Source organism: Hemiscyllium ocellatum, chromosome 29 (genome assembly GCF_020745735.1).
Source record: "Hemiscyllium ocellatum isolate sHemOce1 chromosome 29, sHemOce1.pat.X.cur, whole genome shotgun sequence".
Lineage (NCBI taxonomy): Eukaryota > Metazoa > Chordata > Chondrichthyes > Orectolobiformes > Hemiscylliidae > Hemiscyllium > Hemiscyllium ocellatum.
In genome coordinates this window covers 23,683,510-23,962,925 of record NC_083429.1, presented here as the reverse complement: position 1 = coordinate 23,962,925, position 279,416 = coordinate 23,683,510, and the positions used below count along the sequence as shown (strand labels likewise).

Sequence of the window (279,416 nt, the reverse complement as noted above, 5' to 3'; positions counted from 1 at the left end):
GGACTGGATGACTTCCTTAGTTACTTCCATTGAGCTAATAAGTCTTTTATTTCTTAGTCAAAAAATTGCAACTCTCAGATAAACACATGCTCTAGATCAATGCTCCAATGAAAAATGTATGTTCTTGGGGTGTGGGCATCACTGGCTAAGGAAATGTTTGTTGCCCAGCTCTAATTGCTGAGAAGGCAGTCGAGAGTCAGCCACATTGCTGTGGGTTTGAAAGCTCATGTAAGCCAGACCAGGTAAGGATGGTGGATTTCCCTCCCTTGTGGCTATTGACCACAGTTACCTGATCAATATTATGCCAGATTTTTGTTGGTACAGTTTGTTTTTTGTTTCAAATTTCACCGTTTGCCATTATGGGATTACAACCCATGTTCTTGGAACATTTGGCTAGGGCTTTGGATGACCAAGGTAACATTGCCATTGTCCCAGACAACCGTGGGGCTACACTCATTAGAGAGAGATAACCAATGTTGGACACCATGCCTCAGGTGAAGGGCGAGTTGAGAAGGTAACTTCAGCCAGAATTAAATCCATGCTGTAAACGTCACTCTGCATTACAAACTAGCAAGACCAGTCCAATGACATTGCCACCATCTTGATGATATAAGCAGTATTGAAAATGAAATGCTGTCCTTCAACTGAAATATGAAACCATCTTCCTATTTGCTTGGGCATTAAGCACATCAAAATCCTTTTTTTGAAAAGGTGAACAAGTTCTGGTATCCTGACCATAACTTTTCCCCTCAGCCAAACCCCGATTGTCTGTTAAGTGCCATTTGCACAGGTTGACTCACATAACATGCTATTGCAAGGCAAGTCATTCTTCATAGAGGTCTATAAAAACAAGAGGGGCATAGATAAGGTGAATAGCAAAAGTATTTTCCCCGAGGATCGGTCAGTTCAAAACTAGAAGCATAATTTTATGGCGAGAAAACTTTAAAGGGGCGACTGTTTCATACACAGGGTGGTTTGTATATGGAATGAACTGCCAGAAGAAGTGGTAGAGTTACAACATTTAAAATACACATGGACAGGTACATGAATAGGAAGGATTTAGGGGGATATGGGGCAAACGCATGCAAATGGGACTATTTTAGTTTGGGAAACCTGGTTGGCATGGATACGTTGGACTGAAGGGTCTGTGACCTGTTGAAACATTCTGACACCATTCAGCCAACAATCTCTATCATTCTATCGAGCAATTGAAATTGATTTCTACTGCCCTGATGTCTCCCATGGCCCTGTATTTAGCTCTGTTATATATATTTACATACACATCTGTTTATAAGATGCAATAACCTGTTTCAAAGTAATGATATGATTTTCAATGTTCCAATTTACACAGACAGATGTTTCTTTTTTCCTCACTTTTAGTAAATATTAAATTGGTTGTCCTTCATTCTTGATTCTCTAATGAAAATAAATGATTCCGATTCGCACCAACAAACACAATATGTATATAATTTTTACAGTATTTTAAATAACCTCTTGTTTGCTTCACTGTAAATAGATGACATGGTATTATGGATATGGGGATAGGGAATAGGGTGGGAAATTAACATTGAGGTTGAATGTCAGCCATAAACCTACCAGGACTGCACAGGCTTGAGAAACAGCATGACCTACATTTGCTCCTATTTCATAGTTATTAACCTGAAAGATTGCCTGCGCAGAAAGCTTTTGCCACATCGGGTGGTCACCTTACATATTGGATTCTTGGCCCCTTGTGCTAACTTCTAGCCATCCTCTAAGTGAATGCAGTGTTGCTGTAGGTATTTATTCAAACATGCCTCACTTTTACCACCCAAACCTCTGAGTCAGCAAGTTAAGCAGCACTCTAGAGTCCTGGCTAACACTTCATGATAATGATGAAGCTTAATGATATTATTATTTGGGACTTTGAATTCTACAGTTGAGGCCAATGTATTTTTGGTTTCCAGATCTACTAAAACCCTTTCTCCTAAGGGTGAGAAACTCATTCTTTTAAGCAATGAATTAAAACAGCCATATAAAAGAAATCATGTAACTGTATCTACATCTACCACTTCCTCTAGCAGTTCATTCCACATAAGAATCAATCCTCTTCGTAAAACATTTGCCCCTCGTGTCCCTTTTAAGATAAATGCCCAAGCACACCACCTGGTGAGATTATTGCAGAAATGTTTGTTTAGTTTTGACAACCTACAGAGAGGTCAAAAGAAACAAATCTATGCCAGCAAAATGACAACTTTGTTTTGGCAGTATCCAAGCCTTCAGAAGTGGGAAAAGTCTTAAGATGTTTTAACATACTACCCTTTCCCAGTTGGTACCCTACCATCACACATGCCTTACTGGTGTTTTTAATCAATCTAACCAAACAGGTCTGGAATGAGTGGGATTTGAACCTAGGCCTTCTGCTGTAGAGGTAAAGCCACTTGAGTAGAAAGGCCTAGTTTCAAGTTCAACCTGCTCCAGAGATACGTAATAACATCTGAGCAGGTTTATGTGAAAATATCTGCAAAAGTACTTCATTGGCTGTAAGGTAAAAAGAGACATTCTGGAACAATGAGAGGCATGTCTTTCTGGGAACATGTTGGTTCTTTAGAAAGTGGGACAATTGAATTTCTTATGCTGTGCTGAACAATGGCTGTAATTATGTAATTGAAATTTCTGCGTGAATTTTGAATGTGTGTAGATGAGATTACCTGCTCTTTCCAGCTAATTATTAACTTTTGTAAACCATTCACTCATAAAGAAAAACTAATTATCTCAATCAGTCTGTTTCATGACTCATTCTATAGTTTAATTAGTGTCCATTACACTAATTATGTTAAAGTCTTGTACCTTCCAAGTAAATAAACTTTGAAGACTGTTGTGGAAATAAAATGGGAATTTTATGCAAAATCTCAATACATTAATAAGGATTCCTACTTTTTAGTTGCTCTGACAAAACTTAGTAAGACAGATGCTAATTTAAAAATTGTTTAGTGTCCATCTTTTTATCTCAAGTTCTTCACCAGTGAATTTAGGCATTAAGTCATTTCCCAAGACTATTTGAGCACCTCAGCTGAAGCTACCTAAACCCGTCCTGATTGAATCACTCAATTCAGAAATAAGCAACTGTGAGCCAGCATTCTGTACTTCCGCTGTTACAGCTCCCCTCCTGTTTCCCAGCAATGACCTTGTAGGTGGTTTGTATGTGGAATGAACTGCCAGTGAAAATGGTAGATGCAGATACAGTTTAAGAGACATTTGGACAGGCACATGAATAGGAAAGGTTTAGAGGGAAATGGACCAAATGCAGGCAAGTGGTCAGCATGGACGAGTTGGATTGAATGGTCTAGTTCCTTGCTGTATGCCTTGATGACTCTGGTTAAAATCATTATTGATATCTTGTATGAGTGTGAGCATGACGTCTATTTGGCATTTCTTACAGTTCATTGCATGGCCTCTCTTCCATGACCCACCTTTGTAGACCCAGCCTTACATTACTTCATTATAGAATGTACAAGTGAAGCCAGTATTTTACCAAAATAGCTTCTATTTTTGTCTCTGGCTGACCATTTCCACTCTATCGTAAAGGTGCCATCTTTATGCTACTGTGGGGTGGCATGGTGGCTCAGTGGTGAGCACTGCTGCCTCACAGCACCAGCGTCCCAGGGTCGATTCTAGCCTTGGGCGACTGTCTGTGTGGAGTTTGCACATTCTCCCCGTGTCTGTGTGGGTTTCCTCCGGGTGCTCTGGTTTCCTCCCATGATCCAAAGATGGGCAGATTGGGTGAATTGGCCTTGCTAAATTGCCCATAGTGTTAGGTGCATTAGTCAGAGGGAGATGGGTCTGGGTGGGTTACTCTTCAGAGGGTCGGTGTGGACTTGTTGGGCCGAAGGGCCTGTTTCCACCCTGTAGGGAATCTGATCTAATCTTGACCCATTTCTTTTCCACACTCTGTGTTCTGTAATATCATCCAACTACAGACCATGTGGTATTATAACACTGTGCATGCTGGAAATCTGAAATGAAAACTGGAAGTACTAAAACCTCAACAGGTCTAACTGCATCTATCAAGCAATAAACAGAGTGAAGTTTTTGTGTTCAGTATGACTTTGGAATCCACTCATCCACAAACATGACAAGATTTCTTGATGACTGCTTCAAGTCTAAGTCTGTCTTTCCAAGATGATGGCATCACTAAGTAGGCAGTTCCTAGGCCCATCCACTCCAGACTGGCCACTTCCCACTTTCTTTCCTTACCCTTTTTGTCTTTTGTTTTCTTCATCATCTTCCTCCTGTCGGCAGCAGCAGAGAAAAGGGATATCACAGAGGGAACAGCAGGAATGGGATGGCAAGGTGGTGGCATGGCCTGGCAGCAGAGCCAGGGACACTCTGTTATGGTAGGCCCGAAACGGGGAACCCTGGTTATCAGTGTAGGAGTGGTGGCTGCTCCTGGTTGTGGTAGGCCCGAAGCAGGGGACCCTGGTTTTTTTTTCATGATTAGATAGATTAGATTCCCTACAGTGTGGAAACAGGTCCATCGGCCCACCAAGTCCACACTGACCTTCTGAAGAGTAACCCACCCAGATCCACCTTCCAACATTTACCCCTGACTAATGCACCTAACACTATTTAGTATAGCTAATTCCCCTGACCTGCACATCTTTTGGACTGTGGGAGGAAACCGGAGCACCCGGAGGAAACCCATGCAGTCATGGGGAGAATGTGCAAACTCCACACTGACAGTCATCCAAGGCTGGAATCGAACCCAGGTCCCTGGCACTGTGAGGCAGCAGTGCTAACCACTGTGCCACCCCTTGGTTATCAGTGTGGGAGTGGCAGCTGCTCCTGGTTGTGGTAGGCCCAGAGTGGGGAACCCTGGTTATCAGTGTAGAGTGGCAGCTGCTGCTGGTTGTGGTAGGCCCGGATCCGGGTCTCCTGTAAGTGGTGAGATAGGTGGCAGCAAAGCCAGGGGGCTCCTGGTTGTGGAGTGAGTGTGGGTCCAGCATGGGATCTTGCATTGATGGCCCTTTGGCGGGCTGGGCCTTGTGACAAAGATGGCATCTGAAGAGCACAACTCTGATGTTGATGGATCCAGTGCAGGCGGTGACACGCAAGTCAGCCAGCTGAAGGCTTGGGACTCACGGTGCAAGCAGAAGAACAAAGTGGACTTTACTTTAGCTTTTTATTTTCATTCCTAAATACTCAAATGGCATCAGACTGGCAACAGTTGAAACTTTTCGCTGTATTTTTCTGTGTTGTTCCTTGGAGAGTACAAGTGACAATAAATCATCATTCATTCAAGTTGCGCTGTAAAAGAAAGATTATGGGATAGGAGTATATGGACATAGAAATTGGAATAAAAACAAAATGAAGTTTAAAATTAAGCAACACCCCCCACTCCATAAATCCATACAGTTCCGTAAATCCAACCTCCCAACTGTCTGTTGGCTTCTACTGAGTTGCTGCTGGGTACTGTAATGGCGAAGAACAATGTATTTTTCCCTCACAGGTTGGAAGATGAAACCAGCTGCCACCATGGGAAAGGTCAAGGTGGAGCCTGACAAGGCAAAGCGGGAGGAAGCTGATGCCAAGGTCATGGATGAATACAGGATACATCTCAATGGCCTGAGATCTCAAAGTAGGGAGATATCAGTGAAAATCATCTTTACTGCAATGCCCCTGCTTCCACTTCCAATGGTTTCTATTTCTATATGCCTTGCATCTTCATCACTTTCATCAGCATTGGTAAGAGTGGTTCAAATGACCACATTTAATTGAGATTTCTTGCAAATGGTCTCATACGTGTAGCCATCCTGTCGTGTGTGATTCAAACACATGCAATGCACAAGATTATTAAGAGGGATCCTTTATTCCACTTTTAGCAAATTTTTATAACCATTAAGGGAAAGTGTAGCTCAGTGCAATTATCTACTTACAAGGTGTATTTGCTGGATGTTGTAGATCCATCAGGATGGTACAGAGCTTTAACTGTTGATCTCTAATTAGGTATTGAATTCTGTTGGAGGAGCTCCTACTGCTAACTTCCCATGAACATTGAACACCGATTACTTTGCCTCAAGCCACCAAGTGGACACGTCTTGCCACCACCACTAGAACTCTGCTCTCCATCTCTCTCTTTTCGCCTCTTTCCTCTCTCGCTCCATGAGGCTTTTCTAGGTGGCTGCTTGCAACTTTCCTGGTATTCTAACCACCATCCAAGGCTTTATACTCACAGGACCCAACTTTCCATTCCATATTTCTTTGTCCATTGGCCATGGCCCCTATTTCCCAGCTCGCAGCGAGAAGCACCCCAGAGGAACTGATGTTGTCCTCCCCATCGTTGCCACCTGCTGTCAGTGACTTGGATACAATACAAGTTAAGAGCAAAGGTAGGCTACTTAGCCATGTCAGCCTGCTCTGCCAAACAATAAGCTTCTCATTGGATTAAGTAACATCCATGATGACACTACGGAGCTGCTTTTAGTCATTCATGCTGGGTCACGGGGTTGGAGAGGGATTCTGCCGAATGTCAACCAAGAGATTAGGACAATCCCTGCAGAAGTTTCAGGCACATGTTCAAATTGATCACTCTCTCATTGGAGAGTTAGCCTGGTATGATTGTTATACATTCTTTTATTCATTCATGGGATGAGGGTGTCACTGGCCACGCCAGCATTTATTGCCCATCTCTAAAAGCCCAGAGAACAGTTAAGCGTCAACCACATTAATGTAGGTCTGGAGTCACAGGTAAGCCACACTGGATAAAGATGGCAGAGTCCTTCCCTAAAGGATATTAGTACTGGACAAGATGGATCCCAATGTTTTATTCCTTGCCATTTGTTACTGTGGTGGTTTATCACTGAGCATCTTCACAGGAGGCTGCCAAAGTACTTTTAACAAAAGTATATCAAGGACTATTACACCAAAAGGAAAGAAACACCAACTATTTTCCATCCTACAAGAATTATTTGAAACACTCCTTTTACAAACAGGAGAAAGAAAGATTCAACGCTTTGACCTTTACAACGACCTTACACATACTCAGACTCAGTGCCTCCACTTTCAACTCCTTTGTTCAGTTGGCATGGCTGTAATTGTCATCTGGAGCTTTCATTGTACTGGGAATATCCTCCCTCAGCACAGCTATAATGCTATCCCTTATCAAAAATGCCACTCCCCTCCTCCCTTGCCTCCCTTTCTATCCTTCCTGTAGCATTTGTATCCTGTATGTGTTGTGTTGTTATTTCTTCACATGTTTGGTAACTAATGAACATGTAGTTTTGTTAACTCAAGGACCTCCTGCTAACTTTTGAACATAAGGAGAAAGTGAGGCCTGCAGATACTGGGGAGTCAGAGTCAAAAGCGTGGCGCTGGAAAAGCACCACAGGCCATGCCCAAAATGTCGATTCTCCTGCTACTCGGATGTTGCTTGACCTGCTGTGCTTTTCCAGTGCCATACTTTTCGACTTCTATTGAACATAACTTCATTTGGTCTGGGAGAAAGATCTTCTCAAGGGATGGGATTCTTTTTGAGGGCATAGGTTTAGTGTGAGAGGAGAAAGATATAAAAGGGCAACTTTTTCACGCAGATGGTGGTACATATATGGAATGAGCTGCCAGAGGAAGTGGTGGAGGCTGGTACAGTTGCAATATTTAAGAGGCATTTGGATGGGTATATGAACCCCGTGTCTGCATGGGTTTCCTCCGGGTGCTCCGGTTTCCTCCCACAGTCCGAAGATGTGCAGGCCAGGTAAATTGGCCATGCTAAATTGCCCGTAGTGTTAGGTGCAGGGGTACATGTAGTGGAATGGGTCTGGGTGGGTGCACTTCGGCGGGTCGGTGTGGACTTGTTGGGCTGAAGGGCCTGTTTCCACACTGTAAGTAATCTAATCTAATGAATAGGAAGGGTTTGGAGGGATATGGGTCGGGTTGGGATATCTGGTCGGCATGGACGAATTGGACCCAAGGGTCTATTTTTTTTAGATTAGACTAGATTAGACTTACAGTGTGGAAACAGGCCCTTCGGCCCAACAAGTCCACACCGACCCGCCGAAGCGAAACCCACCCATGCCCCTACATTACCCCTTACCTAACACTACGGGCAATTTAGCATGGCCAATTCACCTGACCCGCACATCTTTGGACTGTGGGAGGAAACCGGAGCACCCGGAGGAAACCCACGCAGACACGGGGAGAACGTGCAAACTCCACACAGTCAGTCGCTCCGTGCTGTACACCTCTATGACTCTATATACGAGATTGGAATAAGAAGGAATGCAAACAAATAAAAAACACAGATCAGTCTAAGTTGGTCGTGAAGTGTAGATAGTAGCATGAGATGGCTATTTCATTGGATGGTGCTGGTGGCTGAGCAATTGATTTTGAGATTCTTAGATTTGCAAGTTAGTTCCATCTCATTTGTCCTGGTTCTTTTTGATCGTGGCATATCAACAGCTTTCAGAGTCTTTACCTGTAATGCTAGGGTGTTTAAAGGCTGTCCCCAAGTTGTGATCATCACAGCACACTAGTCTACATGCTAGAAATTCAGCCCACTAACACAAGGTTAGCCAACGTTATTGTATATCTCTGGAAGCAGAAAGTATCTGCATGCTTACAGGAGACAGCTTCCAGCTAAATGGGTTGGGGCGGTGGGGTGGGAGGAGTAGGTTTTTAATGTTTTTAGGAGTAGTCAATGTTTTTAGACTGTTTGAAGTTTCCCTGATTCTGGCCAGGTATGACATTCCGCCAAAACATAATTCTGGCAGGGTTTACATTTGCAGTCATCCTTTTGGCTGTAGCAGTTCTATTCTTAAAACAAAATACAATTAAATGTTTGATATGTCCATAAGTACTTCAAAGTACTGATCCAACATAAGTAGACATACGACATATTGTTGCTAGACGGCAGCAGTATTTTTTTTTCTTTTGCCTTTGATTCTAATGTACCTGAAGGATTTAAAATGTCTCATTTAGATGCATGCAAAACTATCAAACTTACAGGACTCAAAAATGAAATCTGAACTACGTCTCCCCTTGTTAATAATCTCAATACAGAATTGAAGTAAAAAGCTTAAAGCTATACACAGTTCTTTGACTTTAGGACCCAATTGTCCAAGTGGTAATAGTATAATATGAACTTTCATCACAGTTGAAATAAACAAATTAACTGCTTCAGTAGTGCTCCCAAGTGCCAGAACAAAATCTATACCCCGTCTTTCCCTTAAAATGTAAGAGAAGCAACAAATCAAATATAGAAAAATCTGGGTTACTTTGTATGCTACACTACAACTTTCCTACATTTATATATGTGAACTTCCATTTAAAATTTCATCATTAAGACTTGGCAACAGCCCGAAAGGTTATAACAATGCATCAAGAGAACCTTTTGCTTATTCAGGATAGTCACAGTCCTGCTCTTTGGAGGCTGGATGGTGTGGTGGGTGTGTCATAAGCCTCTTTAGTTGGTATTTATGAACATAGGAATTTGAAGCAGAATTAGGCCACACGACAATGCTTTGCCATTCAATAAGTTTTATCTACTTCTCCCTTAAAAATATTGAAAAATCAAACTTGACAATCCATGTACACTCTGCGGCTACAAGAGCAAGTCAGAAGGTAGGGATTCCGTGGCATGTATTCCACCTCCTTTGTCCCTATCCCTATCCACAAGGCACAGTCAGGTATGTGATGAAATATTTTCCAATTGTCTAGATATATGCAGTTCCAACAAGAGATAAAATGCTTGACACCATTGAGGACAAAGGAGTATGTTTGATTGGCACTCTGTTTACCATTTGTAACATTAACTCCCTTCACCACCGATACACAGCGGTAGCAGTTTGTACCATCTACAAAACACACTGCAGTAACTCATCAAAGTGCCTTCAACAGAACTTTTTACAGCCATAACCAGGACAAGAGTTGCAGCTGCACATGGACACCACCACCTCTTTAAGGCATACCCATCCTTCCTTGGAACTATATCACAATTCCTGCTTTTGGGTGAAACTCTTGGAACTTCCTTCCGAACAGCACTGTCGATATTCCTACAATTTAGAAATTGCAACTGTTCAAGGTGGCAGCTCACTACCATTTTCTCCAGAGTAATGAGAGTTATGGACCATAAATGCTGCCCTGTCCAAGGCAACTACATCCCATGAACAAATAAAAATAAAAGGCTCTCTTTTCACTGTCTTTTGAGGAAGAGACTTTCAAAGACCCAGGGCTGTCTGTGTGAGAGAGAAATTCTCTACATCTCTCTCAATGAACAACCGGTTACTTTTAGAAGAGTCTCCTACTTTTAAATTCTCCCAAGTCACCCACTTACCCTTCTGAATTCCAGCAGATTCAAGTCTAGCCTGTCCAAATTTTCCTCATAAAGCAACCCTCTTTTTACAGATTTAATCTCGTGAACATTCTCTGAACTGCTTCCAATGCATTTATATACCTTCTTAAACAAAGGGACCTGTACTCTAGATATGAGCCACATGTAGGCCAGACTAGCTAAAGAAGGTTGATCTCTTTCCCTGACACATACTGGTTAACCAGGTGTCTTTTTAGAACAATTGACAATGGTTACATGGTCACCATTCTGTTAAATTTTTGTTTCCAAATTCTTATTGATTGAATTATTATTAGTCCATTTCATCTTCTGCCATGGTGGGATTTGAACCCATGTTCCCAAAGCATTAGGCTGGACCTTGAGATGACCAGTCCAGTGACACCACCACCATTCACCAAAGAAATTATTTTACTCCTTCTTCTCTATCAGGTTCCCTTATTGTCTTGAAAATGTCAATGAAATCACTACTTAACCTTTTAAATTCTAGGGTATAAGTTGTGTCATAGTGCCCTGTAATTTAGCCCTTGGTGCCCAGGTATCATTCTAGTAAATTTACATTGCCATTTCTTACAAGGTTCAAATAGCTTTCCAACCATGTGGTGCCAGATCTGCTGAAAGTATTATGGTTGCTTTCTAGCCAGAGCTTTGTAGAACTGTAGCATGACTTCTACACCTTTATATTCTAGTCTTCTAAATATAAAGTAGTCATGATTTGGAGATGCTGGTGTTGGACTGGGGTGTACAAAAGTTAAAAATCAAATAACACCAGGTTTTAGTCCAATAGGTTTAATTGGAAGCACTAGTTTTCAGAGCGCCGCTCCTTCATCAGGTGGTTGTGGAGGCCACAATTGTAAGGAACAGAATTTATAGCAAAAATTCTGTGTTGTACAATTGTGTCCTCTACAACTACCTAATGAAGAAGCAGCGCTCTGAAAGCTAGTGCTTCCAATTAAACCTGTTGGACTATAACCTGGTGTTGTGTGATTTTTAACTCTAAATATAAAGGCCAGCATTCCATTATGTAGTTCCCTTTCTTTTTGTTGCAATTCAGCAGGATTATATCGAACTATTCACATGAACCTTTATATCTCTTTGGATCTTTATTTTTTTTCTTCCAAAAATATATATTCTCCATAACATTTGTAAAAGCACATCTAAAAACATCTGGAAATTCAAATTTGCATAAAGTGAGTGAAAACGGAACTCATCTCTAGAGCATTTTCCACTGTTGAATACCTATATTGCATTGTAATGCTGTTCATGTTTTCCATATATGGTCCATGTCAGCTGCAGGGAAAAACATTGAAATGGCTGAAAGTGTAACAGTAACAAACTTCTCACTACATACCACTTTCACCACCGTTTCACAACTGCTAATAATGCCTGAACTGATCTGCTTGACATACACCCACTCTTATCAAACATCCTGAAAGTGCCCATTTTCCACAAACATGTGGTATTGAAATTCTTTTTATATTTGCCTGATTCTCAATTACACTGTATTCATTTCACTCAGAAGCAGCAAGCGCTGTTAGGACCAATCCTTTGTAGAGGAAGAATACACAGGATGTTAAAGGAGGGCCTGCAACAGTGCAAGACCTGTGAACATTCTGGGAGTGATGTAATGGAAGAGACCCTGGAGATAAATGATACCTCCAGCACCACAAGTGAAGTTCCCCCTTTCATCATAAAATCCCTATAGTGTGGAAACAGGACCCAACAAGTCCACACCAACCCTCCAAAGAGTAACCATTCCTTTACTCTATTCCTCGACATTTACCCCTGACTAATGCACCAAACCTACACATCTCTGAATACTATTGGCAATTTAGCATGGCCAATTCACCCAAACTGTGGGAGGAAACCCATACAGACCAGGGAAACCCCTACAGACCCACTCCACAAGACAGTTGCCTGAGGCTGGAATCAAACCCAGGTTGCTGACACTGGGAGGCAGCAGGTCTAACCATCGAGCCACTGTGCCACCTTTATAAGCCTCATTTGCCTTATCTTTTACTACTTGCCTTTCATTTTGACCCTTATAAGTTGGTTTACCAAGCCCGAACAGCACAATTTTAAAATCTTTTATTTTTTTTGTTCAGGATCACTTAACAGCCGACCTCTGTGACTTCCTCTGTAATCCCCTTTGTCCCTCTAATTCTGGCTTCCCAATCATCTCCCATTCCCTCTTTTGATGACAGAGCTTTATGAGCCTAAACTCAACTTCCTCGCTTCTGGTTTTTATTTACTGTCACAGAAACTTCTGCTCAGGTGTGCCTTGAGCAACTTGAGGAAATCTCCACCCATGGTTGTTATTCACTTTCACCTTCTATGAAGTATTTTCAACAATTTTCTGGATTAAAGGCACAAAAGCTAAAGACATAATTTGGCTCAAGTTGAACTAAAGGTCAGGAGTATTAAAGACTATTATTTGAAAGTGCAGATATTTCTTTGGTAAAAGTAGCAAAGTAATTATTACTAAGCTGCCTTACAAGCCATCATTTCTTTCTTTCAAGACAAGTAACTGCGCATATAACATTAACAGGCTGACATACAGAAAAATGTCCTGTTGTGTTCTGGAATCGGCTGGGGAATAGCAAATGCTAATCTTATATCTCTCAGATTTGTTCAAAATCATTTTTGTTCTTTAACATGGAATGTTACATGTTACATAAGGTACATAAAATTCAAGGATAACCACTGAGTTGTGGGGAGGTCAAGTGATTATAATGAAGTCAGCCGAGTTTCCTGATTGGGACTGATAATCTGGTTCAATCAGGGAGCCTGACTTGGTAGATAAGTGCAGGAGTATCCAGAAATCCTCTTCACTCTGAGAGCTAGCCCTGAGGGAGCTGGATCAGTATCAAGTACTCTCAACATGCAAATAAAGGGTGACCTGATGACGTGATACCGACCTCTGTGGAGCTACTACTGGAGGTTTTCAGAGACATTTGTTCTGATATATTATTTCATAATGGGAATCACTTCTCATTAGAAATACCACAGCATTGTTTAGCAGAGCACGTTAGGAAATCTGGTATTGCTGAAAGTGGTTTACCTTTGCATGGATGTGTGTTAAAATAATAAAATTCTACCCACTTGCCAATCCTCCAGCTCTGCCATCAGAAAATGACCTTTCAGTGCTATACCCTTCCACTTTGGAGCTTTTCCCCACCCTCTCCACTCCCCAGGTCAGTTTTCTTTGCTTTTCATTTCCATTCCTCGAAAACACTTAGAAAATAAATGCTTCTATTTAACAGGGTAATCGGTCACTGGGTTTTCTACATCCTCTTGTTTTGTGACATTTCTTTCATTGGCTGCTGGCTTTCTCTACATGACACGAGTTACCAGATTGCAAAAGTACCTCATTGGCTGCAACTGGGACATGCTGAGGTCATGAAAGATGTAATATAAATGTAAATAATTTCTGTTGTTATTGTTTTTGCATAAATATCTTGATTATTGGATCATCCATCATGCAACTATAGAGTTGTAAACGAGAGCAAACTACCAGAGTCAAAAATGTGGTCCCAGCTGTAACTTCAGAGCCACTTTTCGGAAAAGGACAGTACAGCAGTAGACTTTACCAATAAAACCAAATGAATGGTGTATTTGCCGATACAACAATTTGCACTACATTTGAAGCTTATCAATTATATGTTCTGGCTTTGTGACATTTGAGATATGTTATATAATGTGACATTCTATGTAATACTTAGGATAACTTAGATGAATACAAGAGGACTACATAATAATGTGTTAACTTGAAGTTAGATTACAGGACAATGTATGTGCCAAAGAACATATGCAGCAAACGATTGACACATCTAAGCAATTCTCCAAACAATAGGTTAGAATTAAGCTCTGCAGTCTTGTCACATCAGGTGCTGGATGAGGATGCTCCATAAACTTTCCCATCCTCGATGGTGGAGAGCACATTGAGTCATAAAGTCCTATAGCACGGAAACAGTCCAACCAGTCCACGCACACCATGATCCCAAAGTAGGAGAAAATGAGGACTGCAGATGCTGGAGATCAGAGATGAGAATGTGTTGCTGGAAAAGCGCAGCAGGTCAGGCAGCATCCAAGGAGCAGGAGATTTGACATTTCGGGCATAAGCCCTTCTTTAGGAAGGGCTTCCTGAAGAAGGGCTTATGCCCGAAACGTTGAATCTCCTGTTCCTTCGATGCTGCCTGACCTGCTGCGCTTTTCCAGCAACACATTCTCAGCCATAATCCCAAAGTAAACTGATCCCTCCTATCTGCGCTCAGCTCATATCCCTCCAAATTGAGAAAGTTGAGACTGAAGCACTTACAACAATCTTCAACCAGAAGCACCGAGCAGGTGATCCATCTCAGCCTCCTCCAGGGATCCCCACTATCACAGATACCAGTCTTCAGCCACTCCTCATGATATCAAAAAACAGTTGGAGATACTAGAACTGAATAATACTGAAGACTTGTGCTCATGAACTTGCTGCATCCCGAGTTGAGTTCTTCCAATGCAGCTACACTGGCATCTACCCGTCTTAGCAATGCCCTGTATAAATGAAGCATGATGTTCCTACTTATATGTGCAATTCTTCTTATAATAAAGTATAGCATTCAATCACCCTGAGTAATTACTTGACGTACCTAACCCCATAGTAGCTTTTTGTGACTCACATACTAAAATGTCTTAACCTTCTGCACCTTGGAATTCTGCAGTTGTTTTGCATTTAAATAATTGTTTGCTTTTTCAATCTTTACACTAAAGTGAACACAGCCCCCAGGAGTAGACAATTCCAAAGATTCACTGCTTTCCGTGAATAAATTCATCCTCACCCCAGTCCTAAGTGGTTTGCCATTTATTCTGAAACTGTATCCTCAATTCTAGACCCCACTGCCAGGGGAGACATTCCTCTGACATCTATCTCTTTCAAGAAATTTGTAAGTTGCTTTCAGATTGCCTCTCATCTTCTTAATTCCAGGGAATACTGGCTAAAGCTCCTCAATCTCTCCTCATAGGACAATCCCCTCCCGCCCCTCCCCCCGCCCCATCCCGGAATCTGTCTAGTGGACCTTCGCTGCTCTCTTTCTACAGAAAATATATCCTTCCTCAGGCAACAAGACCAGAACTACATACAATACTCCAGCAGTAGTCTCACCAGGGTCTTGTACAATTGAAGCAAGACTTCTTTGATCTTCTACTTAAATTTAGAGTCATAGAATCATAGAGACGTACAGCACGGAAACAGACCCTACGGTCCAACTCATCCATGCTGACCAGATATTCCAACCTAATCTAGTCCCACTTGCCAGCACGCTGCCCATATCTCTCCAAACCCTTCCTATTCATATATCCATCCAACTGCCTTTTAAGTGTAGCAATTGTACTAGCCTCCACCACCTCCTTTGGCAGCTCATTCCATACACATACCACCTTCTGCATGAAAAAGTTGCCCCTTAGGTCTCTTTTATATATTTCTCCTCTCACCTTAAACCTATGCCCTCTAGTTCTGGACTCCTCCACCCCAGGGAAAAGACTTTGTCTATTTACCCTATCCATACCCTTCATGATTTTATAAACCTCTATAAGGTTACCCCTCAGCCTCCGATGCTTCAAGGAAAACAGCCCCAGCCTGTTCAGCCTCTCCCTGTAGCTCAGATCCTCCAACCCTGGCAACATCCTTGTAAATCTTTTCTGAACCCTTTCAAGTTTTGCAACATCTTTCCAATAGGAAGGAGACCAGAATTGTATGCAATATTCCAACAGTGGCCTAACCAATGCCTTGTACAGCTGCAACATGACCTCCCAACTCCTGTACTCAATACTCTGACCAATAAAGGAAAGCATATCAAACGCCATCTTCACTATCCTATCTACCTGCGACTCCACTTCCAAGGAGCTATTAACCTGCACTCTAAGATCTCTTTGTTCAGCAACATTCCCTAGGACCTTACCATTAAGTGTATAAGTCCTGCTAAGATTTGCTTTCCCAAAATGCAACATCTCGCAATTATCTAAATTAAACTCCATCTGCACTCTTCAGCCTCTTGGTCCATCTGATCAAGATCTGAAGGTTTATCTGAGGTAACCTTCTTCACTGTCCACTACACCTCCAATTTTGGAGTCATCTGCAAACTTACTAACTTACCTCTTATGCTCACATCCAAATCATTTATATAAATGATAAAAAGTTGTGAACCAAGCACCGATCCTTATGGCACTCTACTGGTCACAGTCCTCCAGTCTGAAAAGTAACCCTCAACCGCCATCCTCTGTCTTCTACCTTTGAGCCAGTTATGTATCCAAATGGTTAGTTATCCCCGTATTCCATGAGATCTAACCTTGCTAATCAGTCTCCCATGGGGAACCTTGTTGAACACCTTATTGAAGTCCACATAGGTCACGTCTCCTGCTCTGCCCTCAACAATCCTCTCTGCTACTTCTTCAAGAAACTAAATCAAGTTCATGAAACATGATTTCCCACGCACAAAGCCATGTTGACTACCCCTAATCAGTCCTTGCCTTTCCAAATACTTTTACATCCTGTCCCTCAGGATTCCCTCCAACAACTTGCCCACCACTGAGGTCAGGCTCACTGGTCTATAGTTCCCTGGCTTGTCCTGACCACCTCTCTTAAATAGTGGCACCACGTTAGCCAACCTCCAGTCTTCCGGTACCTCATCTGTGACTATCGATGATACAAATATCTCAGCAATCACTTCCCTAGCTTCCCACGGAGCTCTAAGGTACACCTGATCAGGTTCTGGGGATTTATCCACTTTTATGCATTTCAAGATATCCAGTACTTCCTCCTCTGTAATAGGGATATTTTTCAAGATGTCACCATCTATTTCTCTACATTCTATATCTTCCTTGTTCTTTTTCATGGTAAACACTGATGCAAAATTCTCATTTTGTATCTCTCCCATGTCCTGCAGCTCCACACAAAGGTTCTTTTAATGATAAAAGCTAACATTAAGGAGGGAAGGGAGGCAGTGATGTTGTGGTAATGTCACTGCTCTAGAAATTCAAAACAGTGAGTAAAAAGTGAGGTCTGCAGATGCTGGAGATCAGAGCTGAAAATGTGTTGCTGGTTAAAGCACAGCAGGTCAGGCAGCATCCAAGGAACAGGAAATTCGACGTTTCGGGCCCTTCCTGATGAAGGGCTCTGGCCCGAAACGTCGAATTTCCTGTTCCTTGGATGCTGCCTGACCTGCTGTGCTTTAACCAGCACCACATTTTCAGCTAGAAATTCAAAACCCCAAGTTAATGTGCTGATGCTGAGAGTTTGAATCCCATTATGACAGATGGTGAAATTTAAATTCGATAAAACTGTAAAAATGGAATTAAAAGCTAGTTTAATGGTGTGAATAATCATCTGGTTCTCTAATGCCCTTAGGTCTGCTGTCCTTGCTTGGCCTATGGTCTACGCATGACTCGGTATATGCTCTCTGGTTAATTAGAGAGTGTAATAAATGCTGGCCTAGCCAGTGACCCATGTACTAATTAATTTTTTAAAAAGCCACATCATATTCCATTTGCCATGCTCTTGCCCACTCACTCAGCCCATATTAATCCACTTGAAGACTCTTCCCAACCTCTTCACTGCTCACATCCCTACCAAGTTTTGCACCTTTTTTTTGTTCACTCATGGGACTTGGACACTGCTGGCAGGTGGTGGAGAGCTGCCTTCTTGAACTTTTGCAATCCAAGTCATGTACCACAATGAACCGCAATGCCCTTATGGAGGCAATTCCAGGATTTTGACCCAGTGACAGTGAAGGAATGACAATATACTTCCAAGTCAGAATTGTGAATGGGTTGGAGGGAACTTACAGGTGGTGACATTCCCATGTATCTGCTGCCTTTGCCCTTCTAGATGGAAGTGTCATGGATTTGGAAGATGCTATCCAAGGAACTTTGGTGAATTTCTGCAGGGCATCTCGTAGATTGTACACACTGTTGCTACTGAGCATTGGTGGTGTAAAGAGTTGATGTTTATGGATGTGGTTCCAGTTGAGCGGGCTACTCTGTCCTGGATGGTGTCAAGCTTCTTTGAAATTTGTTGGAGCTGCATCCATCCAGGAAATGGGCCATATTCAATCCTGACTTGTGCCTTGTAGATGGTGGACAGGAGTCAGGAGGTGAGTTACTCACTGCAGTATTCCCAGACTCTGACCTGCTCTTGTAGCCACTGTGTTTAGCTGATGAGTCCAGTTGAGTTTCTGGTCAATGGTAACCCCAGGAATGATGAGAATGTGGAGTCAATGATAGTAACACCATTGAATGTCGAGGGGCAGTGATTAGATTATCTTTTATTGTGATGGCCATTGCCTGTCAGCTGTGTGACTTGCCACTTGTCAGCCCAGATATTGTCCAGAACTTTAAACATGGACATGCATTTGAACATGGACTGCTTCAGTGCTTGAGGCATCACAAACAGTGCTGAATATTGTGCAATCATTGGCAAAAATCCCCACTTCTGACTTTATAATGGAGGGAAGGTTGTTGATGAAGTAGCTGAAGATGGTTGGGCCTAGGCCACGACCTTGATGAACTCCTGCACAGATGCCCTGGAGCTGAGATGACTGGCCTCCAACAACCACAACCATCTTCCCACGTGCTAGGTATGACACCAACCAGTGGAGCGTTTGTTCTCCGATACTCATTGATTCCATTTTTGTTAGGGCTCCTTGTTAGCTAGATCAAAGGTGGCTCAGTGGTTAGCACTGCTTCCTCACAATACCAAGGACCTGGATTCGATTCCAACCTTGGGTGACTGTCTGTGTGGAATTTGCACCTTCTCCCCGCGTCTGTGTTGGTTTGCTCCGGTTTCCTACCACAATCCAAAGATGTGCAGGTCAGGTGACTTGGCCATGCTAAATTGCCCATAGTGTTAGGCGCATTAGTTAGGGCTAAATATAGGGTAGGGGAATGGGTCTGGGTGGGTTACTCTTCAGTGGGTTGGTGTGGACTTGTTGGGCCAAAGGGCCTGTTTCCGCACTGTAGGTAATCTAATCTAATCTTTCGAAAGTCTGTTGGGTTTTTTAAAAATTGTGCAGTAAAAGATGATGTCAGATGAAGGGCATAATAAACCCAGCTTATAATAAACTCCAGACAATGGTTAAATGTACTGTAATGGTGAAATATTCTGTCCTAGACACTTAAAAGTCCATCTGTAATTTGTAAGTGCCTGCAGCAAAGGGGCAGATGTTATCAGTCTGGCTGTCCTTGTGTCTGACTAGAGAGAAGATGCTGAGGTATAACACAGATTAACAAAAATTTAATGACGGTAGTTAAGTGGTTAGTATTTTTTGCCTGGTATAAAAGACCCAATATGTAATTTCAAAAATGGGAATATAAAATAAAATCATGAATGTATTGTAAGACCCGGCCTGTGACAAATTTACGCTCCTGTTTTCCCTAAACACCCTGGAGAGATGTGCAGCTCTCAGCCAAAGGGAGATTGCTGTTTCGTCATCAAAGCACACAGCATGGTTTACTTTAATTACCTGATGGCAATTCAAACTATGTAATCAGATTTTCTGACCGGTTAGACAATCAAGTCTCACAAAAACCATAACTTCACCATCCAGAATAGCTCAGCCCACGTTGCGATTGTTAAATGAAAATTCAATGCTATAACCGACTATGAAAGTAAAACACATTTTTTAAAAAACTCACTATGCTGGAGGCCAGTCCGAAAGCTGAAAGGCAGTGTGTAAAATGCATTTACAGAACATTTAAATTAAAGGCAAATTTTGAAACATGAATCTAACAAGTAATGTAAAAGCACATTTCCAAGCAAGAGTTTTCTTTAATATTAGAAAACTTGCTGAATCTGTCAATCAGCTTGGGGCTGATCTTATTCATACAACATGAATGACAAAGCTTAGTATCTAACCCACTCTGATGTCAACATTATCAAAAAACCTCCCACTCCCACCAAATTAAGCTCTGGATAGTGTATAGAGTAACACTGCCATTACTTTATTTCCGATTCCATTATTTTTGCTGGGTTATTAGACCCACAAGGACATTTCACATTATGAATGAAGTACCATGGAAAAAGACCAGTGAAACTACAACCCTGTAATTCACCACAGATGTCCCAGTAATGTTCCGTGCACATCATTAACCGCTTTACTGATATTGCTGCGGAAAATAGGCAAATCGCTCCCGGATGCCAGTAATTTTAAAGCAACATGATTGGGGTCTTAGTCTGCATGTTATTTGGAACCTGAAAGGAAATATTATAACATGAATGGAACAGGGGGAACAATCAGTGCATCATACCTCTCTCAGCATCTCCGAGTTGGAAGAGGTTTCAGTGCCAAATTGGAAATCAGTGGATATCGGTGATGACAGGACTTTGCTCAGTTCCGATTCCTCAATAGTCCAATAACTTGCCAACACTTGCCATCAAGATTTGAATACAAAGCAAGGTCAAGACTGAATGATGCCCAGAATGGAGATGGGTGGTGCCTATGATCTATACTTGAGCAAGCAGTCGGCACTTATAGATTAGATTAGATTCCTTACAGTGTGTAAACAGGCCCTTTGGCCCAACAAGTCCACATCGACCCACCAAAGCGCAACCCACCCAGACCCATTCTCCTACATTTACCCCTGCACCTAACACTATGAGCAATTTAGCATGGCCAATTCACCTGACCTGCACATTTTTGGACTGTGGGAGGAAACCGGAGCGCCCGGAGGAAACCCACACAGACACGGGGAGAATGTGCAAACTCCACACAGTCAGTCACCTGAGGTGGGAATTGAACCCACCTCTGCATTACCTAGGGAATGCCACCAAGTGTTCAGCCACAGGTTTGTTTGGTGCCAGTGTCCTAGAGATATTCTCTGAAATAATCCACAAGTTGGTGTCCTGTCTACTTGATGTAGAGGTGACCACATCAGGTGCAACGGATACAGTAGATGACATTTGTAGAAGTACAGGTAAATAACTTAACACCCCCTTCCACTCCACTAAGGACATGTAGGTCTTGGGCTTCCACCATCACCAAACCATAGCCACCTGATGCCTGGAGGAAGAACACCTCATCTTCCACCTTGGGACCTGCAACCATATGGAATTAATGTGGATTTCACCAGTTTCCTTATTTCTCCTCCCAGTCCCAAGCCTCCAACGGCACCGCCCTCTTGATCTGTTCATCGTCTTTCCCATCTCTCCACTCCACCCTCCTCTCCGACCTATCACCTTTACCCCCACCTTCATTTACCTATTGCACTCTCAGCTCCCTTCCCCTCAGCCCCACCCCCTCTCCCTCTCTCAGACGCCCCCCCCCCCCCCCCCCGGCCCACAAGCCTCATCCCTGATGAAAGGCTTATGCCTAAAATGTCAACTTTCCTGCTCCTCGGATGCTGCCTGACGTGCTGTGCTTTTCCAGCACCACACTCTCGACTCTGAACTCTAACATCTGCAGTCCCTACTTTCTCCTCCCTGACAACATTTTCCCGAAACCAGCACCAGTAAAACCGCCTGTTGGATAGCATTACCATATTTCTGATTGTTGAATCTTGCTATTTGAGAATCCATATTGTTTCTTAAAAATTGTGACAACACTCTCATGGTACATTGGCTGTTAAATAGTTTGGGATGATATAAAAGGTGTTATTTGAGTGCAGATTCTTTATGGGCTGGGTGAGAATTTACTGAGTGAGCATGAGAGTTCTTGGTTGAGTGATTAAGATATTGCATTGTGATTTAGTTATGAGGAGTGATTGCTTTGTTCCCTAAAGTTTTGTGAATTAGAGAATGGACGCTGATAACGGAGAAATGTACCGTTTCACTAAACAGCTGACATAGGTAGTCTGCAAATGCACCATAAGGTTGAATTTCCTGACTTAAGGCTCCAGTGCTACAAATAAGCGAGTCAAGCACATACTATATAGTCAATTCTATACAAACAAAAGTTGGCATAAGATTGAGATTGGTTGACATTCACAATTTCCTGCCTGTTCCCTTTTGCAACTTTAAATGTCCAGCCTCCAGTGTGGGGGTGGGAACTGATCATCCTACAGATGGGTTTTGCTGGAAAAGCCAAGATACAGGTTGCTGCACAGATATTTATTAAATTTGTGCAGTCATAAAGAAACATAACCCCGTTCTGTGGTAATCTGGGAGCAGGGGGATTTGCAAGTGTATATGTTAAAGTAATATCTGTGTTATTAGAGCAATTTCTCGGTTTTTGTGCTAACTATTTCATCAAACAAAATCACAAGCATCACTTTTTTTTAAAGCTACTTATAAAATAGCTTCTGTGATATGTATTTTGTGTGTATCACATCACAGAAAGTATTTATAATTGTATTTTAATTTTATAATATGATGTATTTTCATAATGTATTGGAATTTTATAATGATAATTAAGATTAGGACTATAATTGAAATTTGTTTGAGTAAAATAAGCCCATTAGAATCCCTGTCGTGTGGAAGCAGGTCACTTGGCCCATCCCAATGTTCTGAAGAGCATCTCACTCTATCCCTTTAACCCTGCATTTCCCCATGGCTAACCCACCCATTCTTGGATACTGTGGACAACTTAGCATGCCCAATCCACCTAACCTGCACATTTTTGGACTATGGGAAGAAACCAGAGCAAACCACACAGACCCAGGGAGTACATGCAAATTCCATACAGACAGTTGCCCGAGGCTGGAATCGAACACAGATCCCTGATGCTGTGAGGCAGTAGTTTTAATCATTGTACTACTTTTCCAGCACAATCTTTGTTACTGCCTGTAACTATTGTAAAAAAATTATAGGTCTTTCTACTGTGGCAAAATAAAACCTAAAGCAAAATATTTCTCTTTATTCAGACGGACTGGTATCAATGTGATTGTTTATTATCTATTAAAATAATGGTTGTGTCTGGTTTATTATTACCAATTAGTATTCACCATAAAAGGTTGTCACAGGCATTTGTAATATTGCCTCTTCTGTATTTCTGGAGCCCCTAACAAACTATTTACCTCAAACAGAAAGTGAATAGATCATTGATCTACCTATGAAATGTACTAATAACCTTGAAAGTCTTACGTTATCCCCAACAACCTCCAGGTACAGATGAATCAATTGAGTTTGTTAAAAGGTATCACAGATAAGCACATAGTCCCCTCTCTAAGCAAATACAAATGTTTCTGTGCCTCAACATGTTTCATTGGTTTAGAAGTATTAATACAAGTTGAAACACAAAAGAGGTGACTGGCTTGTTAATGTTGTCAAAAGGGATGACAACGGATTGCAATTGTTTTGTTATCAAAACAAATTGCTAACAAGAAATTTTCTTCCAAACATAACTTTCCAAAAAAATTATCAATTGATTTTTAGCTGCCCCCTTTAAATTAAAAATCACACAACACAGCCAGAAACCCTAACCACCTTACCATACATCAAAGAAGTTTCAGAAACGACAGCCTGACTACTAAGACCCCTCGGAATCCTAACCCACCAACACTCTCAAACAAAAAACTTAACAAACTTAAAAGACCCAGTACAACCCATGGACAAAACCAACGTCATCTACAAAACTCCATGCAAGGACTGCCACAAACACTATGTAAGACAAACAGGAAGAAAGTTAGCCACCAGGATACATGAACACCAGCTAGCCACAAAAAGACACGACCCTCTCTCCCTCGTAGCCCTACACACGGATGATAAAAACCACCAATTCGACTGGGACAACACATCTATCCTGGGACAGGCTAAGCAAAGACATGCCAGAGCACTCCAACCACAACGCCATAAACAAGCACATAGATCTAGATACCATCTATCAACCCCTCAGAAAACAAACAGGAAATGACATCACCACAAACCCCAGGAACCCCATCCAGGACAAACATATAAATAGAAAGCAGGAGACAACAGCTTCGCTTCACGTGGAGGTCACCACTGATGATGTTACCTAGCCAGGTAATGAAACGTCTAGATATCAAACCTACAGCTCAGCGAGCAAACCTACACCCTGAAGAAGGTTATCTAAGATTATAAAGAAATCTTGATCAATTGGGCCAATGGGCTGAGGAGTGGCAGATGGAGTTTAAATCGGATAATTGTGAGGTATTGCATTTTGATATGAACAAACAAGGGCAGGACTTATACAGTTAATAGTAGAGTCCTAGGTAGTATTGTCAAACAGAGAGATCCAGAGGTTCGGGTACAGGGGAACCTCGATTATCCGAATGAGATGGGAGGGCACTATTACTTTTGGATAATCGATTATTTGGTTAATCGATTAAATGCATTTCCTCTGGGGCTTGGAGTTTTTAAAGTCTGCTTCCTATTCAGGAGACTGCAGCAGCACAGTGCATGAGCCCCAGCCCCCGTCCAACATCGCCCCCCCCACAACCCTGTCCAACTCCAGCCCCCGTCTCCCAAACCCTTTCAACTCCGCCTCCGTCCCCCAACCCTGTCCAACTCCAACCCCCTGTCTCCCAAACCCATCCAACTCTGCCCCCCCATCTCCCCACTCTGTTCCCATGTCCCCCAACCCTGTCCAACTCCAACCCCCATCTCCTACACCTGTTCAACTCTGTCCCATCTCCCCACTCCGTTCCCCCATCTCCCAACCCTGTCCAACTCCAACCCCCCGTCTCCCAAACCCGTTCAACTCTCCCACCCCCCAATCTCCCAACTCCGTTCCCCCGTCTCCCAACTCCATCCCCCTGTCCCCGTCCAATACTGCCTCCCTGGCCCTGTCCCCGTCTAACACTGCCTCACTCCCTGTCCCCCAACCCCGTCCAACACCACCCCCCAAACCCCGTCCACCACTGTGCCCCCACCCCCATCCAACACAACTCCCACCCTGTCCAACACTGCTCCCCCTGTCCCCCCATCCCCGTCTAACAGCATCCCCCCAACCCCATCCAACACTGCCCCCAACACCATCCAACTCCGCCCCCCACTTCCCAACCCCATCCATCCCCGTCTCTTCTTTAGAGCAGCCAGACTGTACATCAACAATAAGACTACTGCTGCTGCAGCTGCCTTTGTGGGGTAAGTCTCCGAATAGCGAGCACACACACAACCTTTAACTGCAACTTTTCAAGAGGTTCTACATTTGCCCTGAACAGGACAATGTTAGAGAGATTATTTGGGGAAGCGGGGGGCATTTAGTGTACACCCCTCTGTAGAACTCCAGGGAAAGTGTGGGGAGAGAGAAAGGGCGCGAGGTCAGTCATTTGGAGATGGTGCCTGTTTAATCACTGTAAACAAAAGACTGTATCATTGTTGGAAACACCTTTTTGATGTAATGTTTCTATCCAGACCTCGCGATCTCCTATGGATAATCTGATTTTCGGATAATTGATATTCAGATAGTCGAGGTTCCACTCTACATAGGTCTTTGAAAGTGGAGTCACAAAGAACTCAAAGAACTACCACCCTCATTCCCATTTGCAGGTTCACATGACGTAGTGAGTATGGATGGGTATAAGACAAATGCAGGTTAAATTAATTAACTATAATGGGACATTTTTCAGAAGAAAATGATCTTAGTTAAAAAATAAGAAAGCCAAACAATGTAAGTACATAGTTCCTTGAAAGTGGAGTTTCAGGTAGACAGATTAAGGCGGCATTTGGCATGTTTGCCTTCATTTCTCAGACTGTTGACTTTACCTGATGAAGGAGCTACGCTCCGAAAGCTTGTGATATCAAATAAACCTGTTCCACTATAACCTGATGTCATGTGACTTCTGACTTTGTCCATCCCAGTCCAACACTGGTACCTCCACAGCATTATTAAATTGGAGAGGGTTCAGAAAAGATTTAACAAGATGGTGCTGATTAAAAAAAAAGGTCCATTACTGGGCAAACCTGCCCTGAGCACTTCCCTGAGGTGTATAGCATCCTCCCCCCACTGTCTGAATAAGGCAACACCATTTTAAAGCTACAACATGTTCTTGCACAGTCCTGTGATTTAAAGGTGTTCCTTTTTCCATTTTTAAATGAATAACACAAAAGTTGGCTTTGCAAGTGTGGACTATAAGCACCAATAAATGGACATTTTGGAGGGTGTGCACTATTTTTTATTTTGAGAACATCTAATTCTTCCAGTACTGTGGGGAAGCTGTGAAAGTTTTCTATTCTTTAAATTTAATTTACAACAGGTTACTTGGGCTTTGATACACAGTTCTGATTATGGCTGTACCAGTAATTCCTTGTTTGTTCAGAAATTGATTATGGCAAACCTTTAACAGGGCCTCAACAAAGTGCTGTTTTTTTCTAAATTTATTTGCTAATTTCTGATCAGCATGAATCCACAAGCCTGTAATTTAAAGGGGGAATGAGCCCAGACTGGATGACTACTGAAACACAGCAAAAAGATCTGGAGCTTTTAAAGGCTGCGTCTTCATCCTTGTGGGTAGCTATTCCACAATTTCCCACAGTTTGATTTAAATCTGAAATTCTGGTTTGGCTGTTGCTAGGATACAATGTTTCTGTCTCCTTGGTAACAGGGAACAATCTCAGCATTGTACCTTCTCAGCAGCTACTGTGTATTACAGTGGAAACAAGGGGATTGTGGCCTAGGTCTTTCTGGGTGAAGGAGGATTCCAAAGGTTGTGTTGACAATAAAACATTCTTTAAAAAAAAGATAAAAGATCTTATTTGAAGAAAAGGAAGAACCCCAAGATTATATGATTCTCCTCATGTTACACAGTCTTGTTGGATTAGGGTGCAGTTCAGAATATTAGACATGGGGCCTGATTTTCTGTTCTGTAAAAAAATCACAGATTAGAGATTGTTTTTATCAGGTAAGACTAAATGCCAGGAGCAGACCTGCTCTCTGTCATGGCCAACTCTTCTGCAGATTTTATAACAGGTTTTCCTCTCACGCAGTCTATGATAAATCATGAATTCTTTTCTCCACATCGCCAAAATATTTTCATTTAATTTACCTTCTAATCCTGAAGATGTTGGTGCTTATCAGGGGCTTGTCGCAGAATTGGCAGTGAATAAGAAATTGATCTGCTTCTTCCCCTTCCCCCCACATCCCATTCTTCCCCATCACGCCTTGCCTCTCTCACTAGATCAGTACTGTACCCCACAAATAGCCAGCATAAACTGTCAACCAAGCCTAGGATCTGACTGTTCTTTATGATTCAACCAGTCACATATTTGGTGAGCCTTTTACGCACTATAAAGTCACAATATTTTGAAATATTTTGAGGTTAATAGTTTGAGACTGTAGTTTATATTGTAGTGTAAATGAAGGACGTCATGTGTCATCTTCCTGACAGTGAGACTGGATGGGTTGATTGTTAGAGACTTAAGGAAATTCTAGATTGTTTTACTGAGATTTAGGTACAAAATATTTATACTTGGATATTCTGAGTGTGCAATGGGCTCTTGTGGCATAATGGTAGTGTCCCTACCTTTGAATCAGGACAGCTGGGTTCAAGTCCCAGCTGCTCTAGAGATGGGTAATAATTATATGAACAGGTTGTTTAGAAAATCTTTGAATGTGCATTGGCAGCTTTTGGGGCACAGTGTAGTGTCCCAACCTCTGAGCTGGGAGGCTCAGGTTCATGCTCCAGTGGTGTGCAGTAACATCTCTGAACAGATTAATTGGAAAATATCTGGATGTGCCAGGAGTAGACTCTGAGTTTTCAAAAGACTCAAAGATGTAGTTGATATTAGGCTATGAATTATGGTGGAAGTGGTTCATTTACTCTTAAGATAAAAGAAGTTAGTTAATTATCATTTCCAAATGTATGTAAGAATAATGCATTGCACATTTAGGACAGAGAAAGCCATTTTGAGATCAGGTTACAAGGTTCCCTATAAATCAGTGAATATCACAGATAATTCCATGTAGGCAGCAGAGACAATAGGCTGCTTGGGTTTGTAAGTTACTACATCTGGATATGAAAAGGGAATTCTCTCCAGGCAAACACAGATTCAGGTAGGTATTTTTCTGTCATGGCCAAAGTGGAGAAGAGTCAACAGATGGTGGTTGAATTAGGAAACTCACTATGAACCAAGGAAAGGTTATTAAAATTAACATGCAGTAATGTAGGCATATGAGAATCTATTAGGAAACTGGGGAAACATATGGCATGTTAATTATAAGAAGTGTAATTCTGTGGAAAATATGACGTGATAATTGTGAAATCTCTCCACTCTGCAGCTTAAAGTACATGTTACAAAAAAAAGTGTTTAATCAATAGAGTTTAAATCGTTTGTTTTTTTAAATGTTTTTTTTAAATTCCTAATTGCCATTCTTCCAGCTATTAGCCAGAAGTTCGCATTTCTTTTTAAACATTATCAGTCTTGTTGTGGTTCTGCTCGCCGAGCTGGAAGTTTTTGCTGCAAACGTTTCGTTCCCTGGCTAGGGAACATTATCAGTGCTGTTGGAGCCTCGTGTGAAGTGCTGCTTTGATGTTTCTTCCGGTATTTATATTGGTTTGCCGAACAAACCAATATAAATACCGGAAGAAACATCAAAGCAGCGCTTCACACGAGGCTCCAACAGCACTGATGATGTTCCCTAGCCAGGGAACGAAACGTTTGCAGCAAAAACTTCCAGCTCGGCGAGCAGAACCACAACAACGGATACCCGAGCTACAAATCTTCAATCAGATTATCAGTCTTCACAGATATCGTAACAAAATGTACTTACCTTGTATAGTTAGCATAACAAAGCTTTCAGTTCAAATAAAAAAGCAAACAATTTTCAAACAGATCAGCTGATTATGATTTCTGAAATAACTTCAAATGGTTTGCAGTGTGAGTGAGAATGAGAGCAGTGGTTCAGACACTTCTTTGATTCATAACATCCACAATTTTATTGAATGATTCCTTATTTGATGTAATGCTTATGTGAATACATGACAGCCACATTTAAATTAAAACAAACCCAGTATAGCAAAATTAATTACCTGTACATCTAATCTGGTGTGCCGGTAAATCTTCAAACAGTAAGATATATCAGCAAGAAAACTATTGCTTTAGGTGGTGCATTATTGGTTGGGATTTTCAGTTGTTAAACAGTGATTTTATAGAACATATTTTCAAACATTGCTGGAACAGAAAGTATCTCATTTACTATGTTTGTGGTTAATCTAGTTATTCAGCCAATCTCAGGAACACGAAAGGCAACACTGGGGACACTGTGCAACTTTACCACAATTGGGTGGCACAGTGACTCAGTGGTTAACACTGCTGCCTCACTGCACCAGGGACATGGGTTTGTATTCCACCCTTGGGTGCCTGCCTGTGTGGAGATATGTTTGCCGGTTTCTGTGGGGGTTTCCTCCATAGTCCAAAATCCTGCAGGTTAAATTGATTGACCATGCTAAATTGCCCATAGTTTCCAGGGGTGTGTAGGCTAGGGGGATTAGCCATGATTAATGCAAGGTTACAGGGATTGGGTCGGATGATATTTGGAGGGTTGGTGCAGACGTGATGGGCCAAATGGCCCGTTTCTGAAGGTAGAGATTTTATGTCAATAAACGTCTCTTGGCACAATGCAAGAGAGTTCCGGAGTTTTGGTTATTTGTGCTAGTGTTTACTGGGGTGACGAAATGGTAAGGGAAAAGTGCATTTTCTTTACCTGATAAGGTAATTGTACTTTATTACAGTTCTGAATACCAGTGTTCCTCTGACTTTGGAGATTCCAGTTTAGTGGCAGGTAAACTTATCCAATGACTATTAATTAAAAATGACAAATTCTTTGTTGTCAAATTAGAATTATCTTCCAGAATTCTGAGACTGACTGCTTTTTGTTTTTCCCAATCTTAATGTTTTAAAAAAAAACCTAACCTGATTCCAAAATACAGTGGAAAACCATTGACTTATGTTCCAAGTGTTGGTTGAATTTAATTCTGGTTCTGCGGTTTATCTTTATCTATTTGCAAAAGTTAAAGGATAAATTGACGTGATTTCACTCAACTTGATAGCTGTTCCATCAATATCCAATATTTTCTTCAAGCCAGGTGGAAGAGCCAGAGATATAACTGTAGTTTGAAATCCTGAAATGAAAATATAGTTTTAAATCAAACTATTATCTTTCTTTGGATATAAGTAAGCCCTTTGGTACTTTGACTATTTTGACCCCCTCTTCATCCAGCCATAGGAAGAATCCTGGATTTTTGCTGGGGTATGGTTCCTTGAGCACTGCCTGACCTCTGGAAAATTACCTGATATCCATTTTACATACGGAATTCTGAACTGCAAGTGCAACACACTACACAATTTTGTGGGAATTCTACAAATGGTCCACATCTTTCAGAAATCAATATTTCTAGCAGAACACACTTACGATTAGGATTTATTTTTCTCGCTAGCGCACGGGCATGGAGGAAGCTTGGCTTATGAACACAGCTAAGGTTAAGTAAGTGGACAAAGAGAACACCAGAGAATTTCCTGTTTGCACGTGTCAGACTGACAACAGGAGCACATTTAGTAACTGAGCCTTACTGTTTTGTAATGTATGAGCCTTAGAGATCTGTAGTAAGTTCTAAAGGAGAATTCAATACAGACTTGAAAAGGGACAATGTGTAATGTTATGAGAAAATAGCATGAGAATGAAACTAATTGAATAGCTCTTAATAAGAAATTCGCTGAGGATTATGCTGCATATTGTACAATCACATCCCTGGTACAGATATAATTTGCTGCAGCATTATTTTTAACTCTCTTATCACATAGCTTCAACTTCAACTGATGGTCAACAGAAATTCGAAGTTATTATTCTGTCCCTGTTGTTATTAATTATCCCAATCTGTATTACTGGAGCTATTTCTCCTGGTAAAGGTGATTTTTGTTTCGGCAGTTGTACATAATTTTATTGTCCTTTATCAAGTCTGCTGTTCTCTGGTCAACTTCACAGACCAATGGCTACTAGTCATTCTTAGCTCAATCTCTGACCCATCTTTCTATTGTCCCAATACACCAATGTTGACCATATTCATGCTGGCTGTATAATAATCCCAGTTGAAAAACAATTTTGAATACTTGAAGATAAAAATATTTAAAGTTACAGACCAGTAAGTCTCACGTTTGTCGTCTGCAAGGTGCTAGAAAGGATTCTGAGGGATAGGATTTATGACCACCCGGAAGAGCATGGCTTAATTAAATGCAGTCAACACGGCTTTGTGAGGGGCAGGTCATGCCTCACAAACCTTATCGAGTTCTTTGAGGATGTGACTAGAAAAGTTGATGAGGGTCGAGCTGTGGATGTGGTGTATATGTACTTCAGCAAGGCACTTGATAAGGTTCCCCATGGTAGGCTCATTCAGAAGGTCAGGAGGAATGGGATACAGGGGAACTTAGTTGCTGGATACAGAATTGGCTGGCCAACAGAAGACAGCGAGTGGTAGTAGAAGGAAAATATTCTGCCTGGAAGTCTGTGGTGTGTGGTGTTCCACAGGGCTCTGTCCTTGGGCCTCTACTGTTTGTAATTTTTATTAATAACTTGGATGAGGGGATTGAAGGATGGGTCAGCAAGTTCGCAGACGACACAAAGGTTAGAGGTGTCGTTGACAGTATAGAGGGCTGTTGTAGGCTGCAGCGGGACATTGACAAGATGCAGAGATGGGCTGAAAGGTGGCAGATGGAGTTCAACCAGGATAAATGGGAGGTGATGCATTTTGGAAGATCGAATTTGAAAGCTGAGTACAGGATTAAAGATAGGATTCTTGGCAGTGTGGAGGAACAGAGGGATCTTGGTGTGCAGGTACATAGATCCCTTAAAATGGCCATCCAAGTGGACAGGGTTGTTAAGAAAGCATATGGTGTTTTGGCTTTCATTAACAGGGAGATTGAGTTTAAGAGTCGCGAGATCTTGTTGCAGCTCTTTAAAACTTTGGTTAGACTGCACTTGGAATACTGCGTCCAGTTCTGGTCGTCCTATTATAGGAAAGATGTGGATGCTTTGGAGAGGGTTCAGAGGAGGTTTACCAGGATGTTGCCTGGAATGGAGGGCTTATCTTATGAAGAGAGGTTGACTGAGCTCGGACTTTTTTCATTGGAGAAAAGGAGGAGGAGAGGGGACCTAATTGAGGTATACAAGATAATGAGAGGCATAGATGGAGTCGATAGCCAGAGACTATTTCCCAGGGCAGAAATGACGAACACGAGGGGTCATAGTTTTAAGCTGGTTGGAGGAAAGTATAGAGGAGATGTCAGAGGCGGGTTCTTCACACAGAGAGTTGTGAGAGCATGGAATGCGTTGCCAGTAGCAGTTGTGGAAGCAAGGTCATTGGGGACATTTAAGAGACTGCTGGACATGCATATGGTCACAGAAATTTGAGGGTGCAACATGAGGATCAGTGGTCGGCACAACATCGTGGGCTGAAGGGCCTGTTCTGTGCTGTACTGTTCTATGTTCTATGTTCTAAACTCCTTTAAAGTTTTCTCATCTGAATTTGGATTCTCATTATTTTGTTTCAGAGCTCCAGACTGTTGAAAGAGTGACAATTGCTCCAAACTCTACTTACGAAGAAAATCATTTCTTCTTCCATCCAAGGGGAATATTTTCTGTTTTCTTCCGCAACTTGTAAAGTGAAAAAAAAATTATTGTGGTCAATTTGATGTAGCAATGCTTTTAAACACCATGGACCTTAAAATGAAGATTGTTACAACCTTTATCTTCAACAGTAACTATAGTGGGCTAGAATGCCCTTCATACTACAATGTGCTTGGGACCAAAATTCCTTGACCCCTCCCCCCACTTCTGCCAAATCCTGATTTGCCCACGTCTTTCCTCAATAATGGGTTGAGCCTGAATGGCTCAGTTGGAAGAGCATCAGACTTTTAATCTGAGGGCCCAGGATTCAAGTCCCTGCTTGGTTACTTTTCTGATGGGTGGCATGGTTGTACAATGGTTGGCTCTGCTGTCTCAGTGTTGGTTTTGATTCCAGTCTCGCATGACTGCCTGTGTGGAATTTCTCCCCGCGTCTGTGTGGGTTTCCACCGGGTGCTCCAATTTTCTCCAACTGTCCAAAGATGTGCAAAAGTTAGGTGAATTGGCGATGCTAAACTGCCCACTCAAGTGAGCTTGAATTAACCATGGTAAATGTGGGGTTCGTCTGCGTGGGATTTCAGAATGGTTCCTTTCTGCACTGTAGAAATTTTACGATTCTCATATTACTGGAAGATCTGAATATCAGGTGGAGTCAGCTCATTATAATATTTCTGCCATCATTGGAGGCACATCTGAGGTGCATAGTTAAAGGTGAAGAGGATGTGTAGGATGATGCTTCACACATCCTCAAGTTTGGCAAATTGGTATTACTGATGGAAATTGTTTCTTTTATCGGAAATGGTCCCCCTTGATAAGTGTATGATTTCCATTCCCTAAGGTTTAGTGCTAGGCCTGACTTATTAGACAAGCTTAAAATAATGCCTCATCCCTTCAGAAAGAAAGAACAACATAGAGAGCACATGAGTGAAATCAACAAAAGGAAAATGAGAGTTTGAACAGCCAGTCCTCTGAGTCTTTTTTTATCCTCACTTCATTGTCAAGACAGATAACAGTTGGAGAAAGTCAGCTTCTTAGGAAGAGGAGGAGAAACAAAAATCACTGGGAGTTCCCAATGGTCAGCTCAGTGTATTATTGTAGAAATATGGAAAGAGATTAGTTACAGCCATTCACGGCTTCAGACATAGAGGAGACAGACAAATGAGTGTTGCAAAAAGGAAAAGCCGTAGTTTTAGAGAAATGTTAATGAATGGTTGTCACAAACAAAGCTCCCTCAGGTTGACAGTGTGTGTACTCTGTGTCCATTCAATAATGTAATAACAGCATTATCTGATGGTGTAATGATAAGCGTAATGAGCGTTGGTCAGATTTCCAAAACAAATTTGATAAAGTACCCACATGGGTAGACTGGGAAGCAAACTTACAACACACAAGATTAAAGTGAAAGTGAATGTGTGAATATGAAATTGGCTAAGTGCTAGAAAGTGGTATTGAATGCTTGTTTTCAGACTGGAAGCAGGTCAACCAGTGGTGTGTTACCCAGACGTTGCTGTTGAGACATTCAATATATATTAATGGGTATAGCTTTCAAAGTATGCAGATGACACAAAACACAGCAATGCAGGAAGCAGTGAGGAAAGTATGACAAACTTCAGAATGATGTTGTATAAGTTTGGAAAATAGTTGATGTTGAATTTGCATTAGCTTCACCTAATCTGATGGTGTCTTTGATGGACAATCACACAGTCCTGGACAGGATTACAAATGAGACAGGTACATCATCTCCAGCTTCTGACAGTTCAAATTACTAGCCTAAATAGTTAATGCTTTTTGTACCTGCTATTGTGCAATAAAATACACAGGGTATGAAAGACAAGTTTTTCTTAAGACTTTCCAGTGGTTTAATCCTCTACCACAGTTAATGAAACAGGCTTTTAGTCTCGATGTGCGAAGGAGGATTATTGATAACGAACTAACCCACTACAAGTCAACAATGTTTGTTACCCAGAGCCTAACATGACATGTTAATCTGTTGTGGGTACTGCTGTTGAAATTCCTTAAGGTAATAACAGTGGAGAGAATTCATTTGACCCAGAAGAAATGCTTTTGAAATCCAATGTATTTATTATTTTAAACAAAGTTGGTCAGCAGCACTCGTGAGAACAACAGTATGGCTAAAGTGACAGATCAGAAACAAACCTTCACCTCAAAGCTGGTAAGAGCTGCAGTGAACATGATGTAGACTAGGAAAAGAGTCAAAGGGAGCTACACTGGGATGAGAGAGACCTTAAAAAAGGCAACATTGTGCAGCCATTGGGAGCATAGCGAATAACGTGATGATCCCTCAGGGATTTTTTCCGAAAAAGGTGCAAAAGAACAGGCTGAGAAGGAAAGAAGACATGGAGTACTCACCCATCAAAACAATCATCACTCTAAATCCAACTAGTCTCCATGAAGTATAACTACAGCAGGTGGAACAATGTGTCAAAAATTTAGACTGACACCACAACTTTTGAAAACTTATCGAGATTTTTAAGAGAACAAAACAAAATTAAAGATTTGAATGAAGAGTCTAACCAAAGAAGATAGTTACATGAATTTAGGACTTTTAGATCAATAAAATCAAGATTTTAATCATGATTTGGTTAGATGGATTTGTTAAGACCACAGCCAATAAACTTTAATAATTGTGCAAGACGATGAGTATTGTCCTTTGGTACATGAAGTTGGGGAAAATTAGTTTTATCTTTGAAGTAGCAAGAAATCTCTATTACAACTGCAGAAGGCAAATTTATCATACAGAAAGTGGAAAACCGTCATTTTGAAAGTGGCAAAACCTCAGCAAGCAATATTTAGAATTTGATTTTTGAAAGAATAACTGTACAGTTTTGCTAGTTCACTGAAATAAAAGATTCACTGGAAGAATTTCATGCTGCATTTTCATGCAATAGCATTTATAAATAAGAATACGAAGTTTAAACTTTTGGAGAGACTTTAAAACAATACATTATTGTCACTCGAGTCACTCCAATAGAGCACCAAAACATAAAAGAAAACATAGATATTTTTGACGGATTTTTAATCTGAAAAAGTGTGAATCATCCAAGTTTTGAATTTCTCTGCAGCTGATCAGAGCTTTTGGCAGAAATCTGGAAGTTCTGAAGGGAATCAGCCCCCAGCAAAGGAAAGATCACAATTAGCTCGCAGGTAGTCAGAAAGCCCTTATTAAAGCCAATGTCTCTGAAATTGATGATATTTAACACAGAACGTCAGGCCATTGAAAATCAACTTTAATCAGGGAAACAGTTTCTTAAACAAACGGGGGGCTTAAAGATTGGAGAGGTCTGAGGAAGATTATTAGTAATGACAGCAAACTACTGTTTGCACAGTATTTGCACTGGATTGTTTGAGGTTGTTTGGTTTGGATTGCAAATGTTCCAATTCTAGATGACTTACAGAAGGTAACAAGGAATTGGGTACTTTTCATGACACTGCATCCTACTGAAGCTATAAGGATCAAACAGTTGCAGTTGACAGATTGTATGATGAAGGGCAGATTAATTTTGATTATCAAAATGAGGATATCGATCCCAAGGGGCAACCACCAAATGTAGGTAATAAAGTTAAATATTTACAGAAGGGGGCAAGTTAATTAAGAAATGTAATTATTATAAGTCGAGCTGGGAAGGCCACTGAAAATTGTAATGTACATGATGAGGGGTGGGAGGTTAAGCCCATGGATTGGGAACATAATAAAAATAATAAACCATTATAAGCATCACAAACCATAATTGAAAAAATGAAGCCAAGAGAATGCAGTGTAAGGTTAGGTAGTGGTTCTAGGAGTGGACATGTCCCTAGAAAGAGATCACAAACATGGCTTTTGCTCAAAACATTGATTTTCCTGCTCCTCGGATGCTGCCTGACCTGCTGTACTTTTCCAGCACCACTCTAATCTTGACTCTGATCTCCAGTCCTCAGTTTCACCAAGATCACAAACAGTCAAATAGAATCCAACTAGTTGGAGAGGAGATCAAACAGTGGACAGCCAACAGAAAGATGCTCAGCAAGGTAGTGGTGCAGCTTTACACGGTCAACAAACTTAACACTGATAGGGGATTCCACCAGGAGGAGAGCCCCCTTACAATCAGGAGGTTTTAGTGGCTATAAACATCTTGGATATAGTTTACTGAAAGACAATGAGAATTACGAAGTGGAGAGATTTAGGGGGGTGCTGGATAGGTGACAGTCAGCCCCATCCCATTGGTAGATATGCAAAGTAAAAGTTTCACCAGGTGGGAATTTAAGCAAAAGCAAAACCAGTGGCACAAGGTTTGAAGAAAAAAACAAGGAGGCAAGTTCTAACAGTAGACAGACCAATGTCACGGAAAGCAATTCGGAAGATTTTCTTTACATTGTTAGCAACAAATACGAGGGAATGTAAATCAATTAGCATTACAGTGACAGATCTGTCAGGAGATAAGCTCGAAAAAGGGGTGTCAAATGCAGTAGGGACAATCTGGAAAGGAAACAAATGTGTAAATGACCCAACCGATGCTTCTAGACAACTGTACTTCTCAAAAGGTTCAACTTTTTAAATTGTCTTCAGTTGAATGCACACCCTTCCATGACAGACCCTTCCATCTGGCACCAGGACAGATAGCTTTCAGGCATCTTTATGATGCGCATAGATGAGTTTGTGAAGGCGGTGACCAAAGAGTTTGAAAACATTGTCATAAATAAACTTTAAAAAGGAATTCAAAATTTTAAGTCAAGCTTTAAATCGATAGGAGTAAATGTCAGACAGAGTAAGTCAAGTGTCACTTTGCATAAGCAATTTTATTTAGAAGCTTTAGCCCCATGGCCGTTAGGCAAAGTATGGCTCCTCAAAATGATGTAGCAGCTTCCAAAACTGAATGGAAAGAATTGCAAAGTCTAACTGGATAGTTGTATTGGTTGGGCACCAATTCAGGCTTGGTGCCAGTTTTGAGGTCTTAGAGTTGAGTACAAAAGATCTCAAACTGAAAAACATTATGTGGTGAACAAAATGTTGAAAAAAATAGAAATGGAGCACTGCTTTGGAAATTTCAAACTTTGGGAGATTTCAAGAACATGAAAGTTATGGGTTTTAATGATGCTTCTGATGCAAATTTGTATTTTCAAGTGCATTAAGGTTTATAATTTTTCCTCTCGGGGGAAGAAGCTATTAAAACTACTGAAAAAAAAACATTATTTAATGTACACTTAAGCACAGGAATATCAAATGTTGTCAATCTGCACAATATCTTATCCTTTTGTACTTTCTGTTTAAGTTTGTTTTTCATTTCTATTGGACATATTTCAATATATTTTTATAAAAAGACAAAAAGAGAGACTGTTATCATTAATCAGGGTCTGGCATGGATTTAGAAACCAATTGGAACCAGGGAGTAGGATTTTGATAAGATGATAATTTGGAAATAAATTGACTAGGTCGGTAAACATAGGGAACAAGTAATAATGGCATGAGTCTTTTTTGATGTGTAACTTTAAATAAAACTCTGACTAGAAAAATATAGGCAAACCCTGCCTTCATTCCTGATGAAGGGCTTTTGCCCGAAACATCGATTTTCCTGCTCTTCGGATAATGCCTGATCTGCTGTGTTTTTCCAGCACCACGCTAATCTAGACCCTAGAAAAATATAGGCCTGGACTCTGTCTAAGTGATCTTTTAACCTCTGTATGAAATTAATTAATTTCAAATTCAGGATGAAAGGTGAAACACGGGCTGATCAACTTAGAACAAGGAACATTAATGATTGATTTAACTGTTCAAAATCATGGAGGTCTTTTATAGTGAAAATGCGAAGAAACTGGAAATGTCTGTACACATTTCAGACAATTAGTCAAAAAAAAAGCAAAGGTGACCTGAGGAAATGCAATTTTACTGAGTTAGTTCTCAAAACCAGCAATGTACTGTCTGAAAGAGCAGTTAAAAACAGATTGAATAGTGACAGTCAAAAGTGACTTGGAAAAATGCTGCAAGGGGAGATATCTGCAAGGCGTTGGAGAAAAAGGAGGAAAGTGAAACCAATGGCATAGTTCCTTCAAAGCACCATCACAGGCATGATGGGCTGAATGGAGACCTTTTCTGCTAAATCATTCTGCGTTTGAGAACAGTTATCTGGCTGTAACACTCCTTAGGATGCCCTGAGGTTGTGTATAAATGGTGGCTTTTCTTTTATGAAGGAGGCACTGTAGTTGGTCAGTGTCACGAATGCAATTTACAAAGGCATAATTTTCCAGTTTTAAAGTGGATTATTATTAAATACCATGATTTACATATGACAACTGAGGTAATTTGAGATTTAATCATATTAGATTGACTACAACAACTACAGATTATTTACCTCGTTCATGGCATCATCAATCTGCTTTAGTTCTTCATAGCGATCCCTAGAATCTCGGAGAGGCTGTACCATCGCTTCTTCAATCTGTGGGAATAACTTAACAACAAACATAAATGATTAGAACAAGTCACTTTACAATACAGGAGTGGCATGGTGATCCTGTAATAATTAAACCTAATCAGCCACTAACATTATGTAATGCATGTTAGCATACTACTGCACGCTAAGCAAAAATTTAAAGTAACAGATTTTTGGAGACATCTGAAAGTATCTAGCATTCTCCCTACATTATATATTCAGATATCATAAAATTCAGGACAGGACTTTAAACTACTTCCAAAATATGCCTTCAATATAATATTAAAGGAGCCCTGCTGACTGTGCCATTTTCCCTTCATGAGAAAAACAGTTGCACTTGAACAAGAGTTTTCTTTACTTTGAGATCTTTCAAAGTGCTTGTGTCAATATAAGTGAGCTTATAACACTCATTAAATCCCTACCTTCTTAACCATTGAACATTTTCCTGAATATCACATTATAAAGTCTAAAGTTCAATTTTGCTTTCTAATGCTCCTGGAGGCTTTCTGTGATTTTAAAGATGCTAATACAGATATAAAAGTTGTTGTGGGACAATCAAATTATGCCTCAGCAAGAGCCCGCAAATAGCTAAAATAATTCACCAAGTAATCTGCATTACGTTGGTTATGGAATAAATGCTTGGTAGAACATCAGGAAAGCATTCCTGCTTTTCTTCAAATCATGCTTTTACGCCCAGCCAAAGGAAGATTCACTTAAGATGATCAGAGGATTAGATAGGGTAGACAGTGAAGGTCTTTTTCCTAGGATGATGACGTCAGCTTGTACGAGGGGGCATAACTACAAATTGAGGGGTGATAGATTTAAGACAGATGTCAGAGGCAGGTTTTTGATGCAGAGAGTGGTAAGGGCGTGGACTGCACTACCTGCTAATGTAGTCAACTCAGCCACATTAGGGAGATTTCAACAATCCTTAGATAAGCACATGGATGATTTGGGATAGTGTAGGGGGACGAGCTGAGAACAGTTCACAGGTCGGCGCAACATTAAGTGTCAAAGGGCCTATTCTGTGCTGTATTGTTCTATGTTCTATGATGCACATGTGGCCTTGGTTTAACTGAAGGTATCTCCTCGATGCAGCGGTCCCTCAATCCTACACTGAAACAGTTCAGATTTTGTACTCAGATGTCTGGAATGACACTTGAACTGTTCTGATTGTAAAGCTGAATTCAATCAATGCTGATACCTTTGGGGGTTTAGATTCCCTACAGTGTGGAAACAGGCCCTTCCGCCCAACTAGTCCTCACCAACCCTCCAAAAAGTAACCCACCCAGACACATTTCCCTCTAACTAACACTATGGGCAATTTAAAATGGGCAATTCACCTGACCTGCTCATCTTTGGACTGTGGGAGGAAACCGGAGCACCTGGAGGAAACCCACACACTGGGAGAGTGTGCAAACTCCACAGACAGTCGCCCGAGGCTGGAATCGAACCTGGGACCCTGACGTTGAGGCAGCTGTGCTAACCACTAACTGATACCACCAACCTCATGTCAAAACTAATTTTGCACAATGCATCCTCAATTATTTCAATTTAGATTACAATTCCATAGACTCTTTCAATAAGATGGTTTCACGTCATCACTCAATCCAAGAACATATTGAGATAGTGATCATATCACGAACAGGTCTTTTAAAGTTATACTGACATACTGACCATGAGACACAACATGCCCCTCCTTTCACTGACTAGCAGCCTGCTTGGGAAACATATTGGGCCTGATGAAAAGGATGAGCATAAAATCTTTCAGCATAAAAGCAAAGGAAGGAATTGGAGTTGACCATATCACCTCTTGAGACTACTCTGCCAGTCAGTAAGACCATGACTAATCTTTGATCTTTATTTCAGCTTGCTGCTTGAACACTGCATCATGTCCAAAAACAAACCTCTACAGAGGCTGGAAATCATAAATAAAAAGAGAAAATGCTGCAAATGCTCAGCAAATCTGGCATCATCTGTGGTGTGATAAGCATGGCTAATTTTTCAGGGTCCTGATGAAAAATCACAGACCTGAAATATTAATTTTGTTTCTCTCAGTCCAGATGTTGGCAAACCCATGGATTCCTTTCAGCATTTTCTGTAGTAAGTCCAAACTCTCTGTGTGTCTCTCAGCCTTGAAAATACTCAATAGTTGACTAATCAATCTCAATCTTCAGAAATGAGATAACGAGAATCCAGAGTATAAAGGCAGAAGGTGTATACTTAAGAAGGAAATCAGGAGGGCAAAAAGGGGACATGAGATAGCTTTGGCAAATAGAATTAAGGAGAATCCAAAGGGTTTTTACAAATATATTAAGGACAAAAGGATAACTAGGGAGAGAATAGGGCCCCTCAAAGATCAGCAAGGCGGCCTTTGTGTGAAGCTGCAGAAAATGGGAACTTTGCATCAGTATTTACTGTGGAGAAGGATACGGAAAATATAGAATGTAGGGAAATAGGTGGTGACACCTTGAAAAATGTCCAGATTACAGAGGAGGAAGTGCTGGATGTCTGGAAACATATAAAGGTGGATAAATCCCCAGGACCTGATCAGGTGTACCCGAGAACTCTGTGGGAAGCTAGAGAAGTGATTGCTGGGCCTCTTGCTGAGATATTTGTATCATCAATAGTCACAGGTAAAGTGGCGAAAGACTGGAGGTTGGCAAACGTGGTGCCACAATTTAAGAAGGGCGGTAAAGATAAACTAGGGAACGATAGACTGGTGAGCCTGACCTTGGTGGTGGGCAAGTTGTTGGAGGGAATCCTGAGGGACAGGATGTACATGTATTTGAGAAGGCAAGGACTGATTAGGGATAGTCAACATGGCTTTGTGCATGGGAAATCATGTTTCACAAACTTGATTGAGTTTTTTTGAAGAAGTAGCAAAGAGGATTGATGAGGGCAGAGCCTTAGATATGGTCAACATGGACTTCAGTAAGGCATTCGACAAGGTTCCCCATGGGAGACTGATTATCAAGGTTAGACCTCATGGAATACAGGAAGAACTAGCCATTTGGATACAGAACTGGCTCAATGGTAGAATACAGAGGGTGGTGGTGGAGGGTTGTTTTTCAGACTGGAGGCCTGTGACCAGTGGAGTGCCACAAGGATTGATGCTGGGTCGTCTACTTTTTGTCATTTATATAAATGATTTGGATGCGAGCATAAGAGGTACAGCTAATAAGTTTGCAGATGACACCAAAGTTGGAAGTGTGGTGAACAGCAAAAAAAGTTACCTCAGATTACAACAGGATCTTCATCAGATGGGCCAATGAGCTGAGAAGTGGCAGATGGAGTTTAATTCAGATAAATGCGAGGTGCTGCATTTTGGGAAAGCATCTCTTAGCAGGACTTATATACTTAATGGTAAGGTCCTAGGGAGTGTTGCTGAACAAAGAGATCTTGGAGTGCAGGTTCATAGCCCCTTGAAAGTGGAGTTGCAGGTAGATAGAATAGTGAAGGCAGCGTTTGGTCTGCTTTCCTTTATTGGTCAGAGTATTGAGTACAGGAGTTGGGAGGTCATGTTGCAGCTGTACAGGACATTGGTTAGGCCACTGTTGGAATATTATGTGCAATTCTGGTCTCCTTCCTAACGGAAAGATGTTGTGAAACTTGAAAGGGTTCAGAAAAGATTTACAAGGATGTCATAAGGGTTGGAGGATTTGAGGTAGAGGGAGAGGCTGAACAGACTGGGACTGTTTTCCCTGGAGCGTCGGAGGCTGAGGGATGACCTTATAGAGGTTTGCAAAATTATGAGGGGCATGGATAGGATAAATAGACAACGTCGGGGAGTCCAGAGCAAGAGGGCATAGGTTTAGGGTGAGAGGAGAAAGATATAAAAGAGACCTAAGGGGCAACTTTTTCATACAGAGGGTGGTACGTGTATGGAATGAGCTGTCAGAGGAAGTGGTGGAGGCCGGTACAATTGCAACATTTAAAAGGAATTTGGATGGGTATATGAATAGGAAGGGTTCGGAGGGGTATGGGTGGGTGCTGGCACGTGGGACTAGATTGGGTTCAGATATCTGTTCTGTGTTGGACCGATGAGTCTGTTTCCATGCTGAACATCTCTATGACTCTAAGTGTAAAAAATTGCAAACATTAACAGCTCTGAGTGAAGAAATTCCTGCTTTCCTTACGCTGACGCTGTGTCCCAGTGTAAACACAAAGGGCTAAATAACCTCCTTCTGCACTCAAACAATTCTATGATTAATTCCCAGTGTTCTAAACTCTTCAGTTGGTTTGGGGTGGGGGTGGGGTGTCATCAATACCTCAACATCTAACCTGTCAAAATCCCTCAAAATCTTGTATGTCCCGATGACATCAGTTCTTATGCTTATAAACTCTGACAAGTATACATGCTGTCGACTCAACCTCTTATAGTAGGACAGCCCTTTCATAGAAATGAGGAAAATAGGTGCTGGAATATGCCATTCAGCCCTTCTAGCCTGTACCACCATTCAATATGATCATGGCTCATCATACAATTTCTGTATCCCATTCCCGCTTTCTCTCTATACCCCTTGATCCCTTTAGTCACAAGGGCCATTCCCAACTCCCTCTTGAATACATTGAATGAACGGATTGCCAACAGCTTCTTATGGTCGACAATTCCATATGTTCACAATACTTTGAGGGAAGAAATTCTTCCACATCTCAGTTGTGAATGACTTACTCCTTATTCTTAGACTGAGAGACCTACTTCTGGACTTCACCAACATCGGGAATATTCATCCCGCACCTAGCCTGTCCAGCCCAATCAGGATCTTATATGTCTCTATGACATCCCCGATTTTCATTTCTGGAATAAAATCAGTGAACCTTTACTGCATTCCTTCAAGGCAAGTAAACCCTACCTTGAATAAAGAGATAAAAACTGAGCATTGCATTCCAGGTGTGATTCCAGAAAAGCCCTGTACAATTATAGCAAGACCTCCCTATCATGGTACTACAGCCTCCTTATCATAACGCCCAGCGCATTATTTGTCTTCAGAATAACCTGTTGTATTTGTATTAAATAAAGAACGAGCTGTCTGATTTCTCCAAATTGTATAAATTCCTCACTTACTTTCACACAACACCAGGTTATAGTCCAACAGGTTTAATTGGAAGCACTAGCTTCCAGAGCGCTGCTCCTTCATCAGGTGGTTGTGGAGAACACAATTGTAAGACACAGCATTTATATCAAAAGTTTACAGTGTGATGTAACTGAAATTATACGTTGAAAAATACCTTGATTGCTTGTTAAATCTCTCATCTGTTGGAATGACCACGTTAGTTTCATTTCTTTAATATGTAAATCACACAACATTTTTAAAAGTTACATTCTCAGGTTAACTTTAACAATTGGTGCCAGGTAGATTAAAGTTAACCTGAGAATGTAACGATTAAAAAAAGTTGTGTGATTTACATATTAAAGAAATTAAACTAACGTGGTCATTCTAACAGATGAGAGACTTAACAAGCAATCAAGGTATTTTTCAACAGATAATTTCAGTTACATCACACTGTAAACTTTTGATATAAATGCTGTGTCTTACAATTGTGTCCTCCACAACCACCTGATGAAGGAGCAGCGCTCTGGAAGCTAGTGCTTCCAATTAAACCTGTTGGACTATAACCTGGTGTTGTGTGATTTTTAACTTTGTACACCCCAGTCCAACACCATCATCTCCAAATTATCACTTACTTTCATCAGTGTTTCAAATGTTGGTATGAGGACAAACTTGATGAATCCAATCTGAGCTGTGGGCTTTGTAACCTTATCGCGATCCATGAATGGAGCTACCGGGAGACCTTCAGATTTCTCCCTGTCACTCTGCAATTGAACAACAATAATATATACTGAAGACAGAAAAGCACAGATGTTTGACACACACATTACAAAGTGGGAATGAGCCTGCAGTCTATACCCGAAGCTAACTTAACTCTAACCAGAACTTCAATCCTAAAACTAAATAAATTCTAATCCAATGTGATCTGTCTAATCCAAACGTAATCTGACAAATACTTACATTAAATCCCAGAATTTAATCTAAACTCTAGAGTCTGTTCCAAATTCAGGGAAGCTGGTGTCCTCACATTAATTTCATTTGGGTTTCAGAATCAATTTCAAACTCAAATGGAGATAGGAACATCAACCTGAACTCGCCCTGAAAACCAGACCAATAGGTTTTGGTGGCGGTGGAGGTGACAGCAAAGTTTCTATTGAATGGCAACATGAATATTATCAAACACCAAGCTGGATATTTAATGCACTGAACTCTCGCACTCCTTGTTTAAAAAAGAAGTGCTCTCCGTTGTGGGTACGACAGCCCCCTTAAGGCAAGGTTTCTTACCCCATCTGGAGAGGAGGTCCTTCCTCTGAGCGCTGCAACCAACAAATGGCTGTCAGCTCTCTGCCCTAAGCAATGTCATCGGAGGGGGGGGTGGGGGTGGGGGGGGGGGGGGGGGGGGGTGGGGATACCCAGTCCCAAGAAAGAGGAGCCAGAGCTGGATGGCAGTGTAGGGAATGTAGGCAAAAGTGAGGACTGCTGAATGCTGGAAATCAGTGTCTAGATTAGAGTGGCGCTGGAAAAGCACAGCAGGTCAAGCAGCATCTGAGGAGCAGGAAAATTGACGTTTTGGGCAAACGCCCTTCATCAGGGATGAAGGCAGAGAGTCTCCAGGGTGGAGAGATAAATGGGCCCATTTAAATGGCTGGCAGCTTCCTACCTTCAGTCCTGATGAAGGGCTTTTGCCTGAAATGGTGATTTTCCTGCTCCTCGGATGCTGCCTGACCGGCTATGCTTTTCCAGCACCACTCTGATCTAGAATGTAGAGAATATTCCTGTTGTGGGTACATGGACTGTGCAAAGAGGAACCAGAGGGTTTGGAGAAAACCTTAGTTCTCTGATGAGCTCAGGGGGTAATTAAAGAGACCATTCCACTCCTGCAACCCACTGCAGTAATAGTTGTTAAGCATATGCTCAGTGTGAGCCTTTCCCACAGCTGGTGGAATTCCTTAACATAGGCAGTTCTAAGCAGTAATGGGGCCCATGCCATTTTATAGGTTGCCCACTCCTCCAGCCACCAATTCACCATGAGAGGGGGGAGGTGGCAAAAAATCCAGCCCAAAGGAGTTATAATACATTCAGAATTCATTATACCAAATGATAGAACAGGTTTTGAAATGATATGGATTTAGAGTAAAATGAATTAGAATTGAGTAGCTTCATGTGAGGCATAACCATCAGTAGACTGGTGTGTCTGTTTCTGCACTGTACCTTCAATATAATTCAGCATAAAATGAAGAAAGTGGTCTGTATTCATCCAAAATGAGGAGAATCAGGGGGGCAAATACATCGCAATGGAGCTTGCTGAATGTAACTTACAAAGTAGTCATTTCACACCACTTTATGGAACATTGGCTTGACTGAAGTGTTTGAAATAGGTTTCTGATTTAGCACATTGTAGGGAGACTTGAGCTTGTTGTTAAAGAACAGCTGAAACGATTCAGTAAATATGCTAAGACCAGAGGTCATGGATTTCAAAACAGTTTAGAAACAGAATTTTAGATGAACCATTTCCTTAAAGCACGTAAAGTGTTTGGAGCAAACTGATTAATGAACAAAATGTATTAAAAGCAGAAATATTATGGGAGTTCAAATGAAGTGGGATGCTATAATTGGACAGGAAGGTACAGGAAAGAGAAGATTCAATAGGATAAACTGCCCTTCGATTGTGATAGTGGGGTTTCCTCTTTGAATCAAGGTAGTCTTTGTGGTGATCCCATGATGGTGTAATGGAGGGAATTCCAGGATCTTGACACAATCCGTTGTTAGCGAAACTTTGTTCCATCCTACTGTCAAATCATTGTAGAAAACAACAGATCTCAGTGTCTACAGTTTGCACCCATTACTTTACAATGCACCCTTCACCTGTGTAAAGTATTCTTCAAGTAAACAGTCAACCCAAGGATCTGCCACTTCGGTTGGCCGGACTTCATTGGAAATATCACAGCATTTGATAAGAAGCATTTTCAGCTTGAAAAAAAGAGAAGGAACGATGCTTCAGTAAATTTATATATTGCTGCTTTTTCAACAAGTATTTCCCATCCATCAATAATGAAGATTCTAATCTCTGCTTAGGCCTAGCCAGCACCAGAGGTACAGAATGTTTAAAATTAGTACGCTCAGTTTTTCCTGTCATAAAAATACCCAGATATCACTAACATGTTTACCTGGATCCAATTGTGACTTACGTCTGCTACTTACGCCTGAGTGATGGTAAGGCTGACGGAAATCCTGGATGGAAATTCCTTCCTCCAGCCCCAATCTCAGAAATTCCAACATCAGAACAGGAGGAAGGTCCTCTCCAACAGAAATTTGTCATCAGTATATTTCCAGTCCCAGCAATTTCTTCATCCAATCTACTGCACACCTGGCACACTGACATTTGTGCTATGCAAAGGGATCTGCAGATGTTTGTACCTCTTAGTTTGAACGTTGAAATGGCCATTTGTTAATCTGAAGATTGTGTTTGTTTTACTTACACTTATCTTGTGTTCTTCATTCAAGAAGTCAAAGGTAGCAACCTTTGGTTTGAATGAGTCCAATATCTCTCCATGTCGAGCCATGTCTGTCGCTAAGATAAGTGTAATAATACCCTTTAGGAAAGGTAGGAGAATAAGCAGAGAGCATTAGAAAGCAAGAGATTAGTCTTGTTCGACAGTCACCATGAAATTTTTAGGCTGCAGGAGGTGTGTCATAGTGAAAGAATGAGTATGAACTTCGGAATATAGATCTAGCATTCCACCCTTCAAGCCGCTTGTACCTTGAATTAGATATTTAATCTATGCCTCAACTCAATCTTCACACCTCTCAACTGTATCCCTCAGTACCTTCCTACCAAAATCTATGTGAATCCTGACAACTCCAATTGACACAGCTTTGTAGGAATGAGTTCCATATTTCCACAGTTTCCATGTGTACAGACATACTTTTTGAATTCACTCCAAATGGTCTGACTCTAACAGCAGCTCTAGGAGCCTAGCTCAGGTTGGTTTTCCACAAGTGTGCAAATCAAACTGTACCTTAGATCAAGTTGAGTTTTGCACATCCTACTTGGAACACTGGGCTCAGAGTGAGAGTGTCCTAATTCGAACCGGGTGAAATGCTGAAAGAGTGCTATGCTGATATGCTGCTGTCTTTTGCACAAAATGGTAAATTGAGATGAGATCTCGATGTTTACATTGAAATAAAGTTTGTTTGTTTAGGGAAGAACAGAGAGTTCTTCAGAAACTGGCTGACGTTCATTCATCCCAGAGTAACTTGTGGACAAATTAATTGGCACACCCTGTTTATAAAGCAATAATGATTACACTTTGAAAGTAAATGTTTGTCAATAAGCTGCTTGGAGACATCCTAAACTTATCAAAGTTAATATAAGGCATATCTTTTTTCATTCAAATTGGTCTGAGGCATGGAAGCAAGGTATGTTTCGGTACAGCGATCCAGATCAGGATATCACATTGCACCAAACAATGTTGATTGAACAGGATAGCATTTTGTGTCAGTCAGCATTCCCTAGAGTAGGATAACTCATCATGCCATTCTAGTCTGACCTAGAATTAAACATTACATTGTTTAGCATCACACACTCTGGAACACAAATAGCATCATGTATTAATCAGGTCAATATACTGCATGTGCTGAAAATGTGTTGCTGGAAAAGCGCAGCAGGTCAGGCAGCATCCAAAGAGCAGGAGAATCGACGTTTCGGGCATAAGCCCTTCTTCAGGAAGAAGGGCTTTTGCCCGAAACGTCGATTCTCCTGCTCTTTGGATGCTGCCTGACCTGCTGCACTTTTCCAGCAACACATTTTCAGCTCTGATCTCCAGCATCTGCAGTCCTCACCTTCTCCTCCAATATACTGCATGTCACAGCATTTCAGACAAAACAATATTTAGCCAATATATTATGTATCTGATTTCTTTTTAAAGTTGAATTGCTATTTTAAAAGGCCAAGGCCCAGGGCATAGTAAATTCGCCTGATTGAAAATTGTAACTAAATACAAGCTAAATGAAACCGTACTTGGGTTTGAACAGTGGAATATCCCATTGAACTAGAGTGTGTGGGTTAATTAATACAATATCACAAACAAAACAGGTATCAAGAACGTGGAGTACACTAACTTCACTTAAAAGATAAGAATGAATTAAAGTAACCATCCAGCAATTAAATAACGAAAAGGTCAGAAAGTGAATTCCAGATGTGAGGAAAGATATTGAATGAAATTGGGGAAGATTATGCAAAGAAAACTAATGGAAATGTGCAATTGGTTAGAAGGGCTTACAACAAGTGAACCCATCTCTTGCTTTCAGATGCTGATGGGGCTGTTGTAATTTTTCCAGTATGTCTCTAAACGCAATGATTACTGACCTGCCTGATCTGTTTGAAGACCTCTGGGTCCACATTAGCAAATATGTTGCATTCTGGCTGCGAGAGGATCTGGAAGGCGACAGCACAGTGATGGTTCTCCAGTGGGGAAATGTCATTGTAGCGGACAGCAAGCTCAGTGCGGGCATTGATCTGGTACCTGAACAACATTTGTAAAACAGACTCTTTATTATGGATTCATCATTTGTTTGTAGGAAACATCTTAATATCATCTCAACAAACATTAATTTCTGAGCTACCTTTTAAAATGCATCAGTACTTTTGATTTAAAACACCACATAATATTTGTGATCAGGGAATAATTTCAATCTAGATTCCTGTATATAGCATTATATTCCAATCATATGATGCTTCTGTGTAATATAGAGCACAATTCATGTAGCTCACGTACATCAGAAGCGAAAATTTAAAGCTGCATAGTAACAAGTTGGGCAAAATCAGGCAAATGACAATGGGGACAATGAAATTAACAAGAGCAAGACGACATTAGCAATGAAGATGACAATGGGGGAAATAGCAGTATGTAAAAATTAAAGAAAAATATTGTTAATATATGAATACAAAAACATTTGTAACAGGTGACATTATAGCACAAACAACGAGGTAAATGGGTTTGATTTTATGGCATTGTTAGCTGTGATTGCTGGGTGATCCAAGTTGAGAACTAAGTAAACCAGGATCCAACACAGAATGCTGGGGACACTCAGCAGGTCTGGCAGTATCTGTGGAGAGAGAAATAGACTTAACATTTCAAGTCTGATATGACTCTTCTTCAGAACTGAATTCTGTTACTCAGCAATTTGTCTTGATCTGGTGATGACAGATCCATCTGGAGGTGTTTGCAGTTGCATTTATTGACAGCTCAGTTGTCATGCTGCTAGTTGCTGTCACTCAAAATTACCACACAATTACTGTTGGAGTGTTCCTCCTCTTCCAAATATTTGTAGCTTACACACTCGGCTTTGGTTTGGTAGTAGATACCTACTCACTCATCTGGTATCTCATTCTCCTCTGTCTTTGATGAAGAATGCCCTTGCCTCAGAGTTCAAAATCACACAACATCAGGTTATAGTCCAACAGGTTTAATTGGAAGCACTAGCTTTCAGAGCGCTGCTCCTTCATCAGGTGGTTGTGACACAACCACCTGATAAAAGAGCAGCGCTCTGAAAGCTAGGTGCTTCCAATTAAGCCTGTTGGACTATAACCTGGTGTTGTGTGATTTTAAACTTTGTACATCCCAGTCCAACACCAGCATCTCCAAATTTTGCCTCAGAGAACATCTTCAACTTTGAAATCAAGAGCTACAACATGAAGACCTAGAGGAATAGTTTGGTCTTTGTGTGGGTTGGGTAATCTGTTCAGTGTTTGAGAGCATAATCACCTGGCTTCAATCTTACTTCAAACTCATATCTTTACAGTTTGACATTCAATTCCCCTCACAACAGAACATAACATTCTATTAGCTCAACATGTGTAACATTTTTCAATACCAACAGCAGTTTGCATAACATATTATTCAGATTGTATAGGTTATCAAGTAAAGTCTAGACAATACAATCCCATCCACGTGGCACATAATAGTTAACAATTCTCAATTCACAATCATACTCACGCATTGTTATATCCAGGGTGATCAAGATCATGGCATATCGCTCCAGTCATTAAGATCAGCAAATCTGTCAGACTCAGTCTCTCCTATTCACATGTAATGAAAACAAGGATGATATAATTGACAGCTGGTACAGAACACTTAGAAGATCATGAAATTTGTACATGTCTAACCAGCTCAGCATTTGTTGCCCATCACTTATTGACCTTGAACGAGTGCTTGATTGGCCATTTAAGAAGGCAGTAAAGAGTCTACCACATTGCTTTGAGTGTGGAGTCAAATGCAGGCCAGACCAGGTAAGGATGGTAGAATTCCTTCCCTGAAGGACATGAATGGGCCTTTACTAAATTTGACAGTGGTTATATGGTCACCACAAGGCTAGATTTTTTTTAAAATTTAGACAAATTTCATCGTCTGCTGTGGTGGATTTGAATGCATATCGCCAGCACATTAGGAACACTGGATTATAAGGCAAATGACATTAATGCTATGCTACAACATACCCTGGCACCATAGGAAGCTGTCATCCACTGCTGGTTTGTTCTGACACCAAATAGCTCCGATCCCTGACCGGAAAGACACAGCAACAAGACATGGTGGTTTGAAATAGTCACCAGGTTACACACAGCTATATGCTGATGTTTAGCACCCATGCTACACCTGGAAAACCACCTCATAAGGAATAGCTCTGTGTTCAGCTATGACCTTGCTTACATAGGAAAGGTTTACAGGGATGTGAACCAAGTGCTGGCAAATGGGAGTAGATAACTTTAGGATATCTGGTTGGCATTGACGAGTTGGAGTGAAGAGTCAGTTTCCATGCTGTACAGCTCTATGACTCGGTAAGTATAGGAGTTGGGATGTCATATTGCGGTTGTACAGGACATTGGTGAGGCCACGTTTAGAATATTGTGTTCAATTCTGGTCTCCCTGCTGTAGGAAGGTTGTTGTTAAAATTGAAAGGGTTCAGAAAAGATTTACAAGGATGTTGCCAGGGTTGGAGGGTTTGAGCTGTCAGGAGATGCTGAATAGGCTGGGGCTGGTTTCCCTGGAGCTTCGGAGGCGTGAGGGGTGACCCTATTCAGGTTTATGAAATGAGACCATAAGACTAGAATTAAGGCCATTTGTCCATTTAGTCCGCTCCGCCATTTACTCATGGCTTATGGGCATTTCAATTCCATTTACCTGCACTCTCCCCATCAGACAATGATGAGGGACATGGATGGGATGAATAGCCAGGATAGGGGAGGCCAAAACTCGAGGGCATAGGTTTCAGGTGTGAGGGGAAAGATTTAAAAGAGATCTAAGGGGGATCTTTTTCATGCAGAGGGTAGTGCGTGTATGGAATGAGCTGATGGAAGCAAGTACAATTACAACGTTTAAAATGCATCTGGATGGGTACATGAATAGGAAGGGTTTATGGGGTTAAACCCTCCAGACCCGGCAACACCCTTGTAAATCTTTTCTGCACCCTCTCAACTTTAAATCACATCTTTCCTGTAGAAGGCCAAACAGAATTGTATGCAGTATTCCAAAAGTGGCCTCACTAATATTCTGTACAGCTGCAACTTGACATCCCAACTCCAATAATCAATGTTCTGACCAATAAAGGCAAGCATGCCAAACACTTTGACCCCACTTTCAAGGAACTATGCACCTATATAATTCTGCTTTCTTACCTTTTTTTGAATAAGAAAAGATTTTCTAAAAAAGTTTTCCCATTACAGTTGATCAACTTAGCCTGCATTTGTCTTATACTCAACCATGTCCACCACATCATTTGAACCTGCTATTGGGAATGAAGGTGGCAGTTTACTGAGTTAGGTTTAAAATTCTCCAATACAACAAGTGAAAATATGTACAAAGGGATCTGTGCTCACCAAACATAGATGTCAATCCTGAACTTGTGACTAAGAAAGAGGAAGTGTAGCGATGGGATGTGGTGATGATAATGTTTGACTGAGAATTAGGTAAAAACAATGACTGTGGATGCTGGAAACCAGATTCTGGATTAGTGGTGCTGGAAAAGCACAACAGTTCAGGCAGCATCCCCGGATGCTGCCTGAACGGCTGTGCTTTTCCAGCACCACTAATCCAGAATTTGACTGAGAACTCCAGTCCCCACTCACCTGTAGGTCACACAGATGGATCATGCCATACATCATCTGCGTCACACAGAAACAGTGCCGGAAGTTGTGGAAGGGATTATTCCGGTAGTTCTCCTGAATGCTGAGCTGCAGACAAAATATATAAAAGGTCCAATGATTACAAATGGGAATACCGGGTATTTTGTCATGAGTCCTCCTCTCCTCAATCCCAAAGCCGGAGATTTGGCTCCACAGGCACTTATCGTAGCTCCTTTTCCAAGTTGTCACCCTCTAAGTCTAAATGTGGACTTTAAGAAAGGGGAATATGCGAGAGGCAGGCAAGGTGAAAGATAGGCAAAGAAACTGGGGTGCGCTGGACAGACAGAGGCAGACTATTACCAATAAGCCTCAAAAATAAAGAGAAAGGAACACGCAGCTACATACAGATACTACTAAGGATGTTTTGGAAGAAATGTTACCCAAAAGAAGACACAGACACAAACAGCCAAACACTGGAAAGAAAAGCTCAGTTGGAAATACAAGGACAAGTCACCTGACTGATCTGTCAGGAACATCTGTGTGGAATAGGTTCTCTTGTTTTGTCCATCACACAGGGAAACTTTCTTATAACCGTCATTTACTTCAGTTATGCAAGTATGAATGATTAATATACTCCCAGGCTATTACCAAGCAGTCAATACAAAGTTGATGATCTGCCTCTGTGGTTTGAGCTTTAAGACCGGAAAGGGCAGTTGCTTTGACAGATTGCTCGTAAATGTAAGGCCCAGTGTAATCCTGAGCCAAATTCTTCATCAGGTTTGAAAGGAAGGATATACTGACTGGCTAACAACAGCTGGGATCTCCATGAAAATCAATAGGAAATTCCAGACTGTGCCTTCCACGCAAAAACACAGTTTAACATCTCGAAAGCAAAGGACACCTCTTCTGATAACCCATCAGGAAATACAAACAGTAATACTTGGAAATGAACGTACTTGGCATACTGGAGCTTCACTTTGAAGTACACAAGTTAAATTGGGCCAATTTGTTTTATTCATCAGCTTGACCCAATTTCCCTTCTGGGGTAACTCAGTGTTTATCTAGATGGCAGCTTATAAGTCCTATGTTAGGCCAAGATCCCAAAGTGACTGACTCAGAGGCCTGACCATCCTTGATAAGTCCATCTAATTCCTGAAGGAAAAATGCTGCAGTCAAATCAATCATCTGTTGCAAAATCCCAGAATATAGTCAATGCAGATTCTTTATCTGAAGGGGGCTGTTCTTTAAAAGTGAGACTGTTAAAATACTTGTCAGACTTTTCCACATCTATGTTTATTATAATTGGGAGAGGATGGTGATGGTTGTGGATAAATTCTATGAATTGAATATAACAGAATTTCAGTAAGTTTGCAGATGACTCAAAAATTGTTGGGGTGGTAAATAATGAGGGGATAGCCTAAAACTGTAAGAGCATAAATAAAGGCTGATCAGTGATAAATGGAATTCAAACCAGATAAATATGAGGTGATGCACTTGAGCAGAACAAACAAGGAGGGGGAGTACATGATGAACAGTAGGATCCTGGGAAACACCAGGTTACACATGGTGTGCATGTACACTGGTGCCTTAAAGCAGCCATTCTCAATGTGGTGGGGAAGGTATATGGCCCCCTTAGGGGCCCTGGCACACTTGAAGGGGGCCACAGACTGAAAACTGTGAGAAGGGGAGCCCCAAGGGGAGCCCTGGTAACTGAACAGTTGAAATACTCAAGCAACAACCTTCATTGGGAGTCAATTGTTTCCCTCCTGAGCACCAAGCTCAAGGATTGCACTAGGCCTGCTAGATGTTTAATTTCATACAGTCCTACTTTAAGTTTTGTCCAATATGTTGGAACATTCAAGTTCTCTTGGTGTTCAGTAATAAATGATTTTCTGTCTGTCTGTTTGAGTTGTATCCCTGTTTGAAAGTTGGGCCCTGGAACCTGAGAAGAGCTCCTGGGGTGGGGGGTCATGGTCAAAAAATGGTTGTGAATCACTGCCTTAAAACAACAGAACAGTTGGATAAAGTGGTTAAGGTGGCCTATGTAGACATGCCTTTATTTGTCAATGCATAGAGTTTAAAATAAGATTGATTATGCTGCAAGTGCACAAAAGGTTGGTTAGACCACAGTTAGAATATAATGTGCAGTTCTAGAATCCACACTATAGGAGGGATGTGTTTGCACAGGAGAGAGTGGCAGGAGATTTACCAGGATGGTGCTTGGACTAGAAAGTTCTAGTTATAAATGGAGATTGGACAGACTGAGGTTGTTTCACTTGGATCAGAGGACACTGCTGGGGGTATGACTGAGACGTGCAAAATGATGAAGGGTATATAGGGTAGACAGTGTTTTCCATTTGTGGAGGGATCCATGACTGGGACCATAGATTTAAGGTTAGGGGTAGAAGGATTAGAGGTGATCTGAGAAAAATATTTTTCACCCACAGGATGACGGGAATCTGAAACTCACTGCCTGTAAGGGTGGTAGAGACACACAAACGTTCATAAGATTTAAGAAGTATTAGATGTACATTTGTGATGCCAAAGCATACAAAGCTATGGGCTAGTAAATGTGATTAGAAAGTTAGGTGGCTATTTTTCACTGGTGCAGACATGATGGGCCAAAGGGCCTTTTCTGTGCTGTACAAATCACAGCTCTAAATCCTTCTGTGCAGTGAGTTCAGTAAGGCAGTGATATAGTGTTAATATCACCGTGGAAGCTGGTAGAATTTAAAGTTCGATGATTAAGTGTGGAATTTAAATGACATTAAACTACCATTGACTGTTATGAAGCAATCAAACAATATGGAGGTGATGGCCTAATGGTATATCACTAGACTGTTAGTCCAGCGACCCAGGTAATCTCCGGGGACCCAGGTTCGAATACTGTGGAAGTAGATGGTGGAATTGGAATTCATTCAAAAAACAACTCTGAAATTAAGAGTTAAATAATTACTACTCTTGATTGTTGGGGTAAAACTTATTTAGTCAAGAGTTTCAAGTTCCCCACATATTTTGAAGGGCAGTAAGGAATAGACAATGAGTGCTGCCCGTGTGCCATTAATTCTCTCATCCCCTGAAGGAAAAAGAATGCGATGAACAGATGTTGGAAACTGACTCAACAGAAACTTATGAAAGGAAATTTGCAGGAACCATGGTAAAGAGGGGTGAGACTAATTGGATACTTCTTTCAAAGAAGTTCATAGACTTTTACTGAGTTGTATCATTTTGGATGTAGGTTTGCTTGCTGGACTGGAAGGTTCATTTCCAGACATTTCGTCACCCTACTAGGCAACATCTTCAGTGGGCCTCAGGTGAAGCACTGTACATGATTCCTGCTTTCTATTTATATGTTTGGGTTTCCTTGCGTTGGTATTGTCATTTCCTGTAGTGATATCATTTCCTGTTCTTTTTCTTAGGAGGTGACAGATGGGGTCTAACTCGATGTGTTTGTTGATAGAGTTCCAGTTGGAATGCCATGCTTCTTGGAATTCTCGTGTGTGTCTCTGTTTGGCTTGTCCTAAGATGGATGTGTTGTCCCAGTCGAAGTGGTGTCCTTCCTTATCTGTATGTAAGGATACTAGTGAGAGAGGGTCATGTTGTTTTGTGGCTAGTTGTTGTTCATGTATCCTGGTGGCTAGTTTTCTGCCTGTTTGTCCAATGTAGTGTTTGTTACAGTCCTTGTACCGTATTTTGTAAATGACATTAGTTTTGCTTGGTGTCTGTATAGGGTCTTTCAAGTTCATTAGCTGCTGTTTTAGTTGTTGGAGGGTTTGTGGGCTAGCATGATGCCAAAAGGTCCCAGTAGTCTGGCAGTCATTTCTGAGATGTCTTTGAAATAGTCAGAGGGAAATGGGTCTGGGTGGGTTACTCTTCGGAGGGTCGGTGTGGACTGGTTGGGCCAAAGAGCCTGTTTCTGCATTGTAGGGAATCTGGGCATGCTTTGTCTGCTTGTTTGGACTGGTTGCTGAGAAATTGGCGGATTCTATTTGAATCAACTAGGAGAAAGTGAGGACTGCAGATGCTGGAGATCAGAACTGAAAAATGTGTTGCTGGAAAAGCGCAGCAGGTCAGGCAGCATCCAAGGAGCAGGAGAGTCGATGTTTTGGGCATAATACCCAGTATAGGTAATTTTCCTCTGCTCGGCGTAGTTCCTCTGTGCTGCAGAGTGTGTGGACTCATTGAAATAATTTTCTGATGCAGCTTTGTTTGTGGGTGTTGGGATGATTGCTTCTGTAGTTCAATAATTGGTCAGTATGTGTTGTTTTCCTGTAGATGCTGGTTTGAAGTTCCCCATTGGCTGTTCGCTCTACTGCGACATCTAGGAATGGCAGTTTGTTGCTGTTTTCCTCCTTTTTAGTGAATTTTATGCCAATAAGGATATTATTGATGGTCTTGAAGGTATCCTCTAATTTGTTTCTTTTAGTGATGATAAAGGTGTCATCCACGTAGCGGACCCAAAGCTTGGGTTGAATGGTTGGCAGAGCTGTTTGTTCAAGTCTTTGCATTACTGCCTCTGCTAAGAACCCTGATATCGGAGATCCCATGGGTGTTCTCTTGGTTTGTCTGTAGTTTTTGTTGTTGAAGGTGAAGTGTGTTGTAAGGCATAGGTCCACTAGCTTGATGATACTGTCCTTGCTGATGAAGTTAATGGTGTTTGTGTATGTGTCTTTGGCTCTTCTATTAGTGTAGTTAGTGTTTCCTTGGCCAGGTTAATGTTGATTGAGGTAAATAAAGCTGTTACATCAACGGAGACCATTATTTCATACTTTTCTATCTTAGTATCGTTGATGGACTTCAGGAATTCTTGATGGAGTGGTGTGAGTCTTCTACTAAGTGTTTTAGTCTTTGGTGTAGCTCCTTGGCTAATCTGTAAGTTGGTGTTCCAGGTAGCAAGACTATGGGTCTGAGGGGGGCTCCTGTTTTGTGAATTTTGGATAATCCGTAGAAGAGTGGTAGCTTGGATTCGTCTGGTTTCATTTTTTGGAAGTCGGTTTAATTTATTTCTCCAGATTTCTGAAGTTTTTTTGAGTAAGGCTATGATTTGGTTCTCTAATTGTGGGGTTTGGTCTATTGCCACTTGTTGGTAAGTATTGGTATCTGTAAGTAGTGCATTCACTTTTTCAATGTAGTCTCTTCAATTTAGAGTGACTGTCAAGCGTCCTTTGTCTGCAGGTAGGATAACAATGTTTTTTTAAAAGTCTTTTCAGTGTTTTCCTTTCTTGTGTATTGAGTGTGTTTCCTTCCTTTTTTCTGCTTAATGTTGGTGCGACTACCTGTCTGATTGTTTGCTGGGTTTCTTTTGTGAGTTGGTTGTCTTTTAGTGTTGCTTCTAATGCTGCTAAGAAATCTTTCTTGTCCGTTTCCTGGCAGTTGTAATTTAATCCTCTTACTAGGATGGTTTTTTCAGTGTCTGTTTAGGGTCGGTCAGATAAGTTTTTTTTAATCCGTGCTTCTGTGTTGTCATTGTTGTTACTTTGTGTAAGTTTGTCTAGTTTCTTCATTTTCTGTGTTTGTCACTGTCTAATATCGATGGCTTGTTGTACTGCATCTGTCCATTCAAGGTTTGAGTGAGTAAAGATTTTTGGTGCAAAGTTTCCCGGTTGTATTTATGGAGTCTATTGTGGGCATCATTTCATTTCTCTAAGCATTCTGCGGCCATTTTGCTCTGCTATTATTTTGGCTGGTGGGGTGTTAAGATGTTACCTAGTAGAGTGACGAAACGTCTGGAAAAGAACCTTCCAGCTCAGTGAGCAAACCTACATCCAGAACCTGAACCTGAGCTACAAATCTTCTCAAAAACTCGCAAAGACCTATGGGCACAATACGCTAAAACTGGCCCGAAAACAGGAAATGAATGCCATCCAACAGAGTGCTACCCATGAACAGCTGTACTTCCTGCATGAATGCCTAAGGAAACAGTTACTACCAAAATGTCTTCAATACAAACCTCCCCTTAACACCCCACTAGCCAAAAGAATAGCAGAGCAAAACAGCCGCAGAATGCTTAGAGAAACCATCCAACAGCAAGAGGAACCTAAACAGGTAATTTTATTTGTCTGATTATCGGAAAGAAGGCTACTCACACTGACAGGCAGATTTGGTCCAACATTTCTAAACTACATTAAGCAAACTGTTGCATCCTTTGGCTGTCTTTGTAATACTGCTGGGCTTTCAGTTACATAGTAATCTCCTCAAAGTGTGTTATAAACCTCCTTCTCAGTTGAATTGATACAGATCAATTTGTTCCAGAAACTCAAACTCATCATTGAGATTTCATCTCATTTCATGAAGTTCCCCTTATAACTAACAGAACACCACACATTAGTCATGGGTTAGTTACAGAATTAAAAGGCCAGTGCATTGCCTAGTTTCCTGCTATGCACATTATGGATTTCCACAAACCTCTCAGCAGCTTGTGCCAGGACGGTAGGTAATGGATGGAGTTTGAGCCATACAGATTGGCATGGATCTTTTTTCCAACCCTTTAATCTTGATCACATTACTAATTGCTATTAAGTCTGCTATAACTGTCTGAGAATCTTGTCAGTGCAAGCGGTTACTGTAACTACATTTTCTGTTTATCATCTTTTCATCAAGGCAGGGCAACATCTGCATTTTCTATGCAACTTTTAGCTCCTGGAGATGGAGAGACTTCTGTTCTTTTATAAGTCCATTTTGTGTTGTGATATTTGCCCCAAGAGCAGTGAACTTACCAGCCAGCGTTTCAGTGTGATGGGGTTCATGTTAAACTCCTGCACCAGTCCCAGATCATGGTACATGTACTCCAGACAGCTGAGCATCTGTCAGTGAGGAGACAACAGTTACTCCACATTTGAGTACATTGTGTGCTAAATATTTGTTGCTGAATAAATCTGTTTTAAGTGTCTGATATTTCAGCGGAGACATTCACCAATTGTTTCTTAATTGGGTGATGGGCATTGCGATATAACCATTGGCACACTGGATGGCCAATGATAGAATTGTGGAATTATAGGCAGGAGGTCAAATGATGATACTTGCAGGAAATTGTCCTACCAGAAATGGTGACCTGACCCAACCAGCACTGATCTCTCAGCTCAGGGCTATCCTTTTATCTTAACTGACTCATAGGCAGCATTGCAGTGACTGCTTATGCAAGATTTACATTTGAAGGAGAGATTGGAGAGACTTCAACTTTTCAGCATTAAAGGGATATTTTTGTGAAATGATCATGTGAGAGTCAGTAAGGTGCTAAATACATTCAAAGGGATTACTTTAAAGTACAGTGGGAGAATCAAGTAAAAGTCAAGAGTTTCTTCCCGCAGTGAGCATGCACTGGGAGTGGACTCCAGGCAATGTGGTGGCATTGCAGACTCTGGAATTATTCATAAAACAATGCAATTTGGGAACTATAAGGAGGAATTCAGCTCCTTTATCTTTTGGGCTATATGGGGATGTTAGGATTGTTCTGAATGGATATATTAAGAAGGGCTGAATGATGCTTTCATTATTCAGGAGTATCTCGTGACATGTGACTATGCCACTATTGCTTAGTTGCTCAAGTATAAAAATGACCAGTTTGACACACCAGAAGCCATCACATTTATCATTTCATGACTTAAACACAAATAACAAATGGAAGGTCTCCTGGACGTGGTTGCCTGAAGCTGTTAACCCATTCCATCTCGCCTCTCTTTAGCAATAACAGACTCTCTGCTGCAAGTTGACTGTTACAGTTTTTTTTTCATTTTAACTCATTGATCTGTATCCACTACATTGTTGAGCAGTAGTTCACAGTACCTCATTGTACTCCCAGTGCCAGACATCAAAGGTTGGCTTTTTCAGTGCTTCGATCGTCTCCTGGGATAGTGTGTACTGTCAAAACAGTGAATATATTTCTCATTTGGAAAAGCAATAAGAACAGAATAAAGTCAGTAATCAATTTCTGATATGCAGCAAGTCCTGTAGGTGACATATTGGCTCATCGTGGTGAAGGGAACACCCAGCAGGGAAATAGAATGGCTTCTGCAGTTCATCTGGTCACAGTTGTCAGCTTAAAGGCAATCACTATCTCCATTCTGGAAAGCAAACTGGATTCTAGCCTCGTGCACATTCTCGCACTCTCTCCTCACTATCAGATCTTCAACCATCTTGTGCCTTGGCTCTGGAAATCTTTACCCAAGAAATTGACATGCTTTTATCTCTCTCTCTCTTTCTCCTCCTTTAACATAATCCCTAAAATTCTTCTGTTTAGCCCAATATCTCGGTATCTAGCTCAGTGCCAAATATTAGATTCCCTACAGTGTGAAAACAGGCCCTTTGGCCCAACCAGTCCACACCGACCCTCCAAAGAGTAACCCATCCAGACCCATTTCACTCTGACTAATGCACTTAACACTACGGGCAATTTAGCCTGGCCAATTCACCTGACCTGCATATCTTTGGACTGTGGGAGGAAACCCATGCAGACACAGGGAGAATGTGCAAACTCCACACAGACAGTCACCCGAGGCTGGAATTGAACCTGGGACCCTGGTGCTGTGAGGCAGCAGTGCTACCCTACTGCCCCTAATAGTTTAGATTAGATTCCCCACAGTATGGAAACAAACTCTTCAGCCCAGAGGGACCGACCCAGATGCTATATTTACCCCTGACTAGGGCCCCTGGCACTATGGGCAATTCACCTGGCCTGTATATCTTTGAATTATCAGAGGAAGCCCAGACAGACGCAGGGGGAATATGTAGACTCCACACAGACAGTTGCAAGAGGCAGGGATCGAACCTGGGTCCCCAGTGCTATGAGGTAGCAGTGCTAACCACTGAGCTACCAGGCCGCTTGAACAGTTTATTAGGTTACAGCTACTATGTAAAAGTAAATTGTGTACTCAGGGGATGGGGTCATAGTTCAGGAAGAGGTTACAGAGATAGAGATAGATAGAGTCTTGGAAGGATTTGAAATGGAGGACGAGTGTTTTAAAATTGACACATCAACAGAAGTCAATGTAGTCCAGAAAGCAGAGTTAATGACAAATGTGATTTAATGCAAGTTAATTTGTACAGGCATCTGAGTTTTGGATGAACGTGGAATATGGTGTGTGGGATGGAGTGTTAAATTCGATTAGGTTACAGCTAATTTGTAAAATCTACCACTTCAGGTAAAAGGCTTCTTTTCTGCGTGGCATGCTATGCAGCTAGCTTCCACAAGATGGCGCATCAGCATTGTCTTTCAGCTTCATAGTGGAACTCCCAAAGGAGCATTTTCATCCCAATCTGGGAGCAGGGAGGGAGGTGGCCAGGCATGGAATTTTGCCCGATTGACTGGCATAACATATCTGGAGGCCAGATTCTGCCTGCAGCCAGTGACCAACTATTCAAGACAAAAAAGTAAATTGTCATAATATAAATAAATAAAGAGAAAGGCCGATTATCAGAGACTGACCACACCATCAGTCAGCCTCCTTCGACCTGCCTACAGCCGGCAGCTTTTTGGAGGGGCTTACCCCCTATAATGCTGGCCCATTAGTTGAGGCAATGTTGTACTTTTCATTTTTTTTTTAGCTATTGAGAAGATATCTCCAGCTGGAGGCGCCCTCTCTCTCGATTACCTGCATTAAGCCAGAGGGACAGAAGTAAGGGCCAGGGGAGATTTCAGCCCCACACCTTGACCCCACCCATGACCAAAGATTGGAGCAACAGAGTCCCCTACCCTAAAGCCTACTAGCTGGACACTCTAGATTCCCTGTTGCGAAAGAAGCCACTTTTCTTGCCTTCCAGCAAGGTGAGTGGATAGTAAAGGTTATCTCAGAGTACAACTGGACATTGATCAGATGGGCCAAGGAGTCACAGATAACATTTAATTTAAATAAATGTGAGATGTTAAAGTTTGGTAAGGTAAATCAGGTCAGGACTTATCACTAACTGTATCAGCTCCTAGGGAGTGTTGCCAAACAGAGAGACCTTGGAGTGCAAGTTTATAGTTCCTTGAAAGTGGAGTCCCAGGTAGACAGGATAGCGAAGAAGATATTTAATACACTTATTTTTACTGATCAGAGCATGGAGTATAGGGGTTGGGAGGTCATGTTGCAGCTGTACAGGACATTGGTTAAGCCAGTTTTAGAATATTGCGTGCAATTCTGGTCTTCTTCTTATCAGAAAATGTTGTTAAACTTGAAGGGATTCAGAAAAGATTTATAAGGATGTTGGAGGGTTTGAGTTACAGGGAGAGGCTGAATAGGCTGGAGCCTATTCCCTGGAGTGTCAGAGGCTGAGGGGGTCCTCATAGAGTTTTATAAAATCATGAGGAGCATGGATAGGATAAATAGACAAAGGCCTTTTCCCCAAGATAGGGGTGTTCAAAACTAGAGGGCATAGGTTTAAGGTGAGAGGGGAAAAATTTAAAAGGGGCCCAAGGGCAATGTTTTCACTCAGAGGGTGGTGCATGTATGGAATGAGCTGTCAGAGGAAGTGGTGAATGGCTGGTACAATTACAACATTTAAAAGGCATGTGGATGGGTATATGAATAGGAAGGGTTTAGAGGGATATGGGCCAAGTGCTGGCAAATAGGACTAGATTAATTTAGACTGTGTGGTCGGCATGGATGAGTTGGATCGAAGGATCTGTCTCTGTGCTGTACAGCTGTATGACTTTAAGTTATTGGGTTGAAGTCCTTAAGCCTCATGAAGTGACCACTGAAGGAATTTAACCTATTTTCCTCACCAATCTGTTCCAAGATATTTATATACACTTCTAGAGCAACTGTGACATGAACCCAGGTCTCTTGATCTAGGGCCAGGGAGGTGACAGTTCAGGAATGTAACAAGTGGACCTTCTTACCCAGAACCTAATTGCTGAGGGAGCAGGAAGGAGGCAGATATTTCTCTGGTGCCACCTGCCTCACCATATCTAGTTTTATGAAGATGGGGGTGTACGTTTAAGAGAGTGAAGGACTTGCCAAGTACACTGAATGCTGGAGAGTTTACAAAGAAACATTTGATTAAGAAAAAACAGCACTCGCTAAGTAGCTATGAGACAAAAACACAAATTCAAATTTGGCCAATCAGTTTAAATTATGCCCCCCAAAATACCAAACTCCAATCTTAAAACCAATGATGCAATCCAATGCTTTGGGGCTGTAAGACTGGGGGAAAATTGAACAGTTGGGAGGAGAACTGCCAAGTCCAGCATGTAAACAGACTGCTTGAAAAATAGTTCTCTTAAAAGTGCCTTTTTGATCAATAACCTGTGACACAGAAATTCCTAAGAAACAGAAAAGAAGACGCAGGAAGATCCGAATAGAAGAATGAAAGCTGCCTGGTTTTGAGATTAGAAGTGCGGTTTTGTAAATCTTAATTGAGAGTTTCATGGGATTAGTATTATAGAAGGGAAGGTAAAAGATACGTTAGAGTAAGGACTTGTAAATAGTTGTTAGTTAATTATTCTCTGTGATACTTAAAGAAATTACACAGAGGGTCAAACGTGTATGGAATGAGTTGCCAGAGGAAATGGTGGAGGCTGGTACAATTGCAACATTTAAGAGGCATCTGGATGGGTATATGAATAGGACGGGTTTGGAGGGATATGGGCCAGGTGCTGGCAAGTGGGACTAGATTGGGTTGGGATATCTGGTCGGCACGTGTGGGTTGGACTGCAGGATCTGTTTCCATGCTGTATGACTCTAAATAATGTTGTTTGACATGTCTATGACTCTAAATAATGTTGTTAATTTTTACTTTAAATAGTTCTTGGCCAGTCAAATTTTCACGGGGTAAATCTTTTCTGTGTTGCTGGTTTTAAATTAAGCAGGAGGGTTTACCCATGTTGTAACAGTTCTAAGTCAGCTGCTAGGTGCCAGCCAAGGCCGCCCGCCTGCCATGGAAGGGTGATGGGCACCGCAACTGACACGATGCACAGGAAGGGTCCAGCACGAGTCCAGAGTTGCCACCAGCTCCTTGGGAGGGGGCGGCGCCCTGTCCAGCGGTGGCACATGCCCAGCCCTGCTTTGCACCCCAGCCCTTAGAGCCAATCCTTGGACGTGGTAGCTGTTTTTCAGGCTCCCTCTCTGGAATTGAACCCTGACTCTCCATTATCCATGGTCACCAGGGTAGGCACAGAAAGTGTCATCGAAAGTTGAGGGGGCAGACATTCAAATGAGTCGTCACTATCACGAGGACTTACGATCTGCCCGAGGTTACCTAGAATCACCAAAGCTGCTGGGCGAGCCTGGATTGGTTTTGGTCTGATAAATGCATACATCCCCGCATGGGTCAGAGCTTGTTTGTATGTATTAGCTCTAGAATTACTACAGTTATCCAAGTAATGTTTGGAGCGATCAAATAACTGATTTAATGAGCCATTCGCAGTTTCACTGTACCAGCCGTGAGTACTTAGACACGCATGGCTTAATCTTTGAGACAAGCATATGCAACTGGCAGGATCAACAAGGCAGCTTTCATTTTTCTATTCGGATCTTCCTGTGTCTTGTTTTCTTTTTCTTAGGAATTTCTGTATCACAGATTACTGATAATAATACTTATCCAGGTAACTGTCACAACACAGGGTAAACCCTCCTGCTTAATCTAAACCAGCAAAACAGAAAAGATTTATCCTGTGCTATAATCTGTGAAAATTTGAGTGGTCAAGAAGTATTTTAAATAAAAATTAGCAATTTTATCTCTTAAAGTATAACAGAGAATAATTAACTAACAACTATTTACAACTTCTTACACAAACCTATCTTTTACCTTCCCTTCTATAATACTAGTCCAATAAAATTCCCAATTAAGATTTACAAAACCACACTTCTAATCTCAAAACCAGGCAGCATTCATTCTTCTATTCGGATCTTCCTGCATCTTTTGTTTTTCTTAGGAATTTCTGTGTCACAGGTTACTGATCAAAAAAGTATTTTTAAGAGAGTTGTTTCTCAAGCAGTCTGTTTACATGCAGGTGGCTTAGCAGTTCTCCTCTCAACTGTTCAATTTTCTCTGGTCTTATACCCCTAAAACATCAGATTGTGTCATTAGTTATAAGATTATCAATATACTTAAATCAAATTGGACTGGCATTTGATATTTTCTCGGGGTATAATTTAAACTGATTGGCCAAATTTGAATTTGTGTTTTTGTCTCATAGCAAATCAGCAAGTGCTGTTCGTTCTGAATCAAATGTTACTTTGTAAATTCTCGGTGTACTTGCCAAATCCTTCACTCTCTTAAAGACATGCCCACATCTTCATAACTCTAGGGCAGGGGCAAATCCCATCACAGGAGAGGTGATGTAGGTATGTGGGAAAAAGACAGGGGCAGCTCTCCAAAGCTGACACTGGAGTTACTGATGCCAATACATTGAATATGGACTGTGTGGAATCATGGGAGTAGTAGCTGCTTCGGTGGCGAGTTTGTGACATTTTGACTGCTGTAGAAATTCACATTTATGTGATGGTTTGTCTATTTTAATTCTGTAAGTTTTGAGTAAGTTGAAATCTCATCCCTATACCATCAACAGAAAAACTCCTGTGGTGCAGAAGTAGTATCCCTCCCCCTGTGCCAGGATTTGAGTCCCACCTGCTCCTGAAGTCCCTGAACAGGTTGGTTCGAAAACGTCCATGTCATCAATGGATGATGCCAGTAAATTCTAAGTTGACCCAGGTTTTCTCCAGCCTAATACATCAACACATTTGTAAAGATTTACAAAACTGACAGTGGCCAGATTTGAACTGGCGAGAGGCTCTGAGTCCCAGTGAGAAAGGGACTGACGAATAAAATCCAAGAGATTTACATTAATCTGACTGGAAATCCAGGTTATGTAAGCCCATTCCCCAACATTGACATAAAGGCAGCTTACAAATGATATAACATGATAGCTTTTATTCACACACTCCACAGACTAGAGCCCATAATGTAGGCTGACATTTCAGTGCAATCGTCTTGAGGGCCAACAGTGTTGGACACTCTTTTCCTAATCAGATAAAATAAAGCTCTGTCTGATGGTACACAAGACCCTATGTTTTCTTTTTAAAGATGAACAGTAGGGAAATAATTTTAGTGTTCTGGCCAACATTTGTTCCTCAGCCACTACCGAAAACTAATTGTCTGGTGATTAATTGCATTGCTGTTTGTGCACACACTGTTCCTGCTGAAGGGCTTATGCCCGAAACATCGATTCTCCTGTTCCTCAGGTGCTGCCTGGCCTGCACCACTCTGGCTACACACACTGTTGTTATTACCTAGTAGCAGTGACTACATTTTGAACTTTATTTCCATTAAACTATGCCAAAGCCATAACAACAATGTAAGTACCCGAGAGGTTTGGTAAGGATACAGCAGTTGTTGCTGCACGTATGGACACTGTTATGATGTTTTACAAGATACCACTTGGTATATTTGTAGCAAAATTTAAAGTCCTTGAATCTTTAACAGCAAGGAATGCAGCTCCTCGACCTATCATATCTGCATCCATCATCAAACATCCATCTATTCCAGTCCCATTTTCCAGCACTTGGCTAAGAGACAGAAGGCAAAATTCCTGATGAAAGGCTCTGGCCCGAAACGTCGATTCTCCTGCTCCTCGGATGCTGCCTGACCTGCTGTGCTTTTCCAGCAACACACTCTCGCCTCTGATCTCCAGCATCTACAGTCCTTACTTTCTCCTAGAAGGCAACATGTACTGTGGTGTTTCCCAGGGGTCAAAGTTGAGACCCTGCTCTTTTGGAGTCGGGCAAACAGGTGCCATTTCAAAGCTTACAAATGTGACAAAATTTGGAAATGAGTAAACAATGGAAGGGATTATCAGTGACTTTAGGAAAACACAGAAGAACTGGTAAAATGAGCAGATGCATGGCAGATTAAATCCTGCATTGGACTAATATCTGTATTCCACCAACACTTATTTGTTGTTAACAATATGATAATGGCACAAGGTTTTTTTTTGTAATATTGATTGAGGGATAAACCTTGGTTAGGACACCAGCAATAACTCCTCTGCTGTTCCTTACATCCACCTGAATAGGTGGGGAAGGGGTCCTTCAGTTTTCGATTTTACTGTCACATGTACTAAAGTACAGTGAAAAGTATCTAATGTCACCACACAGGGTGCCATCCTAAGTCAAAAGGTATCCAGGTACTAAAAACTCAGGTACAGAGTATTAAAAGGAACAAAGTTAAAAAGGTAAGCATTACGAACCTTCATAGAATAAGGAGAAAATAAAGAAATAAAGGTAATAATTAAAGTCCTTCTTAATATAAACTAGAAAAAAGATGGGGTAAATTTAAAAATTCAATGGTCTCCATGTGAATGACAGTATCAGCAAAATGGCAGTGGTTCCTCAATATTGCCCTGAAATATCAGCACCGCATTCAGATTCGAGAGTGGGTCTTGAACCCTGCTCCTTGGGTAGTTCAGAGCCAGGGCGTGTCGAACTGAACCACAACTAACACCTGATTTAGTGCAGAGCCAGGAGGAGGTTTTATTGGAAGTCTGACAAAGGGCAATATCGAAAAAGTTGTACATTTTAAGCAGGGGTGGGGTGGGGTGGGGTGGGGTGGGGTGGGGGGTGCGGGGAGTGGAGGTTTCTTGTGATGCACTGGAAATGTCTTGGGTTCAAAGCCCACTTGCTCGAGAGGTATGTCAGACATGTCTTTACAGGTTGATTAAAAATAGCTATAGTTTTAAAAGGCTCAGAGGAACTAAGAAACCAAGGGGATGGGCACACAAATCTTCAAAGGTAGTAGCAGGTCAATCTGAAAAGCTGCTAAAGACACATGTCAGATTCATCATGGCTTCATCAATAAAGGAACGGTGTCTAAAAGCAAGGAGATTACATGAAACCTTTCTAAATTAGATTAGGCCTCAGCTGGAGTAACATGACAAAAAAAAACAAAGAATTGCCTTGCTGGAAAATCAGAAACAAAATCAAAAATGGTGGTTAGCACTGCTGCCTCACAGCTCTGGTTTGAATCCAGCCTCAAGCGATTGTCCGTGTGGAGTTTGCACATTCTCCCCAGGTCGACACAAGTTTCCTCCGGCTGCCCCAGCTTCCTGTCAGAGTCCAAAGGTGGTGGATTGGCCATGGAAAATTCCCCATGATGTCCAGGGATGTGGAAGTGGGTGGGTTAACCATGGGAAATGCAAGGTTATAGGAATTGGGGGTGTGGGTGGGATGCACTTCAGTGGGTCACTGTGAACTTAGTGGACAGATTGGCCTTTTCCCACACAGGAGGGATTCTATGAAGGGGTTCTATCATTCTATGAAATTGCTGGAAAAGCTCAAAAGATCTGGCAGCGATAATGTTTCAGGTCCTGGGACTCCTCTTCAGAGTTCTTCATTAGAATTGAAATGTTAACTCTGCTTTCAGTAATTTCTAATCAACCTTAGGCCTCACTGTAGATTGGATTAGGTTCCCTACAGTGTGGAAACAGGCCCTTCGGCCCAACAAGTCCACACCGACCCTCCGAAGAGTAACCCCCCCGACTCATTTCCCTACACTTACTGCTGACTAATACACCTAACACTATGCCCAATTCACTTAACCTGCACATTTTTTAGACAGAGAAGAAACTGGAGCACCCGGAGGAAACCCACGCAGACAGAGGGAGAAGGTACAAACTCCACACAGACAGTTGCCTGAGGCTGGAATCGAACCCAGGTCCCTGGAACTGTGAGACAGCAGTGCTAACCACTGAGCCACCATGCCACCCATGTATTTGATGTATTAGAAAATACATCAAATCCCTAGACAGAGAGTCTGGACAAATTTTACCAGGAATGAGGAGTTCAGAAAATGTGGCAACTTTAGAAATTCCAAGGCTGTTCTCTGGCAAGTTAAGGGGAGATTTGGCGAAAAAATGTTTAATGGGAGGTTCTGATTGAGCAGATGGAGGGAAACTGCTTCCATTAATAGAATGGCTGGGAACCAGCAGACAGATTTTTAAGGTAATTGGCAAAATTTAAAAAAAAGGTGGCATGATATTCTCTAAATTTGTTTAGAAGCTTGGGGGCTGCTGGCATGGCTGACAATTTTTACCTTTCCCTTTATCCAAGTTATTGTGATCGGGAATGCACAACCTGGAAAAGAAGTGGAAACACACTCGATATTTACTCTCAAAAGGGAATACTGAGGACAAGAAAATATAGGGTCATGGAGAAATACTAGTGAAGTGGGAGTCATTGGATTCTCCTGGAGAGCTAACACAGACACGATGGGCTCAATGACCTTCTCCTGCACTGTATCATTCTACAAAAGTTACTACATAAATGCAGTCCTTTATTTATTTCTTTGAATTAACTTAATGCATTGTATGTTTTGATGATATGGTGCCTATTGAAGGAGTGCACATGAATTCTTGGACGGGTGATGGTGTGACCCACAGATGATTGAGCACTCAAGAAAATTGCTTGACGTGGATCATTGATTTAAGATTTCACTTTGGTTGGAAGATACAAGACTCCTATCATTTGTGGTCCCACTCATTAGAAGTAATACCTGCAGATGTGGATTGGGAACAATTTTGAGATTGCTTTACTGCATCACAGAACTACAATGTCCTTTAATTAGAATGGTTGAAAAGTAGATACTAAGGCTTCCCAATAATTTAGTGGTAGGTCTACTTCCTATTGTGGCTCAGAACCATACAGATCAGGGGAAACTTGTGTTTAATTCCTGACTCGCACTGTCATTACAAATTGTTATTTAAAATCAACGTCTCCTATTACTAAACTTAGTGATCGCAGACTAAGCCCTACTCTCTGCAACTGGATCCTCAGTTTCCTGACGCACAGGCCACAATCAGTGAAGATTGGGGACAATATTTCATCTCATGAACACTCAACACTAGGGACCCCAGGGGTGCATACTTAGCCCCCTACTCTACTCACTGTACACCCATGACTGTGTCACCAAATACCAGACTAATGCCATTTATAAGTTCGCTGATAACACCACCATAGTCGCTCGAATCTCAGATGGCAACAAAACAGAATACAGACGGGAGTGGAAGACCTGGAAAATGGTGCACTGAGAACAACCTAGCTCTCAATGCCGGCAAAACCAAGGAACTCATTATTGACTTTTGGCAGGATGTTACTCATGTCCCCCTACACATTAACAGCATAGAGGTGGAACGAGTGGAGAGTGGTCATCCACAACAAGCTTTCTTGGACTCATGTGGACTCACTGATTACAAAAGCCCAACAACGTCTCTTCTTCCTCGGGCAGCTGAGGAAATTTGGAATGACAATGAGTACCATTGCCAACTTTTATAGGTGCGCCATCGAGAGCATTCTGTCTGGATGCATCACTACCTGGTACGGCAACTGTACCATTCGAGATCAGAGATGGTTACAGAGAGTTGTGAACTCAGCCCAGACAATCACAAAGGCCAACCTCCCATCTGTAGAATTCTTCTACCAGGCCCACTGTCAAGGAAAGGCCGCCAGCATTCTCAAAGATCCATCCCGCCCTGGCAAAGTTTTTTCTACAACCTCTACCATCAGGGAGAAGGTACAGAAGCCTGAACACATGCACCAGTTGGTTTCAAAACAGTTTCTACCCTACTGTTGTTAGAATACTGAATGGACTCTCAAACCCTGAGCATTTGCCTGTACCTGTGTTTTGGTTTTTGCCGCTGTTTACCTATTATTTACTTATCTATGCTATTTAACTCTGTGATCCGCCTTTATTGCTCGCAAGACAAAGCTTTTCACTGTGACTTGGTACACGTGACAATAAATTCAAATCAATTAAGACTGAGATGAGGAGGAGGCTTCTCCTTATATCCTTAAGAAAAGTCCTCACCTCATGGGAAAAAAAATGAAACAAGAAATCTCTGCTGGATGTATGTGGACTGAATTACGATGCTCTCCATAGTCAAATAGCTTGCTGAAAATCAATGTTCAGGCTTATGTAGAAAAGTGGTCATTTCTTTATGATCGTTAGAAATGTGAAATAAAGCAGATTCAAACACAAAGGAGGGAGACACCTTTGTGTAAGAAGTTGTAAAGTTTTATTGTTAAGGGAGGGAAATGCAGGAATTCCTGGTTTAATTCCTCTGAATGTCCCAGTGTTCATCTATTGTGGAGCATTCTACCAGTTGATACTGACTATTCTCCAATAGATCAGCACAAAAGGGTTAATTCAATTGAACTCAAAAGGCAATGCCATTGTGCAAGTCATTGAGTGTTTGCTGTCAAGTTCAGATGTCGAACAGGGATAAGCAGTTATGTACTTTTAAAGAGTTGAGAGACTTGCAAGGTTTAGAAGACAAAGGATCACACTGCTATCGCCAACATTTCACCAAGATCAAACCCTCCCTTGTGCTTATTTCTCACCAATATTTTTGTTGTGTTAGAATAAGCACCATTCTCGCACCATTCAGGGACCAGGAAGAGAAAATTGCTTTCTCATCAACCCCTAATCCAATCCCCAGGACTGGACCCTTAATTCCCCCTCCCCTCCTAATCCAGCATCATCCTCCCCCAGCCAACCCCCACCCACCAACCACACCAATAATCCTCCTCAAGGTGGGAGTTAGATGCCCTGCCTGTCCATGGTCAGGAATCAGAATCTCTCCTGCACTGATCTCCATCCTGGCTAACTCATCATGCATCCAGTAGCAGCTAAAAGATTCACTCCCATGTTAACCCAGGTCACTGACAGTAGGTGGAAGTGTGAATTTGAGCCCAAAACCAGATCAAACATAAACTTATTAAATCCTGGAGCAGCCTGGATGGGCTGAATGGCCTCTGCTCCCATGTTTCTGTTACACCCAAAGTAAAGGTAGGAAAGAAGCTCTAGCCTAGAATTCTCGAGTGTGCAGTTTATTATTAATGCAACTTCATTGAAATTCTTCGTAACCTCAGTCATTAATGTCCAAGTGAGGTGCCTGATGACTGGAGGGTGGTTAATGTGGAACCTTTGCTTAAGAAAGATTGTCAGGAGAAACCAGGGAAATACAGACCTGTGAGTCTGACTTTGTTTGTGGGCAGCTTGTTGGAGGTGATTATTAAAGATAGGAATTATGGACTTTTAGAGAGGCAAAAATTGATTAGAGATAATCAGCATGGTTTTGTGTGAGGAAAATCACGTCTCACAAACTTGATTGGCTTTTTTTTTTGAAGAAGTTACCAAAAAGATTGATGAGGGCTGAGCAATAGATATTTTTTACTTGGATTTGAGCTGAAAATGTGTTGCTGGAAAAGCGCAGCAGGTCAGGCAGCATCCAAGGAACAGGAGATTCGACGTTTCGGGCATAAGCCCTTCTTCAGGAAATAAGGGCTGAAGAAGGGCTTATGCCCGAAACATCGAATCTCCTGTTCCTTGGATGCTGCCTGACCTGCTGCGCTTTTCCAGCAACACATTTTCAGCTCTGATCTCCAGCATCTGCAGACCTCACTTTCTCCTTACTTGGATTTGAGTAAAGCCTTTGACAAGGTTCCACATGGTAGACTAATTAGTAAAGTTAAGTCACACAGGAATCAGGGTAAACCTGTCAATTGGATAATGTTTGGCTTAACAGCAGAAGACAGTGTGGTGGAGGGTTGCTTTTCAGACTGGAGGCCTGTGACCAGCGGTGTTCCACAGGGTTTGGTTCCAGGTCCTCTTTTGTCTATCATTCATATTAATGATTTGGGCGAGAATATAGAAGGCATGGTTAGTAATCTTGCGGATGACACCAAAATTGGTGACATAGTAGACAGTGAAGGAAGGAGATTTTGTAAGATTGCAAAGGGATCTTGAGCAAAGGGTCAATGGGCTGAAAAATGGCAAATGGAGTTCAATTGTGATATATATGAGGTGTTGCAATTTGGTACAACAATCAAGGGTCGGCCTTATACAATTAATGGTAGAGTATTGGACAGTGTCGTAGAGCAGAGTGACCTGGGGATCAGCTACATAATTCTTTGAAGGTAGCGTCACATATGGAAAGGGTGGTTAAAAAGGTATTTGGCACACTTGCCTTCATTACTCGGTCCTTGAGTAAAGGAGTTAGGAAGTCATGCTGAGGTTGTACAGGACATTGGTGAGGCCTGTTCTGGAACATTGTGTCCAGTTCTGGTTGCCCAGTTATAGGAAGGATATAATTAAGCTGGAGAGAATTCGGAAGAGATTTACCAGGATGTTGCCAGGTATGGAAGGTTTGAGGTATAAGGAGAGGCGATAGGTTGGAACCTGTCCTCAGGAAAGGGCTCATGTCCCTCCAACCCCACCTCAATGAATTCCACACCTGCCATGACATGGAGCTCTTCTTCCACTGCCTTCAACTCCATGTCACCTTCTATGACAAAACTCTCAACCGCCCTGAGGACATCTTCTCCCACCTCCAACCTTCCTCCTCCACTTGGTCACACCCCACCGGCGTCGTAACCACCCTAGACCTCTTCATTGCAGACTGCCATTATGACATCGACCATCTCAATTTCTCCACTACCCTCACCCACTCCGAATGTGCAGCACTCCACTCTCTCTGCAGCAACCCTTGGTTCACCATCAAACCCATTGACAAAGGCAGGGCAATGGTCGGCTGGAGAACGGACCTCTATGTCACAGAGGACAAACACCAACTCTCCCACACCATGTCCTACCTCTCCCTTGCCCACCACCTCACTGTGACCCATCAGGCCCAAATCACTCACACTGTTCATGCCCTCATTTCTTTTGGTGATCTCCCCTCCACAGCCTCCAAACTCATAGTCCCCCAGCCCCACACTGCCTGGTTCTATCTGCTCTCCAAGATTCACAAGCCCAACCACCCCAGCTGACCCAACGTCTTGGCATGCTCCTGCCCCACTGAACTCATCTCATCTTACCTCGACTCCATCTTCTCCCCCTTAGTTCAGGCACTTCCTACTTACATCCGAAACACCAACCACGCTCTCTATCTCTTCCATAGCTTCCAATTCCCTAGCCCCCAGCACTTTATACTCACTCTGGATGTGCAGTCCTTATACACGTCCATACCCCACAAGGATGGCCTCCAGGCCCTCTGCTTCTTCTTCTCCAAACAGACCCATCCAGCCCCCGCCACCAATACCTTCCTCCACCTCACCGAACTGGTCCTCACCCTTAATAACTTTTCCTTTAACTCCTCCCATTTCTTCCAAATCCAGGGGGCAGCCATGGGCACCTGCCCCTTTGTCGGCTATGTCGAACAGTCCCTCTTCAGTACTTATACAGGCACTGTGCCCCAATTCTTCTGCCATGACATTGATGACTGCATCAGCGCAACGTCCTGCACCCAGGCTGAACTGGAGCAGTTCATCAACTTCGCTCACAACTTCTATCCTGCCCTCAAATTCACTTGGTCCATCTCAGACACCTCCCTCCCCTTTCTTGACCTTTCCATTTCCATCTCCAGATGGACATTTACTACAAGCCCACAGACTCCCAACAATGACCTAGACTACACCTCCTCCCACCCAGTATCCTGCAATAACCCCATCCCATTCTCCAAATTCCTTCGCCTCTGCCATTTCTGCTTGAATGAGAAGACATTCCACTCCCAAGATGTCCACCTATTTTGACCAACGTGCTTCTCCTCCCTCTGTCATCAGACAGCCCTCCACCACACCACCTCCAGTCCCCGTTCTACTTCTCTAAACCCACTCCCCCAAAAGCAATAAAGACAGACTCCCCCTTTTCCTCACCTACCACCCCACTAGTCTCTGCATTAAACATGTCTGCCAACCACAACTAGACCCCACTACCAAGAACATCATCTCCTCCCCACCCCTCTCTGTCTTTTGCAAGCATCATTCCTTTAACGGTCCTTGATTTGTGCCACTCTCCCCACCAACCTCCCCGGTAACTTCCCCTGCAACCGGAAAAGATGCAAAACCTGCCAGCAGACCACACCCTCAACTCCAACCAGGGCCCCAAACAGTCCTTCCAGGTGAGACAGAGGTTTACCTGCATCTCTTCCAACCTGGTTTACTGCATCAGGTGTTCCCGATGTGGTCTTCTCTACATCGGGGAGACCAAATGTACACTTAGGGAACAGTTCACCGAGTATCTCAGCCGGGTCCGCTGGGGCCGAACAGACCTCCCAGTCGCCGTCCATTTCAATCCCCCCAACCACTCCTTTCCAACATGACCATCCTTGGCCTCCTCCATTGTCATAATGGACCAAACCGCAAATTGGAGGAACATCTCATCTTCCGCCTGGGCAGCCTACAGACCGGAGGACTCAATTTTGAGTTCTCCAATTTCAAATAATCTTCCTCCCCATTCCCTGACTCCCTTCCCAGCCTCTCCCCCTCACTTCCACTCCTCCTTGCCACCAACTAGACTCATTCGTCCCATTGACCACCTAGGTTGTACCCTCTACTTGTCTTCACCAATCACTACCTCACCCACCTGCCGCTCTCCCCACCCAAAATCCTCCACCAACCCCACTCTTTTTGTGCAGCTCCCCCCACACCCATCCCCAGTCCTGAAGAAGGGTCACACATGGAGCGCTGATGCTGCCTGGCTTGCTGTGTTCCTCCAGCCTCCTGCTTGTCCACCTTTTTGACTGAATCATAGGAGGTTGAGAGGTGACCTTACAGAAGTGTATCATCATGAGGAGTATAGACAGAGTTAAGGTAGGAGTCTTTTCTCTAGTAAGAAGGATTTCAAGACAAGGGGGCACATTTTTAAGGTGAGGAGAGAGATTTAAACAGGACACGAGGGCAACCTTTTTAAAGCAGAGGGTGGTTTGAGTGTGGAATAAATTTCCTGAGGAAGTGGTGGACATGGGGCACAATTACAATGTTTGAAAGATATTTGGCAGTGACTTGGCAAGATGGCGGCGATTCAGTAGAACTGCCGTGGACAGGTCTGCCCAATAGCCAAGACACATTGGTATTTTTTTTTACCATACCTGGCCAACTTACATGGAAGAATTGTTAATTTAAAAACTTGAAAAACACATATTCGTTGACAATTTGGAGTGGGAAGGATGCTAAAAGGAAAAGGAGTGAGTAAACAGCAGCAGGGAGGACACTCCCTGCAGCACTGGGCACACCAGACGCTGCAGCAGCAGTCTCTCCCGAACTCCCGGGGAACCTGACAGACTCCCAGGAACTGGCGGCGGCGATGGAGAGACTTACCCTGAAGGTTGAGGCTGCGATGGAGGAGATCTGTGCCCAGGTCCAACCCATTGCATCCAAGCTGCAAACACATGAACGGGGCCCTCAGGGAGCGGAGGGTTGAACCAAGGCCTCGGAAGCGACGGTCAAGTCTTCGTCCGGACGCAGCCAGGTGCTGGAGTGGAAGGTACGGGCCTTGCGAGATCAGATTGATGACCTCGAAAATCAAACTCGGAGAATGAATTTGCAGATTGTTGGGCTCCCGGAGGGTAAAGAAGATGGACAGCCAGTCAGCTTCTTTAAAAACTGCTTACCGCAGTTCCTTGGCCTTCAAATATGGCCAGCTGCAGATTGAAAGGGCCTATCGGATCGCACTGCACAGGTCTGGGCTGGCACAGTGCCCCCGCCCGGTCCTAGTGCACTTCCTCACATACAGGGACAAGTAAAATGCGATAGAAGCCTCCAGATTACCAGGGAAAGTTTCACAGGCACTGCTGCACAAGGGGTCAAAAATCATGTTTTTCTAGGACTTCTTGGCTGCTGTAATTCGAAAGAGGAAGTCCTTCAATGAAGTGAAAAAGAGGCTGAGGAACCTGGGCATCCAGTACTCCATGAGGCAACCCTCGGTGCTCCATTTCAGCCTCGAGGATTCGGTTTATACATTTGACTTGGTGGATAAAGCCAAGAACTTTGTAGACACTTTAAAACAGACTGATTGGTCTGAAGAATACGGTTAATATTTGCCCTCTTCTTTCTTTCCCGGTGTTTTCCCTTCTTCCCTTTTCCTTTCTATTTCCCTAATAATTTAAAAAAAAAACAAAAATCTTGGAATATGTTGTTCATATTATACTTTTATAACTGGATTTTATCACGGGCAATTTTGTGGGTGCCCTTTGTTGCTTTCCTTTTTTTTGTTCTTTTTCTCTTTTAGTCACAAATCGGGGTGACATGGAGCCAGGGATAGGCAATGGGCTTATCCTGACTTTGTCTTCTTTTGTAGCCTTAAATATCATTTCCCTGTTTATTTACATTTTTTTTGCCGAAGGCTAAGGCACAGTCTGGGCCTGAATGAGCTGTGCAGGAGGGGATGGGTAGAGCGAGTGCCCCCTCTGGACAGGAGGGAAGAGTCTTCCATTCAAAGTTTTATTGTTACTTTCTTTGTAGCATTTTGGTAGCAATAGTTGTTTGTAGTTATGATAGAGTAGTTTTTGTATACACAATTCTGTGACCCGAGAGTCTTTATTTACTTATGCTCGGCGCATTGCAAATAGGGTTCTCCCTCCCAAGGGTTCAAGGGTCTCTGAAAGGGAATGTGGCTAAGTGTCTTGTTAAATGGTGCACCTGGAACATCAAGGGAAGTCATTTGCCTGTTAAAAGGAGAAGAGTGCTTTCTAGTTTTGAGAGAGAGAGGGTTGATATCGCTTTGTTGCAGGAAACCCATCTTGACAATGGGGAACATCTGAAGCTACAATAGGGAGGTTAGGACCAGGTATTCTTTTCATCCTTTACTACTAAAGGTAGGGGAATGGCAGTATTTATCCAGAAAAATCTTCCGTTCACATTATTAGAGCAGGTGAAAGATGAGCAAGAGTGGTTTGTGATACTCATGACCCTGATACAGGGGGAGGAATATGGCATTTCAAATGTCTACTGTCCTCTGGCACATCCCATCAAATGTTTGATTAGCACCTTTTCTAGTTGAGTGCCTTTAGAACACGGCACATTATTATGGGGGGTGGGGGTGGGAGAATGTCAATTGTCTTTTGGCTCTGACAGTGGACAGGATGCCTAGTGGGCCCCCAACTATTTCTTCGCAGATCAAGCAGGCGGCTGACTTATGCGAGGAGTTGGGGCTGGTGGGTATTTGGAGATGTTTTCACCCGACTGGCAGGGACTTCACCTTTTTTTTTAAACCCACATAAATGTCACACGAGGATTGATTGTTTACTGGCTGCCTTGACTCTTCTGGATTCGATTATGGGTTGTAAAATTGGGTACATACCTATTTCTGATTACGCAGCAGTATATTTGGAGGTTAAGGCCAAGAGTGAGGGGCTAGGTTTGCGGCACTGGTGTCTGGATCCTTTTCTCCTTAAGGATTCCAAATTTGTGTAATACTTTTTGAGGGAGTTTCAGGTGTTTTTGACTATCAGTTCAGGCACGGCTAGTAGTCAGTCTATGCTATGGGAGACCGCTAAGGCCTTTGCTAGGGATTAGCTATTTCTTATTCGGCTAGCCAGAAACAACAGAAAAGAGAACAGCAGCATCTCCTTGAAACGCAGTTGAAAGCCACTAAGGTGACACATTTTGTGAGGCCTTCGGTGACCAACCTACAGTGAATCGTTGCCCTTCAGGCTGCCCTGACTTCAATATTTACACAAATTGCAAAGAAAGACTTTGTTTTTGCTCGACAAAGGTGTTTCGAGAATGGGTCAGGGAAGTATTTAGCATACCTGACTAGGAAAAAGTGTGCTCCCCAATCCATTATTGCAATCAGTGACAGCACCGGGGTCTTTACATACGATGCCAAAAAGATTAATGAGGCTTTTCAGAGTTTTTACTCTGTATTGTATCGGTCTGAAGGTTGCAAGGATAGGACGGCCAAAATGGAAGCTTTTTTTAAGAGCCTGGACCTTCTGGGGGCAACGCTGGAACAGGCCTCTCTCTTTAATGCCCCCTTGATGGTTCAGGAAATACAGGAGGCTACTAGGCAACTTCAGAGTGGGAAAGCGCCTGGCCTTGATGGTCGCCTGGGTAACTTTAACAAGGAGTTTATAGGGATTCTGTCAGGGCCGATGTTGCAGATGAACAATTACTTATATATGCATGAATACCTACCACCATCTTTGAGAGAAACTAATATTTCCCTAATTCCTGAGGGGAAGGTTCCTGAGGATTGTGCCTCATACAGGCCCATCTTTCTATTAAATTCAGATTTTAAGATTCTGTCTAAAATATTGACGATGAGATTGAAGAAGGTGTTGCCTTATATTGTCAAAGAGGACCAGACCGGTTTTATAAGGGGCCATAGGTCCTCTAATAATATTAGAAGGTTGCTGAATATGGTCCAAGCTTGTCAGCAACAGTTGATCCAGTGTTAGGTAATTTCCTTAGATGCAGAGAAAGCATTTGACTGGGTGGAATGGCCGTATGTCTTTTATGTCTTAGAGCAATTTGGGCTGGGTGGAGTCTTTGTTAAGTGGGTGGAGGTTTTATATCGCCACCCTCTGGCTGCAGTCGTCACCAACGGGGTGAAGTCTGAGAATTTTACGATTGGTCAGGGTAGTCAACAAACTGTCCCCTCTCACCATTGTTGTCTACGTTGGTGATAGAGCCACTGGCGGAGGCCATTCATCATAATGTCCACATAACCGCTCCAGAAGTGGGATCGGGGCTACACAAGATTACACTGAATGTGGATAATTTTTTTAAAGATTAGACTCCCCAGCGTGGAAACAGGCCCTTTGGCCCAACCAGTCCACACTGACCCTCTGAAGAGTAACCTACCCAGACCCATTTCCCTCTGACTAATGCACCTAACACTATGGGCAATTTGTCCTTCTGTTTTTCTCAGACCCGATGACCTCCGTACCCCATCTGATACAAAATATTAATTCATTTGGGGCTTTTTCAGAATATAAGACCAACTTTGCAAAGTCAGAGGCTATGCCTTTGGGGGACCTCAAGGAAGTGCCAGAGTTTGAAGGTGGCCCTTGGTTCCCGATAGCCAAGTATCTTTATTAACCCCATGTCTGAGGAGTTATTTTGGACTCATTTTGCTCACCTGCTTGACAATATTAGGTGGGATCTCCAGTGAGGGGAGGCTCTTCCAATTCTGTGGTTGGGCCAATTAGCCCTTATAAAGATGAAGGCCCTTCCTCGTTTGCTTTATCCCATGCAAATGCACCTGTAGTGTTTCCCAGGTCTTCGTTATGAAAACTTATGGATTGGTTTAATCCCTTCATATGGCATCATGGGCGGCCCCTCATCGAACTTACTAAATTGCAGTTGCCTCAAGGATAGGGAGGAGTTGATTTCCCAGACATTAGGAGGTATCAATAGAGTTCCCTGCTGTCCTGTGTGCACAACTGGGCAGGTAATAACCAGGCTCAATACGGCTGGATATCAAGACCTCCCGGGCAAAGTGCCTTCTTATTAACCTGTTCATGGATGAGATGAGGACAGTTCTGGACCACTGCCGGAACCCCATTGTTATTAGTACAGTCAAGGCATGGAGGGTGATGCGTCAGAGTGAGGGTTGCTTATCAAAGACTTCGCCACTCACTCCCATAGTGTATGCTGGGGTTCTGACCAGGGTTGATGGACTCAGGGTTCAAACTTTGGGCAGCGAGAGGAGTTTCCAGTTTGGGAGACTTGTTTGAGTGGGAGGTTATGATGTTTTTTGAGCAACTGAGCCCTAAATACAGGCTGCCCAGCAGAGACCTTTTCAGTTTTTTTCCGGTTAGGGATTTCATCCAGAAGAAGACTATGTTTCTCACTAAGCCCTATAAGTCTGTTACAGAGAGGTTGTTGCTAAATGCCACAAGCACCCTCTCGGTTAGTGCCCTCTATCGCCTGCTGGGTGGCAAGGCCTGGCAGGATATTAACCGGTTATGAGAGGTCTGGGAGCAAGAGCTAGGACTGGAGATCTCTTCTGATACGTGGGAAGACATTTGGGAGAAATGTGTAAAAGATCTCAATTTGTAATAGGACATGCGCTGTGCAGTCAAAATTTCTGCACAGGGTTCATCTGGCACTGGACCGTCTGGCAAGGTTTAAAAAAGGGGCATCTCCAATGTGACACGAATGCATAATAAGTGTAGGGGCTCTTACCCATTGCTTCTGGAAATACCACAAGCTCAGTGTTTATTGGAGCGCTGTGGCAGGAGAAAGAGAGAAGGTATTGAGAACCAAAGTTAAAGTAGACCTGACATCTCTCCTCCTAGGTGTACCGAATTTATCCTCTTTATATGGGCATAGAAAGAAACTATTTAGTATTCTTACTGTGCATGGAAGAATATTCTGATCAATTGGGTATCTGAGAACGCACCAGCTTACAGGGATGGTAGAAATTAATTATGGAGCACATTCCCTTGTGTTTTCTCACATATATGGTGCACCACACAACTGACCTTTTTTTTAAAAAAAGGCACGGCAGCCTTTTTGAGTTATTTGGACATAGATCTGTCTGCTATCTTAACTAGGGCATTTGTTTAACCAGGATGGTTAGTTTTGCTGAACCCTGGGCAAGGTCTCCTGAGTTAATACGGGTGTATATATACACAATGCTCCCATTTTTTGTTTGGAAACTTTGCATTTTTTTTTGTTGCTTTATTAGTCACGTCTTTATTGGTGCTGTTTTGCACAGTATTTGGTTTTGTTGTGTATGAAAGGGTAGGTTAGTAGTTAGTAGTAGACAGCAGTAGTATTGTAATTTGCATTTTTTATTATACTGGTATGTTATTTTCAATAACTTCATATTTTTGAAAAGCAAAAAAGTATTTTTTGCTAATAAATATATTTATAAAACAAAAGGTCATTTGGCTAGGTACATGAATCAGAAAGGTTTGGAGGGATATGGGCCAGGAGCAGGCAGGTGGGCAGGTTATATTCAGCATGGACTGGTTTGACCCAATGAGTCATACAGTATGAAGATTGACCAGTCAAAAAAGAGTAGCAGATTGGCTCTTCCTCTCTCCAACCCATTCTCAACTCTCGTCAAGGCTTGTGACAAGATTCAAACATCAAACTGGGGTCACACAGTGGGAAAACATTTGGGAACACTGATCTGGGGAGATAGATGAATAATAGATAGCATTTCACACAGACACGTGCAATAGTTTATTAAAGGGGACAAAGATGACGTTAACAAGTTTGAGAGAAAGAAAAGAACTTCTGGAGAAACGTATGAACATTTGGTGGGAAGGTTTGCGGGTGGATCAGAGATCTATCAAAATAGGACTATTTTCAACAGACCTTTCTTGGTTTCAAAACTGAGCTAACACAGGCTAGTAGGTGGGAGGAAGCTTTAACCTCTAATATATATTCCTGGAACTGGCAAACACATCAGTCAGACAGGACAATACAGTGAACACAGATGCACATTTTAATCAAAAACTTGCTTTTTTAATATTCAAAAGGGTGCTATCATCGCGTTTGATGTTCAGCATGGCTCTAACATGAGTATCTCAGTGAGGATTCTTCAGAGAAGTAAACAAACACCCACTCAGCACAAACCACTAAATCAGCACTGCAGCAGTTCTCTCTTTTTAAACTGAGCTCGTTGCACCATGTGTACATCAAACATAATTTATTTTGCTCAGTAGATCATTTTAACAAGTTGTGTTTAAAATTAGACTAATGATGAGGAGCAAGGTAAAATGGTAGAGGAGCAATTGCATTTTAAAAGTAGATAATTCATAAGTTAGAGTCATAGAATTGTACAACATGGAAACAGACCCTTTGGTCCAACTTGTCCACGCTGACCAGAAATTCTAAAGTAACCTAGTCCCATTTGTCAGCATTTTCCCATATCCCTTTAAACTCTCATATTCATGTACCCATCCAGACGCTGTTTAAAATGTACCAGTCTCCACCACTTCCTCTGGCAGCTCATTCCACCCTCTACATGAAAAAGTTGCTCCTTCGGTCCTTTTTAAATCTTTCCCCTCTCACCTTAAACCTATGCTCTCCAGTTCTGGACTACCCCACCCCAGGGAAAAGACCTTTGCTATTTACCCTCTCTATGCCCCTCACAATTTTATAAACCTCTATAAGGGGTCACCCCTCACCCTCAGATACTATTCTGTTAAGGAATAAGGACTATGCCAGAAGAATGCACTGTTTCCAAATAAGCAAGGATTGGATGATACTAAATTGAAAGAAAATGTATACAATACTAAAATTAGTGAAAGGTTAAAAGGTGGAGAAAAGTTTTGGAAATCAGCAAAACACAACAAAAACGACAATAATGAAGGGGGCCAAATGAGTTAAACCTAACAATAAATGAAAACACTATATAGAAAGGAAGAGAGTAGCTAAAGTGAACATTTTTTGTTAAAGTTGAGACTGGGAACTTACTCATGCGAAATGAGGAAATGACAGATTCTTTGAGCAAATATTTTCTGTCTTCACAGCAGTGAACACAAAACCAAAAGGCAAAAGTGAAGTGTTGTAATCTTGTGGATCAGAGGGACTCATCAGCCTCAAGTCCCATTAATTGTCCCATTACTTTTTCTCTTGTGATCATGATGGTTTATGTTCCTCCTTCCATAGTCACAGTCATAATGTCATACAAGCACAGAAAGAGACCCGTCAGACTGTTCAGGTGATGCAAACTTTAAAATTACGTACATGTAGAAAGGGTGGTTCAAAGGCATTTAACATGCTTGCCTTCATTGCGGAGTCGTTTGGATATAGGAATTTGATATCATGTTGAGGTTGTACAGGATGTTGGTGAGGCCTCTTCTGGAGTACTGCATCCAATTCTGGTTGCCAAGTTATAGGAAGGATATTATTAAACTGGAGAGGGTGCAGAAAAGATTTACCAGGATGTTGCTGGGAATGGAGGATTTGAGAAATAAAGAAAGGCTGGACAGGCTGGGACTTTGTCACTAGAGCGTGGGAGGTTGGGAGGTGACCTTAGAGGTTTAAGGTCATGAGGCATGTAGAGAAGGTGAATAGCAGGTGTATTTTCCCCAGGGTGGAAGATTTCAAGACTAGGCGGCATATTTTTAAGTTGAGGAGGAGGAAGTTTTTAAAGGGACATCAGGGACAACTTTTGTTTTACAAGGAGAGTGGTTCATGTGTGGAATGAACATCCAGAGGAAATAGTGGAGGAGGGTACAGGTACAACATTTGAAAGACATTTGGATAAGTACATGAATAAGAAATGTTTGAGGGGATTAGGAGCAAGGAGCAGGCAGTTGGGACTAGTTTAGTTTGGAATTATGGTTGGCATAAGTTGGACCGAAGGGTCTGTTTCTGTGCTGTCTGACTCAATGACCCTATGATTATGAAAGGAGGAACATAAACCATCACTATCACAAGAGAAAAAGTAAATGAAAAAAAAGGGACTTAAGACTGACGAGTCCACTGGAAATGATGGTCTGCACTAGAGTCCAAAATATTTAGATTACGGCAAATTGGAAAAAGTCAAATTTAACACCTCTGTTCAAGAGGGGGACAGAAAGCAGGGAACGATAGACCAGTTAGACTAATGTCTGCCATTGAGAAATGCTAGAACCCAGTATTAAAGTTCTTAACTAGGATATTTGGAGTATCATAGCACAAGCAGGCAGATCCACACGGTTTTGCAAAAGACAAATTAAATTTAACAATTTAATCGACCTTTTTGAAGAAAACAAGCAAGGTAAATAAAGAGATACCAATAGATGCATGTTATTTGCATTTCCAAAAGGCATTCAACAAGATGCCACATTAAAAAGTACTAAGATTAAAAGTCTATGATGACTTTTATTATATATTAGCATGGGCAGAGGTTTGTCTAACATGAAACAGATAAATGGGTCATTTTCTTGATGGCGAAATGTAACTAGCTGAGTATCACAGGAATCAGTGCTGGGGCCTCAACTCTTCATGACCTACATTCATAACTTGGATGAAGGAACAATCCGTATAGCAGCCAAACTTTTCAAATGATGTGAAGATAGTTAGAAAAGGAAATCGTAAGGAGGGTAGACAGTGTCTGCAAAGGAATGTTGATAGGTGGAGTAAAGAGAAAACTGAGATTGTGTATTATGTCAAATAAAATGTTAGACTGTCCACTTTGACAGGAAGAATAGAAAAGCAGAAAATTACTTAAGTGGATAGAAGGTACAGAATGTGGTAGAACAGAAGGGTGTGGTCGTCATTGTACACAAAACTCATTCTGCATACAGACACACCAAGCAATTAGGAAGACCAATAGAATGATTGTTTTTCCTTGTGAGTGAGATCAGATGGTGTGTGGAGAAGTCTTGCTACAACTGTAGAAGGCATTGGCAAGATGACTTCTTCGGTAAAGTTATCATACTTAGGGAGGTGCATACCTGCATTGAAAGCTGTTCAGAGAAGGTTCACTTTCTTAGTCATGGGGTGAGATCTTTGTCCTAGGAGTAAAAAGTAAGCAGTTTGGGCCTATCCTCATTGGAGAAGTGGAATTTAAAGTGATTTTACTGAAAACCAAAACATTCAATGAGGGCTTGCCCGTCATGTATGAGTCTATCACTGGTGACAGTTCCAAAATAGGAGAGCTTCCCATTTTCAATGGAGATGAGGAAAAATGTTTTTTTTTCTCTTGAGGGGGGCACTGGTGTTTGCAATTCTCTTTTCCAGTGAAGAGTGGAGGCTGGGTCATCAAATATAATTTAGATTCAGTTAGTCAGATCTTTAAATTGACAGGAGGATCAAAGGAAATTAGAGTTAAGGTCACAATTAGATCACCTATAATCCTATTAAATAGTAGGGCAGGTTCGAGGGATCCCTACATCTTCTCCCATCTTATGTTTTTATTTAATCTGTATACAGGGATCAGATTAGATTCACATTAGGATTGTCACAGGTTGTAGATGAGTTATTTCAGTTTATGGCTCCTGTCTGGTTGCGACCTGTTAATTGCAATATGTTTTTCTCCGCGGGCTGGGTCTCCTGTATTTAACACTTTTTCTTGTCAGTAGTTGCTCGGCAGATTTTGGATGAGAAGTTAAACCAAGATCCACCCTCAGCTGCCTTCTCAGACAGAGGTAAAAGATCCCATGACATTATTTTGTAAAGGAGCAAAACTGATCTCCCGAGTGACCCAGACAATATTTATCCTTAATCACCATTCCAATAAACAGAATGTGTAGTTCATATTACAAATTGTTTTGTGGGGTATTACTGCGCACAAGTTAATTACCGTGCTTCCTACATTACAGCAATGACTAGCTTGAAAAACTACTTCATTGACAATAAAAGCACTTTGAGATGCTCAAAAGTTGTGAAAAGCATTAAACAAATGCAAGTCTTACTATTAAGTAACCAATATACCCCTGTGTTTTGAATGCACTAGGACCTTTATATGCTAGGTTGTTATAAATGGGTCATCAATATGCTTTCCTTAAATACATAAATGGCAGGAACAGGTTCAAAGTGACTGCATGGTGAGCACAAGTGGTAGAGTGTAAGAAATCACAACCTGGATTGTCCAGGTGTCTATTATTATTGCTGTGCAAAGTACAAAGACAAGTATAGTACACTTACAGGTGTAGCAAACATCTTTTTTCACCTTTCTTATCAAGGACAATGGTAAACACAGACCTGATGCTTTCCCATTGGGAATCAGTGAGTCGTTGTATCTGTTCTTGGAATCCTTATGACTATCTGCCTCAAAGGGCTGTCTGATCCCTTTCCTGATGAAGGCCTTTGGCCGAAACGTTGATTTTCCTGCTCCTCGGATGCTGCTTTTTCAGCACCACTCTAATCTAAACTCTGGTTTCCAGCATCCGCAGTCCTCACTTTTGCCCTGTTCCCTTTCAGCCAATGTTCATGGGAAATTTACAGAAGCCATTCTACAATCAGAGTCCCACTCATTGGATTGGCCTCTGCTTTCAACAAATGAAAAGTTGACTGAGCTATAGCTTAGACCTGAGTTTGATGCAATCATTGCAATTGCAAAAGAATATCTCACAAGATGCTTGGTCTGTAGGTTTGAGCTAACATTTGATGTCAGATCGGTGTCTGTTAATAAGATGTGTAGATAAACTCTGGACCTGGTCAATCTGCTGACCAAGTGAAGCGAGAGACTTGTCGCGAGCTACACAGCAGCTTGTGTTTTCTTTCTTAAGAAAAAAAGGCCCTAACTTTACTTTAATTCAGTCAAGGCAGAGGCAACACTAGCTGGGCCAGCATTTATTACCCATCCCTAATTGCCCTTCAGAATGCCTCCTTGAACCAGTCCACGTGCTGTAGCTTGACCCACAATGCTGTTAGGGAGGAAGTATGAGGCTTTTGATCCAGTGACACAGAAGGAAAGGCGATATATTTCCAAGTCAGAATGGCAAGTGGCTTGGAGGGGAACTTGCAGGTGGTGGTTTTCCCATATACCTACTGTCCTTGTCCTAGATGGAAATGGTCATGAATTTGGAAGGTGCTGTCTAAGAATCTTTGGTGAATTTCTACAATGCATCTTGTAGATTTGTACACACTGCTGCTATTGAGCATTAGTGGTGGAGGGAGTGGAGCTTATGGTGCCAATCAGGCAGGCTGCTTTGTCCTTGATAATGTGAAGCTGCTTGAGTGTTGTTGGAGCTTCAGCCATCCAGACAGGCAGGCAGGAAGTATTCCATCAAACTCACTACTTGTGCCTTGTAGATGGTGGAGCGGCTTTGGGGAGTCAGAAGAGGAGTTACTCACTGCAGGATTTGTAGCCTCTGGCCTGCTCTTGCAGCCAGTGTATTTATGTGACGAGTTATTGAGTTTCTGGTCAATGGTAATAGCCAGGATATTGATATTGAGGGATTCAGTGATGGTAACACCATTGAAAGTCAAGGGGTGATGGTTAGATTGTATCTTATTGGAGATGGTCATTGGCACCACACAAAGAATGATAGGCAATGTTATTTACTGTGTGTCAGCCCAAGCCTGGATATTGAGACAGGAGCCCTTAGACTTTCCTGAAATGTCAATTTTGTGCTCCTTGACCTACTGTGCTTCTCCAGCACCACTCTAATCTGGACTCTAATCTCCAGCAGCTGCAATCCTCACTTTCGCCAAGCCTGGATATTGTCCAAGGCTTGCTGTATTTGAACATGGACTACTTCAGTATCTGAAGAGTTGTGAATGTGCTGAACATTGTGTAATGCTCAGCGAACATTCCCACTTTAGACCTTATGATGGAGGGGAGGTGACTGATGAAGCAGATGTTTGGACCTAGGACACTACCCTGAGGAACTCCTGCAGAGATGTCCTGGAGCGGAGATGACTGACTTCCAACAACCACAACCATCATCCAATATGCCAGCTATGACTGCAACCAGTGGAAAGTTTGCACCCTCAATCTTTTATTAGCACTCTTAATAAAACTGCTGCTAGGAACATTATCTAACCTCAATGATCAATGATAACAGGTTACTGCACTGTCAACTCAACAGTACAGATGTTGGCTATTGGCATGGCTCTGCTTCCTCAACAATGCAGTAGAATTCCTTATTCCTGCAAGCTTATCACAGGAGCCTCCGAACAGTTTAAAAAAAAAAGGCATCTTGGACAGAGGAGTTCTTAGTTAAGTCTTGGTTTATTATTTGGGTTTCTGTGGCCCACCTAACCATTCAACCACATTAGTTGTTGTGTACTTGGCCATGCAATACCTGCACTGGGGAGGTCTACCTCAATCCATGCTGATCATTGAGTAGAGAGGATCACTAGACAACTCTGCACTTTGGAAGACTTTCCACTCAACTCCAGGTAATTGTGTATGGCAATTCCTCAGTGATTGAAGGACGTTTATATAATTTGCCTGGTTAACCTCCAGCAGCATTGGCAAATACGTAATCTTCAACTAGTGCTAGACTGTGTCTATATTCTTTAGGCTTAGATATTGGGATTTCTGAATAACCTAAACCTGCTGTTGGGTTTCATATAGGTCAGGCATGAGGCAGGTTTTGCATCTCTACACAGATTCGTGCACACTCTGTTAACATTCACAGAAAATAATTCAACTCCGTTTCCCTGCCTGGACTTCAACCAGTCACCTTTCCTCTCCTGAGATGCAAAATGAGAGAAGACTATATTCTTCTATATTTTCCATTACTCTCTTCTGCTTCCAACCAGCCAAGGCTAGTAATTACAGTCATGAGTAATGCTGATTATTTTTAAACTGTGTTCACTCTCCAGAGTTCTGGCAGGGAGATGGTGTTGAGCTGGTGTACCCCAGAGCAGAAGGACTCTAAGTTATACCTTTTTGTACTTTTTAAGTTAGTGTGAACGATGCCTACGCATGGCAGCTGTACACACTTTTTACTGTATTTTATATTGAATACATGTGACAGTAAATGATTTAATTCAGTTCAGTTCAATTCTTATCCCACAACTCTGACTAGATTTACTTTAGTTGAACAGTTACCTTGGGATATTTTGGGACATCACGTTGCAGAGTCAGTTTTATAGGTTCCTCCATGATTGCGTGCTTGCAAGATGTGTTTGATCTGGCAGAAAGGGAAATTATTAAAATTAGGAGCATTCAGGTGGTCTCTGATCCAGGAATCAGCTGTGTCTGAATATTTATATTCCTAATGAAGGGCTTATGCCCGAAACACCAATTCTCCTGCTCCTCGGATGCTGCCTAACCAGCTGTGCACCACACTTTTGGCTCTGATCTCCAGCATCTGCAGTCCTCACTTTCTCCTATTTATATGCGCACCCAAGTCAGACAGATAGTTAAATCTCACTGAAGACTTGAGCAGGTAATCTAGGATTGCACTGCAATGGTGCACTTTTGGAAGAGAGTACCATTTTTCAGATGAACTGTTCAACTCAGTCACTGACTGTTCTCACTAGTGGCTGAGAGAGATTCCCCCTCAAAATGGTGCCAAAGAGTTCCGCTAAAATCCTTTAATTCCTGTTCCATTCCTGACATTTGCTGTGGCACTGACACCACTTATTTCATCATAATTTTTCCTCTCATTAGACGAACAACAATAATTATTGACTACTTAGGTCTCTCACCTGCTGCCTAAGGATAATTCATCCTTGAGTATCTTCAGGTCATTCTTACATTTCTCTATTTCCACCATCTTTAAGCCTTCCACTGGAAACAAATTTGAAATCAGACAAAATTTAAAAAAGGTGTAGAAGAGAGGATTTTGAATTCATTATCATCATAGCTAAAGGCAAGCTCTGAATGTTATGTTTCTTTTAAATCTTGGAATGGCAATTCTTGGAATCTATTGAAAGCACTGGGTTGAGTTTCGGTGTTAAAATTCTCCCATCCCCTCTCTAATGCCTAAAAGGACTGTTATATTGATTGATCTGAATGTGTCAATATTTTCTGGTGACGATTGATTGGCTCAAAATCTCAGACGCATCAATGGATCAGAGAAAAAGAAAATGGTCTTATGTGTGATTTCTATGTGCGAGAGTTGTTGAGGTAACCCAGTAGTAAGTCACAAAAATCTTAAATTTCAGCCTCACGTCCCAATCTTTTTCCTTTCTTTCTCATTTGTGCACATATGGTTTGAAAAGGAGGACAATTTTGGATAATAAAGGCATTGTCCCACCAAGGGCCTGACCTTAAGGCCCGACCTTAAGGCCCCAAAACATTTACGGGAAAAAAGATGTCCAAGAAATTCAAAAGCAACTTTGCAGGTGATACACTGAATTACTTTGTTCTAATCTGAATGTATTTCTCTTAACTCCTCACTCAAATAGATCTCCAAAGATTCAAGATTCAAAGAAATGAGAGTTTGCTCTACGTAATAATTAATAGGTTACAGCAACGTTTTAAACTTGTGCAATCTTTCAGGAATGGTAACGGTTAATGTTATTTCTTTGCATGTTCATTCTTTTCTCTTCTGCTTTTACTTAGCACCGATATTGGCCACCTTCACATGCCCTATCCAAGAAAACACTCATGAGATTTCAGGGGGAGAATATTGACCATTTGACTAATGACCACAATCCTGTTCCATCTTAAAGCTCAGGTAAATGCAGATTCCAGGAGTGTTCATAGTGTTGAAGCCCTGCCTGAGTTGGTCCCGGTGCCTAGAAGCAGAGACCATAGCTGCAGGTTATTATCCTTGCTTAAAGATTGAAGCTGGGATGTTCCTAGGCTGCATTGTTCAGGAAAATGTAATATACAACTGAATCTTCAGGGCTATCAAAACATGATTCATTAATCCTAAAATCTTAAGAGACTGCTGATGTGATTGATGTTGATAATTCTGCTGCTCTTATGAGTCACCACTGATAACTGCTCATACCTACTGCATACAACAAATAACATTGGTGCTGCAAACAATTTTAAACTTGTGGTGGTTGGCTGTGAGGCTTGATAATCTCAAATTCTTTGGGATTGCAAAATTTCTACTATAATAACTGGAAGTATAAGATCAAGGCTCCAGATATTCAAACAGTTAATTAAAAATGGCTACTTCAAATGAATCCTGGTTAAAAATCCTCATTTACTGTTGAGTGGCTTCTGATCTAATTTGTGCCACTGTTCATGCCTGAAGTTTGATCTCAATTCTGAAACAGGCTCTTTGACCCAAAATCATTTTATTGTTCAGAAAATGGATAATCTGCACCTCCATTTGTATTGACCATGAGTATTGCAGCTGCTAATGTCCAAGATTCATTGGCCTAGATTCGTCACAAAGTCCACCCCTTGCATCCTATGTGTCCCCTTCCACGTGCTGAACCTTCCTTCTAAGCAGTGAGGCCACATAGTCCCTCCAAGAATCAGAGATTCGTCCAAAACGAACGAACAATGGGATGTAGGAGTGAACCTATCCAATTTATTGTCATGACCTCTACCACTAACAGCACCAACACTATCAGCAATGTAAATGAAAGGTTCAAAATGCCAACTTACATTCAACCCTCTTTTCCAATGCTGCCAACCTGCTTGAGATTTCAGTTTTCAGGTCATTGACTTTGAAAATTCTGCAAGAGAAGCAAACTATCAATAGTTACTTTAAACTCTGTGCATCATCTGTATTTTAACTTGTTCTGCTCAGTTGATCAAACACCATCATACAAATGGAGCTCTGGGATTCAGGTTCCTCTGCTATATTGGGTTAACTAAACTTGGACACTGAAAGAAGTCTTCCTACTCTTATGAAGGGAATTGGAGACTGTAGTGTCTTGGCTACCTCTGTCTTAGCTGCAGAATGTTAAATGGTCCAGGAGGGTAGAGGGAGGGGCAAAATACAATGAGTAGTTGACCCACAAGAAGAAACCGCTGCTATCCCTGACCCCAACTAAAGTATAGGAGTGTGAAAAGTCATGGATACGGTGATGTCCCACGTGTTGGATTAGGTGTCTAACATTCACTGTCCTGGCCCAGGCAATGATGGTGCTACCTGTTCCAATGGATCCAAAACCCAGATTAGGCAATAACTTCAGCATAAGAGAAAGCAAACGTTGAAAATTCAAGGAAAAAATATAGACTGCTTACTTTGAAAACTGGTCAGCAACTTGCGTCAGAACATTCTGTATCAAGTCTTCTTCTTCTAAATATGCAGAGAAGGTGATTGGTGACAGACATTAGAATGCAACAGACCTTTTCATGTTTTCCAGTGTATCCACAATCCCTTGGCATTCAAAAATCCATTATTCATTCAGGGCATGTGGCATGGCAGGCTATACCAGCATTTATGGGCCATCCCTAATTGCTCTTGAGTGGGTGGTAGTAAACTGCCCTTTTGACTCCAAATACTGTTGGGGAGGTAACTCCGGGATTTTGATTAGTGACACTGAAGGAATGGTGAGTGGCATAGAAGGAAACATGCTGCTGATGGTGTTCCCTTGTACATGATGCCCTTGTCCTTCAAGATGGGAATAGGCATAGCTGTGGAAGGTGCTGTCAAAGGAACATTGCAGAATTTCTGTTGTGCATCTTGTAGATTACAACAGGATCTTGATCAGATGGGCCAATGGGCTGAGAAGTGGCAGATGGAGTTTAATTCAGATAAATGTGAGGTGCTGCATTTTGGGAAAGCAAATCTTACCAGGACTTATACACTTAATGGTAACGTCCTAGGAAGTGTTGCTGAACAAAGGGTGTGCAGGTTCATAGCTCTTTGAAAGTGGAGTCACAGGTAGATAAGATAGTGAAGAAGGTGTTTGGTATGCTTTCCTTTATTGGTCAGAGCATTGAGTCCAGGAGTTGGAAGGTCATGTTATGGCTGTACAGGACATTGGTTCGGCCACTGTTGGAATATTGCGTGCAATTCTGGTCTCCTTCCTATCGGAAAGATGTTGTGAAACTTGAAAAGGTTCAGAAAAGATTTACAAGGATGTTGCCAGAGTTGGAGGATTTGAGCTACAGGGAGAGGCTGAACAGGCTGGGGCTGTTTTCCCTGGAGCGTCGGAGGCTGAGGGATGATCTTATAGAGGTTTACAAAATTATGAGGGGAATGGATAGGATAAATAGACAAAGTCTTTTCCCTGGGAACTAGAGGGCATAGTTTTAGGGTGAGAGGGGAAAGATATAAAAGAGATCTAAGGGACAATATTTTTCATGCAGACAGTGATACATGTATGGAATGAGCTGCCAGAGGAAGTGGTGGAGGCTGGTACAATTGCAACATTTAAGAGGCATTTGGATGGGTATATGAATAGGAAGAGTTTGGAGAGATATGGGCCAGGTGCTGTCAGGTGGGACTAGATTGGGTTGGGATATTTGGTCGGCATGGACGGGTTGGATTGAAGGGTCTGTTTCCAAGCTGTACATCTCTATGACTCTATGGTAGATGATGCACACTGCTGCTTTGAGCATTGGTCGTGGAGGGAGTGAATATTTGTGGAAGTGGCAGTATCCAAAGACTTGAATATACTCAATGACTGGGCATTCATAAAGCTGCGAGCAGGAGAATTCTGAAGATTCATAACCCTCTCAATGAAGAAATGCCTCCCTATGTCAATGTGAAATATTATCCTGAGGCTGTGATCAGTCTCTACCTTCCAGCTCTAAACATTTTAGAGATTTCAGCAAGATTACATTGATGAAAATGAAACAAATTTCAACTCAATGTTTCACCACAGGAGAAATACATTCATCCCTGCACTAATCCAATGATAAATACAAGCTGTTCATCCAGTAGCAGGGTTCAGCATGTGGATGGGGCACATAGAATGCAAGCAGTGGATTTTCCGTGTCCTACCTGCTAACTGTCACACGTTAAGTGGGTGTGTGGTGGGTGGTGTTTGGTGGACCTGGAGTGGAGCAGAGTGGTCAGTGGGCTGGGGGCCAGTCTGGTCAGCCTGTCACAGATGGTGGTCAGCAGCTGGCGAGCCTGGTTGGGGTTGGCCCAGCGCAGGGGGAGAGCGGGACCACATGTGGAAAAACCCCCAGTGTGGGGAGACTGCAGCCTAAAGGAGGACTGTAATGTCTATCTTGTAACTTTATAGTTCTTCATTGTATAAATTAATGAAATAATGTCGAACTTTTAGCTTTTTCCTATATTTCTGTATTTTTGTACCTAATCTATTTTAGTACCTCAGACAGTGCTGTGTGTGGTGACATTGTACCGTTTTCACTGTACTTCTGTATTCAAGTACATTTGACAATAAAACAACTTTAGTTCTACTCACATGTAGGCTGTTGAAGCCCATAAGAGGGCACTTAATGGCCTTATCCCACCCCCTGCCAATGTTTCATGTGTATTGATGGAGGTTAGGACCACTCCAAACAGCTGCTTTAGCTGTGTGGGTTGGTGTTAGCTGGGTGGGAAAGGGTAGGGGGAAGATAGTAGATGGTGGGTATAGGAGAGAATTGAGTGGAGGTTGGAGGTGGAACCTCCTTTACAAGCCCCTTTGATCCATTCAGAGGCAGTCTGTCAAAAGGTCATTCCAACCCACCCCTTTAATGATGGCCTCAGCTGCAGCACACCCCTATCAGGCCTCCTTGCCAAGATTCTTGTCCCTCGACCTTAGACTCCCACACAAAGGGTCCCTGCTGTCTGCTGACACACCATTCACAGCTGCTACTGCTGGGACTAAAGAGCTGTCAGCTTAGTGGGCCTTCCTACTGAGATGGGGTTGAGGTCTTATCTTGAAGTCATTCACTCTGCTCCCACTCTTAATTTGTTGAGGAGCAGCCATTGGCATTGTGGCCAAGCTCCTATAAGTCTTTTGCTCGGGTACAAGGTTTGAATGGGAACTACGGCAACTCAAACCCCCACCTGTAAAAACCTTGTGGTGCATTTGGCACCAATTTCCATCAGGTATCCATTCGATATTTCTGTAGGTACATCAACTGAGTTGTGAAAAGAGTCATTACCTGTGAGCTGTCTGTCACTGAGAGGGACCACTCTGTACGGAGAACTGAAAACAAAGAAAAGTGTGAAGAAAACATGCTTCAGAGATAGTTGTTTCATGGCACTAAGCTGACTGAAACACTTGTTTATAATCGATGTGTGGAATATGAATAGGCCAGTATTTATTGCACAGAGGCAGTTAAGAATCACCATGTTGCCGATGGCCAGGAATCAGTTCAGACCAGGTGAGGATGCAGAGGTATCAGTAAATCAGATAGGTTTTTAAAAATAAAATTTGATAGTAGTTGCATAGTTGTCTTTCCGCTAGCTTTTATTCAATTTTTTTCTATGGAATTAAAATTTAATCATCTTCCAGTGGGAGTGTGAATCTCTGCATCCTGGCTAATATCATGGGGCTCTGAGTTCATAGCCCAGTGACATCATTATGCCACTGCCTCCATCGAAAGCTTTCTCCAGAATAGTACTTCTGCTGCCCTGTCCTAATACTGCTGTAAAAAAAAAGATATTATTAAGCTGGAAAGGGTTCAGATGAGATTTGCCAGGATATTACTAGGATTTTATGAGGAGAGGCTGGATTGGCTGGGACATTTTTCCACTGGGAGCGTAGGAGGTTAAGGGGTGACCTTACAGAGGTTTATTAAAATCATCAAATGCATAGATCAGGGATTTCACAACAAAGGGACATATTTTTAAGATGAGAGCAGAAGGATTTGAAAAAGATGATATGGGGCAATTCTTTACACAGAGTGTTGTTCACGTATGGAGTGAACCTCTAGAGGAAATGGTGGAAGCGCTGGTACAGTTACAACCTTTAAAAAAAGCATTTAGATAAATAAAATGAATAAGAAATGCTTGGAGAGATGTGGGCCAAGTGCAGGCAGGTGGGACTAGTTTAGTTTGGTTGGTGTAAACTGGTTGGACTGAAGGGTATTTTTTCTGTGCTGTCTGTCAAATCCTAACATCAAATCCCACCATGTAATGCACAAATCCAAAATGGTGATGCTGTCCTTACTTTCTTCATTAATGAAGATCATGCTTCATATTGCTGGATTTATAGGGAGCTTGTATCTATGCCCCTCGTATATGTACACCTTAGAGAAGTTTCTGATTAACATTAGCTCAAAACAAAAACAACAGACTGGAGAAACCATCCAAGTTATAACATTGTCTTGTCACAATATTGGTTATCTTTCATCAGGTTTATTGTGTAAATGTCACTTTAGCATTGCTTTGGTCTATACCTTCATATAAAAGTTCAGACGAACATACCTTACTGAGTTAGTTGGCATAGTTGGATCTATGGATATAATTGCATTGTTTTGGTCCATGAGCATGATCAAGGTGTTCCTAAGTAACAAGACAGAATAGAGAAAGACAGGTTTTTCATTAATAGGTCACATACACATTCGTTCAATTTGATGGACTGATTTTCCTAGTCAGGACGAAATAAGGGGAGATGGTGCTAGAGTGGTAATTAGTAATCCAGAAGGGCTGAGGAGATGGGGCATTCAAATCTCACCATAAGGATGCAATAATGAATGAAAACTGGAATTGAAAGCTAATCTTTGTATTGGTGACCATGAAATTGTCATGCTTTTCTTTTGCAAATACACACACAGATCACTAATGCCCCACTTGATCATGCCTATATGCGACTCCAGGTCCACAACAAAATGATTGACTCGGAAATGGTGAAAATCGGTTTAGAGTAGATAGGTGTTTGATGACCAGAATTGTCCAAATATTTTATATTTGGAAATGGGCCAAAGAGGCTCCTGTAGTAACGCAATAAGCCATGCAGAGGCCCTTAGGGGGAAGAGTAATAAATTCTCTCATAAAAGAATCAACTCTTAAAAAGAATCCTTGGCTGCTGAGAAAGACTAAATTGCTAGCACCCATCTCCTGATTTTCCATATGGGCAAAATTGTGGTCTTTGAATGCAGGGTGGTCCAATACATACAGCTGGTGGTTAAATCTCCACACTTCTTACAATACTGCAGTGACTACACGTCAAACATACTTACTGGTTGTAAAGCATCATGGAGATGTACGGATGACATGAAAGATGCTACACAAATTTTACATCTTTCCTTTCCCTCTCAGAATTATATCAGAGTCTAGAGCTGCAGTGAATAAATTAGCACATGTTTAAATTGTTGTTTATCACCTCAGCCTGAATATAAAATTTTCACCATCATCTTTTCTTTAAGTGATGGCATAAAATAAAACAGGTAAGTTCTTCATCACAAATAGATTTCATTTAGATGACTCAAGAGTTATGATAGAACATGGCAATGCCAGGCCCAGTGGCCCTCAAACTACTAAGGGTAATACTGGATTTTTCTCACTCACCTGGTGAGACCAACAGTTGTACATAACAGCTCTTTAATGTCACTGGGTCTGCAGTGTCTGCTGAACATTACCTGCAAGCAAGGCAGATTGATACAGTTCAGTTAACAGCATGAAATAAATGACAGGGAATGGAGCGGCAAATGCATTCATTGCTTCTTGACCAACACCTGAAGAACTAACCCTGAAAAGGATAAATTCTAAGCACAATGTGCAAAATGCCTTTCAATCCCTCCTCTGGTAAACTGTCATTTCAGTCGCAGTACAAATCCATACAGAAAAATTACTGTTCTCTGAGGGGCATGATAACTTCAGTCCCAAAGGTAGCTTGGGTGCTATAATTCATTAGAAAAAGGAACAGTTAGTTCAACTGCTCGTGAGTGTGTGGAATGTTTAAGATGGATAGGGACAAGAAAGAAAATGGGACAAGAGGATAGTATTCATGCCCTTCAAGCCTATGCTGCCATCTAATTATAATCATACCAACTTTAATTGTTTATCCTGGTTCCATATTTCTGGATATTTGTACCTAACCTTTTCAGTGTTTTAGGTTGCTTGAAATCACAGCCCTTTAAAAGTTCACACATGTGGATGCTGAAATTGTGTTGGTCTTATTTGGTCCTAATGGTAAAGCAGTCATTGAGTGAGGTAACGGAATGCTGTTGATGCCAGGCAAACTGTACTGCAGCAAAACATAACAGCTTTAGGATAACAGAGGAGAAAAGTGCCAGGCCCAAAATCATGGCATGAACATTGAGTTATTCTGCTTTACACTAACTGGTTAGCTAGGGTAATGTACAAGATGACAACAACAAGAAAATGGGACAAGTAAAGGTCATTCAGCCTTCATGCCCATAGCTTACATTCTAGCTCAAGTCTACTTTCCGATAATACTCTCATATCTCTAAATTCCATGAATAACCAAGTATCTATTAATGTCTGTTATAAATGTACTCAAAGAAAGAACATCCAAAACTGTGTACAGGTGAAAATTGCAAAGATCCACATGTCGTTGAGTGAAGAGATTTCTCCTCAGTTCTAAATGTCTGACCTCATATTTAAATGTGGTCTTTCAAATTCTAGAATGCCCAGTTCAAAGATACATTCTCCTAGCATTTATCTCATCAAATCCCTTAAGAATTTCATAAGGCATAGAGATAACCTTTCATTTCACAGAACGTAAACCCAGTCTACTCGATCCAATTTCATTTTTAAATCACCTTGATCCAGTCTAGAAACAACCTGCCGATCCCCCAAAATGACCTATTTATTCATTGTTTTCCATTTTTAAGCCAGTCCTCAATCCAAAACAATGTATTAGCATAATGCCATGAAGCGTATAGCAACTTGTGTAGCATCTAACTTTTGATAAATCAAAATACAGTAATTCTCGGTATCAAACCTGCTGATTACAATCTCAAAAACAATCATCTCCCTTTCTTAAAATCTTGTTGATCCTCCTAAACCATTATGATTCTGAAAACATTCTGTTGCCACATCCCTTTTAATGGATTCTATCATTGTCCATACCACTAAGGCTAGACTAACGAGCCTATTGCCCCCCCCCCCATTCTCTTTACATCTTCCTTGAAGAGTGGTGTTATGTGTATGTTATCTTCCAAACCGTGGGTAGTATTCTCGAAACTAGGGTCTTCTGGAGAACTACAAAAAAAACGACTATTGAGTCTGCTTCTGCCACCTTTGTGGACAAGCCATTCTGAATGGAACAATTTAATATGTAATTTCCCCAATATCCCCACACTTTGATCCCTTTGTCAATAGTGACAGTAATAAATTGTCCCTATTTACTCTACAAAAAAAAAGCTTCCCCATTTTGAAAACTTCAATTCAAATTTCCTTTCTGTGCACTTTCACCAAGGAGAACAATCCCAGCCTCTCTAGTCTCTCCCAGAACCTGGTGTCTTTGAATCTTGTTGAAAAGAGGGTCATGTTGCCAAAGCTTTTTGTCTTGGACTCAATCGGGACAAGTGAGAATGTCAGATTTCCAACAAACAATAATTCATAGCACAGGATATAGTGTTAATTGGTTGGCAAATGAACCAAAGAAGCTTATCCTTTGTAAGTCTCCTTTGAACGTTCTCCAAGGCCTTAACATGTTTCCTGAAGTGTGGGTGTTCAGAGTTGGTCATAACACTCCAGCTGATCCCTAATGAGTGCTTTATAAAGATTTAATGTAGCTTGCCTCATGGTGCATAGTATTCCCATTGCTGTCCTCCAGCTTCAATGATTTCTGCATGTGAATCCCAAAATCTTTTTATTCCTTCACCTCCTTCAAAGCTTTACCTTTTAGCTTATAGTGCCTCTGTTCTGTTTCCAAAACATTACCACACTTTTCTGCATTCATTTTCCTCTCAGTATTTTTGTTTTATCAGATTATATTGTCCTGACGTCTACTACTAACCTCCTCATTGTTTACAACACTTCTCAATTTTGTAACTTATTTAAGTTATTAAAATCTTACAAATAGAACTGTCGATACGCGATTAATACTCTGCACCTCGATCCAAATTGACAGACAATTGCTTGCTAATTCTTAACCATTTTATTATCCATCTAGTCACTGCTCCTTGAATCCCATGAATTTCAATTTTGCTAACAAGTCTGTTCTGTGGTTTGTTTTCAGACATCTTTTGAAAGTTCGCGTACACATTGACTGTAATGTCTCATCAATCCTCTGTATTATTTCATTAAATAACACAATAAAGTTAGTCAGACCAGATTTAATAAATCTGTGTAGAGTGTTATCATTAATTTTGCCTTGGATCATGGTTTCCTCAAGTGTCCCAATCACCAATGTTTGGCTTATTGGCCTGTGATTACCAAACATATCCTGTTTCCTTTTATAACAGTGTTTACACAGTTGCCACTACTCCCATATCTAAAGGATAATCACAGGAATGCAGCCAACACCTGCACTGTTCACACGCTTCCCTCAACAATGTAAAATGCATCCTGGGTGACATTTCAGCTTTTGAGAGCCGTCAACCTTAGAAGAAGCTCTTGTTTCTTTTTATCCTGTTTCTCTACCTCGTTCCCCTTTAGCTGGCAACTTCCTCCTTTCTTGTGTAGACACACACAACTTACTCATTCAGTACCTCAGCCATGAATCTCCACAGGATGATCTCCTTGTTGATCCCTAATTGTGCTCACCTTTCCCTTCACTATTCTTTTACACTTCACCATCCGATTTGCCTTCCCCCCTCTGCCTGATCTTTTCTACTTCTGGATTACTCTTTTTCTAAATTTAGAATCAGTCTGACCATTGTAGCACACAGTCTCACACCTCCAATACATTATCTGGACCAACATGACACCAATTGTTAAAGTTCACTTGAGAATGTAACTTTTTAAAAAAAAGTTTTGCGATTTACATATGAAAGAACTGAAACCAACGTGGTCATTCTAAAAAGATGAGAGACTTAAACAATCCAGATTTTTTTCAATATATAATTCAGTTACATCACACTATAAACTTTTACTATAAATTCTGTGTCTTACAATCTTAAACTCCACAACTACCTGAAGGAGCAGTGCCCCGAAAGCTAGTGCTTCCAAAGAAACCTATTGCACTATAACCTGGTGTTGTGTGATTTTTATCTTTATTCTAACATTGCTCTCTGTTATTTCATTCAGGTATCCTTCCCAATTTATTTTAAAACCCGCCATAGGATAACTTTTATTCTTTCACAGGATATGGGAGTTACTGAGAAATCTAATATTTGTTACCCATTCCTAATTGCCCTCAAGAATTGCAGAGGTGAGTCACCTTCCTGAACCACAATAGCCCATCTGGTATAGATATCCCCCCACAGAAAGGAAGTGAGTTAGTCTCCTGGAGGAGACAACTGGCACAATCCTGTTCATGTGAAAATCATCCACACCTTTTAGAGCTCTCTTTTGCCTCAAAATCTAACCTAATACCCCAGAAATCTGAAATTCTCCCCCCCTCCTTGAATTAACTTGATTGATCTTGCTATCCAGATAATGATGAATGCATATCACTAGGAACAATTTGAGTTGACCAATTTTCACACTTATATTTACAGCATTCTCATCAGAAAAATTTTAACTTTGTCCTATGCCACGATTCCAATGAAGACCACAACCTCCAGACATTTCCCACTTCACCTGTACAATGCTTTCCTCTATTTTATGACACTCTTTCCCCTAATACCAGGAAAGGGAGACTCAGTAGGTGAGGAAACACCTTCTGGTTATCAAATACCCTGTGCAAACAGCACTTTCACAACTTCTCGAGTCCTCTGTGGGAGGGTTTAGCACCAGACCATGGGACCTGCCAGAGATGTCACAGTGGAAACGAGTTTGTGAGGGCATCTCTCTGTGAGGATTCTTTGGTATATGGAGTTGATAGTGATATACCAACAGCTGGACTCCATAAATAGGGTTGTTAGATAATGTCCAGTCGCATGGAACTGGGACCTGAGTAAAGGTGGTTCTGGTGACGTACTGATCAACACTTTTGAACATTATGTAAATAGTCAATACACATTCATCCATATAGGCTGGTTTTCAATGTTCCTCTACTTGAAATGCCAAACAAGTAGCTTGTGATATTTGTACTGATTCTCGCACTGGCTGCTTCTTCTCACCATACTGTATAGTAACCCATTGGCTCTGTTTGGTGAATCTCAGTGGAACATCACCTGGAAGATGCAATCAGCTTGCTGCATTTTTGTTAACGCATTCATAGGATCTGGACATCGCTGGTTAGGCCACCATTTATTGCTCATCTTCAATTGTCTAAAGGGAAATTATACTGGAGTCTGGAGTCACAGGTAGGCCAGACCAGGTAAGGCTGGCAGATTTCCTTACAACAACAGACAATGGTTGCAATTATAGACCAGCTTTCTAAAATAAATAATTTATATTTCGCCATCTGCCCTGATGGGATTTGAACTTACGCCCCTAGAACATTGAACTGGGGTTCTGGTTTAGCCATCCACAGACAATACAGTGACCCAGACCATCCTTGAATTGGAGGCCAAACAGCTGGCGACATTTCCTACAGTTGTGGCCAGGATATGCAAAGCCTCCTGGAGTTTGCACATGGTGGAGGATCTACGGATAACAAATAGTCATCCAAATGTCCACTTAGTGCTGCTTTCTTTTAAAGTCAATAGTCTAGTTTCCTCTCTGGCCTTTAATGGTGTTTGTACATATTTGTGCATAGTCACGCTCATACAAAGTTGCAATTTGCCTGATAATGTTACATGGTCCCAACAAGCAAACAATATTCTTTCACATGCCAATGCAAAACACACCTCCTACCACCTCAAGCATACGTGATTTGGGACTCGATACAAATCACACTTCAGTAGGAACTTTGTATCGAAGTGAATCTCACATCAATATGAATTTCACCTCAAGATAAAGCTCATGTCAATACTGAACTTGCATCAATACAAATCATACCTCAAGGTAAATCGCTCATGAATAACTCCCCATTATGTATCTCATAAGTAGGAATTTGGCAAAAGGACGAATTGTACCTCAGTATAAACATTTTTCAATACAAATTGCACCTCAACATTCATCATCGTCATCATCAAAAGAGGACAGAAAATGCTGCAAAGGAGCCCGTACCTTGTGTGTAACATTGTCTTTCTCCAAGTAGATAATCTTTGGTACATAGGCAGATGAGGAGGCTGATCCCATTTCCTAGGTAGGAAGGCAGGGCAGGGATACTGCACGCAGAAGCTAGAGATCAGACCAGGACTGCTATTCCCCAGCTCTGCTCCCTTTACTATCACAGCTCCTTCTGTGACCTGGGAAACTCGAGCAGGTGCAACTGAAATGCAAGAGCCTGAAAGGCAGCGATCGAAAGATGTTCATCCACTCAAAACCAATCTGTCCCCAGCTGGGTGTCGTTGCCTTGGCAAACCAAATAATTCCAATTGATTACACAAGCAGCCATTAACCCTGCATTGAAATTCCTCTCACCCCTGAGTACAGTTAATTACTTGCCTCATTAAGAGCTGACCAAATTAACAAAATGTAATTTAAATAAAATAAAGCTGCTTGAAACTGGGAGGGAATTCACAGCAAGATTTTCATTCACATGAAATTATTTGTCTTTGTTTCATTCAAAGTTGCTGAATTTTATTAGGACGAGCAGTGCAGAGTTACAGAGTTGGTTTGGAAAGACGTGAGGTGAAATGCTACTGTTTCAGGCTGCCCCACAGCTCAGATCTGCGAGAGAACATTTATTCTGCCACTGACTCCTTGTACCCTTCCTCATGGACGGCACGGTGGCACAGTGGTTAGCACTGCTGCCTCACAGCGCCTGAGACCCGGGTTCAATTCCTGACTCAGGCGACTGACTGCGTGGAGTTTACATGTTCTCCCCGTGTCAGCGTGGGTTTCCTCCGGGTGCTCCGGTTTCCTCCCACAGTCCAAAGATGTGCGGGTCAGGTGAATTGGCCATGCTAAATTGCCCGTAGTGTTAGGTAAGGGCATGGGTGGCATAGGTAGGGGTATGGGTGGGTTGCGCTTCGGCGGGTCGGTGTGGACTTGTTGGGCCGAAGGGCCTGTTTCCACACTAAGTCTAATCTAATCTAATCATTTCAAGAATGTCACTCACTCTTGGACCCGGTCTCACTGGAGGGAACATGCAACTTTGCGGAATAACTAAATGGTCATTCTTAACTTGTGAGCTTGTACAGTGTATGCAAATAAGCAGTTATTTGCCTGTGATGGGCATTTGAACACATTGTCATTTCTGTTGGTGTGGTGTAGCCATCAACAAATGTCCTTAATGAAACACATACAATTTTGAGGTGTCTTGGCAAGTCGCTGCAGACAGAAGGTTTCCCTTCATGAGCGAACTCACATGCAGTGTATTTGAATCCAACAAAGTGGAAAGTTTGAAGAGTACATAAATTATGCAACAAATTAGGTTTGTCATTTTAAAAAAAAGTAGAAAAAGACACCTGTGTCATGCAACATTGCAAAGTGTACACAGTAGTGGCCTTTTTCCCAGGATAACGTACATGAAGTACGTCGATGTATCACATAACAGGTAAAGGTTCACCTGGGAGCTTCTGGAAACGTGGAGATATATCAGCCTTTGGTAGACCCATTGTGCTACAAGTAGTCTTAAATATATTTCCAGCTGAAAGACATAGGAGCAGAAGGAAGTCATTCCGCCCATTGAGTCTGCTCTGCCATTCAACGAGATTGTGGCTGATCTGATAATCCTCAACTCCAGTTACTTCTCAGCCCTTTGGCAAAGGTCAAGTGTGTTAAAAGCAAGGGTTCAGTTTAGATACTGGGTTTAGAAATTTATTATAGGAGGGACAGTTTCAGGATATGGTGTCTCTCATTTAAGAAAATATTTCTGTTTCAGGGGATTGATCTCTCCTGCACGCAGTGGAGGATTACACCGACGGCTGAGTTTGATCAACTTTTGAGCTGCGAAGGTGTCAAGAATTATCGGTGTTAGACAGAAAAGTGGAGCTGAGACCACAATCAGATCAGGGGAAACAATGGCATTATCACTTGGGGTCTTGGGGTCCTGGTACATAGGTCCCTCAATGTTGCCACCCAAGTTAATCAGATTATTAGGAAGATGTATGGTGTTTTGGCTTTCATTAATAGGTGGATTAAGTTGAGCAGTCGCAAGGTTTTGTTGCAGCTGTATAGAGCCCTGGTTAGACCACACTTGGAAAATTGTGTCCAATTCAAGTCTCCTCATTATTGGAAGGATGTAGATGCTTTAGAAAGGGTGCAGAGGAGATTTACCAGGATGCTGCCTGAATTGGAGGGTATGTCTTACGAAGAGAGGTTGAGTGAGCCTGGGCTTTTCACACTGGAGAGGAGGAGGAAGAGAGGTGACTTGATAGAACTGTACAAGGTAATGACAGGCATAGGTAGAGTAGATAGCCAGAGCCTTTTCCCCATGGCAGAAATGGCTGTCATGAGGGTTCATAATTTTAAGGTGATTGGAGAAAGGTATAGGTGAGATGTCAGAGGTAGGTTATTTACACAGAGAGCGGTGGGTGCGTGGAATGCGCTGCCTGTGGTGGTAGTAGAGTCAGAGACATTACGGGTATTTAAGTGACTGCTGGACAAGTGCATGGACGGCAGTAAATTGAGGGGTGTGGGTTAGGTTGATCTTGAATTAAAATAAAATGCTCAGCACAGCATAATGGGCCAAAGAGCCTGTACTGTTCTATGTTTTAAATGGTGGAGCTGGTTGGAAGGAATACATGGTAGGGCGGCACGGTGGCACAGTGGTTAGCACTGCTGCCTCACAGTGCCTGAGACCTGGGTTCAATTCCTGACTCAGGTGACAGACTGTGTGGAGTTTGCACGTTCTCCCCGTGTCTGCGTGGGTTTCCTCCGGGTGCTCCGGTTTCCTCCCACAGTCCAAAGATGTGCGGGTCAGGTGAATTGGCCATGCTAAATTGCCCGTAGTGTTAGGTAAGGGGTAAATGTAGGGGTATGGGTGGGTTTCGCTTTGGCGGGTCGGTGTGGACTTGTTGGGCCGAAGGGCCTGTTTCCACACTGTAAATCTAATCTAATCTAATGGCACACTCATGTATCTGAGTCCTGTGGATCTATGATGCAGGGGACAGGTAAGAAAGTGGAGTTTGTGCCATATCTGATCAGTCATGATCTTATTGTCTGACAATGCAGGCTTGAGGGGCCAAATTGTCTACCCCTTATCCTATTTGTCCTGTTATGTCCCTCTCCTGTCTGATTTCTGACATAACAACCAGGAGTAACAGCCTTGCTGATGGTGCTGCCATGACTCTCTTCATATTAGAGATGAATACCCTACTCCAGAGACTGCAGTAGAGATGTACAACATGGAAACAGACTCTTCGGTCCAACCCGTCCATGCCGACCAGATATCCCAACCCAATCTAGTCCCACCTGACAGCGCCCAGCCCATATCTCTCCAAACCCTTCCTATTCATATACCCATCCAAATGCCTCTTAAATGTTGCAATTGTACCGGCCTCCACCACTTCCTCTGGCAGCTCATTTCATACACGTACCACCCTCTGCATGAAAAGTTGTCCCTTAGGTCTCTTTTATATCTTTCCCCCTCACCCTAAACCTACGCCCTCTAAGTTCTGGACTCCCCGACCCCAAGGAAAAGACTTTGCCTATTTATCCTATCCATGTCCCTCATAATTTTGTAAACCTCAAAGGTCACCCCTCAGCCTCCGACGCTCCAGGGAGAACAGCCCCAGCCTGTTCAGCCTCCCCCTGTAGCTCAGATCCTCCAACCCTGGCAACATCCTTTTGAATCTTTTCTGAACCCTTTCAAGTTTCCCAACATCCTTCCGATAGGAAGGAGACCAGAATTGCACGCAATATTCCAACAGTGGCCTTCCAACACCTTCTTCACTATCTTATCTACCTGCGACTCCACTTTCAAGGAGCTATGAAGCTGCACTCCAAGGTCTCTTTGTTCAGTAACACTCCCTAGGACCTTACCATGAAGTGTATAAGTCCTGCTAAGATTTGCTTTCCCAAAATGCAGCACCTTGCATTTATCTGAATTAAACTCCATCTGCCACTTCTCAGCCCATTGGCCCATGTAGTCAAGATCCTGTTGTAACCTGAGGTAACCCTCTTTGCGTCCACTACACCTCCAATTTTGGTGTCATCTGCAAACTTACTAACTGTACCTCTTATACTCGCATCCAAATCATTTATGTAAATGACAAAAAGTAGAGGGCCCAGCACCAATCCTTGTGGCACTCCACTGGTCACAGGCCTCCAGTCTGAAAAACATAATCCAGTCTAGTATTAAGGAAATGTTACTTTTGAATAGACATTAAACTGTGGGCCAGTCCAACTTAACTGTCAGTTCGACATAAAAGATGCATGACTTTATTTGACAGAAAAACAAGGGTTCACCTTGGTACCCTGATCAACATTTATTCCCCAATTAACACCAGATCATCATCAGATTGCTGTATGTTGGATCCTGCTTTGTCAAAATGGAATGTTATATTTCCTATGTTACTACAGAGGCAATGGTTCAAAGCTATTTGATTGTGAAGTGCTTTAGAATATCCTGAAAGGCACTATGGAACTGTAAGTTTATCTTGTCTTTATGAGCAATCTCTAAAGACACTGGAGAGACAACCTTGGGTCTTCCAGATATGGATGGTTCACCACCCCCCAACCCGCTAAAAAAAAATGATACTATCACATGACTCGAGTAAAGAAGCCTGAATTTTCTTGACACCACAACTAGACAGTTAGCTTATCTGCCACAAAACCCCCCCAACCATGCTTTTAGTAGCTATGGATTAGTTTATTCCAGCACTCTCCTAGCTTCCCACCTTTCACCCTCTGTAAACACAGGCTCATCCAAAACCTTCTGCCCATCAGGTACACCACCACAGGAATAAATACCAAGTCAGAGGGTAGGGAGCGGGAGGCATTTTCATATAGACCGCTAAGTCTGTGACTGATTTCACTTTCACTAGTCTTCAACAAAATCAGAGGGAGGGAGGGATGGAGTACAAAGTGAAATACAAGTGCCTCAAGCCTATTGGCACAGTTTCATGTTGAATTTACATTTTCTGTCTTTCTGCTGAATATGTTGGTCACTGTTCACCAGTTTTCTATTAGTTTCTCATTAACCAATTGAAGTTAGGTGCTGGACAAAGAGCTGCCATCTTTGCTACAGCAACATCAAGAATCACAGTTACTCTTTCTCCTGTGGTCATTGAGGAAGGATCAGTTATTGCAAATACATAGCTCGCCACAGATATTAAAACTTAGATCATCAATTTTCTGTGTCCCAGGTTGTACTGTTGCACAATGTCCATAATTCCACTCCATCCCTGGGTCTTTAGGCCAGTCCCCCCACAGCTTCGTGAATTGCCTGGATTTTCTTTACCTAACCCAACAGGAACAGCACTTGAATTAGCACTTTGTGTGGAGACAGTATCAAGATTCCTGAACTCCAACATAGACTCCAACACTCCAACATGAACTGCTCTCAGTACAACTGAGGAATAGACAAATTTATAAATGATTCCTGTGGACTGTTGGGTCTCGAGGATCATTTGGCTGTCTGAAAACCAAGTATTCTATTCATTTTCACAATTATCCTACCTCTCAAGCCAATTGAACTGAGGCCTGTATAATAGCAGACATAATGACAGCAGGAAGGAGAAACACACCCCCCGGATCCTCGGACCCATAGCTATGTTCAATTTCCATGTCCATGTTTTGAGAACCAGTTCTAGCCAATTGGTAGACTTGTGCCTGGACTGCACCTAGCACATAATGACAGGCGAGAAAAGACCAACTGATCCATCAAGCCTGCCCTAGTTGACTAGGGCATCATTATTGGACACTTGTAACTCCCACCCTCTGCAGCCATGTTAATCGTCTGAGGCAGTCAATTTGTGCTCTCCTGCTTAAATGTTCAGAGCACAGAAAGAAACAAAGTGGTTCTTTAAGTCTGGGACAACCAATGTTTGGGAGTAAAACTAATCACACTGTCCTTCTTTAGACTTGCTTTTCCATTGCTTCATAGTTCTATTGACCTTTTTCCTTAAACAATAGAAGAGTCTCTGTCTTAAACATGCTCCGTGGCACAAGCATTCTATTTAATATTTACCTGAACTGTTAAGAGATTGTTTCAAACCCCTCTCTACATGCAAAAGTAACAGTTGTAAAAATTGATGACTTCTGATCATCTATTCCAGAAATCGAGATTGTTATTTCCTAATCTCCGCATCATAATCCTTGTTAGTGTTAAAAATATTTGAGGAAAGACATTCTGGCTATTGAGGGAGTGCAGCGTTTAGAAGACTGAGAGGGGATCTGATTGAAACATAAGATTATGAAAGGATTGGACACTCTGGCAGCAGGAAACATGTTTCCGCTGCTGGGTGAGTGCCGAACCAGAGGACACAGCTTAAAAATATGGGGTAGACCATTTAGGACAGAGATGAGGAGAAACGTCTTCACCCAGAGAGTGGTGGCTGTGTGGAATGCTCTGCCCCAGAGGGCAGTGGAGGCCCAGTCTCTGGATTCATTGAAGAAAGAGTTGGATAGAGCTCTCAAAGATAGTGGAATCAAGGGTTATGGAGATAAGGCAGGAACAGGATACTAATTAGGAATGATCAGCCATGATCATATTGAATGGTGGTGCAGGCTCGAAGGGCTGAATGGCCTACTCCTGCACCTATTGTCTATTCACTATATTTCCCTTTCGTGTTTTAGGAGAAAAAATCCTGGTATACCACATCGCTTCTCTTGAATTGCTTCCCATCTCTGGTGTCATCCCAGTGATTCTGCACTATATTCCCACACTGGTTTGAATATCTTTTCTCTATTGGAATGTCGTTATTCCATGCAGTTGTTTAATTGTTGCGTTACAAATGGTTTACTTTTTTGTGTTGTAATGGTTGTACAGCTACATTAACCTTCTACACTTTCCCCTCCCACCCCCCACCAGTGAGGAAAATTTGTCCTAATATCTGAGTAGTCCAGTGGCTTATTGAACTCTATATTGTGGCATTGATCCAGTTGGGATTAGAATAGAATAGAATAGTCTTTATTGTCACGTGCACTCGAATAAGTGCAGTGAAAAGTTCATAATGTCACTGCTTTGTCACCATCTTAGTACTGGGTACCTTGGTACAGATAGTTTAAGTGTTTGTTACAGAATTGAACGATTAAAAAAGTTTAGCATAGGAAAACAAAGTTTTAAAAAGTACATGACTCACTCAAAGTCCAGAGTAAAAATAAAAGTATCAGTACACATTCACCTCTGTACGACCATGACTATAACCATAACCATAACCATAAGACATAAGAACAGAATTAGGCCATTCAGCCCATTGAGTCTGCTCCACTATTCAATCATGGCTGATATGTTTCTCCGTGTAACCCTTGATCCCTTTACTAATCAAAGGCCTATCAATCTCGGTCTTAAATACACTCAATGACCTGGCCTACACAGCCTTCTGTCACAGTGAGTTCCACAGATTCATCACTCTCTGGCTGAAGAAATTCCTTCTCATCTCGGTTCTAAAGAGCCATCTCTTCACTATGAGGCTATGCCCTCGGATCCTAGTCTCTCCTGCTAGTGGAAGCATCTTCTCCATGTACATTCTATCCAGGCCTCTCTGTATTCTGTGGGTTTCAATGAGATGCCTCCTTCATCAGGATGGAATGGTGGCTCAGTGGTTAGCACTGCTGCTTCACAGCACCAGGGTCCTGGGTTCAATCCCACCCTTGGATGCTGTCTGTGTGGAAGTTGCACATTCTCCTTGTGTCTAGGTGGGTTTCCTCCCACAGTCCAAAGATCTGCAGGTTAAGTGGATTGATCATGCTAAATTGCCTATGGTGTCAGAGGATGTGCAGGCTAGGTGGATTAGCCGTGGGAAATGCAAGGGTACAGGGATAGGGTGGATACTCTTTAGAGAGCCAATGTGGTCTCCCTTCCACACTGTAGAAATTCTATGATCTAGCCTTCTAAATTCCATCAAGTAGAGAGTCCTCAATGACTTCTCATGTAACAAATCCTTCATCCCTGGAACCACTCTTGTAAACCTGTGGACCCCCTCCAACATCAGCACATCCTTCTTTAGATATGGTGCCCAAAACTGCTCACAACATTCCAAATGTGATCAAAGTAGAGCCTTATACAGCCTCAGCAGTACATCTCGCTAAGCCAAAAAGCAAAGAAGTTAGGCTGGACTACAAGAGCAGAGAAGAGATGGGAAATTAAAATGAGCCAAGGATTGCCACTCCTGATCAGAATCCAGACATTTCACCCGAAATGCCCATGAATGAGGACAGGAGTTGAATGAAATACTTGAGCAGCAAGCAGTCCATGAGACAGACCCCATCATAAGGCAACATCTTCAGAGGGAAAAAAAAAGTTAAAATATTTGTTAATCAAATTTTTAGCAATATATCAAGGTCTTGCAAATCCTTTTCAGTCCTAGTGATATATCCCTTTGTGATTTGTACATTTACTGACGGTACTAAATGTATAAATAGTCCATTCCCCATTCTGCTTCCCTTGAGCACACGTGCTGGACTGAACTATAATGAATGCAATGTCAATTTGTTTGTTTGTACTGTTGCCTCATGCATGTTAGGCAATTAATTGAAAACAACTGAACCTCTTATTGAAAAGATGCAGAGTTTAGATACAGGACACCCTATCAATCCAAACAAGATACAATATCCCATTTAATTCTTAATATAGTCAAAAAATAGATCTTCCATGTGTTTGATGTAAACTCATTCTAGTTTCAAAAAGTTTAAACAAAACAAAAACATAGTAATTTGCTGCAACATTCAATACTGTTGTGTTCTTTGACACACGTAACCTGACATTATAAAGTTCCACACAATTCCACCTGATACATTTATAAATCAGTTGCTGACTGCCCTTGATCTATTGAAACCTCAATGAGCAACTTATCATCCACTACGTCAGCCACTCTCCTGGGCTCTCCTTCCAGAGAAAGAGATGGAGTTTTTCTATATTTAGATTACGATGAACTCTGCGTCTTGACATGTTGGTCTCCAAGGAAACCGATGCTAATTCATATTGACGCTGAATGAATGGCTTCATATATTCAGGTTATTTCCCCTTGCTCTAATCAAATCTTGAGTTCTTTCCTGTGTGAATTTTTAAGCACTCAGACCTAACACATATAAATGAATGTTTTAATGAACCACAGCAAGCTTTCTTACTCAACTGTTAATTAATCCGCTCGGGAATCTGAGGCATTAAATACAGAAACACATGTTTTTTTCTCTGAACTTCCTCAGTGAATCCAGTTTAAATGAAACACAGTCCTAGCTCTGTGCAGGGTCAGAGCAGATCCTGTGTAAAACTTTGCTTTCCATTCAAGAGTTTTGAATTGGCTTTTAACTTTATCAGAATATTATTTTTGGTAAATCCCTCAGGCTAAAGAATAAATCCAGAAACAAATTGTGTAAAGCACTTCAAGATTTTGGTAAAGGGACCATAATTCTATTCAATTTAAAATAGTGATGGAAAAGGATAGACCAGATCTAAAAGTTGAAGTTCTAAATTGGAGAAAGGCCAATTTTGACGGTATTAGGCAAACCTCCACACTCACTTCCCTCCAAGGCCCCAAGGGATCCTTCCATATCCGCCACAAGTTCACCTGTACCTCCACACACATCATCTATTGCATCCGCTGCACCCGATGTGGCCTCCTCTATATTGGTGAGACAGGCCGCTTACTTGCGGAACGCTTCAGAGAACACCTCTGGGCCGCCCGAACCAACCAACCCAATCACCCCGTGGCTCAACACTTTAACTCCCCCTCCCACTCCACCGAGGACATGCAGGTCCTTGGACTCCTCCACCGGCAGAACACAACTACACGACGGCTGGAGGAGGAGCGCCTCATCTTCCGCCTGGGAACCCTCCAACCACAAGGTATGAATTCAGATTTCTCCAGCTTCATTTCCCCTCCCCCCACCTTGTCTCAGTCGGTTCCCTCAACTCAGCACCGCCCTCCTAACCTGCAATCCTCTTCCTGACCTCTCCGCCCCCACCCCACTCCGGCCTATCACCCTCACCTTGACCTCCTTCCACCTATCCCACCTCCATCGCCCCTCCCCCTAGTCCCTCCTCCCTACCTTTTATCTCAGCCTGCTTGGCTCTCTCTCTCTTATTCCTGATGAAGGGCTTATGCTCGAAACGTCGAATTCTCTATTCCTGAGATGCTGCCTGGCCTGCTGTGCTTTGACCAGCAACACATTTGCAGCTGTGATCTCCAGCATCTGCAGACCTCATTTTTTACTCGAAGAACTTTCAAAAGCTGATTGGGGGCAGATCTTCACAGGTAAAGGAATGGCTGGAAAATGGGAAGCTTTCAGAAATGAGATAATGAGAATTCAGAGAAAGTATATTCCTGTCAGGGTGAAAAGGAAAGGCTGGTAGGTATAGGGAATGCTGGATGACTAAAGAAATTGAGGGTTTGGTTAAGGAAGCATATGTCAGTTGTCCGAGTCCCAACCCTTGAACTCAGCACCACCTTCCTCACCTGCAATCTTCTTCCTGACCTCTCCACCCCCACCCCCACCCCCACCCCCACTCCGGCCTATCACCCTCACCTTAACCTCCTTCCACCTATCGCATTTCCAACGCCCCTCTCCCAAGTCCCTCCTCCATACCTTTTACCTTAGCCTGCTTGGCACACTTTCCTCATTCCTGAAGAAGGGCTCATGCCCGAAACGTCGATTCTCCTGCTCCTTGGATGCTGCCTGACCAATTAAAACTTTGTTTTTGGCTTCCTGTCCCTGTCTCTCAGACATAAAATTTAAATTAGTTTTATGATTACACAAATTCAAATGAGTATAGTGAAAAGTTTACAAGTCACACTCACAGCACCATCTTAGATACAAGGTACCTCCAGTTGTTGAATGAGAAAGCCTACATTTTTATTTTGTACCAATCTAATTTATTTTGTATGGCAGGAATCAACAGATAAATTCCGCTGCCGGTCTTAACCAAGGATTTAACAAAGCTTCCATCGAAAGAATACCTCAGTTAAGAACAAGGTGAAACCAGATCTCCATTAAGTCAGTCAGCTCAGCCCTTTGTTGTCAAACTTACAAATTGAGGCAGCAAACCCAGATTGACTAGGACTGAGTGTCACTTACAATAGAGTGCAAGATGGGCGGCATGGTGGTTAGCACTGCTGCCTCACAGCGCCTGAGACCTGGGTTCAATTCCCGGCTCAGGCGACTGACTGTGTGGAGTTTGCACGTTCTCCCTCTGTCTGCGTGGGTTTCCTCCGGGTGCTCCGGTTTCCTCCCACAGTCACAAAGATGTGTAGGTCAGGTGAATTGGCCAGGCTAAATTGCTCGTAGTGTTAGGTAAGGGGTAAATGTAGGGGTATGGGTGGGTTGCGCTTCGGCGGGTCGGTGTGGACTTGTTGGGCCGAAGGGCCTGTTTCCACACTGTAAGTAATCTAATCTAATTTATGTGAAGTAGTGAGTTATAGGGGGGTTTGCTGTTCCAAAACTGTTTTGGCCTCAGGAATCGATCTTTGCTCTGTTGCAGGACAAGTAGCTAGTTACTTGGTGAATATTTAGTAAGTGGCTACGGTTTATTTAATTCCAAAGATTTAACATTGTATAGCAAGTAATGGTTAGGTAATATAACAAAATATAAAATTATGAAGTAGTTATTAGAACCCATTAAGGGTAGAAGGACAAGTGAAGTGTCACAGTTGCTGTGTGTGGGAATTCCTGGATGTGAGCTTGGTGCAGAGCAAGTACTTGGAGTTTGAGCAGCTTTGGCTCAGAGTTGATGAACAAAGGCTGAAATATAGACTCTGTGGTGTATCAGGGACAGAGTAATTTATGCATCTTCTTTGAATCCAGGTGTTGTCACATCTCCAGTGGTATAGTCATCTGATTTGGTCAGAGTTCAGGGGCAGGAGAGAGTCACCCTAAATGAGGCTGATAATGGGATCCAGTGCAAGAGCCTCAGCATTTACAATTGTCCAATAGGTTTAAGGTTGAGAGTGAGGACAGGGTGCATGAGCAAATAGACCATGATGCTGTGGTACAGGAAGCCATTCAAGAGGGAGAAGTATGAAAAAATGGCATGCTACTAAGGGACAGTAAAATGAGACTGATTGACGCCACTCTCTGTAGTAAAGCATGTGAATCCAGACAGCTGTGTTGCCTGATCAGTGTATCTGGTCAGTGAATCACTTGAGTTTTAAGGATTTAATTACTGTTAAAAGGAGGGGAGGTGATGCCTTCGTGGTATTATTGCTGGACTGTTCATCCGGACACCCAGGTAATATTTTGGACACCTGGGTTCAAATCCCACCATAGCAAATGGTGGAATTTGAATTCAATAAAAATCTGGAATTAGGAATCTAATGATGACCATGAATCCATTGCCGGAAAAACCCATTTGGTTTACTATAAGGAAGTAAACATTATCGGTTTAGTCTGCATGTGACTCCAGACCTGGCAACCAGGGATGGATAATAGATGCTGGCCTAGCCAGTGACGCCCTCATCTGGCAAGTGGATAACAGAAAACAATGAGGTGCTTGGTGCCAAATTAAGCAGAATCTCAAAGATCATAGTCTCTACATTATTACTGGAACTGCATGCAAACCGGCACAAAGTAAATCAGGTTAGAGAGACGGATGCACAGTCCAAATGTAAAAGTGTTCACTTGTCATCAGTGAAGAGCTAGAGTTATGCTCGAGTGAATATGAAAAAATATCAGTTCCAGAGCCCAGAATAACATAGACCCAGGAATGGAAATTGCACAAGAGCAGTTGTTGGGACCATTCACAATGGCTCCTCACAGGGAGTTTCAAACTCCAACTGGTAAAAGTAAAGAACTGTCCGCTTGTGAATTTGAAAGGATTTGATTATCTACAATTTTGCAAACATTTGGAGCAAATTGCTAAGCAATCTGTGGGATCTGCTTTGATTGCGTTTGGTATTTGATGTGCATTCTGAGTGTTCAATCACCTTTAATTACCATAACAAACCATCTGTTTTTTGGGTGTTAGAATAGAATACTGTTTTTACATTGTACAGTAAGGTTTAATGTTGCTTGTAGAATCTTGGAATCATGTGGCTTTGGTCTCTTAGTAAGTCCCCTAGATCTTATTCTGTCCACTTTAAAAATAAGTTACTGGTCCCTCACCAGAACAAAAAAAGTATGGTTCAGGATCATAATCCCAGGCTCAGGCAGTCCTGGTAAAGATCCCACTGCATATAATTGACTACAGTCCATTTCTGTTGTTTTTAGCAGAAATCCCTTTGGTTATAAGCCACTGTTTCCCAGTTTGGGATGGAAATACAATTGGCTCCACTTATTCTGAGTACTTAGATGCCCTGCCCACTGGAGGAAGTGAATTCATTAACTTCAGACAGTATTCAGTGAACCTTATAACATTGTGTAAACTCACCATAAATGCATTTTAGTCTAGTGGATATTGCAAACTATTAAAAAAGGACAGAATTATTGTAAAGTTTGGGAAGCTTATAATTAGGGATGGAATACCAGTCATTTTACAGTATGACAAACAAACTTTTGTGTGTATTCCTTAATTGGCACTGAGTACACCCTGATAAACTCTGAACAAGTCATAGATGGTGAAACAAAAAGGTGAACACAGCATGAGTTGGTCCTATAGAAAGCTAAAGATTGGAGAATCAGGAAATGGTTGATTTTAATTGAGCAGGTATTTTGCATCAACCTTCACTACAGTGAATACAAGTGACATCCCAAAGGCAGCAATTAATCAGGGAAGGGACATGTGGGAGGAACTCAGGAAAATCACAATCACCAGAGAATTGGTACTGGCTAAATTATTGGAGCTGTGGACAGTTTATGTCCTATGGAATTTATCTTAAAGTCTTAAAATAAGTCACCAGTAAGGTAATTGATGCTTCAGTTATAATTTTCCAAAACTCCCTTGATTTCGGTATGGTTTATAATAGAGCAAATTAAACTCTTTTAATTTTAAAAAAAAGAGGGAGACAGAAAGCAGGAAACTATAAGTCAGGTAGCCAAACATCTTTTATAGGGAAATGTTAGATGCTACTCTTAAAGAATATCTAGCAGGCCACTTTGGATAAGTTCACGATAACGAGGCAGAGACAATATGGTTTTGTGAGAGGGAAATAACGTTCAACTGATCTGTTGGAGATCTTTTAGGAGCAGACAAGTGCTGTGGGAAATGATGAACTGCAGGAAGCACTGCACTTAGATTTCCAGAAAGCAATTGTAAAGCTACCACAAAGATCCTGGGAAGTAAAAGTGCATGGTGTAGTGGGTAACATATTAGCCTGGATAGAAGATTGGCTGCCTCACAGGAAGCAGACAGAAGGCATAAATGGGTCTGAGTGGTGAGCCACAGGGATTGGTGTTGGCACCTCAACTGTTTACAATTTATATCAATGTCTTGAGGGAAGTGCTGGAGATTTGTTCGTCAAATTTCCTGAGAACAAACAGATAAGAAAGTAGGTTGTGAAAAGGTCATAACGACATTACAAAAAAAGGATGGGTGGGTTAAATGAGTAGACAAAGTTGTGGGAAAATGGGAAATAGACCATTTTGACAGAGAGAATTAATAAAGAAGCATATTATCTGATTAGTAAGAAATTGCAGAACTTTGAGATACAATGGGATCAGAGTGTCCTCGTTCATGAATTGTAAAAGGTTTGTGTGCAGGTGCAGCAAATAATTAGGAAAGTGAATAGAACATTATTCATTGGTAGAGGAATTTAATTCAAAGTGGAGAAGTTAGGCCTCAATTAGACAGAACAATGGTGTGATAACATCTGGAGTACGATGTACAGCATTGATTACCTTATTTAAGGAATGTTCCAGAGGCAGTTCAGAGAAGAGTTAATATCTGGATGGTGGCTGGGAGTGTGTGTCTTATGACAAAAGGTTAGATAGAATTGGATTGTATCCACCAGAGTTTAGAAAATTCAATTGGCTGAAACATAAGATTCGAAGAGGTCATAACTAGGGGTGGATATGAAGTGGAAGATTCCTCTTCTGGGAGATTAAAGAATTTGGGGTCACTGTTTAAAAATCAGAAATTGCTTCACTTAAAACAGGTGAGGCTATATTTTCTTTAAGGGTTGTGAGTTTTTGATGCTCTCTTTCTGAGAAGGTGTTAGAAGTAAAAATTCTTAAATCTTTTTATTGCAGAGGGTGACGGCTTCTTAATGAAATGTTGAAAGGTATCAGAGGTAGGCAGGAAGGTGGATTTGAATTTACAATCTGATCAGTCGCAATCTTATTGAATGGCTGAGCAGGCATGCCCTAATCCTGCTCCTAACTTGTAGGTTCATATGTCCCCTTTATAAACTTGATGCCTTCCAAAAGTCTACAGCTCAAGTTAGACCAGAAGACATCCAGTTTGAGTAAGTCATTCGACTCCAGTCTACTCCACCATTCAATGAGTTAATAGCTGATCTGAATCCTTAGCTTCACTTTCTTGGCTCTTTCCACATAACCCTCGATTCTCTTACCGATTAAAAGTCATTCTCAGCATCAGATATACTGAACGGCCTAGCCTCAGCCCTCTGTGATGAATAATTCCTCTTCATTTTTATCTTTAATAGGCATTCCTTACTCTGAGATTGTATCCTCTGGTCCTAGACTCTCTCATTTGGGCAAAACAACCTCTTTGCATCTATCCTGTCAAGCCCACTAAGAATCTTGCATGTTTCAATAAAGTCTCGCCTCAGTCTTCTATACTCCAATGAGTATAGGCTAAACCTACTCAAACTTCTCCTCCTCAGAGAATCCTTCCATTACCAGAATCAAACTAGTGAACACTGTATGGTCTGTCTCCAATGTCAGTGTATCTTTTCCTTGATAAAGGAGACCAAAACTGTTCACAGAATCCATGTGTGGTTGGATTAGTGCGTTGTATAGTTTTAGCAAGACTTCCCTATTTTTATAGGAATGAGGACGGTGTGCCTAGCAGGCTAAGATAAAAGGTAGGGAGGAGGGACTTGGGGGAGGGCGTTGGGAATACGATAGGTGAAAGGTGGTTAAGGGGAGGGTGATAGGCCTATCACCCTCCCCTTAACCTCCTTCCACTTATCGTATTCCCAATGCCCCTCCCCCAAGTCCCTCCTCCCTACCTTTTATCTTAGCCTGTTAGGCACATCTTCCTCATTCCTGAAGGGCTTATGCCCGAAACGTCGATTCTCCTGCTCCTTTGATGCTGCCTGACCTGCTGCGCTTTTCCAGCAACACATTTTTAACCTCTGATCTCCAGCACCTGCAGTCCTCACTTTCTTCCCTATTTTTATAGCTCATCACCAACAGTCAATCTGCCTTCCCAATTACCTGCTGAACCTGTATACCAACTTTTACACAGTCATATATGAGGACATGCACATTTCTGTGTTGTAGCTTTCCTCCATTTAAATCATATTCAGCTATATAAATAAAATAGATATATAGATATCCAAATGCCCATCCTTATATCTTCCCCACATTATATTCCATTAGCCATGTTTTTGCCCACTCGCCTAACCTGTCTGTATCTCTACATAGATTCTCATCCTCCTTATTTGCTCTTCCCTTTTTCCTTTGTTGCAAGTCACATTGTGCTTACTGAGCCACATTTGCTTCCAACCACTTGCTTCTAGAATGTTCACGTTCATTTTCAGATTGTTCCATGCCATTGCCATGAGCCAGTCTCCAATTCTGACTTCTTGACCATTCCAGATTTCAATTGCTCCATCATTGGGGATTGTGCCTTCAGTTGTTAAAATCCTCATTTTTTAATAATTTCTGTCCTAAGATACTCAGTCTCTTGACTTCTTTTCCCTCTAAGTTACTTCTCAAAATCTATCTTTTGAAGCAGGTGTTTGATCAGCTGCCCAAATATTTCCTTACTATCTTGGTATCTAACTTTGCTTTGTAACACCAGTGTCACAGCTTGGGACATAAATATATTTTACTATCATGGACTATTGTTGTATATGAATGTGTTTGCTTGGACACTACATTAATGCTTAGTTTAAATAAGCTGGGGGGAAAGAAAATATAAATCCTACTGAAGTCCAAGATGATTGAACGATGACAGAGAAAACATTATATAATGTATGCGCAATAACTGGTGAAATGAAAGGGTAGGCCTATACATTTTTCAATTTATTCTTCATATATAGGTTTTGAAGGATTACTGGTGACAAAATCCAGTTTTCTCTCCTCCTCTAAATATACAGAATCATAGAATCCCTGCAATGTGGCCCATTGAGTCCACACTAACTCTCTGAACAGCAGGGACTCAGACCTACTCTATCTTATCCCGGTAACCCTACATTTTCCCAGGGTTAATCCACATAGCCTGCACATCCCTGGATGCACTGGGCAATTTAGCATGGCCAATCCATCCAACCTGCACATTTCTGGACTGTGGGAGGAAACCTATACATATGGGGAGAATGTGCAAATTCCACACTGTCACCCAAGGGTGAAATCAAACTTAGTACCCTGGTGCTGTGAGGCAGTAGTGCAAACCACTGAACTACTGTACTGTCCCACTGTGGAATTTCATTTCAGTATAGTGGAGCACCAAGCATGAGGTCCCATCTTGCAGCTGGGTATAAAAGATTTCATGGCAAGAGCAGAAGATTTATCGTCAGTGTCTTGGTCAATACTTATCTTTCAAAAAAACATAACTGAAGTAGATTATTCGATCAGTATTATACAGTACGTGTCTGAATGGGTATGCACCAAACATTGTGTCTTATTGAGTGAACAGCTCAGCATTTTTGAGGAGAAAAATCCACCAGTTGGGTCTTTCAGAGTCTTTGGCTAACAATATCTCACATCATATATCGCATGAAACCCAATTACTACTGCACAATAAACTCCATCTTGTTTAGGACAGGAGCTTCTTCTCATTAGATCTATCAAGTGGGTTTCCTCTAATACACGAGACAAACAGGTTCCCATCAGGAAAGAGAATGGAGCTAGCTAAACCACCAGAGAGCTGATACAACACTGAGCATTCACCTTCCAATCAATTATTACATTGTTTGTGGGAGCTTGCTGTGTACAAATTGGCTACCACCTTGCCTATACCTACCAACAGCAATCACACTTAAAGTGCTTAGAGATTCCCAGAGGTCATGCACTATCCTATACAAATCAAGATTCTGCAACAGTCACTGCCTAAATTTTCCAATTATATTGTATAAATGAAAGCTGATATGTGTTTCCTGTGGTGGTAAGATTTTCTATTTTCCCTACTGGTTCCCTGGTTTTTCTATATGTTCATTGAAAAACCAGAGACAGGAAAAACCAAGCCAGCACCAGAGTCCAAGCAGGTTATTGACTTTGATTGTGATGGCTTTTTTTCCCCAGTCCATTTTGTGTCGTTCCAGCTCCTCTCCATCACACAGGCCCTTACTGAAGCATTGTCTCTTATGCAGACCATTATGCCAGATTTAACAGCAAAGTGACATCGAGAGCAATCAGCTCAAGCTTGCAAAGACAGCAGAGGATGGCTACTTGTAAAGTGCATCAGCTGGTACACTGCAGGTTGTCTTTGTAGCTAGTATTCCCTACACCTTGGTACCTCAGCCACAGAGGAACGATCATATTTATTCAGCACATTGAATGTTGTCAGACTCTTTAAAAATTGCATTTTCCAAATTCCCCTGTAAAAATTCATTCATGGGATGAGCCATCACTGGCTGGGCTAGCATTTATTGACCATCCCCAATTGCCAAGAGGGCAGTTAAGAGTCAATCACATGGCTGTGGGTCTGCAGTCACATGTAGGCCAGACCATAGAGATGTACAGGATGGAAACATACCTTTCAGTCCAACTCGTCCACACCAGATATCCTAAATCAATCTAGTCCCATTTACCAGCACTTGGCTCATATTTCTCTTAAACCCTTCCTAATCATACACCCAGTCAGATGCCTTTTAAAATGCTGTATTTGTCCAAGACTCCACTACTTCCTCTGGCAGCTCATCCTACACATGCACCACCCTTTGCCAGGTAAGGATGGAACATTTTCTTCCCTAAAGGGCTTAGTGAAGCTTCTGGGTTTTTTCTTAATAAAATCGACAATATAGTCATGGTCATTATTAGACTCCACTCCAGATTTCTACTGAATTAAAATTCAAATCCTGGTCCCTAGAATATTAGCTGAGTATGGAAGCAGGAGGAAAGATTACTGGATCAAAAATAAAACTTGGTCAGAGAGGTGGCTTTTAAACAACCAAATGAGCACAAGCTGAACGGTGGGTACAGATCTGACGTGGTATTATCCAAACCCTGCAGTGCTGAAAGAGGCCATTTGGCCCATCAAGTCTGCATCAACTCTCTGAAGGGCATCCCCATCTGCACCCCTACCCTATCCCTGTAACCCCACATTCACCATAGCTGGCTCACCTAGCCTGCACCACCTTGGACACGACAGGAATTTTATTTTAAAAAAGCATGGCCAATCCACCCAACATGCACTTCTTTGCACTGTGGGAGAATACCGAAGCACCATGAGGAAACCCATGCAGACACAGAGAGAACAGACAAACTCCACACAGACAGACAGTTGTCCAAGGCCGGAATTGAACTTGTTGTGAGGCAGCAGTGTTAACCATTGAGCCAACCCTAGGTGTCCTATATAGCAAACAGCCATGAGAAAAAACAAACAAGTCCTTGCTCCCCTCAAGCTGAGGATACAGCTATAATAAAATGTGTTAACGCAAATATTTTACAATAATTTTATTTTACAAATAATCTTTTCTGGTCTTGAAAAGATTATTTCATTGTACCTGCTTTTGAATCAGAAGCTATGCCAAAACTGAGCAGTAACTGTTCCACAGGATGACTGACTGTGGTTCCAATGGATAACTGATTTGACAGTATTAGGAGGTAGTTGTTATTTGGAAGTTTATCATGAGGTTTCAAGGCTGCACGGTTTTTACTCATCTACCCAATGTAATACAGTCAGAAAGCCAAAGATTTCATCCTGCACTTTGAATATTATGTACATACTGGCAAATCTCATGCTCAACAGGGACAAAATAGATAGATACAGGCAGGAGTTCAGCTTGATGAAGGGATCCAATGTCATTTCTGGAGCAAGACTTTGACCCATTAACTGGAAATCCATTTGATCTGGATATTCCCAGACACGTGACCAAAGTGAAGTACTACAACATAAATATAAACCAGCTTAATAATGTGGTCTTACAAACCTGCATATAGAGAAACACAGCATATTGTTATTCAGACATTCCTATTGCAATGAGAATTAAGAGACTGGTTACAAAAATGGATTTTAAAAAGACAGCAGGTTGACTATGTCCCCTAACTACAGAAGTCAACTTGAATGGAACAACTGCACAATTTTGTGCGCAGTCTAATGTTTAATGTCATTCAAGGGCTGTTTGAACAATTTTTTTGTCATTAATGTCATGTCTCATTAAAATCACAGTATCCTCCTGTATATTTTTCTTTTAAAAAAGCTAGTGAATCCACTAGATTTAATTCACTATGATAATTGTACACTATTTCAGTGGAACCTGACACGTTTGCAGATAGCGGTAAAGTAAGAAGCTTGTGGACTGTTTGAACTTGCAACTTTCCACAAATGAAAGGTAGAAAAACATTTCAATTATTTTACTTTGCACATTAGCAATTTTGCTCAGTGGGAACTGGAGACTTAGCCTGGGCACTGTAACAGAAACTGAAAGCAATCATTGACAAGGGAGTCACAAGATTAAAAGGGTAGAAAGGAAAAGTAAAGGCCATGATCAGATCAGCCATGATCTTAGGAAGTTGCAGACCAGGCTTGTGGGACCAAATGGCCCACTCCTGCTTAGTCACATGTCCATGTGTATGCTCACGCACAAGTAGTGATCGTTCAGGGCTTGGCAGCTTTTGCAAAGTATTGGATTGACTCTGAAAGAATGTGAGCAACATTTTCAAACACCCAAAACAAAAAGAGAGAGAATTTAACATACTTCTACAACTGTTTTCTCAATCAGTGGCAAGATTTTTATGCCAATATATACCTAAAAAAAAGTGGCAGAGCTAACCATTGAGGGATGAACAATTGAAGTGAATATCCAGCAGCTGGTACAGTGTGGAAGGAGCTTCCTATGGGGGTCAAAGCCTGAAAATGCAGATTCTCATAATCCATTTGCACAGCCAACCCAGTGATCAGATATTGATCATGCTATGCAGGAATGTAATCTTAAAAATTACAAGAGTTAAACACATAAAATTAAGTTACTTACATGATAGAAAATGAAATGAGCAATTTGATTACAGGGAACAAGAGCCAGTTATCCTTCAATTCTGCTACATTCAGGCTGATGATCATTTGCACAACTTGTCAATCATGGCTTGAACCAACGGTTCCAATTCTGAGTGACCATATACTCTCAAAGATATTTAAGAGGTTGGATTTCACATCAACTAGGACAGTGCAGCCTTATGACCACAAATCAGCCCTGATTTAGTTCTTGAAGTTTCAGAAGCTTCATACAACCTGAACTTGGGTTACTTGCTGGTGGTGTCCTATCAATATTCTTCATTAAAAATCTTTGATAATCCTATTTTAGACCCTCCAGGTCCTAAATAGGCCACAGATCTGTTAGCATCTACAACTAGATGAAAAGCAAAAAGTACTGCAGATACTGGTGATCTGAAATAAAAACAGAAGGCACTAGAGAAAAATCAGCAGGTTAGGCAGCAACCACAGAAACAGAAAAACAGAATTAATGTCTTGTCTGACAAGATTGTTCAGCCCTTTTGTCATAACTTACTTGGGATTGTACGCTGAAAATCAAGCCGCACGGTTTTGTGTTGCCACATGTGAACATTTGTCAAACTATGAAAATGCCAAAGTTACCCAATTATCTGATTCAGGTTAAAAAAAGGAAAAAAAACGTATCAGGTTTTGTCATTAAACAAGAAAACACCAACTTTCATAACCAAGGAGTAGGAAGAGAAAAATAAATTGCTTCTTTATTACAATTTAGAGGTCTTATCCCTTTTAAATTCTCACAAAGTAGATGAGTCCTCAATATTATGGCTGGAGGAAATAAACCAAACAAGTTCTGTATCAGCAAGGCAGCTCACAGTTTCCTAAACTGTTCTCCGAATCCTTTTGATCATTATCATGGAACACTCATCTGCACAGCTGTGATCAACCTTTAGTTCATTGGCTGGGTCTTTGCCTTTGTTTCGGATTTGGGATCATTTTTTAGTGTTTCTGAATGCAGTTTTCCTGCATTGTTGACAGAATTGGAGCGCACACGAGAGAGAGAGAGAGAGAGAGAGAGAGAGAGAGACACAGAGACAGGGACAGAGACAGAGACAGAGAGAGAGAGACAAGCATTCCATCCAGACCCTATCCCTGCATTTTCCATGACTAACCCACCTAGCCTACACATCCCTGGACAACAAGAGCAATTTTACATGGCTGATCCACCTAACCTACACATCTTTGAACTGTGGGAGAACTCAGAGAAAACCCACACAGACACAGGGAGAATGTCCAAACAGCACAGTTGCCCAAAGCTGGAATTGAACCAGTGTCCATGGTGCTGTGAGGCAGCAATGCTAACCACTGAGTCACTGTGCCACACCAGTGAGTCCATACTGACTCCCCAAAGGGCATCTCAGCCCAGATGGTGCAGCTTCAGGTGGCTTCTCCTCCTTTGTTTGCATTTCCCTTGGTTAAGCTGCAGCTAGTCCAATTAGAAGATTGCATCAATGCTAAACACTACTGAACCCATAGCAGACAGAATTCAGACAAATGAACATCACATCCCCAAAAGGTAACATTGAAGCTTACTGCACGCAAGACACTCGTACCTTGGAAAAATAATCCCCTGCACATGCAGCTCCTCAAACCATTAAGGCAAAACTGCGGATCCTGGAACTCAGACAAAACAGAATTTGCTGGAGAAGCTCAGATCTGGCAGCAAGTGTGGAGAGAAAACACAGACTTAATGTTTTGGGATATCAAGGTAACAAAAAGGTATGAAATATATGCCAGATCTTTCTTGCAGCAAAATGAAAAATCACCAAGTTAGTCCAACACATAGGATAAAGTACAATTAAATGTCAGAACCCCGTATGTCTTACACCTTGAATTTGACATCAATATTGAAGGGGGTATAAAACCTAGAGCATGGAAAATGGTCATTTGTCTGATCATGTCTGTGCAAGCTTGAGATAAAAGAATTACTTGGATCATCTGTTTTTTTTCTTTAGAAGCTACAAGGTGAAAAGGCTGCCTGTACAAATGGGCAGGAACGAATGGGATCCACATGTGTGAGTGCCTCCTCATCTGTCTAAATTATATAATGTCTTAACGTAATTTAATCGAAATTGCACACACTGAAAATGTAGCAAACTTATGAAGTTAACCGGAAAATGGACCATTACAATCCATGAGAGTTTACCCTCCAAAATCTTATGTTTTACACGAGTTGCTGGTGTAATGGAAAGGCTCAGTGGATGTGTCTGGAATTAAAAGGCAAGAAACACTTAAGATTGCAGGTGCAAGTTCTGAAGAAAGGTCATTGGTCGAGGCACTATGTTTCAGTCTGTACTCAGACCACTGAACTGCAGAATTTCCAGGGTTTTGTTTTTCCTATCTGGAGTCTTTATGGTCTGTGGAGTGCAAGAGTGCAACAACATCTTTGCGCGCCTGTCCGTGTGAGATCATCTAAGAATAGCATAACCATTGGCCTTTGTGGCTTCAGACAGCATTAAAGCAGCTTCATGTCAATCAGATCACTGCAGCGTGTGCATAGTAAAAAGGAAAACATGAAAAAGTACAAGATGCTGCACCACAGGGCATACACCCTTGACATTTATTTTCCCTTTTAAAACAAGGAGTACTATTAAGAAGTTGGTGCATTCATTGACAGGCACTCTCTTTTCCCAAGTGGGAAAGGGAGACAGCAAGGTTCTCTCTCACAATCCTTGCGAAGAGCCAATTAAACTGGTTCAAGCTGCAGCACAAATAGGAAAAATTGAAAGAGACTGAATAAAAAAAAACCCTGAATAAATAAAAAAGAAAATCAAAAGCTTGTTTGATTTTTGAAGCTAATTGTTAAAAACACTGAGCTGGGAAACAAAAGATTATACAAATGGTATACATTTTAAAACAATAAAAGACAGTACATCAGACACAGATTCTGCTGTCAAATGAAGTCCTTTTCACCATCAATTGGAAGGCAATCTTCAATAGAGAGTCTAAAATTTAATTGACAGTTTCAAAGCTGAGAGGACTTTAATCTCTTTCTGATGTTAGTCTCTGGGAGGGATGCGAGAGATTAAAGAGACTCATTATTCTTCATTGCACTGGATCGAGAGAGCTCACTCCCACACATCGATGGCTTCAAAGCTCCATACCTATTCCAAAGTATTAAATTAACCCACATAAATATAGTCTCCTGGTCTCATTTAGGAACTTCTCTGAAGAGCATTCTTAAATCAGAACTCCTTAAACCTACAGAGCAAAAAAGAGGGGAAGAGGAGTTAGAAATTTATGCGGTTTAGTGCTAAACACAGACTTAAATCTACAGCACTCTTCGTCTTTAGTTTTACCTTCCATTCTTTGCTTCCACCGCACCTGCCTTTTAAATTCCTCCAGTAAAAGGTGATGTCCTTTTGAGGAGCAGTGCCATCAGGTCTCTAGCACCTTATTTTGACAAATCTTAATAGTTCAGCTGCTCATGGGCAGCAGTTAGCACTGATACCTCACAGCGTCAGGGACCTTGGTTTGGATTCCAGCCTTGGGCAACATGAAGTTTGCATGTTCTCTGCTTGTGCGGGTTTCCTCTGGGTGCTCTGGTTTCCTCCCTCAGTCCAAAAGATGCTGAGGTTAGGGGGTTTGGACACAGTAAACTGCCCATCGTGTCCAGGGATGTGCAGGCTAGGTGGATTAACCATGGGAAATGCAGGGTTACGGGGATCTGGGTGGGATGCTCCAAGGGTCAGTGCCTCTCATACAGTCCCTATGGTGCAGAAAGGAGCAGCAGCTGATTCGGTCCTTGCACAGAACCCATTTCCAGTACAAATCGCTGCCCACATCTTACTGAAAGCGCAGAGTGCTGCCTCTCCATTACCTCCCCTAGCTAAGAAAAAGCAGCACAAAATGGAATTTAAGCTGATTGCCAATGAGGTCATGCATTGCTAAGCCAAGGACAATACAAAGCATTCCTTCAAATTTTTCTAAAGCAGCACTTCTGCAAAAATCCGCAAGTGCTTCAGAGTCCAGGGGAGTTGGTGCCATCCAAATCTCCTGCTTTACTTTGTACAGCTCGATGCTAAATCTACCTTGTATGTCAAGGGCTCCCATCAAGAGGTATCCTACTCTAAGACACCAGTTACACCTGCAATTGCAAAATCAATTCAAGATTCCTTATACAGCAAGCAAAAATCCACTTTGCAAAGCACGTGAGAACTGGAGCATACAAACGAAAAGTTGAAATAATCCTTTTAGGTTGCATGAAATAAGTGTCTTATTCACTTGTTTAAAAGATTAAAAGGAATTTTCCAGCTGTGCTGATGATGAAAAGGAATTGAAAGAGAGAAAAGAAACCCATTTGCTCTGGTGGGATAGTCCAGAACACAATGGAGTAACCTTGAAGTTAGAACTAGGCCATTGGGGCTGATGACAGGAGGCACCACTGCACACACAAGGCAGGGGAACATTTGAAACCAAAAAAGGAAAAAAAAAGACAAGATTGGGGCTTTATTCGATTTCTCAAGTCAAGAGCAAGGTCAGTCAAAAGGGACACGCAGCCAAGAAACAAAAACAAAACAAAAAGAAAAGGCAAATGGAGTCAAGATTGTTCACAGTGATTTAACTGAAAGGATGCAGTCTAGAGGGAGGCCTGACTCCCAAAAGCCAAGTTTATTAAACCAATAGAGTGGAACACTCCCTTGCACAGAGGGAGCTAGAGAGCCCGTATTCTCATGTTAAGCTAAGGAAACAATTCACACTGACCAAAAAAAATAGACGTTACATGATCAGTTTGACAGGAATGGCTTAAGTATTACCCTTAAATACATAAACAGAAAAAAGGACAACATTTGAATGAAGCAGCATAGACATATCAGGAGACCAGAACTCAAAAATTTCAGAAGGAGCACAGTCTCACTTTCAAATGGGATCTCCTTTACAAAATCCCAAACACTGGCAGCATTATTGGGAGCCATAAAATGGGGAACGCGAGACGAACACGCCTAGTTATCGTTCTCTGCTTTTTCAGAAGAGCAAACAGCACTGGCTCCCTGAGAACACTGGCAAGTTTCCAGGAAAAAACATCAGCTTCCCCAGACACTGCTGAGAGCAGCCACACTAGTACAGCTTATTGCCTTAAAGAAAGGAACCACAGAAATGTAGCCCAGACTCTTAAAAATGAATGATGATTGGGTGGGCTAGGAGAGGAATTTAGCACGTGAGTGAAGTGTCTCATTTTATCATATGATAAAAAGGAAATGTAAACTTGTCTGTCTACTGAAACACTGAGTCAGTGTGACAGACTGCTGTCAAAGAACTCCAGAATCAACACAACACAGGCTGACTCTCAAGCCAAAACTGCACACCAAGGGCTTCATTCTTACCTTCTCAGCCGCATGGGGTAGCCACACCAGCCTCGAACTTCCTTGTACACCAGTCTGCTCAACAGCTGAACAAGAGCCAGAGAAAAACAATTAATATGAAATAATGTGAAAACATTCTGCCCATGAGCTCCCAATCCCAGTGAAATCCAATACTGAGCTATCTGAGAGAGAGATGCGGGTTTGGAGTGGGCCCAGAGAACCCAGGTTAACACCATCTGCTCGAGCGCCCAAACCATTTCCATTCAATAGGAGAGCAGAGTGACCCCAGGGGCTAAACCAATAGGATTACTGTCTCCTGTAAATAACATCAACTATCAGTTTTACTTCAAGCCAGCCTACATTAAAAAAAAGGAGATGGTGGTTCATGGGGAAGATGATATTCAGAATATGCCCACGTAGCAATAATTAACCATTTAAAGCCATCTGCACAGGAGAACGTTGTCTGATAAGAATGATCAGAACGTTGGAGTGGAGCAAAAGGAAGACTCTTCTGTTTCCCTTTATAACACTTTAAATCATCCCCATTTCTCCTAATGGTAGACAAAGAAAATTGGTTCTTGTTAAATCCAAAATCTAAGAGGAGCAAGAAACTGGGCAGGTTTGATTCTCGTCTTTATATCCTCCAGTTAGGCTACAGCTCCAATCTATTCCCAGGCACCATCAGGGCATTCTCTCTCCTTGCCTCCATTTCCCCCCGGTCCCCAGCATTATTCTAGGAGGACAGCCTTACAACAGTTGTCTCAGCACTCCATTAGGCACTAGTCTGGCCTTTTAAGTGACAGTTCTCCAGAGTGGAGTAACGCTGAGAGTTCCTGTGTTGTGGAAAAACCCACAACAAACTGGCTTTCCAATACACTAACAGAACTGGGTCTCGAGAAAAGGGATCATCAACCTCAGCACAAATCACCTAGCAAAGTATGATGTTTTCCATCTTCTGTGAACACTCATTAATACAGAACTTGAGCATTGCTAAAAACAGACAAATCTGTGATTGATCCTGCCCTGTTCTGGAAACTCAGGAATTCCAATTCAAATAGAAACATTTATACTCAAAAACATCGAATGGTTGGCAAGTAGACTAACTGGTAGGGCACAGATTGTGAAGAATGCTCCTACTAATGCATGCCATGACACATACTGTCCTTCTGTGCAGTTTAAAACTTTTTTTTTAATGTGGTATTCTTGCAAATTGTCCTGAGTGAAATATCAAATAATAAAGCTATGACAAAGAATCTCTTTTCAGCAATATTTTACAGCTTCAAAAATCTCCAAATTGGATATGTTGAACCAAGAACAATTGCAAAGGTAAAGGAATTTGAATTGTAAGAAGCAGAAAATTTTAATTTATAAATTGGTTGGTCTCACTCACTATGCAGCAGGCCCTGTACAAGTGAATCAGTGTCTGGATTTGGGAATGCAATGAGGCATAACAAAAGCAGCCAGGGAATCCTGGCTTCCTGATCCACTAACGGATTATTATTCCGTAAATGAAAAAAGTTTAAAACCATAACATTAACCTAAGGAGTGTTTATAAAATCTGTAACGGGTCTAACTACAGGTAACTATGTGGGTTAAGACAGAGGAAGAAACGAGAGGAGAAACAAAGGAAAAAAGGGTGAAAAAGAAAGAGGGAGGGAGATCTTGAGAATGCACCTCAGAATCCTGACAGGATGCAAAGAGGCCAATCAGCCCATCAAGTCTGCACTGACCCTCCAAAGAGCATACCAATCAGTTCCAGCACCCCCTATCCTATCCCTCTAACGCTGCATTTCCCATGGCTAATCCAGCTAGCCTAGTCACTACAGACAACTTACTATGGCCAATCCACCTAACCTGCATAACCTTGGACTGTGGGAGGAAACCCACACAGACGCAGGGAGAATGTTTGAGTGGAGTTTGCACAGTTGCCAGAGGCTGGAACTGAACCCAGGTCCCTGGCACTGTGAGATAGCAGTGCTAACCACTGAAACATCATGCCACCCCGAAAACGAGAGCGGGGCAGGGGGAGAGAGGGGGAGCAGACAGACAGAGAGAGAGAGAGAGAGGGAGAGCGAGACAGAGAGAGAGGCAGAGAGAGAGAGAGGCAGAGAGAGAGAGAGAGGCAGAGAGAGAGAGAGAGGCAGAGAGAGAGAGAGAGAGAGGCGGGGGCAGACAGACAGAGAGAGAGAGCGCGAGAGCGAGAGGGAGAGGAAGAGGGATTGCGAGAGGGAGTGGGGCAGACAGAGAGAGAGAGGGGAGCAGACAGAGAGAGAGGGGGGGCAGACAGAGAGAGAGGGGGGGCAGACAGAGAGAGAGGGGGGGCAGACAGAGAGAGAGGGGGGCAGACAGAGAGAGAGGGGGGGCAGACAGAGAGAGAGGGGGGGCAGACAGAGAGAGAGGGGGGGCAGACAGAGAGGGGGGGGCAGACAGAGAGAGGGGGGGCAGACAGAGAGAGGTGGGGGCAGACAGAGAGAGGGGGGGGCAGACAGAGAGAGGGGGGGGCAGACAGAGGGGGGGGGCAGACAGAGAGAGGGGGGGGCAGACAGAGAGAGAGGGGAGGGCAGACAGAGAGAGAGGGGAGGGCAGACAGAGAGAGAGGGGAGGGCAGACAGAGAGAGAGGGGAGGGCAGACAGAGAGAGGGGAGGGCAGACAGAGAGAGGGGAGGGCAGACAGAGAGAGGGGAGGGCAGACAGAGAGAGGGGAGGGCAGACAGAGAGAGGGGAGGGCAGACAGAGAGTGGGGGGCAGACAGGGAGAGAGGGGGGGCAGACAGGGAGAGAGGGGGGGCAGACAGGGAGAGAGGGGGGGCAGACAGAGAGAGGGGGGGCAGACAGAGAGAGGGGGGCAGACAGAGAGAGAGAAAGGGGGGGCAGACAGAGAGAGGGGGGCAGACAGAGAGAGAGAAAGGGGGGACAGACAGAGAGAGGGGGGCAGAGAGAGAGGGGCAGAGAGAGAGAGAGAGAGATAGAGGGGGGGCAGGCAGAGGGAGAGAGGGGGAGGCAGACAGTGAGAGAGAGAGAGAGGGGGAGGGCAGACAGAGGGAGAGAGGGGGAGAGAGGGGGAGAGAGAGAGAGAGAGAGAGGGGCAGAGAGAGAGAGAGAGGGGCAGAGAGAGAGGGGCAGAGTGGGAGAGAGAGAGAGAGGGGCAGAGAGAGAGAGGGGCAGAGAGAGAGAGGGGCAGAGAGAGAGAGGGGCAGAGAGAGAGAGAGGGGCAGAGAGAGAGAGAGGGGCAGAGAGAGAGAGAGGGGCAGAGAGAGAGAGAGGGAGGCAGAGAGAGAGAGAGGGAGGCAGAGAGAGAGAGAGGGAGGCAGAGAGAGAGGGAGGGAGGCAGAGAGAGAGGGAGGGAGGCAGAGAGAGAGGGAGGCAGTGAAGCAGAGGCGCAGAGAGAGAGAGAGGCGCAGAGAGAGAGAGAGGCGCAGAGAGAGAGAGAGGCGCAGAGAGAGAGAGAGAGGCGCAGAGAGAGAGAGAGAGGCGCAGAGAGAGAGAGAGGCGCAGAGAGAGAGAGAGGCGCAGAGAGAGAGAGAGAGGCGCAGAGAGAGAGAGAGGCGCAGAGAGAGAGGCGCACAGAGAGAGAGAGGCGCAGTGAGAGAGAGAGGCGCAGTGAGAGAGAGAGAGGCGCAGAGAGAGAGAGAGAGAGGTGCAGAGAGAGAGAGAGAGAGGCGCAGAGAGAGAGAAAGGCGCAGAGAGAGAGAGAGGCGCAGAGAGAGAGAGAGAGAGGGGCAGACAGAGAGAGGGGCAGACAGAGAGAGATCACTTGGACAAAGGGAATGTGAAGAGAAAAAAGGAGGGCTACAATAAAAAAAGGGAGGGCAGAAAGAGGCTATGGGACACACTGAGTGACATACCAGACAGGCCAAGATGTCAGATGTAATCAACATGTAAAAGACACTGTTCCAGTCACTGAGGAGTCCAGCCAGCAGTGGGCCCAGTGCAGCACCTGGAAAATAAACACAGCAGGAAGATCAAACCATCCTGCACTCACACCTGCCCCTTCCGTGTGGCAATGTCTGAAACATTCAGAAGCAAGAATAAGGTTAATCCTTTCTTGAAGGCAACAACTGAGAATCAGAGAAATGTAGTGCTTCGCAGAGAAAAACCCTTAAAATCCTTAGGACCAGGAACATTCCAACATAAGTGCTACTTCTCATTTCATTCAGTGTTCCAACTTTCACAACACTCAAACTCCATTGTATTTGTTCACAGAATAGTGACAAACAGCATAACAGAATGAAGTATATTAGCGGAGACTTTAGTGCTGAGGACAAAAGTTAAAGCTCTCTTTACAGTGTCTCAAACTCAAAAGGCCAAAATGATCTCCACAATGCAAGATGTAGTAGTCTTGGCCTTTAAAATACAGGAAAAAAATATGTGTTTCAAAACAGCCACAAGGAGAACAGAGGGCCAGACTCGAAGCAATGTGATCAAGTGCTTGGTCAACCACACGGGAATTGTTTAACTTTGCAACCAAAAGGTAAACACCTGAAATATCAACAGAAGTCGCAGGGAAAGCTCAGCAGGTTTGGCAGCATCTGTGAAGAGAAATCAGAGTTAATGTTTCAGAACTGAGGAAGGGTCATCAGACCCAAAATGTTAACTTGGTTTCTCTCCTCACAGGCGCTGTCAGACCTGCTGAGCTTTTCCTGCAACTTCTGTTTTTGTATGATTTATATCATCTGCAGTACTTTTACTATTTCAGGTAAAAACTGACTCTGTTTAGATAATTGTTAGAACAGGGAGCAGGAGTGTTTTTGAGTGGTATTTTCCCAAATGACCACTTCTGGAAACACTGGTATTTGCCAACGTTATCAGTGTGTGGTACTGGACAAGAATTGTTCGAGACAGGTCACTGCCACCAGTCCTCCTTTGTCTTGGGTCCAGCTGGTGATGAGTGGTAGAGGATACAACACTGTGTAGCATCTACAGAAGTGAATTTTCTTCGATATCAAGAAGATTTATTGCATGATAGCATAATTACAAAGACAATTGGTCTGGTATTTCTATGACCTAGAGAGCTGGTACAGAAACATATGCTCTCTCAAAACAGCTCCTCACCTGTACTCACACATGCAGAATGGGGTAGGGTCATTAACAGGAACACCGAGCCATGACCTTGTACAGTGACAGCAGAGCACACCTGACAACACCAAACCTGCTGTCATGTTCACTTTCTGTAATACATATGCTTTACAGCTAACCTTTGATGCTGAGCATTAGTAACCATCAGGAGCCAAATCAAATATCCAAACGAAAATCTCAGAACAGACTTTAACAGTCAAACCAAAGAGACATTTCATTCCCATTCCTGGTGGTTTGTATAACTCGGTCTCAATAATCTGCACTTTACTTACAGCCAACTCCCTCCCCACTGGCTGCAGGCCATTCTTACACGAGTCCTTCTGTCTAGCTTCAAGACCCATTACCACAGATTCTTAGGACAATTACACTTAATCACATTCTCATGATGGACAAAAAAGGTGAGTACCCAGTATATTCCTTCGTTAAAGAAATTACCCAGCACATAGTTAGCATTGTACCATGTCCCTCTAGACTTAGAAACACTGTAATCTACAAACTTACTCCTCTGTGAACATTTTAACTTTGGTTCACTTCTGGTTACATTTGTTTACAGTGCAGCTTTGTGGCTATCAAGATGCCAGCCGATGTAAACACCTCGACCCAAACTCAATTACAAGAGTAAGACACTGAAGCCACAAGCACACAGTCGTGGGAGGTCTGCGGGTACAGTTCAGATTGACTTAAACATAAAATACACTAATAGAAGAGCACACCACTCAAATATAAAAAAAGCATAAAACCTGCAAATTCATGATTAGTTAATTTGATAAACAAAATATAACTTGATTCTCACCTTGGTTATATCTAACTAATCTAACTCAAATCAGATATAGATCAGATATTCATTCCTGATGAAGGGCTTATGCCAGAAACGTCGAATTTCCTATTCCTTGGATGCTGCCTAACCTGCTGTGCTTTAACCAGCAACACATTTTCAACTCAAATCAGATATAGCCCATTAATATCATTCAGTAATTAGTTGAGTGACTCACCAATTGAACCTGTTCCATCGATGATTGCTGTCACAGTTGCTAAAGCCTTAGCATTCCCTTTAAGACACTGGTGAGTTCCCTCGTGATTTAAAAAAATCACAAAGTTAAGCATCTTTCAATCACTACTTTATCTGTTATGCACAATTATTGCCCATTTAACTTTTTTTAAAAAAAATGTTTGGAAAGCTGGATAAATTAACCAAGGGAATTTAGTAAACGATTTTAAGAGTTAAATCATCATACTCTTCCCCGCCCTTTCAAAGTGTGTACAGTGGCTCCTCACCAGATCAGCTGCTACTGCTGTTGTGATTAAAGCATACGGTCCATTCACTAGTGCACCACAGAATATTAACATTCCTATTAGAAAGGGCAAAACAGGAATTTAAATTACATCTTTCAAAGAGTGACCTCAAATCACTTACAGCCAATAAAAGTGACTACACTTTACTTAACACAAGCAAGGCCATAGCCAATTTATGTGCAGCAAGCTCTCACATAGCAATGAGAAGCAGGTTTTAAATGATATTGAAGGTGGGATAATGGGGAGGAGAACTTTCAGAAATCATGTGATGAGTTTTTCTTTTATGTTACACTAAATCAGGGCCTCACTGTAAACACATTTCCTGAAATTACATCACATCCTGGATGCTGCGCACCCTCTCAATACTGCACTTGCAGACTTTGGATTATGTCTTGAAGACGGGTTTAAACCTGCACCTTTCCAAATGAAGAGGGTGGGGTGCTATCCAATGAGCTACAATCAACGTTGAATCATTAATCCCTACAATTTATCCCTACTTTATAGCCAAAGCATTTCAACTGTTTTTTTAAATGAAAAAAAAGTGTTTAGAATATGGTGTTGGTGACTAGGTCAGCATTTGCTGCCCATCCCCAATTCCCCTTGGGCCTAGTGACTTCCTAGGTTATCTCAGAGGGCAGGTAGGAGTTATTATAATAACGGGCATTATGGAGTTAGAATTAAATATAAACCAGGTCATGCAAGTACAGGAGATATCCTTCCCTTTAAAAAATGGGTATTAGTCAACCAGATGGCACTTGTCCCCAGCAATCTATGATAGTTATCAAGACTTGTACGATTTTCCATTGGCTAGCCAATCATCCCTCCATGCTAATGTTACCCCTACACAGTTTTTAAAAATATATTCTACAATGATCTTGGCTATCTAATCAAATGGTTTCTGGAAACCTAAAACACAGTACATCCATCGAATGAAACTGTGGGGAAAATCCTTATGTTAGAAGCAAAGACTTCACATAACCCAACAGTATGGCCAGCACACTAGAAGTGACTTACCTATAATGGTTGCTAATCCATTCTTCCCAATGTAGTTATAGACGAACAACTGAAAAGCAAGGAAGAGACAAACATAAAACAGCAGCTACAAATTAAGAGTCCCCCTGATCTGAAGATTTGTCTTTTAAGACAAGTCACAGGAACAGAAGACGCTGCTCAGGAGGCATAGGCTAATAATTCCTTGGTTGGCCCTCCTGGAGTATGGACAGTCCAAGCTCATTCATTAGCATGAAGAACTGATGACTACAGTAAACTCAGTTGCTGGTTGGGTTTCACAGACTGTTAGAATATTCCTGGCATGCAGGAGCAGACTTTTGGATAAAGGAATCTTCTGTCCAACTTTGCAGAGATTTCAGAATTAAGCAATCTCTCCCCTTCCCCAAATTCCAGCAAATCTCTCTCTAGTCAGATTCTCTCCTACACTGAATAAGTTGTCACCCCTTTCCCCAATTTGGATAACTGAAGAATTTTATATAAAATGCCATAAGTACAGTTAAGTTAATTACAAATATCTTTGAGTTTTAGAAGTTTTGTGCCATTGATCCAAACCCTTACCAGCAACAAACACATCCCACAAAACAAGATAAAGAAAAGTAGTTACAGCGTGGATCATATACATTGTCTGCAAGGAATGAGATATTCAGGTGCAGAAGGTCGGTCAGCCCTCAGCCTGTTTAATTCCTTGTGGCTACACCATGGCAGTCACACTGAAAGTGTAATAAATGTAATTATTTTGACAATGCCAATGCCCACCCTAAGTCCATGCCATCCTTACCATGGGAGCAGCAATGATCAGCATAACACAGCAAGTGGTAGCCCTCCCGCCTGTGTAATCAGAGATAATTCCGGCCAGAATCCCACCTTCACAGATGAAAAGGAAACAATGAGCAATTTGTACAGCAATGCCGGGAGAGTTACCATATTGTAACCCACCACATCTTACCCAGTGTTGACCAAAACTACCATCCAATTGCCTGGGCAGCACAACGAATGATGCCAAAGCCAACATGAGCCACAATAAAGTGCATTTCCCCATTTCAAAGTAATTAGTAAAGAAAGTGTAATTTTTCTTTTTGATATAGTGACATGGGATGGGAGAGGGGAAGGATTGATCGAGCTTAGATTGCATTGTTGCAGAACAATTCAATAACAAGACAAAAGAAGCACCAGGTAGATACATTTTTTCCAGATACAAAACTTCAGCAAGGACTGGTTCAATTTTTAAAACGACACGGAGGAAAACTGAGCACCTGGAGGAAACCCACGCAGACACTGGGAGGACATACAGACTCCACACAGAGTTACTGGATGTGGAATCAAACCCAGGTCCCTGGCAGTGAGAGGCAGGAGTGCTAACCGCTGAGCCATCATGTTACCCCTTGAGTGATCTGGGTCAACAGCCTTCTTATTGATTTCACGTGTACATCTTGCATGGGTGCTTTAACAGTACAATGCTGCAAGTTTATTGACGCTGCAGAGAGGAGGAGTCTATCATGCCGATCTGTGCGGCTCATTGATTTAAGTTGGCTGACACTTAATTACAAAAAGTTGTGTTTCTGCTCCACCTAGTGGTGTTATTGGTAATACACGTTGCTGTAAAAACAAAAATTCAGGGGGAAAAATAAAGTCAGATTTCCAGTTGGGATCGGTTTTGCCTACAAGATCATATGGGATCATATTTCATCTAGGAGTTTAGCACCATTCTTCATAGCTTTAAACCGGATATTATAGCGTTGTCTGAGGATAACTTAATTCACAAAGTTTCTCCGTTTAGCAGCGAGGTTCATTCTGCTGAGCTTCTTTTCTTAAAGTGACACTTTTGTTTTCAACTCTGTCACATTGTTAATAATGACGCTCCTTTCATTTGCCATTATAGCATCCTTGGCCTATCATCTCTGTTATCTTTTCTACAAATGACTAACTACAGTTAAGCTTAACTGAACAGTGTGAAAAGACTGGGAAGGATAGGTAGCATGGTACATTTGCTTAAAAAGCACTTACAGCAAATGTGGACACTGACTCTCAGGCATTTTCAAACAGCCAGCATCAAATAGTTAGCTATGAATTCAAACTCTACTGGAAGGACCCCAACACCAGGCTGATCGGGAAAGGGTGTACAACTCAATAAGCCAGTTCCTTCTAAATTCTTGTTATAAATTTGCACTGTAAATGCATCCTACTGATATTTTGTTTGGAGATTCAGGGTTCACAGGTAACTAAGTTGTAATCCAACTCTGGGCCAAAGCAATGTTGACAACCTCCAATACTCTGACTAGTGAGTTTGCTGTCTTTAGTATTTGTTCTCAATTCCAACTAGAAATAGTTCTCGCTGACTCCATAAGACCTCTAAAACCAACTCAAGTGAATGTACCACAGGTATAAGGAGGGGGTAGCATCAATTTGACCAAAGAGTGTGTGGCATTTCAAATAAACAGAACCTGCTTGATGGCAGGTGAGAGCCAGTAGTTTCAGGAGCACCACATCAGGAATATTACATTTGGCTTCAATTCCCTAACTAGGCCACTGGCAGTTAGCATCTACAATAACAAAGTGGAACGAGAGTGCCAACAAACGTGGAAACTCAACTTTAGTACGAGTTACAATCTTAAAAAAAAGTTAGCGAGGAAACCATAATAGGCTAATACAAAAACCACAAAAACCAAAAGTACAAGGTATATTTGCAATCAAATACTTGTTTGCAGAGGGAAGAAAAGGCAGAAGTTTATGTCAATAGGTAATTTTAGTCCAAAGTCTGTACCAACTCATTGTATTAAATGCTGTTACATTCCTCATATCCATATAAATTGAATCAACATACCTAAAATGCCACCAACATCAAAAAGTGTTGAAACATCACCAGCAGCTTTGGGATTCATATGGGCTGAAAGACACAAAATACATTAGATAAACCTCTGTTAGAAGTTCAAATGAGTTAACACAAGTTTACATCTGCTGGAAGTTTTAGCTGTGGTTCAGCAGCTGGAAGATCTCTCCAGCTCCAGAGATTGGAACACATAGGTAGGCTGTCATTACACTCCAGTACTGAGGGGACACTAGATCATCAGGGCTGTCACTTTTCAGAGAGATTGTATTGTGGAGTTAGAAATTTGGATTTCTAAAGCAAAACCATATTGTAAAGCCAAATGTGATTTTAGGACATCAAGATTGGTGTTGGTTTTTCAATGTCACATGCTTCAGTTTTGCTGTATATTGTATCCATCTCAGACTAATGCAGAGATGACTAATTTTTTTTTAAAACATTGTGCACGCTGTTTGCTTATCACACTAAAATGTTTCCAAAACCACATTTACACTCGTGCTTGTTTCAGCTCATCAACTGATCTTAAGAAACTTGAAGCATGGTGCTGACTCAGCTAACCAATTGCTAAGCTTAGAACGGTTCTAGACTAAACAGTCATCACTAAACAATTAAAATAGCTGAATGCTATATTCAGCATTCCATTAAATTTCTCAGTGCGGGAAACCTTTTGCACAGAGGTTAATTGAAAAACTCTTCTTCCATAACTTGTGTGGTACTTTCCTACCCAGTAACCCAGACCATAAAGCACCATACATCTGTGCTGCGGATACACACTATGCTAGAATTCAATAGAAAGAACTGTGCAAATGGTTTTTTGTTTTAAAACAAAAGTGTTACTCACCAACAGATGAAATGTAGAGTGGCAACCAAAACAGGAACGTATAGCTGACCAGCTTGGCAAAGAGTAAACACAGTGAGAACTCAACCACACCCTGCGGAGAAGATGATCTTGTTACACAAGTACAAAAGACTACATGAGGAAGCTTTAGGGCCCCTTCACACAGATTTCAACGGGTGGCAGCAACATATCATTATATCTAAAACCATAAAGTAGTAAACAGCAATTCCAGACAGTTTCATTTTGTTACCTTCCCAGTGTTCATGGAACCACAAAAAGTTAAGACTGGCAAACAAGCAGCTTGGAAAAATGAAAAGACTGAAAAATATACTGACATTTTATTTCAATATTATTTAATTCAAATTCATTCATGAGGTGAGGACATCGGTTGGCTTAATGCCCACCTCTGATTACCCAGCAGGCAGTTTAAAAGTCAACCACATTACTGTGGATCTGGAGTCACACATAGGCCAGACCAATTAAAGGCAGCAGTTTCTGTCCCAAAAGGACATTAACGAGCCAGATGTCTTTTTTCTGACAATCGATAATAGATTCATTCCAGAGCTTTTTTTCTTAAAAATATATTGAATTCAAATTCCAGTATCTGCCACGGCAGGATTCAAAGGAAAAAGTGAGGACTGCAGATACTGGACATCAGAGTCGAGATTGTGTTGCTGGAAAAGCACAGCAGGTCAGGGGCATCCAAGGAGCAGGAGAATAGACATTTCAGGCATATGCCCTTCATCAGGAATGAGTGTTGTGTCTGGGCTGAGAAATAAATGGGAAGCGGGAAGGCGGTGGGGGAGGAATGCGAGAGGTGGATGAGGATGATGGAGGTGATAGGTCGGGGTGGGGGCGTGTGATGGACAGGTCAGGAGAGCAGTGCCCAGTTGGAGGCCTGGAACTGGGATAATGTGGGGTGGGGGCAGGGATGAGGAAGCTGGTGAAATCCACATTTGTCACATGTGGTTGCAGGATGCCAAGGCAGAATATGAGGCGTTCCTCCTCCAGGCATCGGGTTGTAATGGTTTGGCAGTGGGGACCCAGGACCTGCCTGTCCTTGATGGAGTGAGAGGGGAGTTGAAGTGTTCAGCCATGGGACGGTGGGGTTGGTTGGTGCGGGCATCCCAGAGATATTCTCTGAAACAATCCACAAGGCGCCATCCAGTCTCCCCGATGTAGAGGAGACCACATTGTGTGCAACAGATCCGGTAGATGACATTGGTAGAGGTACAAGTGAATTTTGATGGATGTGGAAGGGTCCCTTGGGGCTTTGTACTGAGGTGAGGGGAGTGGGCATGGGTGCAGGTTCTGCACTTCCTGCAGTGGCAGGGAAAGGTGCCATAAGTCAGGTTGGGCCAGCGCAGGGTGGGTGGGGGGCGGTGGACCTAATGAGGGAGTCATGGAGGAGATGGACTTTTCAGAACGCTGATAGGAGTGGGGAGCGAAATATATCTCTGCTGGTGGGGTCTGTTTGGAGGTGACGGAGGATGATGCCTAGTATGTGGAGGTTGGTTGGGTGAAAGGTGAGGACCAGAACATTCCCTGGGTCTCTTGATTAACTGTCAAGTGATCATATCATTAGGAGACTGCAGATGCTGGAAAGTCAGAGTCGATAAAATGTGGTGCTGGAAAAAAGCACAGCAGGTCAAGCAGCATCGCAACAGCAAGAGAGTCGACGTTACAGGCTTAACCCTTCATGACGGCTGGAAGAATAGTCCTGCCCGAAACGTCAACTCACCTGCTCATCTGATGCTACTTGACCTGCTGTATTTTTCTCAGCAGCACATGTTATCAATACCACCACTAGGCCATTATCTACCCCTCAAAAAGAGGTTATTTAAAGTTAAAGCACTATGGGCAAATGTTCAAATCTTAGTGGTTGATGGAATTTAAATTCAAATAAAATGGAAATGGAAAGCTGGTGGCAGGAATGGCAGTTATAAAGCCACTGATGCCTGTAAAAACCCATCTAATTATTAATGTCCTTCAGGGAAGGCAATCTGTCATTCTTACCTGGCTGAGCCTACATGTGGCAGAGAGTCTGGAGTTACACACTGACTTTTGCCTGCTCTTGAAAGAGAGATAATATGGACAACACATCCTAGGCTTGCCAGCAAGATCCGCATCCATAAACAAAAATGTTTGAGCACTAAGTTTCCACCTTTATCATTTTGCTTAATTGATATGTTGGATAATTTGTTTTTTTAAAACAAAGCTTTGCTCCAGAAATAATTAAAAACAGTGCACCAACCTTGCAGCTCTACATTGACTTTTGAAAAGCATGGGCATTACAAACTTCTGTCAGAATTTAAATTACACATGGATTGCCCAGGGTCCTGTACTCACGGGAATTTTGAGTGCTCCAAAGAAGCTAATTGCAGAAGGCCGCTCAGTGTGGGCACCAGGACAGACGATGCTGCCATTCTCAGTGACGTCACTCGGGCTGGTGAAAATCTCTTCCATGCTCCCATGGCGTAACAATGGCTCCTGCTCCTTTTGATCCTGTGACTTGAGCAAAGTTACCTCTTCAATAATTGAAACCCAGATCCAAGATGCAAAAAAAAAACAACAAAAAAACTCTCAGCCTTTTAAATACTCGGAACTTCAAGCAAAGCCCTGGCTGCCAGAATATGCGGGTGGGGGAGGGGGTCAAGAGTGGGGAATAAAGACCTTTCCTCACACTCTGATCCCAGTGTAAAACTCCTGAATGTGAAAATGGAAGGAAGGAAGTATTGATAGATTATTGTGACAATTGTATCTTGTGGCACCTCACATACAAAGCTAAAAAACATTTAGACACATTGTAACTGTGCAGAAGTATGAAGATGGAAGGTAAGTAGAACATTTTCACTTTTTAGACTGATCTACCAATTTGAATTTGCCCCTTTGCTAATCCTCAAACATAGAATGACAAAGGCCCAGTGTACAACACTATTACATGTCTGATCTGGAGACAGGATTGGAAGATCAGCAAGGACTGAGTTTGGAGCAGTGTCAGAATCTATTGCAGTAACATTACTGAATTTCAAATAATTAAAAAAAAAGGTGATTGAGTTTCTTACATGGTGTTTGGGAGGGGTGCAACCAATATCTTCAGGGTCTGCGGAAAAGATAACAAAAAGTAATTCTTGCACATGTTAATTCAGGAATATTACACAGCAATTATCAGAAGCGGTTCAATATCAGAATTTACCAATCTATAGAAGCTCCCTTTTCAAACAAAGATCTCAAATCCCCAGGCAAGGCAGCACGAGTCATTCTCAGCTCCTGTGAACAAGCAATCGCCGGGAGGCCCAAGCACTCATTTTCTTTGGAGATTTCTCAGGTACAGGTCGAGTTTGGAAAGGGACACTTATTTCCACCTTCCCCACAACAACCCTAGAGAAGTCCACCTGCATGTTATGTATCCATGAATCATCCGTTACAAAGGCATAGAAATATGGAAGATAGGAGTAGACCATTGGACTCCTTGAGCCCACTCCACCATTCAATATGATCATGGCTGATCAAGCTCAATACCCTAATCCTGCCCTCCCCCATATCCCTTAAACATCTCATGGCTAATTTGCTTCCTTATCGAAAACACTATGTTAGTGAATTTCATAGTCTCACTAGTCTCTTGATAATGAAATTTCCCCTCATTTTTGTTCTAAAAAGGTTTATCGCTCATCTTTAGGGTTCGGGACTCCCCCTTCATCAGGGACATCCTTCCTGTACCTAAACTGCTCGAGGCCTGTTAGAAGCTTACAAAATTCTAGGAGAACCTCCTCATCCTTCTGCACCCTAGTGAACACAATCCTAACTGACTCACTCAATCTCCATTCATACAGTAGACATGCCATCCCAGGAATCAATTTGGTAAACACTCATTGCACTCCTATAGCAACATCCAACCTTAGATAGGAACACCATATTCCAGCTGTGGCTTCACCAATGCCCTACATAACTTCAGCAAGACATCCTTATTCATGTACTCGAAACCTCTTGCTACAAAGGCCAACATGTATTGGCCTTCTCTACTGCTTGCTACGCCTGCACACTTTCAGCGAATGGTACACAAGGACACCCAGGCCTCTGGAACATGCCCCTCTCCCAATTTACAAGTTATTATTCCAAATAATAATCTGCCTTAGTTTTTTTTCCCCAAAGTGGATAACCTCTCCTTGTTCTAGCCTGTCCAAGAACCGCACTGCAACATCTCTGCATCCTCCTCAGAGAAGGTCACTATAGTTATTGCTCGTTTTCAAGTATACAAAGCAATAATTTGATATTCTCCATCTGCACCTACCCACTTGCTGTGGGCCACATAAGCTTATATTGGAGGGGGAAAGGCAGAGGTAAGGTACAAGCGCAATTGAACAGCAATTCACTTGCACTCAGTGTGACAAGGAAACGACTCAAAAATATTTATTTAATTATTCCCATTTGCTGCTATTCTAGCATACCACGGGAAGCAGACAAGCATACCATCTGTGACAAAAACAGACACATTATCACCAAGCCAAATCACTTACATTCCACCAGAAAGAGGAAGCAGACAATTCCCATTGCTGCAATGATGGCACCAGGAACAATGAATGACAAGCCCCAGGCAGATGACACAAAGATTCCAGCGATTAAGGAGCCCAAGATATTTCCGACTGATGTGTGAGAGTTCCAGATTCCCATGATGAAGCCTCTCCTGTCAAATTAAGTGAGAATAGGGTTAGAAAACAGAGCGGCATTTAGCTCCAATCAAAACAGCCAGGAGAATGAATTTATTGAAAGAGCTGACAATCTGGGTGTCATCTCAACATATCAAAACACTGGCCTGCCCAGATCTATACATTAATAAAGTTACACATTTCTCAAATATCCAGGTATTGAAAAGACTGTTTAGGTAAGGTTTTGGGAAGCACTTACAAAAGGGTGGTAGAGGTTTGGAACTCTCTTCCAAAAATGGCAATCGTGCTATTGACTTTAACTTTGGAGATGGATACATTTTTGTTAAGCAAAGCTATTTAAAGGGATATTGGCAAAGACAGGTATATGGGACTGGGTCACAGTTCAGCTGTGATCTCATAGAACAGTGCAACAGACTCAAGGGGCTGAATGGCCTACTCCTATGTTCCACATGCCTATGATTCAAGGTCTACAGAAATCTCTCCCTATGTCATCAGTTCATTGAAAGCAAACTGCTGGAGGCCACAACAACCTCAAAGTCAGGCTTACACTGCCACCAGGAATCTCACAGGTTGGGTTCGACTAGAAATCAAGAAACCACAGATCTCTGGCCAAAAGAAATGGAGTTACGGCATGTAACTTGTAGCTCTCTCTATGTATCTTAGACATGTTCTAACTGAAAGGCAGAGTGAAATATTTATGTTCACTTGAGCCACAGTTACCTACATTCTAGTGGTTATACTCAAGGGAGACTAATCAGAATTGAGGAAATCACCTAGTTAGTCTACAGGGGAGTGGAAGGAAATGCTAAATAATGAGTTGGAGAAAAACAAATGCAGATAATAGTGATGGAATCCACTGCTTGTGGGAGCATTGGGTGGGGTAACCTGCAGTGAGGAGGAGTCAGGCTGAAGAAAGTGAAGACTTGATCCAAGAACTGTATAGGAAATACAAGTATTGGTGTAGCCATTTCTGAAAAGTAACTGACCAACCAGAATGGGCCCCAGCATGTACAGCGATGTCACAGAGGGTTCTGATGAAGACATTACTGATGAATGCACAGCATTCAGGAGAAGATCACGATTTGACGTCCAGGTGAAGGAGAGTGGGAATTTTCCCAGAAAGAGGAGGAGTCTTGAAGGACAATAGGCTTGAAATCAATGCCATTTGTGTCAAGCGCACCACCAGTAATATCATGAGATCTCCCTTTGCTGCATCTGGTATTTTGTAGTAACTACAATTTTTGGGTTAATGTAGATTTTGATTTGATAGTTAATGTATGGAATCAAATTTTCCCCATGGTTTTGGATTGGTTCAATTTAGTCTCCAAAAAGAATTAAATTAATAACAAACTCTTCAGACAAAAAGAACAAATTTGACTGTCTTTACAAAGTCAAAGTCAATCTATGAACAAGGAACAAGAGTTGACCTTGCTCTACCATTCAATAAGGTTATGTCTGATCTGATTTAACCTCATTTCTACGTTGCTATGTATTCCTGATAATCCAAATCTATCTTGACCTTAAAAATTTTTTTTTTCGACTGAGCCTGTCCAGTTCTCGGTCATTAAGTAGCACCTTCTCCTGGGGGAGATTATCTCAGGGAGGGTGACCTTTTGGAGGATCCTAACCCTATCCCACCTTCACTAATGAACCCTGTGTGCATGCTGGCTTTCAAAGATCATTGACTGAAGGAAACATTTTCAGACCCCCTTTTACTCTATATGGGACTTTGAAGCCACCCCTAGTCAGATAGAGCACGTGCGAGAGAGAGAGAGAGAGCACGCGAGAGAGAGAGATCTCTCCCAGGCTGTTTGACTAACTACATCATACTGTGCATGAAGTCACCAAGGTACTTGACTTGGGAGAGGTGGGGTGAATGAATCAAGACAGAAATGAATCACATCAAGACATATGAGTTACAACAAAGAAATTGTTCCTTTTTTGGTTAAAGCTAAGATACAGTAAAGGACTCTCCTCATTCAATGTTGCAGCACTAGACACTCATTCAGTTTGTCTGATCAGCCTTGGCTTTCACAGGAACCATTAATTACTCTCACTTCCTTACTCATTCTCCATAGCCCGGAAAGATTTTTGGGAAGAAAGAAATTAAATGTCAGAATGATTGAATTTGACTCCTATTACCCTCGCAGATTACAATTGTCACGCGAGACAAAATTCACAATATCTTTAATGCTTTTGCAAATTCTATTAAATCTGTGTCCAATGATTAATGACCTACCCACCCCCCCCCCACACCATCAATACGAAGTCATTTATTATTGAAATCCTTCGTGACCTTGCACATCTCCCCCTAAACTTCTTGTTCAGTGACTATTCCAGTTTCACTAACACCTCCATTGAATTTAATTCCTCAAGTCCTTCCCTTTCCCTGCCTAATCCAGATTCAATTGTACAAATCCTCTGGAATGGTCTCATTCCTCGAACTGGACAAGAAAGATCAGGTTTCTCCCTTCAGAAAGATTATGGTAGAGCATTCAGCCCAGCTGACCCATGCTAGTATTTATATTCCACACGTCTCTCCTTGAACATATCCCCTCATTTCACATAATCTGCTATTCCCTTCTCATATTTATTTGCTTTCACTAATGAATACAGCTCAGCTGTTCTCAGGGTTACTTTAATGTAGTCACAGATTCCACATAATGTCTCCAATATTCTTACAATTTATTTGTGGCCATCTTATGTTTTGACCCCCTCTTTAAGGATTCTCCCATAAATGAAAGCTTGTATATAGCCATGTAATTCCCTAAAGTTTGAAAGATCACTATGGAGGTCACTCTAAACTTCTCTTCTCCAGTTAAGAGAGTAATGTTAGCGTAGAGGTGTGTTGAAGATGCTGTAACAAACATTGACTGGCCTGGAATTTGATACAATCATTTATTGATAGCTTTTTAACAAATATAAAATGGCAACAGGTTAATCAAGTTGGACAATAGAAAAAAAAAGCACACATTTACGCTAGTTCAGTAGCGTTTCTACTGAATTAGCTGCAAATGAAAGACAAGTTAGCAAGGTTAGATCTCATGGAATACAGGGAGAACTAGCCATTTGAATACAGAACTGGCTCAAAGCTAGAAGACAGAGGGTGGTGGTGGAGGGTTGTTTTTTCAGACTGGAGGTCTGTGACCAGTGGAGTGCCACAAGGATCGGTGCTGGATCCACTAATTTTCATCATTAATATAAATGATTTGGATGTGAACATAGGTGGTATAGTTAGTAAGTTTACAGATGACACCAAAATTGGAGGTGGAGTGGACAGCAAAAAAAGGTTCTCTCAGTAGAATGGGATCTTGATCAGATGGGCCAATGGGCTGAGGAGTGGCAGATGAAGTTTAATTTAGGTGAATATGAATGTTGCGTTTTGGAAAAGCAGATCAGGGTAGGACTTATACACTTAATGGCAAGGTCCTGGGGAGTATTGCTGAACAAAGAGACCTTGGAGTGCAGGTTCATAGCTCCTTGAAAAGTAGAGACACAGTTAGATAGGATAGTGAAGGCGATGTTTGGTATGCTTTCCTTTGTTGGTCAGAGTATTGAGTACAGGAGTTGGAAAGTTATGTTGTGGCTATACAGGACATTGGTTAGGCCACTGTTGGAATATTGCGTGCAATTCTGGTCTCCTTCCTGTCGGTATGATGTTGTCAAGCTTAAAAGGATTCAGAAAAGATTTACAAGGATGTTGACAGGGTTGGAGGATTTAAGCTATAGGAGAGACTAAACAGGCTTGGGCTGTTTACCGTGGAGTGTCAGAGGCTGAGGAGTGACCTTATAGAGGTTTGTAAGATCATGAGGGGCATGGATAGGGTGGGGGTAAAGTCCAGAACTAGAGGAGATAGATTTAGGGTGAGGGGGAAAGATTTAAAAAAGGGACCTGAAGGGCAACCTTTTCACACAGAGGGTGGTGTGTGTAGGGAATGAGCTGTCAGAGGTTGGTACAATGAAAATATTTAAAAGGCTTGTGGGTGAGGATATGAATAGGAATAATTTAGAGGGATATGGGCCAAGTGCTGGCAAACAGAACTAGATTAGGTTAGGATATCTGGTTGACATGGACAGGTTAGACTGTGCTGTTTCTATACTGTACATCTCTATGACGCTAATGACAAAGTACATTCCATTATTTCAAAAGAAAAATCAAAGCATGTTAGATCAGTCGATCTGATCACAAGATATAGTGCCAAACACCATGAAATGATTAAGACTCTGTAGCCTCACATGCTTGATCACACCCATGGCAATTTTTTGCAAGTGCAGCAAAAAATACTCACTTCCCCTTTCCAAACCAGTTCCCGACGCAAGCAACAACAGCTGGCCACCCTGTAGTCTGTGATAAACCATTGGCGATCTGTGGAAGAGTTATTAAATGAAGATCATTACAAGAAACATGTGAAGAGGACTACATATAGGATTCAACTATTGGTGGTGAACAGAGACAACAACAGGAGGTAAATGTCAATGATTGTTGGGAAAATCCCATCTAGAGTCAGATGTATAACATGGAAAGAAACCCTTCAGTCCAACTAGTCCACATTAAACATGTTCCCAAACTAAACTAGTCCCACTTTCCTGCATGTGGCCCATGTCCCTGTAAACTTTTCTTATTCATGAACTTATCCAAAATGCCTTAAGTGTTGTAACTATACCCACATCTACCAGTTCCTCTGGCAGTTCTTTCCTCACACGAGCTGTGTAAAACAAACTGCCCCTCACGTCTTTTCTCCCCTCATATGCCGCCTAGTCTTGATTTACCCCACCCTAGGGAACAAACCTGTCATTCATCTTAATTTGCCCCCCTCATGATTTTATAAACCTTTAAAAAGGTCACCCTGTAACTTCCTATGCTCCAGTGAAAAAAAATGTTTGTCCGTCTAATTTTATACCTCACGCTCTGCATTCCAGGTAACATCTTGGTAAATCATTTCTGAACCCTCTCCACTATAATAAAATGCTTCCTATAGCAAGGAAACCAGAACTGCAGGCCTCCGGAAGAGGCCTCACCAACATCCTGCACATCCTCAATATGACGTCTCAATTCCTGTACTCAAAATGTCTAAGCAATGAAAGCAGTGTGCAAAATACCTTAACCATCCTGTCTACGAGACTCAAATTTCAAAAAGGTTTATGTACCTGACCCCTAGAATGCTCTGAGCTCTCTGGCTCACCAAATATCTTTTAGGAAAGGGAACCACCCTCCTTACCTAGTCTGGCCTTCATGTGACTCCAGACTCTCAATAAATGTGGTTGACTCCTGACTGCTGTCTAGGCATTTATGTTACTGCATAACCAGCAACAGCCGGATCCCATGAACAAATAGAAGAAACGAACTGCTGATTCCAGCATTTACTATAGAGAGGAAACCAAATTCTCCTGACAAAGACAGCAGTAATCAACATGCCTTCTAAGTTTCGTTGCCAAAGCAACAGCCTACGGAAGCAATGAATCTTCATGCCAAGTGGTACGCATTGAAGATCCCAGCAACTGCGGTGCTTTGCAGCGTGAGGGAAGGTAACTTGGTTGGAGGATACTAAGTCAACTTGGGCTGAAGTTCTCAATCTCTCATGGAGTCTGTACCCCACAAACCGCTGCCTCAACAAATCAAGCTGCCATTTGTCCCTTGGAACAGGAGGAGGCCATTCAGCCCTGAGCTTTGCCAGTCAGGGAGATTGTAGCCAGTGCAATCCTTTATTTTCAGATTCCCAAAATATAACACTAGATACTGTCACCCAAAAAATTTACTTCTTTGACTCAATGGTTGCTATTGAACCCAGCATCTACAGCACCTTGGAGGATGAACTTCAGATTACTACTGTCCCTTCTGATATTTCTCTCAGGATTTGAGGAGGAAAGAGGTGGTGGAGATCACATTTTTAGGCAGAGGTTGTGTTGGTGGTGTTACAATGTGCTCCGGTACATTACCTTTGCAGCGTGCATGTCTACACACGTCACTGGTTGCAGTTACGGATTGAATGTAGAACATCTCCTTCCATTGCTTGGTTGACCTTGCTCCTAAAGTTATTGGCATGTTTTGGAAGGGTTTGCAGGTTGATATTCACATTGTTTGGTGAATTATAAATGTACCTCCCTTGACAATCCAGTGGGACTTAAACCTGGAGCTTCTAGCTTCGGAGCCATGTTGCTACCCACTGCTCCATATGACCCTTTGAATGCAAGTGCCTGAAGCAGAATATCATCTCTATTTTGGTCTATTCCAAAATAAAACACAAGACCATTCTCTCCAGTTGCAGCAGAATTGCCTCTTGCAGCAATTCATTGGATCCCAGCTATTATCGCCTTGTGACCTGGCCAAAGAAGGCAACTGAGCTACTCTAAGTGTAGTATATGAGAGGGAAAGGGCTCTCTACAGCGTGGGAAATAAAGTTTAATGCCCCGGCAGAGTCAGAGTCTGTGGTCAGGATGGCTTTCTTTGCTGTAAGTTTCCATAACAACTTCTGTTGAGAGTTAGCTTTCCCTTCTATCTTGATGGACTGACATCACCAATGTTTTCATTGCAGCAAGAATCGAAAGAAAAAGTGCCCTTGGAATTGTGGCAAAGAGAAAACGAATAACTTTCACGCTTCCACCCCCAATCCAACCAGCATTGCCAAGATGTTGGGTTAAGCCATTCCCTGGTGCCTTCAGCAAGGGAGGTAGAATGGAAATAAGAGAAAGGACGAGAACTTTAAACCCAGGTGAGGTTTTAAAGCCCAGCAATGGGAACACGGGACAAGGGATCAGCACAGATGATTACTGTACCTGAACAGCTTGAGGTCATCAGTGGTTACACAGAAACAGGAGTGGGTCAGTCCGGTTGCGTTTGATGTTTTAGGTACAATCTGCAGGTGGGCACTCCAGCTGCTTCATCACATTACCCATGCACCTCTCGAGTTTCGGGATGGAACTCTCATGCAGAGCTTTTGGTTCAGAGGCACTTGTTGTTACATGCTAATTTTATAAACCATACTTCGATCAACATTTTAAACGGGGGGGGGGGGGGGTTATAAAATATTAACCAATGCATTTAGCCAAGAGGTCAGCTGATGGCTCTTAAGCCTGCAAGGCCATTATATCAGTCAATAATTCTAATGGGCATCAGAATCATCTCTCAGAATGAAGTTAGGAAATGTCCACAGTGAGGGTGATACTGGTGAAATAAGTAAATAAAGACCCCTGTATGCATTCTAACTTGATACCTATGGGGGAGGCTCCACAATCCACTGCTCCACTGACCTGTATAATCGTGTAGTACCAGATACTGTGAATGTTCCAATAAAATCCAAGCCCAAACAGTGCCGTGAATAACCCGCTCAGCAACATCCCGACAGTCAGGTAATATCGCAGAGGGAGCCGCTCACCGAAAATACCACTGAAACAGAACACAGGAGGCAAGTTCAAAACCAGTCAGGATAATCAGAGATAATATCTGCACACATCAGTCCCCAAGAATCTGGTTAACTGCTTTCACAACTGAGAAAAAAAAGGTAGCCTTCATTACACAAAGGAATTTTTAAAAATATTGAAGCTGTTTCATCTGCACTCTCTACTATAATCAGTTCTCAGGAACTCTAGTGCTGTCTCTTGTCACTTCATCCATGGATCATCTCCTTTACCCATTATGAACACAGCGTGGTCAAAGGTTGGCAAAAAGGATGGTTAGCTGCTGATAAAATGCTCCTCTGTAGATCTCAGTCAACTACATCATGGGTTTATAGCCAGTAACTAGGATGTGCAACATCAGATGACCCAAGATTGGGGGGGTGGGGGCAAATGTTAGCAATGCGACAGTGGATACAGTCAGAGAGTCACAGTGCAGAAGCAGGCTATTCACACAGACCCTCTGAGGAGCATTCCAACCCTCCCTACCCTATAACCCTGCATTTCCCATGGCTAACCCACTTAGCCGACACACACAGAGGGTGGAATCAAACCCAGGTCCCCCGTGCTGTGAGGCAGCAGTGCTAACCACTTCACCACTGTGCCACCCTACACAACATGGTGCACTCTGATTTGCAGTATTTCTATCCCTCACTAATTCCTCATCAGCTGACCCTCAGTCAGAAATCCAGAATTCAAACTTCAAATGTGGGCTGTTGTTGTGCAGTAGTAGTGTCCCTACCTCTAAGCCAGCGATGCATAATAACATCCCCTTTCAAATCAAGTGATTTTTTTCTTCTTCAAATCTCAGTGCCATCTAACAAGTATTCTTAACAACCCCTTGATTGCTCTGCTGAAAGATTCTCAAGCTGTGCATGGATCTGCTGGTGAAAACATTTCCTCCTGAGCATTTGCTCTTTTGGACACTAAGATTTTTTAAAAAATAAAAAAAAACAAACATTTCTCATGCCATAAAACAAAACAAGAACATCACACCAAATTTTCCAAGTTGCATTTGATGTATTGATGTATTCAAGTCAGGCACAGCAATGTACTGCAACCAATGTTACGTGATACACATTGATCAATCAAATAAAGGAGACATTTTGGTGCCTATCATTCAGGACAAGTGTGAAATATTGCCAGGCTGGTGAATTAAAGACAAGTTAAAGTTCAGGTTAGAGGTTCAATGAAGCTTCACTGTGCCCCAGACCTTGGTAATAGTGACACTGGATATTCAAAGCAAAAACAAAATTCAGAAGGTACACATGGTTTCAATTTCTCAAACACTGACCTGAAAAACATTCCAATAGCATAGGCTATCAGGAAGGAATTATCCAGCGCACCAAACAACATCCTGTAGTTGGGTTTATCTGAAATAAAGGGCACATGATTGAAGTAAATGAATATTCCCCCTCCCTCCACCAGTGGATTACTATGGCCCCATTTCACACAAAGCTTCTTCGGCTTCAAACCCACAACCCTACTATCCAGAAGGGGAAAAAAAAATTCTTTTAAAATAAAAAGCCAAAAGATGAGAACACCATCACCTCAGATGTTCCCCTTCAGTTTCAATTTGGAGGCAAGACTCATGAAACTATTGACCCACAGCACTGAGTGAGTACCTTCACTGCACCATCCTCCGGGAGTACAAATTAAGAAAACATTTGGACCTTTCACAGTGAATTACGACGGTTTGAATGCCCCAGATTTACTTCAGCACCTGTTCTTGTCCTGATGATGGCTCGTAAGTGCTTATTACTTTTAGAAATAAATGTGGATGTCTCAAAAATTCAGCTGACAATTATGTTGGTTAGTGGGGGAAAAAGACAAAGCAAACTTGCAAAGGTCCTACGGCCCAATTCTCTGCCAGACTTGTAATCAGTTAGCAAACAGCAATTAACCCCAGTACACTTAACTGGTAAGTCATTCTCTAAAGTTATTGAGAAAGAAAACAGCCAGAGACACTGCACATTAAAATTGTTCTTATTATTTCTTTCTACTTAGACTCACTCTGCTATTACGTGCTCGAATGGAACCTCAAGCAGACAAAACAATTCAATTTTCAATAGACTTCATTCCTAATTGCTACCCTGTGGCTGCCAAATGAATTTGAGTGTAGATGAGAATATGATCAGGGTTAGCTGCAATTTCTTATACAAGCGGTTTTCTAAATGCATGCACAAAGACAGGTCTCTTAAGAAAATGTAGATATATACATTATATTCTCTTCTTTAAAAAAGGGTCAAATGCAACAGTAGACAACTGGTCTACATAGACTTGGACATGGGTCTGTTTCCATGCTGTACATCTCTATGAGCCTATGACTCTATGATTTCAGCATACATGATGGCAGAGGGGGTCTTTGGTGGCCTGGCATAAAGCCATGCCCAACTGTCTCAGACAAAAAAAAGACTTACATTTTCCAAGTCGTGTTCTCAACATTTAAGGTTTCAGATTGGTTGCTGCAAAGTACAGGACAAAAACAAGTTTCTTTGGAGACGTCACTCCAAAACCAGCAAATCTATTTTGGAAACTTGATATTTTGGCTGGGTGCAGACAGATTAGTGAGAAATATTTAACTTTATGGAAAACCTTCAGGACTTCAATTATGCAACACCAAGTTGTTGTAATTAATGTGGGTGCTTTGCCTCATGCTATTTGCTGGGCTTCAATAACAGATAGGGATTTGAAGTTGGCTGAGCTTGACAGATGAGTCAGTGTTAGTGTGACAATGAGATAGCCTTTTATCATGCAAATAAAAAACACTGGCCACGTCTTCAAGAATCAATGTGACGTTGAAAGGGAAGCAAATGAGAAAAGTCAAATTAGAACCAAACTAATTGCACAGACTGATGTTTATCTACTGGTTTAATGTAAAATAATTTGCCTTTTGGCTTCTAGCCTGAATCACAATCTGTATATTCAACTACGAACCAAAAGTTTGTAGAATGACTTATTCCAGCAAATCAGATTTAAAAAAAATTGGCAAGCAATACTTTCATCACAAAGATCTCTCTTTATCAGCCTGATGTTAGGATTGCTGTGGTCTGGCACAGGGTGCACGATCTATTTACAGGCATGCATTTTGACATTGAACTATAGACTTACGCATCAGACACAGTACTTAGAATAGCAATGCCTCCCAATCCTGAACACTGGAGAGTGCGCACGTGTGTAATGAACAGAAGAGGTGGTGGTGTGGGACACCTCCATTCTGTGCACAAGCAGGACCCTGACCTTCCCGTAGCCGGTCATTTTAACCCAGTATTCTGCTCACATGCCCACGTCTGTCCTTGGCATGCTGCAGTGTTCCAGTAGTTCACAGCGCAAACTGCAGGAACAACATCTCATCTTTAGATAGGGCCAGAAGGCTGAGATGTGCCCAAATATTCAGTTCAACACCTTCAAAATGTGAACCATCTCTTTTCTTTTATCTTATGTGCCCCCATCCTAGTTACAGTCCTTTCATGTCTGGCAGGAGACACCATTGTTCTGCCATTCTCACATTGCGATATCTTAATCTAAACTATCAACATCTTTTCTAACACTCACTATCCCCATTCCAAACTTTTGCATAAATGCTGTCACCTCTACACTTCATGTCAGCTCTGACGAGGAGTCATCTAAACTCGAAGAGTTAGCTTGTTTACTGTCCATGGATGCTGTCTGACCCGCTGTGATCTCCAGCATTTGTAGTTTTCAGAAGACAATGTTGTGCTGCAACGCATAGTCAAACAAGAAACAGCCCAGACACTCTCTCCAACCAGGCCTTCCCCTGTCCTGTGCATGGTTGGTTTGATGGAGCCTTGACAGAGCTAGGAATAACCTGGCCAATGGCAAAGATTAAACTCCATGGATTAAAAAGTGCCATGACAAAGACTACAGAGATTTTAAAAACAATTGTGAAGTAACACTTTCCTGGCAGTATTTCCAGAAATTACTCAGGTGTGCTGTCACCAAGTGATGACCAACACAAGCTGCAGTATCCAGGCCTGACCACCTTTATCCCTCACCAACTAAACTAGCAGCAATACTGAATACTCCTCAAATGGCCTCATGTTCTAATAGGTTGCATCCAGAACACTCCCTAAAGTTGTGCTAGATTCAACTCGTAAGTACAATTTAATCCAAACTAGTTTTAGAATGTCTGAAGCAAATTTGTGTGGCAATGCAACAGAGAGGATGGGGAAAAGGGACAAAACCTCAAATAGCTTATTAAGCGAACCCTCAGCATTTTTCGGAATGGGCAGGTAAGTGCACTTTTAGCTAAGTGGATAGCTGACCACAATTGAAATGGATTAAAAAAAGTGTTCTGGACAGTCACTGAAACCTTGACTCTGCTTTCTCTCTGCATAGATGCTGCCTGACCTACAGAGTTTCTCCAGCATTTTCTGCTTTTGTTTTAGATAAATGGTGACGTTGTTATTTATGCATCTAACTAGATCAGAGGCTCAAATTCACTCTGAAAGTTGTGAAATTGAACAAGTTCTGGGCCGGCACAACCACAACCACAGAAGTTGTTGGACATCAATACTAAAGAGAAACTGGATCACTGCTGCAGAGGGATCAAACAGGGAAAAGAAAGTGAAGTGAGAGAGAGAGATAGATAGATAGATAGATAGAAGCAGAGACTGGTTGTTTCTCATACAACCAAGATGAGATAGAAGGGCCATTTTGCTTTTAATCCATGAGATAGCAAGAGCAGACATTCTTACCAAATGGAGCCCAGTCACACCATGTGTCATTGACATGGTGACTCGTGTTTCCATGACCACCAGCTCCTGAACAGTTCTTGTGAAGTTCACTCTGGGAGGAGGAAATAAATGAAAGCTCCCATTAGTATGCATAAAACGGGAAAAAAAAAAGCCACGACCTGATGATATCAAAATGGCAGAGTCAGCTGAAGGGGTGAATTACTTACTCCTGCACAAACCCCTCCAAAAACAAAAAAAAAATCCACCTTATTAAAGTCACTCAGGATCTTCAGCACTTTGTCCAAGTCAACCCTCACTCTAAACTCCACAGGAAACAAGTCCTGTCTGCCCAACCTATCCTTGTAAGATAACCCATTCATTCCAATTATCAATTTAGCAAATCTCCTCTGCACCACTTCCAATTTATTTAAGGAAGTCTGTAAATACATAGGGCAGCAGCAAGGTAGACAGCAATCGGCTCCTGGTCACCATGCAGCAGAACCAGCCACATCCATACCTGCCCTCATAGTCTTCAATCATTTTCTTGGTACCGTTGCTTCCACAGGCTTTTTTTTGATCGGTTCAGTGATGCTTGGGTTCAGATACTGGACAAGGAGCCAGATTCAGGATCCCACAGGGGCCACCGCAGGACACAGCTTGGGCATGGTCATAGGAGTAGCAGGAGTGGAACCCTGAACTGGGAGCCCACCACCAGGCCCTGTGGGGGTCCAGGCCCACAGCCAACTCCAACTCTAACTCAGCCACAAGAGCAGCAATGGTGGTGATGGAGCCCAATTCCAGGATCTGGTCGATGTCCAGTGTTGAAAGGGAGAGCCAAAAGGGATCATAGCCCAGTAAGCGAATGGGAGCTGAACCCTTGGACAGGCATCAGCCGGACAAATTGCTCATTTCTTCTTTTTATTTAGAAATTAAGATAGTCACCATTCGCAATTGCTATGTACTTTCATTATATTCTGTTACATGGAACAACAAATCTAAATCTACACAGAGTATTGGAAATGAGATCTCACCAATGCCCTGCAATGACTGAACCCTAATGTCCTTACATTTAATATTCAATTTCTCTTGAAGGACAGCATTCTATTCAAAACCTTAATTACTTACTGCACCTGCATGTTAATGTGTGAGACTTCTGCACCACATTACCCAAGTCCCTCAGCACATCAGAATTCTACAGTGAGTGACTCTGTTTAAGTAATATACTGCTTTATTTCTTCCGGCCAACGTGAAGAACATTTCCATTTTCCCCATTATATTCCATCTTTCACATTTTTGCCCACTTATTCAGCTATTTACAAATTCAAGGCCAAATCATGGGACATGGTCCTCATCTGCTCAATCCTTTTACCATTCCACCTGAAAGTCAGTCAGTGTCTTTATGTTTTAGCTCTCAGGCATCAGCAAGCATCATTCTAGTTTGCAAGAGAATTTATTTTGCAAAAACACAGAACAGACTGATTTTTTTCTTTAATTCTAAGCAGCATCACCATCAAGACCAGAATTACAGCGCAACCTTAGTCATCCTTAATGTGATGAGCAAACCTTCTTGAAATGCTGCAATGGGAGAAGCTGCCTTCTTGAGTTACAGTAGACCATGTGGTGAAAGGTACCCGCACGGTACTGTTAGGTGGGGTGGTTGAGGATTCATAATTCCTTGAAGGTGGAGTCACGGTGGTGAAGGCAGTGTTTGTTAAACTTGCCTTTATTGATCAGTGCATCGTGTACAAGAGTAGTGACGTTTTCTTGGGGCAATACAGGACATTGGTTAGGTCACTGTTGGAATACCGCATTCAAATCGGATTTGGAGATGCCGTTGTTGGACTGGGGTATACAAAGTTAAAAATCACAGTACCAGGTTATAGTCCAACAGGTTTAATAGGAAGCACTAGCTTTTCTAGTTTCCCTGCTATAGGAAACTTGAAAGGGTTCACAAAAGATTTACAACAATGTTGCCAGGGGTTGGAGAGTTTGAGCTATAGGGAGAGGCTGAATAGGCTGGGGCTGTTTTCCCAGGAGTGTTGGTGGCTGACAGGTGACATTACAAAGGCTTACAAGGCCATGAGGGTCATGGATAGAGTGAATAGCTCCACAGGGTAGGGGAGCCCAAAATTATAGGGCATTAGGTTTAAAGATGAGGGGGGAGAAAAAAAGATATAAAATTGATCTAAGGGGCAACTTTTTCATGCAGAGGGTGGTGTCTGCATAGGATGAGGTTGGTACAATTACAACATTTAAAATGCTTCTGGATGAGTACATGAATAGGAAAGGGTTTGGAGAGACATGGGCCAAATGCTGGTTAATGAGATGAGAAAGGTTTAGGATATCTAGTCAGCATGGATGAGTTGGACTGAGGGCGTTTCCATGATGTACATCTCTGACTGTTTTTATGACCCAAATGACTGAAGGAATGTGGATTACTGTCATGTGGAGGGGAAAATTGGATCAGAGTTTTGTTTTTATGCATTTTCTTCCCTTGGTCTTTGAGTGAGAGGTGAGCAACCATGGATATGAAGGAATGATTGAATCGTTAAAGAACGAGCTTTTAACTAAGCACTGGAGAAAAGTAGTGAAATAATTGCAGCAGATAATTTTAGAAACTCGAGGAGGAAACCAGTCACCAGCTGGATAACCAAGTGGTCTATGTGTGCACTGCTACTTAAAAAAAAATTAGATGATGATTTCACAGCTAAAATTAACTGGACCTTTCTACAATTCTAAACCAGGGCCGGTGCAGCCAAACGAACGCACACATTATGTCAATAGGCAAAATAGAATTTTTGTTTTATGCAAAGATCTAGTTAGAAGTTTTAAGCATGCAAATTAGAAATAAGTTTGCCTTTTTAGAACAGCAACACCACTTGCTGAATGGAGAACTTAATCAGAGCTTCTCTGGTGGAATGTATAAACAAGAGTCTGAAAAACCAATGGAGTATAATTACAGAGCAAAAGAAAAATTCTTAAATTTCTTCCATTTCAAGCATACTGCTGAGAATTTTCAACCTAAGTATACATGCACATGAAGCCAACCAGAAAAGGTGGCAAAAAGTCCAGTTGACATAGTTAACCTACCTGCTCAGAGAGGTTATTAAACACCCCTGGAGCAGGTGGGACTTGAACTTGGGCCTCCTGGACCAGAGGCAGGGACATTACCACTGTGCCACAAGAGCTCTACGTTCATTTTATACAAAATGTTTACATATACATATCTTCACGACATCTTGAAGTCTGTAAATAACCAACTACATTAGATACTTTTGTAATAGTGTTGGTTGTTGTGGAGTTGGTAGTCAATTTGAACTACAGTTAAATCTTCTCATGCTGATCAAAGAAAAAAAAATGCTGGTTGGGATTCTGAGAAATCTTCTCCCACCTTCCCTATTACTTTGATGAATGCCACACAACCAAGACAAATTTTGGCTCAACATCTCAGCTGAAGGCATGTACTTCTGGCAGAGCTCTCCGAGACCACACTAAATGGGTCAGTGTGGATTGCATCTAAGCTCCAGGGATAGGGGTTAAAACCCATAGTCTGGGGGACCAAAGCCAACAGCAGTAAAACATGCAGCAATCAAAAAGGGAAAAACAAATACTATTCAGGCACATGTAGTTCAGAAGTTAGGTGCTGGAGTACTGAACATAGCAGAGCTGAAAATGTGTTGCTGGAAAAGTGCAACAGGTCAGGCAGCATCCAAGGAGCAGGAGAATCGATGTTTCGGGCATGAGCCCTTCTTCAGGAACATAGTGGGTCATACCCTCAGTTTTAATCATGTGCCCATTGGCTTAGACAGGCGGGTGGTGGGGGAAGGGGTGCAGAATTTAATAGAACAAAAATGGATTGCAACATTTCTGGGATTGCACTTCAGAAAACAGCAATTTCACCTCCCCCACACCAGCCTTCATTAAGTTACTGCCTCTCATTCAGGAGGTCTGTAAGAGATGGGCCGAGCTGTCAGCATTAACTCAGATTCGCACTGTCATCCGAGATTGTCAAGTGTGGTCACTCCCTGAGTATTATAATTCAGAGAAAATATGTACAGGAGTTCTGAGGATGTTTCGACCCAAAACATTCACCTGTTTTCTCTCCACAAATGCTGCCAGACCTGAACTTTTCCAGCAATTTCTCATTTTGTTCCAGCTTAATAACACCCTTCCGAACAGATTAAAAGATAATCAGAGCCAAGCATTCTGGAGTGGTACACATAGGTCTGACTGAGTCTGTTAACTAGCTGGAGTGCCACTGATTTCCAGAAGCTTCTATTAGTGATCAAGTCATTGCTCTCCCATTCCTTCCGTTTATCAGGTACAGCACTCTTTTCAACTGCCCTGTACTTAATGCAATTTAAAAGAATGATTGGTGACCTTACTGGAACTATATTTTAGGGGACTTGACAGATTATGAAGAGGTTGTTCTGCCTTGTGGGAACACCTAAGGCCAGGCAGCATACTTTCAGAATAAGGACAGGGAATTTCTACTGAGGTCAGTGAATCTATGAAATTCTTGACCACAGAAGGTGTTCAAAGCTGGATTAAAGGAAAGGGTACAGCTCACAGAAAGAAGAAGGTAATACACAGAACAGCTACAGCTGATGATAAAAAATTGTAAAGCTCTCTGAAGAAACTGGCAATTAATAATATTGCTGGAATTGAGGAGGTACCTTCTGTGCATTTTTACTAAATTATTTGATCACTTAGTCTATTGTAAACATTTCTGCACATCTTTTCAAATCTATTTTATGACTTGGGTTTGCTAATAGACTAAAATTGAAAACAGTTTCTATTACGAGAGACATGATCCTATTTTCGTTACGTTTCTACATTTTTGCTCCCAGCATCACAGTGGATGAGTGCAATTACATTGGGCACTTCTTTGCCATCTGAATTTCTTTTGAAAGTTGTAGTCTGGCTCTTATTTAAACTTTTAAATACAGATTGGTGCTACAGTGTTGCACAGTTCATTCTCTTGCTTTGCTAAGTAGACTGTTAATCAGAGCAGTACAAATCCAGATTGATCAGTGCTGTGGTTCCTAATCCTAATATTTGTGCAATAACTGCAATTGAAAAATATGGACCTGTATATGCCCGAAACGTTGAATTTCCTATTCCTTGGATGCTGCCTAACCTGCTGTGCTTTAACCAGCAACACATTTTCAACTGTGATCTCCAGCATCTGCAGACCTCACTTTTTATCTGTTGATATTAGATGCAAGTAACATTTTTTGTTGTATTATGATGCCTAACATGAACTCTTATTATCTGATCTTGAGCATGACCAGTTAGTCTGGATGATGGATGCTGCTGACATTGAACTATACAACCAAGTGGGTCTTTGTTTTAGGAATGAAAATTTAAACAGCCATGTTCATGAGCTAATTCCCCTGAGAAACCCATTTGAATTTGCTGTTAAACAGTATATTGAAAATATTTTATATTCAGATGAATGACACACCTTATGAATATTTTTAATTTGTGTCAACATTCACTTCAATAATCCTAAAGTGCAGGCCTCATTATCTGCCAATACTTTTGCTATTACCAGCTATGCTGAGACAAAACAGATCACAGAAATGCTTCCGGGCATCCTGAGCCAGCTTGGAACTGACAGTCTAACAAGTGTTAGAAAGTTAGCTGAATAGTTGCCTCAGCAAGGTATGAATAAGATCTTCTGCACAATTGTACTTGGGCTGTTACATTCTGCATTTAAAAAGGTTATCTTAGTCCTATTTTGTAGCATGACAACATGTGCAGTGGGTTTTCTAAGCCACGAAATTAATACGAGTATCTTCCATGGGAATATGTATTTGTATTGTTTATGTAGATCAATTTTAGCACATACATGGAATAAGCAAATGATTCAATTTACAACTTGCTGCACTGCCTTTAAATAAAGAATATCAACTGGCTCACAGTGGATTACAAAACGAAGATTTATTGGAATTAATTTTAGGTAAAATCAATAGTATGCTGCAAAGAAATACATTGCATTTATATAACTCTTTTTGTAAACTAATTATGTCCCAAAGTATTTTACAACCAATTAAATACAAAGTGCAGTTATTGTTAGAAGATGGTGAATGCGGCAGCTAATCTGCATGGAGCAAAGTCCCAAAGCTTGAGTAAAATCATCTGTGTTAAAAAGGTTGGTTCTGAAATAAATACTGACAGTGATTCTGGGGAGAGGAATGGGGAGGAGAGGCAAAAGTAAGGACCGCAGATGCTGGAGATCAGAGTCTAGATTAGAGTGGTGCTGGAAAAGCACAGCAGGTCAGGCAGAGCAGCTCCTCTGTAAGTTAGTGCCATGGCATTTTTTGCATCCATCTGGGAAGGCAGGCAAAACATCAAATTACTATCTCATTTAAAAGACAATAGCATCAATATGTCATTACAGTGCTGGAGTGTCAGCGGAAATAGTCATTCCTCAACTTGAATGTAATTTTTATTCAGAGAAGAATGCAACCACTTAGCTAAAATAGGTCATAAATTGAACCAGGATTTATTAGCTTTCATGTATATATTTTTAAAGCTACACAAAAGAAAAATTAACTTTAATTCTCATTTTTGTTCATCCATGATGTAGGTGTTTGTAATCTTGTATAGCTTCAATGTACATGTCTAGTAAATTTTCACTGTGGCTTAGGTTGCTAGGCCTAGGACCCAAACATTACTGGCTACAGCATATTTCTGAGATGGGGTGGTAGTTTTGGAATGAAGATTCAAATATAGCACTAAAACTTGTAGATAGAATTTTGTTTAAAATAAAAATACAGGTAATTATAATTAATGGGAGCATTACTCTATTAAGCGTTGTTTTTAAACTGCAAAAAGGAAGACAATTGAGAAATAATGAAGGCGATCAAAGAACGCAGGTACAATTGACCAGTAATAATCAGTGACATGAAACTTAAACCCCAAGATGGATCAGTGTAAAAATTATGTATCTGGCAAAATGGTGAGGTTGTGTGGAGGATCCATGATTGTTTCCTACAAGTTGTACAGCACTGAATCATGATTTAGGAAATTAAGTTGTGTAAGTAGCTAACTTAGGGAAATATCACGGAAATAGCTCCCAGTTACGTTTTCGTAAGAAAGTAAGTACAACAAGAGTTAATGTTCTTTCAATACAAGAACATTCTGGAAAATTGCAGATCTGCAACTTTTTCACGTAGAGGGTGGTACGTGTGTGGAATGAGCTGCCAGAGGATGTGGTGGAGGCTGGTACAATTGCAACATTTAAGAGGCATTTGGATGGGTGTATGAATAGAAAGGGTTGGAGGGATATGGGCCGGGTGCTGGCAAGTGGGACTAGATTGGGTTGGGATATCTGGTCGGCATGGACAGGTTGGACCGAAGAGTCTGCTTCCATGCTGTACATCTCTATGACTCTATATTCAAGGCACAGAGACAAGATATTTAACATGTAAGCGAACATAGGACAATAGGAGGGGAAAAAGCAGGAAAAGTGGAGTCAAGGATTCAGATAAGCCAGGATTTCATTGAATGGTGAATAAGACTTGATGGACTGAATGGCCTATTTCTCATGTCTTATGGTCTGGCTGTGCACATACCTTGACAATGCTGATGGGTTTGCGAGACAAGTGATAACTGGAGTAAAACAGGAAGGTTAGCACGAGAGTAAACCCACGATACCTGCAAGAGATTCAGAAATAAATCATATTGTAAATTTAAGTTGATGCCCATCTGATCAACCCTTAATAGACTTCAGTTTGAATAATCATTTATGGTTAATTGTGTTTTTTCTGGATGTCCATGGTGACTGCCCCAGCCGACCCATTGTCTCAGCCTGCTCCTGCCCCACCGAACTCATCTCTGCATACCACGACACGGTCCTGTTCCCCCTTAGTCCAAGAACTCCCCACCTATGTTCGGGAACCACCCACGCCCTCCACCTCCTCCATGATTTTTGCTTCTCCGGTCCCCAACGCCTTATCTTCACAGTGGACATCCAGTCCCTATGCACCTCCATCCCCCATCACGAAGGCCTCAAAGCCCTCCGCTTCTTCCTTTCCCGCCGCACCAACCAATACCCTTACACTAACACCCTCCTTTGACTGACTGAATTGGTCCTCACTCTGAACAACTTCTCTTTCCAATCCTCCCACTTCCTCCAAACCAAAAGGGTAGCCATGGGCACCCGCATGGGACCCAGCTATGCCTGCCTCTTCATAGGATATGTGGAACAGTCCATCTTCCGCAGCTACACTGGCACCACACCCCACCTTTTCCTCCACTGCATCAATGACTATCGGCGCTACCTCGTGCTGCCACGAGGAGGTTGAACAGTTCATCCACTTTACTAACACCTTCCACCCTGACCTCAAATTTACCTGGACCGCCTCAGACTCCTCCCTCCCCTTCCTAGACCTCTCCATTTCTATCTTGAGCGACCAACTCAACACGGACATTTACTATAAACCGACCGACTCCCACAGCTACCTAGACTACACCTCCTCCCATCCTGCCCCCTGTAAAAATGCCATCCCATATTCCCAATTCCTTCGCTTCGGCCGCATCCGCTCCCAGGAGGATCAATTCCAATACCGAACAATCCAGATGGCCTCCTTCTTCAAAGACTGCAATTTCCCTCAGACGTGGTTAACGATACTCTCCGTCGTATCTCCTCCACTTCCCGCTCCTCCACCCTTGAACCTCGCCCCTCCAATTGCCACCAGGACAGATTCCCACTGGTCCTCACCTACCATCCCACCAACCTCCAGATACATCGTATCGTCCTTCGTCATTTCTGCCACCTCCAAACAAACCCCATCACCAGGGATATATTTCCCTCCCCTATCAGCGTTCTGGAAAGACCACTCCCTCCGCGACTCCCTCGTCAGGTCCACACCCCCCACCAACCCAACCTCTACTCCGGGCACCTTCCCCTGCAACCGCAAGAAATGTAAAACTTGCGCCCACACCTCCTCCCTCACTTCCCTCCAAGGCCCCAAGGGATCCTTCTATATCCGTCACAAATTCACCTGCACCTCCACACACATCATTTACTGCATCCGCTGTACTCGATGTGGCCTCCTCTATATTGGGGAGACAGGCCGCCTACTTGCGGAATGTTTCAGAGAATACCTCTGGGACACCCGAACCAACCAACCCAACTGCCCCGTGGCCTAACACTAACTCCCCCTCTCACTCCGCCAAGGACATGCAGGTCCTTGGCCTCCTCCATTGCCAGACCATAGCAACACGACGCCTGGAGGAAGAGCAACTCATCTTCCATCTAGGAACACTCCAACCACAAGGGATGAATGCAGATTTCTCCAGCTTCCTCATTTCCCCTCCCCCCACCTTTTCTCAGTCCCAACCCTTGGACTCAGCACTGCCTTCTTGACTTGCAATCTTCTTCCCGACCTCTCCGTCCCCACCCCCTCTCCGGCCTATCACCCTCACCTTAACCTCCTTCCACCTATCGCATTCCCAACGCCCCTCCCCCAAGTCCCTCCTCCCTACCTTTTATCTTAGCCTGCTTGGCACACCTTCCTCATTCCTGAAGGGCTTATGCCTGAAACATCGATTCTCCTGCTCCTTGGATGCTGCCTGACCTGCTGTGCTTTTCCAGCAACACATTTTTCAGCTCAGAGTAGCAACAGCAAAATTGTTAGAACAAGGCCTTTTTTGTGGTAGTGGGTGGGGTTTTCAGGAGGAGAAATACAGCTTCCCCTCTTAACTCTATTCAGTTGATTTCAGCAAAAGCATTTATTTTTTAAACTAGGTAATGATCACACTTCAATTAAAGTTATAGCTCACGAGAAAAGTTATAGCTCACGCTAGGGCGGCACGGTGGCACAGTGGTTAGGGCGGCACGGTGGCACAGTGGTTAGCACTGCTGCCTTATAGCGCCTGAGACCCGGGTTCAATTCCCGACTCAGGCGACTGACTGTGTGGAGTTTGCACATTCTCCCCGTGTCTGCGTGGGTTTCCTCCGGGTGCTCCGGTTTCCTCCCACAGTCCAAAGATGTGCGGGTCAGGTGAATTGGCCACGCTAAATTGCCCGTAGTGTTAGGTAAGGGTATGGGTGGGTTGCGCTTCGGCGGGTCGGTGTGGACTTGTTGGGCCGAAGGGCCTGTTTCCACACTGTAAGTAATCTAAGTAATCTAATCTAATCTAAAAGTTGCACCAATTAGCAAGATTTTCTTGAGTGAAAGAAAGGAAATAGTCTATTACCTAGTATCCTAAAGAAAAAAGTCTAACATTAAATGCACACAAACATAGGTACAAAAGCATAAAGGAAATGAGACTGATTCAGATAGGGAGTAATAAAGTACACAAATCCTCAGGGTCTGAGGTGTTTGGTTTAAAACTGAAGGGCACTATATAGTTTTTGGATTCCTTACTGACTCTGCTTTCTATCTGAGCCAAGTTGTTTTTTCACCAGGTGGACTGTTCCCTGAATCAGACTCTGAGTTCCAGCTCTATAAAAGCTTCATTTTCCCTTGCTTCTACTCCTCAGAACAAGTTGAAATTAGTTATGTGCACTCCAGAGTCTAACTCCACTGTCTTTTCAAGTTACTCTATACATTGGCAACCTTTCATTACTGCCCCCACCATTTGCAAATTAAAACAGAAGGAGCAAACTTCTTGACACTGATTCAGTCGCCTGGTTTTGACACATTTATATAGAAATGGTAATTCAATAGAGGATTTTGTTAATTCTGTGCAGGTATCATGAACCTTGCTGCATTGTGGTCAGGTGACCACTACAGCCATTTTTGGCTCATTTCCAGCCTTTTTTAAAAAAAAACATAGTTCAACATCCATAAACAGAAAACCATTTAGAAGTAATGGAATTCTTTTTAAGGACTACAATATGAGAACAAAATATGAGGAAACTAAAAGGGTGATCTTGTGGCTGAAAGGGAACAAAATTGACACAGCAAGGGACGAACCAGTACTGGAATAGTGGAGCCAGGACAACGTATTTACAGGAAAGACAGGGTGAGAAAGTTTGCGCGCGCACACACACGGTCTCATTAATGACTATGTGCATAAAATATGGTGACATCATCTTGGAGCCTGTCACAGCCAATTGATGTCATTGGCACCACCTACAAATGTACATGGACCATTTTTGGTGTTTTGTAATTGTTCCACTGTTTAAAACAAAAAAAAAACATTTTAATCCAAGGAGATGGCTTTAGTTATAAATCAAATCAGAAGAAGGAAATTAAAAAATCATTACTGTTATTGTAATACAGCTTAATTTTCAATACCATTTCCTAGTATTTCTGGCAGGATGTAGCTATTAACCAGTTCTTTTTGCAAAGAGCCTGAAATGGGACATTTGCACAATGGCTTTACCCTTCATATTTGTTGGGGAAGTTTCCTGAACAGCTTAAAAAGTCAGACCGGGGGTAAAAAAACAAGCAGAATTCAAACTGGATGCAAGATGATGTTGAATAAAATACCCTCCAAGTATCCCCACCTCACCTGGGCTAGATTCAAATGCTTAACACTATACTCTGAATAATGGGGAAGTGTCGTCAAAGACTTAAAGAAAGAGATCAAGAAAGTAAAACAAACCACAGTTGTTATTTGTGGTGTGCATTGTCCTAGAGTTTATTTAAACAGCAGCACAGAAATCGGAACGGTTATGGCACAGAAGGAGGCCATTCAGACCACCAATTCGATTCCAGCTCCCTGATCAACACACTTTGGTGCTCCAATATGGTGACCCTGGCCAGTTCCCGCTCCTTGGGCCTAGAATATCTAATGAAGTGCCATCCCTACCTGATGCAGGACTTCACTTCTGTCAGGATAATGAAGGTGAATGCTGCACTTGATGAAATATACACCACTACAAATAGTCTTGTGGCAGAATACCCCAAAGCCTTGCCCATCATAGCTGGTGATTTCAAGCAGGCCAACTTCAACAGCATGCTACCAAACTACCATCAACACATCTCCTGTCTTATCAGTGCCCAAACATTCTTGACCATTGGTTGCGTAGGAATGGCATCTACTGCTCCATTCCCAGCCCACATTTTGGTAAATCTTCTGCTTGTAAGCCTCTTCCAGCTTATGAGCAGAAACTGCGTGTAAGAATTCAGTACAGAAAGTCATACAGTGGCCGGTCTGAGATAATGAATGAGTTGCTACAGACTACTTACAGTCTTTGGACTGATCTGTATTCACGAACTCAACTGCCAATCTTAATGAGTATGCCACTAAAGTCACAGATTTAATCTGAAAATGCGTAGAGGGCTATGAGCCAAAGTTAATTCAAGTTTTTCTCCAACTGGAAACCACAGATGAAGTGGGAGACCCACTCCCTACCGAAGTCCAGGTATGAGACATTCAGGTCAGGTGACCTTGACTTGAACAGGAAATCTAGATACAATCTTTGCAAAGCCATCAGACACCAAGGAGACAATACCAGACCAAACTAGAGTCTCAAGACTAACCACAGAAACCCACCTGATTGTGGCAAGGCTTACGCAATGGAAAATGGGTTACAAAGCACAGTAGAATACCTGGCAACAATGCACCCCTACCTGCTAAACTCAATGCCTTCTATGCTTTTGTTTTGAACAGGTGGTCAGTGAAGAAATGCCACCTGCCCTGACAGCCTCAAATGTACTTGTACCCTCAGTCAGTCATCGCTGCAGACATTAGATTGGACTTCTTGGGAGTGAACCCACAAAATGATAGGCCCAGATGGAATCCCTGGCTGTACACAGATCCTGCACAGACCAGACGGTGAGAGCATTCACTGATATCTTTAACTTCTCCTTACCTCAATCAGATGTTCCCACCTCCATTGAGAGACCACTATTAACCTGTGCAAAACCAAATCCAGCAGCATGCCTTAATGACTACTGTCTACTGGCTCTAATATCCATAATGATGATGAAGTGCTTTGAGAGGTTAGTCATGGCTCACATCAACTCCAGCTTCCCATTTTACTTTGGCCCACTATGACAGGTTGACAGTGACACCTTTTCCTTGGTCCTACATTCATCCCGGGAACAACTGGATAACAATAATCCAGATAACCAGTTCTTTTTGCAAAGAGCCTGAAATGGGACATCTGCACACTCCTACTTAATTACTATCGCTCCATCTTCAACAGCATAATCCCAAGCAAAGTAATTTCCAAACTCCAAGACCTAGATTTATGCGTCACTCTCCACAAATGGATCCTTGACATCAGTGATAATAGGCAACACCATCTCCTCCACAATAATCCTCAACACCAATGCCCTGCAAGGCTGCATACTCAGCACCTTGCCATACTTCTTATACACTTGATTTAACTGATTCTGATCTAACTCCACTTCAAATTTTGATGATACCACTGTGGTGGTTCAGATTTCAATGAGCAGTTGACAGCACAGTGTAAAGAAAACAAAATCACTCCACTAAATGTCAGCAAATGAAGAAGGTGGTCAATGACTTCACTAAGTGAGTGGGGCCCCTGTCTGTATCAATGGTGCTAAAATGGAGATGGTTGAGGGCTTCGAGTTCCTAGAAGTAAAGATCCCCAATCAGTCCTGGTCCATCCAAATTGAAGATAAAAGGTTTAAAAAGCACAATAGCACCTCTACTTTCTCAGGAGGCTCCACAGCACTGATGATGTCTCCCAGCCAGGGGACGAAACGTTTGCAACAAAAACTTCCAGCTCGGCAAACAGAACCACTACAGGATAAGAAAATTCAGCATGCCCACAATGATTCTTACCAATTTTTAATAGATGCACCATAGTTTGGTATGGCAACTGCTGCGTCCAAGAGTACAAGAAATTACAGAATTGTGAACACAGCCCAGTTCATCACGAAAATCAGCCTTCCATCCATTGACTCCATCTATACTTCTTGCTGCCTTGGGAAAGCAACCAAAGACCCCTACCAGTTATACACATTTCTGTCGGGCAGAAGGTAGAAAAGTTTGAATACATGTACTAACAGATTAAAGAACTTCTTCTTACTTATAGACTTTTGAAAAGACCTCAAATATATGAAAGCTGATCTTTCTCTGTACCTTCTCTGTAGCTGTAACACTATATTCTTCCTTCTGTTCTATTACTCTGATATACTTAAGCATGGTATGATTGGCCTGGATAACAAAGCAATACTTCTCACTGTATATGTACATAATAAATCAAGAGAACATTATGACAGTGCCATTTTCCTGACTTTTCAATGCATCTTGCACATTGATTTTTTGAATAGAAACATCCCATGCCCTCTTGAACAACTCTGTGGGAGCTCCTGCTGCACATTTCCAAATAAGGTATATTCGAGATCCTAACCACTCAGAGACAGAAAAAAGTTTCCCCTCCCATTTGCAAAACATCATGACCAGGATGAGAAGGTACACTTACTTTGCTCAAATTAAAAAAAAAAGTTCATGATCAGGCTCTAAAATGGTCACCAAAGACAAAACGTCTTTGCTATTTATACTACAATTAGCGGTTCCAGGAATCATATATACTGTAAACACGCATGTATCATTTGATGGAATGATACAGTCTGTGGACTCCATAATGGGCATCAGGAACTCATATGGGGAATGGTACAGCAGTGCAGATCTTTGTGGTATCAGTGGTCTCAACAAAAGTTATTCTGGACATAGCAAGAAAGAGACCGTGGTCAAGCAGTTTATCCCTCACTGCACCTCAAAAGTGAGGTGAATGCACACCAAGTGCTTTTTATTGAAATCACATCAGATCAATACTTTTTAAAAAATTCAAGCCAACCACTGTCTCCGAAATTGAGCAAGATTGCAATGGACAAGAGAAAAGAGGAACCAGATAGTCTTGCCTTTGTTGTTGGGTAACTAGGAAATCATTTGGATTGTATCTGGAGTCTGGTGGTTAATCAAATCGAAAAGCGTGGCAACATTAACCACAAACCCTCAAGAATTGAACAGGGTCAATATTGCAAAAACCTTTTCTAAAAAAAAGGAAAAAAAGTCACAAAAGGTATTGGCAACAAATACTTTGTACCAAATTGCAAACTGATACCTCAGCAATTTCACAAGCTATTTCTTTTATTCAACAAAATGGAAAATGCAGAATCGCAACTGGCTCAGCTGAGCCCTAATTAATTCCATTTTGACCAGTTGATTCCACCTGGGAGTAGTGCAAAAACAAAATGGAGAGTCAGAGTCCCCAAGTCGGGAAGAAGAAAACCAGTTCTTCAAATGAGTCATGCTAAAGGAAATGCTTTGATTGGTTGAGAGTGGTTTCTGCTTGCATTTCCTTCAGGTAAAACCAACTTCAAAAGCTCACACATCAAAAACGGCAGCTGACTAAGCAATTCAGAGGGCAAACAGTTCCACAGGGACCAACACTAAATAGGCTGGGTCGAGAAAGTGACAAAGAACATGGGCAAAGAGAGGAGGAGGAGAAAAATAATAATATTTCACTTGGGCTTTCAGTATTGAAAAGTCGACTCCAGTTACTCTAGATCTACACCATTAGTATAAAGACATCCTGATCTACCTTTTAATCATTAAACCAGAATGTCAGCTGGGAGGTGGCTGGTCATTAATACACAGAAGGGAGGGACAAGTTTTCCACGTCAACAAGGGCAGATGAGGAACCTCACGGTGGCACAGTGGTTAGCACTGCTGTTTCACAGCACCTGAGACCAGGGTTCAATTCCCGACTCAGGCGACTGACTGTGTGGAGTTTGCACATTCTCCCTGTGTCTGCGTGGGTTTCCTCCGGGTGCTTTGGTTTCCTCCCACAGTCACAAAGATGTGCGGGTCAGGTGAATTGGCCATGCTAAATTGCCCGTAGTGTTAGGTAAGGGGTAAATGTAGGGGTATGGATGGGTTGCGCTTCGGCGGGTCGGTGTGGACTTGTTGGGCTGAAGGGCCTGTTTCCACACTGTAAGAAATCTAATCTAATCTAATCTAATGGCAAAACAAAAAGATTTGACTTCCATCTCAACAACGCTTAAACAAGAGGGGGAAAAAACAGCAGGGATAGGGACAGAAGGGAAGATTAAAACCAATGAGGTAATTTTTCTTCATTTAAAAAACCCACAGGTTTGCATGTCTTTGATTCAGCGGCAGCACTCAGCCAAAAGATCATTAGATTCAAAGTCTGATCCAAAGCCATGAATACATTATCCAGGAATGCTGCACTGTTTAAGGCACTATCTTCTGGATGGGGTAATAAACAAAAGATCCCTTCTGTCTGGTTTATATATGGGAAAAAAAAATCCAATACCAGTATTTTGAAGCACATTGGGTCGGACAACAGGAAAGTTTGTCGTTGTGTTTGGTTTGCAGGATAAAGTGAAAACAGACAGTCTGGCCAAAACTCCCCCTGCTCATGTTTATCCTATGCACAAGCAGAGAGCTTGAATAGCTCTTACCCACCTCACCAACTTGTATCTAACCTCAAACATTGACAGTTACTGCCTCAACCAATAACCGAGTGAACATTCCATCCTTGATCAGGTGATTTTGTATTGTTGTCTGTCTATCTTCACAAAGGAGGACAGGAATAATGTCCCAAAACTATTGGGGAATGCAGAGTCCTGTGAGGGGGAGGAATTGAAGGAAAGTCAGTAAGGAAATAGCATTGGAAATAATGATGGGACTAAAATAAAAACCAATAAATCCCCAGCGGCTGATAATCTACATCAGAGAATACTGGAGGAAGTGGCCCTAGAAATAATGGCTGCATTGGATGGTCTTTGCAACAGTTCCTACTGAATGGAGGGTAGGCAATTCATGTTACCGCACTCTATATTAAAAAAAAGGCAGAGAATAAAAATAGACCAGTTAGCCTGACATTGGTAATGGGGTCAATATTAGTCTCTCAGAGATTTGATAGCAGATCACTTGGAAGACAGTGACAAGATTATACAGAGTCAGCATGGATTTACCAAAGTGGGAAAATCATACTTGGCAAATCTACTACTTACGTTCTCTCAAAAAAAATGCAATAGATTGGATAAGAAATTGCCAACGACAGTTCAAAATAATTACGTTTGGAAGGCATTTCAAAGTCCAACATAAGAAATTAGCACAAATTTACAGTGATTAAAAGTGAACTCTGCTTCCTAAAATGCTGCCAAGAACAGTCCTGGACTCATGGGAACCCAGGCACCATCGCCAAATGACTGATATCTTGTCCTCGCTCTCTCTCCCTCTCCCCCTCCAAACACTTACTCTGGAGTTCTACACAGGTGTGGTGTACGCTGTTTGGAGACTCACCTCCCCCCCCGCCCACTGCAAAAGGCAGCAGCAACAGTCTTGTTGATGGTGTCCAGTCTGGCTGCCCCGGGGGGGGGGGGGGGGGGGGGGTTGGGCGGGACTCGGGCAATATTGGACAGGTTTGGGGTTAGGCAGGGGTGGGGGAGCAGGTTTGAGGATGATGTTGGACAGGGATGGGGGAGGTGGGGGGGAAGAGGGTTTGCGGGCAGTGTTGGACAGGGGTAGGAGGCGGGCAGGGTTGGTATTGGACAGGTTAGGGACAGGTGTTGGATAGGGTTGGGGCGGTGTTGGGGGATGGGGGACGGGCGGGGGCTAGCGTGCGATGTGCTGCTGCCTCGTCTCCTGAACGAGGAGCAAACTTAACAGATATCTGAGCCCTAGAGGAATGGCAATTAATCAATTAACCGAATAATCAGTTATTCGAATGAAATAATGCCTGCCTATCTTGTCTGGATAATCGAGGTTCCTCTGTATTCACAATATATAATAATGATTTTAGGTGAGGGAACTAAATAAAATGTAATATCTTACAGACAACACAAGCTGAGTGGGCTGGCAAACAAGGGAGGATGCAGTGGTCTAATAGTATTAAATCGCTGGACTGTTAATCCTGAGACCCAGATCATGTTCTTGGGACCAAGGTTTGAATCTCACCATGGCAGATTGTGGAATTTGAATTCAACAGAAATATGAAGTCAAGAGTCTAATGATAACTATGAATCTGTTGTCGATTGTTGGCTCCGGTTCACTAACGTCCTTCAGGAAAGGAAACTGCCATCCTTATCTGGTCTGGCCTACATGTGACTTCAGACCCACAGCAATGGGTCTTACCTGCCCTCTGGACAATCAGGGATGGCCAATAAATGTTGGTCTACCATGAATGATGAAAGAATAAAGAGAAAAAATTTAAGCAACTCCATAACTTCTAATTCTGACAGCCTAACCTAGAGCCTTATATCAAAATGTGCAAAAACCCAAAGACAACATGCTTTTGAGGAGCTCCCAGATCCCTGTCTCAGTTCCACTCGTCTTTTGATAAGCCCATATCCTGAATCAAAATGTCATAAGACTGGAGACAGTGTGCAACAGAAACATTTGGTGTTGTTGACAGAGATCCATACACAAGTTCCCACGTAGATATTGCATCAATTGCTCCTTTATTCCCACGGCAGAATTACAGACCCATAGATTTGGCAAATTGACGTTTAGATAAGCAAAGATCTGTTGACCGAATGGAGTGAAGCCAAAGGAATAAGACCACATTCCCTTGCCCACCCCTACCCAACCATCATTGACCATATTCAATGTAAAGTTTCAAAACACTGGCTTAATAGAGATTCTGAGAAATCAGTGTCTAAGCCAATTTCCAACTTAACATTAATAACTGCAGTCCCTTGCCAAATCTAAATCCATTTTCAGTCAGACCCAATCTGAAGTTGTTTAGACTGATCAAGACAACTGGAATGCGAATGGGTAAATAGGAGTAAATGCTCGTCAAGATGATTAATTCGTCAAGATGATTAATAGGACTGAAATGTCAGACCAGAAAATAGTGTGACACCAGATGAATTAGCAAAAATAAATCATTTTTGAACTCTGCTAAAAAGTGTATATGATCCAGACAATGTAATCTTGCAACAGGTGAGTTTTTCTGACAATCGATTCATGGTCATCATTAGATGATGATTCTGTTTTTTTTTTAAAAATCAGACTCCAATTCCACCAACTGCCATGGCAGGATTTAACCCCGGGTTCCCAGAACATCATCTGGGTCCCTGGATTAACTGTCCAGAGATAATACCACTCGTCAATCGCCTTCCCTATTCTGATTTGTCATAACGAGTAACCCAGCTCAATGCCAAAAAAAAAAGCAGGGCCAGCAAGTTTCATTCCTCATTTGCAAGATAGTTTGGAAGTCAGAACACTTTGAGGCACGGTCTTCTCATTTGGATTCAAGACTATTATGCTGGGTAATGCGATCATATTTTTCGTCTGTGGAACAACAGTGGGGTGGCTCAGTGGTTAGCACTGCTGCCTCAGTACCAGGGTCCTGGGTTTGAGTCCAGCCCCAGGTGACTGTCTGTTTGGAGTTTGCATGTTCTCCCCATGTCTGCGTGGGTTTCCTCTGGGTGCTCCGGTTTCCTCCCACAATCCAAAGATGCACAGGCCAGGTGAATTGGCCACGCTAAATTGCCCACGCTAAATTGCCCATAGTGTTAGGTACATTAGTCAGGGGTAAATATAGGGAAGGGGAATGGGTCTGGATGGGTTACTCTTTGGAGGGGGTGTGTGGACTTGTTGGGCTGAAAGGCCTGTTTCCATATTGTAGAGAATCCAGTCTAAAAACAATTCGAATTGGAAATTATGGAAATAATGCCAATTATTTCAAATTATTTTGCTGCTTAAAAAGTCAAGTTCTAAAACAAACAAAAATCATTGCAATCACTAAAAACACACAGTGTAACATGCACAATAGTACCTCACATTTCCTTCTCTTGAACAACCCTGCTTGACACAGCTTTGGCAACAAGGAACTCACACCTTGTTCAGGTGCAGGCTGACTTTGCCAAATGATTCAACAGTAAAGAGGGAAGTGGTGGGGAAACCTGGATGGAAAACATGGATAGAATGATACAAGGATCAATCACATCTATTCACAATCTTTTCTATTGAGTGTACCTTTAGAGGTTATGGCCTAGGTATGGATCAACAGAGATTACTAGAATCCAAACTGTAGGCAAGGTGACTTTTTAACTCAACATTCTAAAGTTATAACATTAGTAAACAAAGTTCTCCAGAGTTGCCAGGCATGTGATCTCTTAAATCAAATATGGTTAGCCATTCACACGTATGTATCCATCACCTGTTCTATACTTCTAATCTTCAGTCACACATTGCCTACCTTTCATTTGTTCTTAAATAAACAGTTTAATTGACAGCTCCAGTTGCATTGATCAATGTCCAATTACACGCATTATCCATGTTAGCACAGTTGGCTAGATGGCTGGTTTGCAATGCAGAGCAACATCAATGATGCAGGTTCATTTTCTGCACCAGCTGAGGTTATGATAAAGGTCCAAATTTGCTTCTCAAAAGCCTGGTGATCACCAGGTTTAAACATCACCAGTTGTCTCTGTAATGACAGCACATCTCTACAGTCCTCTGGCAACTACTTGGATTCAAGTAGAATAATGGCAATAGTACTGATTCCAAGTATTCCTTCAGGCACTTTAAGAGTTTAATTTGTACTAACACAGACCAAGTTTGAAGTAAGAAGGACATTTGAACATTTCACAGAGTCAAAGGCTAAATCAATATCACTGAACAAAATTAAACTAATACAAACTGTTCACGCACAACGTCACAAGCAGTCCACAAGCTGCAAGATCAATGATGCAACTTCATGCCCTTTTTTAAAAAAAATTAACACGGTTGACAAATACAAGTGCTAAATATTAACAATACTAAAACAAAAATGATGGACATGGAGCATCACCACAAGGTTGGAGAATCATTTTAGACATTTAAAAAAAAACAAAACCAGAAATGTTACTCTCAAGTAGGAGAGACTTGAACCTCAGTCACCTGACTCAGAAGTGGGAACACTACCACTAAAGAATCATTAATGTTCTAGCCTTGATCACAGGCATGAGCCAGAATCAAGCTAGGAAAGGGTAGAGAAAGTACTGTTTCAAGAAAGGACATCAAGGGATTTTTGATTCAGCCAATGTACTTTTAAGAGTGGGAGAGGCAGATTTAGATATTGCAACTGTCAAAAGGGATTCTTGAAGGGGGAAAATAAGTAGCTGAAAGGGAAAATTTTTAATCAGACTACAGGTGAAGAAAAAAAAGGTGAATTTGATTGTGAGCTCATAGGCCGAATCAGCTGAATAGGACAATAAAGGTCAGCAATTGATCTTCCAAAATGAACAATTAAGACCGTAAAACCAGTTCTGTAAGGTGCACTCCAATTTTTCTTGAAGTTTGAAGCAGTAAGCCACACCTTCCTACAAGAACACACCCAACTCACTGTGCAAGTTCACACATCAGTTTAAAGTAATCTTGGGCACCATAGATCTGGAATTGGATGGCAGTGTAAGAGATATTGTCTACATGGGATTCCAGTGCCAACTGGATACATTATTGGCTTAATGGCAGGAGACAGAGTGGTGGAGGGTTGTTTCGCAGACTAGAGGCCTGTGGAAAACAGCATTCCAAAGGGATTGGTTCAGGCTCCTCTTCTGTTTGTAATTTACATAAAATGACTTAGATGAGAATATAGAAAGCATGGTTAGTAAGTTTGTGGACATCAGCAAAATTGGTGACATAGAAGTCAGTGAAGAAGCGATCTTGATCAAATGGGTCAATGGGCTGAAAAACAACAGGTGGAGTTCAATCTGGACAAATGCAAGGTATTGCATTTTTATATGAACAAAGGTAGGGCTGTGCTTTGACCAGCAACACATTTTCAGCTTATTCTTTTCATCTTAGGATCGCGGGTAGCCATACAGTCATAGAGAAGTACAGAATGGAAACATTCGGTCCAACTCGTCCATGCCAACCAGATATCCCAACCCAATGTAGTCCCACCTGCCAGCACCTGCCTCATATCCCTCCAAACCCTTCCTATTTGTGGGATATAGGTAAAATAATCTTACTTCTGCAATCATAATTACTTATGCAAGGTAAATGCACTCACACCAGTGTATAATTGTTTCAACCCAAAAGCTGAGTCAACAAGAATGAAAACTATGTGGGGGAAATATATAATTGTTTTTGTATTAGCTAAAATGTGAAAGCAAGAATGAAACGTGCCTGCTAACAATGGTAGGCAAATAGATAAGGTGCTGTGAGGATGTAGGTTAAGCCAGATATGCTTGTGCAAGCAGTAGCTATAAGCATATTTCCCACTTTTGCAAAAACACAAAAACAAACCCCAATTAAAAGGTCATAAGGATCAATATGGTTAGGGAAAAGGAGGAAATCGCACATGCGGAGGAAGTAGATAATCATGAAGAAGGATATACCTCACAATGGGCCACAGAAGGATGTGGTGAAATGGCCGAGAAAAACTTGTACTTTGTTATGCACAAGGCAGGATAAGGCAGGAGATAAACAATAGTAATGGGCACCGGGTTTGGAGTAGTGAATACTATATAAGATACGTACTTACTAAACTCTGTGTGCCAATTCCAGGCACCATGCTTGCAAGCGTATAATAAACATACTGATTGCTTCAGATCTTGTCTCGGACTGAAATTATTGAAGTGAGTGAGCTTTGTTTCTCACATATTCATATACCCATCCAAATGCCTCTTACATGTTGCGATTGTACCAGCCTCCACCACATCCTCTGGCAGCTCATTCCATACACTTACCACTCTCTGCGTGAAAAAGTTGCCCCTTAGGTCTCTTTTATATCTTTCCCCTCTCACCCTATACCTATGCCCTCTAGTTCTGGACTCCCCGACCCCAGGGTAAAGACTTTGCCTATTATTCCTATCCATGCCCCTCATAATTTTGTAAACCGCCATAAGGTCACCCCTCAGCCTACAACGGTCCAGAGAAAACAGCCCCAGCCTGTTCAGCCTCTCCCTGTAGCTCAGATCCTCCAACCCTGGCAACATTCTTTTAAATCTTTTCCGAACCTTTTCAAGTTTCACAATGTCTTTCTGATAGGAAGGAGACCAGAATTGCATGCAATATTCCAACAGTGGCCTAACCAATGTCCTGTACAGCCGCAACATGACCTCCCAACGCCTGTACCCAATACTCTGACCAATAAAGGAAAGCATACCAAACACCTTTTTCACTATCCAATCTACCTGCGACTACACTTTCAAGGAGCTATGAACCTGCACTCCAGGGTCCCTTTGTTCAGCAACACACCTGGGACCTCACCATCAAGTGCATAAGTCCTGCTAAGATTTGCTTTCCCAAAATGCAGCATCTCGCATTTATCTGAATTAAGCTCCATCTTCCACTTCTCAGCCTATTGGTCCATCTGTTGTAATCCGAGGTAACCCTCTTCGCTGTCCACTGCACCTCCAATTTTGGTGTCATCTGCAACCTTACCAACTGTACCTCTTACGCTCGCATCCAAATCATTTATGTAAATTACAAAAAGTACAGTACCCAGTACGGATCCTTGCGGCACTCCACAGGTCACAGGCCTCCAGTCAGAAAAACAACCCTCCCATGGATGGGATGCTAATCAGTCTCCCATGGGGAACCTTGTCGAACTCCTTACTGAAGTCCATATTGACCACATCTACTGCTCTGCCCTCAATCTTCTTTGTTACTTCTTCAAAAAACTCAATCAAGTTTGTGAGACATGATTTCCCACGCACAAAGCCATGTTGACTATCCCTAATCAGTCCTTGCCTTTCCAAATATATGTACGTCCTGTCCCTCAGGATTCCCTCCAACAACTTGCCCACCACCGAGATCAGGCTCACCGGTCTATAGTTCCCTGGCTTGTCTTTACCGCCTTTCTTAAACAGTGGCACCACATTTGCCAACCTCCAGTCTTCCGGCACCTCACCTGTGACTATTGATCATACAAATATCTCAGCAAGAGGCCCAGCAATCACTTCTCTAGCTTCCCAGACAGTTCTCGGGTACATATGACCAGGTCCTAGGGATTTATCCATTTTTAACCGTTTCAAGACATCTAGCACTTCCTCCTCTGTAATCTGGACATTTTGCAAGATGTCACCATCTATTTCCCTACAGTCTTCATCTTCCATATCCTTTTCCACAGTAAATACTGATGCAAAATATTCATTTAGTATCTCCCCTATTTTCTGTGGCTCCACACAAAGGCTGCCTTGCTGATCTTTGAGGGGCCCTATTCTCTCCCTAGTTACTCTTTCATCCTTAAAATATTTTTAAAAATCCTTTGGATTCTCCTGAATTCTATTTGCCAAAGCTATCTCATGTCCCCGTTTTACCCTCCTGATTTCCCTCTTAAGTATACTCCTACTTCCTTTATACTGTAAGGATTCACTCGATCTATCCTGTCTGTACCTGACATATGCTTCCTTCTTCTTCTTAAAAAAAACACAATTTCTTTGGTCATCCAGCATTCCCCATACCTACCAGCCTTCCCTTTCACCCTGACAGGAATATACGTTCTCTGGATTCTTGTTGTCTCATTTCGAAGGCTTCCCATTTTCCAGCCATCCCTTTACCTGTGAACATCTGCCTCCAATCAGCTTTCGAAAGTTCTTGCCCAATACTGTCAAAATTGGCCTTTCTCCAATTTAGAACTTCAATTTTTAGTTTGGGATTATGTTCAGCATGGACTGGTTGAACTAAAGGGTCTGTTTCTGTGCTCTGACACTGACAGGGATGTGGATGGCTCAATGGTTAACACTGCTGCCTCACAGCACCAGGGACCGGGTTCGGTTCCACCCTCACACAACTGTCTGTGTGGAGTTTTCCTGTGTCTGTGTGGGTTTCCAGTGTGCGCTCCTGTTTACTTCCACACTCCAAAGATGTGCAGACTTACCCATGCATAGTACATGGCACTTACCCAGCTAGCTCAGAGCTGGCTCCACGAGTAACCAGAACACCTGACACTCCCTGATTAAAACAGCTTAACAGCCCCAACCAGCTGGATTGCCCATGCTAAACTGCCTTATAGTATCCAGGTGTGTGTAGGGTTAGGCGGATTAGTCATAGGAAATGCAGGGCCACAGAGGGATGCTCTTTGGATGGTCGCTGCAGACTTGATAGGCTGAATGGCCTCCGCACTGTCGAAATTCTATAGTTCTGTGGTGGGCTTTAGTGAGGTCATGGAGGGATTTGAACTGTAGGATTAACTTCTTTATTGGAATAGACCGAACTGAAAATAAAAATTGAAACTAGATTTCCCTAGTATTCTCTTGACATTTGGTGACTTGTTCATTTCAGTCACAGGCCAAGAAAGTGCTCCTCAGAATGATTTAATATGCAAAATATGCCACAGTCAAAGCACTTTGTAATTTCAAATACAAAACTTATCACTTGACTGATTTGTATATCAAATTACATGGCATGCAGAATTTGTTTCTTTTGGGAATGCTAGTACAGTTTTATATCTAATAACTGATCCAACACAAACGTATACAGAAAGTCAGTTGTTAAAGATTTATCCTGATATTAAAAAATATAGGATTTTCTTATTTAACATGGGATATACTTTAGCTTCCAGCTCAATGAGCTAAGGACCTGAAACAGCCCTTAACTTCCGGTGTCCAGACGAAGAACTCTCACACTGCACCACACAGTAGGTAAACAACAAATAGAAATTTCAAGCCACAACAATAAGACCAGGTTAAGAGCTTTTGCCTCAAGCTAAAATAAAGAGCATACCAGAAACATCAGGCTTTCCTCAGTAATAGCCCTCTTACTCATATCAATGTTGATTGGTGCAGGTCCCACTCAAACAGATTGAGTGTGTTCTGCAAGGTCAGTGGTGCAGTCATTGGATGAGACTTTAAACCAAAAAGCACCCCCGCTATTTGAAATGGAAGTCACAGAAATGTCATTGTGTCGAACGTGGTGGGTAAAAGTCAGTATGCGTGCTGTAAAACTGTGGCTGCTTAAAAGAGTTGAAAATAAAAAGAAATTACTGAAGGTTCACAGCTTCCCTTTTCTTATTTCTCTTCCTTCACACCAATTCCCAACCGTATATTCTCAGCTCAATCCTCAATGCTCCCACACAACCTTAAGTACCCGGACTTTCCTCCCTGACTCAGTACTATTTATTGGCAGACTCTCAGACCATTCCCCTGGCTCTGCTAACCAGCATGATTATTTAACTGTCAATTTCAGAATCCATTGCTCCCGATGCGGTCTCCTCTACACTGGGGAGACAGGACGCCTACTTGCAGAACACTTCAGAGAACATCTCTGGGACACCCGTACCACCCAACCCCATCGTCCTGTAGCCAAACATTTCAACTTCCCCTCCCACTCTGCCAAAGACATGCAAGTCCTGGGCTTCCTCCATTGCCACACCCTAACGAATGATTCATCTTCCACCTTGGGACCCTCCAACCACATGGCAATGTGGATTTCACCAGTTTCGTCATTTCCCCTCTATCCCCACCTTATCCTAGTTCCCCATCTCGGCATCATCCTCATGGCCTGTCCAGCTTCCTTCCCTCTACCCGTTCCATCCTCTCACCATTACCTTCACCTCCATCTATCGCACTCTCAGCTACCTTCCCCCTCTCAACCCCCCAGCTCCACCCCACCTTATTTATCTCTTCACTTCCCTCAGCTCACAAGTGTCATTCCCTATGAATGGGTTTTGCCTGAAACCTTTATTTTCCTGCTCCTCAGGTGCTGCCTGACCTGCGCGCTTTCCCAGCACCACACTTCCCGACTCTGATCTCCAGCATCTGCAGTCCTCACTTTCTCCTAATCAGCATGATTACAGATCTTCACGAGTCCAACAATATTCCTATCTTGGCAGTACTGAGTGCAGCATCACATCAGCCTGGATGTGTCCTCAAGGTTCTGGAATTGGAGTTAAACTTTCAATCTTCAAATTCAGACTTGCATGTATACTTCCCTCTGCCTTGGAAAAGCAACCAACATAATTAAAGACCCCTCCCACTCTGGTTATACTGTCCTCTCAGGCAGAAGAAGAAAGTTTGAAGAAGTGTACAAATTCAAAAACACTATTCAGTCTTTTGAACAGAACTCTCAAATGGTACATTCTTTTTGTGGCTGTGACACTGTTCTGCACTGTGCTGCTACCCTGATGCACTCTGTATGGTATGATCTTCCTGTAGAACACACAAAACACCACTTTTCACTATCTTGATAGATCAACAAATTACAAAAGACTTGTTTTTTTAAACAGTAAATGCAGTACCAAGTAACAAACCACTTTCCAAAGTGAATGGATCCTGAAATCACAACTTTTAGATTTCCTGTTCCTCCTCGAACCCATTCCCACTGAAATGTTCACAGGTTCTGGTCATGTGTTTATAAAATTCAGGGGCACAGAGACTGGCAAAAAGTCAATGCCTGAAAAAAAAAGTCACCAAACAAACATTTCAAAAGGAATGCTTGGACACTGAAGGCAAACTGCACCAGTCAGGAGCATTCGGTCAGTCAGTACTGACCACTTGACACAGCTTCAGTCTCAGCAATGAAAATCCATGCTATTATTCTGTGCAAAATTCACCTTCCACTCCACAAGAAAGAATTAATGGCCCTTTGTGAGATATGCCTATATGTTTAATTAGTTCTACTTATTTATATAAAAAAAACGATAAGACTGAAAGAAATTGATTAAGACCTCTCAGCTCCAATATATAACCTTTCTTCAGTTGCAAAGCCAGGGTATGGAACCTGTGCAGGATGAGCAATGTATTGGAGAAATGGTGACTTTGTGGTTAAGTCAACAGACTGGTATTCCAGAACCTGAAGCTAATGTTTGAGGGCATTTCACTATGGCAATGTTTGAATTTAATAAAAATTTGGAGTGAAAAGCTAGTCTCGTGGTGACCCCATAACCAACTGATTGTTGTAAAAACCCATCAGGTTAACTAATGACCTTTGGAGAAAGCAATCTGTCACTCTCATTTTGTCTGGCCTACATATGACAACACACAGTTGGCTCTTAACTGCTCTCTTGGACAAGTGATGTCGACATTTCATGAAATAATAAACTTTAAATTATAAAAGACAATTTTCATTACTTGCAGCACTGTATTTGATCAAGAGAAGCGAATGTGTAGTAATTTGGTGACTCCAGGTTTGCTGTTAAAAGCCATAAGTAGAGGGGAAAGTCCACTTAACAGAAATCATTGGAGAAAGTTGAATAATATAGAGTTGGCTACAGTTCTGCTGAAATCAGTCCCACTTCCACAAATGCAAAGTCAGTAACATTATGTAATTCCAGAAACCCTCGACTTTGATATTCCAACTGCTGAGAGTTGTTAATATTACAATACACCCACAACCTTCAGCACTAATTCACCTCTATTGGGACATGCGTTAAAACAAACCCCTTAAGAACCTTCAAGCACTTTCCACCTCAGGCTTGAACTTGCTCCCAAATAGTCTTTGCCTTGCTACCCACCTCCCAACAAAAATCCATCTTTCTAACAAGACCTTCAGCCACTTCCCTCAAGTGCAGAGACAGTATATCCCTGTTAGTGTGAAAGGAAAGACTGGCAGGTATAGAGAATGCTGGATGACTAAAGAAATTGAGGGTTTGGTCAAGAAAAAGAAGGAAGCATATGTCAGGTATCGACAGGATAGATCGAGTGAATCCTTAAAAGAGTCCAAAGGCAGTGGGAGTATACTTAAGAGAGAAATCAGGAGGGCAAAAAGGGGACATGAGGCAGCTTTGGCGAAGAGGGTTAAGGAGAATGCAAATACATTAAGGACTAAAGGGTAACTAGGGAGGGAATAGGGCCCTTCTAAGATCAGCAAAGTGGCCTTTGTGTGGAGCTGTAGGAGATGGGGTAAGATACTAAATGAGTATTTTGCACCAGTGTTTAACTGTGGAAAAGGACAAGGAAGATATAGAATGTAGGGAAATAGATGTTGACATCTTGAAAAATGTCCACATTATAGAGGAGGAAGTGCTGGATGCCTTGAAACACAAAAGTGGATAAATCCCCAGGAGCTGATCAGGTGTACCCTAGAACTCTGTGGGAAGCTAGGGAAGGTAACAGGTGAGGTGCCACAAGACTGGAGGTTGGCTAACATGGTACCATTATTAAGAAAGGTGGTAAGGACAAGCCGGGGAACTATGGACCAGTGAGCCTGATGTCGGTGGTGGGCAAATTGTTGGAGGGAATCCTGAGGGACAGAATGTACATGCATTTGGAAAGGCAAGGACTGATTAGGGATAGTCAACATGGCTTTGTCCATGGGAAAAAAATACCTCGCAAACTTGATTGAGTTTTTGAAGAAGTAACAAAGAAGATTGATGAGGGTAGAGCAGTAGACAGACTTCAGTAAGGCGTTCAACAAGGTTCCACATGGGAGACTGATTAGCAAGGTTAGATCTCATGGAATACAAGGAGAATAGCCATTTGGATACAGAACTGACTCAAAGGTAGAAGAAAGAGGGTGGTGGTGGAGGGTTGTTTTTCAGACTGGAAGCCTGTGACCAGTGAAGTGCCACAAGGATCGGGACTGGGTCCACTACCTTTAGTCATTTATAAAAATGATTTAGATATGAACATAGGAGGTATAATTAGGAAGTTTGCAGATGACACCAAATTTGGAAGTGGAGTGGAGAGCAAAGGTGATTACCTTAGATTACAATGGGATCTTGATCAGATGGGCCAATGGGCCGAGAAGTGGCAGATGGAGTTTAATTTACATAAATGCGAGGTGCGCACTTTGGGAAAGCATATCTTAACAGGACCTATACACTTAATGATAAGGTCCGAGGGAGTGTTGCTGAACAACGTGACCTTGGAATGCAGGTTCATAGCTCCTTGAAAGTAGATTTGCAGGCAGATAGAATAGTGAAGGTTTGTGGTATGCTTTCCTTTACTGGTCAGAGTATTGAGTACAGGAGTTGGGAGGTCATGTTGCAGCTGTACAGGACATTGGTTAGGGCAATTTTGGAATATTGCGTGCAATTCTGGTCTCCTTCCTATCGGAAAGCTGTTGCCAGAGTTCAGAAAAGATTTACAAGAATGTTGCCAGGGTTGGAGGATTTGAGGTAAAAGGAGAGGTTGAATAGGCTGGGGCTGTTTTCCCTGGAGAGTCAGAGCTGAGGTGTGATCTTATAGAAGTTTACAAAATCATGAGGGACATGGATTGGGTAAGTTGACAAGTTCTTATCCCTGAGGTGGGGGAGTCCAGAACTAGAGGGCATAGGTTTAGACCTAGGGGGTAACTTTTTCATGCAGAGGATGGTAAGTGTATGGACTGAGCGGTCAAAGGAAGTTGTGAAGGCTAGTACAATTGCAACATTTAAAAGGCATCTGGATGGGCATACGGATAGGTACAGTTTGGAGGGATGTGGGTTGGGTGCTGGGACGTGGAACTAGATTGGGTTGGGATATCTGGTTGGCATGGACGAGTTGGACCGAAGGGTCTGTTTCCGTGCTGTACATCTCTATGACTCTAATTAACCCCTGCTCCTCCTGAATTCTAATACTTCAACTGCAAATTACTTCCACAGACTTGCAGTGTAAACATAGTCAGATCATATTAACCAATGGCCTTTTTATTGTTGACTTCAATGTGGCCAAAATATCCTTGGACACAATAAAAGTGACAAGACTTAATAACATTAAAAAAAAATACTTTTGAAGTACTTGTGGTACATGCTTGAGGTTGTGAATGGTTGTTGTATAAATACAATACTACTTCAATTTAAAATGTTACAAATTTAAGCTAAATGAACATGTTGTTAATATTTGCATACTAAAATGCCAGGGATGAAGTAGTTAATATGATGTAAAGTTATATATACAGCTCTGACAGTTTTTCAGATATCCTATTTCATGTGACTAATGTCAAACTGTAGATGACTCGATAACAGAGGAAAGCAATTGAGGGAAGGGATGGGTTCAAGAGAACAGGAACATGTAATGTCAGCAGTTTCAGTTCTGTTGCCTGTCAACCAAAAAAAACTTTCACTATTCTTATTTCAATTTAAGGAATACAGACATCAGACACAGTTGCTTTTATGTTATAACCTCAAACCCTGCTGCAAATGGTATTATGCCCAAATTATCCAAGGTCTGCCATTTCAGTTCAGCCCAATGGAAGCAAAGCAGAGCTGAGCAACATGCCAGAGAGCTGGACCATTTCCAATGCAGTTTAGTCTTTAAACACAACTAGAGGTAGGCCATTCAGCCCCTCAAACCTGCTTCACCAGTTAACAATATTATGGCTGTGGAGAATGACCTCAAACCTACATTTCTGTCCACCCGATAAGCAAGGGAGTGGAAAGTTTAGCAAACGTATCCATCGGACTTAAAATTATTCAGAGAAACTCTCCCTTCCTGAAAAAGGGGTCAGAAGCAGAGTGTGTGCTAGAGACTTGTGACTCTTAAAACTTCTCATCTGTTTTGAATCAGAATCCCTGCAGTATGGAAGCAGGCCATTCAGCCCATTGAGACCACACCAACACTCCGACTAGCATCCCAACCAGATCACACCTCCTAGCCTTTCCCACAGCCAGTCCACTTAACCTGCACATCTTTGGACTATGAAAGGAAACTAAGCACCCAGTGGAAACCCACAGAAATGGAGAGAATGTGCATACGCCGCACAGTCACCTGAGGTTGGGATTGAACCTGAGTCCCTGGTGCTGAGAATGCTAACCCCTGCATACATTGGCATACTAAAATGCCAGGGATGAAGCCATTGCCTAAATGGGTGACCCTGTTTTTTAAAATTAGTACAAAATGTGTAAACACTATTTATAGATTCTCCCATAAGAGAAAACATCTTCTCCACATCTAACATGTTAACACCCCTCAGGATCTATGCTTTAACAGACAACATATAAATGAGATACTGATAAAAAATAAAATTGCTTCTCTGCATTTCTAAACTTGTAGCAAACTATTCTTTTAAAAAGGTGACAAAGTCTAGACACAGTTACATATCATCATACCACACAAACTTTTGACTGAGAAATTATGCTATACATAAATAGATGAAAAACTGAAGAGCATGAAGTATTCTAAAATGCCTGCTGTATTCTGCATTATCACAACAATGGTGTAGGTACATTATTAGCCATTGCGCTCAAAAAGCATTGTTCTCCAGTCGAGCGAGGGGAGTGCTTATACATCTTGAGGGGCACAAGGCTGCGACAAGGGAAAGTGAGGTCTGCAGATGCTGGAGATCAGAGCTGAAAATGTGTTGCTGGAAAAGCGCAGCAGGTCAGGCAGCATCCAAGGAATAGGAAATTCGACATTTTGGGCATAAGGTTCCTGATGAAGGGCTTATGCCCAAAACGTCGAATTTCCTGTTCCTTGGATGCTGCCTGACCTGCTGCGCTTTTCCAGCAACACATTTTCAGCTGCGACAAGGGAAGGCAAGTCAATCTCAATGAGCTCACAGAGCTAGCACTGGGACTGAACTTGGACGGTTGACATCATTCCGCAGCACAAACACACCAGCTAGCTAACTTATCACCAAGCCTCAGACATCATCGATTTACATGGTCATATATAATCAGACAGCAAGAGTACAATGCTCTCCCATAGAATCCCTGCAGTGTGGAAACTGGCCACTTGGCCAAAAATGGCCACACAGACTCTCCGGAGAATATCCTACCCAGACCCATTCCCCTACAATGTTACATCTCCACACCACCGCCCCCCCCCCCCCATCCCGACTAATGCACCTAACCTACACATCCTGAACACTATGGGCAATCTAGCATGGCCAATTCAACGAACCTACACATCTCTGTACTGTGGAAACCAGAGCACCCGGAGACATGGGGGAAATGTCCAAACTCCATGCAGACTTTCGCCCAAGGTTGGAATCAAACCCAGGTCCCTGGCGCTACGAGGCAGCAGTGCTAACCACTGAACCACCAGGCAGCACTTCCCGAACCCTAACAACTCTCTGAGTAAAGAGGTTTCTCCTGCTCACTCCTAGCTCTCGTGTTGACAAACTTGAAATTGTGACCCCTCATACTGGACTCAAAAGCTTCCTCCCTCCACAATGCTTCCAGCCCTGATCAGTTTCTTCCACACCTTCTGTTTTATTTCAGATCTCCAACACATTGCTGTATTTTGCTTTTATTACAACAGCATACAATTTTGCACAATTATCTTTGGAAGTCAGGAAGAAACAGTTGGCTGAATTGATTAGGAGAACTCGTACTAAAGATCTGAAACTTAGCGAGGAAACTGGACAGGAGAAAATCGTTGCAATGACTGTTATACAGTGGGAAAAGAAAGTGGTTTTAACAAATTGAAAAGGAGAGAGGTGGTGGTACTGTGGGAGAGGATAAGGATAAGGAGCATGGCAGCAGGTAATGACAGGCGAGGTGGGAGCTCAGGAACAGCAGTGAAAGGTGGTATCCGCTTGCAGGCAGAAGTAAAACTTGCAGACTCTGCGAGCCAGCTATTAAGGGAGTTATTCGCACCAGATAAGTAACAAAAGCACAGAGCCGAGGAGATTATATTGCTGCAAAAGGAAGATGGACAGACAAGACAGGGACGGACACACAATGAAGCGGCACACAGAGACCATGGCTTTCTTTGTTTCTTGCCCGGAATTGGAGTTGAAGGGTCAGTGGGGGGAGAGAATGCATTTTGTCTAAAGACTCAGTTACCGGGCAACACAAGCTCGGTTTCAGCAGGACACCCGGCTAGGTATAATATCGCACACAATCCTTACCAGCTGTCTCTGGAGAACGCCTGAATACAGCGGATTCCTGGAGGTATGGCAGCCCTTGCCATGATTCAGTCGGTGACGATGTTTGTTTCCGTGTTAAAACGACACGATCGAACAAGCAAGGACCCGAGCTGGTAAACTCCACAAGGAGCCCCCGGTCTCAGTTTGTCGGTTTCAGTAATTGCGGCCCAGGGAATGGTCTTGGGGACTCCGGGATTGAGGGCTCCCGGTTTAAAACTACTCCGGTCTCCATCCGGCCCCGATGATGTAACACATTACATGGAAACAATGCATCATGTAGCCAACCGCAGGGCAAGGTGACATATGTTACAGAGCGGAACGCTTCCGGGACTGATCAGCTGGGGGGGGGGGGGGATTTAATCACATGAATGCTGTCATCGATAGCTCAGCTCCCTGAACAAGCAGCCCAGACCCAGAGAGCTGCCACTTCCAGCTGCATGTGACCCTCCGGAGAGTGACGAGACAGCAAACCAATGAAACTGACGGGTGCCGTGCTCACACTGGGTGGAGCTCAGATCAAACAAATCTCAATCCCCCTCTCCATCTGAAGCGGTGATTGGCGTTTTCTCGCCAAGGGATGGGCAACGTTGATGACTCACTCACTGCATCAAAATGCATTTGATTTTCTATCGGCCGAAAGCACATTGAGAACTGTACTCCATTTTGATCAATAAGATTTTTGGATACTGTAAGAAACGCGCGGAATTGAACTGTGTGAAATACTTGATGTATTGGTGCAGGGAAGATATTTAGAACCAAGGGGCACCCTTTAAAAATCAGGTGGAGGAGGATAAGTCTTTTTGCTGAGGGTGGTGAATGCATCCCAAAGGCTATGGAAGCTCAGTCTGTTTGTTTAAAGCATAAAGTGATATATTTTTGATTATCAATGGAATAGAGGGTTATGGGAATACTGTGGATGACATACATTGAAGTGGGCAAAGGTGAAGACAGCAGGTGCTGGAGATCAGAGTTAAGATTAGAGTGGTGCTGGAAGAGCACAGCAGCTTTCCCGATGAAGGGTTTTTGCCCGAAACGTCGATTTTCATCGGATGCTGTGAGACTTGGTGTGCTTTTCCAGCACCACTTTATACATTTGACTGGTACTAAATGGCCTGCCTGTTCCTATGCCATTCGGTTTATCAGGCATGTCAAACTGTTTTAGGCGCTCCAATGAAATCTAGACTCAACATGTAGGTGCTGCCGGATCCACTGTGACCTCCTGCATTTGTTTTTGTTGTCATTCAAAAAATGGTTATGCCTTAACCATAAATGACATCCAATTCCTTTTTTGAATTAGTCCGTTACATTCCAGATGCTGAGGGGAGTTCCAATCTATCTCAACTCTATTCACTTTATAAAGTATGGATCCTCTCAACAGGCATGTGAAAAGTGAACACACAGTAGGTCAAACTCCAAACACTAAGAACTTGTTTGTGATTTTTGAGAAGACTGTAACTCGGGTTGAGGTTCAGGTTGTAAGTTTGCTCACTGAGCTGGTAGATTTGTTCTCAGACACTTCATCCCCATGTTAGGTAACATCAGTTAGCCTCCGATGAAGCACTGCTGTTATGTCCCACTTACTATTTTTGTGCCTTGGTCTGTTACAGTGGATTTTATCACTTCTGGTTCTTTTTCTCAGGTTTGTATAGGGGGTCCAAATCAATGTGTTTGCTGATGGAGTTCCGGTTTGAACACCAGGCCTCAAGGACTTCTCATGCGTGTCTCTGTTTCGCCTGTCCAAGGATGGATGTGTTGTCCCAGTTGACTTGATGTCCTTCTTCGTCTGTGTGTAAGGATACTAGTGATAGTGGGTCATGTCTTTTGGTGGCTAGTTGGTGTCCATGTATCCTAGTGGCTAGTTTCCTGTCAGTCTGTCCAATGTAGTGTTTGTTACAGTCCTTGTAAATGACATTTGTTTTTTGGTTGCTGGTAGAGGGTCCTTTAGAATCAGTAGCTCTTTCAGTGTGTTGATAGGTTTGTGGGCTACCGTGATGCCAAGAGGTCAGACTAGTCTCGCAGTTATCTCCAAGATGTCTTTGACGTTTGGTAGTGTAGCTAGAGTCTCTGGGCGTGTTGTCTTCTTGTTTGGGTTTGTTGTTTAAGAATCGGTGGACTGTGTTCATCGGGTACCTGTTGTTCATGAATATACCCTGTAGTTGAGTATCTGGTCTGTGTGTTGTTTTCCTGTATACACTGGTCTGCAGTTCTTCAGTGACTGTTCGTTTCACTGTGACATCTAGGAAGGGGAGTCTGTTGTTCTCTTCCTCTTTCGTGAACTTTATGCCAGTAAGGATCTTGTTAACGATAATGTAGGTTTCCTCTAATTTGACACAAAGGTGTCATCCACATCACGGACCCAAAGCTTGGGTTGGACTGTTTGTTCGAGCCTCTCCATTATTGCTTCTGCCAAGAATATTGGTGATCTCATGGATGTCCCGTTGATTTGTTTGTAGTCTTTTCATTGAAGGTGAAGTGGGTAGTGAGGCACAGGTTTCCTAGCTTGAGGATGCTGTCCTTGCTGATGGAGTCTGGTGTTTGTGTCCTTGGATTGTCTAGTAGTGAGGTCAGTGTTTCTTTGGCTAGGGTGATGTTAATTGATGTGAAGAGCTGTTAGGTCGAAGGAGACTATGACTTTGCCCTCTTCTATCTTGGTATCTTGATGATGTTCAGGAATTCTTGGGTGGAGTGGGTGGAGTGGCATGAAACTAGGTGTTTCCATTTACGGTGAAGTTCCTTTGCTAGGCTGTATGTTGGTGTGCCAAGGAGTGAAACTATCCACCTGGGGGGCCCTGGTTTGTGTAGCTTCGATAATCCGTAGAAGCGGGATGTGATCCATCAGGTTTCATTCTTTGGAAATCTGTCTTGTTAATCTCGCCTGAGTTATGGAGTTTCTTTAGAGTTGCTGTGATAGTTTTCTAGCTGTGGAGTTGGGTCTATCACCACCTGTTGCTAGGTGTGGATATTTGTGAGCAGTGAATTCACCTTTTCAAAGTACTGTGTTCTATTTAGGATGATGGTCATGTGCCCTTTGTCTCTTCTGAATCCTTCTGGGTTTCTTTTCCTGTGTGTTGAGGGTGGCCCCTTCTATCTTCCTGCTTAGTGTTGGTGCTACTGTCTGTCTGATGGTCTGCTGAGTTTCTTCCGTGACTGCATTGTCTTTCAGGGTTGACTCCAGTGCTGCTAAGAAGTTCTTTTTGTCCACATCTCTGCAATTCTCCTTCGACGTTACGGCTCTATTTACATTAATTAACATCAGCCAGGCCAAAGAAACATGGCCTCACTACTAGACTATCCAAGGACAGCACTAACTCCATCAGCAAGGGCAGCATTCTCAAATAAGTAGACCTGTGCCTCACTACCCACTTCACCTTCAACAACAATAAGACCTACAAACAAATCAATGGGACACCCATAGGATCACCAATATCAGGAGAACCAGTAATGCAGAGACTCAAATGAACAGCCCTGTCCACGATCCAACCCAAGCTTTGGGTCTGCTTTGTGGATGACACCTTTCTCATCATGAAATGGAACAAATTAGAGGAAACATACAATATCATTTACAACATCTTTGCTGGCATAAATTTCACCAAAGAGGAAGAGAACAACAACAGACCCCCCTTTCTAGATGTCACCATGGAACAACCAGTCAATGGAGAACTGCAGACCAGCGTCCACAGGAAAGCAACACACACAGACCAGATAGTTAACTACAGGAGCAATCATCCCAACACCCACAAACAGAGCTGCACCTGGACATTATTTAAACAGGTCACAACACACTGCAGTACCCAGGAACTACAAGCAGAAGAAAAATAGTGTATTCAAGAACAATGAACTCAGTCCACTGATTCTTAAACAAATCCAAACAAAACACAACACGCCCAGAGACTCTAGCCATATTACTATACATCAAAGACATCTTGGAAATGACTACCAGACTACTCTTGACCCCTTGGCATCATGGCAGCACACAAACTAACCAGCACACTGAAACAGCTACTGATGAACCTAAAGGACCTTCTACAAACAACCAACAAAATGAATGTCATTTATAAAATACTTTGCAAGGACTGCAATGAACAGTACATCTGACAGACAGGCAGGAAACCAGTCACCAAGATACACAAACACCAACTAGCCACCAAAAGACATGACCCACTATCACTAGTATCCATACACAAATGAAGGAGGACACCACTTTGACTGGGACAACACATCCATTCTAGGACAGGCTAAACAGAGAGATAGGAATTCCTTGAGGCCTGGCATTCAATAAACACATTGATTTTGAACCCGTTTGTCAACCTCTGAGAAAAAGAACCGAAAATGATATCACCCACCGTAACAGATCAAGGCACATAAATAGAAAGCGGGACAGAACACCAGCGTTTCTGGAGGCTCACTGATGATGTTACCTAGCATGGGGATTAAATGTCTGAGAACAAACCTACCAGCTCAGTGGGCAAAATTACAACCTGAACTGAGAACCTGTCGTCAGTGCTGTGCATCAAGAGGCCTCAGACATACAATGTCCAAACGTGGATAAAAGAATGTTACAAATTATAGGTCACTCCTAGAAAATATACAGAGATAAGACAGTTTCAGAACAGCAGACATGATGGTTATCACAAGCAGCCACCAACATTAAAAGAGGTGTCCACATCAAACAATACTTTTATTGGAGAAAATACATCAGACATTATGAAGAAAATCTGCCCAACCAGATGAGCCAGCCGACACAGAATTTGTCTTTGGATTTAAAAGTGTGGTGCTGAAAAAACAATTTGTCTTTGTCAATGGACATCCTGTTAATTGATACAAAAGCAAGTGTTATTGACCTGTCAGACCAGTTTCTATGGCGGAATGAGCAGCAGTTATTGTCTAGAGATGAGATTACATGGTGAAAGCAGAATAACTGTGAAAAGCGTAGGAATACTACAAATTACAATGCAACACTTGCATGAGAATTGAAAATGCTTTTACTGTTCCCAGTCAAAATCTTCACTTTTGAGACTGCATGCATGTTTTCTCAAGTTCATCAGAAGAGTTGAAAGGAGATTGATGGACTCTCAGTAAGCAATGGGCCCAGGAACAAACCATAACTGATGAACTAGTCAAGAGGTAATCAATTGAAGATTTAATTGGGTGTCTGAAACTCATGGCAGATTTCAAACAGAAGAAAAAGTTGAATGGGATTAAGTATGTTTGAAGAAGAGAATTCTTTCACTTTATCAACAGGAAGGAAGTAACAGACTTTACAGGACTGGTGGAAATAATCAGTGTTCTTATCTTCTGAAACAGAATAGCCAATGTCATTGTTGAGTGAATAATCTAATCTTTCAGAAAAGTGATAGAGTCTGAAAAAAATCTACTTCACCAAACAACCACAGAGTGACTAAAGACATGAAACCTGACCAACAAATTGAGAGAAACTATAACAACAACAAATTGCCTGGTCTAAGCTTCCAAGATAACTCCCAAAAAGAGAATAGCTATTTCAATCAGAAAGGTATTATCGTGTGCAAAAATCTAAGATACTACAAGGAATATATTACTTATTTCTATAGAGTACATATCAGTTAGCTCAGTTAGTTGGATGGCTGGTTTGTGATGCAGAATGGCGCTAACAGTGAGAATTCAAATTCCTGCACTGGTTGAAGGTACCATGAAGGACTCTGCTTCTCAACTACTCCTCTCATCTTGGGTGTGATGACCCTCAGGTTTAACTACCACTTGTCATGTCTATATAATGAGAGAGTAGCTCTGTGGTCCATAAGAGTATTGATCTGAGCTTTTAAAGTAAATAAAAGTACACAGGTTAGAAACAGGGTCAACAGTCCTCACGCAAAAGTCCCACCATTCTTTCAAGGTTGAAGAGAATGCGTTCTGGAAGAATTGTGAAATATCCAGATTACCTGCATTTGTGAAGTCAGAAATGAGGTATTGGCTAATCTAAAAATGGGTTAACTGAGAGGAAAAAGTTTAAGGGGGACATGTTGCATAAAGTTCAGAAAAAGTATTAGCTCCACCCAATCTGAGGTCATCACAGTCTTTGTTGGAAACAGAGGATTCTAAAGAATTGTAAATTAATAGCAGTGCAAACTATATCGCTATTATGCCATATTGTTAACTAAGCCCAGTGCCTTTCTACTCATTTTACATCTACCACTGAAAACTCCTTAGGTCCTAGGCACAGTATAAACAAGAAGGATTGGTGACAACAAACGTCTGCAATTTCCCCTAGACCAATAATAAAGGCTATGGATGCTGGAACAAACACAATGCAAGAGCAATTCAGCAGATCTGGCAGTGTCTGTGCATTGAGAAACAATGTTATGTTTCAAGTCTAGTCCACCTCTTCTTTGGAACTACCTATAGACCAATACCACATACTAGCAGTGGTGGAAAATACCACACTTGCCCCTAGCCACCTACTGAAGATGAGAAAATTTGTCAAATGTTTTTCTTGTCCATGTAGAGGAGTTATTGGAAATGGCTGATCTGAATCCAATGGGCAAAGCATAAATTTTACTCAGACACTGCCATTATGGGTAAGTGGCTCAAACACATCCTGTGTTGTGTTGTGTGCAAATAACATGTGGCTGAATACTTCACAATTAACAGGTGGAATCAGGCAGTCTTGGCGTGGGGACTTGGCGGATCCCAGAATTTGCCAGTCCTTGGTAGTTTACCTATTGGGATCAGCACAAAAATTTTAAAACCTGTTTTAGAAATACTGTACAATAGCAAATGAGATGAAAAAGGTATTGTAAAGAATTCAGATGAATTCTTTAACTGCCACAATAATTCTGGGACAGTGGAAACCAAACTATTGTGGAGTTTATGTCTTCAGAACATAACGGTCAACAGAGGTTGTTGGACCAGAGAGTGCTGAATTAGGTATGTACAGACTGTACTTTATATTTGGAATAAATACTGAATTTTTAGGTATATGTTAGGAGTTGAATATTCAGCTCCTTAAATGTCCTCCACCATTTTTGCTGAAATCATTTTCTTACCTTTCCCACTATTTATTTACAATCACACCTTTTAGTGTATTTACCAATCAATAACCACAAGCTCATATTTATGGAATTAGCTTCATGGGAGGAGGATGACAGGGTGAGGGGTACTTTGCTTTTTCCTTTGCCTAAATTTCAGTTTCAAGGAATTTATTCTTAATCTGCTACTGGGGAAGCAGCTGGTTAATTGGTGAATATGTGGTAAGTGATGACCGTTTATTCTAATCCTAATATTCAAAATAGTATAGCAGCTGGTAGTCAGGTTGATGAAATATCTAAAAACATAACTAATTATGAAGGTGAATGTAATAATTAAGTACTTTCTTGGAACATGTTGAGGATAAGATGACAGGTAATGTGTCACAGTTGTAGCATGTGGATGTTAACTTGACACACAGCAAACAGGTCAGCAGTGTTTAAACCTCGAGCAGCTTCGATCCAGGGTTTACGAGCTGGGTGCTGAACTACAGATACTGTGCTGCTTTAAGGAAAGGGGTGTGTTACCTGGAGTCTTTGTATCAGGAAGCTATCACACCTCTTAGAGATGGATTGTGTTATTTGGTCATTGTTCAGGGGCAGGACAGTGTGGGGTACTGCAGGGATCAGTACTAGGACCCAAGGTGTTTACAATATTATGTTAGATAAGGGAACTAAATGCAATATCTCAATTTACCTAAGAATAAAATTGGGTGAAAGTTGAAACTATGAGAATGCAGAGATATTGCAGTGTGATTTGGACAAGCTGAGAGTCAATGGGCAAATGAATTACAGGTATAGTATAGCATGGATAAATGAGAGGTTACCACTTTAATAGCAAAAACATGAAGGCAGATCATCTGAATGGTTATAAATTGAGAGAGGGGATTGTTCAACGAGACCTGGGTATCCTTGTGCACGAGTTGCTTAAAGTAAGTATGCAGGTGTAGCATGCAATAAAGAAGGCAAACGATATGTTGGCCTGCATATCGAGAGGATTTGAGTACATGACCAAAGATGTCTTGCTGCAATTATATAGGGTATTTGTGCAGCTACATCTGGAGTATTGTGTGCTGTTTTGGTCTCCTCATTGAAGAAGGATGCTTTTGCTATAGAGCAAATGTAGCAAAAGTTTACCAAATTGATTCCTGGGATGGGAGGACTGATGTATGACTAGGGGTTGAGACGGTTAGAATTTTATTCACTAGTATTTAAAAAAAATCAAGGGGACCTCATGGAAAACTACAAAACTCTAACATCATTGAACAGGTTAGATATGGATGGATTGATGTTCTCAATGACTTGGGGGGTGGGGGAGGGGGTCATTACAGATAAAGTACAAACATTTTGCAACTGAGATGAGGGCAAATTTCTTCAGCCAGAGTATGGTGGGCCTCTGGAATTAATTAGCACAAAGTGGTTAAGACCAAAATACTGTGTTTTCAAAGAGGTAGATTATAGCTCTAGTGGCTAAAATGGTCAAGAGATACAGGGAAATGGTAGGATTAGGGTATTGAACTCGATAATCAGCTATAATTATATTGAATAGGGTCCTGCTCTTATCTTCTGTTTCTATATGTTTCAGTGTTGGGGCCTCTATTATTTACAATATATATCATTGACTTGGAGGCAAATGGATTTACTATCAATTTGGTGGATGGCATAAAACAGGTGGGAAGGCAAATGTTAAAGATGACAAACAGTCTATACAGAGAGGTTAAGCAATCTCATGGTTCACGATAAATTTATATTCCAAAGGAAAAATTATTAGAGGAAGGGAATAAGCCAACCATGGTTAACCTGGGAACTTAAGGAAAGTATCAGATTGAAAAAAAAATTAATGTGGTGAGAGTGGTGGTTACCCAGGGCATTGTGAAAGTTTAAAACCAAAAGGAAGCAATCAAAAAAAGGAAGAAAAAAACTTTGATGGTAAACTTGCAAATAATATCAAAACAGACAGCAGGAATGTCTTTAAAGAGAGATAAACCAAAATGAACATAAGCCCCTTAGAGAATAAGGCTGGGGAAATAATAATGGGGAACCTGGAAGTAGCATAGGGGTTAAGTTATTCTTTGCATCAATCTTTACAACAGAAGACACTATTAGCATCCCAAAATAATGAAATATTCAAGGACAAAAGTTGAAATTGCTTGGAAAACTAATAGGGCTAAAGACAGACAAGTCTCCTGGACCTGATAGGATGCATCCTTGGATATTAAAGGAACTAGCTACAGGTGTAGTGGTAGTAATCTTTTAGGCATCTTTAGATTATGGATATTTCCCAGAAGATTGGAAAATCTTTATTTAAAAGGGGAAGTAGACAAAAAAAAGAGAGTTCACGGGTCTATTGTTACCTAACATGTTATTGGGAAAATGTTGGACTTCATTGTAAAAGGATGTAGTAGCAGTGCTTTATATGGACATAACACGATCAAGAAGAATCCCCATGGCTTCACGAAGGCAAAATCATGCTTGACCAATTTACTAAAATTCTTTGACCAGAAAACAAGCAGAATAGATAAAAAGCAAGCGATGGATGGAATATATTTGGATTTTCCAATGGTATATAATGAAGTGCGACACATTAGGCTACATAATAAGAGCCCATGGTATTACAGGTAGTTTATTAGCAATGGATTGGGGATTGGCTGGCTAACAGAAGCAGAGAGATGGAATAAGGTGAACGTTTTCAGACTGGCTACTAGCATGCCGCATGAATCAATACTGGGGCCATAATTATTTACAAATGTCTTAATGACCCCTTGGATGATGAAAGCAAATGTCAAATTTGCAAATAACACAAAAGTAGGTGAGGACTTAAATGACGAGGATGACATAAATAGCCTGTATAGAATTATAGACAGGTTTAGTGGGTGCACAAAAACCTGGGAGTTGGATGATCATGCGGGGAAACTCTCTCATTGAATGGCAGAGTAGAATGAATGAGCCCAATAGCCCACTTCTGATCCTATACCTTATGGGCCATTTTTCTTGACAATTGTATGATTAGTGAACTAGAGAGGATTTTAAAATGAAAAGTGTTGGGGGGGGGGCAGCAGGAAATCAAATTTGGGAAGTTGTGGTCAGTCAGCGTAAAGTCAACGCCAATGAAAAGAAATGATAAATTCATACTGCCCATCATAATTTAATAGTCAACCAACAGATAAGAGAAGAATTCAAATTGAGAGTAAAAGGGTAAAACTCTGTATCTGAACACATGTACTATTTGAAGCTGATGAAATGGAGGTTTGGAAAGAAATGATAAAGGCAAGAAGTCATCTAACAGGAACCATATTATTTCTTCCTTTATGCCCCATAATGAGAACTTCTCAGAAATGTTTGGCAATAATCAAGGGAGATTTTAATGTACAAATTGACTAAAATTCAGATGGGCAGAGTTAGCCTAGAGGAAGAGTTCACAATATTATCAGGACAACTTCTTAGAACAGCACGTTTTGGAGTTGACCCGACAGCAAGCTGTATTAAACTGGTATAGGATTAATGAATGATCTCATAGTAAAGAAATACTTTGGTGCAAGTAGCTACCGGAACGTGTTTGAATCTTATACTCCATTTCAGGGAGAAATGGGTATGAGACTATAGAAAGGCTGACAGAAAGTTAGACTGAAGACGAGAAAAAGGAACACCAGATGAATTGGCCAGATATTTTCCATCACTCTGCACTATACAGGATATAAATAACACCCAGAAGCAATGATAACTGGATGGGAGAGATGAACTCTGGAAAATCAGATTTGGTTCTGAGCAAATTATTGGAGGTATGGGTTGGTGTTCCTGATGGATATCATCCTATTGTTAAAGTACCTATTTAAGACGGCTCAGCAAATCTCTGACGGACTCGACCTGTACCCTCTCTCTGTTCATCCTGGAGATCATACTCTGTGGTAGTCTGGAATATAAAACTCTTACAGACAGTTTAGTTTATTATCTTTATTTACCAATGGCATCAATGTTATAGTGTAACACTGATACCTACAAGCCAGGCTTGAGCTTAGGTTTTAAAACCTTTAGCAGAGTAGAGGCACCAGCTTCTACCCCCAAGACCTCTCTCAGGCTACACCCCTTATTGCTCCAAACAAGCTGTCTTTATGCAGAATTTTAAAATTACAAAAATGCCATATGTCCTTAATCAGATAAGCAACAATAAAATGGCAAAAATTTGCAGAGGAAGAGAAACGCATTGACAGGTCTGAGTACGTTTGATTTAGTAAGCTATATGCACATCAAAGTGGGAAACCTTGATCCAGCCAGGCCAAATGGTCAATTGCTTTGGCTAGTACATCATAACGAGAGATTAGCCTAAACTGTGTGAAAAAGGTTATGGGGTTACCTCGCTCAGCTAACATGCCCAGTATCATTGCCTACAAAATGACTGTATCTTTTAAAATCTTAGATTCCCAAGATGTAACTTAAATTCATAACATTCCCGGATCTCAAGCTCCAGGGAACAACACACACATTCAATCCATAAGGAGAAAGCGAGGACTGCAGATGCTGGAAATCAGAGTTGACTATGTGGAAAAGCACAGTAGGTCAGGCAGCATCCGAGAAGCAGGAGAATCGAAATTTCAGGCATAAGCCTGAATGACAAGCCTGACCTGCTGTGCTTTTCCAGCACCACACTCTTGACACAATCAATGACAAGCAAATTATTGGAGGTATGGGTTGCGTGTTTCTGATGGATATCATCCTATTGTTAAAGTACCTATTCAAGACGGCTCAGTTAAAAACCTTTTGTAGCACCATATCAAATCAGACCATAAAAGATTAATCTTTTCACCAGCTTCTTTCCTGTCTATCTCTGTGTCCCTTGAATACTTCAGTTAGTGAATGTAATTTACAGAAAAATGTTTTCTCTCACTCACACATGAACATCTTCCAAATTTCAGCCTTCGTGTTTTCCTAGCCTGTAAGGCAATGAGACATTCTCTTCCCAGAACAGTCAAGATGAAGGAGCTGAGCGTCATAAATTCAAATCTGCTCAGTGTGGTATACATGAAAATGTATCAGGATTGTTCTGTTACGTGCATATTCCACTCAGCTTATTAAATCGCAAGTTCTTTTCCTATTGAGTATGAGTTTTGTTGACTTTTTCATAAAAACCAACAACTTATTTATCAGACATCCCACTGTGAAATATGCCCGCCTCCAGCGTGAGAAGGAAGTACTGCCACACATTCCACAAGTGAACAAATATTATCACCTTATTTACACCGTTCCACTGACACTAAGAACAGAGGTCCCCAATTTTTCTGAACAAACGCTGCCCCGCCCAACCCGTGGTTGAGTGCTTTTCCACATCTTCTTAGCAGATGTAAGGCTACCAATTTTCTCACTACGGTCTTAAAATAAGTGGTTGGTGAGATTACATTACTTACAGTGTGGAAACAGGCCCTTCGGCCCAACAAGTCCATACCGACCCGCCGAAGTGCAACCTACCCAAACCGATTCCCCTCCATTTTACCCCTTCACCTAACACTACGGGCAATTTAGCATGGCCAATCCACCTAACCTGCACTTTTGGACTGTGGGAGGAAACCGGAGCACCCGGAGGAAACCCACACCGACCCAGGGAGAACGTGCAAATTCCACACAGTCAGTCGCCTGAGGTGGGAATTGAACCCGGGTCTCTGGCGTTGTGTGGCAACAGTACTAACCACTGTGCCGCCCAAAACAGAAAAAAACGCTTAACACACTGATGTGCACACAGCGACTAGCATGTATGGCAGATAGTTGATGGATTGATTTTAATTTTTCAAAACTCTCTTGATTCAGGGATGGACCCATTAACTGCAAGAGATTGAATGTAACACCTTTTTCAGAATGGAAGGCAGACTGAAAGCAGGAAACTACAGCCAATTGGCTGAATATCTATTGGGGAAAAGGTTAGAAACTATTTTTAAAATAGTTATAGCAGGGCATTTGGATACGTTCATGATCATAAAGCAGAGTTAACATGTTTTTGTGAAACTGAAATCACTGTGCTGAAGGGGAACAGTGGATGTACCTTTGCATTTTCAGAAAGTAATTGATATGGTGCTACAAAAGGTTATTCTAAAAAGTAAAAGCTGGCGTGGGTCAGCATATTGGCATGGATAGAAGAAACAGACTAAAAACACACTGGCTAATTAGAAATAGACTAAAAGAGTAAGTTTCAGGTTGGCAAGGTAAAACAAGCGCTGTGAAACAGGGATCAGGCCTCAACGATTTACAATTTATATAAATAACTTAAATGATAAAATAGTCCTGTTGCCAAATTTGCTGATGACAAACAAAGCAAACTGAAGAGCACATGATTGCAAGAAAAATTGACAGGTTAATTGAGGGCAAAGATGTGGCAAATGGGTATAATGTGGGGAAATTGAAATTTGAAGTATTCTTCTCCAATTTTGCCTTTTTAAAACAGTTACAAATGCCTCTATTTAAGTTGAAGACTTTGAAACACAGGAAGTGTTTATGAAATACATGAATGAAGCAGCAATCTTTTGACAATGCATAAACTTAACCCCAATTATCTCTGACATTTTTGCAAATGTTCTTTAAGTAGGCAAGGTGTTCTAAAAATCATTTTGTTGGCCAATATGTTGCATCAATATGTAAACAGCAAGTTCACAGAATGACACCAGCAATACAAATCTAAATATAAATTTATTCTTTCCTGAAATTAACCTGCTTGTTTTGTGATGAGACCAATAAACTCCAGGAAAAGAGTATTTCAACACAACTGTCAAATTGGCCTTTAAAAACAAACATAAATAAACAAAAGCAAATGAAACAAATATAGCATCACACGAAAAAAGTGGCCAGTTTAAATTGTCCTGGGTTATGCTTGATTTGTTTAAATCAAATTTAAAGATTTCACACCATTAACTTAAAATGCATACCCAATAATTGATACGGTATTGTTGCTCCATAAAGCCTGAGCAATGATCAACTTTGAAATATATGTTTTCAAAGGATAGAAAACACCTTTACAACCAGTGTCCCTCACAACTAGCAGATATCTGTTACTGACAAAGACCTTCTATAAATTTCCAATGCAGATGTAAACTTAAAAGTCTTTTATAACCTGGAGGGGGGAAATTGCAGGTTGATGATAATTGCCATGTACTTAAAAGGCTGAATCACATCACCTGACCCCTCTCTCTCAATCATGTTCTCCTCAGCAAAATAATTAGAGTGGCATTTAGTGGAGAACATTCTGTAAATGACGACATTCATCTGGGGACAATAGGGTTTTAGCAGGTCGATAACATTCTTAAAATCAGACATCTCCCCACAAGGGGCTAGATTTACAAAACCAAGTAAGAACGGAAAATAAAAGCAATTTAAAAAAAGTGAATTGAAAAGGTACGCAATTGTAAGTTGTTAAATAATGATTCTTGCATTTGGTAGTTAAACTATCCTTTCCTAGAATTAGGCAATTTAGAAATCACCATTCTTTTACCTTAAAAATGGTCGAGATATATTTTCAATGTAACCAAACATTACATCTTCAATTGAAATTTTCAGAAAAATGATTAAAAATTTTTAAAACTCAACTTCTCATACAATTAAATAAAAGCAGCAAAATAATTTATGAACCAATTGTTATTTAAAAAAAAGACACACATTTTCTGAACACATCTTCATATAGACTCATTTTTGAAAAGATTAATTGCTAAAGTGAATTTAGCTTCCCACTGCAGATGAATTATTTCCACGCCGAACACAAATGCACTGATGCAATCTTCTTCATTGAGGCATTTCTACAGTGTCCATCCCAAGCATCGAATGAAGATAATACAGACTGTAGTGCTTTGACATACACTGTGGGTGGGGGAAGGGGGGAACGTAGGGAGACAAAATGTATGATAAATATATAGTGAAACCTGTCTTTTCAGTTGGTTTGATTATAGATGTCTGTTCTCAAGTACTTGTTCTTCAAAGCCTGAAACTGGACTTGAAACTGCACAGACTGCATACCTAATAATTGATAGGATATTGTTGTTCCATAAAGTCTTAAGCAATGGACAACTTTGTTATATAGAGTCATTGAGTCATAGAGATGTACAGTATGGAAACAGACCCTTCGGTCCAACCCGTCCATGCCAACCAGATATCCCAACCCAATCTAGTCCCATCTGCCAGCACCTGGCCCATATTCCTCCAAACTCTTCCTAATCATATACACATTCAGGTGCCTTTTAAATGTTGCAATTGTACCAGCCTCCACCACTTCCTCTGGCAGCTCATTCCATACATGTACCACTCTCTGCGTGAAAAAGTTGCCCCTTAGGTCTCTTTTATTTCTTTCCCCTGTCACCCTAAACCTACACCCTCTAGTTCTGTACTCCCCCATCCCAAGGAAAAGACTTTGTCTATTTATCCTATCCATGCCCCTCATGATTTTGTAAACCTCTGTAAGGTCACCCCTCAGTCCTAGCCTATTCAACCTCTCCCTATAGCTCAAATCCTCCAATCCTGGCAACATCCTTGTCAATCTTTTCTGCACCCTTTCAAGTTTCACAACATCGTTCCGATGTCCTCAGAGGACAGAAATCACCTTGATGGCCACTGTCTTTTCTAGCACTTGTGATAGATATTTTGTAACATTACATGATGCTATACTTTGAGCAATTTCCAAAGTTATATTCTTAATTTAGGGTGCAATGTTGGTCATCACAACAATAGTATCTCATGAAGCCTGGTGTAAAACTAGGCTTTCGGACACACAAAGTATTTTGTGAAAGAGAATGGATCTTCAGGATGGGGTAGGCCATTTATCAATTAAGACTCTGCTGTGTCTTTCAAAAATATCATGCTAATCTGGTTGCAGCCAGAACTCCACTTCCCCATGCAACTTAGGTATCTGAAACCTTGAAGAGGCAGATCCCAACCTAATTTTTCAATTCTTAAAATGGAAGGGGCACGAGCAACTCATCAGAGATGTTTCATGATAAATTTCATCCAGAAATTCCAATATTTTTACACATTATTATACAGAGTTCAGCATTTCTCTGTCCCACAGCCATTAGATAGATAAAATCAAAGATCACTTGCAAGTATCCACAGTTCTTAGGGGAAGTATTTCAGGGAAACTAATTTTATTCTAATAGGCAACATAATCCAGTTTTTGTACCTTTCGGGTTTTTATAGAAGACGCAGTTGTTTGCGCACTTGTCTGGATGGGAGTCCCAGAAATCAGTTCCACAGCAACAGAGTGGAGGTAGATCTGTGTTCTGCAATTTAATCTTCTCCATCATCTGTGCTCTTAAGGCTTCTATATATCTGCAATAAGTTAAATACAACTGAATAGAACTAGAGTAGAAGGCAGCTGATTCAGTCAAAAGAAATGGTAACCTGTTATTAGTGATTTTGAAGATACTCAACTCCAATTTACCTAACATTCATCTATATCTTCAACTGTACTCATCCACCACCATCTCTCATTCCTTCATCATTAAAACTAAAGTTTATCATTAGATGATTACTCAGCCTCTTATTGTTCATAGACAAAACACAGAGGATTGAATATAACAAAAAAACTATACTCCAGGTCCATCAGCATTCCAAATAACCTACACTTAGTGAATGCTTGACTAATATTCTGAAGGGTCAGTCCCAAGTCTTTTGATTTTCAACTGTTAACAGGTTTGATATTTTCAGTTTTATTTTAGCTGTACAAATTGAAAAGCACTGAAGAGAAAATGCTGGGTTCATTTTTCAAAGAGAATTTTAACCAACTGCTTCCATTTATTAAAACCTCTCTCCAGCACAGTAATCAAAGTTAAACCTAAAACATACAGGCCTTCCCTCCATCCAACTGCAATATGCACTGTACGCATTTAACATTCTTAAAAACTACAGTAAATTGAAAGTAATAATGTAAAACTCACAATATAATTAAAGTGTACATAGCGGAACATTTTTGCCACAGTTGTAAGTTACTGATAAATGACTAAAAATGTGAGGTTATTTCTCACCAGCTTATACGCAAAATCAATTAGTGAAACAGTTCCTACTTTGCGGAAAAGCCCATTTGTCCCAACTTACAAGAATCTATTTAACACAGTATTAGAGGAAGGTCAAATGATCATTTTCTTCTTAATAATGGATTCCTTAAATCAATAAGTTTTACAATATTCATTGCCAGATCCAAAAGATTAACTATACTGCAATTAAATAAACACTTACTTTCATTAAAAAAATTAACATGTTTTGTTGAAGGATTTGAAAAAGCTCTACTTTCAAATTAAGTTGGTAAACTATGTGGCTTTGAATCCCAAATCTCTTTATACTTTTTTTTCTTCCCCCTTCTGAGACAAGCCACTTGTTTCTGCGTTACTTAATACAGCTCCACATAATCAGGCAAATTTTAATGATGTTCACTCTTGCCGCTTTTAATAACCAACATTTTATTCTTCCGAAAATGATACAATTACCTTAATTTACTTCCTCAATAATTTTGATCTTGCTTTTCTACCAAGCGAAATGTGAAGTTTGAAATTACTAAGATACACCATTTATTTTAATTTCCCACGAAAATGTTAGCTTGCTTTCTCTTCATGGATGCTGCCTGACCTGCTGTGATCTCCAGCAATTTTTGTTTATAGTTCAGATTCCAGCATCTGCAGTAATTTGCTCCAACACAGTGTATACCCTACTGCCACATCTGAGATTAGTCACACACTTTTCTTTTGTCAAACTTTACATTTATGTTATCTGAAATATTCACTGGAAATTATAATTAGGAGTATTGTTTAAACTGATTGTTTCTTTTTGACCAATCCTAACTCAACAGTTCTCTGCTCATGGCACCCGAATTGACATGTACTACCAAACTGCACATAAGTACTTCTAAAGTACTTCCTCACTTATAAGGGAAAGCTAACAGATTACCATTACTGAAGTCTAAAGAGAAATCAGTAGCAGATTTTAAGACAAACTGATTAATCCTTCAGTTACAATAGCAATATCCTTTTGTTCAAGAAAGTCTCCAAAATCCACTCTCCAGCAAGATACTAAAAATATATGTTTCAAACACTGTACATACATCTTGCACTAAAAAGCTGAGAAGCAAAGAAAAATTTGGTCACAGGATTTACTTCCTCTTGCAGTCACTATATAAAAAAATCATTCTCCTAAAATTCTCAGTATACCTGGTGCTCTCTCTGTTGCGTTGCGCTTTGACTTGTTCAGTTTTCTTTTGTTTCTCCTCTTCCTTCAACTGAGCAATCTTTTCACTTTCACCCATTAGCTCACTCTGCTGAGTCAGCTTAAGCATTCTTTTCTCTTCTGCTTCCCTTAGCTTCTCCTTCTCTTCCTTAATTCTGAACAAAGATTTTTAAAGAAACATAAATACTGACTTGAAACAAAGACTGAAGATTGGTCTGAGTTACATGTTATTTACAAGCTAAGCACTTCATCTTAGTATCCATTGTTTTTGTTTTGTTTTTCCAAATGTAATTGCTGAGTCAACAGCTTGATTAGACATCATCAACACAAAAAAAAATTTACAAATGCAAGTTTTTTGATACATTATGATTTCCAGAAATGTTCACAATTTGCTTCAAAAGGGGTTATCCTCCTTAGAAGGAAAGCTAGTACAAGTGCTTACAATCATTAAGCATTTTGGTAAAACTGAACTGTCTGGCTGTACCATCACCATATGACACATTAGCATGCATGTGCAGAAACAGTGCTGCAGTGCTCGGTCGCTCCAAGCCATAGTTTGAGAGCGGCTTGTCACAAGGAAAGTGTTACCCAAGTATTGACATTGGTACAAGGAACAAAACAAGATAACGTGCAAGTTCAGGAAACAATTCGAAAGGCAAGAAACCTGTTATAATTTGTTTGCAGCCAGTTTGAATTCAAGAATAATGAAGCTCTACACATTTATGTGCAGTCTGGTAGTATTACACATGCAGCATCCAACAGTTCTTTGCCTTGTTATCCAAAATGAATTGCTGTTCTCTGAACAATGTGGGTAGTTTTCCATATGAGTAATTCCATATATTTCAATCAGTTTTTTCAGTACATTACCTACTGTTAACTAAGTAGGTGAAAGACCCCATGATTTTAAAAAAAAGACTACATGGTGTAAAGAACGAACAAGCATTTAATGGAATTTTACAGAAATGGGCTATGTTCGGAATTAGTTTCCAAATGATTGAATAATCAAGAAATCAGAGGTTATGGATTCTAGGCGATTTGCAAAAGGGCAACAGGCCATAAAACTGACAGCAAGGGGGCACCGGCTTGGACTTTCTGCACCTTTCCATTAACCTTCTTAGCTACCTCCCTGATGGCTGCATCCCTCAACCTGCACAGGAAGTCTTACCACCAGCACAGAAAAGATAAGGTCAGCCCTAAACACCATGGTCTTGCTGCTGGTCAGAGACTGGGGAAGTAATAATACTGAACCAAGAAATAAATACTTTGCATCAGCCTTTATAGTAGAAGGCACTAACAGCATCTAAAAATATTAAATAATCAAATGGCAAAAGGAGGAGAGGAAATAAATACAAGAACTATCACAACAGAAAAAGTGCTAGGGAAACATGAGGGACAGAAAGTCTTTTCTCGAGGGTAAGGGAGTTCAGAATTGGAGTGCATAGTTTTAAGATGTGAGGGGAAAGGTTTAAAAAGGGACCTGACAGGCAACTTTTTCAGGCACTGAGTCATTCATATGTGGAAAAAATTGCCAGAGGAAGTGGTAGTTATAACATTTAAAAGACATTTGAACAGGTACATGAACAGGAAAGGTTTAGAGGGACATGGGCTAAATGTTGGCAAATGGGACTAGTTTAGTTTGGGAGACCTGGTTGGCATGATTGAGTTGAAGGAGAGGGCTGTATGACTCTGACTCTACAGCTACAGGGGAGATGAGAATTTCTTTAAATGCAACAAAGAGCTGGGTTTTGGAATTCAAAAGCCTGACAGGGTAGTAGATGCAGATTTAATAATAACCTTCGGTAGAGAACTGGATAAACACTTGAAGAAACAAATTGTAGGGAATGGAATTAATTGGACTTGTTTTCAAAAGAGTCAGTGCACACCTGATGGTCCAAATGGTTGTATGAAGCTGATTTACTTTGTTCAGACTCATATAAAAAGTCTTCTACTGGAGTTCAAATATTAAAGGAGTTGGTCATTTTTGGGCATATGATGTTAAGTATTTTTAGGTGCCAAAGTCTCTGGACAATCCTACCAACAATTGCAACAAGACCAGCACTGGATTTTTCTAAATGCAGGCAGTGTGTAAGATATAAGTTTCAGCACTATCTTAACTGCTGAATGGCCTACTCCTGTTAAACTAAAACTAACTCACTTAGCTATCCTCTTCTCATGCTCTCGCTGACGCTGATGTTCTTTCACCTGCTCTCGTTCAATATCCATGAAGAGGCGACGGTACATCAAATACTGGTTACCACGCTGGGAAAAAGAAAAATCAATCCAGAAATATATCGGCATTATTTCAATACTTTCAATTACTCTAGTTAGCTGCAGATGCTTGCTTCTGAAAGATAACCAGACACAAAGTAAGTAATTGTCTTTTAAACGTGCAGTACCCCTCCACATTAAACAGATTCTTGGGCCTTCTTCACGAAATGAAAGCATAAAAAAAATCAAGTCGGTATATATTTTTATCTAAACATAGGAATTGATGTTTGGCTGTTAATACAGGATAAATTAAACCTCAAGTCAGCCTGCAACCTGGTATCTTTTAATGAGGTTTGGTTTACTTGCTAAAGGAAAAAAAAATCCACTTAATTTACATCAACATTCAAGTGATTAGCTTTGACCATAAATTGTTTTTTATTTATTTTTGTGGAAAGTGGGTGTCGCTAGCTGGCCAACGTTTATTGCCTGTCCCTAGTTGCCCTTGAGAAGGTGGTGGTGAACTGCATTCTTGAACTGCTGCAGTCTACCTGCTGTGGGTTGACCCACAATGCCACAAGGGAGGAAATTCCAGGATTTTGATCCAGCGACAGTGAAGGAATGGTGGTATATTTCCAAGTCACAATGGTGAGTGGCTTGGAAGGGAACTTACAGGTCATGGTGTCCACATGTATCTGCTTCCCCTGTCCACATGGAAGTGGTCATGGGTTTTGACAGTGCTGTCTGAGAATCATGGGTGAAGTTCTGTAGTGTATTTTGTAGATAGTACACACTGCTGCTACTGAGCATCAGCAGTGGAGAGTGTGGACGCTTGTGGATGTAGTGCCAATCAAGCAGGCTGCTTTGTCCTGGATGGTGTCAAGCTCGAGTGTTGTTGGAGCTGCACCCATCCAGTCAAATGGGGAGTATTCCATTTGCACTCCTGTGTATTCCTGATTTGTGCTATGTTGGTGGTGAACAGGCTTTGGGGAGTTAGGAGGTGAGTTACTCACCGCAGTACTCCTGGCCTCTGACTGCTCGTGTAACCACTGTGTTTATGTGGTGAGTCCAATGAGTTTCTGGTCAATGGTAACCCTCAGAATGTTGATAGTAGGGGATTCAGTGACTGTAACACCATTGAATGTCCAGACACAGTGGTTAGATTGTCTCTTATTGGTGATGGTCATAGCCTGGCTTTTGTGTGGTATGAATGTTACTTGCCACTTGTAAGCCCAAACCTGGATATTGTCCAGATCATGTTGCATTTAACTGGATTAAATCATGAGAGTTACAACAGTTAGAGTTAACTCAAAACCTGAAACTACCATAGCTACAAGTCTGGAGTTTGGGAATTAGGAAATGAGTAATTTGCCACCACTTTCCCACAAATCCAGTCTCTCACAATGCATGAGTGAGGAGTGTGAAGGCATACTTCTCACTTTGATCACTGCAAGTTCAACAACACCTCCAGGACAAAACTGTCCACCTAATCAGAACTTCATGCACCATGGACACAAGATGGCAGCAGTGTGCCACACCTGCACGATGCACTGCAGAAACTCACCAAGGCTCCTTTGAAAGTGCCAGCCAAATCCACAAACTATACCACATCAAAGGACAATGGCAGCAAATACATACAAACATTGCCATTTTGTTTTCGATTCAAGCTACACAACATTCTGAATTGCAATACTGTCAAAATGCTGGAACTCTCTCCTAAACACTATGGGGAGTGTGCCTGCATCTCTGAAGCTACAGTTCAAGAAGGCAGCTTAGCAACACCTACTCAAGTGATGGGCAATAAATACAAAATTTTCCAAGAATGTTCATAACTTAAGAAAGAAAAAGAAAGGTGCATACCTAACTCCAGCCTTAGATATATAATCTCAGGCTAAGTAACGGAACACAAATTGACTGTTTTTTGCTTAGGTATTTACTATTTAATTTCTTAGTCACCAATTCAGCACTGATACGTTTTTAAAAAACAGATAGACATGGAAGATAACAGAAGCTGGGAGACATTCCTCATGCCTGTTACACCATTCAATATGATTATGGCTAAATCAATCATCGAGCTCAATACCCCCAATCCTTTCCTCCCCCCCATATTCCTTGATCCTTTTAGCCACAAGAATGATATCTACCTTTCTTGAAAACACAATGCTTTGGCCTCAGTCACTACTGTGGTAGCGAATTTTACAGATTCATCACTCACTGGGTGAAGAAATTTCTCTTCAGTTCAGTCCTAAAAGGTTGCCCTTTAGCCTTAAACAAAGATCAAAGACTACTGGTTCTGGACTGCCCCATTAGGAACATCCTGTTAGAAGTTTATAGATTTTTGAGATCCCCATTCCTCATTCTCCTAAATTCCAGTGAACACAATCCTAACTAACTCAATCTGTCTCATAAATCAGTCCTGCCATCCCAGGAATCAATCGTTGCACTTCATCTGTACCAAGAGTATCCTTCCTCAGAAAGGATGACCAAAACTGCACACAATATGCCAGCTGCGGCCTCACCAATGCCCTCTAACACTGTTCCTGTACTCAGATCCTCTTGCCACAAAAGGCGTCTTTACTGCTTTCAGCAACTAATGCACATTGACAACTAATCAAATGATAATCTATCTTCCTATTTTTGCTAACCTTACATTTTTCCACTGTATACTGTATCTGCTACGTATCTGGCCACTCACGTAGCCGGTCTAAATCACACCGCAACATCTCTACCTCCTCTTCACAATTTACTTTTTCTCCCAGATGTATGTTATCTGGAAATTTTGAAATGTGACCTTTAGTTCCCCACATCTAAATTATTAACATGTATTGTGAATAGCTGGGGTCCTGCCTGCCATTCAAAAAAGGCCCATTTATTCCTGTCTGCTAGCCACTTTTCTCAATACACTACCTCCCAATCCCATGCACTTTAATTTTACACATTAATCTCTTTTATGAAACTTTGTTGAAAACATTTTGAAAGTCCAGACAAACTACAGCCACTGGTTCCTCCAATCAACTATACTGATTACATCCTCAGAGAATTTTAATAAGTTGTCAAACATGATTTCCCTTTTGTAAGTTCGTGCGGACTGTGTCTAATTCTATTGCAGCACATACACAACATATAAGACAAGAAAAACAAATTTTTAGAGATTACCTCAGATAATTGCAATAACAATTCAATTGCTCACATATCACATTATTTGGCAGTTTTACTGGGTCTATTAGTTGAGGCTCTATGCACATTACACAGCTTCCATAATTAGTTCAACATGGATGAAGTAATCAGAAACCATAGAATATTGAAAGATTTTTTTGCTTTCCTTTCACGCAACCTCCCAAATTTAAAGGTAAGCTGTCCATTTCCATATGAAAAAGGTCAAATTGATCCATAAAAGTTTGGAGGTCTTACCTGCTTCTTTTTCTCTTCCTGGTCCACACCAGGTCTCAAGATCAGTGCTGCCTTATAGTCAGTACTAAACCCTACACAGGAACTTGAGGGGTAGGGCTCACAATAAAGTCGACTACAGGGCTGAAATAATAATTAACATACACAAAATCAGCTATGAGTCTACAGGGAAGTGTATAATCAATAACAAGGCTTAAGGGGTTAGAAAGTCACAAAGTTTATTGAAATGAATTTTAAACCCTTTTCTGGGATGTGCACCTTTAATGTCAAAAGACTTTTTTCTCTTAATTCACTTTTTTTAAGACTTAAATATCCATTTTGCCGTTATGTACATTACTTAATTCAAATCATCTGCTGGATGGCTAGTTTGTGAAGATGTCACACCAACAGCACAGGTTCAACTCTCATTTTTGGCTGAGGTTAGAAGGTTCCCTCCTTCTCAACCTCTTCCCTTGTCTGAGGTATGGTGATTCTCAGGTTAAACCACCTCCAATCGTCTCTCTCTCTCTCTCTCTCTCTCTCTCTCTCTGAGAGAGCAACGCTATGGTCCTCTGAAACAATGGCAATTCACCTTTTAAAAATAATTATAAAATATATGACTAAGTTACAACAACAGGCCAAAACATCTAGGCTTCAATCAAATTGTCACAGGGTAAATTTTAAAACAATTCCATGAAACTATTAAGTAATTAAGTACAAATCAGGTTTTAAATACACTAATATATTTGTAAAATATGCTTGCTTCAGATCAGATGTGGAAGATTTGCAAAGAATTAAGATATAACACTGAAATGGAAAACCATTATCCTTGGTTCAGAATTCTGTACAATATGGAGACAACAGGAAAGACAGATATTTTGCAATATTGGTTTTTACTGAAGTCGGTTACATATGGAAGCTAAAATTAAAACTGACTTTTCCGTTCACCATGCATTAAAAAAAGGCTTGGTGAGAGTCATTCATTTTTGCTAACACATACACACAGTCTTAGAAAAGCTGGCAAAATGGAAACTGAGGTGAGGTAGTCCTGGTATCAAAAGGATGAAAATAGTAGGGAAAGAAAGGACCTTGGTTCAGAAAATCAGAACACAGAATTATTAAGCATTCAGCTGCTAAGTAACAAATGGAACAGCAACACTGGTAGTTTACATGACCATGTATAGTAATATAATTGGGCAGAGTCTACAATCAGGAAATCAAAGGAGCATATAACAAGAGCATAGCAATAAGTTTGGGAACCTTTAATCTTCATGGAAACTGGGTGAACTAAATTGGCTTGGAAGATAAACTGACAGAAGGCAGTTTTCTAGAATATCGTTTTGAAGAACCAGCTAGGGAATAGACTAGTTTAGATCTCATTGTGTAATGAGAGATTAATTAGGAGTATGATTCTCTGGGGATCACAGTATGACGAATTTCATAAGAAGAGTGATGCAGCCAAGTACAAAACTGTGGACTTAATTTTAAACAAAGCCAACTTAGTGTCTGAAATTGGGAAATTAGCCAAAAAATTAATGATGGAAGATAAGTACTGGCTAACATTTAAATAATTCATAACTCAAAAGGAATATATAATTGCTTGGGAAGTTAAAACACCACTGAAATAGTACAGTATGACTGTATTGAATTTTGTTGCGATATTTAAACCAGACTGATTTTAATAAATATGCCCATGCAGCAAAGTCCCAATAGCAGAATACAGTCTGAAGCAACAGATCATTCACATCAAAGAGGCTACTATGCAAGTATATTACATGCTAATGATCAAGCACACTTGACTGTGCAACAACTAAAGTTGGTGCATATAACCTGCCGGTCTCTGAAGACCACCACAGATTTACCAGCAAGGCACAACAGATATATCCCAGAGGTGGACCTAAAGCATGTTTTTATTTTTGTATTCACTAACAGTCACAGACTCCCTACAGTGTGGAAATAGGCCTTTTGGCCCTCGGAAGAGTATCCCACCCAAACCCATTTCCCTACTCTATTACTCTACATTGACCCCTGACTAATGCACCTAACCTACACATCCCTGAACACTACGGGCAATTTAGCATGGCCAATTCACCTAACCTGCACATCTCTGGACTGTGGGAGGAAACCGGACCACCCAGAGGAAACCCACACCAACACGGGGAGAATGTGCAAAATCCACACAGATAGTCGCCTGAGGCTGGAATTGAACCCAGGTCCCTGACGCTGTGAGGCAGCAGTGCTAACCACTGAGCCACCATGCCACCCAATTGTGGAATGTGGAGTTGCTTGTTGGCCAGCATTTATTGGCTGTATCCAATTACCCTTCAGGTGGTGGTGAGCTGACCTTTTGAACCACAGTAGTCCATCTGCTGTAGGTTGACTCACAATGCCCTGACGGAAGGAATTCCTGTACTTTGACTCTGTGACAGTGAAGAAACGATGATATATTTCCAAGTCAGGACAGTGAGTGGTAGTGTTCCCATTTATCTGCTGCCTTTGTCCATCTAGATGGAAGTGGTCATGGGTTTGGAAAGTGCTGCCTAAGGATCTTTACTGAATTTCTGCAGTGCACTGCTGCTACTGAGCATCTGTGGTAGAAGGTGTGGATGCTTGTGGACATGGTACCAATCAAGGGAGCGGCTTTGTTCTCAATGTTGTTAAGCTGTTGTAGCGTCACCCATTCAGGCAAGTGGGGAAGAGTGCCATCGTACTCCTGACTTGTGCCTTGTAGACAGTGGACAGGCTTTGGGAGAAAGGAAGCAAGTCATATGGTACAGAATTCCTAGCCTCTGACCTGCTCATGTAACCACTCTGTTTATAGAACATAGAACATAGAAAGATACAGCGCAGTACAGGCCCTTCGGCCCTCGATGTTGTGCCGACCGAATCCTACCTAACCTACACTAGCCCAATAACTTCCAAATGCCTATCCAATGCCCGCTTAAATGACCATAAAGAAGGAGAGTTCACCACTGCTACTGGCAGGGCATTCCATGAACTCACAACCCGCTGTGTAAAGAATCTACCCCTAACATCTGTCCTATACCTACCACCCCTTAATTTAAAGCTGTGTCCCCTAGTAACACCTGACTCCATTAGCGGTAAAAGGTTCTCAGTGTCGACCCTATCTAAACCCCTAATCATCTTATACACCTCTAACAAATCTCCCCTAAACCTTCTCTTCTCCAATGAGAACAGCCCCAAGTGCCTCAGCCTTTCCTCATAAGATTTTCCTACCATTCCAGGCAACATCCTGGTAAACCTCCTCTGCACTCGTTCCAATGCCTCCACATCCTTCCTATAGTGTGGCGACCAAAACTGCACACAATACTCCAGATGAGGCCGCACCAGAGTCTTATACAGTTGCAACATGACCTCAGGACTCCGGAACTCAATTCCTCTACCAATAAAGCCCAGTACACCATATGCCTTCCTCACAGCACTATTTACCTGGGTGGCAACTTTCAGCGATCTGTGTACATGGACACCAAGATCCCTCTGCTCATCCACACTCCCAAGTAGCCTACCATTAGCCCAGTAATCCATCTTCTTGTTACTCCTACCAACGTGAATGACTTCACACTTAGCTACATTGAATTCCATTTGCCACATTTCTGCCCAGCTCTGCAACTTATCTATATCCCGCTGTAACCTACCACTTCCTTCCTCACTATCCACAACTCCACCGACTTTTGTGTCATCCGCAAACTTGCTTACCCAGCTTTCAAGCCCTTCCTCTAGATCATTTATAAAGATAACAAAAAGCAATAGTCCCAAAACAGATCCTTGTGGTACACCGCTAGTAACTGCACTCCAAGATGAACATAGTCCATCAACTACTACCCTCTGTCTCCTTCCAGCCAGCCAATTCCTAATCCAAACCTCTAATGTATCCTCAATGCCATACCTCCGTAGTTTTAGCATTAGCCTACCATGGGGAACCTTATCGAACGCCTTACTAAAATCCATATACACAACATCTACTGCTTTACCCTCGTCCACTTCCTTAGTCACCTTCTCAAAGAACTCAATAAGGTTTGTGAGGCACGACCTGCCCTTCACAAAACCATGCTGGCTATCCTTGATCACGTTATTCCTATCCAGATGTTCATAAATCTTATCCCTTACCATTCTCTCTAAGACTTTGCCCACCACTGAAGTCAGACTCACTGGCCTATAGTTACTAGGGCTATCCCTAATCCCTTTCTTGAACAAGGGGACCACATTCGCTATCCTCCAGTCCGCTGGTACTATTCCCGTTGACAATGACGACATAAAAATCCAGGCCAATGACTCTGCTATCTCCTCCCTAGCTTCCCATAGGATCCTAGGGTAAATGCCATCAGGCCCAGGAGACTTATCTATTTTCATCCTCTCCAATATTCCCAGAACCTCTTCCCTGCATATTTCCAGGCCATCCATTCTAATCATTTGTGACTCCATATTCACATCAGCAACAGTGTCCTGTTCCTGAGTGAATACTGATGAAAAGTATTGATTTAGTGTCTCTCCAATCTCCTCCGCCTCCACACACAACTTCCCACTACTATCCTTGACTGCACCGATACCTACCCTAGTCATCCTTTTATTCCTGACATACCTATAGAAAGCCTTTGGGTTTTCCCTAATCCTACCAGCTAAAGACTTTTCATGTCCCCTTCTCGCTTCTCTTAGCTCTCTCTTTAGATCCTTCCTGGCAACCTTATAACTCTCTATCGCCCCAACTGAACCTTCACGCCTCATCTTTACATCTTTATGTGGCGAGTCCAGTTGAGTCTCTTGTCAATTGTAACCTGAAGGATGTTGATATTGGGGATTCAGTGATGGTAACACCACTGAACATAATGGAAAAAAAATAAAAGAACTAAAGCTAAACATGTTGCACTTAGAGGCCACATTATGTGTAGAAACATTAGGGAATGACATTACTAATATTTTTATAATTAGCAAGTTTTGAGAAGATTTGTAGCTCAGGTTGAGGTTCTGGATGTAAGTTTGCTCGCTGAGTTGGAAGGTTCATTTTCAAACGTTTCATCACCATACTAGGTAACATCATCAGTGAGCCTCTGGTGAAGCACTGGTGTTACTGACACGCTTTCTATTTGTGTGTTGCACTTCTACACATAAATAGAAAGTGGGTTACTAACACCAGTGCTTCACGGGAGGCTGAATGATGTTACCTAGTATGGTGATGAAACGTCTGAAAACGAACCTTCCAGCTCAGCGAGCAAACTTATATCCAGAATTTTTATCATTGTTTAAAGTGACACCGGGAGATATCACAGAAAGTTAACATACCCTCTCAGAATTCAAGGCATTAAGCTTGGGATGCTGCAATATTTCTTATCAAGACAGCGAAGATTTGTAAACCAGTGGAGATGAAAAATTGGATTTAGACTCTATTATATGAGGAATGATTGGGAAGTTGTAAAAGCAATAGAATTTTGCACCAATTAAAATGTTACATTAATTTAAAATTACATATTTTAAATATGTGATTCCACTTCACTGCTCAGTATAACAGTGTAGAATAATCTGGAAACCTAAGCCTTACCCTTTCATGTTGCAGCTCTGGCTGGAAAGTAATATGTTTCCCATCCAACAATTTCTGAGACTGCTCCTGCAACTCTACAGGTAGGTCATGCTGGTCTTCCAAACACACAAACTCTCCTGCCATATTCAGATGCACCTCTGTTTGGGCGACTGGGTTCTGGAAAAGGAGAAGGTGCCCTGAATGATAAACTAGAAGGTCACTCCGTTGTCTTTTTATGTCTCCTCACAAAATTCTTGCCACCATATAAAATCCACAGAAAAACTTGGAACTAGGTGTTTAAAGGAATTTGGATACAGTACAGTAACTTAACAGCTTCATCCGCAGAAGTGTAATAGGTATGGTAAGAATTTTCCTTTGGACATTAATTCCACATATCATTGGGTTGTCTGAACAATGGAATTTTAAAATGGCTTATAATTATGCAAGAAAACTACATGTTTCACTTTCCCTTTCAGAGCAGTTTGTAGAATAGCAGGGTATTGATAAGGTCACAATTCAGCCGCACTTTGATAAATCAGGCAATACAAGTTCACAAAATTAAATCTAGATAGAAACTAATAAAAACAAAATATATTACCTTTCTTTAAAAGTCCACATACAGTCTGTACGGTTGAGGATCTTTTCACATCTTTAGTTTACGACAAAACATGAATGCTAATGCAAGAAGCCAGATAACAAAACCTTCCACCATCCCTGCCACTGGATGAGTACTAATCATTATTTTATTCAACTGCTTAATTACTTTGTAAATAAAGCTGTCATGCTTCCAAATATACAAGCCACAAGAATTACATTCACATCGGTTGTGGGCCAGTTGTTGGAGGGAATCCTGAGGGACAGGATGTACATGTTTTGGAAAAGCAAGGACGATTAGGGAATTTCAACATGGCTGTTTGCATAGGAAATCATGTCTCATTAACTTGATTGAGTTTTTTGAAGTAGTAACAAAGAGGATTGATGAGGGCAATGCAATGGATGTGATCTATATGGACTTCAGCAAAGCATTCAGCAAGGTTCCCCACGAGAGACTGGTTAACAAGGGTAGATCTCATGGAATAAAGGGAGAACTAGTCACTTGGATACAGAACTGGCTCAAAAGGTAGAAGAGAGAGGGTGGTGGCAGAGGGTTGCTTTTCAGACTGGAGGCCTGTGACCAGTGGAGTGCCACAAGGATCGGTGCTGGGTCCACTACTTTTTGTCATTATAAAAATGATTTGGATGTGAACATAGGAGGTATAGATAGTAATTTGGCAGATGAAACCAAAATTGGAAGTGTAGTGGACAGGGAAGAAGATTACCTCCAAGTACAAAGGGATCTCAATCAGGTGGGTCAATGGGCTGAGGAGTGACAGATGGAGTTTAATTTAGATAAATGTGAGATGCTGCATTTTGGAAAAGCAATTCTTAGCAGGACTTGTGGGAAGGTCCTACGGTATGTTGCTGCATAAAGAGACCTTGAAGTGCAGATTCACAGTTCCTTAAAAGTAGAGTTGCAAGTAGATAGGGTAGTGCAGAAAGCATTTGATAGGAAGGATGTTGTGAAACTTGAAATAGTTCAGAAAAGATTTACAAGGATGTTGCCAGGGTTGGAGAATTTAAGCTATAGGGAGAGGCTAAATAGGCTATTTTCCCTGGGGCATTGCAGGCTGAGGTGTGACCTTATAGAAATTTATAAAATCATGGGAAACATGGTTAGGGCGAATGGACAAGGTCTTTTTCCCAGGGTAAGGGAGTCCGAAGCTAGAGGGCATAGGTTTAAGGTGAGAGGGAAAAGATTTAAAAAGGACCTAAGGGGCAACTTCTTCACACAGAGGGTTGAGTGTGTATGGAATGAGCTGCCAGAGGAAGTGGTGGAGGCTGGTACAACTGCAGCGTGTAAAAGGCATCTGGCTCGGTATATGAATAGGAAGGGTTTAGAGGGATATGGGCCAAGTGCTGGCAAATGGGACTAGATTAGATTAGATATCTATTTGGCATGGGTGAGTTGGACTGAAGGATCTGTTTCTGTGCTGTACATCTCTAATTTAATTATTGCTAAATCTCAAGTACTACAACATGAGCCAGCACAATGGTTCAGTGATTAACAGTGCTGCCTCACAGCACCAGGGACCCAGATTCGATTCAAGTCTCAGGAGACTGTCTGCGAGTTTACATGTTCTCCCCATGTCGATGTGGATTTCCTCTGGGTGCTCCGGTTTCCTCCCACAGTTCAAAGATTGGCCCTGCTCAAATTGCTCATCGTGTCCAGGCTAGGTGGGACAGCCATGGGAAATGGGAATAGAATATGGGGGTTGGTTTGGTTGGGATGCTGTTTGGAGAGTCGGTGTGGATTCAATGGGCTGAATGCCCTGGTTCCACACTGTGATTCGATAATCTTCAACCACTACTGAACTAGAAATAAAAATAGAAAATGCTGGAAATAACAACCAAGTTGCTTGCCAAACCACAGTTTAGAACAGTAACCTAGAAATGCAACTCTAACCTTGGGATGCTGCAGTTCTGACTGGAAAGTAACATGTTTTCGATTCATCAATTTCTGAGACTGTACCTGCAATTCAGCAGGCAGGTCTTGTTGACCTTCTGAGCACATGAAATCTCCTGTAGCATCTAGTTGTCCCTCTTTTCGGGATACTAAGTTCTGGGAAAGGAGAAAATGCCATGAATGTTGACTAGTGGCCATTCTATTCTTGTTTTAAACTTTGACAAGATTGTTAACTGAATGCAAGAAACTTAACATTTCAAGGAGTTAAATTTTCACTGACAGACAGGCAGATGACATGTACATCACTTTCAAACAAAGATCATTGGAGCCAGGATCATTGGAGTCAGATAAAACTCTGGCAAACTCTGGCATTGTTGCATCATCACCATTTCTGAGGGAATGGCAGTCTTTGATGGACCACAGAGTGCTTGATCAGAAAGCACAAGCCTCATAGGAAGATCACCATGGTTCCACTGGCAGGCTCCACAGAGAGAGAGAGAGAGAGAGAGAGAGAGAGAGAGAGAGAGAGAGAGAGAGAGAGAGAGAGAGAGAGATTTATACCTGGTAAAACACCAGCATTGGCAGGAAACTGCTCCTGGTTGGCCATTTAAGGTCATTCATTAGGCTTCTGGACGTGAGGGCGCACCACCTCTCTCTACTTTGCTTCCCAATTTTTCAGCACCACCCCCTCCTTCCCCTAACAATCTATCCTACTCCTTCAGACATTAATGCAACCTTCCAGATTATAATGTGACCCACTGCCAGAATATTCAACAAAATGTTCCTGAATGCATTCTAAATTTGATCAAGTACCGGTTTTCCTCAAAATTTGAACAAAGTTACAGTGTATGTAATGAGACTTCACATACCTGAATGATGTAAACTATGTGAGATCAATATAACCCATTTGATTTGATATTCAGACATTACAGAAATACAAACATAGCTTTAATGTACAATTAAAGCTGTAATTTAAAATGTAAACACCTGACATTCAATTTCACAAAATAATAATAGGGATGAACTAATGTCTGAGCAAATATTGATTATAAACACTCCAACACAGTAATAAGGCATTAATTCTATTCAAACCGCTTCCCTAATTCTCATGAACACACATTTGGGGTCAATATTGAAGTCAATACAGAAGTCTACATCATAGTAAAACTTACAAGAGGAAGTAAATGCACGTCTTATGCAATCAGTTGGTGTCTACATATTTAGTTTCTCTAGACAAAAAAAAAAGGATGCTTGAAATTGAAACATTAATATAAGAATGCATTCCTTCAATTGTAAAGTCCAGTTGTTTTCAACTAAACATGATATAACTGGAAGTCTATTTGTCTGCTTTGGCAGTCTTCAGTGAAATAAGATTAGAAAAGAATGGTACCTTGTGAACATGGTTCACAATAAATAAATTCGCAATTTGTCACAAAATTAGCAGTTTGAGATTGGAGAAAAAAAAACAAATCAAGTATAGGTCAAGTGCTGACAAATGAGACTAGATTAATTTAGGATACCTGGTCAGCAAGGACCATGCTGTACATCTCTATGACTAAGTCTTTCTCTATTTTGTTGCTAAAGGGATGCATTAAAAACTCCAAATTGGGAGATACTGTGGTTTCTTTCAGTATCAGGTTTCCAAATTATTTCAAAAGCAAACATTTCTACACATTCCAAGACAGTAGATTTATTCATACACATTCTTTTACATTATGTCTTGCAACATAACTCACATCTCTTATTGATGACACCTTCCAAATTCCTCCTGGAAGTGTTGAGCACAAGTCCTCTTCTGATACAGTTTGACATGATGCAAGCCTACGCCGAGCCTGTTTTGTCACTTTACTCAGCTAAAACAAATCAGACTCACTAGTATTAGTTTAAAACGGATAGCTTTTGCATTGAAATATGCATAAAGATATGTCAGAAGCAATACTTCAGTTTTATATGATACCCTACCTTAACTAGAAATAGTACTTTAATAATGCACTAAATGCCTCTAGTTTATACAAAACTATCTTTAACTTAAATTAGAAACAAAAAAATCTCAGATTAATTTTTAACTCTATATGTAACAGGATAAGAAAATGCAACTAGACAATTGAGTTTATTATAGTTTTGCATTTTCAATCTCTGCAAATCCATTAAGGGTCCGACTGAAATGCATACAGTCAAAAATTGAGATAAAAGTCTAAATTGTCCCTCTTGCACAATTCATCATCATGGATAGTCTGGCAAATACCTGGGAGCGAGAGAGTAAACTGTACATTTTCTTACTTGGTGACTGGAACTAAGCACTTTTGAAGAGGATTAAAATATGAAAAATCTTCAGGCTCGACAGAAACAGAGAGTGGGAAAAAGAGAAAGGGGTTGGGGGGGGGGAAGAAAGAAAGGGGACAGAGAGAAAGAGGAAGCAAGAAAGACAACGGGTGGAAGAGAAAGAGAAAGGGAGCGGGGGGGGAGAGAGAGAGGGAGAGAGAGAGAGAGAGAGAGAGAGAGAGAGAGAGAGAGAGAGAGAGAAAAAGAAAGGGCGGGAGGGGGAAATAAGCAATCTAAAATACTGCACACAAAAATAATGAAGAGATTTTTATTTCTGTATAGTAATACAAGACTGTCACTGGTATTTATTACAATGTAGGTCAAATATTATTGTATTTTCTGAGTTAAACATAACAGTTTGATTGTGTTAAAAATCATGAAATCTTGTGATGTAGACTATTGCTTAAAATAAACTATTTGAAATTCTCTTTAAATTCTCATAACAATTCAAAGAGTGAAATGGAACAAATTATAGTACAAACATGCCTTTAAGAGATCAAAAAGATTATCTTCAAACATAAATAACTTTAAAATACAATTGCTTAATTACAGTAGTTGTGACATTCCCTTAAGAAAAGCAGATTATAAGCTTTCAAATTAATGTTATCAACCATCATTTAGATTACTTAAACTTGTTACAATAAATGAATCCTCGAACTGCCCAACTAATGAAACAACCGGTCTTGGCTACCGCATCAATTTGGAATTGCGGCAATGAGAAACTGTTAGTTACCTACTCTTGCCATATTTTGGAAACAGGTAGAGGTAAAGTCACCATACTCTTACCAGACCATAGGGCTGCTGATTGTGATGGGATCACCACACCTCGGTGGCAGAAAGAGAAGTAGAGAGTAACTTCAGCTGGTGCAGGAACTGAACCCATACTGTTGGCATCACACTCTGTATCACAAACCAGTCATCCAGGCAACTGAGCTAAACTGACCCCCACCTCTTTTTTTGTAAACAAATAGAATGAATGATTAATATACAAGTCTAAAAGTGGCTTGTTGGGGAGGGGGGGTGCTCCAGGTCCTGTAAGCAGAGGTGATTAAGGATTATACAAGTCAGTTTTTCATTTATACTTTAGAAGATTCTTGAAGCTGGACTGGGTGAATCAGGTAAATCAAATCTTACCACAAAACCTTTCAAAGGAAACTGCCAGGGAACTTTGTCAATGTTAAACTTTATCAGGTTATATCTAATGGCTTGTTTAATATTATATCATTGTAGACATGTATTATAAGATCATTACTATCTTACGTTGTCACTTCTCAATAAATCTTTAATATAGGAATAAAACAACCTCCAGACTTCGTCTAACAGACCAGTTCTTCCATAAATTAGTCATACTCTGATATTATTGCATAGATAGATTAATCAATATGAATTTTGAGTAATATGAAACACCTATGGAGCATTTGCATTGGCTAGTTCCCAGCTAGCATGATTGAACACAAAAGGCAAATATTGTGCAAGACTTGGAACCCAATACTCATAAAAATAACAGACTTTTAGTGATGGGTAATGGAAAGATGAATAGTTCTAATTCTAGTTTCAATGGAAGAGTGCAATATGACGTGGTAAGGTTTCATTTCTGCAATTGGCCCTGCTATCACGAAAAAAAGTCTTAATTTGATCTGTTCAAATGATGAAATAACTTTGAGAAAAATGAGCTGCAGTTCAATTATCTCTAGGATATGCTCACCTTCTGAGCTTGATCACTGAAAACATCAGTGCCTTCTTGCTTGTCAATGCCCAGATTCCGAACACACACCCATCTAGAGCTTGGACTAAAAATGGCAAATTCTGAATTATTACCACGAAAGATGCATGTGTTTTTATTTGGAGTGAGATCTTCAACTGAAGCAGAAGATTGCTTTATCACACGATCATCCCTTTCAACCTATAAAAAAAGATAGTTTAAGTGATATATGTAATACATACAACTATATATTTTATGCCTCCAAGGTCCACTGTGGAACAACTTACAACCTTACATTTGCTACATTCTTTCTGTTTTTAGAGAACAGAATAATAGTTTGAATGCAAAACATGGAGCACTGTGGCTATGTTAATATATACGACATACATTAATTGCTGGAACATTGCAAAAAATGCATTATTTGACCTGAATATCTCAATGTGATGAGATATAAGATGATTAATGTGTTTTCCCTGACTTGTTGAAATAGTGTTCCGTAACAATACTTAAAGCAGAAGTAGCATGACAAATTATGCTCAGATACTGAATTTATGAAATAGACCCATTTCTTCCCTCCTCATTGTTCCAGTAATTTGTCAACATGAAAAACTCAACAATTGCAAACGACTGTTAAAAAGAAGAACCTAGACTACCAAAAGGAAAAACTGCAGAAAACAGAGATCTGAAATAAGACTGCAAAATACTGCAAACCCTCTGTAGGTCAGGCAGCACCTGTGGAGAGAGAAAGTGAGTTAAGATATCAGGTCAGTAAATTCTGACAAAAGATTATCAACATGAAACAGCATCTCTGGGCTTCTTTCTCCACAGTTGATGCTGGATTTGAGTATTCCCAGCAACTTTTGGTTTATGTAACAGTGAATTAGCAGTCTAGTAACATATTTTATCCGAAGTAGAGAACCAAAGGAACTATTGATGCTGGAAATCACAAGCAAAAAGGAAATTGCTGGAAGATCTCAGCAGGTCTGGCAGCATCTGTAAAGAGAAATCAGAGTTAACGTTAACCAGAACCAAAACATTAACTATTTTCTCTCAACAGATGCTGCCAGAGCTGCTGAGATTTTCCAACAATTTCTGTTTTTGTTCAAGATTTATCCTTCCACTTTTACTGGAATTTAGCAAAGTTGTCAACAGTGGCCAGGAGCTGTCTTTTAAAAATTGTGAGCCACATTAATCCACTTTGTATCGAGAGAGATTATTATAAGATCTTTTGGAAAAGTTGTGCAAAATAATGGCTAAATTCAAATGATATCCCCAATGATCAATAACAGAAATTCAGAAACTGAAAAAGAAAAAAAAAACTGACTTTGAGATTGTGTCAAATTTAGGCAGATGTGTTCAATTAACTAGATAGTAAAAAGCACGAAAAGGAATGTTTTTGTATTTCTAATTATATAGAGATATTGAGAAGAATATGTATCTAATAACTTTTTTGACATTTCCTTACTGCTTCATAAGATCGCTGTTGTTGCTGCTTTTTGCGTAATCGAGTATATTTGTTCACTCGGTGCTTCACCTCTTCTTGAAAATGCTTCAAATTCTCCAGCTTTTCTCTACGGATTTCTTTTAGTTGCTCATCCACTTCAAGAGCTGAAATCTTAGCATAAAGCAACCACTCGATTAATTCTTGTAAAGATCATATTCACAACTATTATCACAACCATAAAATCAAGCTCTTTCAATGGCTCGTTGTAAAATTCTAAATACTACTGAATAAAAGAAAATGAGAGATTAAATAGTACCAGAGCAAGTGATATAAAAATGCTTCCTTAGCATAGAATCATACAGCATGGAAACTGAATCCTCATTCAACTAGTCCATGCTGACTATGTTCTTAAACTAAACTAGCCCTACCTACCTGTATTTGACCCATATCCCTCCAAACCTTTCCTACTCATATACTTATACAAATGTCTTTTAAACATTTGCTGTAAATATACCTGCATCCACCAATTTTTCTGGCAGTTCATTCCACACACTAACCACTGTGTTTAAAAAAAAGTTGCCCCTCATGTCCTTTTTAAATCTTTCTCCTCTCACCTTAAAAATATGCCCCGTAATTTTGAACTACCTCCAACATAGGGAAAAGGCCTTTGTTATTCATCTTATCTATGCCCCTCATTATTTTATAAACCTCTCAAGGTCATCCCTCAATCTCCTATGCTCCAATAAAACAAACTCCCGCCTATCTAAAATCTCTTCTGAATCTTCTTCAGTTTAATAACACCCATCTTATAGCAGGGCAACCAGGATGGGACACAATACTCCAGAAGAGGCCTCACCACTGTTCTGGACAATCTCAACATGATATCCCAACACCTATACTCAAAGGTCTGAGCAATGAAGACAAGTATGCTAAATGCCTTTTTAACTACCCTACTTGTGATGCAAATTTCAAAGAACTATGCACCTGAACCTACAATGCTACTCAGGGCCCTACCATTAATTGTACAAGTTCTGCACTTATTTGTTTTACCAGAATGCAATACCTCACATTTATCCACATTGAACTTATTCTGCCACAGCTCGGCCCATTGACCCCAATTGATCTAGATCTCCTTGTAATCATAGATAACCTCCTTCACTGTACCTCCACTTTTGGAATCATCTGCAAACTTATTAACCATGTTCCTATGTGCTCATTCAACTCAGCTGATGAGGAAGATCTGTGATAAATTGAGACAGCACTTTTTATGCTAAATCTAATTTACCAAAGCTCTTTGAAGGGAAGCTTCTTTCTAAAAATGCAAGAACAAAATCAACGATTTCATTTCACAAATCCTGCAAACACAAATTTGTGGCTACAAAAGTAAATGGGAACTACAGGATGACTGAAATTCAAAAACATGTTTAAGTATCCAGTTAGGACTGCATATATGGGAAAAAAAATCCCTTCTGGCTCTTGTAAAAGCCCAGCCTTGTATATCAGTGGATTTTTGAGCAAAGATCTTCAAGACTATGCTGAAGACAGATTTCTTCACAAAAAAAGGATAAAATTGAATTATCTATTCAGAGTCAGAGTTAATAAATAGAAAGTACATTAAGTAGTTGATAGTCCATTACAGCAACAAACAGGAACAGCACAGAAAGTGAGGTACTGAAGTGGATAACCATTCAGTTCTCCAAGGCAATTACTGCCCCAACTCCATACACAAAAGAAACTCCAGAATGATATACATTACAGATTTGCGTTATTATTTTTAGGCTGATTACTTTTCGACTCAGTGCTTCCTTCTTTAAAGGAAACAGACAAAACATTTTTTCTCAGATATAGATTTAATTTAAATGCAAATTGACAATTTATCAAAACAAGAATTCAAATGTGGAAAATGTTAATTTGAATGTTCAGCATTACAGATATTCCCCGGACCATTCCTACAAATAAATTACTGCTGAAGTCAGGTAGAAATATGTTATTGCTCTCTTACACTTTTCACTATAGTGTGCAGCAGGGTCACAACACTTCCTGTGGCAGGAATGCTTGTGGCTGCACAAAGCTAGTGAGCTAACGCAAAACTATCTTCAGATATATTTCTGACTTGTTCCCTGTTCTGAAATATCAACTAATTTTTGGAGTAGAAATGCTAGAGTCAGGCTCAAACTGGCTTAGTTGAGAAGGAACGTCATCCAAGGTCCAATTCCTCATTGTCACCGGTGCCTCTCAAGAAACACAGGCATGTGATCAGCAAGAGGAAAGAAAAACTAACTTCATGACGTGCCAGTTGAACAGCCTCTACAGTTTTATGCATGAAGGGTTAAGATGGATGGTTTTTAGATTAAATTTGATGCTGCTAAGCACTTCTGTAATTATACCTAACAGAGCGCGAAAATGGAGGTCATCCCTCAGAGTGTGGTTTGAGTATGATCATGATCAATCATGGAAGATGTGCCACTTCTGGACTGCACATAGTCTGTTGTGGCTGCTATGCATTAAAAACAATAGTAAACATAGACCATGTTTTCAAGAATGCAGTCATCACCCATTCTGCACAAACGACCTGACTAAGAGTGGTCACTGGCTCGAGGGGTCCCTGCATGTTAATGTACTTTTTGTATTCGGTACTCAGTGCTGTTGCCCTTAATAATTGTCATTAATACAATCCTGGTGCTGATTTCAGTATGAAGGGACAGATTGTTGGTGATTGTTGATCTAAGATATACGAAGCTGTCAAGGACCACTGGAATCAATGTTAACAAGAGGTGGAAATAAGTCACGGCCCATAACTTTCGGCCTCCCTGATGTTGCCTGTCATCCAAAACTCTCAGGCAGGAGAACTCATCATTAAACTGCTGCAAATAAACTTTAATAAGGGATACCAGGGCAACTACATCAGCAAACACCTCACAGGTCATGATAACAGAGTTTGGTCTTTACAAGCAATCTCGGCATGTTGAATAGCCCGTCAGCTCTCTTATCATTTCTGTCACAAGTGAACAATATTCTGGATCAGTGGTGCTGGAAGAGCACAGCAGTTCAGACAGCAGTTGGATGCTGCCCGAACTGCTGTGCTCTTCCAGCACCACTGATCCAGAATCTGGTTTCCAGCATCTGCAGTCATTGTTTTTACCACAAGTGTACAATAGCCAATTGGAGAAGAACACGCCAAAGAAAGTTTGTTTGAGCAAGAACATGACTAATTCAAAGGTAGAAAGCATACACTACTTAAAATTGATACTGTTCTTCAATGAAATCAAAGCCCACTTTGGTAAATGTGCACGTGAGAGAATGCAGATTTCATCAAGAGCCAAGGCCAATTAGGAACCATAGTAATTATGCAAGCATTGTAAAAATAAAATAAAGAACTTTGGACGCTGAATATATCAATCAAAAAGGGAAGTTGCTGGAAAAATTTGGAATATGTACCACCTTTTTCTAGTTCTGAAGGAGGTCTCCCGAAATGTTAACTCCACTTTCTCTCCATGGATGTTACCAGACTTGTCGGGTTTCTCCAGCAAGTTCTGCAATGATTACTACAGTTGCTGGTGCATCTTCTTTGATAGGATATTTAATTTTTAACTTTGAATTGTAATTTGAGCAGCATAACCAACATGTCCTAAACACCATTGGCAGCTCAAAAAAAAACACCCTTTAATCGAATGTAACTTTGAGGGCCACAAACTTACTCAGCTGTACTGCACCCAAGCATTTTCAACGAAGATTGGATGAATTTGGGATGGCTGGAGAAGGAAGAGATTACAAAAAGAATAGCAAAGTTGCCACAGAGAGCAACATTTGGTTATGGTTTACTGGGAGGGTCACCATAACTCAGACGAGGGGAGAACAAGAGGAAGAATCCTTCATGGTAACCTCAACTGGTGCAGGATTTGAACAAACACTGTTGGTGTCAGAAACCAGCTGACCAGCCAACTGTAATAACCAATTTCCACAAATAGAATACCAGTCAGCAACTATGTTGGAAAATATGTCCATCTATGACATCAATAGTCACGATTTTAGCTAGTCTGTCTTAGACACGTCATTTATTTGTGTGAAATAAAAAGTGGGCACTTAAGGCAGATGGTTTACCTATGTGACAATTAAAAGGGGATGTCATGGCCCTTTAAAATTTTTGCACACTATAGATTTTGAACTGCATAGTCAATCCAACTAACAAATATTACACCCAAAGGACATGAACTTTAAATTAATGAAAAGCTATATTTCTATCCTATTTTATTGCAGCCATAGAAGCGCATTTCAATTCTATGTTTGGTATAAGAAGATACCATGGCTTTAACAGGTAGATTTTGTCCTTTTTTTTAAATGAAAAAGCTTGAGACAGAGGTGTCAAGTAGTCTGCTCAATGCCAATAAAGTAGACCGCTTGTGAGGCTTTGGTTTTTTTAATGTTGAAACAATAGAAGCAACCTGAATGGGTACAGCCAGCTACCACATCTCTAGGACTTTTAGTTTTAACTTTCTGCGGCTGTTGAAGCTGGATCTGGAAGCTCTTACTCATTTCTGTTACAGCTAAAATCTGGGGTTCTCATCCTGCTGCTAGAACTGCATTAGACAATCTATTTTACTGAATTTGTACTAAAGGTGTGTTTATGTAATGTTATTATATTGGAAAAGTTAATTAATAGTAGTTAATATAATTATTTTGTTAAGCATTTGTATAGTTAGTTAAGCGAATTATTTTCTTCTATTTTTACTTCGTCTATATTTTTACACTATAGTGAAAATAAAGTATGTTTTGCTTAAAGTTGATTAGTTTGACCAATGGAATTACATCTCGAATGTGCACCTTAATCTTACGCTGAAATTAAGAAATAATTAGGATCCAAACTATCTTCTGAATATAGAGTCAGAGTCATAGAGAGGTACAGCATGGAAACAGACCCTTTGGTCCAACCCGTCCATGCCGACCAATCTAGTCCCACCTGCCAGCACCCGGCCCATATCCCTCCTAACCCTTCCTATTCATATACCCATCCAAATGTCTCACAAATGTTGCAATTGTACCAGCCTCCACCACATCCTCTGGCAGCTCATTCCATACATGTACCATCCTCTGCGTGAAAAAGTTGCCCCTTAGGTCTCTTTTATATCTTTCCCCTCTCACCCTAAACCTATGCCCTCTAGTTCTGGACTCCCCGACCAAAGGAAAAAGACTTTGCCTATTTACCCTATCCATGCCCCTCAATTTTGTAAACCTCTATAAGGTCACCCCTCAACCTCCGACGCTCCAGGGGAAACAGCCCCAGCCTGTTCAGCCTCTCCCTGTAGCTCAGATCCTCCAACCCTGGCAACATTCTTGTAAATCTTTTCTGAACCCTTTCAAGTTTCACAACATCTTTCCGATAGGAAGGAGACCAGAATTGCACGCAATATTCCAACAGTGGCCTAACCAATGTCCTGTACAGCCACAACATGACCTCCCAACTCTTGTACTCATTACTCTGACCAACAAAGGAAAGCATACCAAATGCCTTCTTCACTATCCTATCTACCTGCAACTCCACTTTCAAGGAGCTATGAACTTACACTCCAAGGTCTCTTTGTTCAGCAACACTCCCTAGGATCTTACCATTAAGTATATAAATTCTGCTAAAATTTGCTTTCCCAAAATGCAGCACCTCACATTTATCTGAATTAAATGCCATCTGCCACTTCGCAGCCCATTGGCCCATCTGGTCAAGATCCTGTTGTAATCTGAGGTAACCCTCTTCGCTGTCCAATACACCTCCAATTTTGGTGTCATCTGCAAACTTACTAACTGTACCTCTTATGCTCACATCCAAATCATTTATGTAAATGACACAAAGTAGAGGGCCCAGCACCGATCCTTGTGGCACTCCACTGATCACAGGGCTCCAGTTTGAAAAACAACCCTCCACCACCACCTTCTGTCTTCTACCTTTCAGACAGTTCTGTATCCAAATGGCTAGTTCTCCCTGTGTTCCTTAAGATCTACCTTGCTAATCAGTCTCCCATGGAGAACCTTGTGAACGCCTTACTGAAGTCCATATAGATCACATCTACTGCTCTGCCCTCAATCTTCTTTGTTACTTCTTCAAAAAGCTCAAACAAGTTTGTGAGACTTGATTTCCCACGCACAAAGCCATGTTGACTATCCCAAATCAGTCCTTGTCTTTCCAAATATATGTACTTCCTGTCCCTCAGGATTCCCTCCAACAACTTGCCCACCACCGAGATCAGGCTCACCGGTCTATAGTTCCCTGGCTTGTCTTTACCGCCCTTCTTAAACAGTGGCACCACATTTGCCAACCTCCAGTCTTCCGGCACCTCACCTGTGACTATCGATGATACAAATATCTCAGCAAGAGGCCCAGCAATCACTTCTCTAGCTTCCCACAGAGTTCTCGGGTACACCTGATCAGGTCCTGGGGATTTATCCACCTTTTACCATTTCAAGACATCTAGAACTTCCTCCTCTGTAATCTGGACATTTTGCAAGGTGTCACCATCTATTTACCCACAGTCTATATCTTCCATATCCTTTTCCACAGTAAATACTGATGCAAAATATTCATTTAGTATCTCTCCCATTTTCTGTGGCTCCACACAAACGTGATCTTTGAGGGGCCCTAATCTCTCCCTAGTTACCCTTTTGTGCTTAATATATTTGTAAAAACTCTTGGATTCTCCTTAATTCTATTTGCCAAAGCTATCTCATGTCCCCATTTTGCCCTCCTGATATCCCTCTTAAGTATACTCCTACTTTCTTTATACCCTTCTCAGGATTCACTCGATCTATCCTGCTTGTAGCTGACATATGCTTCCTTCTTTTTCTTAATAAAACCCTCAATTTCTTTAGTTATATTTTGAGTGAGTTGGTCTGGTCCATGACAGATGGAAAAGTGTGAGTTTTAGTTTTTTTGTGTGTCCCAACAACAGTTCAGAAGAGTGCTGGACCAAATAGAATGATAATTGATGAAGTAAAGAGAAACTGTCTGCAGCAGTAATAATACTGTTCAAAAAGTGAATTGTGGAAGGCATATCATCTGTGCAGTTCAAACTCAATATTTTTTAAGGTTCTAACTCAAAACTAAATGTAGGATGCCAATTCTGCAGTAGAATGAAACAAATATGAGTGGCTATGTTTAACCGATTAAAACAACATTATGGTTGTCATTAGTTAAGTGAAAACCGGCCCACTTCAAACTAAAAAAAATTAAGTTACCACAATTGGCTGACAGAATAACACATCCAAGAATCTGCTTTAAACTGCACAATTTCCCTTTGTTCTCTGCACAAGAAAAATAATCTTTTTTTGTGGAAAAGGTGTTGCACATGTCTGACATTCACTGGACAGTCTTCTGAAATTCAAGTTTTAGCATTTATATTACATCCATAAACCTAGCAGATTCAAAATAGTTCACAATAAAAACAATTCAGTCAAAGCAAAAATTCATTCCTAAAGTTCAAGATTGAAAGCTAACATAATCCTATATGTAAGAAGTGGTTAGAACATGTCCAGGGAGTTATAATTTAGTCAGTTAGCTTAACATCAGAGATAAGAAATATAAAGGACTCTAACTTAAATAGAGAATAGACAAACATCTTGGAATGAGAAACATAATAATGCATAGTCAGCATAAATTTCAAACTAAATAGGAAAACCTTGCTTGTTAAACCTGACTGAATTTTTGCTGTTCTGCACATGCGCAATGTCAATGCTGATGTCTTCATACCGTTTTGCGCATGCATCAATGTCAACTGCCAATACAGTACCTTTCTGAGAGGGGTATTGTATAGAGAACAGCTTTCTTACATTTTTTGAATGTCTTCTGTCAAATTTGCTATTGTTTTGTTAATAAATATGATTTCAATCTTCATTCAGACTGTGCTACACTTAGCGTTACACTTTTGGGTAATTTTTGAGCGATCGTGAGTGATATTTTTTGCTGGTCTGTGCCTAACCCCACTTTCTCATAGATCCCATTATTTCGATTCAGCTATTTTCTACTAAGTGAGATTTTGCTGGAACGCAACTGTAGCATTATAGGAGAACTACCTGTACAGATAAACAGATGATAAAGTTTTGGATATCATTAAATGTTTTTTTTCCAAAAGGTGTTTTATAGGTAATCAATAACATACAAATGACTGTGGTCAGAGAATGGGAAGTCGGGGACAGATGGCAGAATGAATTTGTGGAGCAGATTGTGCACATAAGTGCAGTTATTCAGAGTGGGAAGGTCAACTGGCTCAGTGTGTAGCATGCCTACCTTGGAGCCAAATTTTTGTACCCAGTCCCACACCAGGACTTTGTCAATTACATAATCAGGCAGATTGGAGTAAAATCCTTCAAACGTATTTCAAACAAAACAGAGACAGGTTCTTCAGCAGGCACAAAAGAAAGAAAATTGGAGACAGTACCAACAGGATTTGTCATCCCGGATTATAAACTGCATGTGTGAGGACATGTTGTCACAGCAACACTGATTGCAAGGATCTGGCTGGCTCAAATGACTCGATGTGGCCAGTGTGGATCAGATTGGTGCCAACTGCATGGTACTGGATTCATGACCAGTCTAATCTGTGGCAAAGATCATGGTGCTTTGGGTTCTTGTTGCTCTGCCTCCAGTTAGGGAACTGAAGATGGTTCAGAGTGAAAGAAAATGGGATGTGTTGTTCCACAAGGATCACTTTTGAGACTACTGCTGTTCACTATTTACATTGATGATTTGAATTTTGGATCAAAGAAATACACTTGTAACTTTACAAATGACACCAAGCTGGAGGGATAGCCAACAGTGAGAAGGACTGCAAAAAAAATTACTGAAGGACATTAATAAATTTGATAAGAAAATAGGGAGGTCAATTACCTCTAGGAAACTGTGAATCTAAGTGAGGTAGAGGAACAAAGCAATCTGAAGTACAATAGCTAAATCACTATTGGGTCTCCCCACAGAGATCCCAGCATCACAGATGCCAATCTTCAGCTAATTATATTCAATCCATTTGATATATGATAAGAGGTACACTAACATTCAATTTAAGAAATCAGTCAAGCTCAAAGTGGCTTTTATATTTACTAGAAGCCACATTCATTCACATTAGTGGGTGGCACGGTGGCACAGTGGTACAGTGGTTAGCACTGTTGCCTCACAGCGTCAGAGACTCGGGATCAATTCCCGCCTCAGGCGACTGACTGGAGTTTGCACGTTCTCCCCGTATCTGCGTGGGTTTCCTCCGGATGCACCAGTTTCCTCCCACAGTCCAAAGATGTCAGGGTCAGGTGAATTGGCCATGCTAAAGTGCCCGTAGTGTTAGGTAAGGGGTAAATGTAGGGGTATGGGTGGGTTGCACTTCGGCGGGTCGGTGTGGACTTGTTGGGCCGAAGGGCCTGTTTCCACACTGCAAGTAATCTAATCTAATCATTCAAGCAAACAAAATATTACTATGTTTCAACCCTGCACCTTTTGATTTACTTGGGAGGGTAGATAATTTTTAAAAAGATACCAAGCAAAGAAATTAACAGGGCTGATCAACAAAGATGGGTGTTAAGGTAGGCAGTGAAGAGGCAGAGTGATTTACGGTAAGACATTTCACTGATATGCTTTACACTACCACTGACTGAATGGTTTCACATACCCCCAAAGCCTAAATGAACTGAAAAAAATTTGGAAAACACCCAGCCCATATCCCTCCAAACCCTTCCTATTCATATACCCACCAAATGCCTCTTAAAAGTTGCAATTGTATCAGCCTCCACCACATCCTCTGGCAGGTCATTCCATACATGTACCACCCTCTGCGTGAAAACGTTGCCCCTTAGGTCTCTTTTATATCTTTCCCCTCGCCCCCTTCCCCATCAGTGTGCGTGCCCCTGTCAGTGAACATGTCCCCCTCTACTCCCCATCCTCATCAGTATACACTCCCCCTCGCTTGTCAGTGTACTCACCCCCCTCTAACCCCCTGTCAGTGTACAAACCCCCTCTAATGCCCTGTCAGGGTTCACGCCCCCCCCCCAAACCCCTGCCAGTGTTCACGACACCCCCCCAACCCCCCCCGTCAGTGTACACGACCCCTCTAACAACCCGAGTGTACACACCCCCCTCTAACCCCCCCATCAGTGTTCACACCCCCCTCTCACCCCCTGTCAGTGTACAAGCCCCCTTCTATCCCCCGACAGTGTACAAACCCCCTCTAAACCCCCACCAGTGTTCACGCCCCCCCAACCCCGTCAGTGTACACACCCCCCTCTAACGCACCTGTCAGTGTTCACGCCCCCCTCTACCACCCCCTGTCAGTGTACACACCCCCCTCTACCTCCCATCAGTGCACACACCCCCACTACCCCTCAGTGTACAAACCCCCTACCCCCCATCAGTGTACAAACACTCTCTACCCCACCCCCCCCGTCAGTGTACAAACCCCATCTACCGCCCTGTCAGTGTACACGCACCCCACTAACCCCTGTCCGTGTACACTCCCCCCTCGACCCCCCGTCCGTGTACACGCCCCCCTCGACCCCCCCAGTCTGTGTACATGCCTCCCTCGACCCCCCCCCAGACCGTGTACACGCCTCCCTCGACCCCCCCAGTCCGTGTACACGCCTCCCTCGACCCCGCCAGTCCGTGTACACGCCTCCCTCGACACCCCCAGTCCGTGTACACGTCCCCTCGACCCCCCCAAGTCGGTGTACACGCCCCCCCCCCACCCCCCCGCCCGTGTATACGCCCCCCTCGACCCCCCCCCCGTCCGTGTACACCCCCCTCGACCCCCCCCCCCGGCCGTGTACACGCCCCCTCGACCCCTTGTCCATGTACGCGCCACCCCTCAACTCCCCCCGTCCATGTACACGCCCCTCCTCGACCCCCGTCACACCCCCCTCTACACACCCCTCAAAGTGTATACGCCCCTCTGCCCCCCTTCCGTGTTCACGACCCCCTTTCCCCCCCGTGTCCGAGCCCCCCGTCAATGTACACGCCCCCTCACTCCCGCCGTCAGTGTAAACGCCACCCCTCTACTACCCTTGTCAGTGTACTCGCCCCCACTCTACTCCCCCGTCAGTGTACACGACCTCCCTCTACCCCCGTCTACTCCCCCGTCAGTGTACACGACCCCACACTTCCCCCGTCAGTGTACACGTCCCCCCCTCTACTCCCTCCCGTGTGTACACGCCCCCACCCTGCTCCCCCCGTCAAGTGTACATGCCCCCCTCTACTCCCACCGTAAGTGTATACACGCACACCCACTCCCCTCCCCATCAGTGCACACGCACCCGCCTCTACAACCCCCCCGTCAGTGTACGCGCACCCGCCTCTACTACCCCCCCCAAAAAAGTGTTCACGCCCCCCTCTGCCCCCTGTCCATGTTCACACCCCCCTCTGACCCCACTCTGTGATCGAGCCCCCCCCCCCCGTCGGTGTACGCGCCCCCACTCTACTCCCCCTGCCAGTGTACATGCCCCCCCTACACCATCCCTGTCACGTACATGCCCCCCCCATTCCACCCCCGTCAGTGTACACGCCCCCCCCGTCAGTGTACATGCCCCCCACTTCCCCCATCAGGGTACACGTCCCCCTCTACTACCCCACCGTCCGTATACTCGCCCCCTCTACTCCCTCCTGTCCGTGTACACGTCGCCCTTCTACTCCCCCCGTCCGTGTACACGTCACCCCGTACTCCCCCCCGTCCGTGTACACGTCACCCCCCATTCCCCCCCGTCCGTGTACACGTCCCCCCCCAGTCCATGTACACGTTCCCCCCAGTCCGTGTACACGTCCCCCCCCCCCCCAAAGCCCCCCCCCGTCCGTGTACACGCATCCCTCTAACCCCCCTGTCAATGTACACGCCCCCCTCTACCACTCCCTGTCAGTGTACACGCCCCCTCTACCACACCCCCGTCAGTGTACACACACCCCTCTAACCCCCACATCAGTGTTCACACCCCCCTCTCACCCCGTCAGTGTACAAACCCCCTCTAAACCCCCGTCAGTGTTCACGCCTCCCCAACCTGCTGTCAGTGTACACACCCCCTCTAACGCCCAAGTGTACACTCATCCCTCTAACCCACCTGTCAATGTCCACGCCCCCCTCTACCACCCCCGTCAGTGTACTCACCCCCCTCTACCTCCCGTCAGTGCACACACCCCCACTACCCCTCAGTGTACAAACACCCTACCCCCCATCAGTGTACAAACACTCTCTACCCCACCCCCCTGTCAGTGTACAAACCCCATCTACCGCCCTGTCAGTGTACACGCACCCCATTAACCCCCGTCCGTGTACACGCCCCCCCCGTCAGTGTACATGCCCTTCCTCGACCCCCGTCAGTGTACACGCCCCCCCGACCCGCGTCAGTGTACACGCCGCGTTCTAACCCCCCAGTGTACACGCCTCCTCTACTCCCATCAGTGTTAATGCCCCTCTTCACCCCCCCGTCAGTGTACACGCCCCCTCTACATCCCTGTCAGTGAACACACCTCCCCTCTACACCCTGTCCGTGTACACTCCCCCCTCTACACCCCTGTCAGTGCTCACACCCCCATCTACCCCATCAGTGTTCACGCCCCCACCTACCTCCGTCAGTGTACACACCCCCACCTACCCCCGTCAGTGTACACACCCCCACCTACCCCCGTCAGTGTACACGCCCCCGTCTACACCCATCAGTATACAGCCCCCATCTACAACCCCGTCTGTGTACACGCCCCTGCTACCCCCTGTCAGTGAACACGTCTGATCACTACCACCTGTCCGTGTTCATGCTGGCCTCTACCCCCCGTCAGCGTACACACCTCCCCACCACTCTTTGTCCGTGTACACGTCCCCTTCAACCATCCCCGTCCCCCTCTACCTCCCCGTCCGTGTTTGCACCCCCCCCAGCCCCCCCGTCTGCATTCATGCCCCCCCTCTGCCAGCCCATCCGCGTTCACGCCCTCCCGCGGTCACGCCCCCTTCCTCCGCCCCCCGTCCGTGTTCGCGCCCCCCGCCCCCCGTCCGTGTTCGCGCCCCCCGCGCCCCCGCCCGTGTTCATGCGCCCCCTCTAGCCCCTGTCAGTGTACATGCCCCCTCCATAAGTGTATACGCCCCCCTGTCCCCCTGTCAGTATTCGAGCCCTCCTCTGCACCCCCGTCCATGTTTGCACCCCCCTCTGCCCCTCATCCGTGTTCGCGGCCCCCCTTTGCCCCTCATCCGTATTCGTGCCACCCCTGCTCCCTCCGTCCATGTTCACACCCCCTCCACCGCCCCCCTGTCAGTGTACACACACCCCCCTCTACTTCCCCCAGCAGTGTACACGCGCCCCCCTCTACACCCCCCGATCAGTGTACATGCCCCCCCCATAAGTGTATATGCCCCTCTGCCCCCCTGTCAGTGTTCGAGACCTCCTCTGCACCCCCGTCCGTGTTCGCGCCCCCCTTTGCCCCCGTCCGTATACACGCCCCCGCTCAACCCCCGGCAGTGTACATGCCCCCTCTACTCCTCCCCGTCAGTGTACACGCCCTCCTCAACCCCCCCTCAAACCCCCCCAACCAGTGTACACACACCCCCACAACCCTGTCAGTGTTCAAGCCCCCCTCTACCCCGTCAGTGTTCATGCCCCCATCTACCTCCGTCAGTGTACATGCCCCCAACTACCCCCCCATCCGTGTACACGCCCCCATCTACCCCCGTCTGTGTACACGCTCCCTCTACAACCCCGTCAGTGTACACGCCCCCGCTACCCCACCGTCAGTGTACAAGTCTGATCTCTACCACCTGTCCGTGTACACACCTCCCACGTACTCTCTGTCCGTGTTAACGCCTCCCCTCCACCCCCCGTCAGTGTACACGTCCCCCTCAACCACCCCGTCCCCCTCTATCCTGCCCCGTCAGTGTACACACCCCCCTCTACACACCCCTCAAAGTGTATACGCCCTCTGCCCCCCTTCCGTGTTCACGCCCCCCGTGTTCGAGCCCCCCCCGTCAATGGACACGCCCCCCCCCACTCCCGCCGTCAGTGTAAACGCCACCCCTCTACTACCCCCGTCAGTGTACTCGCCTCCACTCTACTTCCCCGTCAGTGTACACGACCTCCCTCTACTCCCCCCGTCAGTGTACACGTCCCCACACTTCCCCCGTCAGTGTACACGTCCCCACACTTCCCCCGTCAGTGTACACGTCCCCCCACTCTACTCACCCTGTCAGGGTACACGTCCCTCCCTCTACTCCCTCCCGTGTGTACACGCCCCCACCCTGCTCCCCCCATCAAGTGTACATGCCCCCCTCTACTCCCACCGTAAGTGTGTACACGCCCCCCCACTCCCCTCCCCATCAGTGTACACGCACCCACCTCTACAACCCCCCCGTCAGTGTACGTGCACCCAACTCTACTACCACCCCATAAAAGTGTTCGCGCCCCCCTCTGCCCCCTGTCCATGTTCACACCCCCCTCTGCCCCCACTCTGTGTTCCAGCTCGACCCCGTCGGTGTACGCGCCCCCACTCTACTCCCCCCGCCAGTGTACATGCCCCCCCTACACCATCCCCGTCACGTACATGCCCCCCCACTCCACCCGTCAGTGCACACATCTCCTGTCTACTCCCCCGTCAGTGTACACGCCCCCTCGTCAGTGTACACGTCCCCTCTACTTCCCCCCGTCCGTGTACACACACCCCCACTCCCCCCGTCCGTGTACACACACCCCCACTCCCCCCGTCCGTGTACACACATCCCCACTCCCCCCGTCCGTGTACACACATCCCCACTCCCCCGTCCGTGTACACGTTGCCCTTCTACTCCCTCTGTCCGTGTACACGCCCCCTCTGCTCCCCCCTGTCCGTGTACACGCCCCCTCTGCTCCCCCCTGTCCGTGTACACGTCCCCTCTGCTCTCCCCGTCCGTGTACACGCCCCCTCTGCTCCCCCCTGTCCGTGTACACGCCCCCCTGCTCCCCCCTGTCCATGTACACGTCCCCTCTGCTCCCCCCTGTCCGCGTACACGTCCCCTCTGCTCCCCCCTGTCCGCGTACACGTCCCCTCTGCTCCCCCCGTCCGTGTACACGTCCCCTCTACACACCCCCGCGTCCGTGTACACGTCCCCTCTGCCCCCCCGTCCGTGTACACGTCCCCCCACTGCCCCCCCTGTCCGTGTACACGTCCCCCCCGTACTCCCCCCGTCCGTGTACACGTCCCCCCCGTCCCCCCCCCCCCGTCCGTGTACACGTCCCCCCCGTACTCCCCCCGTCCGTGTACACGTCCCACCCGTACTCCCCCCCCGTCCGTGTACACGTCCCCCCGTACTCCCCCCCGTCCGTGTACACGTACCCCCGTACTCCCCCCCGTCCGTGTACACGTACCCCCGTACTCCCCCCCGTCCGTGTACACGTCCCCCCGTACTCCCCCCCGTCCGTGTACACGTCCCCCCGTACTCCCCCCCGTCCGTGTACACGTCCCCCCGTACTCCCCCCCCGTCCGTGTACACGTCCCCCCGTACTCCCCCCGTCCGTGTACACGTCCCCCCTCTACTCCTCCCCGTCCATGTACACGTCCCACCCCATCGTCCGTGTACACACACCCCCGTCCGTGTACCCGTCCCCCCTCTACTCCCCCCGTCCCCCCCACTCCCACCGTCCGTGTACCCGTCACCCCCTACTCGCCCCCGTCCATGAACACGTTCCCCCCCACTCCCCCCCTCGTCCGTGTACACGCCCCACCCCCACTCGCCCGTGTACTCGCCCCCGTCCGTGAACACGTCCCCCCTCCTCCCTCGTCCGTGCACACGTTTCCTCACCCACTCCCCCCCCCTCGTCCATGAACACGACCCCCCTAACCCCGCAGTGTACACGCCCCCCACTCCTCCCCCCGTCCGTGTACACGTACCCCCCCACTCCTCCCCTCGTCCGTGTACACGTACCCCCCCACTCCTCCCCTCGTCCGTGTACACGTACCCCCCCCACTCCTCCCCCCGTCCGTGTACACGTACCCCCCCACTCCTCCCCCCGTCCGTGTACACGTACACCTCCCACCCCTCCCCCGTCCGTGTACACGTACCCCCCCCACTCCTCCCCTCGTCCGTGTACACGTACCCCCCCCACTCCTCCCCCCGTCCGTGTACACGTACCCCCCCACTCCTCCCCCCGTCCGTGTACACGTACACCTCCCACCCCTCCCCCGTCCGTGTACACGTACCCCCCCCCACTCCCCGTGTACACGTCCCCCCCACTCCCCCCACTGTCCGTGTACACGTCGCCCCCTCTACTCCCCCCTCTGTCCGTGATCGCGTCCCCCGCCCGTGTTCGAGCCCACCTGCTACCCCCCCATCCGTGTTCGCACCCCTATGCTGCCCCCCGTCCGTGTTGGCGCTCCCCCCGCTGCCCCCCGTCCTTGTTCACGCACCCCCGCTGCCCCCCGTCCTTGTTCACGCACCCCCGCTGTCCCCCCGTCCTTGTTCACGCACCCCCGCTGTCCCCCCGTCCTTGTTCACGCACCCCCGCTGTCCCCCCGTCCGTGTTCATGCTCTCCCTCTACTGCCCCCCGTCATTGTACACGCCTCTCCCTCTACTGCCCCCCGTCATTGTACACGCCTCTCCCTCTACTGCCCCCCGTCATTGTACACGCCTCTCCCTCTACCGCCCCCCGTCATTGTACACACCCCTCCCTCTACTGCCCCCCCGTCATTGTACACACCCCTCCCTCTACTGCCCCCCCGTCATTGTACACACCCCTCCCTCTACTGTCCCCCCCCGTGTTCACACCCCCCCTACCCCCCCGTCCGTGTTCACGCACCCCCTCTACCCCCCCATCCGTGTTCACACACCCCCTCTACCCCCCCAATCAGTGTTCACACACCCCCTCTACCCCCCCAATCAGTGTTCACACACCCCCTCTACCCTCAGGAGTATATACCCCATCTACCCCCCTATCAGTGTACACACTCCCCCTTTACCCAGTCAGTGTACACATCCCCCTCTACCCCGTCAGTGTTCACACACCCCCTTTACTCCCCCCATCAGTGTTCAGCCCCCCCTACCCCCAAGAGTATATATCCCACCTTACCCCCCCATCAGTGTACACGCCCCCCCCCCCCTCCCCCTGTTGGTGTATATTGACAGTGTCCCTGCCCCCAGGCTGTGAGGTACTTACAAAAGCCGGATTCTGTTGTTCGGGCCAGTCCCGGGCACACTCCACCCAGGCTCCCACCGGTACCACAGCCTGGTTCCTCTCGGCCAAGACCCGGCCCGGCGGCCGGTAGCGGGGGTGCTGCATTGCCCTGCCTCCTGTGGACCGGCCACACTCCACCGTGCGGGGCATTGTCCGCGATCCGCACCAACCGCCGTTCATCCAACTCTCGTGAGATCTGCCGACTCTCGCGGGAGCTATTCCGTCATCGGCTTAACCAATAGAATGGCAGCATTCCCGTCACTGCGGTAGCCATCTTGGTAAAGGAAATCAAACTCCTTCAGAGTGGTCACTACAAAGATCTTTTTGGTACCTGCTGTCCTGCATGTGGTCATCCCACCTCACTCCACCCCGCATAGGACTACAGCCTAAGAGCTGGCAAGGAGAACTATTTTTTCAGTTGGCATTGAGACAAATAGCTTAATGACCTTCCATAGTGCTATAAAGTTTCTATCTTTCTATATATTTGAGATTGGATGGTGTGTACCAGCAGTCCATTGAACACAGAACATTGAGCTTACTCTGTTGCAGCAACCATGATGCAAGGCCCTTGACCTTTATCTCCACAGGTATGACTGTTGCACTGAATTTTTGCAGCCAGTTAACACACACCTCCCCCATTTCCTACACTGTTGAGTGTGTGCTATGGATTCAGCAAATATCCTATTAATTTGAATTCATGGTCCATCCTTCAGTGAAAACTCTTCAGATTCTTTAGGTAAGTAGGTTCAGACATCTTCATGAAGGCCTACAATGGCTGCAGCAAAAATGAAAAACTTTTCAAAAATTCCTTGAAGAGTATGAAAACATGGAGAGCTACATGAACCAATGGTATATACTGAATGCTTTTAAATTTTAATGCCTCAATGAATTGGTCAACTAGGTTAGATTATTATCGTGTACCCCAGAATGGAAGATAAATATGTTAGACACTTGCAAACTACCCTGCAAAACTGCCATTGGAAGTAGAGGTTCATATGTCTGCAGGCATTGTTTTCCTGAATGTATTTTATTTGTTTATATCCTTGTTATATTCTTTATACATCTTTATTTTAAATGAATGAATCAATGATTATCACTATCCAAATCAGAGAGCTTGTTGGGTTTGGCCAAATGCTTCTGCATAAGTGTTCAGTTCTCTGATCTAACACCAAGATTTAATTTTTTTCAAACCAATAATTTAGGAGTTGGATCCCAAATTAGGCTCAATCAAGCATCTATTTTATTCATGTTACAATAAATTAAAATTTATGCATATCCCATTAGTGCATACATGAATGTAAAATGTTTATAAACTGTGTAAAGGCCAATATGTTTTGTAGATAATTGGAACGTTACCAATTGAGTCTCAAACTGATTAGTGGTGTAGCAAAATATTATTGGATGTGTGAGGAAATTTTCTTCAGAGTGAAGTTAGAGAGTGCAGTGTAAGTTGTGCAATGCACAGTCCTCTCGCAAAGATTTTAAATTCTTTCAGTTAACTTGTCCATGAAGAGTCTCCACTGTTTTAAATAATGTTCTTCTCACACAAAATTGATTTTCAGATGCTGCTTCCATAACGTGGCTCTTCATTTTGTGGATGGTGACCTGGTGGGTCTTCTGAATGAAGTACTTGCTGTGCAGTCTCTGACAAGGAAAGACAAAGGTGCAGAGATAACAGTTGTCCCCTGAATGGCTAATCAGTGCTGCAAACAATTGATTACATGGCCTTACTCTTTCTAAATTACCAAGGATTCCAAAGCCAAGTGTCTGGAGGTGGAACCAGTTGTTTCAACATCCTGGATGTTATCATTGATCAGAAACTCAACTGGACTCACTATAGAAATACAGTGGTCACATGAGCAGATAACCAGCTAAGAATACTACAGTGATTAATTCAACTCCTGACTCCCCAAAGCATATCCGCCGTCTACAAGGCACAAGTCAGGAATATGATAGAATCCTCTCCACTTGCATGGATGAGAACATCTACAAAAAGCAAAGATTGACACCATCCAGGACAAAAAAAATGGCTTGATTGGCACCACATCCACTCCGAGGAGAAAGTGAGGTCTGCAGATGCTGGAGATCAGAGCTGAAAATGTGTTGCTGGAAAAGCGCAGCAGGTCAGGCAGCATCCAAGGAACAGGAGATTCCATGTTTCAGGCATAAGCCCTTCTTCAGGAATGAGGAAAGTGTGTCCAGCAGGCTAAGATAAAAGGTAGGGAGGAGGGACTTGGGGGAGGGGCGATGGAGATGCGATAGGTGGAAGGAGGTCAAGGTGAGGGTGATAGGCCGGAGTGGGGTGGGGGCGGAGAGGTCAGGAAGAAGATTGTAGGTTAGGAAGGCGGTGCTGAGTTCAAGGGATTTGACTGAGACAAGGTGGGGGGAGGGGAAATGAGGAAACTGGAGAAATCTGAGTTCATCCCTTGTGGTTGGAGGGTTCACAGGTGGAAGATGAGGCGTTCTTCCTCCAAACGTCATGTTGTTATGGTCTGGCGATGGAGGAGTCCAAGGTCCTGCATGTCCTTGGTGGAGTGCGAGGGGGAGTTAAAGTGTTGAGCCACGGGGTGGTTGGGTTGGTTGATTCGGGCGTCCCAGAGGTGTTCTCTGAAACGTTCCGCAAGTAGGCGGCCTTTCTCCCCAATATAGAGGAGGCCACATCGGGTGCAGCGGATGCAATAGATAATGTGTGTGGAGGTGCAGGTGAATTTGTGGCAGATATGGAAGGATCTCTTGGGGCCTTGGAGAGAAGTAAGGGAGGAGGTGTGGGCGCAAGTTTTGCATTTCTTGCGGTTGCAGGGGAAGGTGCCGGGAGTGGAGGTTGGGTTGGTGGGGGGTGTTTCTCCCACCCTGCCACCTAGACTACACCTCCTCCCACCCTGCCACCCAGACTACACCTCCTCCCACCCTGCCCCCTGTAAAAACGCCATCCCATATTCCCAATTCCTTCGTCTCTGCCACAGCTGCTCCCAGGAGGACTAGATCCAATACCGTACAGCCCAGATGGCCTCCTTCTTCAAGGACCGCAGATTCCCCCCAGACGTGATCAACAATGCCCTCCACCGCATTTCCTCCACTTCCCGCTCCTCCGCCCTTGAGCCCCGCCCCTCCAATCGCCACCAGGACAGAACCCACTGGTTCTCAACTACCACCCCACCAACCTCCATATACAGCGTATCATCCGCCGTCATTTCTGCCACCTCCAAACAGACCCCACTACCAGGGATATATTTCCCTCCCCTCCCCTATCAGCGTTCCGAAAAGACCACTCCCTCCGTGACTCCCTCGTCAGGTCCACACCTCCCACCAACCCAACCTCCACTCCCGGCACCTTCCCCTGCAACCGCAAGAAATGCAAAACTTGTGCCCACACCTCCTCCCTCACTTCTCTCCAAGGCCCCAAGGGATCCTTCCATATCTGCCGCAAATTCACCTGCACCTCCACACACATCATCTATTGCATCCGCTGCACCTGATGTGGCCTCCTCTATATTGGGGAGAAAGGCCGCCTACTTGCGGAACGTTTCAGAGAACACCTCTGGGACACCCAGACCAACCAACCCAACCACCCCGTGGCTCAACACTTTAACTCCCCCTCCCACTCCACCAAGGACATGCAGGTCCTTGGACTCCTCCATCGCCAGACCATAACAACATGATGGTTGGAGTAAAAGCGCCTCATCTTCCGCCTGGGAACCCTCTAACCACAAGCAATGAACTCAAATTTCTCCAGTTTCCTCATTTCCCCTCCCCCCACCTTGTCTCAGTCAAATCCCTCGAACTCAGCACCGCCTTCCTAACCTGCAATCTTCTTCCTGACCTCTCCACCCCCACCCCACTCCGGCCTATCACCCTCAGCTTGACCTCCTTCCACCTATCGCATCTCCATCGCCCCTCCCCCAAGTCCCTCCTCCCTACTTTTTATCTTAGCCTGCTGGACACACTTTCCTCATTCCTGAAGAAGGGCTTATGCCCGAAACGTGGAATCTCCTGTTCCTTGGATACTGCCTGACCTGCTGCGCTTTTCCAGCAACACATTTTCAGACCACATCCACTCCCTCCACCACTGATTCAGTAACAACAGTGTGTACTATTTACAGGATGCGCTGCAGAAATTTACCAAAGATCCTGAAATAGCATCTTCCAAACTCATGATCACTTCCAAATAGAAGGTCAAAGCAATTACACTGGTATTACATTTGCTGAATCCCACACAATGAATATCTGAGGATTGCAGATGACCAGAAACTGAGTTGACTAGTCTTATAAATAGTATCGCTACAGAAGCATGGCTGGAAATTCTGCAGTAAATAGCTATTTCTTGATTCCATAAAGCATGTCTAACATCTACAAGGCAGAATGCAGGACTGTAAGGCATAGACTTCGTTTGTCTGGATGGACGCATCTCTTAAAAACATTGAAGAAGCTCAATGCCATCCAGAATAAAGCACCCATGTGATTGGCATTCCTTCTGCTACCTACAGTGGCAGCAGTGTATACCATCTACAAGATGCATTGCAGTGACTCCTCAAGGCTCATTAGGCAGCATCTTTCAAATCCATGATCTCTACCATGAAGCATAGCAAGGGCTGCAAATGCATGGCAACACCACAAACTACGAGTTCCCCTCCAAGGCACACACCATCTGACTTAGAACATTCCTTCACTATCAAAATACTGGGATTTTCTTTGTGATCACACTTTGGGTATACCAGGGACTGCAGTGTTTCAAGCTCGCCTTGTTAAGGACAATTAAGAATGGGTAATATATGTTCGTCAAGTTAGCATTTCAACATCCATGAATGAAGTAAAGAATTATCCAATCCAGCACTGTCTTATGGCAGTTACCAAAAATTTTGCGATGGTTGTTAAAAATATCTTACAAAAACACCTGATTGTGATCAAAATAACTTATTCAAGATAAATTAATGTTTAAAATTTATTCTACATGTCGATAATCACCTCAAGATGCAAGTACTATCATGGGACTATCAACATGAAATTGTAGTAACATCACAAAATGAGAGCTGTCTCAGATCTGAACAAAGGATGTTGCTTTGAAGTTGAGTTTAAAAGACAAGCTTTGCTTTCTCTCTGTATAGATGCAGAAGGTTTTAATTTTGGAGGTTAATTTTAAATTTCCAATATTCAGTCCATTTTCTTTAACTTTCTATTTTTATGTAAAACTGCAGCTGTTCTTTTTACTCCAGTTCCCCCTTGGAATAACATTGCCCTCTACACTATAACCTGCTGTTGAAAATATTTTTAAATATGAGATGACATTGTAAAGGAAGCTTGTTAATGGAGTGCACTGCAAACTGGGGCACACAGATGGGATACTGGGTCTTTGATTTTGCAGAACACTACACATTCTGTTCTTTTTACATTACAGAAACCAAACTAGAGGTCAGATGAAAAACATCACCCTGTGCGTTCATGGACAGAATGCAAACTTGTTCCACGGGGTGACCTTCCACGCAGTGGAAATGTTGAGTATTTTTTCTTGTAATGCCTTTACAAAGCATTAAGGAAAATACCTTTGAAACTGAACCTTTGAGATAAAGAATATTCCTTATTCGTTCAGTGCGAGCGAGCCGATAACTAAGCAAAGTAAAAAATGCTGCAAGTGCCATTAATATATATATATAATAATATATATATAGGATGTGTGAAACAAATTATTTCTAAATTATTATGTAATACAGCAATCCTTAATGTTGAATTAATATAGCAGTGGGTAAGGACAGGATTAGGATTCCTTCTGGCTTACACTTACCTGGCCCTATTTTCAAAGCCCAGCTACACACCATTTTCATTTTAAATACTGTCAGCTCAGGCCTACCTGTCACCCTGAAAATGCATCAGAGGAAAGGTAAGCTGGGCCTGGTGGCGCTCATAGACAAGGTAATGGAGAAAAAGACAGTCTGTTCTCCTGCTCATCATCTGAGGAGTTCATGTGAACAGACCCAGTCCGCATGGACAGAAATTGCAGCATAAGTCATGTATACCCCCTGCGTCAAAAGGCAGACTGAGCAGTGCAGAAAGGTCAATGATCTCCTGCACTCCATAAGGTTAAGTGTTACAATCTTCTCTCCATTACCTCATACACTCAGGGCCACCAATCACTGTAGGGATCCACTCAATCCCTGCTGTTGATACCTGACATATGCTTCCTTCTTTTTCTTGACTAGAACTTCAAAGTCATCCACCATTCCCTACACCTACCAGCCTTGTCCTTCACAGGAACATACTGTCTCTGGACTCCATTTATCTCATTTTTGAAGGCTTCTCACTTTCTGTCTGTCCCTTTACCTGTGGATATCCACCCCCAATCACCTTTTGAAAGTTCTTGCTAATACCGTTAAAATTGTCCTTCCTCCAGTTTAGAAATTTAGCTTTTAGATCAGGTCTATCCTTTTCTATAACTATTTTCCATAACTAATAGAATTGTAATCACTAGCCCCAAAGTGCTCCCCTCCTGATAGACTAGTAACTTGCCCTGACTTATTTCCCAAGAGAAGGTCAAGTTTTGCTCCTTCTTTAGTAGGTACATCCACATACTGAATAAGAAAATTTTCTTGTACATTCTTCACAAATGCCTCTCTGTTTGAGGCCTTAATACTATGGCAGTCTCAGTCTATGTTTGGAAAGTTAAAATTCACGACCATAACCACCCTTTTATTCTTTCAGTTAACTGAGACCTTGTTATAAATTTGCCTCTCAATTTCCAGCTGACTAGTGGAGGATCTATTGTCTAACCCCAATAATGTGATCATCCCTTTTTTTTATTTCTCAGTTCCACCCAAATAACTTCACTGTACACACTCCCTGGAATATCCTTCCTAAGGACAGCGGTAACAGCTGCAAATGTGTTGCTGGTCAAAGCACAGCAGGTTAGGCAGCATCTCAGGAATAGAGAATTCGACGTTTCGAGCATAAGCCCTTCATCAGGAATAAGAGAGAGAGAGCCAAGCCGGCTGAGATAAAAGGTAGGGAGGAGGGACTAGGGGGAGGGGCGATGGAGGTGGGATAGGTGGAAGGAGGTCAAGGTGAGGGTGATAGGCCGGAGTGGGGTGGGGGCGGAGAGGTCAGGAAGAGGATTGCAGGTTAGGAGGGCGGTGCTGAGTTGAGGGAACCGACTGAGACAAGGTGGGGGGAGGGGAAAATCAAGAATGTCAAGTATGTTTCAACTCAGCCCCTTAAAAATGGAATTGTAAATGCTATGTTTCTTGTTTGCCTTGCTAACGACACTGTGGGTGCATCTAAACCAAATGGACTGAAGTGGTTCAAAAAGTAATTCATCACTATGTTCACACAGGCAATTAAGAGTGAGTAAGAAATACTGGCAAAGCTTGCATCCTATTGGAAGGATTTTCCCCTCCCCCCACCTTGTCTCAGTCGGTTCCCTCAACTCAGCACCGCCCTCCTAACCTGCAATCCTCTTCCTGACCTCTCCGCCCCCACCCCACTCCAGCCTATCACCCTCACCTTGACCTCCTTCCACCTATCCCACCTCCATCGCCCCTCCCCCTAGTCCCTCCTCCCTACCTTTTATCTCAGCCGGCTTGGCTCTCTCTCTCTTATTCCTGATGAAGGGCTTATGCTCGAAACGTCGAATTCTCTATTCCTGAGATGCTGCCTAACCTGCTGTGCTTTGACCAGCAACACATTTGCAGCTGTGATCTCCAGCATCTGCAGACCTCATTTTTTACTTAAGGACAGCGGTAATGCTATTCCACACCCCCCCCCCCCCCGCCCCCACCTTCTATCCTTCCTGCAGCATCTATACCCCGGAACATTAACCTACTAGTCCTGTCCATCCCTGAGGCAGGTCTCTGAAATAGCTATGATATCCCAGTCCCATGTTCCCAACCACGCCCTGAGTTCATGTGCCTTATGTGTCAGGCCCCTGCATTGAAATAAATGCAGTTTAATTAATAAATGTTCTCTACTTTGCTTCTGCCTGCCATGACTGTTTCGCTTGCTTCTTTTGCCAAGTGCACCAGCCTCAGACTGATCCCTTTTCTCCCAATCTCTCTGGGTCCCACTCCCTACCTTTACTAGTTTAAAGCCTCCCAAGTGGCTCCCCACCAGTATACTAGTCCCCTTCTAATTCAGGTGCAATCACTTCTACAACAGAAGAGACTCTAATAATCCAAAAATGTGTTACTTTCTCCCCTGCACCAGCTCCTCAGCCACACATTCATCTGCTCTATCCTTCTACTCCTACTCTTACTAGCACATTGTACCAGGTATAATCCAGTTGTTACTGTCATCAAGGACCTACTTTTTAACGTCCTGCCTAATTTCCTATATTATGTCCTCAGAATCTTATCCTTTTCCCTTCCTGTTCCCTTGGTTCCAATGTCTAAAACAACCTCTTGCTGGTCACGCTCCCCTTTCAGAATATTCTGCACCCTATCTTAGATATCCTTGATCCTGTTGAGCGGGAGGCAACACACCATTCTGATGTCTGATTACTGACTGCAGAAACATCTGTCTGTGCCTCTGACTAGAGAGTCTGAATCACAATCAATTGCTTGGAACCTGACATTACCTCATTACAGTAGAGCCATTCTTGATACCAGAAACCTAGCTGTCAGTGCTATGTTCCCCTGAGAGTCCATCATCCCCTATATTTTCTAAAACAGCTTACTTGTTTGAGATGGGGATAGCCACAGGAGACTCCTGCACCACTTGCCTCCTTCTCTTGCCTTTCCTTAAGATAACCCATCTACCTGACTGTGTCTGCAGTTTTTCTACCTTCCTGAAACTGCCATCCATCACACCCCAGCTCCTGTAAACTTGTTATTGCCTCTAACTGCCACTCCAACCTATCCATGCAATCCGATAGGATTCGCAGCCAAACACGCTTCCTACAGCTAAAATCACCAATAACATTGACATTCTCCTTAATCTTCCACATCGACAGGAAGAGTACTTCACTCTACAAAAGGCCATCTTTGCGACTTAACAATCTACAGATTCAGAAAATAGTCAAAAAGTGTGGTGCTGGAAAAGCACAGCAGGTCAGGCAGCATCCAAGGAACAGGAGAGTTGACGTTTCAAGTATAAGCACTTCATCAGGAAAGTGCAACATTCATGTGTCATATCCTGACATATGCCCAAGAGCTCACTAACATTAGGACTGTGTGACATTCATGCATTGTCTCACTAACTGCTGCTTTTTCCCTAATGGTCATGGCGAGCAGGTTATGAGTAGATATTTCAAAGTGAGACCACCTGAAGATTTCATTTGTTCAATTATCTAGATTCTTTTTTCCCTATGCAATTTTAGTTTCACCTTCATAAATGTTTATTCCAGGTCATTTTCCACCTCTTGGTGTGCTCTATCTTTTTGACTTTCCTCTCTTTCGAATTCAGGTTTTCTCATTTCCATTTCCCATTTTATTTCATGCAGCTTCATCCGCAGTTGAATTTTAGCTAACACAACTGGCTCACCATGTGACTCCCTCAGGTGTTCTTCCTATTTAAAGTAGCTTGCCATTGCCTCAACTAAACCAGATTTTCTATCCCTTACTTTTAACTCGAAGCCTAAATTCTGTCAATTCTGTTAGCTTAATATTAGCTATTCACTATAAACCATTCTGAGATACATCTTCCCCTTCCCGAAAGTCTGAGCAAATGCTAATGCCATTTTGATGTAATAATACACAAAAAAGAGTTGTTTTTCCTTTTATAATTTTTCAACTATGATTATCCCACTTTGTATAAAATGAATAATGCACAAGGAACTTATAACCTTTCCTTTTATCCTTTTTTCAATCATTATTACCCCATTTCCTGTTGTCTGCATTGTACACCCCACCACAGCCCTTATTTTTATCATGGAGTTAGTGAAGTATTCTCCTGTCCTACTACTCCATGAAACACAAGAAATAAAAATATATTTACCAGTTATTGAAATGGCTAATTAGGTATCACATTTATGTGGTTTTATCTAAAAAGATCTATCAACCAGGTTCCTTAATAAACACAATCATTGATTTATTAAGAATACAAAGTGTATTCATTAAAGCTGCATTGGTTGATTAGCACACTGAGTTAACACGATAGGAGTATAAATGTTTATCATTCTAAGTATGCTGAAAACACACATTTCAGTTTAAAAAAAAGACAGAAAAGGAATCTCTGCAGAGATTGGCTTTCTGGGTGAAAAAAAAACACATGTTGGCCAATGGATTATTCTTGAAGGGAAAAAAAAGAGTAGCATGTTCCAAAATCTGTTATTCTGGTGTTCTGGCATGTGTGGTGAAGTCATTAGTCCCACATCATTGTCTCTGGAGTTTAGCCAGACACAGTTTGCTTAATCACTTTTCCAGAGGAAGAAATAGGTTTAATGCCGGTAACAATAGAGGGGTTTTTATTTTAGAAGTAGGAGACATCAGATGGATAACCGTTCCTCACGGGCTTTTCATCCCTCAACTGAAGACCGAGAAAACATGAGCTTCTCCAAGCCAGTCAGTCTTCAAACGACACAGCAGAGGTCAACTGCAAAACAAACAGCTATCACTGATCATGAGAAACTTTGTTTTAAAAAAATCCTCCAATATGCACAAGAGGTACAGTTAGTAAGTTTGCTGATGACACCAAAATTGGAGGTGTAGTGGACAGCAAAGAAAGTTCCCTCCGATAACAATGGGATCTTGATCAAATGGGCCAATGGGCTGAGAAATGGCAGATGGAGTTTAATTTAGATAAATGTGATGTGCTGCGTTTTGGGAAAGCAAATCTTAGCAGGACTTATACACTTAATGATAAGGGCCTAGGGAGTGTTGCTGAACAAAGAGACCTTGGAGTGCAGGTTCATGGCTCCTTGGAAGTGGAGTCGCAGGTAGATAGGATAGTGAAGAAGGTGTTTGGTATGCTTTCCTTTATTGGTCAGAGTATTGAATACAGTAGTTGGAAAGTTATGTTGTGGCTATACAGGACATTAGTTAGGCTACTTTTGGAATATTGTGTGCAGTTCTGATCTCCTTCCTATCAGAAGGATGTTGTGAAACTTGAAAGGGATCAGAAAAGATTTACAAGGATGTTACCGGGGTTGGAGGATTTGAGCTATAGAGAGAGGTTGAATAGGCTAGGGCTGTTTTCCCTGGAGCGTCGGAGGCTGAACAGTAACCTTGTCAAGATTTATTTAATCATGAGGGGCATGTATAAGATAAATAGACAAAATCTTTTCCCTGGCGTTGCGGAGTCCAGAACTAGAGGGCATAGGTTTAGGGTGAGAGGTGACAGATATAAAAGAGACCTAAGGGGCAACATTTTCACACAGAGTGTGGTACGTGTATGGAATGGGCTGCCAGAGGATGTGGTGGAGGCTGGTACAATTGCAACATTTAAAAGGCATCCTGATGGGTATATGAATAGGAAGAGTTTGGAGGGATATGGGCCAGGTGGGTGGCAGGTGGGACTAGATTGGTTTGGGATATCTGGTCGGCATGGACGAGTTGGACCGAAGGGTCTGTTTCCATGCTGTACATCTCTGTGACTCTATAACTGGTGGAATTTAAGTAAATACACATTTTTGGAGGGATCGTTTCATTCAATATGTAAGAATTTCAAGGGACCACGCTGGTATTTAAAGTTCAGAGATGTACAACGGGCAGTTTACATATCTACAGTCCTCCCAGCACCATCTGCCAAGAGCAGCTGCACAAAGCACCGCCTCTCTCAGATTTGAAGCAGTCCGAGGGGATGGTCAAGAATTTCAAGGAAACCTGACATGTACTCTGGAAAATTGAAGGCTTAAAGATGGTGGAGGTGTCTGAGGGAGATTCCTCAGGATTCCTGTCAACCTAGTAGCTATCGTATGGACTCCACGATGCTTGAATGCCATATTCTAAGAGCTCCGTATTGTCACCATCAGGTGAAGACAGTGCGCTGTCTCAATGATGACTGCTTTTTCATTAATGTTCACACATGTCAGGTTATGCATAAATATGTTAAAGTAGGATCACTAGATGAATTAATATGTACAATCACAAAAGGTGAAAGATTGCAAAAATAACAAGCTGCATATGTGCCTTCCATGTTGTCAGATGAGCGACATGAATGCAAGCTGTTAACTGAAGTCCAAATCAATCTCATGCATCCTTTTTTTATTTTGTCTGTATTTTAACTGTAGTAAGTGTTTTGTCCAGTCAAATTGCAATTGAAATGCAATACATTCCACTTACCTGTAAAATAAGAGAAAGTTAGGGTCTAGACTATCTTCTCAATATATTTTCAGGGGATTTATCTGTTCCATAACAAACCGGTGGCTCTTGTCAAGATCAAAATCTCTGATTCCAGGTTGGGTTTACGATTATTGGACTCAAAGTGGTGAGCGTTGTTTTTTTTTTATTTTGGATGCTGCATTGGGTTGGTTTAAACAGGATGTACCTTACATTTTAATGGCTGTTTCAGTCACGAAGACTTTCCTGGGGGTGGGAAGAAGTCGCTTCTGATTTATTTTACAGAAAGTGAGCAAGGCAAACAAGTTGGAGTTGGAATTGCCTGTATCTGTGAGGAGTGGGGAAATAATTGCAGCAATAGCTCTGCATTCACAGCCACCAGGAATGCAATCAGAATCATTGGAGATTGCTACAATTCATTTGCAACTGAAGCCGCTTGAGTTAGAGCCAATGGCAAGAGAGAAAGAAAGGACTAGCTCTGGCAGAATAAAAAAAAAGGAAAGATCAAAAAGAAAAATGAAACAGTTTGAATTACCATTAAAAGCAGAAGAAAAAGAAAAGGAAGGATGGCTCTAACAGTAGAAAGGGAGAAGGACTGAGAGGTTGAACTTTGGAGGTTGAAACTGAAAATTCCAAGTCGACTTAAACTGGCGAAGGTAAAGGAGCAATGTTGAGGACAGAGATGGAGAGAAATCCCAAAGGTCTGGTGGGGATCTACTTAAATATGTCCATGCATTGCTTGAGTTTGACAAGAAGAATGTAGAAGCTTTTTTCATTTCATTCGAGAAAGTACCTAAACAATTGAAATGGATGGTGACCATATGGCTATTGGAACCAGATTCTGGATTAGTGGTGTTGGAAGAGCACAGCAGTTCAGGCAGCATCCAAAGTGCAGTCATTGTTTTTACCTCTTTGATTTTAACCCTACTGCGAATCCTCTTGCAAGGATGCCTGCCTTGAAGAAGTTTTCCTCGTCTCTCTACAAGACTCTATGCTACTTTCTCCCCACCCCCACTCTCCTCTAGCTTATCTCTCCACGCTTCAGGCTCACTGCCTTTATTCCTGATGAAGAGCTTTTGCCTGAAATGTCAGTTTCACTGCACTTTGGATGCTGCCTGAACTGCTGTGCTCTTCCAGCACCACTAATCCAGAACCATGGTTATTGTTGATTCAAACAAAGTCAGTAAGTAGAGCTAGTGAGATATTTGCATCACTGTCAGAGGAGATACCTGGGAAGTTTGAAGAAAGAATTGTCGAAATTGGCTTAGGAAACTAGATTAAAAGGAAAATCAGTGGATGAGCAGTGGCAGGCATTTGAGCATAATGCTGAGCAAAAAAATGTATAAGTTTAGAAAATAATGATTGTGTGCCATGAGTAATCCCTGGAAGTGTTGTATGGGGATGCATACAAGAAACCTGTGGTTATATAGAATGTAGGACCTTGAAGGAGTCACCTCCTTTGACTCTTGATCCTATGACTATCTCCCTGGATATTCCTGCTCTTCTACTTTTATCTTAGTCCCGTCTCCCAATGGTCTGTTAACATTAATTGGGTTCTAAAGATTGGAAGTTGCATAGCCCTACTTAGTTGTCATTGAGTAATATCTCCAGGTTTATAGAGCTAGATTATTTACCATGAATTGTGAAGTCTTTTTTTTGTCAAAGAACATTCTTCCCAGCTCACGTCTCCCTTCTTTAAATTGCATCCACCACTCACAGAAATTATCAGCAAGAATTTACTGCATCACTAGGGCAACTCCATGTTTTCTTTATTTCTTTGTGTCCTGCTTCATCCACAAACAACAATTTTAGCTCCCTTCCAAACACACAAAACTGTCTCCCAACTGTTAATTTTGATATAATTTGTGAGGTCGTCAGAACTTTAAAAAGATTGAATTAACAAAACAATACACCGAATTCGTTTATTGCAGTAATCCAATTAATTTCTAAAATATTGGTGGAAGCATATGCCTTGGCTAAAAGAGTATTTTGATATTAAAGCCTTTCATTTCAGTAAAAGATCTTCAGGCAACAATTCAGTCTTTCAGTTTGTCAGGTAGTATTTTGGTGCCCTGAGCTCTTGACCTCAATAAGCTTCAGTTCCACTGCTTTTGTGCTCTGCACCATTCAACTTTACATAACATACAAAACAACACAGTGAATCCTTGTTACAACAAACCTCTTCTAGGATTAGATTCTGTCCCTTATTTTGTTGGAGGCTTGTTATATTCAATGGATTAAGCCTCAACAAGAACAATTGTCAGTTGCTGTGCATTTGTAATTAGTTTCTGTGGCAAAGACAGGAAATAAAGATGGGTGACATTTGAGTTTTGCCACACAGTTGCAAAAACGTTGTGGGTCCAGCTTTTGTGGTTCGTGGCAAAACCTGCCATTGATCTTGGCAAAAGATGTCGATGAAGGTCTGGCAGTTTGTGTGGCACAGAGATCACCTTTCCCAGAGACAGTGTAAATCATCTGCCTCTTTCTGAGACAGTCAGTGGGTTTAGGAGGCTGTACTATGTTTGTGGACCTGAGGATGTCAGCAGCATTGAATTTCCTCGCAACCAGTTCCTTTCAAACCTCAACTTTTATGGCATCTCGCAGGTGAATTCCCTCAAGTCAAAGGGGTCATCGACTGCTCACACATGGTGCTCAGAACTCCATGGCATCGTCTAGCCAGTTTCCTGAATAAGAAAGGATTTTATTCCCTCCCTATCTAACCCATTTGTGACCATAAGCACATGTGCACCTTCTATACTGAAGATAGAAGGGAGAATAATAGTCATTGTGACAATGGATGGTGAGAGCTGGCTATTGAGGGCAGGGAATACAATGGAGTTAGTTGGTGTGCAAGGCAAGGAGAAAGAGTAATTGTACTGAATGATGGAGGTGGGTAAATGGTTGAAACTGGGAATGGAGGGCTTGACTGGACTAAGATAAAAGTAGAAGAGCAGGAATATCCAGGGAGATAGTCATAGGATCAAGAGTCAAAGGAGGTGACTCCTTCAAGGCCCTACATTCTATATAACCACAGGTTTCTTGTATGCATCCCCACGCAACACTTCCAGGGATTACTCATGGCTAATGACCACAGTGCAAAGCCCTTGAAGTGACAGCAAAGAGTATTACAATGCTGCATGCTTCCACTGGCACCATCATTAAACTAACAATTGGTCTTCTGGAGTCACCTTCGTTGCCTGGACCATGCAAGAGGAACATTTCAGTAGTTGTTGGACAGAGTCATCTGAGCAGTGATTGTTTACTGCACCCTGCACAACCTGGGAGAAGAAGTTCAGTCAGATGTCTCCCCAAGTGTGGAGGAAGTGGAGTCTAACAGAGATGCCTAAATAGCCAACACCGAGACAATCACCTAGTGTCACTTTCAGGTGAACACAGCACTGACAGAGGCTCACAGTTAGAGGAAGAAGAAACAACTGAGATCTCTGAGGACAGCTGGAGTTTAGGTCTGTGCAGGGGCCATAACAGATGATGAGCTACTGAGTTCAGCTCTGATGTTATTGTTCCAGCATGGCTGCTTCCATGGACGGGCAAGTGGAAAGCCAAGCACAGCAGAACATCCAGTATCTTAGGACTTTAAACCAGCTCTCCAGCCGTGAATACTTTCAATCACTGGCAAGATGAGAGGAGGCTGAGGGATTTTGACATATCTCTAGGAGCACCCTCCTCTAAATTAGTGAGGAAGTCCATTGTACACCAAAATGAAGGTGGGGTGACTGACAGATGGTGATGTACCTTCTGCCAGGGTCCCGAACGCCTCCATTTGCTCAGGCCAAGGAGATTGGCCATGTACCTGTGCTTGACACACCCGGAGGCCAGGTCCTGTAGGTCCAGAGCTAGAGAGAGACAACAAGCAAAGTCATCTGTGCAAGGCAGCGAAGCAGTCAGCAGATTTCCTCCAATTTAATTGCAGCTACTGAGGGAGTCAGTACATGCACCAGAACATACACCATAATTTTGTGGATTTTTTTGAAAAATCTCAAGCCATCTCGATTTGCATCAACCAGTTTTGTATTACCTTCTAAAGTAGAATAAAATGGAAGAGCAATGATCACGTTAGATGTGCTTCAGGCACAGATTTGCAAAGACCATTGATACTTATGCACAGATCCCATCTGGGAGGAGTGGGAGTATAAGTTGCATGGTTGTGTTGCATGAGTAAATTAGCATGGTCGGGATTGTGGTGCTGGAAAATCACAGCAGGTCAAGCAGCATCTGAGGAGCAGGAGAATCGATGTTTCGGGCATGAGCCCTGATGAAATTTATCCAACACCATACTCTCGACTCTGATCTCCACCATCGGCGGTCCTCACTTTCTCCTACTCAATTATCATGGCATAGGTCTTCACATCTTAGTGACAGAGGAATGTCAATGGTAACCCTCTGGGATATTAATTGTGGGGGATGTGGTGATGGTATTGCCACTGAATGTCAAGGGGCTATGATTAGAATCTTTCTTGTTGGAAATGTTTTTTTGCCAAGCATTTGTGTAGCACACATGTTACTTGTCACTTATTGGCCCAAGCCTGGATATCAGAGTTGGTTTGACATTGCCTTTCACTATCTGGGACAGCATTAAGACCACGTCCAAAATTCTTCAGTCAGAACAGAATTTGAATGCATGCTGTTGATGTTACTCTAAATTAGCCCCCTGCCTAATTTAACAAAGATAATTAACAATGATCATAGAGGAGACGCTCAGACAGCATGGTAGCTCAGTGGTTAACACTGCTGCCTCCTCGCGCCAGGGACCCAGGTTCAATTCCACCCTCAGGTGACTGTGTGGGGTTTGCACATTTTCCCCATGTCAGCATGGGTTTCCTTCGGGTGCTCCAGTTTCCTTCACAGTCCAAAGACGTGCAGGTTTGGTGAATCGGCCATGCTAAATTGGCCGTAGCGCTCAGGGATGTGTAGGTTAGGTGCATTAATCGGGATAAATGTGGAGTAATAAGGTAGGGGAATGAGTCTGGGTGGGTTACTCTTCAGAGAGCCAAATGGCCTGTTTCCACACTGTAGGGATTCTAACTCTTAATGATAGAGATGGGATTCATCACTGACTGCATCATTTAAAAGTGATATGCATTGCTGTTGGGATTCATGCAGGAAATGACTGTGGCATGGGAAACAAGAAGGAAGGACACAACATTGAATAAAAGAGGCTCCAAGACGCTGCACTGGAAGTCTTGATGCAGGGGATTGCAAGGGATGTGGGAGGAGGCTCTCCAGATACATGGTCTAAAGGGATTAGGAGCAAATGGTCATGGAGATCAATGCTAGGAATCTAGACTGAGTGGCTGGATGCAATACAGGAAGTTGGTCAACAACCTCACACTCAAGTGATCAATATCAGTGATTGTGTCTCCCATCTATCCTGAGTCACTGATCAATTCACCCCACACCCATTTACCACCAACTTCCATAAATAAGACAGTCTCACCCTAGGGATAGACAATAAATGCTGGTCCAGCCAGCGATGCCCATGTCCCATGAGTGAATTTTAGAAAAAGACTCACACCTAACATTCATATATGACAAAATTCACACCTACATCTCATAGCCTGCATTTACTGCCAAGTCCGCCATGATTATCCGTATTGTACAATGCTCACTGACACCCTTTCCTCACTCTGTTGCAAGATTGGCACATCCAGAAGCAGCAGAAGCTAACCAAGAACATGCTGTAAATTCCATTAGGGAAGATGGTGGTGGTCCATTTTGTATGGTCATTTCTGAGACTGGGGCATGTTGAATCAGTTGAAATCAATGGTATTTTGGCTTTAATGCTTGTTCTTATTCTTCCCAATGCTGATACTTCTCATTCCACAACCCCTTCCATCCTACACGCCACACATGCTGTGACACACATGTCTTAATTCTGGCCCTAAACTTAATAACCAAATGCTTGTGCCATTTTTTTCCTTTCGAATCCCCAAAAGATGGAACCTGGTGAGCCAATGGAGGAACACCAAAAAGAGAATGGTAAAGAGACAACTAAGATTGCTAAGGTGCTACCAAACAAGGTGACGGTGATCCTATGGAGTAGAAGTCAAATATCTTTATGAAGAGTATAAAATTCCTTCTCCCATGTCTGCCATTCCATCAGTGCCCTGTTCTGGCAGCCAAGTGACCCAGACTGATTTCATCCTTTTTTTTATTCATGCATGGTACAAGGGGCATTATTGGCCAGGCCAGCATTTATTTCCTGTCCCTAATTGCCCAGAGGGCAGTTAAGAAGCAACTACATTGCTGTGAGTCTGGAATCACATGTAGGCTAGATCAGGTAACAATAGTAACTCCCTTCCTGAAAGGACAGTAGTGAACCAAATGGGTTTTCCCAACAATCATTTCAAGGTCATCATTAGACTCTCAATTCTGGATTTTTATTGAATTCAAACTCTACCATCTACTGCAGCAGGATTCAAACCTGGGTCCCCAAAACATTAACTGGGTCATTGGATTAACAGTCCAGCAATAATACCAAGAGGCCATTGCCACCTCATGATGGTGATAGTACAGTGCAAAGCTGGACTTCCTAGGTTATGAGCTACCCAGGATTGTCTTCAGACTTTCTGCCATCTTATTGGTTGAAAGTCAGCAACCTTTCATCAGCCAAGCTGTAGGAAATGGGATTATATAGGTACAATATAGCACTGGAGTGACAGACAAGTTAAGCAATCCTCCATGCTGTCAGAGGTGACTGTCTCCTCTTCTCTATTGAGCACAAGATCCAAGCAAAGCTGTTCTCAAAAATCCATCAACCAAGCTGTGGAACCCACTTCCATCAACATTTGCAGAACAAGCTTATATGAGGAAGAGGGATAGGCTAGCGCTCAGATCACTTATAAAAGAGGAGGTAGGATTCTGGGGGGAAAATGGGGAACCTAAAAACATGTAATGGTTAAAAAAAAGCATGTCCTGGTCTCAGGTGAGTAGTTAATTAACAGGTATTTATGATTTGCAGATTTGGTATATGACCAGAAGTGAAATTGGCAGGACAAATTACAGAGAAATGAGCAACATTGATCGCAAGCTGGCAGAATGATTACAGTTTTTATTTTAAGTGATAGGCCAGAACAATTTCACATTTTCTCTCCCCCTTTTTAGTTTATCTTTGACAAGGGGAGAAGGGCAAAAAGACTCACAAGAAATTTTCGTGGGGACGAGTGTGACCTACAAGAAAAACCATCCGATTCTGTTGTGGGAACGTCGCAGACATGTTGGCAGTGGTCACAGAGCGGTCAGTGGGAGGGACTGGCTTTATCCTCCAGCATCAGGACAAGTTGCAATGTGGCAGATTAAAATTGCAAGGGTGGAAAACTAATGTTCTGTGTGGTATTTAGTTTTAAAAAGGAAAGCTGTTACTTTGCGGCAACTCAAGAATTGGAAGTTGAGAGTATGAAGAGTTAATATCCATGTCAGATAATTCATAGGAACTGACACCAGAAATGATTTTGAGTTTAAAAATCAGTTCCCAAGTTTTCTCAAGAGGTTTCCTTTTTTTTGTAAACTGTAAAGACAAGATCTCCAGTTTTATGTTCCTCCGTCCTTTCATTTTGGAGTTGGCATGAGTTCTTAGTACTGATGGCTTGGTAATAAATTAGAGAACACTGCTCTTCTATTCAGGGGCTTGGCAGAGCTGAGGTCTGTCGAAAACTCCTAGTGGTACTGAGGACGTGCCCTGATTAAACAAATCATGCAAATCATCATCAGCCAGGAGCCAGTGTTAGTCCCAAAATGAAGGCAGGAAGGGAAGTATTCTCAAGAGGTTTCACTACACTGCAATTCTTCAACATTTTCTGCTTTTTGCTGGCACTGCCAGGTAGGATGTCTGTTTTATTCTATTTATTTAAAATATGGCGAATTAACATGTCCTGAGCTTAAGCCTGTTTCTGCACCTACCGTAGAGTTTTATCGGTGCATTTGCTGTCTCTTGTTAAAGTTGCTCAGACTAGTCATTATGTCAGAACAGATACTACCTCAGAAAATTGATCTAAATAGTTATGGAAAAATAATTTTGTTCTGAGAAAGAACAACAGTTCAAGTTTTTGTTTGTTAAGCTCAGAAGCCACCAGGTCATCCTGTGAAACAAGCATTGTTTATGCCCCGTCTCTCTCAGATGGAAATCATGTCAATCGCCCACTCTATAGCATGTCACACTCCATGACATATTTTGTGCATGGATTCCAGAGGGAGACTTATAGAAAGTCATCGTTGTACAGTGATGGTCTAAACTTTTGTGCTTGTCTCAGTTCAAGCTGATACAGGCTGTCATATTCAGAGAGCGCAATTAGTTTGCAGAGGCAAAGGGTCATGCATTTTTGTGTGGGCATTTGCTATGCACTTGTTTACTCTTTAACCCTTTCAACATCAATGTCCATTGAAGATAACATGTCTACATTTATTAAATACATTATTTTATCGTACTTTTTCTATGTGTTCTACGATTTTTGCTATGTTTAAAGCCTATAGTCACATTTGGACTGGAGGAAGCTTTAGGACAATCTAAACTAGGACTTATACTGATTGCACTCCCAAAACCAGGCATCATGTGGTGCTCAGACTCATGACTTTGTAGAATTAGATGCTCAATGTCTAGTTAAACACCAGTTGGAGTAATAATTTTTCTCATCACACTTACTGCATACCTTTTATTTTCTTTGAGATTTTCTTCTTTTTGCTTTTGATAAAGTTGCGGACACATTCCTTGGAGCCAGCCTTTTGTGCCATGCTAAAGTGACTATTATTCATATCTGTCTGCCTGATTTTTCTCCCATTCTCCTTTTCAAGACTCAGGTCTTGAAGTTGCATTGGATTACTCCATGCTCTGCAATGTATTGTCAGTGTCCTCTGCAGGATGATTGACTAGGAGACTCTCTAGCTCTTTTGACTTGTCACCAGGCATCCTGGAAGGATTTACATGCTGACATTCAACCTGTTTTAGCTGTGATACGAATGGACGTTCCATGGTTTTTGTTCACATTAAGCCTGATAGTGAGAACCCATTTGTTGTTCAATCAAGGGGTGATGACAACCACAGTCCAAGTCATTCTCACTAACATCCAAGTAGACAATAAGAGGTACTTTTCAGTCAGGATTATTGACTAGTTAGGATCAGAAACTCTATCTGTTTTATTCCTTCCTTTACTCAGGGGTTCTGAGGTCACTTGTAATATCCAAACAGTTGAGATCAACTAATGAAGTGTTGATTGTTCGTCAGATATCGGATCCTCTTATAGCCCTTAGCTCAGTATCGTATCAGGTAAAAGTTATTGTCCAAATCCCCTCTAGTAATGTTTTGCATCAGTGAAATTAACCTGTGGCAACAAGTATGTTATAACTGAAAGTGAACTGAATTTCTGTGACTGTTCATAACCTTTTCAATGGTTCATGAATTCCCTTGTAAATTTCATTGTTGTAACTTGCAGAATATGACCAGAAAAATCACTAATTTTGAAACATTTCCTGTTGTGCATCAGGGACAGTGAAGGTGGTACAGATGGCATTGTACAGGTGGTACTGTTGAAGCTGAAAGATGGTAATGGAATAGATTTCAGGAGGTTGAAATTAATCACTGTCAGCAGTATGAAATGGGTGCAGAGCAGCTTGTTTCTCACAGGTACAATTTTCTTCCCACCAGAGTTCACAGAATGTGAATTCAAAAGTACTTCCTTGTTTGACTGTTGTTTGAAATTAAAAATGGTGAGATAGATAGTAAGTCAGTGGAGAACTAAATGCATGGTGAAAAATTATTCTCCTGGTCATTTTGTGTTGCTGGCTTTCATCAATAAACATCTGTCAGTACATGGGCAGAACTGTGATGTACAAATGATTTTTGGCAGATAATGGTATGCCAGGAAATATGCTATTGGCCATTCCAATGACAATTTGAATTTGTCTAGCATTTTCTGCTCTAATTAGGGGAATGGAATGGTGTTACCATATACAAGTGGAAGGCAGGTTACATTAGCAAATCAGGGCAGGACTTATACACTTAATGGTAAGGGCTGGGGAGTGGTGCCAAACAAAGAAACCTTGGCAGTGCAGATTCATAGTTCCATGAAAGTGGAGTCGCAGGTAGACAGCGTAAAGAAGGCATGTGTAACACTTGCCTTTTTGGTCAATGCATTGAGTACAGGAGCTGGGAAGTCATGTTCTGGCTGGAAAAGGAGATTGGTTAGGCCATCTTGTGGAATATTGTTTGCAAATCTGGTTTCCCTGGAATAGGAAGGAAGTTGAGAAACTTGAAAGGGTTCGGAATAGATTTACAAGGATGTTGCTGGTTAAGAGGGTTTGAGCAATAGGGAGAGGTTGAGTAGACTGGGGCTATTTTCTCTGGAATGTCAGAAGCTGAGGAGTGACCTTATAGAGGTTTAAAAAATCATTTTGAGCATGGAAAACGTAAATATCATGGTCTTTTCCCCAGGGTAGGGGAGTCCAAAACTAGAGGACATAGGTTTAAGATGAGAGAGGAAAGATTTAAAAGGGAACTCAGGGACAACTTCATCCCACAGAGTGGTGCATGTATGGAATGAACTGCCAGAGGAAGTGGTGGAGGCTGGTACAGTTATTATATTTAAAATACATTAATATATGCATAGGAATTGTTGAGAAGGATATGGGTCAAATGCTGGCAAATGGAACTTGATTTATTTAGGATTTTTGGATCTGTTTCTGTGCTGTGTATTTCTATGACTCTATTTAAATTATTTCAATTGAAGGTTAAGCTTCCTCTTTAAGAATGCTGAACCCTAAAGTTGCCATGCACATTATTGTTGTGTGAGCATGCCAACTCACTACAACTGTATGATCTACTGCTCATGATAAAGGTCACTGCAACCACTCTCCATAGGTGTAGGAAATGACAGGATTTGCTTCATTTACAATGGTAGAGGACAACCTTCCTGGTCTAACTAGAAGAGTCAGTTGTAGTTAACAACATATAGCTTATTTTCTGTGAGCATGTTATATTGGTATGAGAGCAGTTTTACAGAGACTGAGGAGGATCCTGTTTTAAGTCTCATTCTTTTGAGAACTTAAGCTGTTTCATCCACAAGTTCAGATGAGATCAGCACAGTGGGTGGTGCTTACCTCTGACCTCACTATTAACCTTTCAGACTCACATACAATATTAGTTAGATTAAGAATGTTGTATTTGGTTTTGTATAGGGGGTAAGGTATAATTTCGCAAGTTTACAATAACAGGACAGTTGGAACACATTTTTGGAAATTTTACTTGGGTGAGAGGCCTTCTCAGTTAAACACTCTTACCGGAAGTGTCACTGAGTGTATTTACTTAATGTCAAAGAGCTCATCCATGGAAAACAATATAATGTTGATATTATTTGAGCATTGAATGGGTTCCTGGAATAAGGTGGGAGTGGGAGGGGATAGTACCATGCAGAAGATGATTTTACAAGGAAGAGAAAGAGTAATGTGTTGCAACATAGTGATAGTGTGAAACTTTATAGGTGAATAGATAGTTACTTATCTACTTGATTTGGAATTGAGTGGCATTTCCAACAAATTAGTATTTGATCCAGGTAAAATTAAAGCCAATGGAATAAGGGTAACTGTCCAGTGTTGGGTCATATCTGGACAACATTCAAGCATGAGCTGATAAAAGCAAGGAGGGGAAAGTAAGGACTGGAGATCAGAGTCAAAAGATGTGGTTCTGGAAAAGCACAGCCGGTCAGGCAGCACCCAAGGAGCAGGAGAATCGAAGTTTCGGGCATATGCCCTTCATCAGGAAGTAGCAAGTAATACTCATGACACACAGACAATGACCATCTCCCTTTGATGTTTATCAGCATCATCATTGTTAAGTTCCTCAGTGTCAATATCCTGGAAACTTAAATGGGCTAGTTAAACAAATACTGTGGCTAGAAAAGCAAATCAAAAGGTGTGACTTCTGAGATGAGTAAATCACTTCCTGGATCCTGGTTGGAGAGGAGGGTGGAGCGGATCACACTCTCAGCTACCTTCCCCCGGGGCCCACCCTCCCTCCCTCCCATTTATCTCACCACTCCCTCGGCTCACGGCCTCATGCCTGATGAAGGGCTTTTGCCCAAAACAGCGATTCTCCTGCTCCTCGGATGTTGCCTGACCTGCTGTACTTTTCCAGCACCACACTTGTCATCATATGAGCTGCTACTTCAAACAAAGCCCATTGTCAGCCACTAATTGTTCCCATTAGCAGCTCTTCATTCTCTCAGGCTGATCTTTACCCATTCTTTTGTCTGCCCAATTGTATATCTCTCTCTGCACTCCATCTCCACCTATCATTTACTCCTTCCCCACCTATCATTTACTCCTTCCCCTTCCCATTCTTTAATATATGAACCAACATTTTCCAGCTAATATCAATTCCGAAGAAGGGAAGCACAAATGTTACTTCTGCTTTCTATCCACAGATGTTGCCAGAAATTGTTTAGACTGATATTGAAAAGGAGATTGGTCAAAAAAGTTTGTCCTCAATCAGGAAGGCGTGTATTAGCAAGAGAAGGAATTAGGGGAGATTTTAATTCAAAAGTATGTTGTATAAGTGCTACTACTTCTGTTGACAAAAAGAGGAGATTATTTTGTTAATTCAAAATTGCTTTCTCAGGAAGTATTGTTATTCAGTGAGGAAGGAAATATCACTTGACCTTGATCTTAGTATTGAGTCGGTATAAGTAGGTGACCTGAATTTGGAGAATATCTGGGGAACAGCGATCAAATGTAAATTAGGATCAAGATCTAGTATTAGAAAGGGATATGCAAACTCCATATCAAGAGTAGAGTCATAAAGATGTACAGCATGGAAACAGACCCTGCAGTCCCACCCGTCCATGCCGACCAGGTACCCCAACCCAATCTAGTCCCACCTGCCAGCACCCAACCCATATCCCTCCAAACCCTTCCTATTCATATATCCATCCAAATGTCTTTTAAACGTTGCAATTGTACCAGCCTCCACCACTTCCTCTGGTAGCTCATTCCATATACGTACCTGTGTGAAAAGGTTGCCCCTTAGGTCTCTTTTATATCTTCCTCCTCTCACCCTAAACCTATGCCCTCTAGTTCTGGACTCCCCCACCCCAGGGAAAAGACTTTGTCTATTTAGATATAAAGGGTACTTTTGCAATTAAATGAAATAAGTAGTGAATGAAATATTACATCAGCAATAGGTAAAGTAGAAATGAAGCAACCAGAAAGAAAATTACCAACACTTGTCTAGAGAAATAAAATGACTCTGCATAGCATGAGTGTAGAAAGTGAACAGTCAAGGCAAGGTTAGTGCCATTAAAACATCAAAGAAATAGGTTTGTATTAGGAAGTTAGCAACTAGATGTCAGATGGACATTAGTTTTTATGGAGGTAAATAGTGATATCAAAGAATCTTGAGAGGTGAATGTAGAGGAGATTATTCCCCAACAGAACTGAATGCTAATTAAAGCAGAAAGTGCTGGAGAAACTCAGCAGGTCTGGCTGCATCTGTGGAAAGTTAACGATTGAGTCGAATGACACTTCTCCGAAACCAAACTTTGGTTTTGAAGTAGAGTAATTAGATTTGAAACGTTAACTGAGGGGCAATTTTTCGTGCTGTTCCTGTAATTCTGCATTTTCCATGGCTAACCCACCGAGCCTGCACATCCCTGGACGTTAGGAGCAATTTAGCAAGGCCAGTCCACCTAATCTGCACATCTTTGGACTGTGGGAGGAAATGAGCCACCATGCAGCCCATCCATTTGTTGCCTGCTCGGCCATTTCAGCGGAGGACTAAGTGATTAGATTAGATTAGATTAGATTAGATTACTTACAGTGTGGAAACAGGCCCTTCGGCCCAAGAAGTCCACACCAACTCGCCGAAGCGCAACCCACCCATTTCCCTACATATACCCCTTTACCTAACACTACGGACAATTTAGCATGGCCAGTTCCCCTAACCTGCACATCTTTGGACTGTGGGAGGAAACTGGAGCACCTGGAGGAAACCCACGCAGACACGGGGAGAATGTGCAAACTCCACACAGTCAGTCGCCTGAGTCGGGAATTGAATCCGGGTCTCTGGCGCTGTGAGGCAGCAGTGCTAACCACTGTCAACCACATTAATCTGTGTGTAGAGTCACTGTGTGTCAGGCTGGCAGATTTGCTTTGTGAAGGGACATATAGGGAGTTTTTTTTAATATCAGCAATCATTGCTTTCATAGTCAGGAAGAACAATTTTCAATACCAGATTTTTAAAAATTGAATTTAAACTCCACAAGCTGCCATGATGGGTTTGAACATTCATGTCTCTGGAACCTTAGCCTGGGTTACTGAAGTCCAATGAAGTATCAGGATTCCACTGTCTAAAACTGAGGTGCCTCTTCAAAAAACGACACAAAAATATTATAAGACAATCAGTTGCTGATAAATTATTGAAATATATGATGTGTACTAATATTCTTAATTAAATTATGACATAACAGGGTCAGTTGTCATGGAATTTTTAGGATCTTGTTGAATTATATTAATAAATGACATGGAAGAAAGATAAAAAGACACATTGGATGTGCCTTATATGGATTTCTTAAAAAAAATGTAGCAAAATGCTGCATAATGACATATGGAATTAGAGAAATTGGATAGAAAGGTGCTTGGAGCAATGACTGCAAATTATAGGTGTAAAATAAGTTTCTTTGACTGCAAGGATGTAGTGGGTGATATTCCATTGGAGTTCTTATTGGGGCTGAACTGAAGAATTGAGGAACATTCTCAAAATTTGGTTATTATACCAAATTTGCAGGGTATGCCAAATTGAAACAAAGGATTGCAAGAGAGCGAAGAAGGACTTGGATGGTATAGTGTCATAGAGTCATAGAGATGTACAGCACGGAAACAGACCTGTCGGTCCATGCCAACCAGATATCCCAACCTAATCTATTCCCACTTGCCAGCACCTGGCCCATATCCCTCCAACTCTACCTATTCATATACCCATCCAGATTCCTTTTAAATGTTGCAATTGTACCGGCCTCCACCCTCTGCGTGAAAAATTGCCCCTTAGATCCCTTTTATATCTTTCCCCTCTCATCCTAAGCCTATGCCCTCTAGTTCTGGACTCCTCCATCCCAGGGAAAAGACTTTGTATATTTATCCTATCCATGTCCCTCATGATTTTATAAACCTCTATAAGGTCACCCCCCAGCCTCTGACGCCCCACAGAAAACAGCCCCAGCCTATTCAGCTTCTCCCTATAGCGCAAACAATCCAACTGGCAGCATCCTTATGTGATCAAATGGCATGTATAGAAAAATGCAAACTGATTATTACAAAACTAGATGAAGGAGATATAATATTAAATAGTAAGGTTTGAATGGAGTGGATGTACAGATTGGCAGAAAATGAATGGGAACAGAAAGAGTAGATAAAGAATCAAAGGCAAGTTAAATCACATAGGTGATTAAAATAGTAAAATGATGGAGATAATGTTAAACATTTTCAAGATTTTAATTAGTCTGTAGATGGATTAGTATATACTATTTTGGATACATTTTTGTAAAAGAAGAAATAATTGAGAAAGGAGCAATAAGATTCATTGGAGGTTGATAGAATTGCACAAAATTGTAACTCACGATATTGGGGGTATTGTGTTAGTATGGAAACAGAGACTCAGATTAATGGGTCTTTCTCAAATTGAAAAGGATTAAAAAGTGGAGTGCCGCGAGGATCAGACCTAGGGCCTGAATTACTTACCATCTCTATTAATAACTTGGATGGTATAGAGTCATAAAGTCATAGTGATGTACAGCACATAAACAGACCCCTCGGTCCAACTCGTTCATGATGACCAGATGTCCCAACCCAATCCAGTCCCACTTGCCAGCACCCAGCCCATATCCCTCCAAATTCATATACCCATCCAGATGCCTTTTAAAAGATGAAAGAGCATAGTAAATTGTATCCACGTTTGCTAGTGGTATAAAAATAGGTGGGATGGTTTGTTGTGTTGACGACATCAGGAATCTGCGAGGGGTTATAGATAGGTAGAGTCAGTGGGCAAAAACCTGCCAGATGGAGTTTAATGTAGGAAAGTATGAGGTCATGCAGTTTGGTCAGAAGAATCAGAATGTAGACTACTTAAATGGAGAAAGACTCCAAACCGTGCAGCTCAGGGGGATCTGGGTGTTCTAGTGCATGAAATACAAAACATTAGCATGTAGCTGCATTAGGAAATTAGGAAGACTACTGAAATTATTGCTTGGGTGTTGAGGTTTAAAAATAGGAAAGTCTTGTTACAACTGTACAGGGCATTGGTGAGGCTGCACCAGGAGTACTGTGTATAACTTTGGTCCCCATATATAAGGGTATCCTGGCAGCAGTGGCAGTTCTAATAAGATTCACAGGGTGGATTCCTGAGATGAAGGATTGACTTATAAAGATTGGTTAACTAGTTTGAGTCTTTATTCAATTAGAGTTTAGAAGAATAAGGGGTGATCCAATTAAAGATTCCATACAAGGTTCTAAAGGGGATTTGACGGATTGATATTCAGAAGATGTTCAGATGTCCCACTTGTGGGAGAATCTTGAACTAGGGGACATAGCTGCACAATAAGGGTGCGTTTGTTTAAAACTGATGTGCAAAGGAATTTTTTCTCACAGCAGATGGTTAATTTCTGGAATTCTTTACCCAAGATACTTATGGAGGCTAAATCACTGAAAGTATTTAAAGAGGATAGGTATTTGAAATATGAGGGAATTATTGATTATATTGAGCTCACCAAAAAAAAAGGAATTGAGGCCAGGGTTGGAGCAGTCAAGATCTTATAGAATGGCTTGAAGAGCTGAATGGCCAACTCTTGTTCCTGTTTCTTAAGTTCTTATGTTCTTAAATAAGTTTGGTCAAAAGATGAATTCAGGTCCAGTGCTAATAAGGATAGCTGATTTGAAAGGCAGGATTGACTGTAAAACTGTGGTCCTAATTGCTGACGATTATCATTTGAATGTCTTAGGGCTGCTAAACAACTATCAAATTTGAGTACTTATGTGTTTTAACAAATGCAATTTGGAGCAAGATATATAGGCTCCTTGCACTGGCTTCTAATGAACTTGTGAAGTGCTTTGGTTGACACAGAGTGGCTCATTGCAGGTTGGGCTCAGGGACTGAGGGAGAGGGCGCATAGGTCCGCAAGATGTTGCTCTAGACATCCTGGTAGAGGAAATTAAAAGGAGAAGAAACCCCTATACCCAGACTCCGACCTCGTTGCCCTTCTGTTCTCTTTCTTGCAGCAATTGAATGGTTCTGCCTCATGTTCTCCTCCCACTCCTAAGGAATTCTGTAACAAAATGGTAAGCCCCTGCCCTCACCTGGAAACTCCTATGAGGTGTCCAATAAGATAGAGTGGTGAAGCACTTATTCTTTCTGTGTGAAGTTCTTCAGACAATTTCTGGAACAATTAGTATTGAGGTGTTAATGAACTCTTGACTTAAGTTTCTAGAATGTCTCCGAGAGTGCTTTGAAGACCCTCTTACTGCTCTCACAACATAAATAAAATCTGTGAATGATACATACTGGTCAGACTGGTCTTGTATACCTTAGAATAGTCCTCCAGTATGACCAACATGTACATTCCCAAGTATTTTTTACTGGTTTTTCCCTCTGCAGTAACAGTAACAACAAAGTGAGTAGCCTTAAAGCAATGCTTGAAATCAGTTCGTAAGCAATGTTTATTCCCATAAATCAAATCCTTGTTCTGAGAGTGTATTAGTCTTGACATCAAAATGATATGCAGCTTCTTTAATGAACACCAACATTTTAAATGGCAGTTGTATGTTTAGCAAGCCTTTGAGTGGTTGTCTCTAAGGCTGACTTCATTCCTTTCCCAAGATGATGTCGTAGAATCATAGAGTCATAGAATTGTACAGCATGGAAACAAACTCTTCAATCCAACTTCCATGCTGACCAGATATCCTAAATTAATGTAGCCCCATTTGATAGCATTTGGCCCATATCCCTCTAAGCTATTCCTTTTCATGTACCCATCTAGATGCCTCTTAAATGTTGTAATTGTACCAGCCTTCACCACCGCTCTTTGCTATTCACCTTATCTATTCCCCTCATGATTTTGTAGATCTGTATAAGGTCACCCCTCAACTCCTACACTCCAGTGAAAAATTGATGACTTGCATCCTCCCGAGTAACGGAATTATATTATTTTTGAGCTCTAAGTGAATGGAGGTCTCTTCAATTTGCTCCATCAGTGAATGTCTTTCCAGAGGCTGAGAGAAACAGGGATAGAGAAAGTGCAAGTGTTTCTTTTTACACTGTTATGAAATCAATTTTCATCTCACTGTTCTGACCAAAAGCAGTAGAGTAGAAAAAAAAAATTTGTGCATTGCCGTATCTGGCATCATTATTTTTTCCAAACTGGATAATTTGCAAGTGACTTCCGTCAGCATATGCAAAGCTTCGAGGAAGATGTTTTCTCTGGAACATCGGAAACTGAGTGATGACCTTATAGGGTTTTGTGAAATCATGAGGGGCATGGATGAGATAAATAGACAAGGTGTTTTCCCTGGGTTGGGGGAGTCCAGAACAAGAGGGCATACGTTTAAAGTCAGAGGGGAAAGATTTAAAAAGCACCTAAGGAACAACTTCTTCATGCAAAGGGTGGTGTGTATATTGAATGAACTGCCAGAGGAAGTGATGAATGCTGGTACAATTACAACATTTAAAAGGCATCTGGATGGGTATATGAATAGGAAGGACTTAGTGGGATATGAGCCAAGTTCTGGCAAATGGACTAAACTAATTTAGGATAACTGCTCAGCATGAACAAGTTAGACTGAAGAGTCTGTTTCCATGCTGAGCATCTTTATGATCCTAAGACCTCCTCGAACAGCTTGTTCCATACAGGTACCACCAACTGTGTGATAAAGTTACCCCTTAGATCCCTTACAAATCTTTATCTTCTTACCTTAAACCAATGCTATTTAGGTTTGGACTCTCCTGGGGAAAAGACTTTGACGAGTCACACTATCTATGCCTGTCATGATTTTATAAACCTCTATAAGGTCACCCCTCAACCTCCGAGGCTTCAGGGAAAATAGCCCCAGTCTATGCAGCCTCTCCCGATAGCTCAAACCCTCCAACCTTGGCAACATCCTTTCTGAACCCTTTCAAGTTTCACAACATCTTTCCTATAGCAGGGAGACAAGAATTGAATGCAGTATTCTATAAGTGGCCTAACCAATGTCTTGTACAGCCGCAACTTGACCTCCCAACTCCTGCACTTCTGTGTTTTGTGTTTAACCTGGTGTTTCACTGAAGACCTAATGTTGCTGTCTTGTTCACCTCTTCAGTACTTAAAGTATCTCGTGAAGAATGTGTCCACCGGCTGTCAAAGTTCTGAAGGGTTAATATTTTGGAGCAGTCAGAATGATAATATTGTAAAGAGCCACAGTTGGGTAAGCTTACGTTGTCAGTGAAAGGGCAACTTTCTGTTCTGTTCTGCCTACATTATTAAATTGGAAATAATTCCTTTTTCTCACAGTTCCTGGAGATTAGTTGAACCAATCTCAATTCCACATCAAATGAATAAGAGTTGATCTCATTAATCAGCACTACACTTGAAACATTTGAGAAAGAATAGCGACAGTTGCTGTGGGAAGTAAAAATGTCACAGTTGTATAGTAGAGGTACTTTTAAAAGGTTAGACTAGAGCTGGGGAATCTCTATTTTGCCACTGACTGTGCTATACCTGATGTAGCACTTGAATGGAATTTTACTTTGCTAATATTTCAAATCTTGAACAGCAAAACAATCTATAAAAATAAAGAGGATTGCAACCCGATGAAGCAGCTAATCTTTTCTGCTTGCTATTTTCACATGTTTGTCTGACAGTAAAAGATACGTCATGTTCATGACTTTAAAGTTTGCTGTGTTTATATGGAAGCTTCTGGAACAGCTCTTATTTATTTAAAAAATATAAATTGATGAACTTTTAAGATGGCTGCCAGGGCAGGGGGAAGGGTGCATGGGTCAGGTGACCATTGCAACTTCAACTCAGACGATCAAGCATCTGGAACTGGAAAGTTCCAAGCTCAGTCATAGACATGCCTAAACAGTAATCCTTTGTGGAGCTCACGGCTGCCATTATTGGAAGCTTACCACAAAGCATAGAGTCAATGGACCCTTAGACTTTATATCTCTAGGTTTGCAACATCACAAAGCAAATCTAACGAGACCAGTTACGTGCAAAGGACCACCATTTACCTTCCATTATTGAGCAATGTATGATCATGAGACTGAAACTGGTTCTCAGACCCTGATGTTCTCTAAAAGCCAAGCTCAGAAGAGACAGGGGGCCATCTGAAAAGTAATATTAACAAGGCAACAGCTGCAAAGAAAATAAAAGCAAAACACGACAGACATTGGAAATCTGAGACAAGCTGGGAATTTGTGTTGCAAATGTTTCGTCCCCTGTCTAGATGACATCCTCAGTGCTTGGGAGCCTCCTGTGAAGCGCT

At 42.3% G+C, this 279,416-nt stretch overlaps 3 protein-coding genes and 2 non-coding genes across 9 annotated transcripts; 1 reads left to right on the top strand and 4 right to left on the bottom strand.

The window, feature by feature from the left end:
- Positions 1-30,247: 30,247 nt before the first annotated feature.
- On the bottom strand, positions 30,248-104,475 carry pde9ab (phosphodiesterase 9ab). The gene is made up of 19 exons (XM_060846795.1): positions 104,404-104,475; positions 98,782-98,852; positions 97,699-97,776; positions 96,432-96,475; positions 93,606-93,660; positions 93,021-93,091; positions 91,157-91,238; positions 90,555-90,636; positions 61,191-61,265; positions 60,125-60,211; positions 53,412-53,516; positions 51,286-51,368; positions 49,656-49,812; positions 47,767-47,880; positions 47,153-47,257; positions 44,923-45,051; positions 39,156-39,251; positions 32,783-32,838; positions 30,248-30,313 (listed from the first exon to the last, which is right to left on the bottom strand). The coding sequence occupies exons 1-18, from the start codon at positions 104,473-104,475 to the stop codon at positions 32,791-32,793; spliced, it is 1,554 nt and encodes a 517-aa protein (XP_060702778.1). The 3' UTR covers positions 30,248-30,313; positions 32,783-32,790.
- On the top strand, positions 33,064-33,137 carry trnak-uuu (transfer RNA lysine (anticodon UUU)). The gene has a single exon. It is a non-coding gene; the product is annotated as a tRNA-Lys (tRNA).
- A 23,671-nt stretch (positions 104,476-128,146) lies between the features above and the next one.
- Positions 128,147-192,758, bottom strand: slc37a2 (solute carrier family 37 member 2). Of its 2 annotated transcripts, none has more exons than XM_060846770.1 (18): positions 192,285-192,758; positions 166,301-166,382; positions 158,739-158,829; positions 155,315-155,393; positions 153,877-154,012; positions 150,918-150,994; positions 146,479-146,645; positions 145,027-145,064; positions 144,311-144,472; positions 141,965-142,055; positions 141,121-141,183; positions 139,078-139,163; positions 138,303-138,351; positions 137,271-137,344; positions 136,988-137,066; positions 134,765-134,856; positions 130,942-131,006; positions 128,147-128,818 (listed from the first exon to the last, which is right to left on the bottom strand). In XM_060846770.1, exons 1-18 carry the CDS (start codon positions 192,344-192,346, stop codon positions 128,803-128,805), a joined length of 1,509 nt encoding a protein of 502 aa, XP_060702753.1. In that variant the 5' UTR covers positions 192,347-192,758; the 3' UTR covers positions 128,147-128,802. The 2 variants fall into 2 exon arrangements, with proteins under 2 accessions (XP_060702753.1, XP_060702754.1); XM_060846771.1 differs by having other exon boundaries at positions 144,311-144,466.
- A 14,134-nt stretch (positions 192,759-206,892) lies between these two features.
- On the bottom strand, positions 206,893-246,881 carry ccdc15 (coiled-coil domain containing 15). Of its 4 annotated transcripts, none has more exons than XM_060846949.1 (11): positions 246,694-246,881; positions 229,599-229,748; positions 228,137-228,334; positions 225,846-225,962; positions 224,110-224,265; positions 221,628-221,783; positions 216,098-216,217; positions 212,637-212,740; positions 210,466-210,636; positions 208,446-208,594; positions 206,893-207,133 (listed from the first exon to the last, which is right to left on the bottom strand). In XM_060846949.1, the coding sequence occupies exons 1-11, from the start codon at positions 246,859-246,861 to the stop codon at positions 207,018-207,020; spliced, it is 1,605 nt and encodes a 534-aa protein (XP_060702932.1). In that variant the 5' UTR covers positions 246,862-246,881; the 3' UTR covers positions 206,893-207,017. The 4 variants fall into 4 exon arrangements, with proteins under 4 accessions (XP_060702932.1, XP_060702933.1, XP_060702934.1 ...); XM_060846950.1 differs by having other exon boundaries at positions 224,176-224,265; XM_060846951.1 differs by lacking the exon at positions 216,098-216,217.
- LOC132829734 (small nucleolar RNA SNORA53) lies at positions 217,758-217,982 on the bottom strand. Its single transcript, XR_009646272.1, has one exon. It is a non-coding gene; the product is annotated as a small nucleolar RNA SNORA53 (small nucleolar RNA).
- Positions 246,882-279,416: the final 32,535 nt, after the last annotated feature.

Excerpts from the sequence above, each read along its gene's own strand:
- ccdc15 (XM_060846949.1), bottom strand. The coding sequence starts at position 246,861 with ATGCCCCGCACGGTGGAGTGTGGCCGGTCCACAGGAGGCAGGGCAATG. Across the intron at positions 229,749-246,693 it reads AACAACAGAATCCGGCTTTT|ATTTCAGCTCTTGAAGTGGA; the intron begins GTAAGTACCTCA and ends CTTTATGCTAAG. Across the intron at positions 208,595-210,465 it reads CGCAACAGAGAGAGCACCAG|ATATATAGAAGCCTTAAGAG; the intron begins GTATACTGAGAA and ends AACTTATTGCAG.
- pde9ab (XM_060846795.1), bottom strand. The coding sequence starts at position 104,475 with ATGGGATCAGCCTCCTCATCTGCCTATGTACCAAAGATTATCTACTTG. Across the intron at positions 93,661-96,431 it reads CAGTGACAGACAGCTCACAG|AAGAAGAAGACTTGATACAG; the intron begins GTAATGACTCTT and ends CTGCATATTTAG. Across the intron at positions 47,258-47,766 it reads ATGAAGAACACAAGATAAGT|CTGAAAATGCTTCTTATCAA; the intron begins GTAAGTAAAACA and ends CTTTTTTTCAAG.
- slc37a2 (XM_060846770.1), bottom strand. The coding sequence starts at position 192,346 with ATGGCAAGGGCTGCCATACCTCCAGGAATCCGCTGTATTCAGGCGTTC. Across the intron at positions 150,995-153,876 it reads GGTACTACACGATTATACAG|ATCGCCAATGGTTTATCACA; the intron begins GTCAGTGGAGCA and ends ACTCTTCCACAG. Across the intron at positions 137,067-137,270 it reads CAGCAGTAGCAGCTGATCTG|GGAACTCACCAGTGTCTTAA; the intron begins GTGAGGAGCCAC and ends TTAAATCACGAG.